This window comes from Gorilla gorilla, chromosome 8 (assembly GCF_029281585.2).
Source record: "Gorilla gorilla gorilla isolate KB3781 chromosome 8, NHGRI_mGorGor1-v2.1_pri, whole genome shotgun sequence".
NCBI classification, from domain to species: domain Eukaryota; kingdom Metazoa; phylum Chordata; class Mammalia; order Primates; family Hominidae; genus Gorilla; species Gorilla gorilla.
Window position 1 is genome coordinate 20,840,763 of NC_073232.2, and position 255,001 is coordinate 21,095,763.

Genomic DNA, 255,001 nt, shown 5'->3' on the forward strand with positions numbered 1-255,001 from the left:
AGAAAAAGCAGCCAGTCACAAAAGGATAAATTGCCTAAAATAGGCAAATTCACAGACAAAGTAGAATGGTGGATGTCGGGGCTGGCAGAGGCGAGAATGGGGAGTTACTGTTTAATTGGTGCAGAGCTTCAGCTGGGGAAGTTGAAAAAGTCCTAGAGATGGGTGGTGACGATGATCGCACAACATTGTGAATGCACTCAATGCCACTGAATTGTACCCTGAAACACAGTTAAAATAGTACATTCTATGTTATGTATATTTTACCACAATAAAACAAATTTTAAAAATTCAGTCCTAGGCATTTGAGAGCTTCCATTTCAAACTCAACTGCCCGCCCATCAGCCCCTCACCTTCTCGCTCTGCCCCTCGCACCAGAACTTTCTGTGCCCTTCTGTGTAGAGACTTGGGAAGCGAAGGGTCCCCTTCCATTGCCTTGGAGGGACTTGGAGAACTGGGGTGGGTAGAGTTGTCCCATCGTCTTCCCAGACTCACTGAGCTTCCAGCGCTTCAAACCTCAAAGGAGCAGATCACTCCTATGAACTCCACAGCCTGGAGACGGGCACAAGTGTCACAGGTCTACCCCTAACCTCAGTGCGAGAGGGACAGAACCAGATGTGGCACCATCCTCCTGGATCCCAGAGCACTCGCGCTGACGCCTCTTACCAGGCCCAGCTCTGTGTGGCCTGGGAACATCTGTGTCATCTGTATCTCAGCAAGAGTCCAGCTGAAGAGAGATGCTGAGAGCCCCATCTTGCTGAACTCTTTATGGGTGATTGTCTCAGGATACGCCTCCTTACTTAGCTTCAGGGATCAAAGGGACCCCTTCTCCTTTGTGATAGGAAGAATTCTAAGACAGTCCCCACGATCCCCACTCCCCACCCTGGTATAATCATATAATCCTTCCCCTTGAGTATGGATGGAGCCTGTAAATACCCGTAATGGAGCTCGCTTCCGTGATAATATTACATCACCTGGCCAAGGGATAGCGCGGATGTGAAGTCCTAATCAGCTGACTGTGTGACCATCAGAAGGGAGACTGCCCTGGGTAGATGGACAAGGAGGAATACCTCCTTCCCAGCTCCTGTCACCAGGAACACTGACTGTACCTCCACATGGCTTAGGACCCAAAAACCTCCTTAGTTTGGAAATGAGGGTGGGGTTGGGGTGTCATTGGTGGTAGAGTCAGTGCAGGCCGCCGACCTCAGGAAGCCCTAGGATGTGGTGAGCTCCTGGTGACATCTTGAACTTGGACTGTAAGAGCTAATGAGAACCTTTGGCCCTGAGGTTTGGTCCTATGTTGCAATTTTAGGACAACAGGAAAAATCCCACTTAACATTTTATGACGGGCAGTGGATGGCAGCGTTTGGTGTGTTTCTCCTTTCTTTTCCTGTTGTGGTTCTCTGTAGGAAGAGGTTTTTTTTTTTAATCCTACTTACCAATTTAGAAATTGAAATAAGATATGTTAAGTGTTTCCAGGAATTGTCAGTAAGGGTCCTCCATCATCCCCTCCACCAATATCGCAACACAGAAATACAGCGGAGACTGAGTACCTGAGAGCCTGCTCACAACTAAGGTGCTCTGCCCAGAACCCGGCGCTGGATCTGTAAGGCTCAGGGACACACCTGGGCCTGCTGCCACACTAAGTGGGCAGCTCTCCTGCTGCTGACCCCTCTATCCTGGTCCTACAAGTGGGATAAAGAGCTCAACTCAGAATTCAGAATTCAGGAAATGAACACCCTTCAGTTCAGGGGCAGATGGGAAAGGAAGTTATGTCATGAGTCACCACTGAATTCATTGTATGGAAAAATTAGAAATCTGGTATTATGAAATACCCGAACTGAAAAGGCTTGACAACAATAAACTTCCGAGAAGGGTAACACCAGCTCCCAGCGTGCGCCAGGTCCTCTCCGTACGGTGCCCATCTTCCCTTTCTGATGGGCCGCCTCTTGTCTGTAACACAAACAGAACTGGGTTTCAGTGGGGACCCCTGCTGTTACCTGGCACTCACCTGAGGCCAATGTCACTCATATTCAAATCTCCTGAAAACAAAGTTCACCCGCAAAGCACTCAGGGAGAATGTAGGTTTTACTGGAGGTTTGGCGGGAAGCTGGAGGTTAAAGGATGCCTTACCTAGGAAACTTCCTGAAGCTCTTCTTTAAAAGAAAGCCTTGGCCAGGCGCGGTGGCTCACACCTGTAATCCCAGCAGTCTGGGAGGCCGAGGTGGGTGGATCACCTGAGGTCAGGAGTTCAAGACCAGCCTGGCCAACATGGTGAAACTTCATCTCTACTAAAAATACAAAAATTAGCCAGGCGTGGTGGTGCGTGGCTGTAATCCCAGCTACTTGGGAGACTGAGGCAGGAGAATTGCTCCAACCCAGGAGGCAGAGGTTGCAGTGAGCCAAGATCACGCCACTGCACTCCAGCCTGGGGGACAGAGTGAGACCTCATCTCAACCAATCAATCAATAAAAGCCTCGCTTTCTCTCTGCAGCTGCCTTACCTTGATCTCCCCAGATACTGCAGGGTTCCCAAGCCAGTTTCAACATCCTGCCAGAGTGGCCTACTCCATCTGCGAACCGAAAACTAGCCAGAGGTCAGCAGAAGCAAAACACATAGTCCTCAGCAAAATTTTAACTGCAGTCACTTCTCAGGCTTATCTTTAGGGAAATCATCGTATCTGTTGCTTCATTTGCAGAATCACTTATATTCTATCTGTGGATTAATTAATTGTTAGCCATGAATGGCTTCCCATCTGATTCTTGCCTGCAGCCCCCAACCCCTCCTGGACTATAAGTTCCATGCAGGCAAGGGAGTGTATCTCTGCTGTTCATGGTGGCATCTCTCGGACCTTATGCACAAACAGCACAGAACAGACCGCAATTTTTTTTTTTTTTTTTAGAAAGAGTCTCACTCTTGTTACCCAGGCTGGGGTGCAGTGGCACGATCTTGGCTCACTGCAACCTCTGATTCCTGAGTTCAAGTGATTCTCCTGCCTCAGCCTCCCAAGTGGCTGGGATTACAGGCATGTATCGCCACACCCAGCTAATTTTTTTTTTTTTTTTTTTTTTAAGTAGAGACAGGGTTTCACCATGTTGGCCAGGCTGGTCTCAAACTCCTGGCCTCAGGTGATCCACCCACCTTGGCTTCCCAAAGTGCTGAGATTACAGTCATGAGCCACCATGATTGTCCTCACAAATCATTTCTGAATGAAGAATAAATGGGTGCCATACACCCTCCGGCCCTGTTTGGATCTCAGTCACTTGCAGTTCCTAAAGTTTGCACAAACAACACTTATTTCTTACCAGAGACCATTTGGAGACCTGCTTCTCTTTCAGAACCCTTATCGTTAACCTTAGACATCACTACTGTTTTCTTCCACAGTCAAACAAAACAAGACATGTGTTTCTCTTTCAAAATATAGGCCTGGAATATGGACAAGGCGGCACATCACTCCTGCTGGGTGTGTGAAACTAGTTTGTTATCTTTTTATAGCTTTTCTCTAAACTTGTCACCAAAAAGTCTCCAGGTCATAATTTCCTCATCTGTAGAAATAGAATAACTTTTAACTTTCTTTCTTTTTTTTTTTTTTTGAGACGGAGTCTCGCTCTGTTGCGCAGGCTGGAGTGCAGTAGACAGTGGTACGATCTCGGCTCACTGCCACCTCCACCTCCTAGGTTCAAGTGACTCTCCTGCCTCAGCCTCCAGAGTAGCTGGGATTACAGGCGCCCACCACTATGCCTGGCTGATTTTTGTATTTTTAATAGGAACGGGGTTTCTCCATGTTGGCCAGGCTGGTCTCGAACTCTTGACCTCAGGTTATCCTCCTGCCTCGGCCTCCTAAAGTGCTAGGATTATAGGCGTGAGCCACCTTACCTGATCTTCTTCTTCTTTTTTTTTTTTTGATCAGGAAACTTCACTAACAAGTTGTCCCTGAGATGCATCAATCTCCTCTTCCTTCCATACACCTATCAAATATTTATTGAAACTTTGTGGACGGGCATGGTGCCACTCGCCTGTAATCCCAGCTATTCAGGAGGCTGAGGTGGGAGGACCACCTAAGCCAAGAGGACAGAGGTTGCAGTGAACCATGATCCCACCACTGCACTCCAGCTTGGGGCACAGAGTGAGACTATGCCAAAAAAAAAAAAAAAGTTTGATATAAGCCAGATTCTATGTTGTGCACACTGGCATTTATTGTCTCATCTGAAAAAATGAAATATATTACTGTTTGTTCATTATAAAAAGAATATGAGGCCAGAGCGGTGGCTCACGCCTGGAATCCCAGCACTTTGGGAAGCCAAGGTGGGTGGATTACCTGACGTCAGGAGTTCAAGACCAGCTTGACCAACATGGTGAAACCCCGTCTCTACTGAAAATACAAAATTAGCTGGGTGTGGTGGTGCATGCCTGTAATCCCAGCTACTTGGGAGGCTGAGGCGGGAGAATTGCTGGAACCTGGTGGGCAGAGGTTGCAGTGAGCCGAGATCACACCATTGTATGCCAGCCTGGGCAACAAGAGCGAAACTCTGTGTCAAAAAAAAAAAAAAAAAGAAAGAATATGAAGTTACAAAAGAAAGTTTGAAACATATACAATGCTATAAATAAGAATTACACATAATTACATCCAGAAAGAGTAACTGTTATCCTTTTAATATATTTCTGTCTGGGTTTTCTGTATATAGATGCATTTTCCATAGCTGAAGTAATAATTTACATACAATTTTGAAATGTTCTTTTTTCTCTCTTAACAATATATTTAGGTATTTTCCTGTAGTTCATAAAAAATTCCTTTTTTTTTTTTTGAGACAGAGTTTCACTCTGTCGCCCAGGCTGGAGTGCAGTGGCGCAATCTCAGCTCACTGCAACCTCCTCCTCCCAGGTTCTAGAGATTTTCCTGTCTCAGCCTCACGAGTAACTGGGACTACAGGCATCTGCCACCACACCTGGCTAAATTTTGTATTTTTACTAGAGATGGGGTTTCACCATGTTGGCCAGGCTGGTCTTGAATTCCTGACCTCAAGTGATCTGCCTGCCTCAGCCTCCCAAAGTGCTGGGATTACAAGTGTGAGTCACCACACCTGGCCAAAAAAATTCCTCATTTTTAACAGCTGCATAATATTTATTTAAACTTCTCCCTGATTTGGGGTATTTTGGTTGTTTCTAATTTCCTGACATATGGAAAAGGGAGACAGTGTGTACATATCTTTAAGCATAAATCTTTGTGATTATTTTTTATTTTTTCCATAGAAGCCCTAGATATGGAATTATAGGGTCAAAACACATAAACATTTTAAGCTCTTGAAATATTTTACAAAATTGCTTTTCAGTTAAGTTACATCAACTTATGTTCCCACTGATTGTATTTAAAATTGCCCATTGGAGCCGGGTTCAGTGGCTCACGCCTGTAATCCCAGCATTTTGGAAGGCCGAGGCGGGTGGATCACGAGGTCAGGAGATGGAGACCATCCTGGCTAACATGGTGAAACCCCATCTCTACTAAAAATACAAAAAATTAGCCGGGTGTGGCGGCACGTGCCTGTAGTCCCAGCTACTCCGGAGGCTGAGGCAGGAGAATCACTTGAACTTGAGAGGCGGAGGCTGCAGTGAGCCAAGATCGTGCCACTGGACTCCAGCCTGGGAGACAGAGCGAGACTCCATCTAAAAATTAATAAATAAAATTGCCCATTGGCTAGGCATGGTGGCTCATACCTGTAATCCTAGCACTTTGGGAGGTCGAGGCGGGTGGATCGATTGAGGTTAGGAGTTCGAGACCAGCTTAGCCAACATGGTGAAACCCCATCTCTACTAAAAATACAAAAAATTAGCCAGGCATGGTGGTGCACACCTGTAGTCCCAGTTACTCAGGAGGCTGAGACAGGAGAATTGCTTGAACCTGTGAGGCTGAGGTTGTAGTGAGCTGAGATGGCACTATTGCACTCCAGCCTGGGGGACAGAGCAAGACTCCGTCTCTAAATAAATAAATAAATAAAATTGCCCATTTCTTTGCACTCCTGCCAGCATTGAATATTAGAACCTGAAATATATTTTCTAATTTATAAGGTGAGAATATTGTATATTATTTAACATTTTTATTTTTGAAATTACTAGGTAACCTAAACCCTTTAAAATATAATAACACACTTACACAGATATGCACATGGCTAATTACTAACCACTTTAATTTTCTCTTTAAGGAAATTTTCCCACAGACTTATTAGGGTTTTCTTATTAATCTGTGTGTACTCCTAAAGATGCAATTAAATCTTGGATTTGTTATGCAGAGTTTTGTCATTTCAGATTTTTTTTTTTGTCTTTTAGAGTTCTGTTTGCAATATTTTTAGTTACCAGAATTTTTAAAATTTTTATGTAATCTAATCTAATGGTCATTTCCTTCCTGAGTATTCCGTTTCTTTTCTTTCCTCACCTTGAGATCACATAAATATTTGCCTATATGTTCCCCTAATTTTAAAATTTTTTGTTGTTTTTTTGAGACAGCATCTCTCTCTGCCTCCAACCTGGAGTGCAGTGGCACAATCACAGCTCACTGCAGCCTCAACCCCCCCAGGCTTAGGTGATCCTCCCATCTCAGCCTTGTGAGCTGCTGGGACTAAAGGCATGCACTACCACATCTGGGTAATTTTGTATTTTTTTGTGGAGACGGGGGTCTCATTATGTTGCTCAAACTGGTCTTGAAATTCTGGGCTCAAGCAATCCTCCTGCCTCAGCCTCCCAAAGTGCTGGGATTACAGGTGTGAGACACCACGCTCGACCTTAAAATTATTTAATGTAGCTAGAACATCTTTCAGCATATAATGACAGGTAAGGGCTTCACTTGATTATCTTTTCAAATTACTACGTTTCTTACCTCCATTTATTGAGACTCCATCTCTTTTTCATTTATTTTTGATGACTTTTATCACATATGAAAGTGTACACTACCTTTTCCTGGGTTATATTGTTCTATTATGATACATTTCATCAGTAAAGCCTTAGACTATGTTTCAATAATAAATAGGTCAATTGCCCATATTCTTCTTCATTTTCTTAATTTTATTAACTTTTCTCACCTATTATTTGTTCAATTTGTTCAGATACGCTTCAAAATACTTTCATTTTAGCCTTATAGGGTGGGCCTTAATAGCCTCATTATATAGATGAGGAACTGAGGCTCGAAAAGGATAAACAGCTTGAGGTAATAACAAATCATGTCTTTTACATCTCCCCTGTCAGATCCAAACTGCTGTCGATTTTTTAGTAAAGTTATGAAATTTTCTTACCTTTCTTTCTCCTTTCCTGTCTGCCTCCCTCTAGTGGTCATGATATATATTACAATATAGTACAGTTTCTGAAGTCTATTTATTTATTTATTTTTTGAGACGGAGTCTTGCTCTGTCGCCCAGGCTGGAGTGCAGTGGCGCGATCTCTGCTCACTGCAAGCTCCGCCTCCCGGGTTCACATCATTCTCCTCCCTCAGCCTCCGGAGTAGCTGGGACTACAGGCGCCCGCCACCACGCCTGGCTAATTTTTTTGTATTTTTAGTAGAGATGGGGTTCACCGTGTTAGCCAGGATGGTCTCGATCTCCTGACCTTGTGATCCACCCGCCTTGGCCTCCCAAAGTGCTGGGATTACAGGCATGAGCCACTGCGCCTGGTCCTCCTGAAGTCAATTTTATACAGTAATTAATATACTCCTTTATAACATGAAAAGACATAGCTTTTCTTTTTAGCTTACTTTAAAATTCTTAACCTATATAAAGTTCATTAATATTTCTTTAATATTTGGGGGTCATATATTATCAGGATTTTCTTAGCAAAGACCAGCCTCAGAAAACATTTATGAAAAAGTCAAGTGACATTACAGTGAAATTTTAAAAATTTCATAAGTTTTAAAACTGTAACAATACAAAGACCCTCCAGATATTTCTTTGTTCATTTCTTTTCCTATGGACATTATCTAAGTACTTTCATAAATAACTATCTTTATTTAGTTATTTTTGAGACAGACCCTGTCACCTAGTCTGAAGTGCAGTGGCGCAATCTCGGCTCACTGAAACCTCCACCTCCTGGGTTCAAGCAGCTCTCCTAGCTCAGCCTCCTGAGTAGCTGGTATTACAGGCATGTGCCACCACGCCCAGCTAATTTTTGTATTTTTGGTAGAGATGGGATTTCACCATGTTGGCCAGGGTAGTCTCGAACTCCTGACCTCGGGTGATCCACTTACCTTGGCCTCCCAAAGTGATGGGATTACAGGCATGAGCCACCGGGCCCGGCCAAACAACCATCTTTAAATTTCCCCCTGTAAACCATTTCTTTTCCTCTGACCTGGCTTCACTGTCCTTTCTCACTTTTTAGTCCCTTTGTGCATTCAGTTGTCATAAAGGTGCATAGGCCAGGGGGACATCAGGGCAGTGGGCCAGCCTGAGCTAACTTTCTGGCCAGGTCTGTGCCAGGCCACAGGAGGGCCACCTGATCATAATTCCCATAAAGATTTAGGACATGCTAGCAGGGGCTGGCCTCACATCCCTAACTGCCTGTTGGTTGAAGCCTTCTCAGTCTCATTTTCTTCCTTGTTTATTTTCTGCTTCTATTTTTCTGCCTGTTTCTCTTCCCCTTCTTCCTTGCCAACCCCATCATCCTTCAATCTCATCCCTCTCGTTTCTTTTTCAGCTGTAAGAAAAGGCACCATAAAAGTTTAACCAAGCCAAAAGAATAATAATAAAAAGAAAAATAATTCTAGGAAGTATTTATCAACATTTATCAAAATTATCATTTATCAAAATCAAGGGAAAATTTTTTTTTCTCTTGATCTGATTTCCTTAAAGGGCCGGGTGTGGTGGCTCATGCCTTTAATCCCAGCACTTTGAGCGGCCCAGGGGAGAGGATCACTTGAGCCCAGAAGTTTGAGACTACCATGAGAGTTAGACCCTGTCTCTACAAAAAGAAAAATAAAAAAGTAGCCAGGCATAATGGTTCGTGCCTGGAGTCCCAGCTTGGGAGGCTGAGGCAGGAGAATCACTTGAGCCCAGGAGTTGGAGGCTGCAGTAAGCTACAATTTCACCACTGCACTCTAGCCTGGGCAACAGAACAAGGCCCTGTCTCAAAAAATAAAATAAAATGAATTCCTTAAAGACAGCAGCTGCTATATTACCTGTCACCTATAGGTAGATGTTTAATATTACCATTTATTATGTCACTTCATGATAAATGCGTTCATATTTAACAAACATGAGACAAAAATGTAAGAGGGAAAATAAAAGAACATAACCAGAAAGCTTAGGTTTATTATTCACTGAGGATTAAGGATTGTCAGAGTTGATTGTCTCCTGGATTTTGTTCAGAAAGAGAGGATAATAATACTGACCCAATTAAGTAGCATGTTGGGTAGATTAAAGTGCTTTGTAAACATTAATTAAAGATGCAGGGAGTTAGGTGAGGCCAATGTGTTATTAGAGGAAAAGTTTTCTTCCCTTTAATCAGGTATCTCTTTCTGGGGAGGGCAAAGAAATGACCTCAGGACTAAGGCATCGGGGCTCAACCCTGAGTGGGGCCAGTGACTCAGTCATTCTGTGCAACCATTTCCTTCTTAGTTTTCTGTAAAATGGGAAGCAACACAAACATTTTGGGAATCTAGGTTGTTACAACGTTTGTCATTTGAGTATATAACAAACCCTACAATTAATACAACCCCATAACTCTTGCTTTCTCCTTGCCTACTGAGTTAAACCCAGTAACATTAACTTCCACCAACTTACAAAAGCTTTCCGCAACCAGCTATTAACTTTGGGAGATATTTCCACGGTGATAGCCTGAAGAAGAAAATGCAACGAGCCATGGGGTCAAAAATTCTCCCATGAGTTTCTTCAGCTGTCTGAACCTCAGCTTTCCTGCTCTGTAAAATGGGGTTAAGAAACCAGAAAACCATTTTAAGGATTAGATGAAATAATGTATGTGGTGTATGCACATTAAATGCTGTGTCTGAGGGTACAGGTATGCAATAAGTTGCATCAGCATTATTAAGTATAAAATAGCCTCTCAAAGCTGACCATAATAAAAAACAAAAGAAAAAATTAAAGGCCAGGTGCAGTGGCTCAGGCCTGTAATCCCAACACTTTGGGAGGCTGAAGTGAGAGAATCGCGTGAGCCCAGGAGTTCGAGACCAGCCTGGGCGATATAATGAGACCCCACCCATCTCTACAAAAAATTTTAAAATTAGCTGGGTGTGGTGGCATGCACCTGTGGTACCAGCTACTCGGGAGGCTGAGATGGGAGTGTCACTTGAGCTTGGGAGGTGGAGGTTGCAGTGAGCCAAGATGGTACAACGTGCACTCCAGCCTGGGCGACACAGCAAGACCCTGTCTCAATAAAAATTAGATTAAATTAATGTCCCATCTCTTGCAAGCTTCAGACACACATCCCTATTGCTTTTCTCCGCGTGGGTCGCTCGGCGATGGGGTTGGGGATTTTCACGGTGCTGTCCCCCAACTCGAACTTCACACCTTGACCGAGGGCCCCCGGGAGGCGGCCGCGAGGTCCCCCAGCGCGGCGGGGCCCGGCCCTTTAAGCGCCGCGGGCGCGCGCAGTGCGTGCCTAAGGATTGCGAGTCCGGGCGGCGCGAGCGCGCGGCGGCGGTGGAGCGCGCGCGGGTGGGCGCGCACAGGGAGAGCGCGCGGCGGGGCGGCCCGGAACAGTCTGCGCCAGACGGGCGGCGGCGTGAGGGCTCCTGGTCGCTGGCGGCGTGGACACCTGAGTCCCGGGGTAGGGGTCTCCCGCGAGGTGAGTGCGGCCCTAGGACTCCGGGCAGGGCTGGAGCGACGGGAGGGCGTCCTGGCGGCGGTGGCGGCGCTGGGCTCTGGCTGGGACGCCGGCGGGTCGGGCAGAGAGGGGGCGCCGGACCCTGCCTTGGCGCGCTCCTCGCTCTGACTAGGGGAGCCCGGCGCCGCCGCAGAGGCCACCCGGTGCCCGACCCCCGACCCTGGGGCGTCGCTGCCTCCTCGGGGACCTCGGAGTCGGGGCGCGGCGGGGAGCGCGCTGGGTTCCGAGTCTGGGGCTATCCTGGGGGCTCAGGGGTGGAGGCGGGTTTCCCAGCCTTGGGCGCAGAGGGTCCCCGCTGTCCCCACCGTCCGTCCCCCAACCCGGACCCCTGTCCTTTGCGCCGTGGGACCCCATGCGGCCTCGGGGGGAGGGTGCGGGTCCGACACGGCGGGCGGAGCCACCTGTTCCACCCGGGCCCCCAGGTCCTGGAATCACGCGGGGATGTGCAGGGTCTGCCCAGCCCAGCGCGGCGGGAGGGACTAAAATAGAGGAGAAAATGTGGCCCGTGTGATGAAATTGAACAAAAGGCAGTAAAATAAACTCCAGTATTTCTCCAAGGCTTTGAAAGTTTCCCAGTATTGTTTTACGGAGTCTAAATTTAAGCATGTAGTTGTTTGGTGTATTTTTTTTTTTTCCTTAACCGCAGGAACTAACCTCAGAAAACTTTTAACTCTACCAGAACCTAGTGCGTGCAGAGCAGAAAAGTTAAAGTGAGTGAAGGAAAATGAGTGTGTGTGTTGTTTTCCACCCTAAACAGAGTAAAACGTTCAGATCTGTAGGAAGAAGGTTCTTTCTGGCTCCAATTTTAACGGAGAACATTTTTTAAAAATCGGTATTTCTGAAAGGTATCGAAAGACCAAACCAGGCGTACGTGGAAACTTGAGGGAAATACTCATAGGAGAAAACTTTATTAAAAATACTTTTTACATTATTTTTTAAAAACACTACATAAAAGTGCCCCAGCATGCACTAGAAAGTTTGCCCTCCAAGTTCCGTGTCTGAATGTTACTGATTGTTTTTCTAGGTGGAGGAGGTATTTTCGTTCATGAAGCCAATGTGGAAATACAAACAAATGCCCTATTGACTTGGGATTGGGTGGGAAGGATGGAAGTTGTCTAAAATCTTTCTTGCCAAAGTTGACAGCGTATGTATGGAATCTTGTGTGTTTTCTTGTCCAGACTAGTAATAGCCATGTTAAAGCGACTGGATTATATTCCTTGGTAACAGCACTTCAAATGAGCTTTCTTTGAAAATTTTAGATGCTGATGATTTAAAAGTAACACATTTTCTCCATTACTAGAAATCAGAAATCCAAAATTAGAGTGATAGTGGAGCGAAGGCTGGAAAGAGGAGCGATGCTTTTAGGAAGGTCTGAGCGTGTTTGAATCTGTGGTTGCTGGGGGTGGGGGAGTTGCCCATTAATTCATTCAGGAATATTTGTAGACTGACCACCTACAGCGCGCAGAGCCGTGACTGGTCGTCCAGCAGACAGTCATTTCTAGATAACAGCCACATGGCCCAAACTGATTAAAACCAGATCAAGCAAGCCTTCATCGGCAGCTGAAGAGATACCTGGCCTTGGTTCCAAAGTTCTTAGACACCCAAGGCGCCCAGAGTTGGCACTGTGTGTTGATTTGGAAGATCATCTCAGATAACTCCAGGAGTGGAGCCTGGAAACCTGAAGGGGGAGAGAGGAAGGGCCTGCGTAGAGCAGAGCTGAGAACAGGGGAGCCTCTAGAACTAGAAGTTCAAGTGCATCTTATCTGCAGTGTTATGGGGCAGCTGCCAGTGGCACAGAGGCCATTCGGGAGGTGCCAGGGGAATTCTAGGAGCATCCCAGAACCTGAGCTCTTTCCTTTGACGGTGAAGGCCATCGTTGCGTTTCACTTTCCTTTGCACTTGGTGGCTTGCTTCCTAGGTGCCTGTGTGCTCTAAGAAGAGGGCCTTGCAACTCCGCCCCTGATTGACTGCAGCCATCCCCGCTCCACTCTGAGGGGTCTCTTGGCCACCATAGGAAAGCCTGTGTTCATGGAGGCACTGCCCTCTGCACGGGTTATGTCCAGCCAGTGGCATCAACAGCCTCTGTCTGCGGAACTCACAGTGAAGCTGCCGCTTTCCATAATGCCCTTGTCCCCTTTCTAGACTGGCAGCATTCATCTTGAAACCGAAGAGTATTTTAAGAAAGTTGGTGCTAGGTTTCTAATCTGTGCATTCAGGATTGGCAGGGAAGGACTGTATGGGGAGAGCATTCTGCCTTGTCGGACAGGGATGGGAGAGCTCTTCGTGAACGTGTCTCTTCGGACTAGGTATTGCCAGAGACTGTAGCACTGTGAAGAGTTCATGCTGTTTATCTTTTTTATTATAGTCAAATACATAGAACATAAAATTTACCACTTTAAAGTGCACAAATCAGTGGCATTAAGTACATTCCATTCCCAATGTTATGCAATCATCACCACTATCAAGTTCCAGAACTTTTTCATCACTCCAAAAGGAAACCCATTAAGCAGACGATTCCCATTGCCCTCTCCCAACCGCTGGCAGCCACTGATCTCCTTCTGTCTCGGTAGACTTGCCCCTTCTGGATGTTTATACAGATGGAATCTTAAAATCTGTGGCCTCTTGTGTCTGGCGTCTTTGACTTAGCACAATGTTTTTCAAGGTCCGTCCGTGTCGCGGCGTGTATCGTTGCTTCCCTCCTTTTTATCGCCGAATAATGTTCCATTGTGTGGACAGATCGCATTCTATTTACCCATTCATCAGATGAATGACTTTGGGTTGTTTCCACCTTTTGGCTATTGTGGATAGTACTGCTATGAACCGTTGTGTACAAGTTTTTGTTTGAACACCTGTTGTCAATTCTTTTGGGTCCGTACCTGAAAGTAGAATTCCCGGGTCATATAGTAATTCTGTGATTAACTTGCTGAGGAGCTGCCAACTGTTTTCTATAGCAGCTGTACCGTTTTGTGTTCCCACTAGCAACGTGTGAGGGTTCTAGTTTCTCGACATCCTTGTCAACCACTTGTTATTTTCCCCCGCCTTTTTATTTATGTGTTTATTTATTTATTTATTTATTTTTTTTTTTGAGACGGAGTCTCGCTCTGTCACCCAGGCTGGAGTGCAGTGGTGTGATCTTGGCTCACTGCAAGCTCCGCCTCCCGTGTTCACACCATTCTCCTGCCTCAGCCTCCTGAGTAGCTGGGACCACAGGCGCCACCCACCACCACGCCCAGCTAATTTTTTGTATTTTTAGTAGAGTCGGGGTTTCACCGTGTTAGCCAGGATGGTCTTGATCTCCTGACCTCGTGATCCGCCCGCTTCAGCCTCCCAAAGTGCTGGGATTACAGGCATGAGCCACTGCACCCGGCCTTTTTTTTTTTTTTTTCCTCTGACATAGGATTTCACTCTGTTGCCCAGGCTGGAGTGCAGTGGCACGATCTCAGCTCACTGCAGCCTCAACCTTCCAGGCTCAAGTGATCCTCCCACCTCAGCCTCCAGGGTAGCTAGGACCACAGGCACGTGCCACCACGTCCAGCTGTGTTTTTGTGATTTTTATAGAGACTGGGTTTTGCCATGTTACCCAGGCTGGTCTCAAACTCCTGGGTTCAAGTGATCTTCCCACATCTGCCTTCCAAAGTGCTGGGATTACAGGCATGAGCCACCATGCTTGGCCTTCCTTTACAAAAAAAAAAAAAAATTCCCGTCCTCCTAGTGCGTATGAAGTAGTATCTCACGGTGGTTTGGGTGCATTTCTCGAACGACTTCGTTGCTGGACATCTCTTCAGATGCTTGTTGGCCACATCTTCTTTAGAGAAATGTCTGCTGAGAACTCGATTCTCTTTTTGTGTTAGCTTTCGTATCATGAAATTTTGCATGTGACTAAGTACAGTTATTTGTATAGGGCTCGGTTTGTATATTTAGGTTCCTTCCTAAAGCTTCATTCTGTTGTGGGTTTTTTCCTGCTTTCTCTTTTAGGCTGCTGCTGCTTCTCCTCGGAAGCCAGTTGTCTGACTTGTGCTTTGTCATTTTTAATCTTCTGCCTGTTGTAGTTCTTGACCCCAAGCCTGGGGTATTGATCAGTTCATCTGGCAGTACAGTATTTATGGATTGACCACATACAATGTGCCAAGCTGTTGGGCGGGTCATTGGGCATACAAACATGGAAGTCCTTTTTTTTTTTGAGACATGGTCTCACTCTGTCACCTAAACTGGAATGCAGTGGCACAATCACAGCTCACTGCAGCCTCGACCTCCCAGGCTCAGATGGTCCTCCCCCCTCAGCCTCCAGAGTAGCTGGGACTACGGGTGCGTGCCACCATGCCTGGCTAATTTTTGTGTTTTTGATAGAGATGGGTCTCGCTGTGTTGCACAGGATGGTCTTGAACCCCTGGGTTCAAGCAATCCCCCCACCTTAGCCCCTGAAAGTGCTGGGATTACAGGCAAGAGCCACCTTCTCTTTTTGATACACGTCTCTTTGTGATGTGCACAGATTACATTTTATTTTTTTAATTAGGTTAATGGGCATATCAGGATAAAGAATGGTACTGCACTGGAATTTTAGGGATCTGTGTCAGGTTTCAGCCCCTGATAGCTGTGTGGCCTCAGGGTTCACCCTTCACCCTCCTGGAACTTGGTTTCCTGGTCTATAAAATTTGGGGTAAGGCTGAATGACTTCTGAGACCTTGAAACTGGAGTTTCACTATAGCTTTCCTTTACAAACCGGATTCTGGGGGTATTTCAAACCATTTAGTTTGCACATATTACTTAAAGGAACTCTCTGTGTGGAAAAAAAAAAGTCTATACTCTTTTGTACTAGACTATAAACAGGTGAGTTGGGTCCATTGCTGCCTCCAAAAATAGTACAATTGATATTTTCTATAAATATTCAGAGCATTTTGGCCGGGCACGGTGGCTCACACCTGTAATCCCAGCACTATGGGAGGCCAAGGCAGGCGGATCACCTGAGGTCAGGAGTTTGAGACCACCCTGGCCAACATGGTGAAACCCCATCTCTACTAAAAATACAAAAAATTAGCTTGGCATGGTGGTGCGTGCCTGTAATCCCAGCTACTCGGGAGGCTGAGGCGGGAGAATTGCTTGAACTCAGGAGGCGAAGGTTGTAGTGAGCTGAGATCACGCCACTACACTCCAACCTGGACGACAGAGCGAGACTTTATCTCTAAAATAAATAAATAAATAAACAAACATGCTGAGAGTTTAAAGAGTTGGAGTGAAGATTTGAGTTCCTAACACGCTGGGAATACGGAGGTGACTAAGGCAGTGTGGGCCCTGCTCCCATGAAGCTTTGCTTGGGTAAAGGAGACATTCAGTGTCCGATGTGAATTGATAACAGAGACCCACAGGTGTTTTGGGAGCAGAGGACAGAGAGTCTTTCTGTCAGGGGTGTCAGAACACCAGCTGGAGAACGTAGCATTTGAGCTGGGCCAACAAGGGCAGCATAGGGGACAATTTAGGCCAACATGGTGGAATTGAGGAGTCAGTTATTATGCTGCAAGGGGTTAGCCTTCCAGTCGGGGGCATGGGCAAGCGAAGCTTTCTGAGTAGGTTGCAGTGGCAGATCTTGTTTCCCGGCTCTCCTGTGGAGTAGACGTTTACATATGGAGGGATTAACTTGAAGTTGAACAGGATGTTAGGGACTGAGGAAGGCAGCATAGAAAAAGAAGGATATAAGATGGTATGAACAAGGGGAAGACACCTGGGCATGTCAATTGTCGAATTGAATTTTAGGTACAAAAAAAAGTTTTTTAAAAGTATTACATACCCGGGCATGCTAGATCATGCCTGTAATCCCAACACTTTGGGAGGCCAAGGTGGGAGGATTGCTTGAACCCAGGAGTTTGAGACCAGTCTGGGAAACATAGGGAGACCCCCATCTACAAAAAATTAAAAAATTAGCCAGGTGTGGTAGTGTGTACCTGTAGACCCAGCTACTCAGGACGCTGAGGCAGGAGATGCTTGAGCCTAGGAGGTTGAGGCTACAGTGAGCTGTGATTGTGCCACTGCATTCTAGCCTGTAAGACAGAGCGAGACTCTGTCTCAAAAAAAAAAAAAAAAAAAAAGTATTGTGCTACAGTAGAAAGCTAGAACCAGCTCTGTCAGACTTGCCAAACTGACTTAGAGGCGCTGTACCGTGGTTTCTTCATATGCCACAAATTGCCCTCCATCTACACCAGGTAACCAATGAATTTGTTGCATGAGCTCCTGCTAATGCCAGCAGTATCACTTTAAGAATGAGATGGCACTAAAATGTGCATGAGGTGAGTCTGCTCTGTTAATTTTCTTTTTTTTTCTTCTGATTTTTTTTTTTTAGACCAAGTCTCGCTCTGTCACCCAGGCTGGAGTGCAGTGGCATGATCTTGGCTCACTGCAGCCTCCACCTCCTGGGCTCAAGCAATTCTCACACCTCAGCCTCCGGAGTATCTGGGACTACAGGCATGTGCCCCCATGCCTGGCTAATTTTTGCATTTTAGTAGAGACGGGGTTTTGCCATGTTGGCCATGCTGGTGTCGAACTCCTGAGCTCAAGTGATTCACCTACCTCAGCCTCCCAAAGTGCCGGGATTACAGGTGTGAGCCACTGTGCCAGCCACAATAGGCAGTCTTTCAGCCCTCCTCTCCCCACTCCATGGACCTTCCCACCTTTTGGAGTCTCCCGTGTCCATTATTTCACTCTGTGCATTTATGTGGACCCATCGCTTAGTTCCCACTTGTGAGAACATGCAGTGTTTGACTTTCAGAGTTAGAGTTTGACTTTCACTTAGGATAATGCCTTCAGTTCCATCCATGTTGCTGCAAAAGACATGATTGCATTCATTTTTATGGCTGAGTAGTCGTCCGTGGTGTTTATATACCACATTTTCTTTATCCTGTCATCTCCCGATGGACGCCTAGGTTGATTCTGTGATGGTTACTGTGAACAGTGCCGCGGTAAAGGTGCAAGTGCAGGTGTCTTTTGATGTAATGATTTCTCTCCCTGTAGGTAGATAACCAGTAGTGAGATTGCTGGGTCCTGTGGTAGTTCTAGCTTTAGTCCCTGAGAAATCTCTATTCTGTTTTCCATAGCCGACTCTACCCTTGAGACCCTTGAGCTACTTAAAGGTGTCCTGATTTCTCTGAGAGAGGTTGATAGCCATTCCTTGGACTTCTGAAAATAGTCACATGGGAACTGTTAGTTAGAGTCTTCCAGTTTTTTCAACAAACATTTGGTGGTCCCCATTGCTTAAAAATGTGCTAAAAACCCCTGCTTTCTCTCTGCCGTATTAAAACTGGGTAATGCCTTTGTGCCCACAGGCTTGGATTGACTTGAGGAGTTTGCTAGCAGGTTCCCCAGAGGTATAGGAAGAGCGGGAGGACAAGCAGCCTCTAGCTCCTCCCCAGGGAGGAGCTGGTTACTGGCCTTACCTTACTGACATCATCCATCATCTGGCTCGCAAAGGGACTGCTGGAAGATGAGGTTAAAAGTTTCATGCTTTGGATTCCCACCAGGAGGTCTTGTGTGAGCTTGTTCCACCCTGGTGTGGATTTAAATCTGTTCAACTTGAGATAAGATATGTAAATCAGACCACGGCTGCCAGTCTAACCAGGTGTTATAAATACCAGTGCTAAATGAACGTGCTCTAAGCCAGCTTTCTTTTCACTGGGAGCATGGATTAAAAATTCAGCCAAGAATTTTGAGCTTCTTGGGGTGGGGGTGTTGGGGGAGCACTGTAGAACCCTATAAAACAATAAGGTGTAATAATTCCTTCCTAGCAAGAAGTACTACATTTATCTCATTAGTGAAGCACGTATTGGGTGCTCGGTAATATTTGCTAAGCAAATAAAGACAAAGCACACAGACTTGTTTCACAAAAGTAGAATGACTTCAACTGGAATTTTCTTCTATCCATAAATAATTTGCTCAGGAATCCAGAAATGTAATAGACATACCAACTGTCCATTTTTCAAAAATGAGCTGAGTAAAAAACGTGCAGTGTCTCTCTTCACAAACATTTCTTTTTTCAATTTTAATTATTTTCCAAAACCTCGGAGATTGATACCAGTTTGCAAACATTGCATCAGCTAGAACTGTTCCCCAGCTGGACTCTGCTCTGGTTGACCTCCCCTCGCCTTCCTTCTGGGTCATTCCTTTTTGTTACCAGGACCCAATCAGATGTCTGGTCAAGATTGTTTTCAGGTGAGATTTTACTTTAGGAAAATCTGGTTTTGGTATCTTTTTCAGTGATGGCGAACCGACAGTAGGAAACTTCTTCCCTCGGGGCCTGTTAAAACCCAGCCTCTCTAGGTAAGGCGACCTGGTGAACTTGTTTGCTTTAAGTGTGGGTGAATCAATTACTTCCATGTGATGTGTGGCTGGGAGTAAATCACTGCTCCTATTAACACAGCTGAAACTATTGACAACAGAGACAGTTTGAAATCAACCTTGTTTTTGTACATTGTTCAGAAAGTGCTTTTTATTTAAAAAAATAAATTTAAAATTAAAAAAATAAGTGAAAGCATGATCATTCTTCCAGGAAGTAGAATTACTAGCCTTTTAAAATCTGTGTTTAAGGTTCTAAGTTCTTACGTAAGGCATTTCAGAAGTAAGGGAAATCCCAGTTTGGAGGAAAAGCAGAATCATAGGAAAAGGGTGCTAAACCGTGACCGCATCGGTGTTTCAAACTCCAGAACAAAACTGCCCACACTCCCAGCAGCCAACTTCCACCTGGATCTTTCTTTGATCTTCAGTGCTGGGATATAGTCCTAGTTTGCTTAGGGAGAATTTTTGGAAGCATTCTTTTCTTTCTAAGGTTTTTTTCTTGAAATTGAGAAATAGCGCAGACTAAAGAGTAGTTGCTTCATATGCTTCATATTTATTTTACTGCAGCCTCTGTATTTCTGTGGAGGCCCATTTTTAAGATTAATTTTGGTCATGGATTACACGTGTAGATGCATACACATTCATATTGACATGGATTACCTGTTAATATTGGGAGGCGTTACTGGGTTAGCGTGTGTAATGTTTATTGGTGTCAACTTTTTAATACATCGTTATTTATGAGGCTGGGTTAAACATCCTTTCTACTGCTGTGTGTTTAAAGTCACTCCCTTCCACCGCCCCATGTCCCGATTTAAATGTATAAATTGGATGAGATTAATTTCTCCTAAATTGGAAGGACTTGATCTATAAATATGGTGGAGAGGGAGGGATAATAACCACACTGATGTTAACATGTTTGAAACTACTCTTAAGTATTTAAGCTTTTCTTTTAGATCCAAGGTCTGTTTTTAGGGTGCTCTTTTTTTTTTATTTACATGGTTTTAGAGTTTTGTTTTGTTTTTGAGACAGGGTGTCACTCTGTCACCCAGGCTAGAGTGCAGTGGCTCAGTCTTTGCTTAGGGCATCCTCCACCTCCCAAATTCAAGCAATTATCCCACCTCAGCCTCCCGAATAGCTGGGATTACAGGCACACACCACCATGCCCGGCTAATTTTTGTATTTTTTGGTAGAGACAGCATTTCACCTTGTTGGCCAGGCTGGTCTCAAACTCCTGACCTCAAGTGATCCACCCACCTCAGCCTCCCAAAGTGCTGGGATTACAGGCATGAGCCATTGTACCCGGCTGGTTTTAGAGTTTTTAAATATGAATTTTGGTTAAGTAACAAATAGTGATTAAGTCTGTATTTTGTGACAAGTATTATACAAAATGTTGTGGTTTTTTTTTTTTTTTTTTTTTTTTTAGTTCTTTGCTGGGTGCAGTGGCTCACACCTGTAGTCCCAACTCGGGAGGCTGAGGCAAGAGGATTGTTTGAGCCCAGGTGGTCCAGGCCAGCCTGGGTGATGTAATGAGACCCCATCTCCAAAAAAATTTTTTTAATTAAAAAGCTTTGCCGGCTGGGTGTGGTGGCTCACACCTGTAATCCCAGCACTTTGGGAGGCCAAGACGGGTGGATCACCTGAGGTCAGGAGTTCGAGACCAGCCTGGCCAACGTGGTGAAACCCCATCTCTACTCAAAATACAAAAATTAGCTGGGTGTGGTGGCTGGTGCCTATAGTCCCAGTTACCCTGGAGGCTGAGGCAGGAGAATCTTTTGAACCCAGGAGGCAGAGGTTGCAGTAAGCCGAGATCACGCCATTGCACTCCAGCCTGGGTGACAAGAGTGAGGCTCCATCTCAAAACACAAAAAAAGAGCTTTGCCTACAAAGAGTTTATCGTCTAATGGAGGAAAACAAGAATTACATGCAGAAACCTTATGGGATCAATTGTATCCAAGTGGGAAAAATGGCACATAGAGTGAGCAAGTGGTAGGTATCAACAGCAGACATGAGAGTCCGGCGGGGAGGCCAGTGATGAAGGAGTCACGAAGGCTTGACCATGTTCGGTAGAGTTTTTGAGCCAAGCTTTGAAGCCTGGGAGGAGGGCAGCAGGGAGGCAGTGGGAAGGGGTTCCCAAGTGAGTAGATCGCTCTTTTTTTTTTTTTTTTTTTTTTTTTTTTGAGGTAGAGTCTCGCTCTGTCGCCTAGGCTGGAGTGCAGTGGTGCAATCTCAGCTCACTGCAACCTCTGCTTCTCGGGTTCAAGCGATTCTCCTGCTTCAGGTTCCCAAATAGCTGGGATTACAGGCACTCGCCACCATACCCAGCTAATTTTTGTATTTTTAGTAAAGACAGGGTTTCACCATGTTAGCCAGAATGATCTCGATCTTTTGACCTCGTGACTCACCCACCTCAGCCTCCCAAAGTGCTGGGATTACAGGCGTGAGCCACCACGCCTGGCCATGAGTAGCACTTTCATAGGAGACCTGGTTCAAATTGTGGAAAGGAGGGTGGAAGAGACAAGGCTAGGCCAGATTCTAGAGAGACACTTTTTAAAGCCTCACGTTCTTAGAGATCGGCTCCTTGGCAGTACAGATGAGGAAAATGAAAACTCAGCCACCTGGCAGGGCGTGGTGGCTCATGCCTGTAATCCCAGCACTTTGGGAGGCCGAGGCTGGTGGATCATCTGAGGTCAGGAGTTCGAGACAAGCCTGGCCAACCTGGTGAAACCCCATCTCTACTAAAAATACAAAAATTAGCCGGGTGTGGTAGTGCATACCTGTAATCCCAGCTACTCAGGAAGCTGAGGCAGGAGAATCACTTGAACCCAGGTGGTGGAGGTTGCAGTGAGCCGAGATCGCACCATTGCACTCCAGTCTGGGTGACAGAGCAAGCCTCCATCTCAAAAAAATAAATACATAAAACTCGGCCACCTTGCCTGGCCTGTGGTATCAAGAATAAACTGGGATTTTAGAAATGTTAGTTATTGAGGCTGGGCGCAGTGGCTCACGCCTGTAATCAATCCCAGCACTTTGTGAGGCTGAGATGGGTGGATCACCTAAGGTCAGGAGTTCGAAACCAGCCTGGCCAACATAGTGAAACCCTGTGTCTACTAAAAATACAAAAATTAGCCAGGCATGGTGGCAGGTGCCTGTAATCCTAGCTACTTGGGAGGCTGAGGCAGGAGAATTGTTCAAACCCGGGAGGCAGAAGTTGCAGTGAGCTGAGATCGTGCCACTGCACTCCAGCCTGGGCGACAGAGTGAGAATCTGTCTTAAAAAAAAGAAAAAGAAAAAGAAAAAGAAATGTTAGTTATTGAAATATCTGGTAGTTTACAGGTGGGTGTGATATGAGTGTTGGTTTCTTTTGACCTGGGAGGAAGAAAATGCTCTAGGAGCCCCAGCTCCTCTTACCTCTGCCTGAAGTTGGCTCTGTGCACTTGTGTATGAATGTGCAACTTTGGTGTGGTGGGGACAGGGATGACATGGACGTTGGGCTTGGTGTGTGAACGTAGAGAAGGAACCAGGCGTGTGCTCAGAGCTCTCGGGTGTGTCATGATAACTAGGGTAAAATCCTATTTTTACGAAAGTAGTCTATAAATTATTTTTAGAGTAAAAAGGAAATGGTTAATTTAGTCTAAGGGTTTGTTTTTGTTTTTTAAAGCCCTACTTAAGTCGAATAATAGAAAACAAAGAATGTATGGACTCAGTTTCCTTCAATTTATGAATTGAGTTTAAAAAACCTCTACAAGAGTCTTGACATCATTCATTGCTTCCTTTTCCAGTACATTTCTTATTATAAAACTCATTTTTGTTAATACACAATTACATAAAAATAGGAAGTAACACAGAACCAGATAGAAACTATGAAAAAGCAGGACTCTTTTCTTCGTTTGAGTAAAATCAAAGCAAAGTGCCTGTCACATAGAAGACACTGATGCCTGTTCACATGGATGAATGTCGTCAAGAGCCACTAGCATTAGGGCCAACAATGGCTGTTTTGTGTTTACTGATCTTTATTTTCACCCACCGCTTCCCCATATGAAGAAGCCCACTCATGGTAGTGAGCGGGGTGATTCAGAAAGAGTTCCCACCGTGAAACGCTCTCATTCATGGTGTTCTTGAAGGTCAAGGAAAACACAGCTTTTTGAAAAGGGCTTGGCTGTTAAGTCACCATATAGGGATTTTTGGGGGATGTGGCTTTATTTATTTATCTAGAGACAGAGTCTCACTCTGTCGCCCAGGCTGCAGTGCAGTGGCACGATCTTGGCTCACTGCAACCTCGGCCTTCTGGGTTCAAGTGATTCTCCTGCCTCAGTCTCCCGAGTAGCTGGGATTACAGGCGTCCACCACTATGCCTGGCTAATTTTTTTTATTTTTTTGAGACAGAGTCTCACTCTGTTGGCCAGGCTGGTGTGCAGTGGTGTGATCTCCACTCACTGCAGCCTCCACCTTCCAGGTTCAAGCGATTCTCCCATCTCAGCTTCCCAAGTAGTTGGGATTACGGGTGCATACCACCACACCCGGCTAATTTTTGCATTTTTGGTAGAGATGGGGTTTCACCATGTTAGCCAGGCTGGTGTCGATCTCCTGACCTCAGGTGATCCTCCCACCTCGGCCTCCCAAAGTGCTGGGATTACAGGCATGAGTCACCACGCCTGGCCAGGATGTAGCTTTAAAGACAATTTCTTTCCTAAGATATGTTTATTCTGTATTTTGGAACAAATCTTCACAAAATTTATGGTGTGCACGCCGGCCCCTTCCTAGCGTGTAGGTGTGCACTTTGACCCTGCTGTAGTGTGTAAATATGCTCACTGACCTCTGCCCTACTGTACATCCTGACACAGAAAAGGGGATGTCTTTTAGAAGCTCATTTCTACCTCTTTCCCAGCTCAACTGTGCTTGTCTTGACTGTATCTTAAAAGTGCTGGTTAATGGTGGGTGTCTGGACAAGGTAGGAGAGTCTATAAACCTATACCGAAGTCCTCTCTTATACACGGTTTTGCTTTCCATAGTTTCAGTTACTTGCAGTCAACCGTGGTCCAAAAATATGCGATGGAAAATTCCAGAAATAAATCCTTCATAAGTTTTAAATTGTGCACCATTCTGAGTAGTGGGATGAAATGCGTCGTTCTGATCCATTGCCTCCTGCATGCGAATCCTCCTTTGCCCGGAGTCCCCACCTGCCCATCACTTAGTAGCCGACTCAGTTCTCAGATCAGCTGTCTATGTGGCAGTGCTTATGTTCAAGTCACTTTTATTTAATAATGGCCCTGAAGTAGAAGAGGCATGGTGCTGGCTGCTAATTTGTATATGCTGAAGAGAAGCTACCAAGTGCTTCCTTTAAGTGAAAAGGTGTGAAAGTTCTCAACTTGGAGAAGAAAAAAAAAATCAAATGCTGAGGTCGCTGAGACCTACTGTAAGAACAAATCATCTTCTCTCTGTGAAGGTGTGAAGAAGGAAAAAGAAATTTATATTAGTTTTGCTGTCACACTTCATACGTACAAGTTATGGCCACTGTGTGACAAGTGCTTAGGGACATTTGTAGGTAGAAGACATGAACACAAGCTCCGATTGCTGGCAGACGGGTTGGGATTGGTGCTGTCTGCAGATTCAAGCGTCCACTGAGGGTCTTGGAACATACCCCCTCAGATAAGGGAGAACTGCAGCAATATAGGTACATGGGGTTGAGTCTTCAGACCCAGCGTGGACCTGTTTTTGTGTAGTGTTTGCAATGGCAATGAGTTGGGACAGCTCTCTTTTTAAAATGTAACATAGACATACTAAGCAAGATTGGTTCTACATCACTTGGTTAAGGGGAATAATTTTTCCATTCACGTTCAGAACTACCAAAGACAGTAATTACCTTGTGATTTGGTTGAAGCTGTCTGTAGGGAATCCAAGTCTTATAAGACACGATTTCTTTCCCTCACATTTCCTCGGTGCAAAACCTAATAGTAGAATGTGAGAAAGTTCATATTATTTGTTCCAGCTTAGATTCTTCAGTAAAGTGCGTTGGGTTAACCGTTCCCTGGTTAGTTTTGAGCTGAACTGTGATGCTAGAAAAGGTTACCTTCGGGGTTTTTCCTCTTCCTGTTCCTACACCCTTGCGGTCTTCGGACTTCCCTCCTGAATTGCCCCGGGGTTTCTAGGTGGTGCCTGTCTTTTCTTCCCTCATTAGATCATAACTTATCTGCCTGTATCATCTCCTGACATACTGGGTCTTTCAAAGGCTCCAAAGAGCTGAAATGACCTGATAAATCATTTCTTTAACCTCCAGGAAACCTTTCCTTTCTGTGTTGGTAGCAGCCAGACTCAGGTGCCCTCCGGTGAGTGAGGCGGGCGGGTGTCTATTTTAGAACAATCAGGTCATGCCCCCGACACACACTCACCCCCCAGACTCACCAGTGGCATTCGAGCCTGGCTATGCATGTAAAATACAGCGCTGGGTTTTAAATGTACATGAATAGAATTGCACTAAGAATCTAACTCTGACTTTTCATTGAGTGCTTTGAAGGTCTGTGCATGGCCTCATCCAGCTGATCTAACTGATGTGCAGTATTCCGTAGTAAGCATTTACCACGTTTCTACTTATAGAAAGTTCATGGTAGGCGAAGAACCTGGACTGCCACCAACTCTTCTCAACAGCAGGCAACACTGTATACCCATCCCGGCACGTGTTTCCATATGTTCCTAGTAGACAGCTCCCCTGGAGTGAAGGCTGAGCAGTGGGATGTGTGGCTCGTAGGACACACTTAGTTTCTCTAAGTACTGCCCAGTTGCCCTACAGAAAGGTTGTATGAATTCACTCCCAGCAGGTTCACAAAGGTTGACCCACATTCTTGCTGACACTTGTTATTTTTTGTCTAATTTTTGCCACTCCAGTAGGTATTAAATAATGTAGTAGTTTTAGCTTGCAGTTTTTTTGTTCACTAGTGAAGTTGAACATCTGTCTTATACTTCATAATCATCTGGTTTCCTCATTTGTACACTGTCTAATCATATTCCTTGTTCATTTTTTTTTCTGAGTTTCTTATTAGTTTAGAAGGTTTTCTTATATTCTAGCTATCAATTCCTTATACGTATTAGACATAGTACATATCTTCTATGAGCTGGCAGCTTTTCTCTTAATATTGTCTATGGTGTCCTTAATTTTTATGTAGACGGATGCATTGAAATTTTCACCTTATAGCTTGTATTTTTTGAGTCCTAATGAATAGAAAGATTAATAGAGTAAAATAGGAAATTCAGAAATAGAACCAAAAACATATAAACATTTAGTACAAATAACATTAGTATTTCAAAACAGTGGTAAAACATGGGTCCTTCAGTACTTGGCACTTGAGCTGTCGGGTAACCTTCTTGGCTTGAGGGCAGGGAACAGGTCTCTACTCCACACATTACACTAACATAAATCCAAGGCAGATCAGATATTTAAATATGAAAAGTGGAACCATAAAAATGCTAGTAGAAATTCGAGAGGTATATTCTATATTCTTAGAGTAAGAAAGGCCTAAATTTGCAAAAACACAAGCTATAAAGAAAAAGATTGATAAATTCAACTACATAAAAATAAATTCTTTAGGTCACATTACAAATTTTAAAAAAATACTTGCAATTTATATCAAGTGATTTCTGTTGGATAGAAATAAAACTTTCCAGTCTGTTTCACTGCTGTCTATCCTAGTACCAGTGCCTTGTGTTTTACTTACTGCTACTTTATAATAACTCCTTGGCCGGGTGTGGTGGCTCACGCCTGTACTCCCAGCATTTTGAGAGGCCAAGGTGGGTGGATCATAAGGTCAGGAGTTCAAGACCAGCCTGGGCAACATGGCGAAACCCCGTCTCTACTAAAAACACAAAAATGAGCTAGGTGTGGTGGGGGGCACCTGTAATCCCAGGTACTCGGGAGGCTGAGGCAGGAGAATCGCTTGAACCCGGGAGGCAGAGGTTGCAGTGAGCTGAGGTCATACCACTGCACTCCAGCCTGGGCAACAGAGTGAGACTGTCTCAAAAAAAAAAAAAAAAAAAAAAGACTTAGAATACAATATGGAATAGCAGTGGTGAAAATAGGAATGGTTTTTAATATTTTCCAGTAAGTATGGTGTTTGCTGTCATTTATTTTTATTTTTATTTTCATTTTATTTATTTATTTATTTATTTTTGAGACAAGGTCTAGCTCTGTCACCCAGGCTGGAGTGCAGTGGCCACGATCTCAGCTCCCTGCAACCTCAGCCTCCCAGTCTCAAGTGATTCTCCTGCCTCAGCCTCCCAAGTAGCTGGGACTACAGGTGCACTCCTCCACCCCTGGCTAATTTTTGTATTTTTAGTAGAGATGGGGTTTCACCATGTTTGCCGGGCTGGTTTCAAAAGCCTGACCTCAGGTGATCCTCCTGCCTTGGCCTCCCAAAGTGCTGGGATTATAGGTGTGAGCCACCACGCCGTCCTCATTTGTTGTCATTAAAAAAAAAAAGAAAAACTCTTATTTAGTTAACAAAAAAATTCCTCCTAATTTGTGAAGTTTTAAAAACATTTCTGCATAATTTTAAGTTTCTCAAATGCTTCTTTCATCATCTATTGAGATGATTGAATGGCTTTTCTCATTTAACCTGTTAATGTGCTACATCACATTGGAAAATTAATGTTATGCCAACCTTACAATCTTGGGATTAACTCTTCCTTATCATTATTTGGCTTATAGACCCAGTTTACTAATAATTTTATTTGGGACTTTTTGCATCTGCATTCTTAAATGACTGGCTTCTCATTTTTCCTTTCTCATATATTCTTTGGGTTTTGGTGTCAAGGTTTTAGTAGCCTCAAAATTAGATAGATGGGGCCAGGCACGGTGGCTCATGCCTGTAATCCCAGCACTTTGGGAGGCCAAGGCAGGTGGATCACCCTGAGGTCAGGGATTCGAGACCAGCCTGGCCAACATGGCGAAACCCTGTCTCTACTAAAAATACCAGAATTAGCTGGGCATGGTGGCTCACGCCTGTAATCCCAGCTAATTGGGAGGCTGAGGCAGGAGAATCGCTTGAACCAGGGAGGCGGAGGTTACAGTGAGCCAAGATTGCACCGTTGCACTCCAGCCTGGGCGTCAGAGTGAGACTGTCTAAAAAATATATATATATATAATGGTGGGGGTTGCTTCTTCTTTTTCTCTTCTCTGGAAAAGTTTGTGTAAGGTTGGAGTTATTTGTTCCTTGAATGTTTGGTAGAACTCTCCAGCAAAACTTTCTCACCTGCATTTCACTATTGAAAGATTTTTATCTGCCGATTCATTTTCATTAGTGGTTATAAGACTTCAGATTTTTTGTTTTATTCTTGAATAAGCTTTAACGAGATATTCTTCCAGGAATTTGTCCATTTCATCCATGCTTTCAAATTTACTAGCATAAAATTGTTCATAAAAACCTTTTCAACACCCATGGCACCTACAGTTATGTCCCCACTTTTTATTCTGATATTGTTCATCTATTTTTTTCCCTCAGTTCTGTTGAAAGTTTGTCAATTTTATTAATATTTTCAAAAACCAATTTTTTGTTTTTCTCTACTGTATGTTTTTCTATTTAATTTCATGTTCTTTTTCTTGTTGATTTTGTATTTATTATTTTGGGTTTTTCCTAACAAGTTAGATGCTTGGTTCATTAAATCTCAGCCTTCTTGCCTAATGTCACAGGCATTTCAGTGATGTTTGAGCTGCACCCCACAGGTTTCCATAGGTAGCGTTTCTGTTATTTACTTATGAGTATTTCTCAATTCCCAATATTGTTGTTTCTGAGAGTTATTTAGAAGTATAAATTCCTAGTGCCTACACACATGGGTTCTTCCAGTTACCTTTAGTCTATTGATTTCTAATTTAATTGCTTTGTAGTAAACAAATGTATATTTGATACCAGTCTCTTAAAATTTGCTGAGACTTGCTTTCTGACCCCATGTCATCAGTTCTCCTACGTATTCTGCATGAGTCTGAAAGAATGTGTATTATGAAGCTGTTGCATATAATGTGTTGTAAATGTTGATGAGATCAAACTTCCCATTATATTGTTTAAGTCTTCTGTATTCTCATGCTTGATACATCAGTTGCCAAGAAAGGTGTGCGAAAGGCCAGGCTTCCTAGCACTTTGGGAGGCCGAGGCAGGCGGATTGCCTGAGCTCAGGAGTTTGAGACCAGCCTGGGCAACATGTGGAACCCCATCTCTACTAAAATACAAAAAATTTGCCAGGTGTGGTGACGTGAGCCTGTGGTCCCAGCTACTTGGGAGGCTAAGGCAAGAGAATCGCTTGAACCCGGGAGGTGGAGGTTGCAGTGAGCTGAGATCGCGCCACTGCAATCCAGCCAGGTTACAGAGTAAGACTCAGTCTCAAAAAAAAAAAAAAAAAAAATCCAGTGTGACAATGTTTTTCTTTTAACTGGATCATTTTCCATTAAATGTAATTATGCAAATATTTAGATTTTTATCATAATTTGTGCTTTTTATTTGTCCTCTTCTGTTTTGTCTTTTGTCCTTGCCTTCTTTTGGAATGATTTTTTTTATTATTCTTTCATTTATCCCCTTCTCTAATTTAGATGGTAAATGTTCTGGGTTTTTTTTTAGTGGTTTCTCTAGAAATTTTAACATGAATGCTTATACAGTTTTAAAGTTGGTCAACATTTTAACTTCCTCCAAAACTCAAATCCCCTCCCTCCCATGTGTGTGCTGTCACTGTGGCGTGTTTCAGCTCTGCCTTGTAGTAGAAAACAAGACTGTTTGATATACTCAGTGTTTGTTTACATTTACTCGCATTTTTAGTCGAAATCTTTCCTCCCTGAAATAGAGCCTTTTTAAAACTGTGCTCTATTGGTAGCCGACTCGCTCTGTTTTTATTTATATAGAAATTTATAACATTTTCCTTTGGCCTTTTTTTCCACAGACTTTTTTTAATCTGAGGTACAGATTTTCAGCAGTTATAATCTTCAGCAGTTTTTCCCAAATATATGTATGTATACATGTACATATATGTGTGTGAATGTGTGTATTTTTCAGCCTATCTTGGTTTCAGATGAAACAGAACTCCTCATTTTCTATACTATTTTGCCATTGTTCTTTTTTTTTTTTTTTTTTTTTTTTTTTGAGATGGAGTCTTGCTCTGTCGCCCAGGCTGGAGTGCTGTGGCACGATCTCGGCTCACTGCAAGTTCCGCCTCCTGGGTTTATACCATTCTCCTGCCTCAGCCTCCCGAGTAGCTGGGATTACAGGTGCCCGCCACCATGCCCGGCTAATTTTTTGTATTTTTAGTATAGACGGGGTTTCACCATGTTAGCCAGGATGGTCTTGATCTCCTGACCTCGTGATCCGCCCGCCTCGGCCTCCCAAAGTGCCGGGATTACAGGCATGAGCCACCGCGCCCAGCCTTGCCATTGTTCTTGAAAGAATATTTTTATAGGCCAGGTGCAGTGGCACACACCTGTGATCCCAGCACTTTGGGAGGCAGAGGCAGGCGGATCACCTGAGGTCAGGAGTTCAAGACCAGCCTGGCCAACATGGTGAAACCCCATCTCTACTAAAAATACAAAAAAAGGCCGGGTGCGGTGGCTCACGCCTGTAATCCCAGCACTTTGGGAGGCCGAGGCGGGCAGATCATGAGGTCAAGAGATCGAGACCATCCTGGCCAACATGGTGAAACCCCGTCCCTACTAAAGATACAAAAATTATAGGCGCATGGTAGCACACGCCTGTAGTCCCAGCTACTCGAGAGGCTGAGGCAGGAGAATTGCTAGAACCTGGGAGGCAGAGGTTGCAGTGAGCTGAGATCGCACCACTGCATTCCAATCTGGATGACAGAGCGACACTCGGTCTCAAAAAAAAAAAAAAAAAAAAATTAGCCCGCCGCGGTGGTGGGCTCCTGCAATCCCAGCTACTTGGGATGCCAAGGCAGGGGAATCACTTGAACCTGGGAGGCAGAGGTTGCAGCGAGCCAAGATCATGCCACTGAACTCCAACCTGGGTGACAGAGCGAAACTCCATCTCAAAAAAAAGAATATTTTTATAGTACATATAGATTTAGGTTGAGGGTTTTTTTTTTTTCTCAATGTGATTGTTTCCATTGTTGCTGTTTCAAGAAGTCAGTCTAATTATCACTTCTTTGAAAATAACCTGTCTTTTCTTTGAGTGCATTTGATTGATTGAGACAGGGTCTTTGCCCTGCCCCCTAGGCTGGAGTCCAGTGGCATGATCACAGCTCACTGCCACCTCCGACTCCTGGGCTCAAGTGATCCTCCCACTGCAGCCTCCCCAGCAGCTAGGACTATAGGCATGCCCTGCCATGTCTGGCTATTTTTAAAATTTCTTATAGAGATAAGGTCTCACTATGTTGCCCAGGCTGGTCTTGAACTCCCAACCTCAAGAAATGCTCCCACTCAGCCTACCAAAGCACTGGGATTACAGGTATGAGCCACTGCACCCAGCCACTTTGAATATTTTTACAGTATCTTTAAGTTTTTCAAAAGGTAATACATTCATATGGTTAAAAAAGAAAAGGTAATTATATTTCTAAAAACTCTACATGTAACTCTTGTCCTCAACTCACTTCCACCCCTCACACCCAACAATTGTTCTTGACTTGTATATCCTTCCAAAGTTTCTTATGCATGTAACAACAAATACAAATATACATTCTTAATCTGTAATCTCTTGGTTTTACACAATGCGTAGTATTTTATATATAGTCCTAGACTTTGCATTTTTTTGCTCGGTAATATACCCAGAGATCTTTACTCATCAGTACATGGAGAGCTTCCTCATTCTTTTTTATTTTTGAGATGGAGTCTCGCTCTGTCACCCAGGCTGCAGTGCAGTGGCATGATCTCAGCTCACTGCAACCTCTGCCTCCTGGGTTCAAGCGATTCTCCCACCCTAGCCTCTCGAGTAGCTGGGATTACAGGCGTGAGCTACCACGCCTGGCTAATACTTGTGTTTTTACTAGAGACAGGGTTTCACCATGTTGGCCAGGCTGGTCTCAAACTCCTGACCTCAAGTGATCCGCCCGCCTTGGCCGCCCAAAGTGCTGGGATTACAGGCATAAGCCACCACTCCCAGCCTTCCTCATTCTTTATACAGCTGATTAGTATTCAGTTACATGGATGTACTCTATTTAACCAGCCCGTTACGTGAGACACTTAGGTTATTTTGGGGATTTTTGTTATTACAGACAATCCTACAGTGAATAACATTATAAGGTTGGTGCAAAAGTAATCACGACTTTTGCTATTGAAAATAATGGAAAAAAACCTGATTACTTTTGCACCAACCTAATACATATGTCCCTGTGCGTGTGTGCAATTTCTCGGTAGGATAAATTTCCCCAAATGGAATTGCTAGGTGCGTGGGAATATATTTTACATTTTGATAGATACTATGCAGTTGCCCCCAGAGGGGTTATGCCAGTTTACACCCCCACTAGTGGAACCTCGGAGCACCTTGTTTCCCCACAGTCTTTTAACTACGGTTTTGAGGCTGCTTTCAAGATTTGTAGCTGCTTTTAACTTTTTCTTGTTTTCGGTGTTCTGTGGTTTCATTGTGATTGTCTAATAGTACATTTAAAATTTGTATTCTGTTTGGGATTCATCAGAATTCCTCTGTCTGTGACTTGATGTCTGTATCAGTAAGCAGGATATAGAGGATACACACAAAAATGAATAATTGAGGAAAGTTTAATACATAGATTATTTACAAAAAATATAGGCAGGGTTAGGGAAAGCAACAGAGGATGGTTCGGTACCTAGAGGACAGCAATACTCAGTAGCTGTTAGCACTCCTAGGCCCTGGGGGAAAGGGAGGGAGCCGTGGAACCTGGGGAGGGAGCTGAGAGGAAGGGCAGAGGCTGGGGTCCTCGGCAGGACCCACCAGCCTGCAGGGAGCTGGCAGCCTGCCTTTCATGCTGGGGTCTCATTGGCTGGACTCAACCAGCAGCCCCACAGCAAGGGTGCCCATCTGATACATTCCTGCTCCTGAGGCAGGAGAGTGAGGCTAGAGAAAGATGGAGAATGGTTCTGGTGGGGGGACCCTCAGACTGAAGCTATACCACCTAGTATCTTTCATCCATTGTGAAACACGCTCAGCCATTGTCTCCTTAAACATTACTTCATTCATTCATTCATTCATTTTGGAGATGGAGTCTCACTCTGTTGCCCAGGCTGGAGTGCAGTGGTGTGATCTCGGCTCACTGCATCCTCCATCTCCCGTGTTCAAGCGACCCTCCTGCCTCAATCTCCCAGGTAGCTGGGATTATAGGCGTGCCCCACCACGCCCAGCTCATTTTTGTATTTTTAGTAGAGATGGGGTTTTACCATGTTGGCCAGGCTGGTCTCGAACTCCTGACCTCAAGTGATTCACCTGCCTCGGCCTCCCAAAGTGCTGGGATTACAGGTGCGAGCCACCATGCCCGGCCTTGAACATTACTTCTGCCACATCAGCTCTCCTCCCCTCTGAGAAACTCCAGTTAAACACAAACCTTAGACATAGGCATAAACCTTCTCAACCTGTGTTGGGTCTCTTAACCTCTCATTGGTTTTCACATCTCTCTGTGCTACAATCTGGACAAATGATAGGTTTCTTCAGATCATTTTTCTTTCTGTCGTTCTCTCTCTAGCTATATTTGATCTTCTGTTTATCCCATCTGTCGAGTTTTTTGTTTGTTATCAATTTTTTCTTCGTAAAAAGTTGTATTTGGTTGTTTTTCACATTACTCTGCTTATTTTTTAGGTTGATAGCATTTCCTCCTGCCTGTCGCTGGAAGCAGGGAGTCACAGGTGTTTTATATTTCATCCGGCGCTGAAACAGCTTTGAACAGGCCGGCCAGGCCATGGAGTCTGTCTAACTGCCAGAGAGGAGAGTTTCTGGGATTTGGTTTGGGTTTTGTTTGTTTGTTTTAGAGATGGCCAGCTCTGTCACGCAGGCTGGAGTGCAGTTGTATAATCATAGCTCACTGCAGCCTCAGATTCCTGGGCTCCAGCCATCCACCCACCTCACGAGACTACAGGCACGCACTACCACGCCTGGCTGATTTTGCTATTTTTGGTAGAGTTGGGGTGGGGTCGGGGGGCATCTCTATGTTGCCCGGGCTGGTCTTGAACTCCTGGCCTGAAGCAATCCTCCCACCTCGGCCTCCCAAAGTGTTGGGGTTACAGGCGTGAGCCACCACTCCCAGCCTGTCCAGGGTTTTACCTTCTCTTTTCCCCAACTTTTTCCCATAGCTCATGACTAGGCTCAAGTGTCTCCTATTCTTAAAGAAAAAAAAGAAAAACATAAATATATGTGTGTGTGTGTGTATGTATATATATATATATATATATATATATATATATATATATATATACGTGAATCCAAAATGCTTTTCTTCAACCCCATTTTCCTCTACAGCTTTTGCCTTATCTCTCTTTTCTGTTACTCTTTTCACCCCAAATTCAAAAACCACTAACCATCTGCTTCCAGGATTGCTGTTCCCAGCGCAGCCCACTGCAGTGTGATTTCTAACCCGCCTTCACAAGGTCACCTTAGTTGATGGAGTCAGTGGCTGGTTTTTAGTCCTTATTCTGTTTTGTTGTTTTGTTTTGTTGTTGTTGTTGTTTTGAGACGGAGTCTCGCTCTGTCACCCAGGCTGGAGTGCAATGGCGCAATCTCTGCTCACTGCAACCTCCACCTCCCATATTCAAACAATTCTCCTGCCTCAGTCTCCCAAGTAGCTGGGATTACAGGTGCCTGCCACCACGCCTGGCTAATTCTTTGTGTTTTCAGTAGAGGGGTTTCACTATGTTGCCCAGGCTGGTCTCAAACTCCTGACCTCAAGTGATCCACCCACCTCAGCCTCCCAAAGTGCTGGGATTACAGGCGTGAGCCACCGTGCCCAGCCCTTACTCTGTTTTGAATTTCTGTGGCTTCTGTTACTTCTCTCACTGTTGAAATGTTTTCTTCCCTTACGTCAGCCACTAAAACTTCGTGGATTCTTTCTCTTTGATCTCACAGCTTTTCTCTTCTTACCTGACAGCCACCACAGTTTTCACATCTTCATCGTCTCTTTTGTGAACTGATAAAATAACTTGATAACGGTTTTTATTACCTCTTAAATAATCTATTGAATAGTTAAGATGTGCAGCATTCCAAAGATAAGGAGATCATTTGGTAAGAGTGCGTGTCCCTCCATCCTCGTCTTCACCCATTTCTCCTCCCAGAGTCAGCCATGGTCATTTTCCTTGTGTATCTTTTCAGAGGTTGTTTGCGCATAAAACCATTCACACACATATTTTGTTTCCCTGTCAAAGTGGGAGTGTGCCCCACTCTGGTTTGTTTTTGTTTTGTTTTGTTTTTGTTTGTTTGTTTTGTATTTTGAGACAGTCTCTCACTCTGCCGCCCAGGCTGGAGTGCAGTGGCATGATATCAGCTCACTGCAACCTTTGCCTCCTGGGTTCAAGCAATTCTTCTGCCTCAGCCTCCCAAGTAGCTGGAATTACAGGCACCTGCCACCACGCCCGGCTGTTTTTTATATTTTTAGTAGAGATGGGGTTTCGCCATGTTGGCCAGGCTGGTCTCGAACTCCTGACCTCAGGTGATCCACCCACCTTGGCCTCCCAAAGTGCAGGGGTTACAGGCGTGAGCCACCGTGCCTGGCCCCCCACTCTGTTCTTTCCCTTGCTTTTTTAAGCCAAATGTGTGGTGTTCAGTTAGCCTCATTGCTTTCAGGGCCTTCTCTTGGTTCTGCCCACCCTTCAGACCATGGCCAGAGTCGTCTTTCTGAACTGTAAGTGGGTCCTGTCCCTCTGCAGGGCGTAAACCTCCCTTGGTGCCCCCCTACCTTTCGGCAAAGTTCAGAAATCAAAGCTGCTTTTACTGAGGTCCAGCTGACCTCATCCCCCCAGTTTGCACCTCTCTCTACCTGTTTTGCAACCGTGTTGTATCTTGTGCTTGAGCTGAGTTCACTGCTTTATCCTGCGCACTTGCCATTTTTCAAACAGGCTTACATTTCCACATCTTTGTTGATTCTTTTTTCTGTTAGGAATGCCCATGGGAGTGGGTGACGTTGAAGTGGTGTTTCGAGAGTTTGTTTAACGAGCCAGGTGTGGTGGCTCATGCCTGTAATCCCAGCACTTTGGGAGGCCGAGGTGGGCGGATCACAAGGTCAAGAGATCAAGACCATCCTGGCCAACATGGTGAAACCCCGTCTATACTAAAAATACAAAAATTAGCTGGGCGTGGTGGCGCATGCCTGTAGTCCCAGCTACTTGGGAGGCTGAGGCAGGAGAATCACTTCAACCTGGGAGATGGAGGTTGCAGTGAGCTGAGATCGTGCCACTGCACTCCAGCCTGGGCAACAGAGTGAGACTCCATCTCAAAAAAAAAAAAAAAAAAAAAATCCAAAAATTAGCCAGGCATGGTGGCGGGCACCTGTAATCCCAGCTACTCGGGAGGCTGAGGCAGGAGAATCACTTGAACCCAGGAGGCGGAGGTTGCAGTAAGCCAAGATTGCAATATTGCACTCCAGCCTGGGTGGCACAGCAAAACTCTGTCTCAAAAAAAAAAAAAAAAAAAAAAAACAAAGAGTTTAACTAGCTGTCTCCTTAAATCTTAGGGCCATGGGCCCTCCTGGACTCCCTGTAATGGCACTGAACATTGTTACATATCTGTCTTCCCTTACAGTTGGTGCTATGTGGCAGAATCACTTGTGGAACTCCTTAAAAACACACACACTCCCAGCCTTTACCCCCATAAATATATTCTGTAGGTCTGGGTCTGAGTCCCAAAGAGCTTCTGATCCATTGCCTGGGTTAAGCATCAGTGCATAGATGGGCTCCTCTCTGGAAGGGAAGCCTCTGACTCATCTGCCTTTCTCTAGTACCTGGAATCTCCCCAAGGTGAGGTAGGAAAATAGTAAGCATCAAAGAATATGCTTAGGCTAGAAAGGAAGATGGGGTTCAGATGGAAGCAGGGTGATGACTGATTGGCTGAAACTTTTATTCTCAAGCCTGTTGGGAATGGGTTAAAATTGACTGCTTTTGGGAGAGTGGTAACAATTAAGTGATGTTTCAAGATTAATCCAACTAGAGAATCCGGCAGAAGTGTAGAGAAGAGGGAGAAGGCAAGGAGGACAGCAGGTGGCGGCTGTAGTTGGAAAATGTATCCCAAAGCTCATGTGTTGGACACTTAATCCCCAGCATGGCCATGTTGAGGGGCAGGGACAGGAAGAGGTGGTTAGCATTTTAACATTGTTATTGCAGGAGTGGGTTCACTATAAAAGCGAGTTTGGCCCTTTCTTGTGCTCTCTCTCTCTCTTGCCAGTGATGCCTCCCGTTATGTTACGGTACAGCAGGAAGGCCTTCAGCAGATGTGGCCCTGGATCTTGGATTTCCCAACCTCCCGAACCACAAGCCAAATAAGTTTGTTTCTTGTACAGCAGCACAAAACAGATGAAGACAATGGCTGTGGCAATAATGTAGGCACGTGCTAAAATGGTCCTGAACTTGGGTGTGGGACCAGAAGGGAAGTGGATACAACTGACGTCGTAAAGGAAGAGTCTGCAGGGCTCGGCAGCTGGCTGCTTGTGAGTGGCAGGGAGGGGAGGAGTCGGAAACATCTCCATGGCTCATTTGTGTGACGAGGCTGCAAGCCCCTGTGTCTAGGGACGGGCGCTGATTAACACAATGTGGCTCTGGCGTTTGGCAAAACCAGCCCTTTCAGGGGAATGGCGGGAAGATCTGGTTGCTTGAGCTGCTCCATATACCCGAGTGTGGCCATTTGCTCCTGAGATGATGGCGGGATGGGAAAAGGAGGGCTTTGTGCGTAACACCATCTAGGTCATTCTAGGGCCTCCTGGAATGTACAGGGAAGATGAAGGGAGCTGCCTTTCTCTCCTGGCTCCACAACCCACGAGCTCTCCTAAGATCATTGACTTTGTCTTTATTTTACTATTTGGAATAGTGGCAACTTTATGTATGATATGGATATCATCTTCTGGTTTCCTAGCCTTGCTCTTAAATCGCCATTTGATGTGTACTGATTGAGCAGAAATGTGTTTCTTTTTAAATCTGTTTTACAGAGATGTCTGTAAGGTTTCTCAGAGGAAGTTTTCATGGTAATGCTTGAAGTCTTAAATGACAGGTTCCCCTAAGTGTTCAATGCAGATTGCACTTTCTCCACAAATGGTCATGTTTCCATTAATCAGCAAGAGGCTTATTCCTGTGAGTCTTGTTTGGTCTTCTAGAAGGCTTTGTTGAACTGTCTAACATGCCGTTCAGGGGCTAGGCTGGACTTCCTGCTAAAAGGGTCAGAGGACCAGACATGGTGGCTCACGCCTGTAATCCTAGCACTTTGGGAGGCCAAGGCAGGCGGATCACTTGAGCTCAGGAGTGACTCCTGAGACCAGCCTGGGCAACATGATGAAACTCTGTCTCTACAAAAAATAAGCTGGGTGTGGTAGTGCACGCCTGTAGTCCCAGCTACCCAGGAGGCTGAGGTGGGAGGACTGCTTGAGCCCATGAGGTCAAGGCTGCAGGGTATTGTGATTTTGCCACTGCACTCCAGCCTGGATGACAGAGTGAGACCTTATTTCAAAAAAAAGTAGCCAGGGTTGGGGGGGCGGTCAGAGGACTGTATGAAATTAAGGGGCTTACAGGGAACAGTTTCAGTGTCTTTGCTCCTGGAAGTAAAGATGGGAACTTCCTCATAGTTTTAACCTGGGGTACTTTACTTTTGATGTACACATTGCAACAGCATGAGGCTTCCATAGAGTCTTCAGTTTCGGAGATGTCAGCCAGGCTCCCCATGGTAACATGTTAGCTCTTGTCACCTCCCCTCGAGTCTGAACTGTAACAGAGCTGGAGAAGCAACCACAGTTTATGGTGTCTGAGGCAGAAAAGCCAGGAAGAGCCTGAGTGTGAAAGAGCTTGGAAGTGCAGAGGAAGATACCACATTATTCTGTCATATTTCCAGCAGCAAAGTCATCTTGAATATACCCATCTTTCCTTCAGATTATTCCGGCTGGGCATGGTGACTTGTGCCTGTAATCCCAGCTACTCAGGAGGCCGGGGCAGGAGGATCGTTGGAGCCCAAGAGTTCAGTGCCAGCCTGGACAACATAGCAAGACTCTATCTCTGGAAAAAAAAAAAAAACTTTTAAAAATTATTCTTATGTGTTCAGAATGGTTAACAATATAAAGGAGACATGGCAGTCAGCATCCTCAAACCGGTTGACTTAGCGTTTCCCAATCGCCTTTACCCTAATGGTCGAGTCTGAGAGTGGAGATGAATCTAAGCCATGTTTTTGAGGGATTGAGGCGTTTTACAGTCTCGGCTTACTGACCATTGTCATTCGTGTTTGGTGTCTCTAGGAGTGAGCTGTTGCCGCAGAATGGGCTGCTGGCTCCTGCCCTGCTTCCTGTGATCGAGCCGGCCCTGAGGACTCTGTGGAGATGCCTGTAACCCACCGGAAATCAGACGCATCTGACATGAACTCGGACACCTCCCCCAGCTGCAGGCTCCGAGCCTTCAGCAGAGGCGGCAGCCTGGAGAGTCGAAGCAGCAGCTCTCGCTCCAGAAGCTTCACTTTGGTGAGTGACAGTTTTTCTTTCATGCTTTCCTGTGCCTGGGTCAGTGGATTTTGCCTCAATCCCTCTCCCTTGAAGGAATATCTTACCAGATCTTTTTGGGTCAATTAGCTTGATGTTCTGGAATACTTCTTTGTGAAGTGGTTCTTTATTTTTAATCATCTTAAATTTTGCACAAATACAGAGCATTACCCATAGCCATGGAGCAAATCCCTCACTGTGGCCAGTAACTCATGGCTGCTTAGACCTAGACAGGACCAGGCCCGGGGCAGAAACCAACCCAGGCAGGAGCGCTGCTGAAGAGCTCACACGATAAACACAGTTCACTCTTTTTTTTTTTTTTTTTGAGACAGAGTCTCACTCTGTCCTCCAGTGGCGCGATCTTGGCTCACTGCAACCTCCGCCTCCCAACTTCAAGCAATTCTCCTGCCTCAGCCTCCCAAGTACTGGGATTACAGGCATGTGCCACCACACCCGGCTAATTTTTTTTTTTTTTTTTTTTTTGGTATTTTTAGTAGAGACAGGGTTTCACCATGTTGGCCAGGCTGATCTCGAACTCCGCCCACCTCAGCTTCCCAAAGTGCTGGGATTACAGGCGGGGGCCACCGCCCCTGGCCTCCCAAAGTGCTGGGATTATAGGTGGGAGCCACTGCGCCAGGCCTCCCAAAGTGCTGGGATTATAGGTGGGAGCCACCGTACCGGCCTCCCAAAGTGCTGGGATTTTAGGCGTGAGCCACCGCGCCCGGCCACTCAAGCTGATGTTTCACTCCTGTGCAAGTAAAGATGCTTTTGTATCCTTCTCAGAATCCAGACCCTTGCATAGCTTTGGGAACTTTACAAAAAGAGTTTGTGAAGTTAAGAGCATCTCGTACCTTCCCCGGTGAGGACATTCGTCTTTCAAGAGAGGGGAGACCATGACACTCACTCCTAGAGGGAGGAGCACAGGAGAGAAATGGTCCCCCGGGCCTCACTAGGAACCACTGGGGGCACCTCTCAGGTCCTCTCCTTCCAGTGGGAACGCCAGTTTCCCTCAGATACACTGAGCCATAAAATTAGCCTCAGTTACGCTGAAGCTAGATATACTTGGTATGGGGTAGTTATTAGTAATGACAGAATTTTCTAGACCCCCACTTGCATATTTTCTTTTTTAAAACCGTTATGGTAATATGCGATAAATATTATTTGATTGGCCGGGCACAGTGGCTCACGCCTGTAATCCCGACACTTTGGGAGGCCAAGGCAGGTGGATAACCTGAGGTCAGGAGTTTGAGAACAGCCTGGCCAACATGGTGAAACCCCATCTCTACTAAAAATACAGAAATTAGCCGGGCGTGGTGGTGGGCGCCTGTAATCCCAGCTACTCGGGAGGCTGAGGCAGGAGAATCACTTGAACCAGGAGGCAGAGGTTGTAGTGAGCTGAGATCGCACCACTGCACTCCAGCCTGGGCGACAGAACGAGACTCCGTCTCAAAAGAAATGCCCAGCACCCAAGCAGCTCTGGTGCCAGCTTCTCCTTCCCTGGTGTCCTGTTAGTGTCCAGGTGGGGCGCCATTCCCTCTATCCTGCCGCCACCATCTTGTTTGGATCCATGCTTCTCCTTCCATCTCCTTCTTTTCTCCGTAGACGTTTAAATTATTTTTTCTTTGATCGCTAAAGGTGAGGTGGTAAAAGGGAACATTCCTTCCTCCTCCCTACTGCACACATTTCTTAATTCCACCAGTTTTATGGGCATGAGTTTGATTTTAAATTAAAGGATTCCTGTTCTACCCAGTTCTTTCCTATCCGGTAAATCATCCAGTAGCACTCCCGTGGTATATGTGATGTCTCTGTCTGTTCCCTGCCGTGCCTGTCCCTGTATATCATAGGGTAGAATAATGGAAACAGCATTGTAAAGCCCACTCATAGGACGCCTATAATTAAGTTACGTCTACATGGTGTGTGTTTGGGATCACAGAATTCTGCTGCATATCCAGCCTTAGACCTGTTCTCCTCCCGATGTTGGAGGAATGTTCTGGTCGCATTTCCTTGCCTTCCCCTCAGGTCTGTTAACTGTTTTCAGGCATTTTCCTCCAGGGACATTGAGCTAAGTTTACTTGTCATCTTATTATTTCACAGTTGTGTACTTTCCTTTAGAACTAGCAAAATGAGAAAATATGGCATTTAAGTTTAAATGACAACTAAAGTGGTTTTCTGTTGTTTTTAAGACAAGGTCTTGCTCTGTCACCCAGGCTGGAGGGCAGTGGCACCAATCATAGCTAACTGCAGCCGTGAGCTTCCTGCCTCAACCTCCCAAGTAGCTGGGATAACGGTTGCAGCAGCACCACACCTGGCTAATTTTTTAAATTTTTTTGTAGAGATGAGGTCTTGCTATGTTGAACAGGCTGGTTTAGAATTCCTGGCCTCAAGCAATCGTCCTGCCTCAGCCTTCCCAAGTGCTGGGATTATAGGCATGAGCCACCATGCCCAGCCTGCTGAAAGTTTTTTTTTTTTTTGCAACCTCTGCCTCCTGGTTTCAAGCGATTCCCCTGCCTCAGCCTCCCGAGTAGCTGGGATTACAGGCATGTGTCACCATCCCCGACTAATTTTTGTGTTTTTCCTACTAAAGTTTTTTAAACAGTCACATGACACTTGATTTTCACAGAGCCGCACTTAGCAGCCAGTCCCTATCACAGCATTACAGCGTCTTTAAACGTCATACTCCACTTTTTTGGAAGTGTAAATTCTGAGAGTAGCTGTAAGTTTTATTCTAACTCATCAGGTCTTTTTTTTTTAATGTGACTTTTCTCTTTAAAACAAAAATCAACCATAGCAGTCTCTTCAATTAGGCGATGTCCTTTCATTCCCAAGGTCAGGAAAGATTAGTCAGTCAACAGCGTTTTTAGGCCTCTAGGTTGTACGATATGTAAATGCACCTCTTAGAAGCCTCTTTAAGTAAAACATAACCTAGTTAGGCTGTGGGTTTCTTAAGAAAGAAAACCTCGTTCTCATTTATAGAGGTTTTGTTTGTTTTTGTTTTTGTTTTTTTAAGCAAACGTTATTCTTAAAAGAAGATAAGGCCGGGCGCGGTGGCTCACGCCTGTAATCCCAGCACTTTGGGAGGCCGAGGCAGGCGGATCACGAGGTCAGGAGATCGAGACCATCCTGGCTAAGACGGTGAAACCCCGTCTCTACTAAAAATACAAAAAAATTAGCCGGGCGTGGTGGCGGGCGCCTGTAGTCCCAGCTACTGGGGAGGCTGAGCCAGGAGAATGGTGTGAACCCGGGAGGCGGAGCTTGCAGTGAGCCGAGATCACGCCACTGCACTCCATCGTGGGCGACAGAGCAAGACTCCGTCTCAAAAAAAAAGAAAAAACAAAAAAAGACAAAAGACGATAAAACATGAATGCCTGATTTTAATTGAGAGTACCCTAAAGTTTTAAGTGCTAGCTGGAGTGTCACCTGGTATATAACAGATCTTTGCTCATTAGAAACTTTTCTCCTGAGCCAGTGCAAGTTAAAAATTTAAAAAGCGTCCAGGTTTGGTGACGCACAACTGTAGTCCGAGCTACTTGGGAGGCCTGAGGCAGGAGGATCACTTCAGCCTAGGAGTTAAAGGCCAGCCTGGGCAACATAGCAAGACCCCTATTTCCACACAAAACAAATACATAAATTCTAGAAGATGATCTCGAATATTTTTTAAAGTTAAAATTGCCACTTAAATAGGATTGTTGAGGCTATCCGTATGGCCACAATTATGACTGAGGCTGTTCTAAGAGGGCAGTGAGCATGAAGTTTTTATTTCTCAAGAGGCTGGTTGTGTGTGTGCATTTTTTTGGTAAAGAATCCTGCCTGTGAACATTTTTTAATGAAAGGTATAGGTAGAACTAGAATGAGTTGTCCAAATCCTAGAATATGTGGCTACAAAGGCATCCCTTGAATTATGTCTTTTCATTTGAAACATAAGAGGGCAGCTTTGATGTGTGTGCAAGGCGGTGCTTCCTGACAACGTCGGGAGTGTGCTTGTGGAGCTTACTACCTTGAGAGGTGATGCAGGCACAAAATAAAAGGCCCGAGAAGGGCTTGAGATGTCCATATGTGACAGCTCTCCTCTCCATGGCTGCTGCAGGCGGCTCTGGGTGTTTGGTTACCAACGTCACCCTCTAAGGCCTGTGTCTCCAGGGCTCACCTCATCTCACAAAACCCCCTGTGTGCACGGTGAGGGCACGGTGCTGCCTCACACCAGCGTTCCCAGGCTCTCGCTCTGAATGAGGTCCTGAAGTCGGGTCTGCCTTCACACATCCCGAAGCTTCCTCTAGAAGAAATAGGATTTGGCTGCTCGGAAAGGGCAGAGAGCTCTCCACTCGCATGGTTCTCAAGGAGTGGAGCTGGAACAGCATGGCTGCTTTTGTGAGGGTGGCTGGGGACATCCCAAGTCTACCTGTTATTTGTTTTTACCTCTGGCTTGGGCAGAAACAGTGATCCAAATTTATGAATGAGTTTTTAGGATTTAATATTTGATGAACTGTCTCGAATCCCCCTCTCCCTATGCCCACAAGTGCTCTGGCCCTGAAGTCACACAGCGGTCTGTGACCAGGCAGCAGCCGGCAGCTCCTGAGCCACCCTGTTCCTCCAGAGCACTTGACACCTTTGGCCCCACACATGGCTCATGGACTGAGAAGGCGTGGCAAGCACTGGGGTACTTCCCACGTGGCCGGGCCGGAGCAAAGTCTGAGGAGTGTGCTAGAAATCTGATGTGCTGTTTGCTCTGTGACTTCAGGAGGGGACACTGAACCGGAGGAGCCTTGAGGGAGGAGCCGCCCCATCAGCCATAACCCCGCCCTTTCATCCTGCCTTCTCACCCAGCTGGAATCCAAATGGTCCTGGTCAAACAGCTGCTTTAAAACATAACTCAGTAGCTTTTCTAAAAGGCCAATTCAGTCAACATTTCATAAATGACTACTGCATATAAGAACTGAGAGGTGATGGGATAAGACTCAGTTTGCCCCCTTTTAGGAACTCACAATATAGTGGCAAGGCAGCCATGGAGGACCCAAGCTCATGAGGGTCTCGGAGCGCCTCAAATGCTGCACACTTGGGGTGTGTCTGTCTCAGTCAAGATCTCTCTGTGAGAGAGAGAGAGAAGAAAGCAAGATCTGTATTACCTGTTTAAAGACACTGAAGGCAGCCCAGGAGCCCAGCCGTCATCTTGTGAAGCCATTATTCTTTGTTTTTATAATCAAAACTGTACACGTATCTCATTCTTCATGGGTTTGGGTCTCTTTCCTGCCAGAAGTACAGGTTTAAGTGAGCCATCTTGAAACACGACAGTAGTATCTAGCTAGAAATAACCATTATTGGCCGGGTGCAGTGGCTCACGCCTGTCTGTCATCCCAGCACTTTGGGAGGCCCAGGTGGGTGGATCATCTGAGGTCAGGATTTGGAGACCAGCCTGGCCAACATGGTGAAACTCCGTCTCTACAAAAAATACAAAAATTAGCCAGGCGTGGTGACGCGTGCCTGTAATCCCAGCTGCTCCGGAGGCTGAGGCTGAGGCAGGAAAATCACTTGAACCCGGGTGGCAGAGGTTGCAGTGAGCCGAGATCGCACCACTGCACTCCAGCCTGGGCAACAGATGGAGACTCCATCTAAAAAAAAAAAAAAGAAACCCTAATTAAACCTTTGTCCCAAAACTGTGGGACGCTCCACCTGCACTTACAGTCTCTCTTCCGAGGTTGCCGAAGTGGGCGCGGCACTCAAAGCTGCGCAGGAAGGGGCTGCCTGCATTTTCTTCTCTCTGCCCCTATTCTGTTTCAGCTCCGAGGGGGTCTCTCATCAAGTTGGATTATTAAATCAATAAAGCATTGCTCGAATGTCAGAGAGCTAACTGTGGTGTTTGTAAGAAGACACCACATCACACTCTGCCCAATACCTCGGTACCAGCTAGCCCAGACTGCCAACTGAGGACACGGGGGTTCAGAGACACCTGGCTCATCTCCAGACATTTTCTTAGCCATCAGCAGCTTTTTTATGATTTTTTTTTTTTTTTTTTTTTGGTCTAGACTAGAGATGAGTTCTGCTGCTTCACATTTTTTTAATCCCTCACAGGGAGTTGCCACAATTGTCTTAGTCTGCAGTTAAACTAAATTTCTTTTTTTTTTCCCCCCCCAAGATGGAGTCTTGCTCTTTCGCCCAGAGCTGGAATGCAATGGCACAATCTCAGCTCAATGCAACCTCTGCCTCCTGGGTTCCAGCAGTTCTCCTGCTTTAGCCTCCCAAGTAGCTGGGATTACAGGTGGGTGCCACCACGCCTGGCTAATTTTTTTTTGTATTTTTAGTGGAAACGGGGTTTCACCATGTTGGCCAGGCTGGTCTCAAACTCCTGGCCTCTAGTGATTCGGCCTCTCAGAGTGCTAGGATTACAGGCGTGAGCCACCACGCCTGGCCAATTCAGCTGTTTTTTAGGTAGGGGTTACTTCAGTACACATATTTTAAGCCTTCTCAGCATTTTTGTTCAACCAACCAAAGATTTGATTCTACCGTTTCTCTAATCTGTGCTGGTATAGGAATAGCTAGGGCTTCTCGACCTGTTGCAGTTTTTTAAAAAGTTGTCATCTAGCTTTTTATTGGGCTGCTGCCCTCAGAGCTTGAATGGGGCTTGGATAGACCTTTTTTCTGCCATCTCTGTGCAGGAGTCAACAGAGATCAGCTAGACTGGGACTTTGTTCTCTACGTGGGGGCTTGTTCTGGTGCATTATAAAGACCTTAGTATGTTCAGCATTTTGAGTTTTCTAGTTTGAATGCGCTAGAAATTCTCTCTTCAAAATCATATCATATATATTAGGGTAAAAATACATTGCTCACATTCTTGAAGCAAAGCAGTATTTCCTTCAGAGACTTGTCATTTCTTGAAGTCAGCATGGTAGGATAGAATATGTGAGGGATGGGCCCGGCACAGTAGCTCACGCCTATAATCCCAGCACTTTGGGAGGCCGAGGCGGGTAGATCACAAGGTCAGGAGTTCGAGACCAGCCAGGCCAATATGGTGAAACCCCATCTCTACTAAAAATAAACAAGTTAGCTGGGCATGTTGGCAGGTGCCTATAGTCCCAGCTACTCAGGAAGCTGAGGCAGGAGAATCGCTTGAACCCAGGAGGTGGCGGTTGCAGTGAGCCGAGATTGTATGACTGCACTCCAGCCTGGGCAACAAAGCGAGACTCTGTCTCAAAAAAAAAAAAAAAAAAGAGGAGGGATGGTTTTCTAGCCTGTTCTTTTAACATCTGAAGATGTGTATCCTGAAAGAACTGCCATTTACTCCACAATCCAAACTGGTACATTAAAAAACATCATTTGGTCCAAGCATGGTGGCTCATGCCTGTAATCCCAGCACTTTGGGAGGCTGAGGCGGGTAGATCATTTGAGGTCAGGAGCTTGAGACCAGCTTGGCCAAAACAGTGAAACCCCATCTCTGCTAAAAATACCAAAAAACAAAAAAGGCCGAGTGTGGTGGTGCAGCCTGTAATCCCAGCGATTCGGGAGGCTGAGGTGGGGGGATTGCATGAACCAGGAGGCGGAGGTTGCAGTGAGCCAAGATCACACCACTGCACTCCAAGCTGGGAGACAGAGTGAGACTCTGTCTCAAAAAAAAAAAAAAAAAAAAATTTGTGAGAAGGGAATTTTCTTTTCTGCTGTCCGCCTTCTTCTACCTTTCTAACTAATAGGGACAAATTTAACGCTTTCTCCAACTCACCCTTGCCCAAGAAAGCGGCTATTTTTGCTTCTCATTTCCTATCTATCTACATAGTTCCTAGGGACCTGAGTCATTAGCAAACGCCTCTTCAACAGCACCCAGCCCTGCAGGAGCCTCCACTGCGGGCTCCAGCTCTCTCCCGCCTCCACAGACCACCAGGCGATGCCTCGTGCTTTTGGATTTTTTACTATAACAGCTTTATGGGGATACAAGTCACATAGCATACAGTTCACCCGTGTAAAGTATACATTCAATGGCATTTAGTGTATTTACATCCCCACAGTCCATTTTAGAATGTTTTCCTCTCCTGAAAAGAAATCATGGCCCATTTGCAGTCACTGCCCATCCCTGCCCCTGCCCTCACCGCCATGACCTGCTCCCCCCAGGCCATCTCTTTCTTCTGGGCATCTCCCGAGGGAGGGGTAGACAGATTCTCCCTGCCGAGGGCCACAAGCCTCTTTTCTGACCCTGAGGCCCTGATCCCTTCCCCACCGGCGCTCTCTGCTTCTGCCTCTCCTCTCCTCCCCTCCCAGGGAAGGCAGATCCGGGTTCACTGTGGAGGGTGGCTTCGTCCCCCAGGATTAGGCAGCAGACAGCCCACAGAATGGCTGGCCCTGCCTTGGGACTCAGGGCACAAGGCCAGACTGACTACAGAGAAGGTGCTTGGGATACACACCAGGTGCCCAGCACTCACTCCAGCCCCACACCCTAGAGGGGCTCGGGTAGGTTGAGGATGTGAGAATCTCAGGCTCCCAGGACCTGGGAAGCTGCTCACCAACTGACTCGGTGAAAATGGATTTTTGGGCTGGGCGCGGTGGCTCACACCTGTAATCCCAGCACTTTGGGAGGCCAAGGTGGGTGGATCACAAAGTCAGGAGTTCGAGACCAGGCTGGCCAGCATGGTGAAACCCCGTCTCTGCTAAAAATACAAAAATTAGCCAGGCATGGTGGCGGGTGCCTGTAATCCCAGCTACTCCGGATCCTGAGGCAGAAAATTGCTTGAACCCAGGAGGCGGAGATTGCAGTGAGCCAAGATCGTGCCACTGCACTCCAGCCTGGGTGACAGAGCGAGACTCTGTCTCAAAAAAAAAAAGAAAATGGATTTTTGTCTCATTTTATACAAATAATAAGTAAGAAGAGGAAGAAAGACCCCTGAGGTGAGACCGTGAGCGGAGGAACTCTGGGATGAAATGTATGAGGCCTGTGTGGGAATCCAAGCAAGGGTCGGTTGATGCTTGTTAGTGTGTGATGGAAAACAACAGAACAAAACCAAAAGCAAGTATGAGCTGGATCAAGGCTGGGCATGGTGGCTCATGCTTGTAATCCCAGCACTTTGGGAGGCCAAGGTGGGTGAATCACTTGAGGTCAGGAGTTCGAGACCAGGCTGGCCAACATGGCGAAATCCCATCTCTACTAAAAATACAAAAATTAGCCGGGCGTGGTGGCGTGTACCTGTAGTCCCAGCTACCCTGGAGTGAGGCAGGAGAATTGCTTGAACCTGGGAGGTGGAGGCTGCAGTGAGCTGAGATCATGCCACTGCACTCCAGCCTGGGCGACAGAGCAAGACTCCTAAAAAATAATAACAAATTGTTTCCCATATTCAGTATTTTCTGCACTATAACCAACATGATCTTTCCAAAATGCTGTGTGGATGACTGTGCCTTGTTCCTTGTTGCTTAACTCTCATCCAGTTCTTTCAGGTTATTGACTGACATGTCATTTCCTCTCTGAAGTTTTTCCTGCACAGACCCCTTTCCCTGGAAGCGTGGCTTGGTAACCATGCACGCTGTGTTTCCATCACACCCCAGGCTAACCTTGTCATAGGAGTTCCACACTCTAGGGCAGTTGCTGATCTTATCTGAAGCCCTTGTTGGGTGGTAAGCTCTAGACAGCAGGAGCATGATTTATACTGTGGTACTGGATTGTGTGCTTAGCAGGTGCATGTGTGCGGCTGTGATTCAGGGGATGCTGTGGGGGTGGGCTGAGGTTTGAAATCCAGCCGTGAAAGTAGGTGAGATGCAGCCGTGCACGGATGGGCGTCGCTGCCTTAGAAGCCGACATAGGAAGAGCCAGTGATGGACTTGAGCAGGGAGCAAGAAGCGACAAACCATAGCTTGTGGCCCGTAGCTGCCCCCACTCCGTGCTTTTGTAAATACAGTTCAGTGTAACAAAAATGAGGCTCATTCCTTACCTTGGTAGAGTTGAGAAGCTGCTACCCTAAAGCCTGCACAGCCCAGAATATTTACTACCTGGCCCTTTACCAAAGAGTTGGCCATGCCTCCCGAGGAGTATAAAGGAGAGAATGGTGGAAAGTTAACTGTGAAGGGTAAGCGGAGCCATAGCAAATACCTAGGAAGACATAGGGCAGAAAACGTGCAAGATGTCTACACTGGAAACTATGAGAAATCTTTGAGAGAAATTAAAGAGCCCGATCTGTGCATCTCAACTGTCAGCGCATCAGACTCCCTGGAGGCTGCGTCCACCACAGACTGGCAGGCCCAGCGCCTGAGAGTTTCTAATGCGGCAGGTCTGGGATCGGACCCCAGAATGTTTCTGACAAGTTCACAGACGCTGCTTCCGGTCCAAAGACCACACTTTGAGAACCACACATCTAAATAAATGAAGCCATGAGCCATATTCATGGGTCAAGAAAAGATCGCAGAGACATCAGTTCTCTGCAATTTGAGAAACTTTCATGCAAATCCCGCTTAAAGTCACCACAGGGGCATGCGTGTGTTTATGTGAATATGGAAATTGACAAACTGATACTAAGATTTATGTGGAAATAAAAAAGGACTAAGAAAGCTAAACAGACTTAAGGAAGACTTTAAGAACTCCAACAAAACCGGAGGACTCTGCCAGATATCAAGACTTACTATAGAATGGGCACAGTGGCTCATGCCTACAATAACACCACTTTGGGAAGCTGAGGCCAGAGGACTGCCTGAGCCCAGGAGTTCAAGATCAGCCTGGGCAATGTAGCAAGACTTTGCCTCTACAAAAAATATATAAAAATTAGCTGGGTATGGTAGTGTTTGCCTGTAGTTCCAGCCACTGGGGAGGCTGAGGTGGGAGGATCACTTGAGCTGGGGAGACCTAAGCTGCAGTGAGCTGTGATTGTACCACTGCACTGTAGACTGGGCAACAGAGTGAGACACGGTCTCCAAAAAATCAACAAAAGGCATATACGAAACATCAGTATTTCATTATGTATATGCAAATATTTCAAAATGTGAAAAAATCCAGAACACTTCTTATCCCAAGCATTTCCGATGAGGAGTACTCACCTGTATTATGGAGAAAAAAAAGCTCAACATCATTAGTCTTCGTGGAAATGACACTGAAAATCACAGTGAAATATGACTGCATTCCTCTCCTTCAGGGCGCTAGAGCAACCAGCCCTACTGAAAGCAAGTGTCAGTCAGTCAGAAAGCTGTGTCCACCCACCCAAGCGGACACATCTTCAGACCCGGCGATTGTGCATAGGTTTATATCCAACAGGTACGCATTGCTTATCCTCCCTAGCAGTGTTCTGCCTGCCTACCTAACCCGTGCCTAGGTATCTCTCCTTTTCCTGAGACATCCTTCTTTCAGGATTAAGCTAATAAGACCAGGCTAGCTTGAGAAATTTGCATGTGTTCTTGTGTTTTCATCCCCAAAACAACAGTGTACTATGCTTTCAACTATAGTCTCTGAAATTGTGTAGACCACAGGCTCTGTATGGGCCTGGGAGTTAGATGCTTTGGGTAGGTGGGCATTTGAATACCTCTCAGATCACAGTGTGGAAAGCATCAGACTACACCACATGGATCAGCTCTCAATCACTTCTGATAAGACAAAAAAAATACATTAGCAGGGCACAGACGTGCACCTGTAGTCCCAGCATCTCTGGAGGCTGAGGCAGGAGAACCACTTGAGCCCTGGGGGCAGAGGTTACAGTGAGTCAGGATCGCGCCACTGCACTCAACAGCCTGGCAACGGGAGTGAAACCATCCCCCCCACAAAAAAAAAAAGTACAGCAGAAGCAGAGTCCACACTCACAGTATTATAGAGTCAAATAGTCTATAAGGTTTATAAAAGCATCAGTCCGCATGTACCACCTCCATTTCCTACTCAATGGGAGGCAACAGCTCTTAACTCTACCTATTTGTTATTTACCTCCACTATTGACATATTGCTATATATCCTTTGTTTTTTTCATGTGTCTATATTAAGTATGCACAATTTCAATCTGAGACAACTCTGTTATGGTGTCGGTGTGTATATTGCTGTACACAGATGATAGATAAATGCTTTCTCTCACATTAGTTTTTCTGTGGTTGATCATGGTTTCGGTTTTGCTTGCATGGTTTCCTTTGCCACCGTTGGGCTTGTTGTGAACTAGACTACTTGCTGAGCGCACAGGTGGCTTCCTGAGGAGCCCTCGTTATTCTGGGACTCCCTGCAGCTTTCTCATGTGGACGCTTCTGTTACCTGGCTCCGTGTCTTCTGTCTGGGTTTACTTCGTGTTTAGAGGAACAGCTGCCCTTCCTGACTACCCTGCAGTGGCTTCCTCAGACAGGCTGACATGGGAGATCAGATTGAAGACCTTGCATGACTTAAAAACACCTTTATTCTTCCGTAGTTCTAATTAATAATCGGATTATGTATAGGATTCTAGTTCACAATTTATCCAGGTTTTGAGCCCCCATTGTCTCCCGGCTTCTGGTGTTGCTGCTGAGAAGTCTGTTGCTGTTTTCTGACTCCTGATCTTTTGTTTGTTTAAATTGTTTGGAAGTTATTTCAAACTTAATGAAGTTGTAAGAATAGTACAGAGAACTCCCACCTACGCTTTAATTAGATTCACCAATTTTTAAATTTTTTCCACATTTTAACATGTGCTCTCTCTATATACACAACACACGCACACTTTATTTTTTCTGAACCATTTGAATGTAGTTGCTACATAATGCTCCCCTCAATACTGAAGTACATTTTAAAAACAAGGATATTATTCTCTTACATAACTTAGGCAGTTATCAAATTCTGATTTCTGAATTTTTTTTTTCTTTTTTTTTTTTTTTTTTTTGAGACAGAGTCTTGTTCTGTCACCCAGGCTGGAGTGCAGTGGTGCAATCTTGGCTCACTGCAACCTCTGCCTCCCAGGTTCAAGTGATTCTCCTGCCTCGGCCTCCCAAGTAGCTGGGATTACAGGTGCACACCACCATGCCCGGCTAATTTTTGTATCTTTAGTAGAGACAGGGTTTTGCCATGTTGGCCATCCTGGGCTCGAACTCCGGAGCTCGAGTGATCCACCCACCTCAGCCTCCCACAGTACTGGGATTACAGGCATGAGCCACCGCACCTGGCCTCTGATTTCTGATCTTTTGTATGTGACCTGCTTTTTCACTCTGGGAAGCTTTCCAGATCTTTTCTTGGCTTTCAGTATTCTGAAATGTCACAATGATGCATACCTTGGCATGGGTCTGTTTGATTTTTATTCATTAGGTTGTACACTAAGGACCCCTTTCAGTTTGGAAACTCATGTGTTCCTGTTTAGGGGCATTTCCCTGAATTATTTTATTTTATAATTTCTTCCTCTCATTTTCTCTGATTTCTCTTTCTGGAACTCTCATTATTCACATAGTGGCCCTCCCAGATCTATCCTTTGATTTTCTTATCCTTTTTTTTCATAGTTTTCTGATTTTACAACTTTATCTTTTAGGCTTTTATTTAGTTTTTCATTTTTTTGTGCTGTTAGTATATTTATTTATTTCTAAGTCTTCTTTTGTCCTGGAAAGAAAAAAAATCATGCTGTTTATGGATTCAGTATCCCCTCTTATCTGACAACTGATGATAGCCTTTTTGAAGTTTTCCATCACTCCACATAGTTCATTTCCTGTAAGTTGCTTTTTTATCCTTTGATTTTGATAGCTGTTTCACATTAACAGTTTTCCTCAGATGCTCAGTGGTTATTAGATATCTGCGCATACTCCAGAGTAGGACAGTAAGAAACTGATGCGCAGTTCTACACTGGGATTCGTTGACTGTAATCTTTACCTGTGGATTGATCTTGCTGGGGAACCCTTGGGATCAGCCTTTTTTGGCTCTTGGATTCCTCGGGTTCCCCAGAGATGACGTGCACAGTCCTCCGTCTGGAGGGCGGTCACTTGGCTGCACTGACAGCCCACACTGTTAACACGGCACTCCACCGTCAGCTTTGCTCCGTGGCCCCACTTCAGGGTTCCTCTGTCACCTTTTTCGAGAGTAACTGGCGAGTTTTGTGCCGGGATGAGCTCATTGCTTCTGAAAGAGACTTTCAGACAGTTCAGCTCTCTTCACCGTCACCTTGCCCACACTTCCAGAGCCGCTCAGCACCTCCAGGGCCTGAGCTTCTGGGCAGTTCTTCGGGATGCAGCAGGTGGGTCACTGGCTTTCCTGGGCCTTCTCAGTCAGTTTCCACCTGTCCTGCTCTCCGGCTGCGCTGCTTTTGGCTGTTGGATTCTTCAGGTTCCCCAAAGATGATGCGTGCTCCACCATCTCTCTTCCTGTTATTTTGTTGTTGTGATTTGTGCCTTAAAAAAAAAATCCCTTCGTTTTAGTAAGGTTTCTGGTGAGAAAGGAGATAAATATGTGAGTTCAATCCACCATCTTTAAGCAGAGGTTTCCCGTGATCATGGAAAAACAAGTGTGTCGGATAGCAGTAGGCTGACTGCAGCTCTCCAGTGTGCTCCCGAAAGGCTGCTTTTTGTCATTGACTTGCTAGGAACCCCAAGGCGAGGGCCCGTTATAACAGCTTTGAGGCTCTGTTATTTGCTCTGCCCTTCGGAACACGTTCTCTTCCGTCTGGGTGATGGAGAGGCACACGCAGGCACTGTGTGGCAGGGTACTCTCGGGACACAGTGAGTTCCGCCCTGGGCTATGGACCAATCCCAACTTTGCTTCAGCTTTTTGTCTCTTTAGTGAAGCCACTGTTTGTTTTCTCTCTTCTGTTCCCAATCCCTGTACTCTAGGATGATGAGAGCCTGAAGTACCTCACCCATGAGGAAAAGGACGTCCTCCTGTTTTTTGAAGAGACGATTGACTCCCTAGACGAGGACTTTGAGGAGCCAGTGCTGTGCGATGGAGGAGTGTGCTGCCTCTGCTCCCCATCTCTGGAGGAGAGCATCTCCAGTCCCTCCGAGCCTGAAGATGTCATCGACTTAGTGCAGCCAGCACCTGGCGCCAGGGAAGCTGAGGGCCTTCCAGAGGGGACCCAGGCAGCAGGTGAGGGGGAAGACAGGCCATCCCTGGGATGTGGTTTCCTGGTGTCTGTGAGACCCAGAGATACTTCTTTTGTGTTCCCCTGTGTTTGCCAGTAGAAGTTGTTGAGTCTTACCAGATTTTTATAGGGGAAAATAATCCTTGGCAGTTTCATCATCCAGCAAAGGGAAATGCCAGAGGGACTAGAATAAAGAATGGAATGGGCTGGGCATGGTGGCTCAAGCCTGTAATCCGAGCACTTTGGGAGGCTGAGGCAGGTGGATCATGAGGTCAGGAGATCGAGACCATCCTGGCTAACACAGTGAAACCCCGTCTCTACTAAAAAATACAAAAAATTAGCCAGGCGTGGTGGTGGGTGCCTGTAGTCCCAGCTACTCAGGAGGCTGAGGCAGGAGAATGGCGTGAACCCGGGAGGCAGAGCTTGCAGTGAGCCGAGATTGTGCCACTGCACTCCAGCCTGGGGGACAGAGTGAGACTCCGTCTCAAAAAAAAAAAAAAAAGAATGAACTGGGCACATAAGCGGAGTTTACATTTTTTTAAATACACAATGCATACATGCACAGAAAGAAAATTGGAAATGGCTTCCAGGTAATTATTCTATTTTACAGGCTGGGCGCCATGGATCACTTGAGGCCAGGAGTTCAAGACCAGCCTGGCCAACACGGTGAAATCTCATCTCTACTAAAAATACAAAAATTAGCTGGCGCACACCTGTAGTCCCAGCTGGTCCGGAGGCTGAGGCACAAGAATCACTTGAACCTAGGAGGCGGAGGTTGCAGTGAGCTGAGATCGTGCTACTGCACTCCAGCCTGGGTGGCAGAGCGAGACCCTGTCTCAAAAAAAGAAAGAGAATCTAATACCACTGCTGACGTGGCAGGAGGTGGAGCTCGGTAATGCGAGCCATGGGTAGAGGCTGTAGATACAAATGAAGCTTCACTCGCTCACCACTCACGTCCTGCTGTGCGCCCCAGTTCTTAACAGGCCAGACCAGTACCAGGGTTGTTGGGGATCCCTGAGCTGGAGGGAAATGGGCAGAGAGAAATATCTTCCAGTTTTTTTCCCCGATTGGAAAGGATACTGGAAACAAATGTGGCCAAGGGGTTAACATTGGAAGGGATGAGGAAACATTACTTTTGCCCTGGTAAGGATAAAATACTGTCATTTATCTTGAGCCACTAGAAATAAAGTGTGTACACGTGTGTACACATGTATGTCTTTTAAGCAAGGCTATGTATTACTCAGAACTTCACATACTACAGTTATGGATTCCATGTAAATATGGAGCTTGGTTTGCAGCCATCTCTTCAAAGAGGAGAAGTAATGTACTGTACGTTTTTGCTGTACTTCTGCTTTGAAATAGAGTTCCAAAAGTAATTTGAACCAGCCGATCCTTTTAAAATGTGAGATCACGTAGTCATGCCAAGGAAAACACTCTTTGAAAAATCAGCTACACCTGTCCATCTGTTCTCTAACATTATATTTTCATAACAATTTTTCTTTCATTTTTCTGAGACAGGAACTCGCTCTCTCACCCAGGCTGGAGTGCAATGGCACAGTCCTGGCTCACTGCACCCTCCAACTCCTGGGTTCAGATGATCCTCCCACCTCAGCCTCCCAAGTAGCTGGCACTACAAGCATGTGCCACCATGCCTGGCTAATTTTTTTTTTTGTAGTGATGGGGTGATGGGGTCTCACTATGCAGCCCAGGCTGGTCTCGAACTCTTGGGCTCAAGTGATCCTCCCACCTCAGCTTCCCAGATTGCTGGGACAGGTGTGAGCCACCACACCTGGCATATTTATAACAACTTTAAGTGCCCACAGAGTACAGAAGAACATAAAAAGATATGAATTTCAGGTTTTTTGTTTTTTGTTTTGTTTTGTTTTGTTTTTTCTGAGACAGAGTCTCACTGTGTCACTCAGGCTGGAGTGCAGTGGTGCCATCTCAGCTCACTGCAACCTCTGCCTCCCAGGTTCAAGGGATTCTCCTGCCTCAGCCTCCAGAGTAGCTGGGACTATAGGCACACGCCACCACGCCCAGCTAATTGTTGTATTTTTAGTAGAGACAAGGTTTCACCATGTTGGCTAGGCTGGTCTTGAACTTCTGGCCTCAAGTGATCCACCTGCCTCGGCCTCCCAAAGTGCTGGGATTACAGTTGCGAGCCACCGCGCCCGGCCCAGTGTTGTATTGAGAGACAGATGCATTAAGTACAGCAGTGCCAGGTGATCTGTGACTGATAGATGCTATGTAAGGACTCAGAGGCAGGCCTGTTAAATTCTCTGTCATAGAGGAAAGTGACACAGCTACATGTCCTTCATCCAGAAAGACCTGCTGGTGTCGGTGTGTGCCACACACTTTCTAGACTCAATTTCCCCTTTGTAAACTCCCCTGATGAGTTGGTCACTACTTGCGTCCTGTCCCAGCCTCAGGGGCTGGAGCCTCAGCAGCCCACATGGACGGAATGTCTCCTAGGTGTGGACTGTCTGACTTGCAGGGCTATCGTGATTTGTCCCTTATCAGCGTGAGGTCATGAGCATGACATACCACCTTCTCCTTACCTAGTCCCGGGAACAGGGAGAGAGGAGTTGACTCACAGGCAGCACCGGCGAAGTTGGTGTCAGGTCCAGGTTGAGGCTCTTTTCAGTTCAGCGAGAGGGAACTTCATGCATTTACTTTCACGTGGGCCGGTGGCTCACAGGCTCCTCCCTTGTCTTCCAGGGCCTGCACCTGCCGGGAAGGAGCACAGGAAACAAGATGCTGAGACTCCTCCACCTCCGGACCCCCCGGCTCCCGAGACCCTTCTTGCGCCACCACCCCTGCTTAGCACCCCCGATCCCCCCAGGAGGGAGCTGCGCGCCCCCTCCCCGCCGGTGGAGCACCCCAGACTCCTGCGCTCTGTTCCCACGCCCCTCGTTATGGCGCAGAAGATTTCCGAGAGGTTGGCGGGGAACGAAGCCCTCTCGCCCACCTCCCCGTCCAGGGAGGGCCGGCCCGGGGAGTGGAGGACACCTGCCGCCCGGGGTCCCCGCAGTGGAGACCCTGGCCCGGGGCCCAGCCACCCGGCGCAGCCCAAGGCACCCCGCTTCCCCAGCAACATCATCGTCACCAACGGCGCGGCCCGGGAGCCCCGCAGGACCCTGTCCAGGGCGGCCGTCAGCGTGCAGGAGCGCAGGGCGCAGGTGTTGGCCACCATCCACGGCCACGCCGGCGCCTTCCCCGCCGCGGGGGACGCCGGTGAGGGGGCCCCAGGGGGCGGCTCCTCCCCGGAGCGGGTGGCGCGTGGCCAGGGCCTGCCGGGCCCCGCTGAGAGTCTCCGGGCAGGGGGTCAGGCTCCGCGGGGCCCGGCACTGGCCAACGGCTTCCCAAGTGCGCACGAGGCCCTGAAGAGCGCACCCAGCTCCTTCGCGCCCGCCGGGAAGTCCCTCTGCTTCCGCCCTGGCCCGGCCCTGCCCAGCACGCGGGCCCGCCAGAGCTTCCCCGGGCCCCGGCAGCCCAACGGCGCCCAGGACTGGCGCCGCGCAGACTCCCTGCCCCGGCCCCAGGGCATCACCGTGCAGTTCGCGGGGCGCGGCTCCTCGGAGGAGTCGCGCAGGGAGGCCCTGCGGAAGCTGGGGCTGCTCAGGGAGAGTTCGTGAGGGCCGCGCGGGCTCCAGTCCACCCTGTTTCTCCCCACCCTGAAGAGAGGGTGAAAGAGTCGCTGCACCCAGGAGCTGTTTGGTCTAAAATGGAAGTGACAGCGGGAGCCCCTGCCCTCTGTGGCACATCGGAGTCTAGAGGTGCCTGGCTGGGGCCTCCTGGCTGAGCCCGCACCGCAGGCTCCAGCCACCGGCACAGAGAACTCTTCCCTAAAGGAATCTGGCCGAGGGCTTGTCTCCCTTTTCCCAAGAACTGAGAGAGAGAATAACCTGTTAGACCCATAGGTTTCCGTGATGTGTAAATGCCATCTTTTGGGGGTTGGGAGGAGCAGGACTGGTCTGATTATCATTCTTGAGTCTCATCTACCCTCTTCTCGAAGTACATGACATGAAAGTTCAGATCCCTTCCACTCAGGATTCTCGCCGCCTTTTCTAAGAAAATAATAAAAAAAAATGCTTGTTTCATTTTGTAATGTCTTAATACACTTGCTTTTGTTTTTGAAGGGTGAGGCATCATGGTACTTTGCTTTTGTTTCTTGACGTACTTTAGTTTGCCCAGTTTTGTGTTTTACTGAAAAATGAAACCTTTAGATACTGAGTTTTGGGAGTGAAATGGAAAGGTGGTAATTTTGAGAAAGCATGTCTTATCAGACTCTGAGGTCTGGGACATGTGTGCGTGAACCTGTGTTTGTGTGTGTAGGTTTTTAGATACGTATGTGTCAACACATACATGCATAGGTATCCTGTGTGTCCACATGCATCATTATTACATAAATAGAAACTTCTGAACACCTCCTAAGTCACTACAGGATGCCAGCGCTTCCTATTCTTGGGTAGACAGAGCCACCTCAGCATCCTGATGGATGATACAAGAAATTGTTACTTCCTAGTATGGAAGTGTCTTAAGGACACGTCTCCATATTTTGGTGAACCCAAAGTGCTTTTTCCTCAACAAAATGTTCCTCTGTTCCCAGTTAAAGTAATATTCCCTGCTTCCAAGTAAGCAAGACTGTTCACTAAAGAAGGAACTTTTTAGAAAACTAATCTCCTTTATCATCTAATTTTAGTTCTGCAGGTTCCGAGGTAGCCAGTCAACAGAAGGAAGCAAAAGATTCTTAAAGATCCACCGACTGTCATGTTCCACAAGCAAGATCTCAGAGTAGGGAAAAACCAGTGAACGAGGTTACACAGCAGGAAAAGAACCGGTTTCCTCCCAGACTATGTCTTACACGCTGAGTTATGCCACAAGCGTTATTATCAAAACTATTTAAGGCTGGAGTCTTAGACCTCTAAAAATAGACAGGAAGGGCTGCCCTGAGCAGTCACACCCTTGTGTTTTTATGTCTCCGCCAGCGCCGTAACAGAGCCTGTTTCTTTCCCGTTGAGTATTACTTAAATTCAGACTTAAATGTGCTATGAAGGGCATTTATCATAGTATCCCATTTGCCTTGTAAGTTATATAAAGTGCATGATTATAATTTTTTCCTTAGAAATGCAATATTTAGTTTCATCCAGCTCTTATTCTCATGAATAATAACCTCATAGATTCTTGATCTTAATTTAAATAGGTGCTTTAATTTTACAGCTTTCAAAAGTAGTTACTGTAAATTTTACTCCTGTTAATGCTGGATTGGTTTAAAGGATTTATAAGGGCTGTGTTTACTCTTTACAAAGCAAGATGCCATACAGTGTTCAATAATAGAAGGTCTTGATACAACCAACATTTTAAATATTCTTTATACATGAGGACTGCGTCTTTTTCACTGACCCTATGATTTCACTGTGAGTAGGGTGAACTGGACTGCATATTAGTTTATTTGTTGCCATAATCACATTTTTGAAAAATAAATTTAAGTTTTTTCTTAAGCTTGTTTTTGCATTGCATGCTATATTCTCAGTTACTTTCTTTTAAATAGTTATACCCTTTCCTTCTATTTATTCATAATTTCTTCTCTTTATTCATAGTTACACTGACTGTCACTCTGGTCATTTCTTGTGTCTAAAACCCTACTAATTATAGCCATATGTTTTGTACAAAGTTCAAATTATAGCTGCTGCTAAACTAACCTTTAAGTGTACTTATGTTAGCAAACCCAGTTTGTGGAGAGGCATTAGTTTCCTTGCCATAATTACGTGATGTGATTTCTTAAAGGTCATCTGGTTCATGGTAATTTGAAGGACCATGCATATCTCAAAGCAAAACCGTAATGGAAAGGAAAGATGAAGTGTTAAATGCCCCACTTTTTTCCCCAAGTTATGCTTGAAATCATTCTCCACTTTTACAAAACTCTTTATCTTAATGCTTAAATCAGAAAAAAAAAAAAATTACCCTTTTTTTTTGAGATGGTCTTGTCTCCCTCTTCCCAAGAACTGGGTGAGAGAATCACCTTCGCCCAGGCTGGAATGCAGTGGCATGATCTCGGCTCACTGCAACCTCCGGCCTCCCGAGTAGCTGGGATAATAGGAACGTGCCACCATGCCGGGCTAATTTTTGTATTTTTAGTAGAGATGGGGTTTCACTATGTTGGCCAGGCTGGTCTCGAACTCCTGACCTCATGTGATCCCCCCCCGCCTTGGCCTCCCAAAGTACTGGGATTACAGGCGTAAGCCACTGCCCCAGCCATATCCTTTCCTTTTCAAAAGGTGTGTGCAAATGGCCAAACCAGAGTCCCATGGGCAGATGGCAACACCAAACACAGGATCACAGCATCAGCCGCAGTCCTCTCCTCCTCCTCCCCTTTCTGATACTTGGTTCCTAGCATGCATACCCAACTTCGTGTGACTGGCAGAAATGTTGATCTTTGCTTCTCCCCTGCCCGCATTCTCCTGTAAGGCTGGCTGAGGAGAGAAGGGACAGGAAAGACAGAGACACAGATCCTGGGATGCTTTCATCAAGAATTCGGGGGACAACTTCTCCATGGTGTTTAATGATACAGCCCTCGGCTTCATGAATTATTGGCCAAACTCACAGGCATCTGAGGGCGGCCCCAGGCATGGGGCTCGCAGCCTACACTGCCTGCCTGCTCTTCAGCCCCTCCTGGGCTATACAAGCTGTCTTCTGACTCTAGGATTCCTCACTCAAAATTCCTGGTGCAGAGTTCCACTGTAGGATGCCCATTTGAAACCAGCTGTAAAGAGCTAAGCAGAGGTGATGAGCAAGGCCTTATGGAAACCTTAGGATTGACTGTTTTATTAAAAAACACAAAATCGGAAATACATTCTCTTGGCAGGTGGCTCATGCCAGAAATTTGGGAGGCCGAGGTGGGGGGAATCGATTGAGCCCAGGGGTTCGAGACCAGCCTGGGCAATATAGTGAGTCCCTATCTCTACAAAAAAAAAAAAAATAGCCCAGCCTGGTGGCATGCACCTATAGTCCCAGTTACTAGGAGGCAGAGGTGGCAGTATCGCTTCAGTCTGGGAGGTCAAGGTTGCAGTTAGCCGAGATCTTGCCACTGCACTGCAACCTGGGCAACAGAGCGAGACCTTGTCTCGAAAAAAGAAAAAAGAAATGGATTCTCCTTAAATTTCCACACCTCTGGCTGTGAGGATTCTGACTTGTCAGAGGATTTGGTGGAGTTTTTTTTAATATACAATAGGTAATCTAAGGAAATCAGTTATTTAATGGTTAATAAAGAGGAATGAAAGAGAAAGATAAAATATGACAACAATTTACTTTTATTGAGAAACTCCTGCCAGGCGCCGCGGCTCACGCCTGTAATCCCAGCAATTTGGGAGGCCGAAGTGGGCGGATCACAAGGTCAGGAGATCGAGATCAGCCTGGCCAACATAGTGAAACCCCATCTCTACTAAAAATACAAAAAGTAGCCGGGCGTGGTGGCGGGCGCCTGTAGTCCCAGCTACTTGGGAGGCTGAGGCAGGAGAATGGCATGAACCCGGGAGGCGGAGGTTGCAGTGAGCCGAGATTGCGCCACTGCACTCCAGCCTGGGCGACAGAGCGAGACTCCGTCCCAAAAAAAAAAAAAAGAAACTCCTAACTGCTATGCTGTTTTCCCGATGGTGACTCCCCTCAGGAAGGCACTGTTTCTCTGCGTGTATTTATCGCTGTGACGTGGCGAGATTAATAAACTTGTTTTCCCCTAAACTGCTTCCCTGAGTTCTTAAACTTCTGTCATCAAAGAATGGTGAACTCTGAGGGAGCAGTCGCCTTGTTTTCCTATTTCTTCTCATCTTGCCCGTGGTCCCCACCAGGGCTGCTGGGGGGAGGAGGAGGGGGAGGAGGAAGGGGAGGAGTTGGGAGTGCTCACCTGGAGAGGTTTGTGTTTTCATTGAAACGACAAGTCACCAAACAGGTTTTGTGTCTTCTCTTCACAAGGCTTTTCTCTCCCCTGCTTTTAAGTAGGGGGAACAAGTTCCATCTCCTTTTCTAATCTGCTAGTTGGACAAGCCCTGCTTTCAAATAGCTGAGGAAAGAAGACAGAGCTGCAAGCCTCCTTTTCCTGGGAAATCACGTGCTCTGTCATTGAATTTGAAGCGGAGGCGTGGCTGGGAACCCAGCTCCACGTGGCCTACTCCCCCAGGCCTCTGGAGCTTCTCCCTCACCGCCAGAATCACCACTTTCTCTCGGCATGAAAGCCTTGTGGGGGGATCCAGCCATCCACAGAAGAAAAAGCCCGGGGGCCCTCCCACCCCACGCTTTTCACCATGGCAACAGTCCGCCCTGGCGTTTGACAGATAAAGGCTTTCTGAAAGGCCTCTTCCAAACAAGATAGCAGAACTCAGCCCTCTGCATTCCAAATCCACAAGACTTATGAGATGCCCATCACTCAGCGAAGCAGACTTCATGCTTCCTCCTGCGTATTGTCCTGGGGGGAGACGGGGAGCCAACCCCCAGGAGCCCAAAAGGGTGTCCTCCAGGCTTGCTTTTTATGTAGACTGTAGGAGCTTCCTATGCAACAACCAGCTAAGAAGCGGCCTCATGGTGACTCCCAGTAATGACCTAAACAGCCTCAAAACAGCAAACTCCAGCCTAGGGGAGAAGCACCCCAATCACCCTGCAGAGTGCAGCAGGGTCACAGCGCCCCAGCATTGCCTGGATCCCACTGCAATCCCCAGATCTGAGTGCGGGGTCCACAGCCAGACCTCTCTGCCCTGGGCACAGGAGGATCTGGAGCAAGGCGGGGTCGGGCTGGGTCCCCTCTTGCTTCACTGCTTGGGTTTCAGGCAGGTTTTCCTCGCTCCTGAGGCTGCTTTAAAGCCCTGGTCGCCCTGTTCCCCACTGACCCTTGCTTTTGAGGTTCGGGAGCATCTGGAAGTACAACCCGCTCTAGGCATGCTCAAAGCCCCAGGCCTCTCTGCTGCAGGCTGGGTAGACAGCAGGAACCCCAGGCCAGCATGCGACCCCCACCCCCATATCCCCTACTGCAGTCAGAGCTGTGACCAGCCCACTCTCGCCCAAGATCAGAATTCACATTTGCCAGCGGAGGCTGCTGGAACTCAGTGGTTGATAAACAGGTCACCCTTCATAAACTTTAACCTCAGAGTGTTTGTGTATGAAGCAACGCTGCCAACAGTAGTGACCTAAATTCTGGAAATGCCTTTCAGGGGTGGGGCTGAATGAACAAGGGAGCTGCGTGCCGGGCCTGCACAGCCTGCGCGCATGACTAAGGGACAGCTCCCATTCAGGCCCAGTCTCCTTTGACTGCGGGGCTGGCACGTTGCCTTTCACCCCATGAACTGCCTGTGAGTGTGAGGATGGCAGCAAGGGACCTGCCCTTGTTCCTGAAGACACCCTGGCCCTCTGTGGCCCTTATGCAATGGCCCAAGTCCTCATACAACCCATGTCCCTGACAGGTTACGGTGCCGGCAATGCCACCTGGCCACCTTCAGTTTCCAACTGGTTCTCGGACTGTACAAGTTTCCTGGTCCTTGAAATCAGACAGACTGTATCCCTTTTACCTGGCTATTCACTTGGTGTCTGGTGTATTGAATTTGGGGAAAATAATCTCTGCTTGGGAAGATGGTTTTCAAAGAGTAAGAAGGCTTAAGAAGGCCTGGCCATGCCCAGATATCGGAGCAGCTGAGGTGCCCCATCTCCTGCGCCCGCCTTCCCAACTCAGGACTGAGGGGCTCACGTGGCCGTGACTTCCCTAATTCATCACCCATGTGACTGCGAAGCTTTCTGCGAGGCTCTTCATTCTTCAGCCCAGTCTTTGTTTGTGTGTGTGTGTGTGTGTGTTTTTTTTTTTTTTTTGAGATGGAGTTTCTCTCTGTCATGCAGGCTGGAGCGCAGTGGCGCCATCTCACCTCACTGCAACCTCTGCCTCCCGGGTTCAAGCAATTCTGCCTCAGCCTCCGTAGTAGCTGAAACTACAGGCGCCCTCCACCATGCGGCTAATTTTTGTATTTTTACTAGAAACAGGGTTTCGCCATGTTGGCCAGGCTTGTCTCGAACTCCTGACCTCAGGTGATCCACCTGCCTCGGCCTCCCGAAGTGCTGGAATTACAGGCGTGAGCCACTGCGCCTAGCCCTTCCGTCCAATCTTAAAAGCCACAGGAACTGAATTTAAAAACATCTATCATGTAAAACAGTTGGTGGCAGTGGGGAGATGCCAGATATGACAGTCTCATTCGTTTATTCATGCATTCAGCCAATCTTTGCGTCCCTTCCATATGCCGAAACTGAGCAGTGCTAGATGGTGGCTCCTTTCTCCCTACGGCCACCTGACAGGTGGGGCCGTCCCAGCAGCTTACACATGGAACAGGGAGGCTTAACTTCTCTCCTCGGGTCCTCTGGGGGCTGCTGCGGGTGCCCTGCCCTGGCGGCCGGGCTACACCCTCCAGTGTGTCCTGCCCTCTTGCTTCCCTTCTTTCCTTGCCACCCACGGAGTCACTTCCTGAACGAAACTGGCCCCCTTCTCCCCATAGCTCCTCCTGATCTTTAGGTAGGCTTCAGGGGCATAGTAATAGGGATGGGGCCACTTAGAGGGGTGACAAGAAAAGGCAGCTGAAGGCTGTGCCATTTGAGGGCAGGCTTGGCAGGAAGAGGGAGCGGGGGCAAAGGGCAGTTTCCAAGAGGAAAGGGAGGTGGGGGGTGAGTCTGGGCCTGAGAAGGGCCCCCAAGGCAGTGGGTGGGGAAGGTCCTTGATATCTGGTGCCTGTGACCTCGGCCTTGGGGACCCAGCTCCAGGCAGGTCCTTTGGTGGCCTCTGTCTCCCTTCCCCCACTTAGGAGCTGGTTCTAGAACCTGGAATTGCCTGTAGGAGTTTCCAGCGCCCTGATGTGCAGGACTGCCACGCACAACACGGCTACACAAGCTCCCGGGGTTCCCCGATCAGCTCCTTGGCAGGCCTTTGAAGCCGTGGTTGTTGCTAGAAAGGCAAGGAGGCTTCCGTGGAGAGTCCAGGGGCCTGGCTCCGACCCAGTATCTGGGCAGCACTGTGCTGCCCAGGCCTGCCTCTGCCTCCACCCCGACCCCAGCTCAGGGGGCAGCAGGGACCAGGTGGTATTTCACCTTACACATTTACAGCTCCAGCTCCATCGTGACACAGGTACCCTACAAACTGTTGGCCCCCTCCTGCCCCGTCACAAATTATCACAATTCTGCCAATATTCCTCAGTGGCACTGCTGACATTTTTGTCTCCGTTTTATTGGGTGTGCCGGCTGTCAAGGAACTGAGGTCTCCTTGCCTTGGGAGGCCCCACACTTTGTCTAGTAACCTTGCTATCATTTCGATTATCTTTTGTAAATTTCTCTAGGAATAACTACTTTCAGTGCCGGTTTAGGCCAGGTTTTTTTTTTTGTTTTTTTTTTGAGACGGAGTCTTGCTCTGTCGCCCAGGCTGGAGTGCAGTGGTGCGATCTCTGCTCATTGCAAGCTCCGCCTCCCAGGTTCACGCCATTCTCCTGCCTCAGTCTCCGGAGTAGCTGGGACTACAGGCGCCCGCCACCACGCCCGGCTAATTTTTGTATTTTTAGTAGAGACGGGGTTCACCTTGTTAGCCAGGATGGTCTCAATCTCCTGACCTCGTGATCCTTGGCCTCCCAAAGTGCTGGGATTACAGGGGTGAGCCACCGTGCCCGACTAGGCTGGGTTTTTAAAATCACTCAAGTTTTCCTTTTAAACCAGATTTTTGTTTTTTTCTCAGCTCAATCATCCACCTCACACAGTTTTGATTCCAAGGGACTGCTTGCTGTTTCTAAAAACCAGATCCTCCTGGTTTCAAAGGTACATTTTGCTGTCACTGTACCCTGCTGGATTTTCAATTCCACATTGAAGCCTGCAGCTTCCAGAGGAGCCCAGAGCCGGTGGAAAGCACAGAGCACACTGACTCAGGAAGTACAGACAGCTGGGAGGTTCCAAAGGCTGAGGGGCCATTACACTAGATCATTCTGTGTGGCCACAGAGAGGACAGGTGGAGAGATTTCGACTCAGTCCGGGGAACTGTAGAGCACTCAGACTGCCTGGGATGGAAAGAGCCGTTCATAAGAACATGGTCTCCCCTCCCCATGATGCGCAGAGGCAGGGCCAGGGCTAGGGAGAGAGACTGTCCTCAAGGACCAGCCTCAGCAACACAAATGTCAGGTGCTTGGCGTGTGCCTGGCTCACACCTTCCTCATCCCCATCATCACCGCAGGGAATTCCTACATGGCCCTGGGAACTCGGGAGCAAGACCAGGCAGGAGTGAAAGCCCATGGGCCTGGCAGCCCCAGCCAGGGACAACCAGCCAGTCCTGACTGGCGACAACCAACCAGCTCCAGCCAGGGACAACCAACCAGCCCCGACCAGGGACAACCAACCAGCCCCGACCAGGGACAACCAACCAGCCCCGACCAGGCACAACCAACCAGCCCCGACCAGGCACAACCAACCAGCCCCGACCAGGCACAACCAACCAGCCCCGACCAGGCACAACCAACCAGCCCCGACCAGGCACAACCAACCAGCCCCGACCAGGCACAAACAACCAGCCCCGACCAGGGACAAACAACCAGCCCCAGCCAGGCACAGCCAACCAGCCCCGACCAGGGACAACCAACCAGCCCCAGCCAGGGACAACCAACCAGCCCCAGCCAGAGACAACTCACCAGCCCCAGCCAGGGACAAACAACCAGCCCCAGCCAGGGACAAACAACCAGCCCCGACCAGGGACAACCAACCAGCCCCGACAAGGGACAACCAACCAGCTCCAGCCAGGGACAACCAACCAGCCCCAGCCAGGTACAAACAATCAGCCCCAGCCAGGCACAACCAGCCAGCCCCGACCACGGACAACCTATCAGCTCCAACCAGGCACAACCAGCCAGCCCCAGCCAGGCACAACCAACCAGCTCCGACCAGGCACAACCAACCAGCCCCAGCCAGGCACAACCAACCAGCTCCAACCAGGCACAACCAACCAGCCCTGACCAGGAACAACCAACCAGCTCCTACCAGAGACAACCAGCCCCCACCAGGAACAGGCAGCCCCGACCAGGGAGAGGCAGCCCCAGCCACCCTGCATCGTGGGCCCCTCCCTGACAGTCAGTGGGGACTTCAGCAGAGCAGCCAGTTTTACATATAAATTTCACCACCCCCTGAGAAACAGGGCTTTCCCACTTTCTACAAATATGTGTCCAGAGTTTATTTTCCTTCCCCGGGGCTGGGCAGGCCTGGCTTCTTGCTCAGAGACAACACGGGAGGAAGCCGCCCACCCCAGCGCAGGTTTTTCCACGTTCCCTTCCTTGCCCGTGGAAATACGGAGCTCTTCTTAGAGCCAGGCCCTCCCTATGCCTCCCTCCCAGCCTCCTTCTGATGAGACAGCACTGAACCTGGACCAGCCCGGCCCAGTCCAGGGACACTGGAAACTATGAGGCCCAGAGTCCCACGGCCACCTGGGCTGGCAGAGAGGAGGTGATTGTGTGAACTGCAGGGCCACAGGCCCCAGCCTGGCCATCACGCACAGCACCCTCAGGCCAAGGCTGCCCTGACCTCCCGCTGGGGCCTGCGCAGAGGTGGGATGACCCAGGCCCAAGTCCCAGCCGCCGAGGGAGAGGAGGACCGCCCAGTAGGGAGCGCCACCTGCCCCTCCTCTGCCTTCTAGGTAGGGGCCTGCCCACGAGCTGCTCTGCCTCCGCCCATCCTGCCAAGCCAGTGCTCCTTCCAGAACGGAAAGGCAACCCGCCACACTGCCTCCCAGATATGGCCTCCTCTGGCCTTTCTCTGGGAAGCCTCCACCAATTCCCCACAGCTTCCCTTGGCCGGGCCCCACAGCTCTCCTAGAACTCTGATGGCACCGGAAACTGTTCCTGTACCACCCGGTGCCGCTAGGAGAGGGCAGCGTCCAACAGGAAGACCTGGGCCCGAGACACAACGCCAACTCTCCCCTGCTGTGTGCACTGAAGTTACCAAGGAGAGGGAGGCTGAAAGACTAAATGATTAGGTCGTGGATGTGCAGGACTCGTGAAAACTGCCAGCCTAGGACAGTCTAGGGCAGGGCTTCTGAGTGCAGGCCCCTGATGGCAGAGCATGCAATGGGGAATCTGAGAGACACACACATGATCAGACTCGCCTCACGCCTGATGGATCAGAAACTCTGGGGTGGGCTCCAGGAAGGTGGGATCTCAATGCACTGGGCTGGCAAACAGAACCCAGCGCACTCCCCCGAGGTGCACAGGAGGAGATGCACGCTCAGGCGCAGCACAGGCATGGGGCTGTGACCTCCTGGAGGTGGGGCCCCACTGTGCTAATCTCTGCACCCCCAGTACCTAGCATGGCATCTAGCACATAGTAGGTGTTGAATAAGTAGCTCTTAAAGTGAATCACTGTGTGAACACTGATAAACAAGAGTGGCTCAGAAGTGTCACCGTGAGCATATGTCACAATTTAGGAAGCAGAGAGTCCAGCTCAGATGAGAGAATAGTAGACCCAAGCCACTTTCTTAGTCCTGAGCATGACCACCGATGACCGGAGCAGCTTCAACCTGACACGGAGCCAGGCCACACTTCCTGCACCCCCGTATGTGACCTCCGGGTGTCCCTCGAGTAGCTCACAAGGCCACACCTGGCTGTGGCCAGCTATTCCTTTGTTCGTCCTTCTAGCATGTGGCGCCTGTTATGTGTGTCCAAGGCCATCCTGAGGATACAGTGGTGAGCAGGACAGACACAGCCCCACACTCCCCAGGCTCGCAGTCCAGGGGAGGGGAGAGGACAGACAAGTGATCAAGCTACTTGCAAGAAGGTGTGGCAGCACCGTGACAGGGGAGACATGGGGCTGGGAGACCAAGTACGGGGCAGTGGTCAGGGAAGGCTGGAAGGACGCCAAGGGGAATATTCTAGGCAGAGAGCACAGCCTGTGCAGAGACCTAGAGCCAGTCAGGAGTCAGAGGCGTGAGGAAGTGGGGGGCTACCCACGTGCCGCTGTCAGTCTCTAAAGTCCCTGTATAGAGCACTGTGCCACGAGTGGGGGCACCCTGCCCACACAGGCCTCGCAGTCTAGCAGTCATTCAACAAATACTCGGGCACCATCCTAGATGCTGGGGATACAGTATAACAAAAGCAAAACACGAAGCAAGACTCTTCTCTTGAGGAGCTTGCGTACTCTCGTGGTAAAGACAGAAAGCAAAGCCAAGAATGGTGCTTCAGGGTCAAGCAGAAGTCATGGATGGAATCCCTGCCCAGGAGAGACTGGGTGGGGCCAAGGAAGTTGAAGGCCAGTGTCATCACCAGGTAATCAGGAGTTAGGAATGTGCCAGCTCACCCAAGTCACAGCCCTGATCTGGCCTCTGTGACTCCAACCTGATGGTTTCAGCCTCCCCATTTGCAATCAAAGGGAAGGTAGCCAGGCTTTCAGGAGAGGAAGGAACAAGGCAGAGAAGACTATGCGAATTAAGCTTATTATACTGTACCACCATATTGTACCATGAATATTATGCATATTGTACTGATCTATGACATTATACTGGACATGTATTAGACTTATACTGTACTATAATTATGCTACACATATTGCCCTATACTAGGCTACACTATATGTACTGTACTACAGTAAACAGCCTAATGCCCGACTCGTAATCCACATTTAAACGTTCGTGCAACTAAGCTGAGGTTTTTTTCAGCTGAGAATAAGGAGCCGTTTGTCCTGCTTGGCATTTGGGACCCGAGAGTGTCATGTCCAAAGCTGGTTTTCCATCCGCCCAAGTACCAGATCTGGTCTAGATAAAGCAAAGGAAGTGGTAAATGACAAGGCCAGGGAGGCTGTTTGTGGGTGAAACCTCACCAAGGCTAAGGCTAATAACACTTAATGGGAGACTGAATCCCAGACATCAGCTGCCCCGGCTGATCCTCTCATGACAGGCTGTGTGGCGAGTGTGCTTCCTGGGTTGGCTGCCATTGGAGGCATCACCATGCGTGGGTCCTAACCAGGTATTGTCTGAAATAGGGCTTAGAACAAAACCCACCTCACATTCACACTTTCTTCTGTATTTCCAAAAAAGTGTTTAGGAGGGAGGAAATGGGCAGAGGTAGGAGGTAGAATGACAATGAAGATGGGCTCTGGGTTGGGCCTGCCACTTAATGGAAGGTACAGCCTGGCCCAAGTCACCTCCATTGCTGGGCTTCAGCGTCATTGGATTAGTCAGGATGGATGAGGCTATGCAGTGGTAACAAACAGAGCCTGTGATCTCAGTGGCTTAACAAAATAAGCTTATTTTACTCACACTTCGTGGGCCAGGCATCCTTTTTCTACCCTGTAGCTACACTAGCAGGAACACGTGGCCTCTGATGCTCCCAGAGGCTGTAGGGAAGGAGAGGGATTTGGAGGGTCTCATGGATTCACTGGAGGGCAGGCCTGAAGCTGGCTGGCATCACCCTTCCACGTATCACTCACCACGCAGCCAACCCACTGCAGAGGGACCAGGAAATGCAGTCACCTCTCCAGGAAGCAGCAATGCCATGGGGAGAGCACGATCCAGTCCTCACCCACTCAACTGTTCAACCCCTTCATTCGCTCAGTTTGGGGAGGGCACCTAATATGTGCCAGGCATCATGTTAAGTGCTGGAGCCACAAAGGTCACTGTGTCCTCAATAAGTTCAGTAAGTGAGACACATGAAGCGGTGTCACATTAGAGTTCTGGACAGGTTTCTGTGGGAGCAGCAAAGAGAGGCACCAACCCAGCCCAGGCAAAGGAGGTGGGCAGCAGTGTGCTGGTAACTGTTCAGCAGCTGGCTCTCCAAAGAAACATGTTTACTTATAAATTTATAAATTCTAATGATACAAAGGATACAGAGCACACAATTTACAAATAATATTAAAAATTCAATTTCACATAACAGATTGATGCTCACAGAATTTTTATTGATTTTTTGCCAAACATATTCAGCCATGATTTGACAGAGTTGCATCTTACTCTGCTCTTTCCCCAACAAGTGTCCTTAAATCCAGTAAGTGAACAGCTGGTAAACCATTTCTCGCCTTCGTGTTAATTATTTTTATTAAACTGAAGCCTCTTTTTGGCTTTGGCAGCATGTATTTCTGAACTTGTTAATGACATGAACAACTTCTTTTCTGAATCACAGAATAATTTCCAAATGCGAGAAAAATATTTCCTCCACTTTTTGTGTATTCACAATGGAATGGCTACAGGTACAACGCACTGTTAAGTTTAATCTGTATTACTAACATCACTGTGAAGAATAATCAACAGAACCATAAGTCAAGCCTTGATTTATAGCATTTGCCAATTGCAATGGTGTAAATATTCGCACCGTGGCCCATTTCCAGCTATCAACCTGACGGTGTCGAGCTCAGAGTCAGGAAGAGATACGCACGAGCAAACCATCACGTGGTGGTCTCCCTCCGTACAAACACAGTGGACATACATAACATCCAAAGTATAGAAAATAGTGATATGGGCCAGGCACGGTAGCTCATGCCTATAATCCCAACACTTCGGGAGGCCAGGGCAGGCAGATCACTTGAGGTCAGGAGTTTAAGACCAGCCTGATCAACACGGTGAAACCCCATCTCTGCTAAAAATACAGAAAAATTAGCCGGGCATGGTGGTGCACGCCTGTAATCCCAGCTATTCAGGAAGCTGAGGTAGGAGAATCGTTTGAACCCAGGAGGTGGAGGTTGCAGTGAGCCGAGATCATGCCATTGCACTCCAGCCTGGGCAACAGAGAGACTCCATCTCAAAAAAAAAAAAAAAAAAAGTGGTATGATTAGGAAGTCATGAATTTAGAGTACTTATTACCTTTGTCTTATTATTTGATTGTATGTTTGCCTAATTTTAAAATGATGGCTGTGTTTAACACCTGGCTTGTAAAATTCCTGAAATTGTACCCATCAGTCTGGCCAGCCTGGACAAGCCAGCTCTAGTAGTCAGAGAAGACAGGGCCCGGCCTATGCTGAGTGACTGGATGCCTTGGAGTTAGTGATTCTGGAAGGAAAAGGCAGGCCAGTGCAGAGCCAGCAGCCAGGGCTAAGCCAAAGGGCAAAATGTTCCGGGCTTGAACAGGGTGACCACACAGCCTACCCACAGACTGGCCAGGGCAGTCCTGGTTATGCTTGGTGTCCCCCAGCCCCTTTTAGTTTCAAAAGCATCTGTTTAGGATGGACATTACATACTTTCCCTGTGACACTTGTAGAGCTATGGCCCTCTGGGTCCCTAGAACTGGCTGAAGAGGGAGTGGGCCGGGCTGGTGAGCAGAGGCCAGGCTGGGAGGGCAGGGGTGAGTGCAGATGGAGGAGGCCGAGCTGGGAGGGGATGGGTGGGTGGAGATAGAAGAGGCCGAGCTGGGAGGGGATGGGTGGGTAGAGATGGAAGAGGCCGAGCTGGGAGGGGATGGGTGGGTAGAGATGGAAGAGGCCGAGCTGGGAGGAGATGGGTGGGTAGAGATGGAAGAGGCCGAGCTGAGGGCAGGGGTGGGTGGAGATGGAAGAGGCTGGGCTGAGAGGGCAGGAGTGGGTGGAGATGGAGGAAGCCAAGGGAAGGAAAAGGTGGTGACAAGAGTGGCAGGCACTTTCTGGGAAGCTGGAATAAGGGAAGGCACTGGGAGCCATCCGCTGGTGCCAGGGAGAGTTCCATTACAAGGAGCAGCTGAACTCAGCTGTCTCCAGAGCCAGGGGCTGGGTGGGCGGCTTCTCCAGGGGAACAAGCGTGCCCCCCATCCCTGATCAACTGGGGTGTCTGTCATTCATTGTCGGCCTTACAAAGCTGGTGAGGGAACAAGAAAAAAAATGCACACGAAGTTCAAGTGCTTCACACCTAGCTTTCCAACACATAGGAGGAGACGGCAGGAGGGGTCAGAATCCCCGACCTGTGGGAGGCCTGGGACTCCTAGGTCTCAGCTGGAGCACCCCAGATAAGAGCCCCCTTGGAGACTGGCGGGGGGGTGGGGTTGTTCCGGCAGCCAGTTCCCATCACTCTCCCCCCAAGCCAGCAGCCTCCTGAAGGCCCAAATCCCGAATCTTTCCTGGCCTTCTTTTCCCCCCAGTGGGGACAGGGCATAGCTGGCCTGTCTCCTGGAGGACAGAGCCAGGACCAGGCCAGCAGGCCCTTCACTTCCTCTGCTGCCAACGTGCGAACACACCCGTGTGTGGTGTCCAAAGCCAAGCCACTCTCTGGCAAACCAGCGAAAGACAGAAGATCCCCAAACCCAAATGTTCTGAAATCTTTTCCAGGCTTTCAAACCTTGGCTAAACAAGGCAGAGGAGCTAGGGAACAGTCTTTGGCCTTGAAAGATGAGAAGGTCGAGGGCTCTCCAGGACACAGGGCAGATGCCTTTGACGGCAGCATTTTATAAAGAGAGAAACAGAACACAGCTAAGTGCTGCTCTCAAGACCCTCTCTTTGAATATCAGTATTAGGTTATTTCATCTCCACATGGAGCCTGTGGAGTAGGTTCTACTGCAGGAAACTGAGGCACGGAGCAGGTAGATAACGTCCAGATCCCATAGCTGATGAATGTCAGAGCTGCGACATGGACCCAGGCTGCCTCGCTCTCAGCTGCAACGCTGAGCCGACCCCTGCACAGGGGCCTTGTTCTCGGTCCTTTCCTGCCACTGTGGGAACTGGGAGCCTGGGAGTTACATCGTATGTGACATCAGAGCCAGAGCTGGCACAGGGTCACAGGGCCTACAGCTTAGATGCTTCGAGGGACACTTCTTAAGGTCAAGACTATAAAACTGACTGTGAAGAGCTCAGGCTTCAAAGCAGCCCAGGCCAGCCAGGGAGGCTGAGCTGGAGGCTTCTCTAGCCTCGTGGGAGATGGGCCCTGCCCCAGGGGACCTCCCCGATGATCTATGCCAGGGCTTCCCGGAGCCCCTTCTCCTCCAGGCAAGAGAAGCCATGTCCCGAAAGCCCTGCAGGAGGGGTCTGAGGGGAAATCCAGAAGCAGCCCAGCCTCTTGTCACGCACCACTGAGGCCGACACCGGGGTGGGGCCCAGATGCCGAGTGATTCAGGGGAGGCCCTGGCAGCCTGCCTGCCCCCAGACACTCGAGTAACCAGGGCAAGATGTGGAAAACCCCCGATCAGACCCGAAACCAGTGGGAGCGTTCAAGTTTAACCCACCCAGGGTCGGGAACGTGGCCTGAAGCCAAAGTAGAAGCCCTGGAGGAGAAAAGGGCCCATTTCTTTCCTGGGCACCGCCAACGGCTTTTCCTTTTTAAGAGGCACAGACAGGGTCACAGATGGCCCCAGGCAGATGCCTTGGTGTGGAGGGACCAGTCCACTGCAGGCCCTATCTTGGGTTTCGAAGATTCAAACACCACCAGCACCACCGACTAGAATGTTCTGTGCCATCGAAGGCCCTCATTGGCCACATCCCTCTTGCTTCCTGAACAACGGCTGGGCAAGGCTGGGGTCTGCGGGGCAGGATGGCCTCTGCAGAGGAAGCCATCAGGGCCCAAGTGAGGGAAGCCTGGGTCCTGGGTCCAGAGGCCCGGTGTGGCATGGCAAAGTCCAGGTGGGGTGAGGAGAGCTACTGGGCAGCAGGGGGCCTAGTGCTGAGTCTCAGAGCCGGGGGCAATGTGGGGAAGGCAGCGTCCCCAGGGAGGAGGCAGCGTCCCCAGGGAGGAGGCAGCGCCCCCAGGGAGGAGGCAGCATGGGATGAGGCCAGTCACAGACGAAGGGAGGGACCCAGCATGTCCAGAAGAACAAATGAGCTCACCAGGGCGCAGCTGCTCACGCCTGTCATCCCAGCACTTTGGAAGGCTGAGACGGGAGGATCGCTTGAACTCAGAAGTTCCAGACCAGTCTGGCCAAAATGGAGAAACCCTGTCTTCACAAAACAAACAAACAACAAAAAAATGAAAAATTAGCTGGGCATGGTGGCACACACCTGCAGTCCCAGCTACAGGTGGGACACTGATAGATACAGAAGCAAGCATGGATGTAAAGCATGTACATGCGTGTGTATCCCCAGCTCAGTCCACTCAGGGCTGAGGGCTAGGATACCCAATATCCACGAGCACAAACGGCACCCAGACACTGACTTCTGAATTTCCATCCCCCACTAAAGAAGAATCAGGGAGGCCAGGCGTGGTGGCTCACACCCGTCCTCCCAGCACTTTGGGAGGCCGAGACAGGAAGATCACTTGAACCTAGGAGTTTGAGACCAGCAGGGCAATACAGTGAGACTCCATCTCTACAAAAGATGAAGAAATTAGTTGGGCAGGGTGGTGTACACCTACAGTCCCAGCTACTTGGGAGGCTGAGGTAGGAGGATTGCTTGAGCCCGGGATTGTACCACTGCACTCCGGCCTGAGCAATAGAACAAGACCCTGTCTCTGAATAAATAGATAATTAAATTAAAAATTAAAATAAAAAGCATCACAGCTCTTGAGAGAGATGGTTGACTCCAGAGCTTGGGCAGGGAAATGACAAGATGAGCCTGGAACATATATTTGGGCCAGAAGGTAAGGAAGTGCTCAAAGAACGATGGAGACAGGTCAAAATAACACAGAAGTCAGCTTGAAGGGACTCCCGCTGACCAAATCTGGCCTAATTTGAGCATAAAGTAAATAATATAATAACAAATAGATTGTAACCCATTACAACCCATTGAATAAAATGGGAAACCACATAAGGCCACAACTGTATTAATTATATCCATTAGTTATATTATTAACTATAATTGAGATATTTATATAGTTCCAGAGTACCTCTTCTTGAAACATTTAATTACAAAGGAAAAATAACATCACCTGGAGAAGCCTGGCCAATTCTACCTTCATCGAGTGATGGAAGTGACACCAGGGAAGGGGCAGATGAAAATGGTGTGCCTGGCTGGGCGCGGTGGCTCACGCCTGTAATCCCAGCACTTTGGGAGGTCAAGGCGGGCGGATCACAAGGTCAGGAGATCGAGACCATCCTGGCTAACATGGTGAGAACCCATCTCTGCTAAAAATATAAAAAATTAGCTGGGTGTGGTGGCAGGTGCCTGTAGTCCCAGCTACTCAGGAGGCTGAGGCAGGAGAATGGCGTGATCCCGGGAGGTAGAGCTTGCAGTGAGCGGAGATCGCACCACTGCACTCCAGCCTGGGCGACAGAGCGAGATTCTGTCTCAAAAAAAACAAAAAAAAATGGTGTGCCCCTGGAGAGGACCCCATGACAACACAACACTACTTCCTGCTGTTCCTACCAGAGATGAAACCTGCCTCCAAGCACGAGAAGACCTCAGAAAACCCCACTTGAGAGGCATCCCATAAACACCTGAATCTCAGAGCTTCAGACTAAGATCATGCAAGTCGGCTGGGCGCGGTGGCTCACGCCTGTAATCTCAGCACTTTGGGCGGCCAAGGCGGGCACATCACCTGGGGTCAGGAGTTCAAGACCAGCCTGACCAACATGGTAAAACCCCATCACTACTAAAAAAAAAAAAAAAAAAAAAAAAAAGTATTAGCTGGGCGTGGTGGTGTGCACCTATAATCCCAGCTACTTGGGAGGCTGAGGCAGGTGAATTGCTTGAACCCAGGAGGCGGCAGTTGCAGTGAGCTGAGATTGTGCCACTGCACTCCAGCCTGGGCAACAGAGTGAGACTATCTCAAAAAATAAAATAAAATAAATAAAGATTGCACAAGTTAATAACAGACTGGGGCCCTCTCCCAGACTGAAGGAGTCTAAGGAGATCCATCTACATGAAACTACAGGTGATGCGTTTCTACACTGGATTCTGTTGTGAAAAAGGACATCATGGAGAAGACTGGGGAACCTTGAATAGGCTATGAGGAGTGGCTGATGGTGATCGAGCAACACCAATTTCCTACCAAAGATAAAACCTGCCTCCAAGCACGAGACCCCAGGTTTTGTCTCTGGAGGAACAGCAGGAAGTGCTGTTACGTCCTCATGGTGTCCTCTCCAGGCGCCCACCATTTCTGTCGGTTTTTTATACTGGTATTGTAGTTCTACAGAATGTCCTTCTTTGTAGGAAATACACACCAAAATAGTTGGAGGTGCTGGGGCACCATTTCAGCAATTATTTCCCAAATGATTCTGGTGGGGTTATGGGGTGCAGAATGTTTACTGTACTTGTAACTTCTCTGTAAAAGTTTGAGGTTGTTTCTAAATCCATCTATCAGTCTTCCATCAAATTCCAGGTCTCAGAGATGGCAGGGAACTCAGGAGAACCTTCAGGCATGGAAGGGTTTTATTATTCCCATTTTACAGGAGAGATTGTTGAGACAGAGTGGGTAATGCAGTAGGCCTTTGGCCACCTATTTAATAAGTGGGCTGAAGGTGGAGATGGCAGGAGCCTGGCATAAAGCAGCCCAAGTTCCCAGCCAGCCTTCTGCAGGTGCACCTCCCACCAGGACCTGGTGCTTCTGCAGTGGAGGCCATTCCCAATTAGGTCATTTCCACCTTAAAAGATCAATGCTGGCCAGGTGCGGTGGCTCACGCCTGTAATCCCAGCATTCTGGGAAGCCGAGGTGGGTAGATCACCTGAGGTCAGGAGATCGAGACCAGGCTGGCCAACATGGCGAAACCCCATCTCTACTAAAAATACAAAAATTAGCCAGGTATGGTGGTGCGTGCCTGTAATCCCAGCTACTCAGGAGGCTGAGGCAGGAGAATCGCTTGAACCCAGGAGGTGGAGGATGCAGTGAGCTGAGACTGCGCCACTGCACTCCAGCCTGGGCGACAGTGAGACTCCATCTTAAAAAAAAAAAAAAAAAAAATCAATGCCATCCCAAGCAGAAAAGAAAAAGCCATAGAGTATTAGGCATGGACTTGATGATCAGAGCTAAACTGGGACAGCTGGGCCCATCTGTCTATTTATAAAGTCCTCTCAACAACAAAATCCTCCCTCGCAGCCCCTTCAGGTACCCTGAGGGGAGAGGGCAGGGCAGGTGGAGAACGAATTCATCAAGTAAAACTTTCCCCAGGAGAGAGGTAGGGGCCACTGGTGAAAGGACAATGAGACAAAGATATTTATTTTAAGGGAGCGAGTCCCTTGCTCAAAGATGCGAAGATGCAGAAATGGAAGGTAAGAGCAGGAGTTCTGTGGGAAGCAGAAGCGGCACTTGTTCTTGCCCTTGAAGGTCGTGAGAGATGCTCTCGTCTGTGCCTGGACAAGTAGGCCCCAGGGGACCACCTACCCTCCCCACAGCACAGCCCAGACCCAGCTGGACACCAGAAGGCCAAGCTCATCACTGAGGTGAGAAGTCAGGAAGGGTGCCAAGCTCCCCTGGTGGGTGTGTGGCAGCACCAGGGCCTAAGCGTAGGCAGGTTGGCTCCAGGACTGTGTCAGGCTGTCCCTTGGGACACAGAACTGATGCCATCTGGGTGGTTTTCCACTTAAGTCAAACTACGAGACATCAAATCAAAGATGGTCGCCGTCTCTGAGAAATGCAATCCACCATAGACTTGAATTTAAAAGTTTCCCCAGGTTCCTGGGGTGACAGAGCATTATGGAGGGACAATGACGTTTGTTTCTACAAACAGAGAAACTGGTCTACAGCCACTCCGTGACTGGTGAACAGAATCTTTTCCCCCTGCCCTCCCTCTGTTTGAATGAAATAACCAGGGTGAGTTCCCCTTTCTAGAAGCACTGGCCTGGCCAGTCCGCCCACCAAGTGGCCACAGGCCCGCAAGGAAGGAGGCTGCCTGGAATAGCTTTCTTTTCTGTTTTCCTACAAACTGACCCCAATATGTAGTCCCTGTGACCCAAGGCAGATGAGACCCAGCATATGCTGAGCCCTGTAGCGTGGTGTTCCATATGCATGAGGAATTACAAAACCACTGCACCCAGAGCGAGGGCATCGGGAGCCCCGCTGAGCTCTGAGCTGCGGTAGTAGCATCGCAGCTTACCTCTGTAATAAACAGACCCGAACAACACTGGCTTAGACAGAATCGGTGCCACTGCCATGCCGGAGTTCCAGTGGTGGACAGAGCCAGTATGGCAGCTCCACAACCATTGGGGATTCAGAGCCCCTCAATTTACAGTCTTGGGCTGCATAACGATGGCACACTGGCGACAGACTGCATATACAACGGAAGTCCCGTAACATTAGAATACCGTATTTTTACTGTACCTTTTCTATGTCTAGATACACAAACACCACGGTTACAACTACCTCCGGTATTCAGTGTGGTCACACATCACCCAGCTTTGCAGCCCAGGAGCAATACTCTGCCATATAGCCTGGGTGTGTAGCAGGCTCCCCGGTCTAAGTGTGCAAATACATTCTATGATGTCCTCACAGCGAGAAGATCGCCTGGTGACTCATTTCTCAGAACGCATCTTCGTCATTAAGTGAGGTGTGACCTCATTTTCTCTGCCATCCTCAACACGTACTTCCATGTTGGGACCCAAAATAACCGTTCCACTTCCTGCCATCATATTCAGAGTCAAGCCAAAACGAAGGCAGCCTAGAAAAAAGTGAGGACACACCACTTCCTTTCAAACACACCACCCAGAATTCATACACATCTTGTTCATTCCCACTCCATGAGCCAGGATTTCTGTCACATGGTCACGGCCAGCGGAAGGTGAGGCTGAGAACCTAGCAACTCTAGTACTTCGTGAAAGGGTGAGAATGCACAGTAGGGCATCAGTTAGCAGATTCGAGCACAAGAGTTGTGCATTTTATTATTTATTTATTTATTTATTTATTTATTTTGAGACAGAGTCTCGCTCTGTCGCCCAGGCTGGAGTGCAGTGGCGCGATCTTGGCTCACTGCAAGCTCCGCCTCCTGGGTTCACGCCATTCTCCTGCCTCCGCCTCCCCAGTGGCTGGGACTACAGGCGCCAGCCACCAGGCCTGGCTAATTTTTTGTATTTTTAGTAGAGACGGGGTTTCGCCATGTTAGCCAGGATGATTTTGATCTCCTGACCTCGTGATCCACCCGCCTTGGCCTCCCAAAGTGCTGGGATTACAGGCGTGAGCCACCGCACCCGGCTGAGTTGTGCATTTTAGCTGCTAGCATCAAGAACTTCCTTTTCTGCCACCCTAGCACAGCCAGGTCTAAACTGGAGCCAATTTTCTTGGCTAAGAAGTGTACACTGGACCTGAAACCAGACTAGACCAGAGTGTCCCCTCAGCCTCTCAGGAATCTTTTTTTTTTTTTTTAAAGACAGTCTCACTCTGTTTCCTGGGCTGGAGCGCAGTGATGTGATCTCGGCTCACTGCAACCTTCACCTCTCAGGTTCAAGCAATTCTCCTGACTCAACCTCCTGAGTAGCTGGGATTACAGGCGCCCATCACCACACCTGGCTAGCTTCTGTAGTTTTAGTAGACAAGGGTTTTCATCATGTTGCACAGGCTGGTCTGGAACTCCTGACCTCAGATGATTTGCCCGCCTCGGCCTCCCAAAGTGCTGGAATTACAGGCCTGAGCCGCTGCCGCCCCAGCCCAGAATCTACTATTCCACACTCTCTTGCCTGTTGGCTGGGTCCGTCCCTTCTGCTCAGAAGGATCAGGCCTCCCAGCCTCCTGCTCTGTCACTGGGGAGTCAAGCTCCTGGGCATCCACCTCTACACAGTGAGCCTCAGTCTGGCCAGCAAAGATGAGAAAGGGGGGCAGGAACAGGCAGTGGGCCCCCAGGAGAACCAAGGCTCTCTTTGCCAAGGTGAATTTTCAAGCTCATCAACCAGTACCAGCATTGCCTACAGATGTAGAGGTGAGGGCAGCCCGGGCTGCGGGCCCAGCCTGAGCCAATGCTGCTGGCAGACAAAAGGCAAAAATGCCCCATGCCCACCAGCAGACCCAATGCGGGAGTCCCGAGAGACTGGGATATGGTCCTCCAGTAGCCAGGCTGCACGTGTCGCTGGCAGTGGCATCCCTGGGGCTCCTTTCAACCCAGCCGGCTTAAAGCAGCTCTAGGACCCAAAGGAGGGGCCATCTGGCCTGGGCATTCAGGCAGCTTCAGCAGGCGGCAGGGACGGGGAACTCAGCCCAGCCGTCTAACAGCTCTGCAGGCTGGAAGGGGCCACGGAGCCTGGTGATAACATAAAGCTTCAGTGTCGGAGTTACTAGACGGGGTAGCTTGTGGCGGGCGAGTTACCTGATGCCTACACGTCCTGGTTTCCCATCTATGACACGGAGACGGTCATTCCTGTGTGGTGGATGGCAACACGTGGCGCGGAGGGAGCCCTTGTTATACCCGCCGCTGGCCTAGCGCATCTCTGTGCCTCAGTTTCGTCACGCAGACAGGCGAGCAGACTGTCCACCCGGCACGGGAGACGAGGAGGGCACCGGGCCCCGCCTGCCTCCTCCTTGTTTCTCCTCTGCGGTCCCAGGTCTCGGCTTAACTGTCTCCTGCGGGAAGGCCCGTGCTGGCCCGCCTGCTCCCGGGAGGTCGCACTGGCCTTCGGTGCCGAGGTGGGTGCGCCATCTTCTTTGCGTGTCTTGTCCCTTCTGCTGCGTCCTGGCCGATGTCGTGACCCGCCGTGACGGGCAGGGGAGGCAGAGCCGAAAGGCGCAAGCAGGGTGCCGCACTCCGTGCTAACGGCAAAGTGGAGGGCCGGGTAAGCAGGAGGCCACCAGCCCAGCTGCCGCACGCGGTGCTGTCCTGCATGCGACTGAGGCCCACCGGAAGCAGGGAGCACTTCAGCTTAAGGGGAGGGAGGAGGCCCGCCGGAAGAAGGGGGAGGGGGCCCACCGGAAGTGGGGGGAGCTTGTCCTCCAGAAAGCGGGGGAGGAGGCCCGCTGGAAATGGGGGAAGCACGCCTGCTGGAAAGAGGGGGAGGAGGCCTGCCAGAAGTGAGGGGAGCATGCCCACCGGAACGGAAAGAGGCGGCCCAGCAGAAATGGGGGAGCACGCCCACTGGAAGGGAGGGAGGAAGCCCAGCAGAAAGCGGGGCGAGGGGGTGCATACCCACCGGAAAGCGGAGCACACCAGCCAGAAGGGGGAGGAGGAGGCCCGCCAGAGAGCCGAGAGGACGCCGCCAAAACAGGGCAGTGTGGAGGAGCACACTCACCAGAAGTGGGGAGCATGTCCAGAAAGAAGGAGCACTTCAGGAAGCCACGGGACTTACAGGAGAAGAAGAATTCACAAGGATAACACGACAGTCACCCTGTATAGCAATGGTCCAGTCACTGGTCACCTTCCAGAAACAGGGCCCCCATGACCAGCGAGAGGCGGGATCCCCAGCAAAGCCACAACGCGTCTCGCCCGCTCATTCCCCATCACCGCTCAGCTCACGGGCCAGGGGACAGTTAGGAACTGCGGGTTCTGAGGTCTCAGAGCAAGAGACAACCGCCTAAGAGCAAATAGAAGTCTCAGGAAACAGAAGCAGATTCTGTCAAAAGTCTGTTGACGTGTCTTTGACACCACCAGACATTAAGGACCTTTGTGTTTTTATTTTTATGTATTTTCTTTTCAGATATTATTTTAGGTTCAGGGGTTAAATGTGTGGGCTTGTTACATGGGAATTAGGTATACAGATAATTTTGTCACCCAGGTAAGAGCACAGTACCCGTAGTTTCTCTATCTTCTCCCTCCTCCCACCCTCCACCCTCAAGTAATCCCCAGTGTCTGTTGTTCCCTTCTTTGCATCCATGTGTACTCATCATTTAGCTACCACTTATAAGTGAGAACGTGCAGTATTTGGTTTTCCCTTCCTGTGTTATTCACTTAGGATAATGGCCTCCACCTCCATCCACGTTGTTGCAAAAGACAGGATTTCACTCTTTTTATGGCTGCATAGTATTCCATAGTGTATATGTACTGTATGTTCTTTATCCAGTCCACCATCCATGGGCATTTTAGTGGATTCCAAGTCCCTGCTATTGTGAATGGTGCTGCGATTAAGGCAAGTGTGCATCTATCTTTTTTTTTTTTTTTTTTTTTTTTTGAGACAGTCTCGCTATGTCACCCAGGCTGGAGTGCAGTGGCACGATCTCGGCTCACTGCAAGCTCCACCTCCCGGGTTCACGCCATTCTCCTGCCTCAGCCTCCCAAGTAGCCAGGACTACAGGCACCCGCCACCATGCCCGACTAATTTTTTTGTATTTTTAGTGGAGACGGGGTTTCACCATGTTAGCCAGGGTGGTCTCGATCTCCTGACCTCATGATCTGCCTGCCTCAGCCTCCCAAAGTGATGGGATTACAGGCCTGAGCCACCGCGCCTGGCTTTTTTTTTTTGGGGGGGGGGACGGAATTTCACTCGTTGCCCAGGCTGGAGTGCAATGGCGCAACCTTGGCTCACTGCAACCTCCACTTCCCGGGTTGAAGCCATTCTCCTGCCTCATCCTCCCGAGTAGCTGGGACTACATGTACCCACCACCACGCCCAGCTAATTTTCTGTACTTTTAGTAAAGATGGGGTTTCACCATGTTGGCGAGGCTGGTCTCAAACTCCCAGCCTCAGGTGAGCCATCCACCTCGGCCTCCCAAAGTGCTGGGATTGCAGGTGTGAGCCACTGCCCGCGGCTGCATGTGTCTTTTTGGTAGATGGACTTATATTCCGTTGGGTATATACCCAGTAATGGGATTGCTGGGTCGAATGGTAGCTCTGTTTTAAATTATTTGAGAAATTTCTGATCTGCTTTCCGTAGCAAACTGAACAGTTTGCATTCCCACCAGCAGTGTATACGTGTACCCTTTTCTCCATAACCTCCCCAGCATGTCATTTTTTGGCTTTTTAATAACAGGTCTTCCGACTGGTATAAGATGGTATCTCATTGTGGTTATGATTTGCATTTCTCTGTTGAGCATTTTTTCTTATGTGTGTTGGCCGCATGTGTGTCTTCTTTTGAGAAGTGTCTGTTTGTGACCTCTGCCTGTTTATTTCTCCTTCTAAATATGAGAAGTAGTTTGGAGCAGATAAGGGTGCAGAATGAGGCCTCAAGCAAGGGTCAGCACAGGGTCCCTGGTGGTGAAGTGGGTCCCGCAGTATCTGTGACAGCTGCTGTACCCTCCCATCAGCTCCTGGGCATAACCTATCTGATGTGCATTTCTCCTGGCTTCCAGGCACTTTTTTTTTTTTTAATAAAATATTCTTAGTCCCCCTCCATGGTCCTTGTAGAATTTTGTCCTTGTGGCCTGGGCTCTCCCCCGGTATATTTTGCTGACTTTTTCTTGTGATTTCTCAGAGTTTTATACTTAGTTCAGTCCTGTCTTTACTTCTTAAAACTCTGAATCTTTTAGGTAAAGAGATGCAGAACATTCTGCTGCATGCCCTTTGCTCCGGGTTAGGTTCATAATGAGTAACATGGGGTAACACTGATAGAAATGTTAACATTTGATCTTTGTTTACTATGAGGTAAGCAAAAAAATGTTTAATTAAAATAATTTTAAAAAGAAATTCTAACCTTAATTTCAAAAATATGATGTTAGTGTTTAGAAAAGCTTATGTCTGGTGTACCAGCAGTCGTTACCAAACCGTCACCTGTAATTCAAGATTACAAGTGACCAGCCGGGCATGGTGGCTCAGGCCTGTAATCCCAGCAGTTTGGGAGGCTGAGGCAGGCGGATCACCTGAGGTTAGGAGTTCGAGACCAGCCTGGCCAAGTTGGCGAAACCCTGTCTCTACTAAAAATACAAAAATTAGCTGGGCATGGTGGTGCATGCCTGTAGTCCCAGCCACTCAGGAGGATGAGGCAGGAGAATCACCTGAACCTGGGAGGCAGAGGTTACAGTGAGCAGAGGTCATGCCATTGCACTCCAGCCTGGGCAACAAGAGCAAAACTCCGTCTAAAAAAAAAAAAAATTATGAGTGACCTAGAGGGCTGTCATAGGATCACAGGATACTTCGACCCATCAGGGGCTGTCGTGATCTGGAGTGATCGTCAGGGAGCTGTGTTCCTCCCAGCCTGGAGGAAGCAGATTCAACCGGCATATAGAGAGAAGACTTTCTGTTTTGTCTTTACAGTGATAGCAACTTCTCTCTCCTCTATAACCTGTGTTTGTTTTGATAATTGTTGTCTTATCTAATAAAACTGATGTTCAGAAAGGTGCAGCATGCTATCCTATGGCTTTGTCTAGCCCCCAGCACATCACTAAGTAAACCTAGAGATTTGCGATCCTTGTTTCAGAAGCCCAAGATGAAGGCCATGTCAAGCTTGTTAAAATAACAGAAGAAAGGAAATGGCAGAGCAGCGAAGTGCTGTCAGTCATTTACACTACATTCTAAACTCACCCCCTTTCCTAAGGAAAGGTTTGAGATGAGGGGAGAGGAGAAAGACCAGGATGAGTGAGGGCAGCAACAGATGAAAGGGAGGGAAAAAGCTGGGGTTAGCAAACTCAGCCTTCACCTCTGTGCGTCTGGCCCAGGGCCAGCCCCGATTCCTCTGACATCACTGAGCAAGCATTTGTAGCACTCATTACACACCTGTTGGTCCCAGAACATTCCATTCTGAGTCCCGTTGCCGGGAAAGGACTGCATTCTCTGACCGGGAATGAAGCCCCAGGGAGACAGAGACCCCACTGGGACCTGGCTGGAGTTCGTGCCACTGTAATCACAGGGCTGGGCAGCTTCCGCTGAGAGCCGCCTTTATGTCTCATCTTTCATCTCCAGGCTTTTCGCGCTCCTCAGTTAGTCCGCCCCCACAGCTGCCTGGACTCCACCCTGGGGGAAGAAGAGGCCCTGGGATGGGGTGGCCAGGAGGTGACTTACAGACCAGGCCGGAAATGGCATCATGGCCCCCGGCCTTGTGAATTCGCGGTCTCCCGCTCCCACCCTCACCTTATCCTCAAGGCCCAGACACCAAGGCCCACTAAGGCCTGGAGGAAGGGAAGCCCGAGTGTCTCTCCCGTATCTCTGCACCAGCATCACCTCTGCCCGCCCCTGGTGCCACTCCGGGGACTGTCTGCATTGTGTCTGGAGGTGTCTTAGGGAAGTGGGTCAAGCAGGCTCTGCCCAGGGCTTGTCTGAGTTGAGAGCAGCCAAGACCTCAGGGAGTATTCGGCTGAGGGTGTCTTTGAACCTGTGGGGAACTGGTGGGCTTTCTCTAATGCCACATGGCCTCTGTCTGCTAAAGGTGTGGCCATGGAGTCCATAAATTCAAGCCGTGTTTTTCCCTTAGGGAAAATGAAGCTCTCTGTAAGGTAAGATGGTGACTGACAAAGCCACGTCCCCATGACTCGACAAGGCGTTGTGGCCCCCTCACGTCCAACAGCCCCAATCAATGCACACTCACTGTTTTCATCACCAAGGAAAACAGCGGGCCTCTGGGACTCCAGCCGACTCCACCATGGTATGGGCGAAGGGGGAGGCTCAAGACTAACAGTCAATAGAGGCAAAGTGTGGGCCTCTATGCAACAGTTACCCGGCCAAGGGCCGTGTGCTAATTACCAATTCATTCGCATGACAAGTTCATGAAGTAGCTCCCATTGTTATCTCCGCTGCAGGATGGAGAGGCTGAAGGTCAGACACCACAGAGAGAAGGCATAAACCAGTGGCCCCACTCTACCAGCCCCAACCCCATCTAGACCATCTAGATCCAGCCAGGTACAGCGAGCGCAGTATGCTAAAGCCCACTGTATTGTTGAGCCGCACGGCCACTGCCCAGGCCAGACAGCGGGGTCCCCTGGCATCATCTGGGTAGGCACTGAAGAGGTGATGAGAAGCCATCCCGCTCTCCACCCTCACAGCCCACGACCCTCAGCCAGCACCCCAACAGGGAGGTGAAGACGCAGGGGCGCACGGGAGCCTGCAAGTCCTAAAGCATCTGCATCAAGCCCACGTCCACATCAAGTCTATCCTAAGAACAGGAGCAGATCCTGCCCCGCCAGGAGGCAGATGGGCTGCCTTCTACAAGGCCATTCAGTTCTTTTTTTTTTTTTTTTTTTTTTTTTTTTGAGACAGAGTCTTGCTCTGTCGCCAGGCTGGAGTACAGTGGCGCGATCTTGGCTCACTGCAACCTCCACCTCCCGGGTTCAAGCGATTCTCCTGCCTCAGCCTCCTGAGTAGCTGGGACCACAGGTGCACGCCGCCACCATGCCCAGCTAATTTTTGTAGTAGAGATGGTTTCACCATGTTGGCCAGGATGGTCTCGATCTCCTGACCTCATGATCCACCCACCTCGGCCTCCCAAAGTGCTGGGATTACAGGCGTGAGCCACCAGGCCCGGCCAGCCATTCAGTTCTTAAAGACTCATTTCCTGAGTGAGCCCAGTGCCTGCAGAACGAGGCCTACTGACCACATCTCCCAACTCAGCCATCTCCAGCCAGGAGCTGCCTCCAGGGACAGCAAGAGTAAGTGTCTCAACTTAGGACCGAACAAAGCCTGGGTCCTGTGGTCCCTGGACATGACACGCTCCTTTCCTATTTCCACTCGCTTCACCCACCCACAAGAGGTGGGCATGGCCACAACGCACAGGAGCCACACTCCTGCCAGCCCCAGCTCTTCCTGGCGCGGCACCACCACTGGCTGGCAGGGGCGCAGGAGTGGCGCCTCTTTGCAGGTGTGATTTGAGGTGGAGCCGCAGAGATTCTCACAACCCAAAAAGTCGGAGCCGGCTGGGTGCGGTGGCTCACGCCTGTAATCCCAGCACTCTGGGACGCCGAAGCGGGCAGATCACAAGGTCAGGAGATCGAGACCAGCCTGGCCAACATGGTGAAACCCGTCTCTACTAAAAATACAAAAATTAGCCAGGTGTGGTGGCGGGCACCTGTAGTCCCAGCTACTCTGGAGGTTGAGGCAGGAGAATCGCTTGAACCCGGAAGGCAGAGGCTGCAGTGAGCCGAGATTGCGCCAATACACTCCAGCCTGGGTGACAGAGCAAGACTGTCTCAAAAGAAAAAGAAGTGCAGCGCACCAGCATGGCACATGTATACATATGTAACTAACCTGCACAATGTGCACATGTACCCTAAAACTTAAAGTATAATAAAAAAACAACAACAACAACAACAAAAAACATATATTGTATACTGTAGCTGACCTCATACTACATACGCAATGTTAAATATTTTTAAATATTTAAAATGTTTTTTCATGAGGTAATTTCCTCAGGTCATTAAAAATTCTTTGTAAACATAAAAAAATAAAAATAAAAAAATAAAAAGAAAAAAAGAAAGAAAAAGCCGAATCCCAGAAACCGATTTGTGTTTTGTAAAATGCCTTTTGGAATCTCTAATGAGACGATGCTGTTCACCGTGGCAGGCGTGGCGCTGGGGGTGTGACCACAGTAGCAGGCAGCCGCCAGGTGACAGCCTTCTTGACTTTCCCTTTCTTTCCTAGCGTTCTGAAGGGGGGCAATGGCCTTATTACACTGAGCCAGAAAATACCCAGCAAAGGTCACAATAAGGCTATGTCGAGAACAAACCAGCTTTATTGTTACGTGTTGATGTGGCTTCTCCAAAGACCATGTTCTGTTGCCATTTGGGCGCGGCCGCGCCCAGAAAGACAATAGCTACTATTACACTGCCAAGACAGGTCTCAGAAGTTCCATTTTCCTAAAAATGGCATTTCTGGCTCTGAAAGGGATTGCCCAAAATTTGTTTTTTGATAAAAACATGTTTTAATAAGAACATTTTTCTTGGGGTTCAAAAACATGTCTTTTTGGCCTGAGGTAGCGCAGAAACAGCAGGGGGGCATGCAGTGGGGAGGGAAAGACAAGTTCCATCCAGTAGGCGGAAGGCAGAGGGCAGAGGCCCCTGCAGTGGAGATGGGTTCTTGCCCGCCCTCCCCACCCTTTCAAGAACCATCTCCCAAGGGCGGATCTTGACCAAGGTTGTGGTTCCTGCTGTCTGCTCTGACCTTGCCCACCAAAACTTTGGCCCCGTCTGCAAATACAAACAGAACGGATGACTTATCTGTGTTGCCTAATGAAGGCAGGTTGCCCTTCACATGCCCAGGTTCCTGCCCAGGCTGAACTGCTGGCCCACACACGTGCCCAGGGAGATTCTTTTTCTGGCGGCTATTTCCTCCTGTCAAGAATTCTCCTGGATTCAGAAGTTCCGTTCAAGAGTTTCCTCACTGCCATCATAGAAACCTAAGTCTGGAAGGATCTCTAAGCAGTTACGAAGTCTATTCCTAAACATCGCCAAACTCCCTGCCGTTTTCAGAGGCAGAACCCCCCCATCCCCCGACAGCTGCCAGCCACGCTGTGACTCACTTCTTCCACCACTTCGTGAGGTCTCAGCTAAGGTCTTCAGGTTTCTGGGGGGCCCTGCTCCCGTCGGCTCGTCTCTCAAGTGAACAGAACTGTTTCTGAAGGGCACACGTAGGGCAGGTGTCCCCACCCACACTGTCCTTCCATTTCTGGCTGGGCCAGATTCTCAAAGCCCACCCCAGACCCACTGAGTCGGAATCCGCATTGTAACAAGATCTCAGGTGAGTCGCGTCCTCATGAGAGCCGAGGATCACTGCTGTAAGGGGGCCCAAAAGCGCCTGTCAGGCATCTGCTGTCAAAATCCTATACGTCTTTTAGGGCTCAGCTTGACTGTGCCCTGCTCCATGTCACCTCCCACTTGCCATAACCTCACCGTATGTGTGCACACACGCGTGCGCGCGCGCATACACACACACACACACAAACACACACAGATGTACTGCTGCCTTTCCTGCAGTGACCACATCGCTGGGTCTCTTTTAGCCCAGAGCTCACCCTCTTTCCTGAAGTGCATTTGAGACTCTCCCTCTGCTGTCAATTATAGCTGTGTGCTGAGTGAGGGCCTTGTTAATCTATAGCATCCCATGCCATGCCTTGAGAGATGCCGTGGACAGAGCCTGAACAGCACAGATGCATGAAGCAAATGAATGGAATAATGGAGGGAGGAACAAACAGAGGTCAGGCTCTCAACACAGGAAGGTCTGCAGGATTCCACTGGCAGCACTGTACTGGACACTCTGGGGTGAAAGTTTCACAAGCTTGCCCCAGCTTTCTTCCCTTGAGCAGTGGGGAGCACCTTAGTTTGCCTGCCCCCATCTTGGAGTGACAGGAAATGAGACGCACCCTGGGGTGCGCCCAGGAGCCTCAGAGGCCATGAGGCTGTCCCTGTAGGTCCAAAGAGGACAGGGGCATCTGCCTTGCCAGAGGACGCACAGCAAAGCCTGCGTTTGCAGCAGGAGCCCGAGCCCGCCCTCTTCAGTGGCCAGCTCCAGCACTGGGATATGAGGGCAAACTCACAAACTCCCTGACCTTGGCGAGCTGTCCTCCTATCCGCTCATCTTCCTATCTGCTCATCTTCTAGGAAAGCCTTCCTGGACCGCCTTACCCATTCTCCCCTTTCTCAGGATCCTGGCACTTGGTGGGTATATGGTTTTCTCTGTTGATACTGCAGGGTAAAAGTAGAACACTTTCCTTCTAAGACTGGAAATGAGGCAGCCGTATCACCCCCACCACTTTCATTGATTATTGTGCTGGAGAGTCTAGCCAGTGCAGTCAGGTAAGAAAAAGACATAAAAGACATCCACATTGGAAAGCTGGTACAGCTGCCATGATCCCGGATGAAGAATATCCTAAGGAATGTACAAAACAACCACTAGAACTAATGAAAGAGTCCAGCAATGTCACAGGATACAAGATCAGGGTAGAAATATCAATTGCATTTCTATGTATTAGCAATGAACAATCTGAAAATGAAATTAGTGGCTGGGTGTGGTGGCTCACGCCTGCAATCCCAGCACTTTGGTAGGCCAAGGCGGGGGTGGATTCTTTGAGGTCAGGAGTTCGAGACCAGCCTGGCCAACATGGTGAAACCCCGTCTCCACTAAAAATACAAAAATTAGCCAGGTGTGGTGGTGGGTACCTGTAATCCCAGCTACTCGGGAGGCTGAGGCAGGAGAATCACTTGAACCCAGGAGGTGGAGGTTGCAGTGAGCTGAGATTGCACCACTGTACTCCAGCCTGGTAACAGGGTAAGACACTGTCTCAAAAAAAAAAAAAAAAAGAAGAAGAAAATGAAGTCAGTAATTCCATTCATAAAAGCATCAAAGATAATGCTATTCCTATCAAAATCCCAGCAACATATTTTGCAGAAATAGAGAAGCTTATTCTAAAATCTATATGGAAAGGCAAAGGAACTAGATTAGGTGAAAACAACCCTGATGAAGAAAAAAGAGGGAGAAATCACTGTCCTCAGTCTCAAGGCTTACTCCACAGCCACAGCAACCAAGTCAGTGTGGTGTTAGCAGAGGACTAGACAGACCAAAGGAACAGAACCCACACCTAGGCCCACAGGAGCATGTTCAACTGATTTTTTGAGACGGAGTCTTGCTCTGTCACCTAGGCTGGAGCGCAGTGGCGTGATCTCAGCTCACTGCAACCTCTGCCTCCTGGGTTCAAGCGATTGTCCTGCCTCAGCCTCCAGAGTAGCTGGGATTACAGGCAAGCGCCACCACACCCGGCTAATTTTTGTATTCTTAGTAGACATGGGATTTTGTCATGTTGGCCAGGCTGGTCTCAAACTCCTGACCTCAGGTGATCCGCCTGCCTCAGCCTCCCAAAGTACAGGGATTACAGGCATGAGCCACCGTGCCCAGCCTGGTTTGTTTTTTTTTTTTTTAAATATATATCCAGCAACACTCTATTTCAAAATTGAAAACAAAATACACTTCCAAATGAAAAAAAGCTGAGAGAATTTGCTGCTGGCAGACCTGCCTTATAAAACATACTCGTGTCACCTGATTTTTGCCAAAGGTGCAAAAGCAATTCAACAGAGCAAGGAGAGCTCTTTAACAAATGGGATGACACTGGACGTCCACAGGTGAAAGTGATCCTCGACGCAAACCTCACACCTGATACAAAAAGTTGGCTCAAAATGAATCATGGACCTAAATGTAAAACATAAAACTATAATACTTTTAGGAAAGAAAACAGAAAATCTTTGAGACTTAGAGCTAGGTGAAGACTAGAGATTTTTGTTTTTTGTTTTTGAGACAGTCTCGCTGTGTTGCCCAGGCTGGAGTGCTGTGGTGCCATCTCGGCTCACTGCAGCCCCCACCTCCCAGATTCAAACGATTCTCCTGCCTCAGCCTCCGGAGTAGCTGCAATTATAGGCGCGCACGACCCCGGCCTGGCTAATTTTTGTATTTTTAGTAGAGACAGGTTTTCACCACGTTGGCCAGGTTGGCCTTGAACTCCCGACCTCATGTGATCCGCCCGCCTCAGCCTCCCAAAGTGCTGGGATTACAGGCACGAGCCACTGCCCCCAGCCAACAGTAGAGTTCTTAGGCATGATACCAAAAGCACAATCCACGAAAAAAAAAATAGGTTGGACTTCATCGAAATTTAAAACTTGCTGAGTGAAAGAACTGTTAAGAGGATGAAAAGACAAACTACCGACTGGGGAGAAATGTTGAAAAACCACGTAACTCACAGAGGACTTGTATCTAGAGTACATAAAGACTTCTCAAAACCCAACGGTAAAAACACAGATGAAGGTCCTGCTTCTACTTAAATTAGAAAGCGTGGCCGGGCGCGGTGGCTCAAGCCTGGAATCCCAGCACTTTGGGAGGCCGAGGCGGGCGGATCATGAGGTCAGGAGATCGAGACCATCCTGGCTAACACGGTGAAACTCCGTCTCTACCAAAAATTCAAAAAATTATTATCTGGGCGTGTTGGCACGCGCCTGTAGTCCCAGCTACTCAGGAGGCTGAGGCAGGAGAATGGCATGAATCCAGGAGGCGGAGGTTGCAGTGAGCCGAGATCGCACCACTGCACTCCATCCTGGGCAACAAAGCAAGACTCCATCTCCAAAAAAAAAAAAAAAAAAAGCGGGCAAAAGACAGACGTTTCACCAAAGAGGAGGTGTGAACGGCAACCAAGTGCATAAAAGCACATTCAACATCGTAGCCAGCAGGAAAATGCCAATGAGAACTCCAAGGATAGGCCCCCAAGCACCAGTTAGAGCAGCTACAATAAAAACACTCCTAACAGCAGGTGCCAGCAACATGAGGGAGAAACTGGCTCTCTCGAACACCGCTAGTGGGAATGTAAGACGGTACCTTTTCTCTGGAAAACAGCTCAGCAGCTCTTTCTTAGAAGACCAAACAGGCACTTTCTATGTGACCCAGCAATCATCCTCTTGGGTGTTTGTCCCAGAGAAATGAACACTTTTACATTTACACAAAAACCTGCACCAACCCAGAATTGAACACTTAAAAATGGTTACAGGCCAGGCACAGTGGCTCACGCCTGTAATCCCAGCACTTTGGGAGGCTGAGGCAGGAGGATGACTTGAGCTGAGGAGTTGAGCGCAGTCTGGGCAACATAGTGGAACCCCAGCTCTACAAAATAATAAATTAGCCAGATGTGGTAGAACACGCCTGTGGTCACTTGAGCCCAGGAGATCGAGGCTGCAGTGGGTTGTGGTTGTGCCACTGCACTCTAGCCTGGACAAGAATGAGACCCCACTGCAAAAATCAAACAAAAAAGGCCAGTTGCAGTGGCTCACACCTGTAATCCCAGCACTTTGGGAGGCCAAGGCAGGCAGAGTGCTTGAGGTCAGGAGTTTGAGACCAGCCTGGCCAACTTGGTGAAACCCCATGTCTACTAAAAATACAAAAATTAGCCAGGTGTGGTGGTGGGTGCCTGTAATCCCAGCTACTCAGTAGGCTGAGGCAGGAGAATTGCTTGAACCTGGAAGGTGGAGGTTGCAATGAACCTAGAACACACCACTGCACTCCAGCCTGGGCAACAGAGCAAGACTCCATCAAAAAGAAAAAAAAAAACTTACCTTTTCACAAAAACCTATATATGTACTAAATTGTATATTTAAAGGTTACTGGTGCCCAGGCACAGTGGCTCATGCCTGTAATCCCAGCACTTAGGGAGGCCGAGGCAGGTGGATTACCCAAGGTCAGGAGTTTGAGAACAACCTGGCCAACACGGTGAAACCCCATCTCTACCCAAAATACAAAAATTAGCCATGTGTGGTGGTGCCTGCCTGTAATCCCAGCTACACGGGTGACTGAGGAAAAACCAGAACAAAAACCAGAACAAAACAATAAAAGGGTTACTGGTAAATTTTATGTTACATATATTTTACCACACAAAATCTGTACATAAATATTCATAGCAGCTTTATTCAGACCAAAAACCGGAAGCAACCCAAACATGCTTCTGTGGGCGGATGGTTAAACCAACGCTGGTCCATCCAGCCACAGAATTCTATTCAGCCATAAAAAGAAACACACAACACGCACAGCAGCTGGCAGGGCTCCCAAGGCCATTGCAGAGCCACACAGTACGACCCCATTGACATGAACATTCTCAAAATGACAGAAGAGTAAGGATGGAGACCAGATTGGGAGTTGCCGGGGGACAAGGACAGTGGTGCTGTGACTACAGAGAGTTCCTCTATGTTGGTGGAAGTTCTGTATCTTGACTGCACGGAGTTACAGGAAACCATACACGGGATCACGTCTGGTAGAACCACACACGCACGCAAGTGTATGTGAAAGTGGGTGGAACTGCATAAGGTTCAATGTCTGATCAACAACACTGAACCAGTATCACTTTCCTGGTTGTGACGTTGGACAGTCATCCTGTAAGATGCCACCATTGGGGGGAGCTGGTTGAAGGGTTTGTGGGACTCTGTGTTATGTTTGCAACTTCAGGTTCATCTGTAAGTCTTCCTAAATCAACAGGTTTTTTTTTTTATTATTATTATTTTTATTTTGAGAGGGAGTCTCGCTCTGTCGCCCAGGCTGGAGTGCAGTGGCGCGATCTCTGCTCACTGCAAGCTCCGCCTCCCGGGTTCACGCCATTCTCCTGCCTCAGCCTCCTGAGTAGCTGGGACTACAGGTGCCCGCCACCACGCCCGGCTAATTTTTTATTTTTATTTTTTTTGTATTTTTAGTAGAGAAGGGGTTTTACCATGTGAGCCAGAATGATCTCCATCTCCTGACCTCGTGATCCGCCCGCCTCGGCCTCCCAAAGTGCTGGGATTACAGGCATGAGCCACCGTGCCCAGCCATAAATCAACAGTTTTAAGTTGTAAATGTGATCAGGAATTTTCATCCTTATTTTGCATCTCCTCACCCAGTAACAGAGGGTGTTGCTGCCTTCTGTGCATTTGACCCCCACGCTTGGATCCGACCGGAGATGGCAGGGCTGAGTGCTCTTGGAGCCCAGGTGGGGCGCACTGGCTGACCGTGGAAGAAGGAAGGATGCCAAAGCCCCACAGGCCTGGCACCAGTGATGTAAACACTCCCCCACCTTCAGCCTCTGTCCCGCCAGGCCCCAAGAGAGGGACCCAGATGGCTTTCTCCTGAGGGGCCGAGTTAGGGTCACTGCCACGGAGCCTCAGCAGGCCATTCTCTGCCCCTCCTGCTGTGAGCGGTGAGGCAGGAGGCAGGGCAAGGGTCAGGGCCTGGGCCCAGGTGGGCGCTTCTCACCTGCTGCTGTGGGAAGGAAGCTTGCTTCCCAAGCCTCGGGTCTCAAAGAAGACACAGCGCAGCAGGCTGTGGCCGGGAGCCCTCTGGCCTCCCCAGGGGTGTGACGTTCTCCACTGTCCAATGCCAGGAGCCCGGGCCACCACGGTCACAGCTCCTGAGGCTCGCTTAGGAACAATGCAAAGCAGATGCCCAGCAAACAAACAAAGTCAAAGCAGAAGGAAAGGAAAACCCGGCCAGGCAGAACAGAGGGAGGCGCCAGCTCACAGCCAGCCCCTCTCCCCAGCTCCTGTCCCTGCTGGGGCGCTCCCTGCACTCCTCAGACCCCAGCCCCAGGCCTGAGGATCCCAAGTGGCTCTAGAAGCATCTTCAGTCACCGCGGTTCTGGAGGGAAGCCTCCGTCCCACGCACCCCAGTGCCTCCTTTGTCCTTCCCAGAGCAACACGACCTCCTCAGCTCCCTGGCCAGACCTCTGCCTGCCAGCTGCAGACCGGGGACCTCCAGAAGCCAGGTCCACCTGGCAGGGGCCATTCTCCCTGGCAGCAGTAAAGCCATGAGGCCATGCCAGGCACGCAGACCAGGAGAGGCACACGGCACTTAGGCAGCTCATCCTCGCCCTCCCCACGAGTGGCACCACCAGGGGCTTCCCACACTTTACCACTCTCCCAGTCGCCAGGCCAGGAGCCCCAAGTCCCCTCACCCCACCTGCTCCTCCATGGAGCCCACTGCCCAGGCCTGGCAGCTCTGCTGGGAACACACACTCGAGCCTGTCTGCTCTTTTCCTCCCGTCCACCATCCCCCCAGCGTCCCATGTCCAGGGCCTCGCCCTCCTGACTCCACCTCAGCCCCTACCATCTGCTCCCCACCCCACAGCCAGAGTGAACCTTCAAGTCAGATCCAACCAACACCGTAACACTTAGAAGGAAATGTACACGTCCCACTGGCGACCAAGCCCGCTCCAGCACGGGCCCTGCCCTCACGCCGCTTCCAATGCGGCTCTCTCCACCTCCCGCTGCATCCTCCTCGTTCCTCAAAGGGCCACACTCAGTCCTTTCCCTCTGTCCTCTTCTCCTGCACTGTGTCCCCCAGTCTGGGGCTGACCCCCTGTCAGCTCTTAATTCTCTCTTGGCCTGGAGGACTCCTCCTCCACACACCCGACCTGGGGTAGCCAACAAGCCACTGAGCCAACAATGGCTCAAACCTGTGACCCCAGCACTGTGGGAGGCCAAAGCGGGAGGGTTGCTTGAGGCTAGGAGTTCAAGATCAGCCTGGCCAGCAAAGTGAGACCCTGTTCTGCAAAAAAATTTTAAATACTTAGCTGGGCTGGATTGCATGTGCCTGTAGTCCCAGCTACTTGGGAGGCTGAGGTGGGAGGATCACTTGAGCTTGGTAGGTCCAAGGCTGCAGTGAGCCGTGATCATGCCACTGCACTCCAGCCTGGGCAACAGAGCAAGTAACTTACTCCAAGAAAAAAGAAAAGTCACTAAGCCATGACACGGGCCCAGCAACAGCTCCCAGGAACCCTCCAGTGAGAACGGCCCTTTCAAGTCGCCTTGACTTGGGCAGAGGCATTGGCCCTCGTACTCCCACACTGACCAGCGTTTACATGGGGTGTCCCCAGGCCACCCCCAGCCATGTCTGCAGCAGAGACCATCCCAGGAGCTGACAGCTGGAGGCTGCCTGCCAAGAGCACTCCTGGCAGCTCCCAGCATGAGTCCTCCAGGGAAGGCAGTCTAGGCAGCAGGCACAGTCTCCATCAGCAGTGACCTCCGTGAGACACCGTCCTTAATCACTGTTTATGTGTCTCACCCTTGGAAAACATAAGCGCCACAGAAGCAGGACTTTCTCTGCCCTGCGCATTACTGTAACCTTGTTTATTACCCGTAACTAGCACGCAGGAGGGCTGAAGGAATTTTAGCTGCCCAGGTCTGGAATCTGTTTTCCATTCTATTTTCACCATCACCCTAAAACTTTCAGAAATTTATTCTCATTATACAAATACTTTAAAGAGGCTTCAGTTACGGAACTTACCTGGTAAGTGGCAGGAGCAGAACTGACATCCAGCCTTGCTTCACCCACAGCCAGTGTTACCGGGCGACACGCCTGCTGCCCCACACGCAGAAAAGCCAGTACTGTGGCACCGGTGGTTGTGAGTCCCCGGCACGGAGACAGGAAGCCACACTCCCACCCGTCTCCCCAATATGAGGTGGGTCAAGCCCTCCTGGCTGTTCTAACTAGTCTCAGCTGATGGCAATGCAGCCGGTCTGCCAGGCTTGCGGTGTTAACAATGAGGATGTCAAACCCTTCCTGCTGTGCGTGCCTGGCAATTTTGGCTCTGTCACCTGTAACAACTTAAGAAAAAGTAAATTGGTGTGAGCTGGTCCTGCGGGTACACCCGCATCCCTGCCACTGTACCGGAAGGATGGCAAAGGAGCAGTCGGTGGTCAGTCCTGTGTTGAAGGATGAGGGTACACATTCCAGATGGGTAAGGATTTAAGCAAATCCCTACGATTCCTCACACTCTCAGTGTTGAATGCAATGCTCCCGGTATCATAGCGTCATAGTAAATGTGAGCTCATTGATTTGAGAACCCACCCCCGCATCCCTTTGTTCTAGGCACGCAAGCCAGGGGTCAAAACTGATTATTTCAAATCTTCTTCCTGCTTTGCTTCCTTCACTTATTCTTTGCCAATCCTGTCTCAACGAAGCCCTGTAAAAATCCCACCTTCAGTCTCAAAATGATTCTGGAGTATTGTTCTGGCCCCACTCTACTGAAAGAAAAAGTCACCAGACTGTGGGATTTAAGAATTCCCATCTTGCTGGGTGCAGTGGCTCACGCCTGTAATCCCAGCACTTTGGGAAGCCGAGGAGGGCGGATGATCTGAGGTCAGGAGTTCGAGACCAACCTGGCCAACATAGTGAAATCTGGTCTCCACTAAAAAATACAAAAATTAGCCAGGCGTGGTGGCACGCACCTTAATCCCAGCTACTTGGGAGGCAGACGCAGGAGAATCGTTTAAACCTGGGAGGCAGAGTTGCAGTGGGCCGAGATGGAGCCATTGCACTCAAGCCTGGGGACAAGAGCGAGACTTCTCTCAACAAAAAAAAAAAAAAAAAGAATTCCCAAATTCCCATCTTTTCAGCCAGGCACAGTGGCTCACGCCTGTAATCCCAGCACTTTAGGAGGCCGAGGTGGGCGGATCATGAGGTCAGGAGATTGAGACCATCCTGGCCAACATGGTGAAACCCCATCTCTACTAAAAATACAAAAATTAGCTGGGCGTGGTGGCACATGCCTCTAATCCCAGCTACTCAGGAGGCTGAGGCAGGAGAATCGCTTAAACCTGGGAGGCAGAGGTTGCAGTGAGCCGAGAGTGCGCCACTGCACTCCAGCCTGGTGACAGAACTAGACTCCATCTCAAAAAAAAAAAATAGAATTCCCATCTTTTCCAAAGGGCACCTTGAATTTTGTTGGTCCTGACCACCATCCACAATGTATCTCAGAAACTAACACCTGGGGTGGTTTGACTGATGCCAGTTCCTGTCTAGGCACTTTGCAGGGCTCAGAAGCTGCCACGATACTTTTTGGATGAAGGAATCATATAAACTGGGAATACCATGTATTTCTCCTTGATAGTCAATAGCCTCCCAACATTATTGGGAGGGAAGAGGCATACAGAAGAAACATTAATGAGAGAATAAAAGACTTGTGCCTGAATTTAAGTGCTCAGTGGTCTCTGGGGAGGTGGGGACATTGTTTCTCTACTTGGCAAGGCCGTATTTCCTGAAGGGTGGCATTCCCATGGTTCCCACTACTGTTCAGGTACGTTTCTATGTGCAATAAAGCATCGTTGTTGAAAGTCATGTGTGTGATTTTAGCTGCCCAGTTCTGAACCTGATATTGACTGTGTACACCTGAGGGGTTTCTGAGGTCTTCAAGGACAGAGCCTGCTTGGTCTACTGTGCGTTCAACACTGTATCCGACACACAGACACTATGATCATGATAATACTAATAGTTAACCTTCCTTCAGCACTTACTCTATAACAGCCACTGTCCCTGGCTGGGCGCGGTGGCTCACGCCTGTAATCCCAGCACTTTGGGAGGCCGAGGCGGGCAGATCACGAGGTCAGGAAATCGAGACCATCCTGGCTAACACGGTGAAACCCCATCTCTAATAAAAATGCAAAAAAAATTAGCCGGGCATGGTGGCAGGCACCTGTAGTCCCAGCTACTCAGGAGGCCGAGGCAGGAGAATGGCGTGAACCCGGAAGACGGAGCTTGCAGTGAGCCGAGATCGTGCCATTGCACTCCAGCCTGGACGACAGAGCGAGACTCCATCTCAAAAAAAAAAAAAAAAAAGCCACCCTCTCATGTCCTTTACCCCATTAACTCCTCATACAACTCTACTAAGTTATCCCCGTCTTACAGATAAGAAAACCGAGAGTCAGAGGTCAATAACTACCCAAGGTCATAATGGTAGGAAGTGCCGAAGCTGGGGCTCAGTGTGTATCTAATGAGGGGCCACCACGGCCAGCCTGGAACCTTCACTCTCCTCTGACTGTAGCAGGTATTTCTTGCCTCTGGGCTTCTGCTGCAACAATATTCCACACCTGAATGCTCCCTAGTGGCAAGTGTACATGAAGCTTGCCTGTTCATCTGGTAGATTACAAACGAAGCTAACAGTTTGTGGCAGTAGGACAGCGTTCTCTGCCCATCAGTCCAGGCAAGCTATTTCCTGCCAGCACTGACACCAGCAGGCTCTAAGTGACCGTGTCGCCATCCAGAGTCAGTGTGAAATGGGGACATGGTGACTGGCAAGACCTGCCTTTATTTCCCAAATTCCTGAGCTCCTCTGGTGGAGCCAGGCTAGACAAATGACAGCTCACCAGCAAGCCTGAGGTCAGGCAGCGTTCGGGTGAAGCGCGGAAGCCCTGTTCCAAACCAGGCAGGGCCATTCCCTCCACATCTCCATAGTCTGGGTGGTGGGAGGGAGCATTTGTTGAGCACTTCCCAGGGCACCCCCATTCCTAACCTTAGACTGCTGTACACAGGTCAAGCTTGTTTCTTTTGCAAGACAGCAGCCGACTAACCACCCTCCCTTTAAACTCACCCCTCCGCCAGGGCTGCGGGCAGGCAGAGAGACACCTCCTACTAAAGCTCAAGGGAAGGAGCCCCTAAATCACGCAGGGGGCCCAGAGGACGGCCACGCATTTCCATGAAGAGGTGGTGCTTGAACTGAATCTTGAAAGGCAAGGGACATGAGCATAGGAAACAGCACACGCAAAGGTGTAATTACAGCAACGGCCGCTAAAGGAATCCTTCCTACGTGCCAAGCCTTGCTCTAAGCACTTCACAGATACCATGGCTTAAGTTCACGGAATTGTTCACATTTCTTGTCTGTTTCCCCTGCTGGAAGGATGTTAGTTCCTCCAGGGCAGTGACTGTCCCTCCACCTCTATCCCCAGGGCTTACAACAGTGCCTTAGCACATAGAGTGAGATCAATAGCTATCTGTCCAGTGAATCTCTGTGTTCCCTGGGTCTCCAAGTATTCATATAAAAGTATAAATCCGGCCAGGCACAGTGGCTTATGCCTGTAATCCCAGCACTTTGGGAGGCCGAGGCGGATGGAGCACTTGAGGTCAGGAGTTCGAGACCAGCCTGGCCAACATGGAGAAACCACATCTCTACTAAAAATACACAAATTAGCCAGGCGTGGTGATGCACGCCTATAATCCCAGCTACTTGGGAGGCTGAGGTGGAAGAATTGCTTGAGCCTCAGAGGCAGAAGTTGCAGTGAGCAGAGATCATGCCACTGCACTTCAGCCTGGGCATCAGAGTGAGACTGCCTCAAAAACAAAAACAAAAACAAAAAAACTACAAGACACATTGGGCTCCCAAAAGCTGAAAGTTTACCTCTGAATATATAAAAACTTGAAAACAATTTTTTTTTTTTTTGAGACAGAGTCTCGCTCTGTCACCCAGGTTGGAGTGCAGTGGCGCGATCTCGGCTCACTGCAAGCTGCGCCTCCCAGGTTCACGCCATTCTCCTGCCTCAGCCTCCAGCTGGGACTACAGGCGCCCACCACCACGCCCGGCTTTTTTTTTTTTTGTATTTTTAGTAGAGACGGGGTTTCACTGTTTTAGCCAGGATGGTCTCGATCTCCTGACCTTGTGATCCGCCCGCCTCGGCCTCCCAAAGTGCTGGGATTACAGGCATGAGCCACCGCGCCCGGCCAGATGAAAACAATTTTAGAAGGGAACCTGAGACATGTTTCATCTCTGCCTTTTCCAAAGAATATCTTGAGTTTTTCACTCTGAGTATCATGAAGATATTACATGACATGGTTGGAGTGAGGAAATCTGCGGTCTCACCTCTCTACTGTAGGTCTCACTACTCCAGGACTACAGTTGACTCTTGAATAACACAGGTTTGAACTGCAAGGGCCCACTTATACATGGATTTTCTTCCACCTCTACCACCCCTGAGACAGCAAGACCAACTCCTCCTCCTCACCTACTCAATGTGAAGACGAGGATGAAGACTTTTATGACGATCCTCTTCCACTTAATAGTAAATATATTTTCCCTTCCTTATGGTTTTCTCATTTATTTATTTATGTATTTATTTAGAGACAGGGTCTCACTCAGTTGCCCAGGCTGGGGTGTAGTGGCACAATCTCTGTTCATTGCAGCCACAAGCTCCATGGCTCAAGTGATCTTCCCACCGCAGCCTCCAAAATGCTGGGATCATAAGCATAAGCCACCATACCTGACCCATGATTTTCTTAATAACATTATCCTTAGCTTACTTTAAGAATAAAATACATAATACATATAACATACAAAACATGTTAACTAACTGACTACTTATGATATTGCTAAGGCTTCCAGTCAACACCAGGCTATATTTGTAAAGTCTGTGGGGAGTCAAAAGTTACATGCAGGCTGGGCGCAGTGGCTCATGCCTGTGAACCCAGCACTTTGAGAGGCCGAGGCAGGTAGATCACCTAAGGTCAGGAGTTTGAGACCAGCCTGGCCAACATGGTGACACCCCATCTCTACTAAAAATACAAAAATAAGCCAGGCGAGGTGGCAGGTACCTGTTATCCCAGCTACTTGGGAGGCTGAGGCTGGAAAATCGCTTGAACCTGGGAGGCAGAGGTTGCAGTGAGCCGCGAGTGCGCCACTGCAGTCCAGCCTGGCGGCAGAACTATACTCCATCTCAAAAAAAAAAAAAAAAATAGAATTCCCATCTTTTCCAAAGGGCGCCTTGGATTTTATTGGTCCCGACCGCCATCCACGATGTATCTCAGAAACTAACACCTGGGGTGGTTTGACCCAGGCCAGTTCCTGTCTAGGCACATTGCAGGGCTCAGAAGCTGCCATGATACTTTTTGGATGAAGGAATCATATAAACTGGGAATACTACATATTTCTCCTTGATATTCAAATGGCCTCCCAACTTTGGGAGGGAAGAGCATACAGAAGAAACATTAATGAGAGAATAAAAGGTTTGTGCCTGAATTTAAGTGTTCATTGGTCTCTGGGGAGGTGTGAACATTCTCTCTCTACTTGGCAAGGCCATATTCCCTGAAGGGTGGCATTCCCATGGTTCCCACTACTGTTCAGGTACGTTTCTACGCCCAATAAAGCATAGTTGTTGAAAGTCGTGTGTGTCGGCCGGGCGCAGTGGTTCATGCCTGTAATCTTAGCACTTTGGGAGGCCGAGGCAGATGGATGACCTGAGGTCAGGAATTCGAGACCAGCCTGACCAACATGGAGAAACCCTGCCTCTACTAAAAATACAAAATTACTTGGAAGTGGTGGTGCATGCCTGTAATCCCAGCTACTCGGGAGGCTGAGGCAGGAGAATCACTTGAACCCGGGAGGCAGAGGCTGCGGTGAGCCGAGATCGCACTACTGCACTCCAGCCTGGACGACGGGGCAAGACTCCGTCTAAGGAAAAAAATAAATAAATAAATAAATAAATAAAAGCTAGGGGGCATGAGCCTAGGAAACAGCACATGCAAAGGTGTAATTACAGCAGCGGCCACTGAAGGAATCCTTCCTACGTGCCAAGCCTTGCTCTGAGCACTTCACAGATACCATGGCTTAAATTCACTGAATTGTTCACATTTCTGTCTGTTTCCCCTGCTGGAAGGATGTTAGTTCCTCCAGGGCAGTGACTGTCCCTCCACCTCTATCCCCAGGGCTTACAACAGTGCCTTAGCACATAGAGTGAGATCAATAGGTATCTGTCCAATGAATCTCTGTTTTCCCTGGGTCTCCAAGTATTCATATACAAGTTTAAATCTGGCCGGGTGCGGTGGCTCACGCCTGCAATCCCAGCACTTTGAGACACTAAGGCGGGTGGATCACTTGAGGTCAGGAGCTCAAGACCAGCCTGGCCAACATGGTGAAACCCCAGCTCTACTAAAAATACAAAAACTAGCCAGGTGTGGTAGTGGCCACCTGTAATCCCAGCTACTCGGGAGAGTGAGGCAGGAGAATCGCTTGAACCCAAGAGGTGGAGGCTGCAGTGAGCCGAGATCAGCCACTGCATTCCAGCCTAGGCGACAGAGTGAGACTGGGTCTCCAAACAAACAAACAAACAAAAAAGGAGTTGCTAATTGGATACCTTCCATTTGCAACTAAGAAACACATTGGGTGGTAGGCGCAGTGGCTCATGCCTGTAATCCCAGCACTTTGGGAGGCCAAGGCAGGCAGAGCACTTGAGGTTAGGAGATCAGCCTGGCCAACATGGAAAAACCCCATCTCTACTAAAAATACAAAAATTAGCCGGGCGTGGTGGTGCACATCTATAATCCTAGCTACTTGGGAGGCTGAGGCGGGAGAATCACTTGAGCCTGGGACGGGGAGGTTGCAGTGAGCGGCATCATGCCACTGCACTGCAGCCTGGGCAACAGAGTGAGACTCTTGTCTTAAAAAAAACAAAAGCAAAAAAACCTACAAGACACATTGGGCTCCCAATAGCTGAAAGTTTACCTCTGAATATGTAAAAACTTGAAAACAATTTTAGAAGGGAACCTGAGACATGTTTCATCTCTGCCTTTTCCAAAGAATATCTTGAGTTTTTCACTCTGAGTATCATGAAGATATTACATGACATGGTTGGAGTGAGGAAATCTGCGGTCTCACCTCTCTACTGTAGGTCTCACTACTCCAGGACTACAGTTGACTCTTGAATAACACAGGTTTGAACTGCAAGGGCCCACTTATACATGGATTTTCTTCCACCTCTACCACCCCTGAGACAGCAAGACCAACTCCTCCTCCTCACCTACTCAATGTGAAGACGAGGACGAAGACTTTTATGACGATCCTCTTCCACTTAATAGTAAATATATTTTCCCTTCCTTATGGTTTTCTCATTTATTTATTTATGTATTTATTTAGAGACAGGGTCTCACTCAGTTGCCCAGGCTGGGGTGTAGTGGCACAATCTCTGTTCATTGCAGCCACAAGCTCCATGGCTCAAGTGATCTTCCCACCGCAGCCTCCAAAATGCTGGGATCATAAGCATAAGCCACCATACCTGACCCATGATTTTCTTAATAACATTATCCTTAGCTTACTTTAAGAATAAAATACATAATACATATAACATACAAAACATGTTAACTGACTACTTATGATATTGCTAAGGCTTCCAGTCAACACCAGGCTATATTCGTAAAGTCTGTGGGGAGTCAAAAGTTACATGCAGGCTGGGCGCGGTGGCTCATGCCTGTGAGCCCAGCACTTTGAGAGGCCGAGGCAGGTGGATCACCTGAGGTCAGGAGTTTGAGACCAGCCTGGCCAACATGGTGAAACCCCATCTCTACTAAAAATACAAAAATAAGCCAGGCGAGGTGGCAGGTACCTGTTATCCCAGCTACTTGGGAGGCTGAGGCTGGAGAATCTCTTGAACCCACCAGGCGGAGGTTGCAGTGAGCCGAGATCGCACCACTGCACTCCATCCTGGGGACAGAGTGAGACTCCATCTCAAAAAAAAAAGTTCTTTGTGAATTTCTGACTGCATGGGGGGTCATAAACCCTAACCACCAGTGTTCAAGCGTCATCTGTATTCCTTCCTATAATGAAGTTACTAATATTTCTGCTCATTATAAAAATCCTGAAACCATCAATTACTGATTCTACTGTACTGAATGGCATTAACACACCTCTCAGCATGACTCCCTGACTATAAAATGAGTGTTTCTTCCAATCCGAATCTTCTGTATGCTCTAGGGTTAAGACCATACTGAGCTTCTCAGGTTTTTGCTCTTTTGTGTGTTTGTGCCTGGCTTCTGTTTGGGTTTTTGTTTTCTCATCATGATCCTTGCTTCGTGCTCTCCTAGCCACTGTGCATTTTCTGCACCCTCCGTCAGGCTGCTTGGTTTTCCACACCTCAGGTCTGCAGTAGCTGTTTGTAAACGCAGAGTGTCCAAGGGCCTGTGAGGCTCCCGTAGGGAAGTAAGGGGACTGACCTTGAGACAGATCCTGAGGCTGCCGGGATGCCTTTCCAGCTTATCACTCCCCCAAAAAGAATCAAAGTCTCAAAGGAAGAAGTCTGACAGCCAGATGTGTTAACACCTGCTTACCTCTCCTGATCACAAGGGGGAAAAAGGAGGCCCAAAAGACTGACAGTTATGAGAACCATAAACATTTCCAAAATTCAGGGGGCTTGTCCTTTCAAACTGAAGATGCAATGTTGTGAAGAATCTAATTTGGCCCACTTTCTGGTTCCCCAACATATTACACCTGCTAGTGACTTTATTCTTTCTAGATGAAAGGTGAATAAAGGTAAATCATCACCATGCACCTGATTTTCACATTGTCTGCCTTGTGTATGACATGAAATTTAAAGGGTGAATTTAGAATGATCCTGGCTCCCTGTAATAATCTGACACCTAGAAATAATATAAAAATGATAAACTTGTAAACCCAACAAAAGGACAGTGAGTAACAGTACACAAGTCAGTGATGAAGATGGTGATAAGGGCTGGATGATAAACTTCCGGTAAGTGAAATCTGGAAGGTTCTTTCTTTAATAAATCCTTTTTTTCAAATGATAATAACTCTCAGCTCAATTTTTGAAATTTTAGCAATGGTGATTACAGTAACTCCGTTTGGAGTGTGTAAATCAGCCTCAAAATTAACACCTGGCAAGAGATGACCAAGAGTGGTTCTTGCTGTTCCTTTGTGAGTTACCTGCTTCGCAGAGGCTCTGCCCACATAAATCACAAACGCTGCCCCAGGCTGAACCACACTGTACCATTTCCCATCTTCACCAGTATTCGGCCTCTTCTAAAAATGTGCATTCTATTGGTCTGTGTAGGCTACTTTTTTTTTCATTAGCCCCAAAGGTACATTAACTCCGGCACCTAAGAAAAGTCATGCAGAGATGGAATCCTTAAGGTGAACACAACACTAGTCATCTGAGAATGTATTTTTTTTTTTTTTTTGAGACGGAGTCTGGCTCTTTCGCCCAGGCCGGAGTGCAGTGGCGCGATCTAGGCTCACTGCAAGCTCCGCCTCCCGGGTTCATGCCATTCGCCTGCCTCAGCCTCCCGAGTAGCTGGGACTACAGGTGTCCGCCACCGCGCCCGGCTAATTTTTTGTATTTTTAGTACAGATGGTGTTTCATTGTGTTAGCCAGGATGGTCTCCATCTCCTGACCTCGTGATCCGCCCACCTCGGCCTCCCAAAGTGCTGGGATTACAGGCGTGAGCCACCGCACCCGGCCGAGAATGTATTTTTAAAGCACAAAGATGACGCTGGGAGATACCAATTTACCCGTTCAATCGGTTTCCAGAACCCAAACCAAACAAAACAACACCACGCCAAATCTAAATTACAACACTTTATTGCAGCATCGGCAAAGGTCAGATTTCTGAAGCTGGTGAAGATTGGGCAGCATTTCCATGTGAAATGTTACAACTTTACAAGTTTTGTTTTTTATTTAAATCTACATGCAGAAACTGAAACATGGTAAAAGAAAAAATGCAAAATAGCTAGAAAAAAAGATGTAATCAAGTTGTCGCATACAGATGTGCTCTCCGACTAAATGTACTACGCCTGCTGGAAAGCAAACCAAAGACAGCTGTCCTAAGAAATTAACAGATTGTCAGAAACAGACTAAGGACCCTCATTTCTATTTAGTGGGGGAAAACAAAACAAACAAAACAAAAACAAAAGCAAAATAAAAGCTCTACTTGTTTCCATACTTTGTTTAGAGACAGAGGCTGTAAACCCATGAAGGTCAACAAAATATTCTCATCCACTTCTTGTTGTCCTTCGTTCGTTTTCTGTGACATGCTGACGGGCATGTTTTGTTTTCAATGATACTTACAATGGGCTCAACTAGATCCCTGTTCTTGGGCTGGTATCACTTTTCTAAGCCATCTGAATTAATGCTCTCTGTATAGTAAAATAGTCTCCACATTTTTCTTTTACCTTAATAGGCAATTTTATATCACTGACTCTGATGGATAAAACGGATTTTTCTCCCTCATCCCTTGTTCCTCTTGAAACAAATTCCTAAACAAAAGCCTTCCTGGTGGATTATCTGGTATTTGGATATCTTTCATCATTTTGTTGTCCTGCATGTAAGTTTTACTAGAAGATTTTCCTGCTTGCTCTATACTTTTCTACTGTAGTCCTGGAGCCCCCAAATGTATCTTCTTCCAACGTGGGATGTTCAATTCAGAGACACTGAAACTCAAATCAAGTTTAAAGCTCAAGTTCATTTCCCCCACACCATTACCCTCACAACCCGTTTCTTCTCTGGCTCAGTCATCTCCTTCACGCTCTCCTTGGTGTAACTGCTCAGTAGTCAAGTGAACCATCTCATTTCTTGACTGCCATTCTCAAGAGAAGATTAACCCTCGCGAGATTTCCATTACAAAAGGCCTTTTCCGCCTTGTCTGGAAGCGTCGGCTTGTTCCGGTGTTGGCAGAGGCTGGTGTTTCTGCCTCCTGGCCCCAGCCTGTCCCAGGTTTAGATTCGCAACTCTCTAGACCGACCTGCTGAGATGTGTCCACTGCTCTCATTCAATTGCTGGAGGACTCCACTATCCACAACATCAGATACAGGACCTAATGAAATGACACGTGCTGCTGGATCAACGTCTCCTAAAGGAACAAACAGGGTCACATCAGAGAGCTTGCTGCCACAGGACAAGGTCCAGCAAGACGGCGTCTGCAACGCTACCCACCACCACCAAGTCACTCCCCCAAGTGACAGTTGGCCCTGGCATCTGCGGGTTCCACATCCATGGACCAAAAATATTCGGGGGAAAAAACCCCAAACAATAAAAAATAACATAAATATTAAAAACAATACAGCATATCAACTATCTCCATAGCATCTACACTTTATTAGGTATCACAAGTAATCTAGAGATGATGTAAAGTACACAGGAGGATGTGCACATGTTATATACATAAATGCTACACCATTTTTTACCAGGGACTTGAATGTCTGTGCATTTTGGCGTCTGAGGGGGTCCGGGAAGCAACCCCCTGTGGATACCGAGGACAACTGTAGTGCTTTTTTGAGAGCATTCGTGCTCTCTACTGAACTACAACTTAACCAGAGCCATTGGAGCAATGGCTGGAGGGGTGGCTCTGTTCTCTTCTACAACTAATTCTTAAGATGCTAAGAATTCACAGTTTGTGTTATGGTTCAGTTCTGTATCCCCAAAATTCACATGTTAACACTGAACTGCAGGACCTCAGAATGTGATCGTATTTGGAAACAAGGTTGCTGTAGATGTAATTACTTCAGATAAGGCCATACTGGAGCAGGGTGGAGCCCGAATCCCATATGACTGCATCTCTATAAAAAGGGAAATTTGCACACAGACACACACAGGGGGAAAAGGCCACGTGAAGACAAAGGCGGAGACCAGGGTGAGGTATGACAAGGTATGGAAGCCAAAGACTGCCGGCACCCCCAGCAGCTAGAAGGCAGGCCTGGAGCTGTCTTCCTCCAGGCCTCAGAAGGAACCAGCCCGCTGACTCCCTGACCTCAGGTTTCCTGCCGGCAGCCTCCAGTGCTGCGAGACAACAGACATCTGTCGTTTAAGCTACTAGGGCTGTAATATTTTGTCATGGCAGCCCAAGCAGATGAACAGTTTGTTTTTCACAGAGCAAGCTACCTTAGCAAGAAACTTTCAAAGCGTTAAGATGCAAATATGGAAAAGTATATCCTCAGCTGGATAAGATCCATAACTCTTCCAGAAATGAACTGATGGAAAGAACACAAGTATTCCCTGAGAGAATGAAAGAGAAGATTCAAGCATCTCTCCTGAAGTCAAGAAAAGGCAGCTATCTAACCTAGAATACTTTAAATAAATGCAGTAAATGACTGGAAAAAAATGTTCAAAATCTTTGCTAAGTAAGGTATAGTTATATCACTAGTTATAGTGTAAGGTGTCATCTGACTGGTTTATAGGCAAACAATCATTCTGAGTGACTCAAAAACCTATCAGCTCAAAAACTGTTTATTAATACAATATACACTTTGGATTAAATGCAATTCTACAATGGACTCTATTTTATAACAAAACTATCACTAATTTAACCTTACATAAAGATATAAAAAAAATCTGATGAAAAAATGCAGACTCTACTTAAGATAGGTTTACAAGAGTTCAAGATCAGCCTGGGCAACATAGTGAGACCTCGACTCCACTAAAAATAAAAAAAATTAGCCATTTGTAGTGGTGTGTGCCTGTAGTCCCAGATACTGAGAGGCTGAGGCAGGACTGCTTGAGCCCAGGAGGTCGAGGCTGCGGTGACCTGTGATCACGCCACTGTACTGCAGCCTGGGTGACAGAGCAAGACCCTGTCTCAAAAACAAAATAAAACGACAAAATCATTTTTAAAAAGATGGGTTTAAAAGTCAGATAGTATACTCCTATGCCGCTAAGTGTAGGCCACACACCAGCAGCTTTGACATCACTGGAGATCTTGTTTAAAAGTAACCAGAGCTTGTTGTGCTCACTTCAGCAGCACATATACTAAAAATTGTAGTGATACAGAGAAGACTAGCACGGCCCTGTGCAAGGATGACACGCAGGTGGGGTGCAGTGGCTCACGCCTGTACTCTCAGCACTTTGGGAGGCTAATGCAGGCAGATCAGTTGAGGTCAGGAGTTTTGGAGACCAGCCTGGCCAACATGGTGAGACCTCATCTCTACTAAAAATACAAAAATTTGGCTGGGCGCGGTGGCTCATGCCTGTAATCCCAGCACTTTGGGAAGCAGAGGAGGGTGGATCATGAGGTCAGGAGTTCAAGACCAGCCTGGCCAAGATGGTGAAACCCTGTCTCTACTAAAAATACAAAAATTAGCCAGGCGTGGTGGCAGGTGCCTATAATCCCAGCTACTCGGGAGGCTGAGGCAGAGAATTGCTTGAACCCGGGAGGCGGAGGTTGCAGTGAGCCAAGATCACGCCACTGCACTCCGATATAGTGAGACTCCATCTCAAAAAAAAAAAAAAAATTAGCTGGGGGTGGTGGCACATGCCTGTAATCACAGCTACTTGGGAGGCTGAAGCACAAGAATTGCTTGAACTCCGGAGGCAGAGGTTGCAGTGAGCCGAGATCCCGGCACTGCACTCCAGCCTGGGCAACAGAACAAGACTCCATCTCAAAAAACAACAAAAAAGAATGACACGCAAATTCATGAAGCTTTCCACAATAATAAAAAAAAAAGTAATAATAATAAAAGAAACTAATCAGAACTTGCTTTTTAGTAAGAGTCTAGAGAGTTAATATGTATTTTAAAGTTTCAGAAGCATTGAAATAACCCATTTGAATTAGTACCATCTAAGCCATATAAGTATTAACACTTGTCAAAAATGTTAAGCTTCACAGGTTTTCAATACTAGTGTATTAGAAAAACAACCTCGTTCTGCAATACAGAAAACCCTACATAATAGTTTTACTTACAGCCGTTTCAACTCATTGTAAGCAAATGCCTCTTATTTGTTAAAGGGCTGAAATTTTAATTTATGTCCTTATTTCAAGGATCTCCTGGTTAGAAAATATACAAATACAAATTAAAATCTGGGAGTCCATCAAAAGCTACAGGAGAAAAATAGTTTATGCTGGGCGTGGTGGCTGACACCTATAATCCCAGCACTTTGGGAGGTCCAGGCAGGCAGATCGCCTGAGGTCAGGAGTTCAAGACCAGCCTGGCCAACATGGCGAAACCATGTCTCTATTAAAAATACAAAAATTAGTCAAGAGTGGTGGACTGCATACCTGTAATCCCAGCCACTTGGGAGGCTAACAGAAGAATCACTTGAACCCAGGAGGTGGAGGCTGCACTGAACTGAGACTGTGCCACTGCACTCCAGCCTGGGTAACAGAGCAACATGTCGTCTCAAAAAAAAAAAAATTTTTTTTTTTAAACTACTTTTTTTTTTTGAGACAGGGTCTGGCTCTGTCGCCCAACCTGGAGTGCAGTGGTGTGATCTGGCAGTCTCTGCCTCCTGGGCTCAAGCGATCCTTCCACCTCGACCTCCCAAAGTGCTGAGATTACAGGCGTGAGCCACTGCTCCTAGACCTAAACTACTTTATAATCAGTTTCCAAATAAATTTCCCTTTATCTGCCGTATAACATTACTAATATTAATAACTGATTTTTTTTAATAGAGTTTCGCTCTTGTTGCCCAGGCTGGAGTGCAATGGCGCAATCTTGGCTCACTGCAACCTCACCTCCCAGGTTCGAGTGATTCTCCTGCCTCAGACTCCCGAGTAGCTGGGATTATAGGTGCCCGCCACCATGACCGGCTAATTTTTCTAATTTTAGTAGGGACGGGGTTTCACCATGTTGGTCAGGCTGGTCTCGAACTCCTGACCTCAGGTGATCCGCCTTCCTCGGCCTCCCAAAGTGCTGGGATACAGGTATGAGCCATCACAACCAGCCTTAAAATGTAAATTTTAAAAAAGGCAAAGAACATCTGGTCCTCTAAAGGGTAAAATCTCATGTTTCCATGTTTGTTCGTCTACCATGTTTATCGCACCTATACTTTAGGAGCATTGACTATAAAAATTCCATTCGTGATACTTTACAGAGTGCTATTCTTAAGACTGATGGACAAGTTAGGTTTTCTTTTTTTAAGGTGCTATTTTAAGAAGAGATCTTAAAACAGGTTGAGTGGCTAGCTCAAAAGCTAGGACTCTTACAAAAAGAAAAACAGAGGGAAGAGCTAGGGAGCAGAACTGGAATGAGAAGGTTTATTCAGTGACTGAACACAGACTGTGAAAAGTTCTTTTGTCCATTCACCAAATATTTACTGAGCACCTACTAGGTGCCAGGCACCAAGAGCTGTGAAGGAGACAGAATGGAAACAACATGAGACTTAGTCCCTGCCCTCATCGCCTGTAATCTCATGGGGAATAGAGACAAGCTAAGCGGCACTTAAGGAGGACAAGGTCTGCAGAAATACCGTAAGTCATGGCAGCAGATCCGCACTGACCTATGTCAGACTCAGGAACACCAAGGCAGGACCCGAAGGAGCAGGAGTTCTCCAGGGGAACAGCTGGAGACTGTTCCACACAGAGGAGGCAAAAAGAACACAGAACTAAAGGTCAGCTAGGCTGCAGCAGGGGAAAGAACAGCAGGAGATGAAGCCAGTAACGTATGTCCACCTGCACCACGGGGCCTTGGGAACCAAGTTGAGGAGTTTAGACTTTTTATCCTACAAGCCACGAGGAGCCATTGGATGATTTTAAGCAGAAGGGCACACGCAGATATCAAATTTGTGTTTTAGAAAGAACACTGGGTCTGTAGGGAGAGAATGAATTGGAAAGGGTTGAAGGTTGAGACGGAGAGGCTGATGAGGAGGCTGAGGCAGCAACAGCAATCCAGGCAAGAGGTGATGGTGGCTTGACCCATGGTCTTGGCTATGGGCAGAGAATAGAAAAGGCAAGAGTGAGGGCCATTTGGGAGCAGAATGCAGAGGATTTGCTAATGAACTAGATTTAGGGATTGAGGGAGGAGGAGCTGTCAATAACACAACTTCCTTTTCTTTTGTGGACAAGGGGGCAGACAACACTTCCTCTCCCTGCACTGGAGACCCTGGGGAAGAGGGGTCTGGGGCAGGGGCACGAGTCTTCCATCTCTGAGTCACAGGGGGGTGGAAAGTCAGAAATGAAAATGTGAGATCTGGGCTGGAGACCTGGATGGAAGCCAGGCCACTGGGAGGGATGACACCTCCTTTGAGAGTGCAGAAGGAGAAGAGCGCCCAGGCTGAGCCCAAGGAACAGACATCCCTAGGCAGGGCAAGCGCAGAAAGGAGGCAGTGTCAGCAGCAGGAGCCACAGTGATCGCGGAAAGGGAAAACCCAGAAGCCAGCAGAATCACAGATGCCAAGGAAGGGTCTGTTGGGAGAACAAGGAGGGCCTACAATGCAAAGTGCTGCTGAGATGAGGCCAAGAGATGGCAGGTGGGGATGCCAGTGACGGCAGAAGCTGCCTAGACCTAGGGACTGAGAAGGTGACAGGAGTCAATAATAAACCTTTCTTTTCTAGCATAGCCACTGGGGTGGGCAATGCTTCCCACTGCCAGCTGTGAATTGGCAGGGGTAAGCCACCCAAATGGGAGCAAGGAAGAAGGGGCAAGTGTAGCCGATTCTTCCAAGGAGGAACTGGAGGGAGGAAGGGAAAATAGAAAGTGAAGGAACTCTGCAAAGTGACTAACACTGGTAACCAGGTTAAGAAAGGCTTACCTCTGTTCACACGCACGTCGATGACAGCACACACATGCTTACATATCTCCTGCCTGGTCCTTAACAGACTCTCACCCAAGGTTTTTGAAACAGACAAATGAAGAGGGTGGAATTATCTTTCAAGTACCTATACTCGGCTTCCCTACTGGACCACAACCTTGCAGGTAAAGACCCTGTCTTGTACTCCATCTTCCACAGTGCAGTCCTGGATGAGTGTACACGGAGGGAGGCAAATCCTACTGGATGCCCCTTATGTCATCCAACTCCATAGTGAGTCTACACAAATTACTAAGACACTATACTTGCAATACATGAATTGTGAGGGGGTTAGGGATTAATAAAAACGTGCTATTCAGAGACGTTAAGCTGCAATATGAACAGGTGAAGATGATGGAAAACATCAAGATATTATGCTGGTGCAAAAGTAATTGCAGTTTTTCCCATTACTTTTATTGGCAAAAACCGCATTACTTTTTACCAACCGAAATACAAATATTCTAATAGTTTTGGTCTCTGATGATGAGAAAGGGAGGAACAGATGTTATCAAGAACACTGTGGCACATATTTAAAGCTACTCTAAGAAAATGCAAAAGCAGGAAATGAACATTTTTCATTGCCTGTTAACCTAGCTAGTGTCTACATTTTAGCAGCAATAAAACAGGCTTAATTAAAGGACTTTAATAAAGTTTGGATAATTAAAAACAACCTAATATCTTATTATGCCTAATTAGATGGGTTTACAGGTCATTTCCAACTTGGATTTCTTTTTTTTAATTATACTCAACAGATGCTAAAGAACAGATCTCTAAACTGTCTTGACAAGCCAGTTTTCTACATTACAATTTGATTAGAGTTATCTGAGCAAATAGTTCAAAGAAAGATGCCACCAGAACACATGAATATGTTCAGTGATGTCCAGTGAGTAACAGACACCGGCTCTGATGACTACATTTTCCCCCATGCTACCCTCCTGAATCATGATCTAATTCTGCCATCCCCAGCACACTCCCCATCTACACCTGCTCCCCTGCTCCCAAAAACAAAGTGACATCTTGGGCTGTTGTAGAGCCTCGGTTTAAACACTAATCCACTAAGTGAGATCAGTAAGGGCAGCAGAAGCCACTGTCACTTTAACTTAACCGCAAGACAAAATTAATTGAGGTGGGTGGACCACCTGAGGTTAGGAGTTCGAGACCAGCCTGGCCAACATGGTGAGACCCCATCTCTACTAAAAACACAAAAATTATCCAGGCTTGGTGGGTGGGCACCTGTAATACCAACGACTTGGGAGGCTGAGGCAGGAGAATCACTTGAACTCGGGAGATGGAGGTTGCAGAGAGCCAAGATCATGCTGCTGCACTCCAGCCTGGGTGACAGAGTGAGATTCGGTCTCAAAACAAAAAAAAAAACAAAAAAAAAACAAAATTAGTTGATGATACGGGTCTTTAGATCATGTCCCAGAAACACTTTAAATTACTTACCCTTAAAAAACATAAAAGAGGCCGGGCGCAGTGGCTCACACCTGTAATCCCAACACTTTGGGAGGCCGAGGCGGGCGGATCACGAGGTCAGGAGATCGAGACCATCCTGGCTAACACGGTGAAACCCCGTCTCTACTAAAAATACTAAAAATTAGCCGGGCCTGGTGGCGGGCGCCTGTGGTCCCAGCTACTCAGGAGGCTGAGTCAGGAGAATGGCGTGAACCCGGGAGGCAGAGCTTGCAGTGAGCAGAGATTGCGCCACTGCACTCCATCCTGGGCAACAGAGCGAGACTCCGCCTCAAAAAAAAACCAAAAACAAAAACCATAAAAGAGGTCTTATTAGGGAACATCTTCATTTTCAAATTCTTTATAGAGTTTTAAATTATCTCACATTAAACAATTTAACTTTAAGTGGAACTGGTAGGAATTCCATCAGGAAATTCTATAATTTAAAAAAACAGGCTGGGCGTGGTGGCTCACGCCTGTAATCCCAGCACTTTGGGAGGCCAAGGCGGGCAATCACCTGAGGTGAGGAGTTCAAGACCAGCCTGGCCAACATGGTGAAACCCTATCTCTACTAAAAATACAAAAATTAGCTAGATGCGGTGGCGGGCCCTATTGTCCCAGCTACTCGGGAGGTTGAGGCTGGAGAATCGCTTGAACCAGGAGACAGAGGTTGCAGTGAGCCGAGATCACGCCACTGCACTCCAGCCTGGGCGACAGAGCAAGACTGTGTCTCAAAAAATAAATAAATAAGAGCTTAGGAACAAACTCTACTTGCATGGTTAAAACTCTAGAAAATAGATTTTTAGTTTTTGTGAACATTGATATTAATTAACCCTGACCTGAGAAATTCTAACACAAAGCCTATGATGTCTCTCTCTTGCTCATCTATAACAACTCCTTCCTATTAAAGCAAAAGAAGAAAAAAGAAGTCCACTCAGAGAGGGCAAAAGCCAAGATCTAGCTGAAACCAATGTCTTTGTAAGAACAGCCACGTGGGCAGATGGCTTGAGCTCAGGAGTTCGAGACCAGCCTACACAATATGGCGAGACTCTGTCTCTACAAAAGACATACAAATTAGCCAGGTATGGTGGTGCACGCCTATAGTCCCAGCTACTTGGGAGGCTGATGTGGGAGGATCACTTGAGCCCAGGAGGGTGAGGCTGTAGTGAGTGAGTTGCGATTGTGCCACTGCACTTCAGCCTGGGCGACAGAGCAAGACCTTGTCTCAAAAAATAAAAATAAAAATAAAAATAAACAGAACAGCCATATACTATGGTATAAAGCAGGTTTTTTCCCCTCAAATATCTACTTTTCTATTTTGCTAAAATATCAAAGACTTTTCTATTTTGCTAAAAATCGGGCCTTTGCCAAAAACTATAATCCAGAATTCTCTAATTTATTCTTACGGACATCGTGAAAACAAACAGCTAAGGAAGGAGTAATGACTGCTTTACCTCCCACCAGTCTTAAAGATTAGATCTGCATTAGGTGCTCCCTTCGGATGTTGGTAGCGAGGCCGCCTCTCACGATTGGTGTTTGCTGGAGCTGGGCGCTGTGCAAGAGACTGCAACATTTCTGTAATTAGGAGCAAAAAAAGAGAATGCTGCTAACTCTTAGAAATGTACCCCTCCTACAGAGTGAATGAAATGTTGGGGAGATTAAGTTTATTAGTCCTGTCAGGGAGCTGACTAAAGAAAAATAGCCATTATACAGACTAAAATGATTAAGAAGTTTTAAAAGAGCTTTATCAAGAGAGGAGACTCTTTTAATACCCAATGTTCCCTTTACTATGAATTTGGCCACCACATAGCTATCTTATGAGGCAGTAGAAAAGCCTAAGAGGCAGTGCATTGCAATAGCCAAGAGCATCGTGTGTAGAGCGAGACTACTGGTTAATATCCCAGCTCTGTCACTTTCTAGCTGTGGGACTTTAGGTTCAATTTCCCTCAATGTAAAATGCAGATAACAACAACACTTATCTCAAAGAATTGTTATGAGGATTATATGCTTTGAAAAAGTACATAAAACAGTGTCTGGCCAAAGAGTAAGCACCCAGTGTTAGCTATTATCATTAAGAATGTTGGAGCTGGGTGTGGCGGCTCACGTCTGTAACCCTACCCTTTGGGATGCAGAGGCGGGAGGATTGCTCAAGCCCAGGAGTTCAAGATGAGCTTGGGCAACATAGCAAGATCCCCTCTCTACAAAAAATTAAAAATTAGCCAGGTATGGTGGCACATGTCTGTAATCTTAGCTACTTGGGGGGCTGAGGCAGAGGCAGAAGGATCACTTGAGCCCAGGAGTTTGAGGCTGCAGTGATTCCGCCACTGCACTCCATCCAGCCTGGGTGACAGAGGAAGGCTCTTAAAACAAACAAAAACACTGTTGGGTATTGACTGGGAGAGAACATTCTACAAGTGAGATTAAAAGATTAGAAACCACAAATACTGATTTACACACACTCTCCTGCACAGACGGCGGTGTATTCAGTACAGTGCTGTAGAAACAACTGTTACGGCTGTAAAATCTGCATACCACAGGAACACCAAAACGCTAGCCTATGAGGGCTCCATGGACTCGATGTGTAAGGCTCCAATTAACTGAAAAATGCTGGGTATGTATGCATAAAATGAGAATCCTAATTTGAGTATTTCCTCAAATCTGAAGGAACACAGGTTCCTCAAGACCAGGACTCCAAATAGACAAAAGGAGGTAAATACAGTCATGTGCCGTGTGACCATGTTCCATTCAATGACAGACACCTATACAAGGGTGGTCCCATCAGTTCATAACAGCTACACCACACAGCCTCAGTGTGTAGTAGGCTACACCATCTAGGTTTGTCAAGTACACTCTATGATGTTTGCACAATGATGAAATTGCCCAATGCCACATTTTTTAGAATGCATCCCTGTCATTAAGCAATGCATACTGTTTGTTAAATGAATCTGCACACAACTGGCTGGCAATGTGAAGCAGTTAAAAATTGATTATCACCTTGCTTGCAAACGTAGCTTAGCAGTTTATACTCTAATTTAATTAGAGCAAAATATGGTGAAAATTACATTATTGTTATTTTACAAATAAGTGAAAGAAAAACAGTGGGATACAAAATGAATTTCTCAGCATAAATATGGAAAAATATGATATGAGAAGGTGAGACAAAATAACAATTTTGATGCTCGAAAGGCAACAAAAATTTCCACTTCTCTTATAGATGATTTTATACCTTGATAATCTTCTTGTTCTTGCCGTTCATTGATATCTAGTGTGAGCTTTTTCATTCTCATCCTCTCTTCTTGTTCTGCCTGTTGCTGGTTCCAATGATTTGCAGCAAGTTGAGAGGACATGGGTACATTAAGGATCTTAAACTGGGAGAAAATAACAAAGGAGTTACAAATAGTTTGAGAACACTGAGAGAAAGAAAAAACAGACTTCAAATAAAATAGCAAGTACAGGCTGGGCACGGTGGCTCACGCCTGTAATCCCAGCACTTTGGGAGGCCGAGGCGGGTGGATCACGAGGTCAAGAGATCAAGACCATCCTGGCCAACATGATGAAACCCCGTCTTTACTAAAAACACAAAAATTAGCTGGGTGTGGTGGCATGCACTTGTAGCCCCAGCTACCCGGGAGGCTGAGGCAGGAGAACTGCTTGAACCCGGGAAGCGGAGGTTGCAGTGAGCCGAGATTGTGCCACTGCACTCCAGCCTGGGCAAAAGAGCAAGACTCCAACTCAATTAAAAAAAAAAAAGGTAGATAGATAATTTCTTAATCATCATGAACTGGAAGTTGCAACTCTAAGATGTTTTTATCTAAACACTCAGAAATAAAACAGGGTGGCCATTTTTCCCCCTTTTTAGGTTCCTGATGATAAAATTTGAAATTTCCTTCATAATCTACTAATAAGCCTAATGATGATGGTACTAATCACAATAATAAAATAGTATAAAACATTATAAAGAAAATTTCATAATGTGATCAAAAAAGGTGAGAAATATAGGCTTTCTTATTCATTTATAAGATTAACAATTTCTTCGTTTAGATCTTCTAAAGGGAAACAATTATAAATAAAAGATGAACAAAAACACATTTTATGAACTCTGAGACAAGTTTTACAAAAGGCAAAGTTCTCAAGTATTATGTACTTAAAAAGAACATAAAAGAGAGAGTAATAAATACAGGGAAATGAAGAGACAAATTTACTGATGGCCACCTTTGCCTACTGCCTTTACTGCAGAGCTGCTAAGATACTATTAACAGAGACACACTACTTTATAGCAAATTAGATGATAAAAATATTGAAGCCACTCAAACTAAATTTCCTGAACATAATAGCAATGAAGGTAATTTAGCTGATATTTTGCAGCTACTCCATGACTGTAGCTAAAATTAAAAAACATACAATCCCAAGTTACTATGACATGTAACTATCAATTATTCTAGTCAAAATATAACAAATCATAACTCCTTATATAAATATTAATTGCAAAAATGGTTTGTCTGCCAGTATTAAACTATACTATGTTATGCATTTGTTTGAATAAAAAAGCTTTTTAAAGCATTTTATAACATTTATATTACATTAAAACTTGTTTTAATTGACATTTATTATTCTAATTCAGAAATATTTAAATCTAGAAAAAAATAAATGGCTAAAAGCATTATCTTTTTCTTTCTCTGCAACTACTCACTTCATTGGTGCAATTTTTTTTCCCCTAATGACCACAACAGAAAGTTATTTCTGAGTACAAATTTGATGCACAAAGAGGTCTTTCACTTAAAATCCAAAGATTCCTATAAGGCAAGACATTTCACATTTGTAGAAAAACCGTTGCACCAGAAGGGCCAACACCCAAAAGCCAAATAAAGGAATAAAAATCAGAACAAAATCTACTTTCTTTTTCAGACCACAACATACCAGCGATGTTTCTTCAAATAATGTTCCAAAAAACTGAACATTTTCCAAAATTCCAAATAAAGTTTAGAAGCACTGAAAATTTGCTTAATAACCAAGTACTCTGAGTTTTCATTTCATGTCTGCTAATATTTTTAAGATTTGGTAATAATATATCCTTAAAAATTAAAAATTAAACTAAATGCTACATTTTAAGAAACAAGGACTTCAAATTCATTTACATAAAATTACATAAACCACCCGGTTTATAATCTACCTACTTTGAACCAAAAATATTCCTTCTAAAATACACATAATCTTATTTTGACCCATACAATTTAGAATTTCAGACTGCTGGGGTATACTTATTTTCCAAAGCCCACAAGTTTCTTTTAAGTAGGCATTGATTAATTTATTTTCAATTCCTACATGTTCTATAAGGGCCAGATGGGGTGTAGAGTTGACAAAGGTGTTAATGAATATTCATGTACTTCATGAAAGGGAGGAAGAAAAAAAACTCATTATTTACTGTTGTACAATCTGACCTTCAAAAAGAGATATTCCTAAACTCTCTTTTAGTTAACAAAAATCATGGCCTTCCTGTGCCAATGTAACAGCATTATCTAGCAGCTGTGCAGGAATGGAGACCAAGGTATATCTAGCTGAAGCTGCCATGTACTGCCCTCCACAGTTCAACAGACAGATATGTGCATGTGTGCATGCCTTCCAACTTTACAGCCTAATGACCTTTAGAAACTGTGTGCCAAGAAAGCCGGTGATGGGAATGGAGGAGGAAGCTAAGAGTTTTTAAAGAGAAAGAGAATGAAGGAGAGCTAAAACGTGATAACTGAAATAGTAAAGTCTGGTTCAGAGAATTAAATAGTCCCTAGAAAAGCAAAAATGCTGGGGTTTGTGAATCCTCGTAACAGTGGTGAATTAGCATTTCCAGGTGCTCTGAGGACAGCAGTCTTAGCAAAGATCTCAGGACAATGCCAAATTTAGGGCCTGATTTTTTAAAAAGCTCTCATTTTCCTCATAGATAGAGAATGGAGAGTAAAGGAATGGGGATGTGCCAGAGGCCAACCCTGGTCGAAGGAGGGGAGGCGTGTGGCTCTCCTGAAAGCACCAGGAGGCCTGGCTGGAGCCTGGACTGGAGGCAAGGCCGGACGATGGCAGTGTCTGAGGAAGATTCAGCAATGCTCTGATCCTGTCAAAGTTAACTCTCAATACATGAGTCATTCCGTGAAGTCTTTGCCAGTTCCACACTCCATGATTATTTATTTCCTTCTTTCTTTTTCTGAGACGGAGTCTCGTTCTGTCGCCCAGGCTGGAGTACAATGGTGTGATCTTGGCTCACTACAACCTCCACCTCCTGGGTTCAAGTGATTCTCCTGCCTCAGCCTCCTGAGGCTGCCCAGCTCTCCTGAGTAGCTGGGATTACAGGCACATGCCACCAAGCCTGGCTAATTTTTGTATTTTTAGTAGAGACGGGGTTTCACTATGTTGGTCAGGCTGGTCTCGAATCCCTGACCTTGTGATCCGCCCGCCTTGGCCTCCCAAAGTGCTGGGATTACAGGTGTGAGCCACTATGCCCGGCCACACACCACAATTCTAATTGGTATATAGGTGGTACCACTGCAGCAACAAGTAGTATACTGCTCAAGTATATCACTTTCATGCTGTACAAGTATATCACTTGTATACTGCACAAGTATAGTGCACAATTTTGATCTCGGTGTACATGAGAAGTTGCCTGACAAATGCAGGGATAAAATTTAAGCATCATCTGTTTGAGGTTGTGCTAGTGGGGAGGACATCTCAGATGCAACTTATTGTAGGGTCTTCCCTGATCATCCTACCTAAGAGGCAGCCTCCCTCTCCTGGCATCTCATCATCCGTGTCTCTTTCTATCCTCTTACCCTGCTTTATCCTCCTTGGTAGCCATCCCAACGTGACTTGGTGTATTTCTCATATGCCTCCCAACACCAGAATGAAAGCTCGCAAGAGAGGAAGGACTCTGGCTAACTGCCTCTATATTCTGCACACAGAAGTGCCTGGTGTGTAGCAGGTAAATAATAAATACTTGTTAAATGACTGTGCAGATGAATGTGGTATTGGACTTGTCTAAGATAACTGTGGCAGCTACCATATACAACAAAATCTAACATTCTATTAATTCTAAGATACACCATTATTCTACTTATCACTAAAGCAGAAAGAAATGCTGTCAATTATCACAGGATTTCATGGACTCTAAGAAGCAACTTGATCTCAGAAATGTTAAGATGTAAAAAAATTTTACAGAATTGACCTAAATACACCTAAAGGTGTATCTGAGAGCTGGCCTATATTCTCTTCATACCATGTTTGACTATCTGCAAATATGTGCATTTGTCTCTCTGCTCTCTCCTAGGAGATAAGTTCCACAAGGGCAGGAACATTGTTCTGTTTATCACTGTAGCCTCAGGACCTGAAATAGAATAGTACCTGGCACGTAGTGATGCTCAATAGTTGACAAATCAACTATGAATCGCTAGAGTAACAGCTTGGTAGAGGGGGAAACGGTTTCAGGGACCATCTTGTATAAAGGGGAAAAGAGCAAACAAGAAGAATGGAGAGGGATATGGAGAAGGGTTGGTGTGATTTTCAACTGACGGCAGCCGAGCCTCTTCCTGAGCTGCATCAGTCGCCATCCTCCTTTCCTTCCCCGCCTGGGGCTTGCTTGTGGAAGTTTGTGCTAGAAGTCAAGGTACTTACATATTCTTACAAACATGTATGATTTAAAACACATAAGGGGCCAAGCGCAGTTGCTCACACCTGTAATCCAAGCACTTTGGGAGGCCGAGATGGGCAGATCACCTGAGGTCAGGATTTCCAGACCAGCCTGGCCAACATGGTGAAACCTCGTCTCTACTAAAAACACAAAAATTAGCCGGGCGTCATGGTGGACGCCTGTAACCCCAGCTACTCAGGAGGCTGAGGCAGAAGAATCGTTTGAACCTGGGAGGAGGAGGTTGCAGTGAGCCAAGACCCTGCCACTCCAGCCTGGGCGACAAAGTGAGACGCCGTCTCAAAAAAAACAAAACAAAAAAACCCAAAAAAACAAAAAACTATATAAGGGAAGAAATTATTCTACCACTGAATGGTTTAAACCTGTCCAACCCTTATCACCTTGTAGGTCAAAGATAAGTTAAAACCTAACTGGATAACTCACAATCAGCTATAATTACAGGGTGGGCAGTTTCTTACCTGCTGTTTATTGCCTTTTCTTGTTAACATGACAAACGGCATTGTGTCTGCAGACTCAGCCTCTCCTTCCCCACCTCCCAGTGGGGGCCCTTTCCTCAGCTGGCTTTTGAGATGCAAAGGAATGGCAACATCTAGTTGGTGCACTTTAACAGATTCACCACTTCGTTGCTAAAAGAAATTAAAAAGGACACAATAAACACTCCAAGATATATACGGATGTATGTCAATATAAATTGCAAACTCATTCAATGCTGTATTTCTTAAAACACAACAATCATAAGAGCCATAACAGTCAACAATTACAACCACCATAATACTCTTTCTGAAACGTGGATAAATCTAGGGAATATTTCTCCCTCCACCTAACACCTCTGCCTATGACATGGAAGGAAATGCGGGACTTGGCTGCTGTTGACTGCTCCAGCCTCTCCCAAGCACGCAGTGCTGCGGGTTCTACCTAATCCCCCTGCTCCTCAAATACACTACACCCTTCTATTCATCCTCCTAGATCACATCTTCCTTCATAATCACCAGGCAAGGTGGGCTCATCACTGCATCCCTTTCTCCAGGGCTCCCCAGCAGGGCGTTACCCACAGCAGGAGCTCAGGGAGTAATGAAGAATGAATGGAATCTATGACCATTTGTATTAATTCCTTGGTTGGTAATATCAATTATTTTTAACATTTACACTGAATTTTCCAACCAATTAATTAAATGAACCTTCACTGAAGACTTGCCATGTGTTACAGGCTTGGAGATAGTAATGTTAAAAATACTTAGCCTCTACACTCAAAGAGCTCATAAGCTTGTTAAGACAGATATAGAAACAATGATGATGATACATCATAGGTGTACAGCACCTGTGGAGGAGATGAAGTGACTACCTGTACCTGGCTGAGAGTGGTTGCGTGCCTTTCACGAAAGGCTGAATAGAAATGGCACATTTGAGAATGTTAAAGACTTCATCAACTTCTTCCAAGCAGATGATAAAAGAGCAGTTTGGGGAATGTGGAGGGAATCGAGGCAGGGGAAGAACAGGTGCAAAGAAAGGACATGGACCAGCATGGTACACTTAGGGAACTGCAAACACATGACTGATGAATGAGCAGCAAAGAGGGACGAGCTGAATGTTCCAGGAAGGTAGGCAGGTCATGCTGAAAGGCCCTCAATGTCTTAGAAACTGCTCTACCACCATTTAAATAGTCTTCTGATATAGGCCCCATATATTCAAGAGACTTGCAAATCAAGCAAAATCCTGTTTTATTGTTTCTTTTTTTAAGCTCTAGTTTACCATAATCTGCTTGAAGTCTTCCCAGGTTCGTAAGATTTATGAAGACTTTTTACTTAAAATTCAAAAGGATCACAATAGACAAATCTTGATTTTTCTCCTTGATTATAAAATTAACATATTCTTTTCATAAAATATTTAAATACAAAAATGTATTGGTAAGTATGTCCATACTAACTCCTCCAGCGACTTCCCACTGCCCCAACCCCAAGATGCAACAACTATTAACAGTGGAGTATGTTCTTTCGGATTTTTTCAACTATTAACAATGCAGTATGTTCTTTCAGATTTTTTCTTGCATATACTAATAATATATACATATAGACACAAACAACCACAATGCATATTGCTGTATACTCAACATACATATTTTTTCTTCTGTTTAATCCTATATCTTGGTTATCTTTCTCTTTGAGTATATACAGAGCTAATTACATTGATATGCCCTTATTATTTAATTATTGACAGACAATATTTCTTTTTAAATGATCCTTCCCACACATGGAAGGACTTTCCTATCACAATGTGACATCTTTGTATATTTAGCTTTATAAAGAGAATTACTAACTAAGGGTAAATTTTTAGATCAACTGGCAAGCCCATTCGACAGGTTTACTGAATTTCCCTCTAAAAAAGCTGGACTGATAGACATTTACAAATACCTTTACTCAAACAAAACCACACTGGATATTATCACTTAGTAAATCCCAATATCTGATTGTCCGATAAGTGAAAAGGCTCATTTTAATTTGCATACTATTTTATTACTCATGACCTTTGGCATGATTTTGCCATTACCTTTCACACAATAAAAAAAAAAAAACTAGATCATTCATCATTTCTCATTGATTTGCTATAGTAAAAGTATTAGGCCTTTGTGTAGACCATAAATATTTTCTTCCTGGCCTGTCATTTCTTCAAGTTTCTTATAGCATCCTGTGCTAGAAGGCAACACAGTAAAACAGTTGAGAACAAACTCCACCACGTCCTAGCCATGTGGCCTTAAGCAAGTTTTTTTGTTTTTTTTTTTTTTTGGAGACGGAGTCTCACTCTGTCCCCCATGCAGAGAAACTGTGCAGTGGCACAGTCTCAGCTCACTGAAACCTCTGCCTGCTGGGTTCAAGTGATTATCCTGTCTCAGCCTCCCAAGTAGCTGGGACTACAGGCGCCCACCACCACAACCAGCTAATTTTTTGTATTTACTGGAGACAGGGTTTCACCGTGTTAAGCTAGGAGGGTTTCGATCTCCTGACCTCGTGATCTTCCCACCTCGGCCTCCCAAAGTGATGGGATTACAGGTGTTGAGCCACCGTGCCTGGCCAGCAAGTTTCTTGTCTTTCCAAGCCTCTGTTTCTTTAGCTAAAGCAAAGGAATACTAACAGTATCTGACAGCACTATGCAAAGAATAGATGTAAAGCGCTTGATGCAGGGCCCCACGGTCTTCAAAATTATTGGAGTGTTTGATAGATTTGCAATTAATTCTGCTGTGGAAATAAAACAGAACGTCAACTTTATTTTTGTTTATTGTCTGTTTTCCCTTAACTGATTTGCAATGTTATCTTCATCATATTACTAAACGGTCATGTTTTGGGTCTATTTTGGATTCTTCTCCATTTCATTAATCTGTTCCTGTATCAAACTATTATTGTCAGTTTAAAATGTTTTATCTTTTTTTTTTTTTTTTTTAAGACGAAGTCTCGCTCTTGTCTCCCCCGGCTGGAGTGCAATGGCGTGATCTCGGCTCACTGCAACCTCCACCTCCCAGGTTCAAGTGATTCTCCTGACTCAGCCTCCCGAGTAGCTGGGATTACAGGCGCCTGCCACCATGCCTGGCTAATTTTTTTGTATTTTTAGTAGAGACAGGGTTTCACCATGTTGGCCAGGCTGGTCTTGAACTCCTGACCTCAGGTGATCCACCCGCCTCGGCCTCCCAAAGTGCTGGGATTACAGGTGTGAGCCACAGTGCCCAGCCATGTTTTCATATCTTGTAGAGCATTTCACTCATTTCCTGAAAATCTGTTAGCTATTTTGCTTATTCTTACAGATGTTTTAAGAAATAATTTTAAATTCATTCTGCATTGATCTCCCTGCTCTTCTCTTTCCCTTGGAAAAACAAAACAAAACAAAACAAAACATCTTCCTGGTGTGATATAATTAGGATTATACTAAGTTTAAGGGCTTGATTTATGGAAAATTAATATCTCTAGGATACTGCATCTTCCTATGACAATCTCATCAAAACAAAGAGACTCTGTACGGTTGTTCAGTATTTTGATAATGCTTAAAAACTAGGGCCTAATATAGAATTAAGTTTTTCTCCAGCACAAAAAGCACATCTGCAAAAATGTGAATTCGAACTTCCCTCCTCGATTACATCTTCCCATCCTTCCAGCTTGCTTCTTCAAGAACTGTCAATAAGCAAAAATTATTGGACCATATCAAAAACTTCTATTCCTTTGACTTCATCAGCTTTTCTACCTTATTTCTAAATGTTAAGGTTCTTCAGGGCTCAATCCTGACCCTGCTTCTCTTCTCTGTCCACACTTTACACCAGGGATGAATCATTTGTTCTGATGCTTTCAATATACTCTACCCACCACATTTCTGTTTTCAGTCCACGTAACCTTCTGATCTCCATACATTTCCACTTGGACACCTCAAAGGCTTCTCAAGTGGAACACGGCCAAAGGGAAACTTTTGCTCATTGGTCCCTTGTTTCCTGTCCCAGAGATTAGCCAGTGGCCCAATCTGGAAAACAACTATCATCTTTGATGCCTCGCCCCCTACACACCCGTATCCAATCCAGCGCCAAATAAGCCAGGTTGTTCTACCTCCGAAATAGCTCAAATCCAGACTTCTCTCCACGTGCCTTGCCATATGCTAGACAGCTGACCGTCATCTCTCACCTGAGTCACTACAAAAGCCTTCTGTCCAGGCTCCCTGCTTTTAGCCTTGCCCTGGTGGGTACCTCTGCCCTCCTACACAGGATTGTACCCTACCCTCTCTATTAGTGCTGGCCTTCTTTTAGGTTTTTAAATACAGGTTCTTTTCTCCCTCAAGACGTTTGACACATTGTTCCCATCTTCCCTTAAATTTTCACCTGGATGGATGGCTCCACTTTACTTTGCCCTGTTTGAAATTCATGACCTCAGAGACTTCTTCCCCACTATCCTATCTAGGAATGCCCTTCCCTTAATCTCTACCAAAGCATTCTGCTCTTAGCATTTATCACAATTTGAAATGATACATTTGTTTAGTTGTTAAATATCTACCTTCTGTTAGAACAGGAACCACCTCAGTTGTATTTATCACTTTATACTTACCCCGATGCACACTGTTAAGCACACAATAGGTACCCAATAAACATATCTGCTAAAGAAATGAGTGGCTCAGTAAATGGCTACTGATTTATATAAGATGGGAAGTTTCTCAGAGAAGTAAACTATTCTCTCCTCCAAGGGATTATAATGATTATGTTTTATTTGATTGCTTGTGCTCCTAAATAACATAAATGTAAGATTTATTTCATAAATTAGGAGCTTTCTGGATATATGAAGACATGTTATTTTAATATATAAAGAAAGAAGATCACCTAAGACACCTATAACACTAATTTGTACTTGATCATACCTTTGGCTGTAGCAGCATCAAGGAAAGTAAAATCCAATATTTCAACTCTAAAGGACTGCTCCATGAGCATATAAAGATTCCATAATATCTTCTACCTTTAAAAAAAAAACCCTGTCTTTTAACTCTATGACCTTCTCTAGCTACCTCCCCGTTTCTCTTCCCTTTCTGGCAAAACTCCTCAAGACTTATCTATATCTCGTATCTTCACTCCCTCCCTTCCCATTCTCCACCAAACCCACCCCAATGGGGCCTGCATCCTGCCATTCGAACAAACCCACTCGTCACATCACCAAAGGGTTAACAACAAGTACACATAGGGCTGAAGTAAGCAGTCTAAGATTTTGCCTCTAACTCTAGAAAAATATAGTTACTTGAAATTACTATGGCATTCAAAAAACTGCTAAGTAGTGTTTTTTAGAAAATTCAGTTTATTAATGTTATGAATACATTAAACAACTAGCATTTCTTTAAACATTAAATAACAAACATTTTTCCATTAACATAGAAGCTATTCAACTAATAAATGTAAGAATTTACTGAATTAAATGACCCCAAATGTCTATCTTCTGCACAGTTTGGCTTCCAAACAAACTGCAAGAAAGAAGTCTTAGAAATATGACTTAATAGGCCAGGCACGGTGGCTCACTCTGTAATCCCAGCACTTTGGGAGGCCGTGGCAGAAGGATCACCTGAGGTCAGGAGGTCGAGACCAGCCTGGCCAACATGGTAAAACGCCGTCTCTACTAAAATACAAAAATTAGCCCGGGGTGGTGGCACATGCCTGTAATCCCAGCTACTAGGGAGGCTGAGGCACAAGAATTGCTTGAACCCAGGAGGCAGAGGTTGCAGTGAGCTGAGATCGTGCCACTGCACTCCAGCCTGGGCAACAGAGTGAGACTCTGTCTCAAGAAAAAAAAAGAAAAGAAATACAACTTAAGAAATAAAAGGCAAAGATTGGCACAATGAAATTATTCTGTTCCAAATCTTGTGTGTGTTGCATTTTCACCGACTCTACCTCATGCAAATCAGGATGTGGGCTGCAAGAAGGACAAGAAGCTGGCTGCAAGCTGTCTACACATGATCTAGCAAAAGCTGCTGCAGAAGAGACACTTAGATAGGAGAGGCCTTCACATGAACCAGAATGTAATGAGCTGAAATGTTTTGTATTGAGAAGAGTCTTTGAAACAAATGACATTTAATACCTGTAGATTTTCTAGCATCATTTTATCCAGAGCTTGAATGAAGTCCTCATCTTCTACACAAGGTACATGCTTAAGTCCACCGCCTTTAATCATTACCTCCTTATTAAAACAAAATAACAAAATCAGACCAGAGATTTTAACTGTAATGTTTTCTAGGGCAAAGCCTTTTAGTATTGACAACTTGTTTAACATAACTCAAGGAGTAAAGTGAGTAAAATATCTAACATTATTCAATGTTAAAAGAATTTATAGAAAATGGTTAGGAAAACAAATTGAAAATGAATTTCTAAAGAAATATTTTTCATCATCAAAAGAAACAAATTCAGTTTCGTGACTAAAATTCAAATACTATAAAAATGTTGCACAATTTCAAAAAGTAAATTTTTCAGCCATACGTACAGTATTCTCTTCATCGGTTTCATTTTCCTTATTGGAATCTGTAAGGTAATCTGTATTCTCTTCCTCCTCTTCTTCTCCCTCATCATCATCATTATCAGAACCCTCCTGAAATTATTGAACATTAGAAGATTAAATAACTTTTCGAAGTGTAACCATATTTTACATGCCTTAAAAAGATTTCAAAACTTCTGTATAATTGTTTATTATTCTCAAGTTTTAGCTCTTTAGGTAGTTGGTTTCCAATGGGAGGGCAAAGTCAGCTAGCAACATTTAAGACAAATCAGTAGTTGAAAACCCATCTCACTACCTTCAACTGATCTAACAATACAGAGATCTATTGTAGAAGCTCTTTCTTGAATTCCACAATGAAGAAGTTTCCTGAGCCTTTTGTGTTCTCCTCCTCCTGAAACAAATCTGGAGAGGCTGAATGTCTCACAGTAGTTCTTTAATACCCATCTGACTGCAATGGAAACCAACAAAAGTTCAAATGTAACAGCATTACCAGCTGAAAGCAATGATACAGCATTACCTTTTACAAAGCACTTCGATTTGGAAGGTGTTCTCATACACTTCATTTTGTTTGCTCTACCCAAGTCTGAGGATGGAAGCACAAGCTTTATTGTTCCTATTTTACACATGAAAAAACTGAGGCTCAGAAAAGTTAAGTGATCTGCCCAAGGGCACACTGCTATTAAGCAGAAGACCTGGCCGTTCAGCTCCCCTAACTGGTGGTTTTCAAGGACTACTTCACCCCATCCTCACAGTCAGTCCCTGCCTCCCTCCACTTCGATCAGCTGAAATTTCTTGTCAAACAGAAGATGGGGCAGAGCACCGAGAGATTTTCAAAGAGCACAAAGCACAGAGTGGAGCTTCATTTACCCCTCCACCCCAGTATCCCAAGTCACCCCCACATGGTTCCTTAAGAGTAAAAAAAAAAAAACAAACAAAACAAAACAAAAAAAACCCCACTAAACCCAGCTGCCTCTCACTGTGCCATGATGGCTGAGAAATAATTCCTGAAACAAATACTTAAATGTGTTACATTATCTTTAGTGTATGTAGCAATTAATTCCAAAACCCCAACAGTGTATAGACAGCTGAAGATTCTGAGTTCTTAAAATGAAAACGTTTCAAAAATGTATACCAGTGGCCGGCGCCATGGCTCACACCTGTAATCCCAACACTTTGGAAGGCTGAGGTCAGGGGATCACTTGTCAGGAGTTCCAGACCAGCCTGGCCAACATGGCGAAACCCCGTCTCTACTAAAAATACAAAAATTGGCCAGACGTGGTGGCAGGCACCTGTAATCCCAGCTACTCAGGAGTCTGAGGCAGGAGAATCACTGGAATCTGGGAGGCAGAGGTTGCAGTGAGCCGAGGTTGTACCACTGCACTCCAGCCTGGGCGACAGAGCGAGACTCCATCCCCCACCAAAAAGAAAAATGTACACCAATACATTACCTTTTTCCCCCCAAATGCATTAATGTTTTCTGAATTAATTTTATAATTCAAAATTAAATTTGCAATAGAGGTACTCTTAAATTTGCTCTTGAAAAAATGAATCCTTTCTCAACACTTAAAAGACACTTCCCATTCATAAACTAAGCTAAAATACATTAACTTTTCCCCTCTCTCCATCCTTTACGTTTCATATTACTCAGGGAATGTAGCATGCATTAATTTTTCAAATTAAGATTTTGAACAAGAATTTCATTTGTCCTATCCCAGTGTACACTGATATAATAATGGGTGGAATTAAGAAGTGCTCATCAATGGACTACAAAACCTAAGCAGGCTAGGGAAAGCAAGAGGAACAGCGTTGCAAAAGGCAAACTGCCTGAGTTCAAATACCGGCTCTGCCATCACCTGCTCTATGATCTTGGGCAAATTATTCAACCTATCTGTGCCTTTGTTTCCCACCTACTGCAAGGGTAGTACGAGAAATGGTAATACAAATACAGTCCTTAGGGCAGTAACCATGAACAATAAATGCTCAGTAAATAACTATTATTGCTATTATAAGCATGAATCTTGTACTTTCTGTTGATAAATTACATAATGCTAGAGAATATTGGAGTTATCACAGAAGAACATTTAATTTAAACAGTTATCTTTAACTTATAGAGCTGACATTTAAGAGAAAATGTTCAGGTTGTTAGGTGCTCAAAGTCACCCCCACTCTTCAAAATGTCAAATAGAACTTTAAACAGCTGAAGACCAAGATAAAAATAGAACACAGCATTTGTTTTTAAGAGCTGAATTCTAACCCTTCTGTCTCAAAGTAAATAACTGTAGAATATCCATTGCTCTTATTACTTCATAATCAATGCATCTTTCTTTAATAAATTTCTCCTCCTTATGTTTGGAGGGCGGTCATGGGAAACTGGTCTTGGGGTGAAAGGAGAAGTGAACTATTCCAACCTCATTTCTCACAAAGTGAACCAGAGTCCCAGTTCACTTCTCCCACACACAAGCACTTGGAACCTCCCTCTGCACATTTTGCTTGCATTTTTAAGTAGCAAACACACATGTATCCTGTGCAATATGCATTCTCCAACTGGAAAATAAGTAATAGTTACAAATGATGTAACTATCAAAATTATAAAGCTCATGTTCAAAAAGGAGAAAATGCACTTAGAGGAGGAACTCTTCAAATGAGAAATTAATAAGAAAATGAGCCCTCCTTAATATCATATTTACCAACAATGCTGGATTTATTAGATACTGCTCATGTAATTAGTACGGTAGCCAAATCCAAGACATCCATAAGATTAGTCTGAAAATATGAAATGGAAATACTTTCTCATTTCCCTTTGTTGTTATGAAATACTTAATGAGTCAACTTGAATTCTATTACCGAATGTTTCTATTACAACCTCATTTTGAAAACAAAGCAATATAATGTTCATCTAGTATACTGAAGCCAATTAAAGAAACATATTCCAGTTCTAAATTTTTACTAACTTATTTATATCTAAGGAAGTTCTAAGGTTGCCAAGAAAAAGTGGTAGCAAATAACATAAATACTTAATGGTGCATTTCCACTGCCTATAAATACTAGCCAATCAGGAAAACCATACATTATTGCCTATACTGTCCTTTCACAACCAATCCTTTTTAACTAATAGCAAAGCAATTTGTTATGCAGTTAAACCATTCCAAATTTCCAATAAGTTACAAAGCTTTAGAGCTAAAGGAAACACAGCCTTATGGATTTTTACATCTGACCGTAGAAAACTTTAATCACCTTAAATTATGAGTCCTTTCTCTTTAATTCTAAATAAAGCTTTTTAAAAATCCAGTTTGCAAATCTATCTTATGAATGTCATAAACAATTAACATTCCTTTAAATATTAAACCAACATTCTCAAAATATTTACATCCCATTTACTCAAATAAAAACTTTAAAAGTGAAATTAAATTTCCCCAAAACACTTAAGTATTGACTGCAAATTTAAACTTCTTTCAATATTTAATTAAAATCATACTTCCAGTGAAAAACTGCCAATTTCATGACTTACATTTTAATTTCATCAGTATTCTATTCGTATCTTTACTCACTCTAACTTTTTAAACTCTCGTTTTGTTTCTTCTATACCCCTAACCCATTCCCCAATCTACCTCGAGATTATAAAGCAAATCTCAGACATCCTTTTATTTTGATTGACTTTTTTTTTTCAATTTAAAGAAACAGAGTCTCACTATGTTGTCCAGGCTGGACATGAATTCCTGGGCTCAAGCAATCCTCCCACCTCAGCCTCCCAAGTAGCTGGGACTATAGATGTGCACAGCTTCATGGAACATTTAAACGTAAGTGAGTCTGGAAGAAAAAACTGAAGAATCATGGGCCAAACGTGGTGGCTCACGCCTGTACTCCCAGCATTTTGGAAGGCCAAGGTGGGGGGATCACTTGAGGCCAGGAGTTCGAGACCAGGTTGGCCAACATGGTGAAACCCCATCTCTACTAAAAATACAAAAATTAGCTGGGCATGGTGGCACACACCTAAAATCCTAGCTACTTGGGAAGCTGAGGCACAAGAATCACTTGAACTACGGAGGTGGAGACTACGGTGAGCCGAGATCATGCCACTGCACTCCAGCATGGGCGACAGTGAAGGCTGTCTCAAACAACATCAACAAAACCCAAAGAATTAAAACTGCTAGTTTTAATCACACAGAAATGACATTTTGCTAAGTCAGAAACAGTACAAGAACAATTTCATATGGTTTAACTTAATAGTCATAGATACAAAAAGGGTGTATCAATTACTATCGTATATGTTGAATTTCGGATTTCATATAACCATGAGATCTGGGAAAAATAAAGCAAAGCTCATTAATATCAAGCCAGTAATTTTGTTTTGAAGAGTATAAAATCCACTGACTAAAAAGTCCATATTCAACAGCGAGATTAAGATACACAAGAAGTGGGGTGCAATGGCTCACACCCGTAATCCCAGCTCTTTGAAAGGCTGAGGGAGGAGGATTGCTTGAACCCAGGAGTTTGAGACCAGCCTGGGCAATATAGCAAGATCCCCATCTCTACAAAAAAACCCAAAATAATTAGCTGGGCATGGTAGCACGTCCACACGGTCTCAGCTACTGAGGAAGCTGAGGTGGGAGGATTGCTTGAGCCCAAGAGGTTGAGGCTGCAGTGAACTATGATCACACCACTCCACTCCAGCCTTGGCAACAGAGAGAAACCTTGTCTAAAAAAAAAAAAAAAAGACGTGGAGATCAAACAATTTTTTCTTGAAATTGCTTATTAAATAAAAATGCTATCATCAGTATTTTATTACTTTCTTTAAAAACTTTTAATTAAACCAGGGGTTTTATGATAAAAACATACTACTAGTTACATTTACTATAATAAAACTAAGGAGGAGGCCAGGTGCGGTGGCTCACGCCTGCAATTCCAGCACTTTAGGAGGCTGAGAGGGGCAGATCACCTGAAGTCAGGGGTTCAAGACCAGCCTGGCCAACATGGTAAAACCCCATCTCTACTAAAAATACAAAAATTAGCTGGGTGTGGTGGCGAGCGCTTGTTATCTCAGCTACTTGGGAGGCTGAGGCAGGAGAATCACTTGAACCCAGGAGGCAGAGGTTGCAGTGAGCCAAGATTGTGCCACAGCACTCCAACTTGGGCGACAGAGCAAGACTCTGTCTCAAAAAAAAAAACAAAAAACAAAAACAAAAAAAACCAGGAGGAGGTCTTATGTATTAAAAAAATTTTGGCTCATATAATCAAAATACTCTTACACAAATGTACTCTATGTTGCTATATATAAAAGTCATCACCTCTTCTTCTGGCTCATTTACTTCACTTTCATTTCCAGATTGTTCTTCTGTTTCAGCCCCACCTTCTTCTTCTTCTTCATCCTCTTCAAGATTTTCTCCTTCTGTCATAGAATCTTTTGAGTCTTTGTCATTTACTAGGCCTTGAAATGACAAGGTGGAAATGGAAAAATATATTAAAAATAGACACAGGCTAGTTTCCTACACTATACCAATTCATGTAAAAGTATGCATTAAGAATTCAACAGCCATCTTCTCACAACACAGGTAAAAGAATTAAAAACTATGGTGAGAAACATTTAAAAAACTAAATGTGTAGGCCTACATTTCAACAAATAAACACAACTAACAAAAAGCGAGAAAAAATAAGTGTGGGTGTATACTTTTCCCTCTTTTCTTACAGCTTTAAATACGTGGATAATCTTGTATATCTCAGTCTTGGACAAAGGTAGAAAACAGTAACAGATGAGGTACAGTCTCAGCCATATGTAAGATACAGTGTTGGCCACACTCTTTACCAAATGAGATTTAAAGAGTCTCCAAAAACTCAAAAGACATGAAAAAAATCGTGCCACTTTAATGGAGAAATCATATGTGGCTATCAATTTGAATGTATGCAAATTAAGACGGGTGAATGGGGCAAAACGCCATAGCAGCTTTGTCACCATACAGACTAATTTTTTTTCTTCAATAACAGCATTCTCCTCCTAAGCCTAATGGAACTCCCTGGCCTGAATTTGCTTTCACCTCCTGTGTCCATCCCACATTTCACTGCCCAGTCAATTCTTCTTCCTGTTGGAATTCCAATCCACCCTCTCTACTTTTGATATGCACACAATGTGGTCTCATCTGATCCCACTGATCTGCTACCCACTCCTCTCTCCTAAGCCCTCCCCTGAAGTTGCCTCAGACGTCTCCTGTCACAGAACACACTGCTTTGAGATCTTGCTTGCCCAATATCCTTCTCAATAGAGAATACCCTTCAATATGCACTTTCAAATCCCATCCACTCTTCAAGTTCAGTTTCAGTTTTACTTCCTGCATGAACTGTCAATGATTACTTCAATCTATTACTTTTTCTCCTATTTGCTCCTAAAGCATGTGGAGAACTTACAGCATCTTACATTTGATGATATAGCATGTTGTTATTTTTTCCTAACGATCTCATAAATATTACATCAGATTAGAAGACCCTTGAGGACAAAGAACTTGTCTTAAATGTTCAAAACTTAAGACAGCCCATATATTAATAAATACACAGTAGGTGTTAAATAAATACCTGTTCATGCATAGAATCTTAGAGGATTCAAGCAGGAAGAAACTTTAGTGATGATGTGATTTAACCCTCTCATTTCATGAATACTGCTTTGAACACTTCCAAACCAGAATTAAATAACATTGCCTATTACCATTTTAGTTTTGTTTTTAAATTAAAATAAAAATCTGAGCCAGTAATCCTATCCATCCTGAGAAAATCACAGGTACACTAAAAATATTATTTACAGTGGTATAAAACTAGAATCAACCTAAGAGTGAAACAGCTGTATTAAGTAAATTATGGCACATAGATACAAATGAATACAGCCAATTACAAAACAAAAAATAAAGCTTTAAGAGAATATGTGTAATGTCAAGAAAAAATTTCATAATGTATTAAGTAGAACCAATTGGTTAGAAAATCACAAACACAAAAAAATTTAAAAAGAGTAGAAAAATATGTATTAAAATATTAACACATGATTATCTTTCTGTATGGAATACTGGTATTGTTTTCTTGGTTTTTTAAAAATTACTGTCATGAACACATTACTTTTAATACTATTAAAAGTTATTTTTAAAATATGATAAAATGGTTTTAGTGTTTTCCAATTAACTATTATGTTAATATTGGGATACTATAAAACTAACATGAGACAATGAATTTTCAGGTGTCTGAAAACAAAAAACTACCAAAGGCACAATACTGTATTATCTTCTGGTTTATCAGTAGGAAACTGATTTAATATCGATTTTTCTGCATACGTCTTCTTCCTCAACCAGGAAGCAAATGGAGACTTGGGAGTGCACTGATTGCGGCCGCTACCATCTTTAGAGTTTCATTCATAAACAGCGATCTATTTTTACCTCCATATTCTAAACAAGGACAAAGTCCTCACAAGAAGCCTGCAGTCCTTTAATTTAGCCTTTTGATCTACAAAGGACAAAGCACAACTGTTCTCTTTTCTGTCACTAAACTAGGCGTCACACTAATATTTACTCATGTCCACTATACAGAGAATACCATTCATGAAGGTTTCTGGGAAACAAGGCTAAGACTTAACAATTTTCCAAGGATCCAAAGCAAGTGAAATAAGTTCATAAATACTCTGCTCGATATGAGATCATGTATTCAATTAGAAATTTCAAAAGGAAAAGAAAGTAGGTAACTTGGAAAAAGATTCAAAGAACAAAAAGAATCACATATGCCTTTATGGGTTAAGTTGTAGGAAAAGTTAATACTTGCACAATCAGTAGCAGCACTTGTAAAACCTTTACCATGAAAAGTGGTTCTTCAGATATGCGACGTAGTAAATTTATATAATTTGCATAACTGGTGAAAGTAAAGATCCCTTAATGACAGACATGAATGTACCAAGTTTTAGTGGGAAATCAAAAACTAGCTTAATAGTCTGAAAACGGGTCACTTTTTATTTATTTACTTTATTTTATTTTTTTGAGATGGAGTTTCACTCGTTACCCAGGCTGTAGTGCAATGGCGTGATCTTGGCTCACTCCAACCTCCATCTCCCGGGTTCAAGCGATTCTCCTGCCTCAGCCTCCTGAGTAGCTGGGATTACAGGTGTGCACCACCATGCCTGGATAATTTTTGTATTTTTAGTAGAGATGGGGTTTTGCCATGTTGGCCAGGCTGGTCTCGAACTCCTGACCTCAGGTGATCTGCCTGCCTCGGCCTCCCAAAGTGCTGGGATTACAAGTGTGAACCACCACACCTGGCCAAAATGTGTCACTTTAAAATGACTACAATAAAACATGCTAAGAACTATCAGCATATAAACCAGATTGGTATGGCTATACCTTGTACTGGTTATTTCTAAAGACATATAGGTTCCTGCAGCTCTAGTGGAAGCTGTTCAAGAGTTAACTCTTCTCCCCAAAACAACCTCAGGATACTAAAGTATATAGAGAACCTTCTAATTATCTCTAGATTTTCTCTAGTCCTTAGAGACAGAAGCAACTCTGCCAGTGGGTAAGCTCTGAAATCCTGTAGGGTAGTTCCAAACTTCTGACAGGTACTCCCTTCTACAGTTTCTTTGCTTGCGCTTTCTAGGAAATAATGCCTGTTGAAAATATATACGCAAAAATAAGAAATGCTTTAATAAAAAATAGATTTTATATTAGCAACCAAAAATTCTAAAAGTAAGAGAGGTAGACAGGATTGTGGGGTTTTTTTCCCCCATCACTGTCACTTGCTTCAAGTCCTGTCCTGCAAGTCCTGCACAACTGTTGTCCTCCGGTTTGAAATTACTTAGTGAAATCAAGCACACCACACAGGCATTACCTAACACTACTACATAACACTCAACACTGAAAATAGAAAAGATACAATGTAAACTCTGACTGGTAACATTATAAAGCAAATTCCAGAAATAATCTGCCAAATATCACCTTCATTTTCTGTCTGCAATCAATTGCTTACCTAGTTTTATTAAGAATTCTCGTTCCAAGTCTTGTACCTGCCTGATGGATTCTTCCAGAGAATTACAGAGTTTGATCTTTGGTCTTAGCAGTTCTAGTGTATCACTGATCATGTAATCTATATCAATAGGAAATGGATGGTCTTTTGTCCAAACCTCCAAACTTTTCTTCCACCAAACATAACGCTGATAACAAATGAAAAATAAATTTAGCTATAAGAAATTAATAACAAAATATTTTAAAATAATAAACTATATTGTGCTGTTTCCCAGTTATAACTACTAAGCTAAAAGGTTGTAAAAGACACCTACCATTTCTATTAATGGTCAACAGCAATTATCCTATTCCAATCATTTCCCTGTCTATACAGGTTTTGAGCTATTTGGTGAATTTATTAAATAACTTTTTTTTTTTTTTTTGAGATGGAGTCTCGCTCTGTCACCCAGTCTGGAGTGCAGTGGCGCCATCTCAGTTCACTGCAAGCTCCGCCTCCCAGGTTCACGCCATTCTCCTGCCTCAGCCTCCCGAGCAGCTGGGACTACAGGTGCATGCCACCACGCCCGGCTACTTTTTAGTATTTTTAGTGGAGACGGGGTTTCACCATGTTAGCCAGGATGTTCTCAATCTCCTGACCTCGTGATCCGCCCGCCTTGGCCTCCCAAAGTGCTGGGATTACAGGCGTGAGCCACTGCGCCCGGCCCTAAATATCTTTTTATTATAACTGTCACAGTTTTTTTAAGGCAAGGAAATATTATAAATAAAATATCAAACAAATTTTCAGGTACTCCAAAACAAGGCACTGATTTCCTATATTTAATTTTACAAATTTAACCAAATTCAAAGCCATCGTTGTGATAAATGTTCATTATTTTCTCTGTGCTACTTGCTTTGATTTTTGAAGAGTTAAAGTATCTGAAGATACGGTTTTTGAAATATATAAAAATCACTAATCATCAACAAGCATTTATTGAATATCTACTGTGTATATGGCATGGTGTGGATATTTTCCCTCTCTACTCCAAGCCTGGTTCCCACATTCTATTTTATACTTGTTTTAATTCCTAAATTTACATTAACTGAAAGCACAACCCAAGAATTTACTAGTATATGAACAGGTATTCCTCTGGGAGTTTTACTCTTCCTCTCCAGTTTGTTCCAGGTCCTTGCTACTCCAAGTGTGGACCTCATCTTGGAGCTTGTTAGAAATGTAGAATCTCAGGCCTCCCCCTAGGTCAACTGAAACAGAATCTGCATCTTTACAATGTCCCCAGGGGACATGGATGCACAGGAAAGTTTAAAAGCACTGCTCCAGGTGATCCTTTCTTCCTCACCTTCTAATACTAAACTGTACACTCCATGTTCTGGATGGAACACACAGACCTCATCACCCAGGCCTCACTCACTTCTGACTCCAATTCCTAAGTATGGCTCTGCTACGCATCTTTGTCTGTTAATCAGTTTGGAAAATATTTTTGTCTCTTTTGGCTCCTGAATATTTCTGAGTGTTTCTTTTCTCTCAGCCTAAGATGTCAGAGTGAATCCAAAGAAGGATTCTCTTCTGAGAGAGATTCTACTTTGGATGCTGTTATAGCTGCCATTTTGCAGCAAAACTCTGGCTCTTAATACAGTATCCAACTTAAGATGGTCCTTACATACAACAGGGACTGCAACCCTCAAATCTGCAAGTCCTTTTCCCCACTTTTTGCTCATCAATTCAGAAAGTAAGGGAGTAATAAGTTTCCCTCTTTTGCAAAAGGATAGCGGTAGGAGCAAGCTAACAGACCGCAATTCCCCAAGAATATTTACCCCCAACTTAACACACGCCACCATGTGGATGTATTTTTGATACTTCAAGTTACATTAAACTTATTTTCTTCATAATGGGTAAATGAAAATACTAACAATTGTGATTATATAGAATCGAATAGTACTATCACCACTTAGTAAAACTTAAAGTACTTGATAGTGAGTTGTTCACCCTAATTGGCACTTAGAAAATTGTATTTTATGGGAAATAGTAATTGGGCTCCAACTAATCAACCTATAAGTTAACTTCTGAAATATAAACTTTATAGAGGTTGTAGTACTGTCCCTGTATTTGTATATGAATTTAATTTATATTGTGCTTGGTCTAAATCACAAGTTTATATAATAACCCAAAATTAAGATATGGAAAACACAACCCAAGAATTTACGAATAAATGAACAAATATTCTTACTGCATTAAAAATAACACATTTTCCTCAAAAATGATAGGTTTTCTTTTTTTAAAAAAAAATTAGGCTGGGCACAGTGACTCACGCCTGTTAATCCCAGAACATTGGGAGGCCGAGGTGGGCAGATCACCTGAGGTCAGGAGTTCAAGACCAGCCTAACCAACATGGTGAAACCCCCTCTCTACCAAAAATACAAAAATTAGCCGGGTGTGGTGGAGTACACCTGTAATCCCAGGTACTCTGGAGGCTGAGGCAGGAGAATTGCTTGAACCTGAGAGGTGGAGGCTGCAGTGAGCTGAGATTGCACCACTGCACTCCACTGGGTGACACAGCAAGACTTACTCTCAAAAAAAAAAAAAAAAAAAAATATATATATATATACACATATATATATATTTTAGAAACAAGAATTTGGGCTGGGCGCGATGGTTCATGCCTGTAATCCTAACACTTTGGGAGGCTGACGCGGGAGGTTTACTTGAGGCTAGGAGTGCAAGACCAACCTGGCCAACATAGCAAGACCCCATTTCTATTTAAAAAAAAAAAAAAAAGAAACAAGAATTTGAGATGTAAACCAGAATATACATGAGTGAGAAGAGAACATTAACAAATGTATTACAAATCACAAGTAATTTAATTAATAAATTACTGTATTAAATATCATGGTCCATAAATTACTGAACCAAATTTATAAACTGTATGAAAACAACTCCCAAAATTAATGACCAATCATTATCAATCATAAAAGTTATATGCAATGAGAATGTTCATATAATAGAATCCATCATATATCTTTAAATTTCCAAAAGCATTCTTATATGAATATAATCTAATTATGAACATATATAATATATGAATACCATAACGTTTCTTCTGTAATAGTATTCTTTTAAAACACATGCAATATGTTAAATGATGCCAAACTGAATATTTCAGCTTATATACCTGAAAATATACAAGGAAACAATCAAGTTTTCGTTTACTGGAACCTCTGTCAAAGTACTGGCCACATGTGTCCAGAATAGTGCATACGAGTCTAATTCTGAAAAGATGCTCAGGTGGGTCCAGGGAACTTGGAGAGCCATCAGGATTAACACCAAATGAGGTAAAAGAATACAGAGTTCTGAAAATAACAGCTGATTCCACCATTCGGTAATTGTAAAGTTCTCCTAAGAACTTGGCACTGCTGATGCGCCTCTGATTAAATTTAGGTTGATTAACCTAAAAGGCAACAAAAACACAGATTTTCATTAAAGAGGAGTAGTGTATATGAAAACAGGTTAAACTTGTCTCTGTAACTTGAAAATATCAATTACTGAAAGAACACTGAATAGAGAAATGACAGATCTTTTCTAATAAAGCGGTTACTTCTAGGTGTCCTTTTCTCTCTCTAGGAAATGGCTATCTTTAAAGTGTTTTCATAAAAAGAACATGTTAGGTATTAAATTTAGCTATCATTACATGAATTGTTTCTAAAACAGTTAAAATGTAATTCTATGCTTAACCTATTTGCTGTGCCATCAGTGAATTAAAGAAACAATAAGTCTGGGTTTTACAGTAAGAGGAAATTGTTAGGCCGGGCGCAGTAGCTCATGCCTGTAATCCCAGCACTTTGGGAGGCCAAGACAGGTGATCACCTACGGTCAGGAGTTCGAGACCAGCCTGGCCAACATGGCAAAACCCCGTCTCTACTAAAAATACAAAAAAATTAGCTAGGCGTGGTGGCATGCACCTGTAGTAGTCCCAGCTACTCGGGAAGCTGAGACAGGAGAATTGCTTGAACCCAGGAGGCAGAGGTTGCAGTGAGCGGAGATCGTGCCAGCGCACTCCAGCCTGGGTGACAAAGCGAGACTCAGTCTCAAAAAAAAAAAAAAAAAAAAAAAAAAGAGGAAAGTGTTTACAGGAAATTCTTATAAAATGATTATCAGTTTTTTCTAACTAATAAATTTACAGATTCCTATAACTTGAGTCTCAACAGTAACCTAGAAATAATAAATTCTCCACGCATTCCAGTTGTGTGACATTAAAGGAAGTCTTGTTTACCTCCATTCCTAATCGAATATCTTCTAACACTCCATCCACAACGTGGATCCCAACATCCTCTTGGTAGAGCACCAGTCCTGCTAAGAGGTTGGCTACACAATGAATACTATTATATTTCACATTCCAGATGTTTATCATACAACAAATAACATAGTCTTTCACTTCTTGGTCCTGCCAGGGCAGCTTTCGCATCTGTCTCAAAACCTAAATAAAGAGAATTTTGTTCAAATTATTAAGATAAGTACACAGTAGTCTGACCAAATAATACAGAAATTTTGCTATGATTGTGCAGAGAACTTTTTTTTTTTTTTTTTTTTTATTGATCATTCTTGGGTGTTTCTCGCAGAGGGGGATTTGGCAGGGTTACAGGACAATAGTGGAGGGAAGGTCAGCAGATAAGCAAGTGAACAAAGTTCTCTGGTTTTCCTAGGCAGAGGACCCTGCGGCCTTCCGCAGTGTTTGTGTCCCTGGGTACTTGAGATTAGGGAGTGGTGATGGCTCTTAACGAGCATGCTGCCTTCAAGCATCTGTTTAACAAAGCACATCTTGCACCGCCCTTAATCCATTCAACCCTGAGTGGATACAGCACATGTTTCAGAGAGCACAGGGTTGGGGGTAGGGTCACAGATCAACAGGATCCCAAGGCAGAAGAATTTTTTCTTAGTACAGAACAAAATGAAAAGTCTCCCATGTCTACCTCTTTCCACACAGACACGGCAACCATCCGATTTCTCAATCTTTTCCCCACCTTTCCCCCCTTTCCATTCCACAAAACCGCCATTGTCATCATGACCCGTTCTCAATGAGCTGTTGGGTACACCTCCAAGACGGGGTGGTGGCCGGGCAGAGGGGCTCCTCACTTCCCAGTAGGGGCGGCCGGGCAGAGGCGCCCCTCACCTCCCGGACGGGGCGGCTGGCCGGGCGGTGGGCTAACCCCCCACCTCCCTCCCGGACGGGGCGGCTGGCCGGACGGGGCGGCTGGCCGGGCGGGGGGCTGGAGAACTTTTGAAATAGAAAATACATTAGAAATCCTCTATCGGCCTCTTCAGAAATAGAAAAAATGAGACTTTCTAATTACGATAAAATGTATTATCATCTTTCCTAAATCCTTCCATAGTGCTCTCAAATTTTCTAGAGTTTTCAAGTCTTCAATCTAGGTGACTGTTCTCAGGTCATTAAAAGAAATATCCAATCAGGAGTTTGGAGTAGGTTTTTTTTTTTTTCCCCAGACACAGTCTCACTCTGTCACCCAGGCTGGAGTGCAGTAGCGCAATCTTGACTCACTGCAACCTCCTCCTCCATGGCTCAAGCAATCCTCCCACCTCAGTCCCCTAAATAGATTGGACTACAGGCATGCAATAGCATGCCTGGCTAATTTTTGTATTTTTTGTAGAGGCGAGATCTTCCTATGTTGCCCAGGCTGGCCTCCAACGCCGACGTCAAGTAATCCCTGTGCCTTGGCCTCCCAAAGTGCTGGGATTACAGGCATGAGCCACCATGCCCAGCATGGAGTAGGTCTTTAAAAACAAAAACGGGCCAGGTGCGGTGGCTCACGCTTGTAATCCCAGCACTTTGTGAGGCCAAGGTGGGTGGATAATCTGAGGTCAGGAGTTCGAGACTAGCCTGGCCAACATGGCAAAATCCCATCTCTACTGAAAATACAAAAATTAGCCAAGCACAGTGGTGGGCAACTGCAATCCCAGCTACTAGGGTTGCTGAGGCAAGAGAATCACTTGAACCCGGGAGGCAGAGGTTGCCGTGAGCCGGGACTCCACCACTGCACTCCAGCCTGGGTGACAGAGCGAGACTCCATCTCAAACAAAAACAAAAACAAAAATCCAAGGTTTATGAAAAATAACATGTTCTCTTTGGTGCATCATTTGACATAAATAATCTCACTTTCTTTCTTTCTTTCCTTCTCTCTCTCTCTCTCTTTCTTTCTTTCTTTTTTTCTTGAGACGGAGTCTCACTCTGGAGTGCAGTGGCATGATCTCAGCTCACTACAACCCTCCGCCTCCAGGGTTCAAGCAATTCTCATACCTCAGCCTCTCGAGTAGCTGGGATTACAGGCATGTGCCAACACACTCGGCTAATTTTTGTATTTTTGGTAGAAATGAGGGTTTTGCCATGTTGGCCAGGCTAGTCTCGAATTCCCGGCCTCAAGTGATCTGCCCACCTCAGCCTCCCAAAGTGTTGGCTCATAGGCATGAGCCACTATGCCAGCTAATAATCTCACTTAAAAAATAAAATCATTAATTTCCAACAAATAAATAAACCCAAAGTCAACCGGCTAAAAGATCCCTTAAGGTGGAGGACACTGTATCAAGACTGACGCTGTAAAACAACCTCAGTTTCCTCATGTGTAAAACGGGGGATAACAAAAAAGTACTTACTTCCTAGTTTATGGTAAAGACTAGACAAGTTAAAAATATGTGAAGTACATAGGAAAGTGTCTGGGACATTATAAAAATGTTAGTGGCCAGGTGCAGTGGCTCACACCTGTAATCCCAACACTTTGGGAGGCTGAGGCAGGAGAAGGATTGCTTGAGCCCAGGAGTTTGAGGCCAGCCTGTGGAACATAGCAAGACTCCATCTCTATTACATTAATTTTTTTAAAAAAGTTAGCAATTACTACTTCAAAGCCTCTACTATAACAAGATGATCAGCAGAGCTCTAAACCATAATCAAAGTCTTTCCATTTTTCTCCTTATATAAAATGGATACTATTAGCCAATTGCAAAGTAAGCCTTTCATCTCTACTCTCTTATTATCATCCACAATTCATCTTTCAAACACTAAACATGACTCTGACATTTCCAACGAAGCTGGTATGAGAACTCGTTTAGCCATTCTATACTTTTCAAACTTTTAACCAATTCCAAAACTATTTGAAACAACTACTGCCTCTGACTGAGGAAGCTGGTTTCAATTTTCAAACCTGCAACATCATTCCTTATCACCTTCCATCCTAAAAGGAAAAAAATTCTACCCTGTATTATATGTCAAGTGTAGAGTTCACCAAGAAATGTTTTGTTCAACATATCTTACTTAAAAGCAAAGTTTCTAGCATGGTAACTACAATTATTAAGATAATAGGTCAGTGATTCTTTACCTTCACTGGAAATTAACCTCTGTTGAGAATCTAAAGAAAGCTGCAGACCCTGTTTCCAGAAAAATACAAATAGCCAGAGACGTTCAAAATTACGAGATTTCAGAGGGATCATGGGCCTCTTATAACGTCTACTAAAGGTTAGGATCCCGTGTACTGATGCAAAATAATATTTAAGTACAAATTTATTATGGAATACCCGAGAGAAAGTAATAATTTCAAATATATACATAAAATCAAAATTTACTATAGTTACTATTTCAATTAAAACAAAAAGTTATCATAAAAGGAAAACAAAACCTATGTCCCAAATATTATATATCATCATAAGAATTCCTTCTTAGGGTGACTTGCACAGAGCTGATTATAAAGGAACTTGAGCTCTACCCCCACTTCTCCTAGACTCTACGTAAGCTTAGCACTACCACAAATCTCACGTTAACTATTAACTGCATGATTTCATAAGATTTACCTTCTCGGTGGTAACCTTAGAGAGATCCTTGTACAAAAGTTTCCGGACATATTCCTGGAGAGGAGGACGTTTCTTTTTCACGGTTTTTTCAGCTGGAGGCGGGTTGCAGTAGTAATATGCATTCTCTACCATTGTGACGTATCTCGCATCAAGATGCATTGCTTGCTTCTTTCTCATCATTTGCTCCTGAAATATAAAGTCCAAATTAATCAAAACACTTTCCTTCTAAGATTCCTTTACTCCTAACTAAACTTCTATTCTCAGTGATTAGCTATTTCAAAGTAACGGGTTAGAAAGGCAAAGAAAGGACTGGGCACTGTGGCTCACACCTATAATCCCAGCACTTTGGGAGACTGAGATGGCAGGATCACTTGAATCCAGGAGTTCAAGACCAGCTTGGGCAACATGATGAAACCCCATCTCTACAAAAGATACAAAAATTAGCCAGGTGTGGTAGCACACACCTGTAGTCCCAGCTACTTGGGAGGTTGAGGTGGGTGGACAGCTTGAGCCCAGGAGGTGGAGGCTGCAGTAAGCCATGATTGGCACTGCACTCCAGCCTGGGCAAGAGCAAGACCCTGTCTCTTAAAAAAACAAAACAAAAACACACAGAGAGGTGGGGGTGGTGAGACAAAAACAATCAACGGGCATATCAAAGAGCATGTAAGCACACTAACTGTTATACTACTTATCATTTTTAGAACATACTAGCCCGTGACTACTTAGCCTTACGTTTCATCCAATAAAATACTAGAGAACTTTGCTACCAAGGTAACTTCTTTCATAACTTTTGTGTCTAGGGTTGCTCAGTATCAGCTCAGAAGAGGTAACTAACAAATACAGATCTAGTCACTCACCGTCTACTTCATGGTTTCTCAGCCTCAGCACTACTAACATTTCGAACTGGATAATTTGTTGTAGGGGATTATTCTGTGCCTTGTGGAATGTTTTACAGCCACTCTGGCCTCTACCCACTAGATGCCAGTGGAGAACCACTGACAAGTTGAAGATCTTTAAACAGCACTCCTAATTCTTAAAACAGCATCATACCAAGCATTAAGATTACTGAATAATTAAGTCATTTTAAAAACATCTGCTGGGCGCAGGGGCTCAAGCCTATAATCCTAGCAACTCGGGAAGCTGAGGTGAGAGAGTCCCTTGAGATCAGGAGTTTGAGATTAGCCTGGGCAACAAAGTGAGACCCCATCTCTACATTAAAATAAAATAAAGTAAAATAAAATAAAATAAATAGCTGGGCACAGTAGTAGGTACCTGTAGTCCCAGCTACTCAGGAAGCTGAAGCAGGAGGATCACGTGAGCCCAGAAGCTCGAGGCTACAGTAAGCTATGATCATGTCACTGCACTCCAGCCTGGGTGCTGGAGTGAGACCCCACCTCTAAAATAAAAAATAACAGAATAAAAGAAAAATAAAGTAAAAAATTACCCAGGCATGGTAGTGTGCACTGTCATCCCAGCTACTCAGGAAGCTGAGGTGAAAGGACTGCTTGAGGACTGCCTGAACCCAGGAGTTCAAGGCCGCAGTGAGCTATGATCATGCCACTGCACTCCAGCCTGGAAGACAAGCTTAAGACCTTAACTCTTAAAAAAAAAAAAAAAGAAAGAAAGAAAGAAAGGAAAGTAGCCAGGTGCACTGGCTCATGCCTGTAATCCCAACACTTTGGGAGGCCAAGACAAGAGGATCACTTGAGGCCGGGAGTTCGAGAGCAGTCCTAGCAACGTAGTGAGACCCTGTCTCTATAAAATAAAAAAATTAGCCAGGCATAGTGGTGTGCATCCATAGTCCTGGCTATTCAGGAGGCTGACGTGGAAGGATCACTTGAGCCCACGAGTTGGAGGCTGCAGTGAGCTATCATCACACCACTGCACTCCAGCCTGGGCAACAGCGGGAGACCCTGTCTCAAAAAAAAAAAAAAAAAAATTACTTGGTACTTATTAGTGTTACGCACTATGGCAGGTACGGGAAACTCATCAGTGAACAGGACACACATGATTCCTACTTTCAAGAAACTTAACAGTCTGGTGTCAGAAGACAGAATAAAATCAACAAATAAATCAACTACTATTCTTTTCAATAATAATTGCAACAGTAGTATGAACAATAAGTACTGAGATCCGAAACAATAGAGAATCTACTTTAGTTTGGAGTGGGTTAGGGAAGGTTTTTCTGAGAAAGTGACATTTAAACTAGGATCTGAAGGATAACAAAGGCTGAAGAACCACAGGAAGAGCACGCATGCAGAGGCCCAAGGAGAAAGAAAGGCATATGTGGCACGAACAGAAGGCGAGTGTGTTCCTAGTAGGGAGCAGCAGAAGAGGGAAGAGGAGGGAGGGGCCAGGTAATAGAGAGCACTGCACACCAAGGTGAGAAGGCTGGGTTTAAGTGTGCAGAGGGAGATCACTGATGAGCTTCAAGTGGTGTTGTGGACTGGGTGCTGGGTGGTGGTGGATTTCAAGTTCTGTGTGTATGTGAGCTCAAGGAGGGCGGGGGCTGTATCTTTTTCACTGTCACATACGTAGCACCTAAAACAGTGCCTGACGTGCAATTCGTATTTAACGCATGAATAAATGAATGAATTTTTAAAAACATATTCACTCTTTCCTATGGACTGCTTTTCTATCTGTGCGAATCATCATATACTAGGAGAAAGTTTTGCTATTTATAAGTTCAACTGTGGGTATACCAAGTTTCATAACTGTTTCTCTTGTCTCCTAGGATTTCTATAGTACACTGACTGTAGCTAAGCTCCTATACTGACGCATCTCTGTACTATAATTAGTGAATGCCTGTTACATATTCACTCTTCCAAACAGACAAGAAAAGACTCCCATGTTTAAAAGAGCTAGAGATTTAATGACCACACCCTATAAGTTCTTTGGACAAAATAGAATGCATCATTTAACTTATCACTCGTACACAGATAATCCAGCTTTTAATCTCAATTAGTCTCAACCTGTTAGCTGACCTGCTTTAGAACCTTTTCCCCCACACGCACACTCACACATACCCCAAACTAATTTTAACATTAGCCAAGACTAATTTTGAAGGCAAACCAGTTAAAAGGTTATATGTCTTCTCAAATAAATGTGAATACATTTTAGATGATCCCATAAGCACTGATGTGCTTCAAAACAAACTCATCATCTGTTCCCTCCCCTTTATTCCCTCATATCTGTGACTGGCACCATCATCTGCTCAGATGCCCAAGGCAGAATTTTAGTCTTATCTTAGGGTACTTCCTGCTTCCTCATCCCTTATATCTCACCACCAAGTCTCCTCAGTTCTGCCTCCTAAAAATTTTCATATAGCTAGTCAGAATTCTCCAGCCTCTCCCCAACCATCCATACCCCAATTCATTTCTGCATTGTTGTCCCCCTGGGTTTCTGAAGCAGCCTTTTGACTGTTCTCTCTACCTCGGGTCTCAGCAGTTATCGCCTCCATACTAATCTTTCTAAAAACGTGAATCTGATCATATCCACCCTACCTGCTTAATTAAAATCCTTCAACAGTTATTCACTGCCACCAGGAAAAAAACTCAAGCTCCTTAGCATGGCACTCTGGGCTCCTTATAAGCTAGTGTGTGCCTATCCTCCTCTCCAGTCTTACCTGCAGCTGTTTTATTCAACTGGTTTCTCTTCTCTGCCTTTAAGACTCAGGTTAGGTCTCTAAAATAAAAACTGCTTTTTTCAAGAACACTTTCCTGATATAGTAAATTAGGTGCCTCTTCTACCTACACCCAAAATACCTTAGGCTTATACATTAAATCATAATGTATTTTTTTTTAATTTCCCATAATGTATTTCAATTCTCTATTTATTTGTCTGACTGTCCTATTAGGCTATAAACTAGGTAAGGGCAGAAACTCTTCCAATTTTATATCCCAAGGGTCTAGCACAGAGTTCACACCCCATAAATACTATCAAGCCATTAGGGCAGACCTTTCCTACTCTCAGTCTGGTTTAAGTACCTCCTCCATGAGCCCACAGTATCCTCTACAGCCCTCCATTACAGCACCTACAACACTGTATTAGAATTATGTAGTTAACTCTCACCCATTACAGGTGAACCACTTTGAAGATGGTAATTATATTTCATTTCTTTTTATCATCCCTCCTATCCAGCTGTGTGAGTATTCATTCATTCATTCATTCATTCATTCATTCATTCCTGACAGGGTCTCATTCTGCCGCCCAGGCTGGAGTGCAGTGGCGAGATCATGACTCCTGCAGCCTTGATCTCCCAAGTTCCAGAGATCCTCCCACCTCAGCCTTCTGAGTAGTTGGGACTACAGGAAAGCATCACCACGCCTGGCTAGTTCTAAAATGTGTTTGTAGAGAGGAGGTCTCACTATGTTGCTGAGGCTGGTATTTTGTAAGTGCTGGGAATACAGGCGTGAGCCACTGCGCCTGGCCTTAATTTTAAAATTTAATATATTTAAGCTTACATTTTATGTGCTTACATGACACATGAATAATGGTTTGAGATGCACCAAAACATTCATAACGTAACAAAAACATTCATAAACACGGCTCTAACAAAACAGTTTTGGGTGCCTGCTCATCTGCATCATTTGTTAAAAGTGTTACAGGTTGAACTTAATTACCCCTTGCAATACTGTGAACTCGCTGGTAGCCAAGTGAGAAAAATGTCTACAGCTCTCCAGGGATTGCAACTCATATGTATGGGATGTTCCAGTTTAGGTAGAAATGTTTGTATTCATATGAAAGAATAAGATAACCAGCACTGGTCAGTATTTTCAACCTCTGAAGCACAGGTAAATCAAGAACCTCTAGCTCTTACCAGCATCCTCAAGCCCTTACCAAAAGTACACTGGTCCTCAGGTGAGATTCTGGAGATCTGAAAAGAAACCGTCCACATGTCTCCAGCAGGGTGCATGCCATTTCAATATGGTGATGAGAGAAGTCTGACAGAAGCATCTGCAACAGGAAGAATGATGAAAACTACAAAGGCAACTCTTCAATCCTAGTAGAGAAGAAATTATCATACATCTAATGTGTGTAACAACTTGGAAAATGTAAAACACAGAAGTGAGTCTACTTGGGTTCACTGCTGAGCATCTTTTGTGTTCTGCCATTAATTTTTATTGAAAAACTTCAATATATTTGACGTCTTTCACAGAAAGATATGTGGAAACCAATGTCAAACCCCTTTCTATATTTATTGTTAGATGTTTTGTATTTAAACACATGCCACATACACAGCAGACATTTTCTCAATGCCTTTTGTCTTGGTCTATATATTTATTTTCCAAAATTCTCACTACAAAAGTATTATTTGCTCATTATATGAATTATAGACACAACCTATCACTAGGACATTTTAGTATTTACCCTCCTAATCATTTATGTGTATTTCTAAACTAAAACAGATTGAGACATTTGAGAACTTGGTTTCTATTGTATCATTTAATCACTTGGTTCTTCTGGCTTACTAGGAAAATTTTTTTGTGTCCTTTTTTGTCCTTCTATGGCATGATTTGCAAAGCATATAGTGCTACATAATATGAACTAGATTAAAACTTACTTGTTTCTTATCCATCACCCCAATTGCCTCCCATTTCTTGCTACAGGTGAAGTATCCCTTATCTGAAATGCCTGGGAACAGAAATGTTTCGGATTTCCAATTTTCTGAGATTGTGGAATACAGTATTTGCACATATATAATGAGACAGCCTGAGGATGGGATCCAAATCTATACACAAAATTCATTTATGTCTCATATAACCTTATAAACACAGCCTGAAAGTAATTTATACAATATATATTTTATATGAAATAAAGTTTTGACTGTGTTTTGACTGGGACTTGTCACATGAAGTCAGGTGACATGTGTCACAATGGTACTCAAAAAGTTTTGAATTTTGGAGGATTTCAAATTTTACATTTTCAGATTAGGAATGCTCATCAACCTATATGATAAAAATGGTGGGACATACATCATTATAGAGAAATCTGTGGACATATTTATGATTATTTCCTTAAAATGAATTCCTGGGAAAGAAATTTCTGTGTCAAAAAAATGTATATTCTTCCTATATATTTTTAAGAATTAGTACAAAGAAATACACCAATACATTTAAACAATTCACAGCATATTCCTTTCAATTTCAGCACTCAGAACATTTTCATAATCCCTTCTATAATGCTATCTGGAATTTACCTAAATATACTTATCAGTATACTAGTTTCCAGAGATGCTCTAAGAAGGATTAGGAAACTTATCCCTTCAATATTTACAATACTTATTAGTATTTTATTTATTTATTTATTTTTGAGATGGAGGCTGGCTCTGTCACCCAGTCTGGAGTGCAGTGGCGCAATCTCGGCTCACTGCGAGCTCCACCTCTCAGGTTCATGCCATTCTCCTGCCTCAGCCTCCCAAGTAGCTGGGACTACAGGTGCCTGCCACCACTCCCGGCTAATTTTTTGTATTTTTAGTAGAAACGGTGTTTCACCGTGTTAGCCAGGATGGTCTCAATCTCCTGACCTCATGATCTGCCCGTCTCGGCCTCCCAAAGTGCTGGGATTACAGGCGTGAGCCACCACGTCCAGCCTCTATTAGTATTTTAAACACTCTAAGAAGTCATGCATTAAAAAAAAAAACTGTTTAATTTTGTTTACCTCAGGATGTTCCAAATGTATTTGAATCCATGAGACCTGTTTTGTGTGATATATCTATTAAGATCTCAAGGAAATCAAGTTGATGAAAAATTTGTTATAGAAAAAAACAACCTTAGTAACAGAATGATCAATTTCAAATGCAGAAGAATTATTCCATCTATTCTCCACCAGCTTTACCACATATAATTACTGTTACTAATTAATTTCTACTTTAATTCTATTTGGACAAAAAACATAATCTGAGTAATTTCAATCTTCCAAATTTTCTAAGACTTTATGACTGATTTTGGTAAATAATCCATAGGCATTTGAAAAGATTGTAAATTCTGCTGCTGTTGGATATAGTATAAATTAGATCACCATTGGTAACTGTGTTGTTCCAATTCTGTATATACTTACTTATTCTGTCTGCCTGTTGTTTCAGCTACTGAGAGGTGTTTTCAAGTCTCTGACTATGATTGTAAGATATTTACTCTGTTACTTGACAATTTTTGCTTTACATATTTTGAAGCCATGTTATTGGTTGCATACTGATTCAGAAAGGTAATCTTTTCCTGTTAAAATAACCTCTTTATCATTACAAACCAGGCTTATTTCTTTTTTTTTTTTTTTTTGAGATGGACTTTCACTCTTGTTACCCAGACTGGAGTGCAATGGTGTGATCTTGGCTCACCACAACCTCCGCCTCCTGGGTTCAAGTGATTCTCCTGCCTCAGCCTCCCGAGTAGCTGGGATTACAGGTGCGTACCACCACGCCTGGCTAATTTTGTATTTTTAGTAGAGACGGGGTTTCTCCATGTTGGTCAGGCTGGTCTCGAACTCCTGATCTCAGGTGATCCGCCTGCCTCAGCCTCCCAAAGTGCTGGGATTAAAGGCATGAGCCACCACGCCCAGCCCTTTATTTCTAATAGTACTTCATGCCTTTGTCAAAAGTGTTACAGGTTGAACTTAATTACCCCTTGAAAGACTGTGAACTCACTGGTAGCCAACTGAGAAAAAGTTTCTACAGCTCTCCAGGGATGGCAACTCATCTGTATGGGATGTTCCAGTTTAGGTAGAAATGTTTGTATTCACATGACAGAGTAAGATAACTACCACCAGTCAATATTTTTAACCTCTATGATAATACAGAGAAACCAGCTTTCATTTTATTAGTATTTGTATAGCATATTTTCCCCATCTTTTTATTTAATTTTTCTCATCTTCATATTTAAGGGTAACTCTGTTGTAGATGGCTCCTAGTAGTTGTTTTAATCAAGTTTTATATTTTTAAGGCTTTTACTTGACATATTTCACCCTTTTTAGATTTCATGTAATTACTCGTAGAACTCCATGAGTATCTAAGATCTTACTATTTGTTTTGTATTTTGCACACTTGTTTAATGTTACTTTTTCTTCCTTTCTTGGTCTTCTTTTGGATTAATCAAATATTAAATTATTTCACTTTATCCACCATTTATAATTAAAACTTTAAACTTTTCAATTAAAAACAATCAACTAATTCAGCACTAACCTTTAAACAATGCAGTGTGTCATTTTTGGTGAACATCTTAAACTTAGTTAGTTCTCCTATAAAACGAACAGTTTTATTCTTTGTTTCAATATTGATCTGGTCCTTTTTCCGTACCTAAAAATTAAGAGAGAAAAGATAATGCTTAATCAACATTTTGAATCTCTGTGATAAAAACTATTATTATAATGCATTCGAATTCACTCCAGGTTTTTTTTTTTTTTTTTTTTTTTTTTGAGACGGAGTTTCGCTTGTTACCCAGGCTGGAGTGCAACGGCGCAATCTCGGCTCACTGCAACCTCCGCCTCCTGGGTTCAAGCAATTCTGCTTCACCCTCCCGAGTAGCTGGGATTACAGGCGCCCACGACCACACCCAGCTGGGTAATTTTTTGTATTTTTAGTAGAGACGGGATTTCATCATGTTGGCCAGGCTGGTCCCCAACTTCTGACCTCAGGTAATCCACCCACCTTGGCCTCTCAAAGTGCTGGGATTAGAGGCGTGAGCCACCGTGCCCAGCCCACTGCAGATATTTTTAATACATATGGGTAAAATTTCTTGCTATAGGCCGGGTGCGGTGGCTCACGCCTGTAATCCCAGCACTTCAGGAGGCCGAGGTGGGCGGATCACGAGGTCAGGAGTTCGAGACAGCCTGGCCAAGATGGCGAAACCCTGTCTCTACTAAAAACACAAAAATTAGCCAGGCGTAGTGGCAGGCGCCTGTAATCCCAGCTACTTGGGAAGCTGAGGCAGGAGAATTGCTTGAACCCCGGAGGCAGAGGTTGCAGTGAGCCAAGATCATGCCACTGCACTCCAGCCTGGGTGACAAGAGCAAGACTCCATCTCAAAAGAAAAAAAAAATTCTTGTTATATTCAAACTATTGTAAGTTAAAGAAAAAATTGCTCTGTATAACACCAGTCCCAAGATGTGCTCTGCAAAACAGTTCCATGGTCAAGTAATTTGGAGAATAAAATGAATTTTACCCGGCCTAAGGAGACTCTTAAATAAGGAAAACTTTAAGCCAATGTTTTTCAAATTTATTTGGCAACACCAACCTCCTTTTTGAAATGTTAACTATTAGTTAACATCCCATTAAATTAATACTATAAAGAACACACTTTAGGAAATGCTGCTTTAAACATAAGAATGCCAAGTGCTCACCTAAGCAAAACTGGTATTAAGGCTGGCTAGTGCATTGTAATTATAAACTATGCTACATTTTTATTATAAATACATTACAAGGAAAGAGCCAATATAATCACTGTTCTTTTTTATCACCAGTCATGGTTGTATGTCAAAGTTTAAGTCCTTTGCACATGTAAGTCCTCTAATGAGGCACAAATTTCAAGAATTATCAGATGCAACAAAATCCTGCTGCAACAGTACAATGCAAACAGACACATCAAGATAAATGTAATTGGATTTAACCTCAGAATTCCATTTTCATCGGAAAACCAAACCTACAGTCTAGAAAACTTTCATTTTAACACCAGTGACCATAATGTGGTGCCCTGAATTAGTTTAGCACTTTCTTTTCTTGTTTTCTGAGACAGTCTCACTCTGTCGCCCAGGCTGGAGTGCAGTGGCACAATCTTGGCTCACTGCGACCTCCACCTCCTGGGTTAAAGAGATTTTTGTGCCTCAGCCTCCCGAGTAGCTGCGATTACAGGTGTGTGCCATCACGCCCGGCTAAATTGTTGTATTTTTAGTAGAGATGGGGTTTCACAGTGTTGCCCAGGCTGGTCTCGAACTCCTGGCCTCAAGTGATCCATCCGCCTAGGCTTCCCAAAATGCTGGGATTACAGGCATGAGCCACCACAATCGGCCTAGAACTTTTTTTTTTCTTTTTTTGAGACAGAGTCTCACACTGTTGCTCAGGCTGGAGTGCAATGGTGCGATCTCAGATCACTGCAACCTCTCTGCCTCTCAGGTTCAAGTGATTCTCCTGCCTCAGCCTCCCGAGTACCTGGGATTACAGGCACCCACCACCATGCCCGGCTAATTTTTTGTATTTTTAGTAGAGACGGGGTTTCACTATGTTGGTCAGGCTGGTCTCGAACTCCTGACCTCGTGATCCACCCGCCTCGGCCTCCAAAAGTGCTGGGATTATAGGTGTGAGACACTGCTCCCAGCCACAACTTTTTTTTTTAATGACATCATTTAAGCATACAAAATAGTTTTGCAATTAGAGACAAATATAAAATAGAATGTCTCATTTTTAATATTAAACAAAATGATACTCAATAAACTTGACTGCTTATTATTAGCCTTGTAATTTAGAAAGAAGTACAGCCTTCATAAAGAAACTTTCACAAATGTTTCATATACATGCACATAAAAAACTTCTCTTATTAATTTACCTTATTTTCTGAGCTTCGAGGATTGATTGAGTGTGCAGTGTGGACCAGTTCTGCTGGATTTCAATCCCAGCAATATTACTTACACTTACTGCCTGTTACTTAACCTGTGTCTCAATGTCCTTATCTGTAAATTGGACCTAATAGGGTTATGAGTCTTAAATAAGATAATACTTGTAAAGCACATAAAACAGTGCTTTGGACCAGTAAGGGTTCAATAAATATTAGCTATCACTAATTTTATCCTTCCTTGTATATCTGTATCTCTAATACATGGGCACTAAATAAATGTTTGCTGAAAAATAACTGAAAAGCTAAAGCTTAATATACATATTGCAGTGACGTGAAAGAGCAAAAGTTCTAGAGTTAGAATGTCTGTGCTCTTAAGATCACTTTATGGGATACATTATCTTGAGCAAGTCATATAAACTCCCTGAGCCTGTCTGCCCACTTGGTAAAGTAAGGATAATGATGATGACCGTAGTGGCTACACTTCACTTGGTACTAAGCAATTAATGTACAGGACAAAAGAAGATTATACAACTTTTAAAATGATGTTTAAGGAGTATTTTAATGACAGGGTAAAATGCTTCCGAGAAATAACAGAAAATTATACATAAAATATAATTCAGTCATGAAAAACTATAGAGAAAAAAAGGTAAAAATAAAACTAAAAAACAACCACCAAAATGTTAAGAGCTTGCTATTAAGTAATGAAACTGGGATTTTTCTTTCCTTTTTTTTTTTACTTTAAACGTTTTCTAAATTACACTGACCTTGTGTCTTTGTTTGAGAAAACACGTAAGAAAGCACATCAAAAACTACACACTAAAACTGGCTGGGCATGGTGGCTCACACTTGTGATCTCAGCACTTCGGAAGGCCAAGGCAGGTGGATCACTTGAGGTCAGGAGTTTGAGACCAGCCTGGCCAACATGGTGAAACCCCGTCTCTACTAAAAATACAAAAATTAGCTGGGCATGGTGGCATGTGCCTGTAATCCCAGGTACTCGGGAGGCTGAGGCACAAGAATTGCTTGAACCTGGGAGGGGGAGGTTGCAGCAAGCTGAGATCATGCCACTGCATTCCAGCCCGGGCGACAGAGTGAGACTCGAACTCAAAAAATAAATAAATAAATAAATAACAAAAAACTATATACTAAAACTAAGTCTTTAGGGTCAGTAGGGTTGGGAAATATATATATATATATATTTTTTAAATCTCCTTGGATGACGTTGGATGCATATCCTCTTCATCATCTGCTATGGAGTATCACACCATTTTAAGCATTACTAAGCATTCTAGTTTTCAAAACATGTTAACATCCTGTATCATCCACATCATATATTTACATTAATTCTAATTATTCTGAAATATTATAAAGGTTAAGGAGGTTAGATATAATAAAAATGATAAAATTATACAATATTTAAATGAAGTGTTATAAATCAATGATCTCACTCCCTCATTTTCAGATGAGAAAACTGAAGGCGTTTTAAAAGGTTGTAATTTATAAAAATGGCTAACATTTTCACTCCTCATTCAACATTTTTCACTCTCATTTCTTTCTTTTTTTTTTTTTTTTGAGATAGTTTTGCTCTTGTTGCCCAGGCTGGAGTGCAACGGCACAATCTTGGTTCACCGCAACGTCTGCCTCCCGGGTTCAAGTGATTCTCCTGCCTCAGCCTCCCAAGTAGCTGGGATTAAAGGCATACACCACCATGCCTGGCTAATTTTGTATTTTTAGTAGAGGTGCGGTTTCTCCATGTTGGTCAGGCTGGCCGAACTCCTGACCTCAGGTGATCCGCCCACCTCGGCCACCCAAAGTGCTGGGATTACAGGCGTGAGCCACCGCGCCCGGTCTTCACTCTCATTTCTTAAAACCCTATGATCAAAAATATGTCAAAACACTTCTGGATGAATTCACAATGTAACATTTTCTATATATTTGTAGCTCAATAATGCCTCTTGTAAGATTTTACTTATATAATCAATCATCCATAGCAAAAATGTGGCTTGCAACTCTGCTAAAGACAACTAAAATTTAGATTAATTGAATAACAAAGTTTGTATATACTAATTAAAACTCTTCAGGCTGGGCACAGTGGCTCATGCCTATAATCCCAGCGCTTTGGAAGTCCAAGGCAGGCAGATCACTTAAAGTCAGGAGTTTGAGATCAGCCTGGCCAACACAGTAAAACCCTGTCTCTGCTAAAAGTACAAAAATTGGCCAGGTATGGTGGCCTGTGCCTGCAGTCCCAGCTACTTGGAAGGTTGAGGCAGGAGAATCACTTGAACCCAGAAGGCTAAGGTTACAGTGAGCCAAGATCGCACCACTGTACTCCGGCCCGGATAACAGAGCAAGACTCCATCTCAAAAAGAAAACCACAAAAAAACACTCTTCAGATATGTCAACACACATGAACTGTAAGGATTTCCTAAGGCCTATCATTTATCACTTTCCTACAGAAAGAACCCTCTGTTCTAGTCAAGCTGGCCCCTCTAAAAGGGCCAAATAGTTATTCACCCAAATAGAGATTTTCTATCTTCCATAATTTGCTCACTTTGTTTTACATGAAGTTTATTCACTCATCAAACTTTTCTGAAAACCTACTGTAGGCTAAACATAAAATCAGTGCTGACTCTATAAATAAGTAAATTCGCCTTGACATAGAAAACTCTCTTTTTTATTATTATTATTATACTTTAAGTTCTAGGGTGCATGTGTACAATGCGCAGGTCTGTTACATAGGTATACATGTGCCATGTTGGTGTGCTGCACCCGTTAACTCTCATTTACATTAGGTATATCTCCTGATGCTATCCCTCCCCTCTCCCTCCACCCCATGACAGGCCCCGGTGTGTGATGTTCCCCTCCCTGTGTCCAAGTGTTCTGATTGTTTAATTCCCACCTATGAGTGAGAACATGCAGTGTTTGGTTTTCTGTCCTTGCGATAGTTTGCTCAGAATGATGGTTTCCAGCTTCATCCATGTCCCTACAAAGGACATGAACTCATCCTTTTTTTATGGCTGCATAGTATTCCATGGTGTATAATGTGCCATATTTTCTTAATCCAGTCTATCACTGATGGGCATTTGGGTTGGTTCCAAGTCTTTGCTTTTGCGAATAGTGCCACAATAAGCATACGTGTGAGTGTGTCTTTATCGCAGCATGATTTATAATCCTTTGGGTATATACCCAGTAATGGGATGGCGCGGTCAAATGGTATTTCTAGTTCTAGATCCTTGAGGAATCGCCACACTGTCTTCCACAATGGTTGAACTACTTTACAGTCCCACCAACAGTGGAAAAGTGCTCCTATTTCTCCACATCCTCTCCAGCACCTGTTGTTTCCTGACTTTTTAATGGTCGCCATTCTAACTGGTGTGAGATGGTATCTCATTGTGGTTTTGATTTGCATTTCTCTGATGGCCAGTGATGATGAGCATTTTTTCATGTGTCTGTTGGCTGCATAAATGTCTTCTTTTGAGAAGTGTCTGTTCATATCCTTTGCCCACTTTTTGACGGGGCTGTTTAATTTTTTCTTGTAAATTAGTTTAAGTTCTTTGTAGATTCTGGATATTAGCCCTTTGTTAGATGGGTAGATTGTAAAAATTTTCTCCCATCCTGTAGGTTGCCTATTCACTCTGATGGTAGTTTCTTTTGCTGTGCAGAAGCTCTTTAGTTTAATTAGATCCCATTTGTCAATTCTGGCTTTTGTTGCCATTGCTTTTGGTGTTTTAGACATGAAGTCCTTGTCCACGCCTATGTCCTGAATGGTACTGTCTAGGTTTTCTTCTAGGGTTTTTATGGTTTTAGGTCTAATATTTAAGTCTTTAATCCATCTTGAATTAATTTTTGTATAAGGCGTAAGGAAGGGATCCAGTTTCAGCCTTCTACATATGGCTAGCCAGTTTTCCCAACACTATTTATTAAATAGGGAATCCTTTCCCCATTTCTTGTTTTTGTCAGGTTTGTCAAAGATCAGATGGTTGTAGATGTGTGGTATTATTTCTGAGGGCTCTGTTCTGTTCCATTGGTCTATATCTCTATTTTGGTACCAGTACCATGCTGTTTTGGTTACTGTAGCCTTGTAGTATAGCTTGAAGTCAGGTTGCATGATGCCTCCAACTTTGTTCTTTTTGCTTAGGATTGTCTCGGCAATGCGGGCTCTTTTTTGGTTCCCTATGAACTTTCAAGTAGTTTTTTCCAATTCTGTGAAGAAAGTCATTGGTAGTTTGATGGGGATGGCACTGAATCTATCAATTACCTTGGGCAGTATGGCCATTTTCATGATATTGATTCTTCCTATCCGTGAGCATGGAATGTTCTTCCATTTGTGTCCTCTTTTATTTCATTGAGCAGTGGTTTGTACTTCTCCTTGAAGAGGTCCTTTACATCCCTTGTAAGTTGGATTCCTAGGTATTTTATTCTCTTTGAAGCAATTATGAATGGGAGTTCACTCATGATTTGCCTCTCTGTTTGTTATTGGTGTATAGGAATGCTTGTGATTTCTGCACATTGATTTTGTATCCTGAGACTTTGCTGAAGTTGCTTAACAGCTTAAGGAGATTTTGGGCTGAGACGATGGGGTTTTCTAAGTATACAATCATGTCATCTGCAAACAGGGACAATTTGACTTCCTCTTTTTCTAATTGAATACCCTTTATTTCTTTCTCCTGCCTGATTGCCGTGGCCAGAACTTCCAATACTATGTTGAATAGGAGTGGTAAGAGAGGGCATCCCTGTCTTGTGCCAGTTTTCAAAGGGAATGCTTCCAGTTTTTGCCCATTCAGTATGATATTGGCTGTGGGTTTGTCATAAATAGCTCTTATTATTTTGAGATATGTCCCATTGATACCTAATTTATTGAGAGTTTTGAGCATGAAGGGCTGTTGAATTTTGTCAAAGGCCTTTTCTGCATCTATTGAGATAATCATGTGGTTTTTGTCTTTGGTTCTGTTTATATGATGGATTACATTTACTGATTTGCATATGTTGAACCAGCCTTGCATCCCAGGGATGAAGCTCACTTGATCATGGCGGATAAACTTTTTGATGTGCTGCTGGAATTAAAGAGTTTTTAAACTCTTTAAAAACTTTTGTGAACCAGTGATCTCCAAAGTAGAGTGCATAAGACTATTTATCTACTTGGAGTAGGGAGGGGAAACTGAAAATTCTATTTATATGTTTTATCTCACACATATCTGTTTTTGTATGGTTTATAATGCACAAAAATATTTGGTACAACTGCCAAGGTATATAATTTTGAAATAAATATAACTATAGTGGGGGTATATAGTCAACTTATTTTAACAAATAAAGAAACTTAATCAAAAAGTTGGAAGACGATTAATTTTTAAAATGTTAATGACTGTAATTTGCTTATGTTAAATAAAAGTTGTCTCCCCAGTCAGGCATGTTGGCATGCGCCTGTAGTCCTAGTTACTTGGGAGGCTACAACAGGAGGATTGCGTGAGTCCAGAAGTTTGAGGCTGCAGTGAGCTATGACCATGCCACTGCACTCCACCTTGGGTGACAGAGTAAGATACCATCTCTTAAAACAAAACAAAACAAAAAGCTGTCCCCCTCATCACTAAAGAAGTAAGCTGCACTGAAACTTTAGAGAACACAGAAAATTAGAACGGAAAAGAATTCCTCATGTTCCCACCATCCAAAGACTGCTACGTTAACATACTGATATGTAATTGTTTTCTCTTTTCTACTTTCTAAGCATTTTAAGTGTCCATTTATTATATGTAAGATTTTATATCTCGCTTTTGAAAAAAGCACTTTCTGATACAAAAACTTTGTTGTTGTTGTTGTTGTTTTTTGAGATGGAGTTTCACTCTTGTTGCCCAGGCTGGAGTGCAGTGGCGCAATCTCAGCTCACCGCAACCTCCGCCTCCTGGGTTCAAGTGATTCTCCTGCCTCACCCTCCTGAGTAGCTGGGATTACAGGCATGTGCCACCACGCCCGGCTAATTTTGTATTTTTTTTTTTTTAGGGAGACGGAGTTTCTCCATGTTGGTCAGGCTGGTCTCGAACTCCCGACCTCAGGTGATCCACCCGCCTTGGCCTCCCAAAATGCTGGGATTACAGGTGTGGGCCACCGCGCCCGGCCCTAAAAACGTTTTTGTAAACATCAATTCAAATGGCTGTCCATCATTTCAGCATTGTGATTAGATGACCATTTTATTAATCCACTGTTGGGCTTTCAGATGATCAGTTTTCCCTATTAGAGTCATACTGTGAATCACACTTTTTTGGTACATAGATTTGTTTACTTAGGACATGTCCTCATAGCTGTCCAATGTGTGAATGCCTCTAGGGCTCTTGAAATCTAGTGCCAAACAGCTTCACCAGATTCCCACCTGAAGTATCTGAGAATGTTGGTTTCTCATTTCTATTACCTTTTCTAATCGTCAGTTAAATTAGCAAACCCATTGTTTCAACTAGAATTTCCTTAACTGCCAGTGACATTTCATACAGCTTTGTTAACCTGCTTTATTTCTCAGCTGAGGTTCTCAGGGGGAAAAACATACCAGACTGCAGAAATATACTGGATCTAGGTAGAAGACAGAGACAGGAAAAGCTCGTTAAAAATCTACTATCATAACTCCAGGTATGGAAAATGAAAGACAGTGGCAGGAGGTATGAAGAGGAGATGCTAGATTTTAGTTGTTTTAGAAGACAGCATCAAATGAATTTAGTAAACAATGGCTCCTAAATGTCTAGGTGCAAAAGTAGAGGTATTTATCTCAGTAACTGGACAAAATACATTGTAAATTTACATGGGAAATACAGAAGCAGATTCAAGGAAGTAAAAGACATTTTTAAGAAGAAAATAACGAATTTGGTTTGGGGACTAATTTAGCTCAAAGTACATGAAAACTTTCTAAGTATCATAAGAGAGATTCTGGCAAGATATGTATATTTGGGGTTGTTGAGAAATAGATGTGAATTAAAGGCCAGGTAAATGCATCCCATTAAAAAGGAGGCTGAAGGAAGAAAGCTGAGCCAATTCCAACAAAGAAACTCAGCTAGGAAAAAAGGTGGAGGAGATTAAGAATAGTCACACAAGTAAGAACCAGGAGAGAATGGTGGTATAGAAGGTATAATTATTATTAAAATAATATTTATGTACAGATGCTATGTGAGGAGCCACATGTGCATTATTTCATTTAATCCTTAAGAACAATCCTATTTTAAAAGATGCAATTATGAACCCCACCTGGTAGACGTGGAAACCAAGGCTTAGAACACTTGAGTAAGTTGGCCAAAGTTACGATGCTAGCATGTGGTGGAGCCAGAGGCAGGCTTCCTAAAACACCGGAGAGTGGGGCAGCTTCGAGTCTGCAGAGACACCAGCTAACAGGCAACTGGAAAAACACTGGTGGTCTCTGCCAGGGTGCTGCTACGATGGTGAATCAAAGAGTAAACGTCAGGAGAAACAGAGACAAGTATACTGTAAAACACTTCAATAAGAAGGAAATGAAATAGTTGCGGCGGGGGGAGGGGCGGGGGATGCTGAGAAAAGGTGTTTGTTGCTGTCACTTTGATTTAAGGATGTGAGTGATGAACGTGTTTCTGCCTAATAGAAAATTGTTGGCAAAGTCTATAGATCCTGGAGGAAGTAGAAGGTGATCAAGTATGTAGAGTGCACTTTCTTCTCTCCTTCGAGAGCACTGGTTCCCAAAGTATGCTCCTGGAGTTCTGATATTCTTCCCTTGTAATGAAGCATTGCAACAGTACAATAAAAATGCTAATTCCCCAACTCTCACCCCCATTTTCAAATGAGAGAGTACCTATAGACAGAATTTTCTTAATTTAAGTTTTTCACCAAAAGCACTAATTATGCTTGGTCCAGCAACTTGTGTTTTAATTTGGGGATTGGCTGAGGGGTATAGGCATATAACCAATATAATAACTCATACTGTCCACTAGTAAAACAGTTCCTTCTTTGTACAATGGGATTAAACATATCAACAAGAATATCACGGCTTCTGCTATATCTGTCTCTGAACTAGCAGCATTTATCAAAGTGTGTTCTTTGAGGGGTTCCATATTCATGCCCCTCCAGGAGATTCACAGAGCACATTACCATATTAATGCTTTGAGAATTCTTACAACAAAACAAAACAAAACCATTTAACTTTATTGAGTTCAGTGTTTCCAACCTCTCTAAACATAGAAACCTTCCCTTACGTACTACTACCTATGAAAATCTGAAAAACACTTTAGCAAAAGTTGGCCCAGAAAAATCTTAACCACAAATCTCATAATAACAAGAAGTGCTTACAGACCATTTTCCTCTGCAAGAGACTCTCTCCTTCCTTCGCACTCAAAGCACCCACTCTCCAATAATTCACTTGGCAATTCAGCATGCAATTCCTTACAGCTATTATATTTAAGGATTAATTTTTATTTAAACCTTGTGTCCTCAACTACATCGTGAGTTCCTGACCTCAGAATTGTGTCTGTTCTTGCGAGAGCTTGGCAGTACTACTGACTGGTGCACAGTGAGTGAGAGAAAGCATGTGCGGACATTTCCCGTTTTTATTTGCATTCTGAGCAACTTATGATAAAGCGAAGTTTTGTAAACACCACTTTTCCATTGGCTAACAAAAATTGAATTTCATGTTTTTTCACAGTCTAACAATGTCCACTTTTAGTCACCTCTGGCAGTATCATTTCCCCACTATCAAGCCTGTATTTGAAGCAGAAGCACCTCCGTGAAATAACTGGGTAACATGGGTTGGGAGAACCACTAACACATAGTTTGTTCATACTTCTAGGGTTAGAGAGGAAGGGAAGCCATCTGGTAACAGGCCCTTGTTATTTCCCAGGGTGATCTTTAAAAAACTCACCATGGTCCAAGGTAAAATTTCTTAAGGCAAAATCAAAGAAACACAGGCTATGGCAGCACTTGCTAGTATCAGAGTATTGATGGAAACTTGCAGACGCCACACATTTGGACCCAAGCACCTAAAGAAGCATATCCTATGCGGCACCACACCCGGACTCATGGCGGCCAATGATGTTTCTTTTGGAAACACCAGTGAAGGTTCTGGCTGTCTTGACCCTGGAGAATGATTTCTACCTCAGAAAAGCAAAAAGTGCTGTTCCTGCAATGCGGGAACAAGGTAGCAGGAACAGCTCACCTCCCAACCGGAATATCACTGATAAATTTCAAGCTTCGTTAAGTAAATCACATTTCAAAAATTTAGAATGCCGTAAATTCTAAACTGTTATACCACTATCAAATTTCAAGAATATGCTTACCAACAATTACATTCTTAAAGAATCCTCACTCAATGTATAAGAATATAAATATTTCAAAATAAATGCTTAAATACATACATGAAATCTGAAATCCCCCCTCAGCATGGAACAAAGATCCTCTGCTACATCAGACATGCAGGGATGCAATGTAGCAACCAATCTTGCATAAAATGGTAGCAAATCCAACCTGCAAAAGTTATATGTGATATGTGTCAAAGGAAAGACATATCAAAAATAATTCATTTTAAAATTTAAACTTTTCAGATGTATTCACACATTAAATGATCTTAAAACTCATAATCATACAGACATGCCTATTTATTGCCATCATAAAGAAGTGTTTGAAAATTCAATGAGCCTTCTACAATTTGATTAATATTCTGGCATTTTCCATTCCGTGAATTTACTGCACATCTGTAGTTTTATTATGTAATTTTGATGAAATATGAAACACCACGCACAAAAAAAACAGTATGTTTTGACACGACTTAAATTTGTAATCACATATTACTGAGTAACTGCATATTTACAAATCTCAAGGTAACTTCTCTAGTGCAAGACAAAATCCTTTAAAGCCATTTCCTTCATTTATCTCAGGGTAAGTTATTTGGAAACCTCAAGTTCTAAAGTAAAAAGGTAATCAATAGGCTGGGTGTGGTAGCTCACGCCTGTAATCCCAGCACTTTGGGAGGCTGAGGCAGGCAGATCATGAGGTAAAGAGATCAAGACTATCCTGGCTAACATGGTGAAACCCCGTCTCTACTAAAAATAAAAAAATTAGACAGGTATGGTGGCATGCGCCTGTAGCCACAGCTACTCGGGAGGCTAAGGCAGGAGAATTGCTTGAACCCAGGAGGTGGAAGCTGCAGTGAGCCCAGATCACGCCACTGCACTCCAGCCTGGGTGACAAAGCAAGACTCCATCAAATGAATGAATGAATGAATGAATGGTACTCAATAACTGAAAAAACCTCTACGAAGGCAAAACAATATTACAAAATCTAAATACTAATTTATGTATTTCAACTCATTACAGAACCCACTCAGATCTTCATTCAGGATCTTAATTTGGACAGTAAATGGCAAATATGTGGCACTCACACTGCCACCCTCTTCCATTGTCAAAGCACTCTTTCCCATTACACAGGAATGATGCTCCAGAATCCTGCTTAGCACAGCACTCCAGATGGCCACTACTAGTTGGAATCAACACACAAGCTAAAATTTATTTTCCATTCCTGCCATAGATGTTATTTTGTAAAACCTGATTAATCAATGATTCAACACTCAGCAGATCAGACTCTGAAGATGAGAAGTAATGAGCAACTGATAAAAGCAGCTGAACTGACAGCAGCAAATAATGGAGCTGACAGTGAGAGAGGAAGCTAAAAACTATAAAATTACAAGAGCTTAAAAATTATGACAGCTTGAAGCCAATTAGAACAGACACAAATAATCATACAAGTCTTAATTATCGCTGAGTGGAGGCCGGGCACGGTGGCTCACATCTGTAATCCCAGCACTTTGGGAGGCTGAGGCAGGCAGATCACCTGGAGACCAGCCTGGCCAATATGGTGAAACCCCATCTCTACCAAAAATATAAAAATTAGCTGGGCGTGGTGGCAAATGCCTGTAATCCCAGCTACTCGGGAGACTGAGGCAGGAGAATCACTTGAACCCAGGAGGCAGAGGTTGCAGTGAGCTGAGATCGCACCATTGCAATCCAGCCTGGGCAACAAAAGCGAAACTCCATCTCATAAAAAGATTATTGCTGAGTACATCACTGTACCATACAATAATATATGAAAATGTTTGATCGTCAGGGAAAAAAACCACATAATTCGATCTGGAAAGCTCCTCAGATGGATACATTAACCCTTAGCTAAAGGGACACTGAAAAAAGAAGGATGGAAATAAATTTGAAAGGTATGGTTAGGCTGGGCATGGTGGTCAGTAATCCCAGCACTTTGGCAGGCTGAGACAGGTGGATCACCTGAGGTGAGGAGTTCAAGACCAGCCTGGCCAACATGGTGAAACCCCCATCTCTACTAAAAATACAAAATTTAGCTGGGTGCGGTGGCACCTGCCTGTAATCCCAGCTACTCGGGCCTGGGAGGTGGAGGTTGCAGTGAGCCAAGTCCATGCCACCGCACTCCAGTCTGGGCCACAGAGCGAGACTTTGTCTCAAAAAGATTTAAAAAAAAGTTGAAATAAAGAAGAAAGGTAAGGTTAAATGGAGGAAACTGGCTAAATTCATACCTAAAAGCCTCAAAAACATGGTACTCCTCAAAAACTTGGGCTATTATAATTTCTAAGCAAATTAGTTTTTACTAATGTGCTGGGCCCTGTCCTAGGCCTCTTACATATATAACTCAACTTGTTAAACCTAATAACCACTCTATAAGGTGGATATTACACTCACCATTGCAGAAATAAGGGAACAGATGCTGAGAGAAGTCAGCAATATGATAGCTTTGTAGTATTACCGCAATAATTTTTTAAAATAAACCATATCTTTCTTTAAAGAAACAGTGAAAACTACAATCCATTATATAAAAACATTTAATGATAAAATTTAAATGTTGATTTAAAATATTTTTAAGGTTTTATCAATTAAAGTCTAAGCTGCTGTCACATGGAAAATGCACATAAGTAGGTCCCACCACTCTCTAAAGATATTACAAAAATAAGGTGTTCTTGTAAGGTACTCTTTTTTTTTCTGAGACAGAGTCTCGCTCTGTCGCCCAGGCTGGAGTGGAGTGCAGTGGTACAATCTTGGCTCACTGCAACCTCCGCCTCCCGGGTTCAAGCGATACTTCTGCCTCAGCCTCCCAAGTAGCTGGGATTACAGGCGAGCACCACCGTGCCCGGCTAATTTTTGTATTTTTAGCAGAGACAGGGTTTCGCCATATTGGCCAGGCTGGTCTTGAACTCCTGACCTTGTGATCCATCCGCCTTAACCTCCAAAAGTGCTGGGATTACAGGTGTGCGCCACTGCACCCAGCCCCTATAAATTACGCTTATAAACATGTAATAATTTCCCTACTGTTCCTACTATTAAAAAAAAAAAAAGGCCTGGAGCAAATGAACATTTAATGTTCTTACATAATAGATTAATTTACACTAAGATTAAATTTACAAATTTTAGTTAGAATATTAGGTTATTCATTCATTTTCCACATCCATTTTAACAAATAAAGTATTCTTTTTCAGCTCATGATCAATTATCAAATTCAAATATAGGATTTAAATCTATGTGGAGGTTCTTTTGCTGCCATTGCCACAATTTCAGGTCAGAAAAGTACAGGTACAACAGCAAAGGTAACAAGATGGCAAAGCAACGCACTGGGAGTGAGGAGACCCAGGTATAAACTCTACAGCAGCAAACAGCGTCTCCATGACCTCAGGGACTGATCCACCCTCTTCTCCCATACCTCCCAGCTTGCCTGCACCAGGCCCACTGGCTCCTCACTGATGCTCTGACTCAGGGCCTATGCAATGGTCCTTGCCTTGGGCTGGAATATGCTTTCCCTAAACATCCATACTGTTTACTCCCTCCCTAAAGGGAGTCCCAGTCTCCGTGTTTTGACCCGTTCCGAATACTCCAAGGAAACTGCACCTAACCCATCATATCCCTCCCAATCCCCTTACAAAGCATTTTGTTTTCTTTTTTGAGACAGAGTTTCACTCTTGTTGCCCAGGCTGGAGTGCAATGGCGCCATCTTGGATCACCACGACCTCCGCCTCCCAAGCGATTCTCCTGCCTCAGCCTCCCAAGTACCTGGGATTACAGGCATGCACCACCATACCCATTTAATTTTGTGTCTTTAGTAGAGATGGAGTTTCTCCACGTTGGTCAGGCTGGTCTTGAACTCCCGACCTTAGGCGATCCACCCCCCTCAGCCTCCTAAAATGCTGAAATTACAGGCATGAGCCACTGTGCCCAGGCCTACCTGCACTACTTTTTAAAATGAAATGTACCACTTAACATAGTAAATAATTGATTTGTTATGGTTAACTCATTTGTTACCCCTCCCCACCAAAATTGTTCAGTTCCGTGGCAGACAGTTCACCAGCACTCAAACAGTGCCTGGAACATAGGCAGGTGCTCAATATGTAGATTTGTTAGATAAATGAATTATCTCTGGTAACTCACTCTTAAGTATACTGTTAGCATTTAGTCTAAGACATTCTTGCCCATATTAAGGAAGTAGCATCTTATTGTTGTAATAACATTACATTTTATCAAGCAAAAGCTAATTTATCAAATATCTTTTAGCAGTTAATGGGACATTCACAGAGTTACTTACTCTCCTACTGATGTTATATATATTAATAGATTTCCTATGTTAGAGTATCCTTCCATTCCTAAGATCGATCTTCTTTGGTCATGCTGGATTCTTATTTATTTTTTTTTAGATGGAGTCTCGCTCTGCCGCCCAGGCTGGGGTGCAGTGGCATGATCTCGGCTCACTGCAAGTTCCGCCTCCTGGGTTCACGCCATTCTCCTGTCTCAGCCTCCTGAGTAGCTGGGACTACCAGCGCGTGCCATCATGCCCGGCTAATTTTTTGTATTTTTAGTAGAGACGGGGTTTCACCGTATTAGCCAGGATGGTTTCGATCTCCTGAACTCGTGATCCGCCTGCTTCAGCCTCCCAAAGTGCTGGGATTACAGGCATGAGCCACCGCACCCGGCCTTGGATTCTTATTTTTAATATACTATGTATTAAATATGATTTGCTAGTGTTTTACTTGGAATTTTTTTATTGACATTCAAAAGTGAGATTGGTCAATGCTTGTGATTTTCTTGTTCCTTCTTCTTAGAATTTTTAATATATGAAATAACAAGTTTTCTATGCTCTGGAACAAGCGATATTATTTCTTCCTTAAAAGGCTAAAAATACTCAGTTAAGCTTCCTAGTTTTATTCTATTTAAGATGAAATTAATTAACTTTTTTTTTTTGAGACGGAGTTTCGTTCTCGTTGCCCAGGCTGGAGTGCAATGGCGCGATCTCGGCTCACCACAACCTCCACCTCCCGGGTTCAAGCAATTCTCCTGCCTCAGCCTCCTGAGTAGCTGGGATTACAGGTATGCACCACCACACCCAGCTAATTGTGTATTTTTAGTAGAGACGGGGTTTCTCCATGTTGGTCAGGGTGGTCTCGAATCCTGACTTCAGGTGACCTGCCGCCTTTGCCTCCCAAAGTGCTGGGATTACAGGCGTGAGCCAGCGTGCCCGGTCAATTAATAACTTTTAACGCTTTCTTCCATGATTACCGTTCTATGTGGGTATTTTATCTTGAATGAATTTTGAAAATGTGTATATTTTTCAAAAAATTATGTTTCACTGAGATTTTCAAGTGGTTTTAAAATATTTTAAGCATATCATCTGCTCATTTCTTAAACTTTTTAATGTTCTTTTTCTTTAAAATATATTTTCTACACACTTCTCTATTTTGATTTTTCCAGGAACCAGATCTTGAATTTCTAAAACTTTTATCTTAGTTGTCTTTTTCAATGTATTTTTCAACAAAGTTTGTGATAAAACAGCATCAAATATTCTTAAACTATGTCATTTCACTTTTCTTTTTTTCCTTCCTCGTGCTACCTAGTCTAAGATCGTTTCACTTTTCTTCCACTTGTTGGTCTGTCCCTTGCACTTCACTTCATTTTCTTCTAAGTAGCCCAATCTACTTTGAGACTTTTTCTGAGTCCCCCACAAAAAGGCAGATATAGCCATCTTTTTTTTTTTTTTTTTTTTTTTTTTAAAGAGACAGAGTCTCACTCTGTTGCCCAGGCTGGAGAACACTGACAGGATCTCAGCTCACTGCAACCTCCGCCTCCCAGGTTCGAGTGATTCTCCTGCCTCAGCCTCCCAAGCAGCTGGAACTACAGGTGCCTGCCACCATGCCCGGCTAATTTTTGTATTTTTAGTAGAGACAGGGTTTCAACATGTTGGCCAGGCTGATCTCGAACTCCTGACCTCAAGTGATCCACCCGCCTCGGCCTCCCACAGTGCTGGGATTACAGGCGTGAGCCACCGCGCCCGGTCCAGCTATGCATTTTAAAGCAAGACAGTTTTGTGCTACCTGTTCAGGCACAGATCAATGAAGTAACAACACGGGAAAATGCTTTCAGCTTTAATAGGGATTTTTAAAATGAGTTGAGGAAGTTATGAGTTAAGGAGCTATGGAAGTAAAGTTAGATACTCCATTTTCTCGGAATCCTCTACCCCTATAAAAAGGATAGTTGATACAAAATACCACCCTGCTCTATTTAAATCTTGAAGTCCTGTGTCTGTTCATCCATTACTTCACAAAATAAAATCCTTTATGTTGTAAATAATCAATTATATAGTTGTTCAATGCTAGTCCTGCTTAAGAATGCTTTCTGCTGGCCGGGTGCAGTGGCTCACGCCTGTAATCCCAGCACTTTGGGAGGCAGAGGCTGGCGGATCACGAGGTCAGGAGATGGAGACCATCCTGGCTAATACGGTGAAACCCCTTCTCTACTAAAAATACAAAAAATTAACTGGGCGTGGTGGTGGGCGCCTGTAGTCTCAGCTACTCGGGAGGCTGAGGCAGGAGAATGGCGTGAACCCGGGAGGCGGAGCTTGCGCCACTGCACTCCAGCCTGGGCGACACAGCAAGAGTCCGTCTCCAAAAAAAAAAAAAAAAAAAAAAGAATGCTTTCTTCGTGTTCTGTCTTCCAAAGGGCACACAAGCTCAAAAATGGGATGGAGTGCAAAATGTCACATCAGTCCCATTAAAGTTATTAATAACACAAAATAAAATATTTTCATCAACTGCAAATTTGTGCTAAAATTTAAGCCAGATGGGTATTTCATCTAATTAGAGTGTTGAAAAGCAACTGAAAAATAATTAGATCCTTCCTTTTTTTTTTTTTTTTTGAGACGGAGTCTCGTTGTGTCGCCCAGGCTGGAGCGCAGTGGCGCGATGTCCACTCACTGTAAGCTCCGCCTCCTGGGTTCACGCCATTCTCCTGCCTCAGCCTCCCGAGTAGCTGGGACTACGGGCGCCCGCCACCAAGCCCGGCTAATTTTTTGTATTTATAGTAGAGACGGGGTTTCACCGTGATAGCCAGGATGGTCTCGATCTCCTGACCTTGTGATCCGCCCGTCTCAGCCTCCCAAAGTGCTGGGATTACAGACGTGAGCCACCGCGCCCGGCCTAGATCCTTCCTTTGAAAACGGAATTCTATAATCTTATAAGATGGTGACAATTACGTTTACCGACAATGAACGATGAATCACTTTAAAAGAATGCTATTTTCCCTTAAATAATAAAATCTTGTTTATGTTTTTAAGGTCTCCTGAATCACACACTTAAGTATCCTACTAGCAGTTAATGATTATCAAGTCAGTAAACAGTCACTAACTACAGGCAAACAGAAACAACAAGAGCAGAAACACACAAACACTTCTGTTATTGAGAGGGAAAGAAGAAATTCTTATGGGTTTTCATCTCCTAATCAATTGGCTTTCTAAAAGAAATGTCTAGCTCTCTTTTTCTCTTTAAAATCTAAAGAATTTGACTGATGAAAGCTATTTAATTTTATCTCTGTGCTCAAAAATGCCTGGAAAAAAATGAATGTGAAAGAACGCTGTTACGGTGCAATTAAAGAATACAAAGGATTTCATAGGAAACACTAAAGCAGAAGATGATTCCTGAAAAATGAAATATAATAAGCAAAAGACTGGGGTCATTTACTCTGAAATCGACAACCAAATGCCCTGTTGACTTTTCCACAATGCTGCTGTTTCCAACACAACAGCGCCACCAGGTGGTGCAACATACTAACAGATTTCACGAAAACATTCTCTCACAGTTCCAAATTGAGTGAAGGAGGAGGTCCAATCAGAAAATCTCTTACAAAAAGTCCAGCAAACTCTCCTAAAAGCTAGATAGGGAAAAGCTGTTCAAGAATCAAGGGCAGCACTTCACCTCTGAAGAGTATTCTGTTTACATGAATCTAAAGAGCCAACACTTGGCTAAAACAATACCAAGTGCATCTATACTTTAAACATAAGTAAAGAAGAGATTCTTACATACTTTCCCTGATATTGATTGACTTTAAACTGAAATATTGGCTTAGGTGAGGGGCCTTCTGAGGTGCTGGGAATGTCATATATCTTGATCTGAGTGATGGACACATATGTATACTTTAGATATAAAGACCTCGGGAAGAAGAGTTAGTGGAGGCTGGGTTTCATACCTAGGTGATGAGATGATCTGCGCAGCAAACCACCACGGTACATGTTTACCTACGCAACAAACCTGCACAACCTGCACATGGACCCTTGCACTTAAACTTTAAAAGTTGAAGATAAAAAAAGATATAAACACTTAATGTGAAATCTCAATTAGTTGTGTGTATAGCTATGTTATAATTACCTATAAAATAAAATGCAAATATCTAAGGGGATTTCTACATCTCAGTGGAGTCCAAATTAATAGGCTAAGAGAGGCTGGGCACAGAGGCTCCTGCCTGTAATCCCAGCACTTTGGGAGGCCTAGGCGGGTGGATCATTTGAGGTCAGGAGTTCATGACCAGCCTGGCCAACATCATGAAACCCCGTCTCTACTAAAAAAATATATAAAAATTAGCCAGGAGTGGTGGTGCATGCCTGTAGTCCCAGCTACTTGGGAGGCTGAGGCGGGAGAATCACTTAAGCCCAGGAGACAGAGGTTGCAGTGAGCTGAGATCACACCACTGCACTCCAGCCTGGGCGACAGAGCAAGACTCTGCCTCAAAAAAAAAAAAAAAAAAGGCTAAAGGATATAATGATAGTGTTTTGAGATTTTTTTCATCATTATTTATTTAATGAAGGAAGAATGCAACTGAAAGTTAAAACACTGCTTCAGATCAAACCTTTAAGAACTGTAAAGATGAACTACATCAAACTTTAAAAACTGTGCTGCAAATTATACTACCAAGCAAGTGAAAAGACAACTCAGAGGATGGGAGAAAATACTTCCAAATTATGTATCTGATAAGAGATGTGTGCCTAGAATATATAAATAACTCTTAGAACTCATTCATAAAAAGACAAATACAATTTTACAGGGGCAAAGGCTGTGAATAGATACTTCTCCAAAGAAGATATGCAAATGGCCACTAAGCACATGAAAAGATGCTCAACGTCATATGTCATTAGGGACGTTGTCCCTAGGTATCCATGAGGGACTGGTTCCAGGAACTACTACCCCCACCCAAAAGATACCAAATTACTTATAATGCCTAACACAATGTAAATGCTATATAAATAGTTGTTATGCTGTGTTTACTTTTGTAATTTTTGTAATTTTCTCAGAGACAGAGTCACACTGTCACCCAGGCTGGAGTGCAGTGGTGAGATGAGAGTGCACGAACTTCAAATTCCTGGGCTCAACTGATCCTCCCACCTTAGCCTCCCAAGTAGATGGAACTACAGGCACATGCCACTATGCCTGGCTTATTTTTTGTAGAGGATGGGGTCTCACTATGTTGTCTAGGCCGGTCTCAGACTCCTGGCTTTAGGCCATCCTCCTGCCTTGGTCTCCAAAAGTGTTGGGATTACAGGAGGGAGGAAGGAGCATGCCAGAGAGGAGGACGAGAATCTGACTGAAGGAGTCTCAAACAGGCTGGGTGAGTATGGGTGCAGGACGAGGCCAGGATGCCAAAAGGTGATAGTATTTCCTTGCCCCCTCTCCCAAAGTGTTCCAGCCTGCCCCAAGTGTTCCAAAGACTCAAAGTAACTTGCTACCTCCAATACCACTTCACTGCCTGCTTACTCTACACTCAACTCTCTTTACTCCCCTTACCTCCCCGCTTGAGGGCTATCAGTCACCACTGTCACTCAAAGGATAGAGAAAGCTGTGTGAATATATGGGGTCTGGAAGAATCAGAAATGGGATGACAGGGAATTGATTGGCACTTGATTACTATCTTTCTACTCCAGGCTCCCTAGGGATCAAGCCGTCCCCCTCAGGGATAAGCCAAATCCTGCAGGTAGGGTAGAAATGCACCTGGGAGTGAAGGACAAAATAAGACCTTCAAAATGAAAGGCTTTTCTGATCAATAAAAATATACAGCCAACCAGGAAATGTCAACCTGGTCCAAGTCCCTCCCTATTACCTCATTTTACACATCTGTAAACAGAGGCCTTGGCTTTCCAAATCCCACAGTAATGAACTTTAAAAAGATTGAGAAAGTTTAATTTAAACCTGAAAAGACTACACAGAGTACTATTAACATGAGAAATGTATAAAAATTAGAAATCTATTTGAACAAATTATAGCTCAATTGATTAAAATCTATATAAAATATGAAAATGTGCCAGGCATGGTGGCACATGCCTGTAATCCTAGCTACTCAGGAGACAGAAGCAGGAGGATTGCTTGAGGCCAGGAGTTCAAGAGCAGCCTGGGCAACATAGCAAGACCTTGTCTCTTAAAAAATAAATGAATAGAAATGTAAAGAGTAACAGTCAAAGCTATGTATAAATTACATCCTTCAAAAGACTGTCCTCTACCAGCCAAACCATGAGTATTTCTTTTATTGTTTTCAACAAGGTAACTTACTAGAGAAATATTAACACAAGTCTACTGACTGAAAACAAATCCCTGTGAGTATTTCCGTAGCAAGGGATACAATGTTACCCCAATGCTTCACATGCTTCCCTACATTTTCCAAATGCTCTTGTTGTCCTAGACAATGAGCTAAGAATAAAAACGACATGGCACTTCTTGTCCAAAGTATCTAGGACTAAGCTGAGTTCACACGCTTGTCTCCCATGCCACGGCCACCTAGAAGCCATGCTAGTGACGTAGATGAAAGTGGTCTGGATCCTTGAGTCACCTCCTGAAAGGGTAGTCTAGGGAGCCCACCAAACCCAGAGGACTTTGAGAACCTCAGATTTCAGAGGTTTGTTGTTCCTCCAACATCCCTAACCTATCCTGGCTTATCCATTTTCTCAGGAAAAGTAATGGCCCACACCAATAAAGCTGAAAATAGTTTTTCAGTTATAGGAAGCTAGAATGATGTTAATGTAAGAAAACATGAACTTCAAAAAAAAAGTCTGGCTGAAGCCACCCAATCTGTCCAGATTTGCTTCAAGGTAAATTACAGCAGGATACGCAAATGAAAAGAAAAGGGAAAGCTGGCCCAAACAGGGCAGATCTTCAAATATGCAATCAACATGCTTCTTTCAATGATAAACACATATTGTTTCTCTATAGTTTGACCACTTATCCTCAAGTTCTACCTTTCAATGATAAACCCATATTCCTGACATACAACAAATGCTTAGCATCTGGAAAGGCAGGGCAAAGACTGAGCAAAAGCTCCATGAGGAAATGCAATGCCCATGCAGAACAGGGAAACGGCCCCCAAAGCAACCAACATCAGAAACGATAGCAAAAATACATCCTTAAAAAGGGTTAGGAGGCCGGGTGGATCACAAGGTCAGGCGATCGAGACCATCCTAGCTAACATGGTGAAACCCCATCTCAACCAAAAATACAAAAAATTAGCCGGGCGTGGTGGCAGGTGCCTGTAGTCCCAGCTACTCAGGAGGCTGAGGCAGGAGAATAGCGTGAACCTGGGAGGCGGAGCTTGCAGTGAGCCGAGATCATGCCACTGCACTCCAGCCTGGGTGACAGAGCAAGACTCTGTCTCAAAAAAAAAAAAAAAGGAAACCTGTTGACCAGGCCCAGTGGCTCACGCCTGTAATCTCAGCACTTCGGGAGGCCGAGGCTGGCAGATCACTAGGTCAGGAGATCGAGACCATCCTGGCTAACATGGTGAAACCCTGTCTCTACTAAAAATACAAAATATTAGCTGGGCGTGGTGGCGGGCACCTGTAGTGTCAGCTACTTGGGAGGCTGAGGCAGGAGAATGGTGTGAACCCAGGAGGCGGAGCTTGCAGTGAGCCAAGGTCGGGCCACTGCACTCCAGCGCTTGGGTGACAGAGCAAGACTCCATCTCAAAAAAAAAAAAAAAAAAAAAGGAAACCTGTTAATAACAAAGCTGAGCAAATCTAACTCATGATACGTAATAAAAAGAGGGTAAGTACAGCATCAATGCAAAGGTACTGTCAATTTTTTTAAATTAAAAAAATAAGAATGAAAAGAACAAATTCCTCAAAACCTACCAAACAAAATTCTCCAGAAACATACTGCCATGAAATATATGAAAATTCTGGCCAGTTTTCCATGCATTTTTTAAAGAACTGAATGAACTAAAAGAAGAAATGAGAAAAAGAGTAGTAGAGGGAAAAGACTTTGCAGAATGCTGAGTAAGAAAAAGACAACACTGAAAAAAGTGATTGGTAAGAATAAAATCGCCAGAAAACAACCAAAGCACAGTCAACATATGCATCATTGGGGTACCTAAAAAAGAAAGCCAAAACAAGATAACAGAACTAGTATTTAAATATATTTGAAGAAATAAATAAATTTTAAAAATTCCCTGAATTTTTCAATATGAAAATGGAAAGGGCATGAAGAAGGACCCAGAATGATCAACACCAAGAACTATTTATCCTAGGAAAGTTATTGGATTTACTTGATTAATTAGAGAAAAAATTATTTGGGCAGCCATTTAAATGACCAAGTTAATTTTAAGACAGGAAAAAAAAAAGGCCAGCTCGCCTAGATTTCAACACAGTAATGGCAAATGCCAAATGACTATTGAGTGACACCTACATGATATTTAGGGTTAAAAGGTATGAGCTGTGGATTCTCCACTATAACCAGTCAAGCAGCCATTCAAGTAACATAGCCCCAATTCCGAACATAGAGAAATTCAAGGCACATTTTTCCCCAAGAACACTTTTTGAGAAAACTATTAGAAAATGAACTTCAGGCCAGGCGCGGTGGCTCACACCCATAATCCCAGCACCTTGGGAGGCTGAGGTGGGCGGATCACCTAAGGTCCAGGGTTCAAGACCAGCCTGGCCAACATGATGAAACCCTGTCTCTACTAAAAATACAAAAATTAGCTGGGCGTGGTGGCGGGCGCCTGTAATCCCAGCTACTCAGGAGCCTGAAGCAGAAGAATCGCTTGAACTGGAGGCAGAGGTTGCAGTGAGCCAAGATCGCGCCACTGCACTCCAGCATGGGCAACAGAGCAAAACTCAGTCTCAAAAAAAAAAAAAATGAAAATGAACTTCAGCAAATAAGGGCATTAGAGCAAGAAATTTTAATATAAATGTTTTATTCCCTATCAGGATATGTCATCAATATAAAAATAAGTGAGGGGGGATGGAAAAGCAGACAGGAAGTCAGGTGTGCCGCTTGCCTACTTGTAATGTTGAAAGTCAAATATCACTCAAATACAAGAATAAGTACATTTAAGAGTAAAAAGGAAAATATTAAGGAAGAAAACATTATTAACTAATATCAGATGAGTGACTAAAGAGAGTAAGAAAAGAAGACACCACAAACTAATCTTACCACTGCTCATGGTAGAAAACAACAGAGACTGTCTAAATAAATAATCGCTAAGCAAACTTACAATCACAAAGTACTAAAATAATAATGCAAACCTTCCTAAAACCAAGAAACATACACTCATGCGTGCACACTAAATTAAAAAATATAAAATACCACATAATGAAAGACTTTTAGGAATTAAACCAAAAAGGAAAATATTACAGAACTCAAGCCAATCATAAATAGCCTAAATTACTTTCATTAAAAGAAACATACTTTCAGAATATGTCTGAGAGTAAAATTCAATTCAATTGTACATAAAAGAGACTCAACTAAAATAAAATGATTCTGAAAGATGGAATATAAAATAAAGGGCACAGGTATACCAAACGCAAATAAAAAGAAAGCAGCAGTCAGGCGCAGGTGGCTCACACTTGTAATCCCAGCACTTTGGGAGGCCAAGGCGAGTGAATCACTTGCGGTCAGGAGTTCAAGACCAGCCTGGTTAATATGGTGAAACCCTGTTTCTACTAAAACTACAAAAAATTACCCGGGCGTGGTGGTACATGCGTGAAATCCCAGTTACATGTGAGGCTTAGGTGGGAGAATCGTTTGGACCCAGGAGGTGGAGGTTGCAGTGAGCAGAGATCACACCACTGCACTCCAGCTTGGGTGACAGAGTGAGACTCCACCTCAAAAAAATAAAAAAATAAAAAATAAGGCAGCAATCATAATCATTAATATCAGATGAGTTGGAATTCAGGCCAAAAGGCATTAAATAAGACCAAGAAGAACATTTTATAATGATAAAAGATGTATGTAATTCACAATTAAGTTTTATCTATACAACAAATAACACAACAGTAATATACAGAAAGCTGGAATCATAGTAGCTATTAGGAGAAATGCAACACATCGGGAGTCACACCTTTAATCCACCTCTTAGGCCATGACCTCTGGGCAAGAGGCCAAAAATGTAAGAAAATAGATCTGAATCATTATTTAATCATGTAACCTGATCAATACATTTACTGACTATAATTAGAGACAAAGTAAACTTCAAAAATTCCAAAAAAAAAACCAGACAGTATTCTCTAATCAAAATGCAATAAAAATATAAATTATTGACAAAGCCATAAAACAAAAAAAAAAAGCCCCTCTACCTGGAAATTTTGAAATTCCTTGGGTCACAAAGGAAATAAAACTAAAATTACCACATGTCAGAACTAACAGATGGCTGGGCACAGCGGCTCATGCCTGTAATCCCTGCACTTTGGGAGGCCAAAGCAGGAGGAGCTGCTTGAGCCCAGGAGTTCAAGACTAGCCTGGTCAATATAACAAGACCTCGACCCTACCAAAAAAAAAAATTAATTAATGTAAAAATTAGCCAGACATGGTGGTTCATGCCTGTGGTCCCGGCTACTTGTGAGGCTAACGTGAAAGGATTGCTAGAGCCTGGGAGGTTGAGGCTGCAGTGAGCTGTAATCTCACCACTGCACTCCAGCCTAGGCAACAGAGCAGGACCCTGTCTCTAAAAAAAAAAGAACCAAGAGACATGGCTTAAACTATGCTCAATGGACAACTCATATATGAAGTGCCAGAAAAGAAACAAAATAAATGGAAGAAACCCAAAAGAAGAAATTAATAAAGAACAAAGCCAAAAACTAACAGTAAGAAAATCATTAAAGAGAATAAATAATAAATCTAAAAGCTGAGTTTTTTTAGTAGGAAAAAACTAGGTAAACCACTAGCTAACATAATCACGAGGAGAAAAGAGGAAGTACAAATTCAAATATGGCACTGTCTGTAACAGTTAAATACAGTACATTCACCAAAAGAAACACTGCAGCTTTAAAATAACGAACAAGGGAAATCTTTATGTCCTGAGATGAAAAGATATGTATCAGCTGCCCACTGTGTTAAAAACAGGAAATAAGAATCTATAATTGGATTTTCTTGTATACGCAAAAGAATCTTTGGGAGAATACACAAGCATCAAGATACTGATTTCCTACTGAAAGGAGTGGAAATTGGGTAGATGGGAAGGCAAGGATAAGAAGGATACTTTTCATCATATAATGTTTTCTACTTCTGGATTTTGAGCTATAGAGCCTTATAATTTATTATTTAAAACTGCATATGACCAAGATTAATTCATCAAATATTTTAAGCTTGGACTATATGCCAAACACTATACTTGGCGTTGGAGATGCACAAAATGAAAAGATCGAGTCCTCTTTCCTAAAGAGTGATAGTTTCCGCCTGTAATCCCAGCACTTTGGGAGGCCGAGGCGGGCGGATCACGAGGTCAGGAGATCAAAACCATCCTGGCTAACACAATAAAACCCCATCTCTACTAAAAATACAAAAAATTAGCCAGGCGTGGTGGCAGGCGCCTGTAGTCCCAGCTACTTGGGAGGCTGAGGCAGGAGAATGGCGTGAACCTGGGAGGCAGAGCTTGCAGTGAGCCGAGATCGCGCCACTGCACTCCAGCCTGGGCAACAGAGTGAGACTCCATCTCAAAAAAAATAAAAGAAAAAAAAAGAGTGATAGTTTCAAGTCTGGCAGAGAGACAGGAAGCAAACCAACAATCGGAATATGATGTGCCTAATTCTTCGTAAGAAGACATGAAGTGCTATAAAGAATACCTCTATCTACACAAGGGAAAAAAGGAAGGCTGTTCATAGAGGATAGCTCTTGTTAAAGACTTAAAGGTGAGTCAAAGATTTCCAGTGGAAAAATAAAGGACATCCCAGATAAAAGCAGAAAGCAGTGGCAAAGGTATGGGAGTAGAGAGAGCAAACAGTATTCGAGAAACTATTACAGATCAAGATTCTGCAGGAGGAAGAATGGCTAGAATTAAGACTGAAGAAGTTGAAAACCAGCTAGCTAAGAAAGGGCATTACATATCATGTTACCTAATTTTATCACCTTTCACATGACAGGCATTGTGCTATGTGCTGGGTATAAAGCAGTAAACATGGCCTCCTTCCTGCAGTTTACAGTCTAGAGGACAATGTCAAAGAATTTAAAAAAGAGGTTTGGCTGGCGCGGTGGCTCACACATCTAATCCCAGCACTTTGGGAGGCTGAGGCGGGCGGATCACGAAGTCAGGAGCTCAAGATCAGCCTGGCCAACAGGGTGAAACCCCATCTCTACTAAAAATATAAAAATTAGCCGGGCATGGTGGCGGGAGCCCATAGTCCCAGCTACTCGGGAGGCTGAGGGAGGAGAATCGCTTGAACCCTGGAGTCGGAGGTTGCAGTGAGCTGAGATCGCACCACTGCACTCCAGCCTGGGCGACAAGTGAGACTCTGTATCAAAAAAAAAGAGGTTTTACCAAGAGTTTGATGCCATGACCTTTCCTGTCTCTGACTCCCTGCACATACTGTTGCCTCTGTCAGCAATACTCTCCCTACATTCCCAATCCCCACCCATCCCTTAGCTAGTCCATTCTTCTCAGGCCTCAGATTAAATGACCCTTGTTCCAGGCAGTCTTCTCTGACTCCTCAGACTCAGTCAGTTCCACTTGGCTCTATGCTTCAAAGCATGCTGCGCTTCTTCTTGACAATGGCACTTAGAATTACTCCTCTGTCTTCCTCTCCAAACTGTAAGCTGTATGAATACAAGAACTAAGATGATCTTGTTCACCCCTGTACTGTATCTCCAGCATGGATCACAGTACACAGCAGACCCGTAACGAATTATTTAATGAATGCGTACATTTTAGAATAATATAACAATCTTTCCTGATTATCAGGCTGATTATAATATACTTAATTGTATTTATATACTGCAAGTATATAAGACTATGAGATCTATTTCTCATGGCTCTAGAATACTTGCATCTTTTTTTAATACTTATGATAAACTGTCACTTCATTCAACCTTTTTTTTTGAGATGGAATCTCGCTCTGTTGCCCAGGCTGGAGTGCAATAGCATGATCTTGGCTCACTGCAACCTCTGCCTCCTGGGTTCAACCGGTTCTCCTGCCATGGCCTCATGAGAAGCTGAGTACGGGCATGCGCCACCACACCCAGCTAATTTTGTATTTTAGTAGAGATGGGGTTTCACCATGTTGGTCAGGCTGGTCTCAAACTCCTGACGTCAGGTGATCCACCTGCCTCAGCCTCCCAAGGTGCTGGGATTACAGGCCTGAGCCACTGCACCTGGCCTGAAGTATGTAATTTTACATTATAAAAATATTCATCCATATGACTTCTTCAATTACATAATTCTTAATTACCTACTCACTACATTAACACATTCCCTCTCCCTTGCCCCACTAAAATGAATAATGCTAGCAGGAGATTAAAAAACTAATATGAAAGAAAAAAGGCAAGTAGTGATTTGGTTTCACTGAGAAATCTTACCATTATCAGGAGATCATGGGCCTCCATCAATGAATGAACCACATTAAAATTCTGCTCAAGAAACCTTCAATGAAATCCCTCAGAATCCTTATCTTTTGGGAGAGTATCTGTCTGAGCTATGTCATATGTAATCATCTTAATAGTTAACAAAATTATTTATTTATTTATTGTTGAATAAACAGAAATAGATCTCCTCCAGGATTCTAAGGTCAACAGTCTATGAGTGGTCCTGAAATGTTCAGGTGAAGTAGAAATTTTAATTTAATGTAATTTAATGCATCAGAATTCTCTAAAAGCATTATGCAACTGAATGTGTGTCTTGAATTACTAGCAACATAATCATTAATATGATTTCCAATTCTATCCAACGAGTCTCTAGGCAGGCTATCATACCTCTTAACTATCATAATTACCTAAATAACTCGAAATTTTTCATTTAAACATAAATCTGAGAACTAAATATATTACATTAGCCTGATCTTTGCACAAAATAAAAACTCTCCAAAAAAATTATGTTCCATTTATTACTCTTTCCTCAGAGGCAAAAATGCAAAACAATTGCTTCTAGTGATTCTTCTTCTTCTTAAGCTACTCTTAAACATTTTCTTTCAAAATAATTAGATATCAGAAGAAATATTCCCATTAGAGCTAACAAGCAATGAACAAAAATTAATGGGAAACAAGTTCTAAAAAATATGCTAATAATGTTAATGACCTACAGAGTGAATAAAATCAAAAGCAATATTTTTCAAGAGGTAAGTAAGAATTTTGATCTTACAGCCAGCACTACAGAGTAAAAACACTAATAAATTTCTCTTTCATAACACTTACCTTTGTCTAGGAACTATGAAGAGTGCCCGTACCAACTTCTTCCTGTTTGCTTTTGTGTTCATGTTCATGCAAAAATCCATTGCTGCCTATTGGGAAAAAGTAAACTTTTTCTTTAAAAACCTCTAATTAGTTACGGAGAGCAGAAATCCTGCCTACTATGATATTTTTATTTGTTCTTAAACATTTCAAAATGGTTTTAAGAAACTAGTATTGTTAGTATCAGGAAAGTTTTCTGATAGAGCTCAAAAGTAGCAAGAATAGTTACCAAGAGCCAAGAAAATTACTAATGCTAATAAGGATAACCAAAAAGCAGTAAAGGTGCATGAGCAAAGAGAAAGAGACAGGCACAAATTATACCCAAGAAGATGGAAGAAGAAGAAGGGTGCCCCCACATTCACTAAAAAAGTTTAGTGTCGACAGTCAGATTTGGTAATGTTAGGGTTTAGAAAGCAATACCCCAAAATATGGCTCTTTGGATGCTGAGTACTTCATTTGAACTAAGAAAACTGGAAAGCCTGATAAGCGGCCTCAGTCAAGGTCTCTCTGACCATCCCTTGTTTCTCTTCACAAGTGCAGGAAATGGCGGTCTCCTTCTCTCCAAGATGCCTTAACTGACAGAGGAGAATTCTTCCAAAAGAAACTCAACTATCTTCAATCCCCTGTCTAAAATTTCATAAAACAGGGAATTTATCTAGATGACCATTACCACCTGGACAGACTTTTTTCTGAGACAAGGTCTCACTCTGTCACCCAGGCTGGGGTGCAGTGGCACAATCATGGCTCACTGCAGTCTTGCTCTGCCAGGCTCCAGGGATCCTCCTGCCTCAGCTCCCGGCCAAGCAGCTGAGACTATAGGCATGTGTAGTTAAGGCTGAAACATAATAAAAATCGCTCCTTGGCTGGGCACGGTGGCTCACACCTGTAATTCTAACACTCTGGGAGGCCGAGGTGGGTGGATCACGTGAGGTCAGGAGTTCAAGACCAGCCTGGCCAACATAGTGAAACCCCGTCTCTACTAAAAATATAAAAAATTAGCCGGGCATGGTGGCGGGCACGTGTAGTCCCAGCTACTCGGGAGGCTGAGGCAGGAGAATGGCGTGAACCCGGGAGGCGGAGCTTGCAGTGAGCCGAGAACATGCCACTGCACTCCAGCCTGGGCAACAGAGCAAGACTCCGTCTCAAAAAAATAAAAAATAAAAAAATTAGCTGGGCGTGGTGGTGCACACCTGTAGTCCCAGCTACTCAGGAGTCTGAGACAGGAGAATCGCTTGAATCTGGGAGACAAAGGTTGCAGTGAGCCAAGACCGTGCCACTGCACTCCAGACTGGGCAACAGAGCAAGACTCCACTCAAAAAAAAAAAAAAAAAAACTCATTTGTATGGACTCAACAAGGAGACTCTTAAGTGAAAGTGGCACTGTTTTTTTAATTGCAAATGCATGGTGAAAATATAATGCTAGTACAATTTGGTACCACTACCTTGAATCATGATAAAATGCTAGTAGCTCTACCCACCATCACTTTTGCAAATGTCAAAACAATAAAAAAGAAAAAAAAAATCGGCCGGGTATGGTGGCTCATGCCTGTAATCCGAGCACTTCGGGAGGCCAAGGCAGGCGGATCACAAGGTCAGGAGTTTGAGACCAGCCCAGCCAATATGATGAAACCATATCTCTACTAAAAATACAAAAAAATTAGCCGGCGTGGTGGCGCGTGCCTGTAATCCCAGCTACTCGAGAGGCTGAGGCAGGAGAATTGCTTGAACCTGGGAGGTGGAGGTTGCAGTGAGCCAGGATCACACCACTGCACTCTAGCCTAGGCGAAAGAGTGAGACTCCATCTCAAAAAAAAAAAAAAAAAAAAAAAACACACACACAAGAAAAAAAAACTTAGTATTATCATCAAAAGAATTTTTGACCTCACAGAACCCCAGGAAGTGCCTCAAAGCCATTAAAAATCCAGAAACCATACTTTTAGCACCTTTGATCTAAAACAATATTTTCCAAACTATGGGAACCATGTATGAACAGGACAGGATGCTACAGCCAATTCTATACCCAAACAGAGCATCTATGAATTACATCCAATTTTGTCTGCTTATGCTGAATTCCCATCTAAGACTTTATTTGAAGAAATGGTGGACTTTATAGCTCAAATAGTCTAAAAACCATAGACATTCCTTATCAGAGGACTCCTACAAGGTCCATGTGCTTGAATAAAGTTACACAGAGATACCAATACCTTGTCTATCAGATCTCGGTTGACACAGTTGGGTAACTGCTGTAGGAAAGCATCTACTATGAGCTTGAGATGAGATCCAGTGCTGGCTTCCTCATCTTCTTGTTCTAATGTAAAATTAGTTTTTAAATAGGTTAAAAAAAAAACAGAGAACACAGAATAAAAACATCCAATGATGAACTATTTGGAAAATAGATAATCTAGACCAATTTTTGTGCCCAGGAAAACATTAGTCATTTTTTAGAATATTATCCTAGAAAGTTTAGGTAACTCTAGAATCATAACATCAATTCACTACAGTCTTTCAGGTATCAACTATAAAAGTCAAACTTTTTGCATTAGGCACAAAAACTTGGTCAGAAAAAGCATGCAGTGTTATGGTAAATGTTATTTGTGTCTGCCCAGCATCCCTTCCCCCATGTTCTTCCATTAACAGCACTCCCAATTCTTGCCTTTGAAGAACTAAGCCTCCCTATTTCATGTAATTCTAAGGAGGGTGGCTGGTTTACATAGAGAAAGAATCTGCAGTAAGATAGGGTAAAGCCAACAGAGAGAAAAGCAATATTGAAGAAGGTATCCTTCTAATAAAGAATCTTGGCCAGGTGTGATGGCTCATGCCTATAATGCCAGGGCCTTGGGAGGCTGAGGCAGGGGGATCACTTGAGGCCAGGAGTCCAAGACCAGTCTGGGTAACATAGCAAGACCCTGTCTCTAAAAAATATAAAATAAAATAAAATAAAATAAAATAAAATAAAATAAAATAAAATAAAATAAAATAAAATAAAATAAGCTGGGTGTGGTGGTGCACGTCTACAGTCCCAGCTACTTGGAGGTTGATGCAGGAGGATGACTTGAGCTCGGGAGTTTGAGGCTGCAGTCAATTATGATCATGCCATGGCACTCCAGCCTGGGCAAGAGTGAAACCCTGTCTCAAAAAAGTAAATAAATAAAGGAATCCTAGCTAATCAACTCAAAACTCGATAGGAAGCATTTAGGGAATAAATGTAATATTTGTATTACTGAATACAAAACACAACTCAATTATAAAGACAGACAAAATTAACAGATGAACTGATAAGCTAGTCATATTCCCACCTAGTAATCATTTCAGAATAACTTTCAAATACATTTATGTTGTTTGTAAAGATTATGTCATAGAATTAAATCAATCAGGAGAATGCTATCAAGTTCTCAGAAAAGTGTATCTTTATTCTATCATAGAAGGGGTAGCGAGAAAAGTATATTTTAAGATATTTAGGGCAGGGTGCGGTGGCTCATGCCTGTAATCCCAGCAGTTTGGGAGCCAAGGCGGGCGGATCACCTGAGGTCAGGAGTTCGAGACAAGCCTGGCCAACATGGTGAAACCCCATCTCTACTAAAAATACAAAAATTAGCTGGGCATGGTGGCAGGCAGCTGTAATCCCAGCTACTTGGGAGGCTGAGGCAGGAGAATCGCTTGAACCCAGGAGGCAGAAGTTGCAGTGAGCCAAGATCGTACCATTGCATTCCAGCCTGGAGGACAAGAGTGAGACTTAGTCTCAAAAAAAAAAAAAAAAAAATATTATTTAGAACTAAGGTATTTAAAATTTAGATGATCATTAAAGTTTGTAGACACACAATACTGGGTATGTACTGTCCTGTTATAAATCAAATTCTGAAAACAGTGATGGACTGAAAACAACAGAAAAACAAGGGATTAAAAAATACAGAATTAAGGAGAAAAGATCTATATTCTTAGGCAAGAGCTCTGTGTGTAAAAACCAATTAAAAATGAAAGTTGGTAAATTAGTTCTTTACCTTGTTCATCAAGAAGTTTCTTTGTAAGATCTTCAGCTTCATCTCCACCCTCTAATTCTAAGGTGTCATCATTAATTTCTAGATTCTCCAACTCAAGTTCCAAATCATCGGGACTTGATACCTCCTTATTCTCCTTAGATTCTTTTGCCTCTGTTGAAAAACAAACAAGTATACCTAAATTCAAAGTCATATTAAAATCCTGCCACACAAAAGTAGATTAAGACTCACAAAATCTGCAGGTTCTTTTAGAACCTGCATGTACACCTGGCAACTGAAGTTAATATATTTAGATTTTATAAAACACATTATGCTCGGCTGGGCATGGTGGCTCACCCCTGTAATCCCAGCACTTTGGGAGGCCGAGGAGGGAGGATCACCTGAGGTCAGGAGTTTGAGACCAGCCTGACCAACATGGTGAAACCCCATCTCTACTAAAAATACAAAAATTAACCGGGCATGGTGGCACATGTCTGTAATCCCAGCTACTCAGGAGGCTGAGACAGGAGAATTGCTTGAACCCAGGAGGTGGAGATTGCAGTGAGCCGAGAGAGCACCACTGCACTTGAGCCTGAGCAAAAAGAGCAAAACTCAGTCTCAAAAAAATATATACATTATGCTCACTGAGAACGAAGGCTATATCTTCTCTGATTATGTATACCATTTGTTAACTGAAGAGATGGATGGATGACTGGATGGAGAGAGATTGTGTGGATGAGGACTTACATGGCCTGAGGATCTATCTATGCTAAAGATGAGGGGGGAAAAAGGCTGATTAAAGTGGACTCACATTAAGAAGGGTCTCAAACTCCCAGATGAGGAGTTGAGACTTTCTCCTTTATGCAAGGGATAACATTTAAAAGGGATCTGATGTGAAAATTAACTTAGCAGCAATATATAAAATCAATTAGAAAGTCAGAAAAGGGTAGATGTAGAAAGACCAATTAGGAAAATATCCTTATCATTTCAATGTGAAGGGTGAGAGAAAACCAAAAAATGAAACACAACAAAGGAAAATGGCCAGTAATTGGTAAAAGGCAAAATTGGAAGAATAAAAAAGAAAGAGAAACCAAACCTTAGCTGAATAAAACTGACAAAATATTAATAACTGAAGTTGAGTGATAGGTAAATCCAAGTTCACTATACCAGCCTTCTTTTGTGTTTTCGCAAATCAAATAAAATTTTCGTAAATAAAAAACAAAAGCCAATAAAACCTGAGTTCAGGAATGTATACTTAAATTGAAAGTATGGTATTTCTCAGCTTCATCTCTTATAGTCTCTAATCTCCTAATTTCTGCATTGAACACAGAAATGTCTTACTGATACTTGATGTCATATCTTATTTGGGAGGATGAAAACTCTAACTAGTATGAATCAGTTTTGCTACCTCTAGATGAAAACAGACTACTACTTTCTCATTCATTCATCTTTTCATTCTACTTTTATTGAATTCCTACTACGTGCTAGGTATTGTTCTAAGCACCAGGAATATACCTGTGAGTACAGCAGAGAAAAACTCCTGCCCACATGGAGCACGCATTCACTCCCCAATGTCCCCTGATGTCTGGCTACTAAAACATCTACTAATCAGCTACATGTTCAGAATGACGCTAAGCTGTCAAACATTCTGAAAAAAGCTTAAAATGTGACCCTTGCTCTCAAAAAACACACAATTTATCTGAGGAAATTAAACTAATATGCATAAGGTAGTCAAATAGGGTATGGTGGGAGAGGGTTCCAACCAGAAAACAGAACAATGCAGGAAGGCAAGAAGGCAAGAAGATGGGCCCATTTCAGAGACTGAGAAGGATGGCAAATTAAGGGTAATAGAGTTGTAATGGCAAACCTGAGAGAAACTATGCAGGGTCCTAGAGACAATGTTAACAATTTTAAATTATATTCCAAGTACATGTAAAGTTATTCAAGGACATTAGGTAGGCAGGAGAGTAAAATTAACGTTTAGGAATGCATAGGCTGAGTGCAGTGGCTCATGCCTGTAATCCCAGCACTTTGGGAAGCTGAGGCAAGTGGATCACTTGAAGTCAGGAGTTCAAGACCAGCCTGACCAACATGGTGAAACCCCATCTCTACTAAAAATACAAAATTAGCCAGGCGTGGCAGCACACTTCTGTAATCCCAGTTACTTGGGAGGCTAAAGCAGGAGAATCACTTGCACCTGGAAAGCGTAGGTTGCAGTGAGCCGAGACCACACGACTGCACTCCAGCCTGGACAAGAGCAAAAACTCCGCCTCAAAAAAAAAAAAAAAAAAAAAAAAGAATGCATAGAAGGAAACAGTAAATACAGGGCAACCAGGTAGGAGGTATTACAGTAACCCGGGTGAGAGAGGATGGGAGTTAGATTAGAATAGCAGCGGCAAATATAAGACAAACCTGAGAAACACAATGTAACCGGCATTCAGAAACTCCCACTCTATTAACGACCTAAAAGCTCTGACTTCTCTAAAGTCACTCTTCTTCACAAAGAGTTGGTTCTATCTAGCCTAGAAAGGGCAGTACAGGTAACGAGCATCATAGAGCTAACACCTGCCCTAACAATCTGATACCTGGGGGAAATGTGCATCTTACCAAGACCTCACTTGAATTCACTACAAGACATTATAAACAAACACTTTCCAATTAATTCACATTAACTTAAATGTATCAGCACTGTTAAAAGTATGTCAATTATCATCCTTTAATGCTCCATCATTCCATATAATTCTGTCACTCATTTACTCTAATGACTCAATGTTCATATTACAAAACTAGTAACTACAATATACATATTTTTTTTTTTACAAATACTATTTTGAAGCTAATTCTTATAGCACTTAATGTAAATATTTTTTCTCTAGAATTTACCTTTGGTATCATCTTTGTTGGACTCCTTATTCTGACAACTTTTTTCATTGTCTTTAAACAAGATGGCTGGGACAAAAGCCTTCAAATCAATGAGGTTCTCATAAAAATTCCGAGCATCTTCATCTTCCCATATACCACCTTCCAAGTCATATTCTCCAGGTTTACCAGGTGTGAATATATCAATTCCAGGCCCATGTTCTACAATAAAATAAATCACAAGTAATTAACATAACTTGAGGTTCTAGCATGATAAACATGACATAAGTTATTTTTTCAGTTTTACATCTATTGAATCTTGAGTGTTTCAACTGACAGGAACTTCTTCAATTAACAAGCACATGTGACCGTTTTCAACACCAAATCACAAACTGTGTTTTAAATAAAGCCCTAAAATAAAACAGACTAGAGAACAACATAAAGATTTTTTTCTCTTACATTTGTTTTAAGCAATTAATATGAGATTAAGTAGCCATTTGATAAATTAGGTCTACTTTCATGAAACTTAAAATCACAAAATAAAATATATAAGCCTGGCCACTCCTAAGACATCTGTTTAAAGTCCCACCTCCCCCATGAGTATTTTTTTTTTTGGCAACTCATAATCCTCTATACTATTTACATCATACTTATATACCATTTATATCTCCAAAAACAGACCATAAACCTTTACTTAAGAAGCATCCCTCCTTTTGGCATAATCCTTGGCACATGATAGACTGCCACTGTCAACCTAAAATAATCAAAAAGGTCAGAATCTAGTTTTAAAGAGAGTTTATTCAATTGCAAAGTTTGAGGACAGCCTCCCAGGAAGCAGAGATTCCAAAGAACAGAAGTCAGTGTTCCAAAGGGTAGAAGTTTGAGATTGTTTATACAGAGAAAGTTTAAGTAATTTCAACATCTTTCCACATAAGGTTTAATGCACAGTTACAACAATCTGATTAGCAGAAGTCGTCTTTTTTGGGAAAGATACATACAGGTTATGTAATTCAGTCTCCAAGGCTTAATTTCCCCCTTGCTATAATAAATTTAGAGGGTCCTGAAATTTTATTTTTTTTAAACAGAGTTTTATTCTGTCACCCAGGCTGGAGTACAATGGCGCGACATCAGCTCACTGCAACCTCCACCTCCCAGCTTCAAGTAATTCTCCTGCCTCAGCCTCCCAAGTAGCTGGGATTATAGGCACCCGCCACCACACTTGGCTAATTTTTTGTTATTTTTAGTAGAGATGGGGTTTCGCCATGTTGGCCACGTTGGTCTCAAACTCCTGACCTCAGGTGATCCACCTGCCTCAGCCTCCCAAAGTGCTGGGATTACAGGCGTGAGCCACCACGCCCAGCCTTTATTTATTATTTATTTTTTTGAATTGAGACAGGGTCTCACTCTGCTGCCGAGGCTGGAGTGCAGTGACATGATCATAGCTTACTGTAGCCTCGAAATCCTGGGCTCATGCAATCCTCCTGCCTCAACCTCCTGAGTAGCTGGGACTACAGGCATGCGTCATCAAGCCCAGCCAATTTTTCTATTTTTAGTAGAGATGGGGTTTCATTATGCTGCCTAGGCTGGTCTCAAACTCCTAAGTTCAAGGGATCCACCCGCCTCAGCCTCTCAAAGTGCTGGGATTACAGGCATGCGTGACCACGCTCAGCCTTTATTTTCTTTTATGCCATAAATGTCAGTCAATTGATAACTGGAAAAGAAGGGAAGAAAGATGAAGCATACAGATCTCTTATTAGAGAATGGAAAGTATGTACCTATTTACACACATGCAGTACATACAACTATAGATCATAAACTCAGAACAATGAAAGTAATTAACTTCCTACTTTATGATTATGAGCCCATTCATGAACTTATCTACTCTCACATACTTCTCTCCAAATGAGAATTATAAATAGATTATGTAAATTCAAATTAACCCTAAGTTAGATTATTCATTAAATGTGATTTATGAAAATAAGAACGCCAAAAACAAAAAAAACACTGGCTCCTTGAAACTCCTTTCCTTACAGAAAATATATTTAAACACAGACTTAATAGGACACTAAACCCATACACCAAAAAGAAAAACACTGACATATTTACAACTTCTGTTTAATGAAAAGTATAAACAAAAGCAAAAAACAAACTAGAAGACAATATTGACAATATTTAAAGAATACATCCATAATATATAGAGCATAGTATAATAAATATATTTGGTGTTTGTCCTTGGTTCCTGGCAGACCTCCTAAAACCCTTGGAATTTCCTGAGTGAAAGGAATGTATTTTGTTATTCATAACAAGCTTTTTGATCCTACCTCAGCTGATGCTAATGAGGTGACTTAGGGTGGAGTCTGGATGGTCTCTACGATGGAGCCAGTCACCAGAAAGACCGAGTGATTACGGGCTTAGAACTTTCAGCCCCACTCACCCACCCATCTATGAAGCAGAGTCCTCGCCAGACACCAACTTGGCTGGCACCTTGATCTTAAGACTTCCCAGACTCCAGACAGAGGAATAAGTTTCTGTTGTTCATAAGTTGCCCGGTCTAGGGTATTTTGTTACAGCAGCCTGAAAAGACTAAGACAACTATGTAATATTAATCAGGTGTTAAAAGGAATGAGATGTATCTACAAGAACTGACTCAGAAAGCTCTCAAAAATAATAATTGAAACAATAAAGGAAATCACGCAAAATATCTCACCTAAGTTAATGAAGCTAGAGATATCTGATTATATATATTTTCTGGAAAAAAGTAAAGTCTGGACACATTACTATCAAGCTGTTAAGAGTGGTTATCTTGGAGAATGTAATGCATCTGACAGTAAACTTTCACTTTTTAATCTATAATATGCATAAATATTTTGTGTATCTAAAAAATAATGTAAATCATAAAAAAGAAATTCAACTTTTGAGAGGTAAAAATACTACCAAATCAAAAGTAATAAAAAATAGGAATATCACAGGCACAGGACAAGAGAAAAACAGAGGAGTGATAGTTGCAATGCATATAAAAAATATAATTTCCGTCGGCCGGGCACAGTGGCTCACGCCTGTAATCCCAACACTTTGGGAGGCTGAGGCAGGTGGGTAACGAGGTCAGGAGATCGAGACCATCCTAGCTAACACAGTGAAACCCCGTCTCTACTAAAAATACAAAAAATTAGCCGGCTGTGGTGGCAGGCACCTGTAGTCCCAGCTACTCAGGAGACTGAGGCAGGAAAATGGCGTGAACCCGGGGAGCAGAGCTTGCAGTGAGCTGTGAATGCGCCACTGCACTCCAGCCTGGGTAACAGAGCAAGGCTCCGTCTCAAAGTAATAATAATAATAATAATAATAATAATTTCCTTAATATACAAAGTGCTTTTTTTTCTCTCTCTCTGATATGGAGTCTCGCTCTGTCACCCAGGCTGGAGTGCAATCTCAGCTCACTGCAACCTCTGCCTCCTGGGTTCAAGCAATTGTCTCACTTCAGTCTCCCAAGTAGCTGGGATTACAGGCGCACTCCACAATACCCGGCTAACTTTTGTATCTTTTGTAGAGACGGGGTTTCACCATGTTGGCCAGGCTGGTCTAGAACTCCTGACCTCAAGTGCTCCACTCACCTCAGCCTCCCAAGTGCTTTTATAAATCCATTTTTTAAAAAGATACAAGGGGAAAAAGGACAGGGGGTGGGGGTATAAAAGATTCAAATAGGAATTTCACAGGGAAAATAATACATTTATAAAACAGCCAATAAACTTAAAGATGCTAAAATCTGACTTCAAATTTAAAAATTAAGAACTGCAATGTGGTAAGAGTGTAAAGAAACAGTCATTCTCGGGCCAGGCACAGTGGCTCACACCTGTAATCCTAGCACTTGGGGAGGCCGAGGTGGGCAGATCACGAGGTCAGGAGATTGAGACCATCCTGGCTAACATAGTGAAACCCTATCTCTACTAAAAATACAAAAAATTAGCCAGGCGTGGTGACACATGCCTGTAGTCCCAGCTGCTCAGGAGGCTGAGGCAGGAGAATCGCTTGAACCCGGGAGGCGGAGCTTGCAGTGAGCTTAGATCGCACCACTGTACTCCAGCCTGGGTGACAGAGCAAGACACCATCTCAAAAAAAAAAAAAAAAAAAAAGAAACATTCATTCTCATACACTTAGTGGCATGTAAATTTTTTTTTTTAATTTTAAGTTCCAAGATACATGTGCAGAATGTGCAGGTGTGTTACATAGGTATACATGTTCCACGGTGGTTTGCTGCACTTACCAACCCGTCACCTAGGTTTTAAGTCCCGCATGCATTAGGTATTTGTCCTAATGCTCTCCCTCCCCTTACCCCCAACCTCCCAACAGGCCCCAGTGTGTGTTGTTCCCCTCCCTGTGTCCATGTGTTCTCACTGTTCAACTCCCACTTATGAGTGAGAACATGTGGTATTTGGTTTTTTTCCTATGTTAGTTTGCTGAGAATGATGGCTTCCAGCTTCATCCATGTCCCTGCAAAGGACATGAACTCACTCTTTTTTATGGCTGCATAGTATTCCATGGTGTATATGTACCACATTTTCTCTATCTAGTCTATTATTGATGGGCATTTGGGTTGCTGTAAATTTCTTTAATAGAAAATATGGCATCATATATTGAAACTTAAAATGCATATATCCTTTTAACCCAAGAATTCTACTTCTAGGAATGTATCTTGTAAATACTAGCATATATAAAGAAGCAGGTTCAGAGATTTTGTTACAGCACTGACAATAATAGCTAAAAGCCAGAAATATTAAGTGTTAATCAACAGAGGACAAGTAAATTACAGAACAACCATACAAAAGGATATTACTATGTAGCAATTAAAAATAATTAGATGGCACAATGTATTAAAATGAAAAAAATCTAAGACATGATTAACTGGAAAAAGTGGCTATAGAATAAATGATATTCTGATCACTGGACAATGTAAGCCTCTTCTGCACAAGGTGAAGTACTATATCAGTGACCCAAAATAACTAAAGATTCAAGCAAACAATATTAAAACAATGATTTTCAAACACTGGACATCAGGCAGTATAGGAAAATAATCCCTGATAGGGAGCAGACAAAAAACTCAGCTCTACAATTGCCCCAGCTTACTTCATAAAGAGATTTTTCCAGGCTGTGGCCAAGTAAGAGAGAAGCCAGGCAGTCTCCCTGAGTTGAGGATGAGAGCTGAGGGTCTGGTAATACTCTACCCAAGGCAGGTAGAGTTCCCAGGACACAGTACCAGAGAGGAGAAACCAGCACAAAGACAGACTTCAAAACATTTGCAGAGTCTTCCTTGAACATTCAGCTGAGTACTGATCAGCTCCTATGTATAAGGAAACAAAGTGTTCACCTGAGTACTGATCAGCCTCTATGTGTGAGGAAACTAGGTGAGACTGGGAAAATAACTACTGAAAAGAATTAAGACTCACAGAGAGGCTCATGGGACCAGGAATAGTCTGTATACCCACGAGGCTGACTGGAAGAATCTTCTATGACTCTACTTTATCAGAAAGAGTCCAGAAAGATACTGCCTCAGTATTAGGAAAAATTAGCTTTAGATTAAAGGCTGCTCTGGTACCTCCTAACAAAGCATCCTTTCAAAGATGAAACTATTTCCAAGTAACTTAACTGCACCCCAGGATGACGCTTAATGATATTTATAAGAATACAAAAATATCCAGGACACATCCAGTAAAACATAAGCGGGCAGCCAAAGAAGTAGAAAAATGACCAGACATGCAAAGGAGGTCAAGCAACTGCAATCAATTGAAACCAACTCGGAAATCACACAGATGATAAGATTTGTAGACAAGGACTTTAAAACAGTTATTGTAACTGTATTTCATATGTTCAACAAGCTACAAGATTGAACATGTCAGATACAAAGAAAATATGACAAGATATAGATATAAAAAACGACTTCTCTAAATGGAATTAAGTTATTAGACACCATAGAAGAAAAGATTAGTGAACCTGAAGACATAACAACAGAAACTATCCAAAAGGAAAGGCAGGAAAAAATAATGAAGAACAAAAAGGAAAGGACATCAATGAACTGTGGGACAACTGAACAACCTAAAATACTTGTAATTGAGTCCCTATAGGAGAGGTGACGAAGGAGGAAAGAGAAAACACAATTGAAAAATAAAGGTCAAGATTTTCCTAATTTGATGATAACTATACACCCACAGATCCAAGAAGTTCAAGGAACCCGAAGTACAAGAAACGAAGAAAACCACACCAAGCTACACCATAACTAATGCTTGAAATCAGCGATAATGAAAAAATTTTAAAACAATGAGAGAAAAAAATATAGATTATATAAATAAGAACAAAGGTAAGAAAGGTAGGAGCATTCTTGATGGAACAATGCAAGCTAGAAGACAGAGGAGTAACATCTTTAAAGTACTGAAAGAAAAAAAAACTCTTGCCCTTAAGTTCTATGTCTGAAAAAAAAATTTTTTTTAAGAGATAGAGTCTCACTCTGTCACCCAGGCTGGAGTGCCTGGTGTGATCATTATCTAACTGTAACCTTGAACATCTGGGCTCATGCAATCTTCCCACCTCAGCCTCCCAAGTAGCTAGGACTACAGGCTTGTGCCACATGACTGGCTAAATTTGTTTTATTTTTTAAAATTTTTTGTAGAGACAGGGTCTCGCTATGTTACCCAGGCTAGTCTCAAACTTGCCTCAAGCAATCCTCCTGCCTTGGCCTCCCAAAGCCCTGGTATTACAGGCATAAGCCATCATCCCGGGCCAAAAAGATCTTTTAAAAACAATGACAGGGCTGGGCACGGTGGCTCATGCCTGTAATCCCAGCACTTTGGGAGGGTGAGGCAGGCAGATCACTTGAGCTCAAAGTTCGAGACCAGCCTGACCCACATGGTGAAACCCCATCTCTACTAAAAATGCAAAAATTAGCTGGGCTTCGTGGCGCATATCTGTAGTCCTAGTTATTGCTTGGGAGGCTGAGGCACAAGAATTGCTTAAACCTGGGATGCAGACGTTGCAGTGAGCCGAGACTGCACCATCGCATTCCAGCCTGTCTCCAAAAATAAAAATAAAAACAATGACAGAATTTTTTCAAGGTCTATTAATTCTGGAAAATGTCTAAAAATACATTTAAAGTCATGACAGGGCACAGTGGCTCACACCTGTAATCCCAGCACTTTGGGAGGCTGAGACGGACAGATCACCTGAGGTTGGGAGTTCGAGACCAGCCTGACCAACATGGAGAAACCCTGTCTCTACTAAAAATACAAAATTAGCCAGGTGTAGTGGCACATGCCTGTAATCCCAGCTACTCAGGAGGCTGAGGCAGGAGAATCGCTTGAACCTGGGAGGCAGAAGTTGCAGTGAGCCGAGATCGCGCCTTTGCACTCCAGCCTGGGCAACAAGAGCGAAACTCTGTCTCAAAAATAATAATAATAATAATACATTTAAAGTCATTTAAAATGTAAAGAAAAATTAGCTTAAATTTCAGTATGACAATTAGAGAAAAGGGGTAAAGAAACCAACTAAATCAATACCCAAGTATGCTAAATTTTTTTTTTTTTTTTGAGACGGAGTCTCGCCCAGGCTGGAGTGCAATGGCACGATCTTGGCTCTCTGTAACCTCCGTCTCCCAGGTTCAAGCGATTCTCCTGCCTCAGCCTCCTGAGTAGCTGGGATTACAGGCGCACACCACCATGCCCAGCTAGCTTTTGTATCTTTAGTAGAGACACAGTTTCACCATGTTGGCCAGGCTGGTCTCGAACTCCTGACCTCGTGATCCACCTGCCTTGGCCTCCCAAAATGCTGGGATTAGAGGCGTGAGCCACCGCACCCAGCCATATACTAAATATTATAAAGAGATTTTGGTTCTAAAATATCCTAACAAATATACTGAGAAAGTTCTGAGAAACAAGCCAGGGTCAATCAAAACACAAATTCTATGATGAAACTTTTTTAAAACATTTAAAAAGTTTGGCCAGGCACAGTGGCTCATGCCTGTAATCTCAGCACATTGGGAGGCCGAGGCGTGCCTCAGCCCACAGCCAATTCTCAATCATGAGGTCAGGAGATCGAGATCATCCTGGCTAACGTGGTGAAACCCCGTCTCTACTAAAAACACAAAAACTTAGGTGGGCGTGGTGGCGGGTGCCTGTAGTCCCAGCTATTCGGGAGGCTGAGGCAGAAGAATGGCCTGAACCTGGGAGGCAGAGCTTGCAGTGAGCAGAGACCGTGCCACTGCACTCCAGCCTGGGCAACAGAGCAAGACTCCGTCAAAAAAAAAACCAAAAACATTTAAAAAGTTTGAGAATGAGTTTTGAGATATCGAGCCTGGGTGCAATGGCTCACACCTATAATCTCAGCACTTTGGGAGGCCAAGGCAGGAGGACTGCTTGAGCTAAGGAGTTTGAGACCAGCCTGAGAAACATGGTAAAACCTTGTCTCTAATTAGCCAGACATGGTGGTGCACACCTGCAGTCCCAGCTACTTGGGAGACTGACGCAGCAGAATCATTTGAGCCCAAGAGGCAGAGGCTGCAGTGAGCCGAGATTGTGCCACTGCACTCCAGCCTGCGCGACAGAGCAAGACTCTGTCTCAAAAAAAAAAAGTGTAAGAATTATGTACATTATTATATATAAATACAATAAATGCATTCACAGTATACAATAGGTATTTCTTACTGAGGATATTAAATATAAATTTTTCTTTAATTATAGAAGGATATTTTACAAATACTTCACCCTTAAAATTTTTTTTTTTTTTTTTTTGAGACAGGGTCTCACTCTGTCATCCAGGCTGGAGTGCAGTGGCACAATCTCGGCTCACTGCAACTTCTGCCTGCCAGGTTCACGCAATTCTCCTGCCTCAGCCTCCTAAGTAGCTGGGAGTACAGGCACATGCCACCACACCCAGCTAATTTTTGTATTTTTAGTAGAGATGGCGTTTCAATGTTGGTCAGGCTGGTCTTGAACTCCTGACCTTGTGATCCTCCCACCTCGGCCTCCCAAAGTGCTGGGATTACAGGCATGAGCCACTGCGCCCGGCCACCCTTAAGATTTCTAAGTAAACAGAATTGCCAGGAAATTCAAAGATACCTATCTATTACACAAGAACCTGAATGAACTCATCATATTATCATGAGTTAATTATTATTTTCTATGTCCAGAGACTCTTCCATTCAGGGATCATTTCAAATAGCTTTTCAAGGTTATCAATAGGTTTTAATACCATTTCTTTATTTAAGAAAATTTTTTTTTAATAGAGATGGGGTCTCACTATGTTGCCCAGGCTGCTATCAAACTCCTGGTCTCAAGCGATCCTCTTACCTTGGATTACCAAAGTGTTGAGGTTACAGGCATGAGCCACCATGCTTGGCCCATTTTGAAAATGTTGAAGCCATTTTAAAAACTTAAATTCTCAATACTGCATATCTGACAAGCCTAAAGGTAAGTGACAGTGCTTATAGAAAACACAATGTTTGTTTTCAAGGATATCTTACCTTCTGGTGTTGGTTTGTCTTGAGGAAGATCTGGCATATTTTCATCCAAAAGGTCTGCTAAGGATTGAGAATTTGCCAGCAGCTTCTGGTAAGACATAGCAAATTCCTCATACTGTTTATGTCTATCTTCACTGAGCTCCCCTTTAGAATGTAGAATGCGCCTATAAACAAATGAAATCATCTGACAGTCTTATCAAAATAGATGTGATCACAAATTGTTATATATGGGAAACATTCCATAATTTGATTTTCTCATACAAATTTAGTATAATCTTCATTTTTATTTAACATTTGAATCTAATATTTTCAAAATGTATCTGAAATGTATAATCAAATTCACCTGAACATTTAAATTTTAATACTGGTTCCTCAAAGAATATGCAGCATGCTTGCTGAAATACAATATTTAACAATATACATCTAAATAATTTTAAATTATTCAGTATTTTATTACAGTCACACTCTTCTCAGATATAGAGTTAACCAAAACTAGCACAACTATACAAGCCAATTTTCAAAAGCAACAGGTTACACAAAGAATCAATTATTCTTAAACCTCCATGATTTGAATCAGAAATATCATATTTAACAATACATCACAAAATAATCAAAAATTATTTGGTTTTTTATTACTGTCATACTCCCCTCAGACATACAGAGCTAACCAAAAATATTTAACACAACTACACAACTCAGTTTTCAAAACCAACAGATTTTGAATAGGTTCAAAAGAAACAGAATCAGTTATCCTTAAACTTCCATAATGATTTGAGTCAAGATTATCTTTTGAAAAACCCCACAATCTTCCCCACAGCCAATGCTCAATCTACTGTGCAAGTACTGGTTATTTATCCAGGTAACAAATACTGAGAAGCCCACTTACTCAGGCCAGCCCTTATCAAGGAACTAAGGACATAACCACTCTTCCACTTTGCAAGAATACACCAATAAGCCCCTAACTACAAATGCAAAACTACTGAAAACACCAAAATGTATAGAGTAAAAGTCTTATTATATTCGTATAAATCACTGAGACTTATATAGCTGGATCCAATTTTTTACATACAAAATATCCATGTGGTACTATAATATTTGAAATTTATAAACCATAATGCAAATACATTGTGTTTCAAAAAGTCAATTATAAATTATAAAAGTTATTTTTACAAGTAATACTTAGAAGTTTTTTATTTCTTGTTATTTGCGTTTTCTTATGAACAGTGAAGAAAACGAGGTTTTCTGTAATGCCATCTTCCGTCTTCTAAAAGTTACAGAGAAAAAGGCAGAAAAATAATGCCTATACTTATTCTTCCCAGATTATTTGAAACAATGTCAAAACTTTCCCATTTTACCCTATTTCTACTCACATAAGCTTTTGTTTAAGTACTATAAGAATTCAGCCAGGCATGGTGACTCATGCCTATAATCCCAGCACTCTGGGAGGACGAGGCAGGCGGATCACCTGAGGTCAGGAGTTTGAGACCAGCCTGGTCAACATGGCAAAACCTCGTCTCTACTAAAAATACAAAAATTAGCCAGGTGCAGTGGCGGGCACCTGTAATCCCAGTTACTCAGGAGGCCGAGGCAGAAGAATCGCTTGAACCTGGGAGGCAGAGGTTGCAGTGAGCCAAGAATAAGTAATGCTCAGAAGTAGGTTACTTAGGCTGGGCGCGGTGGCTCACGCCTGTAATCCCAGAACTCTAGAAGGCCGAGGTGGGAGGATCACAAGGTCAGGAGTTTGAGACCAGCCTGGCCAATATTGTGAAACTCTGTCTCTACTAAAAATACAAAAATTAGCTGGGTGTGGTGGCAAGTGCCTGTAATCCCAGCTACTTGGGAGGCTAAGCCAGGAGAATCACTTGAACCCGGGAGGCAGAGGTTGCAGTGAGCCAAGATTGCACCACTGCACTCCAGCCTGGGCGACAGAGCGAGACTGTTTAAAAAAAAAAAAGAAAAAGAAGTAAGTTACTTAAAAATATCTGCAATGTAGGGCCAGGCACGGTGGTTCACGCCTATAATCCCAGCACTTTGGGAGGCCGAGGCAGGCGGATCACCTGAGGTGAGGAGTTCAAGATCAGCCTGGCCAATGGTGAAAACTCGTCTCTACAAAAACATAAAAATTAGCCGGGCACGATGGTGGGTGCCTGTAATCCTAGCTCCTTGGGAGGCTGAGGCAGGAGAATCATTTGAACTCGGAAGGCAGAGGTTGCAGTGAGCTGAGATTGCACCATTGCACTCCAGCCTGGGCAACAGAGCGAGACTCCATCTCGGAAAAAAAAAAAAAATCTTCAGTGTATTAAGAAAAATGTTAACAGGTAAAAATTGAAGAGTTTGTTCCATGGCACTTTAGTCTGAAAAAAAATTAAAGAACAAAAACCGAAGAGTTTATTCTGAAGCAAATTATATTAAAGGGATAATACCGGTTCTAAGAGATTTCAAAACCCCTAATGACAATTACTATGCAACATTATTTCATACTTGAAAAGAAATCGGAAAATATATCTCAGAATAACATAACCCAAAACTTTAATTCTCTTAACAAGTTCTGACATTTTGGTCATCCAAAGAACAAACATCCAGTCCACTGAGATACATAATAATCACACTAAGGATTTCTAACATATAAGCAGTAGCAAGGTGATGACTACCTTATGAAAACAAAAACGAACAGTCCTTTTCCTCACTTTCACGTGTGGATTTGCCTGTGACTTTGCGCTGAGTCCATTAAAAGTGATTTCATTCTATGATGGTTCCCTGAGTCTGCTTTCCAGTTCCTCTCCAGTACTGCTGGAACCAACTAAAACTTTAAAGCTTCACTGATACTCCTTACCCTCCCCTTAATTCCATGATTAAATGCATTAACAGCACTAACTTACCTAACTAATGAGCGGGTACTTAAGTTACTATTCAGTGAGAATAGTCCTCAAGAAAAGTTTAGATTTTGGGTTTTGTTTGTTCATTTTATAGCTCCATAAGCCTTTTACTCCCATTTTTTTATTATTATTATACTTTAAGTTCTGGGATACATGTGCAAAACGTGCAGGTTTGTTACATAGGTATACACGTGCCATGGTGGTTTGCTGCACCCATCAACCTGTCATCTACGTTAGGTATTTCTCCTAATGTTATCCCTCCCCTGGCCCTCCAACCCCCAGATTTTTTCTTTTGTTTTGTTTTGTTTTTAATGATGTCTTACACCGAGCACTTGGTTAGCAGGACAGAATGCCAATTAATACAATATGACTTCTGTTATATATAAAACTGACATATGTAGCCATATATCCTTTCTTTGACATCTAAGTAATACACATTTACTGAACTGACTAAATCCACAGCATGCAGTAAGACAATATACAGACAAAGCAGAGAAATAACTCATTATAGTGCCTGAACATTTAAAAACCTAAGGATCGGCCAGGCACAGTGGCTAACGCCTCTAATCCTAGCACTTTGGGAGGCCAAGGAGGGCCGATTGCTTGAGCCGACAAGTCTGAGACCAACCTGGGCAGCATGGTGAAACTCCATCTCTACAAAAAATACAAAAATTGGCCAGGTGCTATGGCTCATACCTGTAATCCCAACACTTTGGGAGGCTGAGGCGGGTGGACCAGAAAGTCAGGAGTTCAAGATCACCCTGACCAACATGGTGAAACTCCATCTCTGCTAAAAATACAAAAATTAGCCAGGCATGGTGGCGTGCACCTGTAATCCCAGCTACTCAGGAGGCTGAAGCAGGAGAATCACTTGAATCCGGGAGGCAAAGGTTGCAGTGAGCCAAGATCGCACCACTGCACTCTAGCCTGGGGGACAGAGCAAGACTCCGTCTCAAAAACAAAAAAAAACACAAAAATTAGTTGGATGCGGTGGTGGGCACCTACAGTCCTAGCTACTCAGGAGGTTGAGGTGGGAGGATCACCTGAACCCAGGAGGTCGAGGCTGCAGTAAGCCGTGACTGTGCCACTGTGCTGCAGCCTGGGTGACAGAGTGAGACCCTGCCTCAAAAAATAAATGAATAAATAAATAAACCCAAGGATCCTTTAGAAATTCTAATGAAATTAAACATGTTTAAATGTAGGTACTAAAAATGTCAGGGTATTTTTTGTAACTTTATGCAACTCACAGGAAAAGGTTTTCAGTTTAATTGTTCTTGAAAACCCACTTGAGGGAACTAAATATTACACAACACATCTGACCAACAAGTATCTCTGCTTTACATCAATGCTATCAAAAAATATGACCAAAATTTCTCATGTGAATTCCATGGGAATGTATCACTGAAAATATAACCAAAATCAAGCTGAAAATATGATTTCATCACATATTTTAATTATTGCCTTTTTAGAAATATATCAATTACATAAAGCTGAATTTAAGCCATTCTTTTGAGAATGTCATAAAGTAGAGGTCAGCAAACTTTTTCTGTAAAGGGCCAAACAATACATATTTCAGTCTCTGCAGACCATTTGGTCTTTGCTGAAACTACTCAACTCTGCTAACAAAACACAAAAGCCGCCACAGACAATATGTAAACAAATGAGGGTGACTATAATAAAATGTTATTTATGAACACTGAAATTTGAACTTCAAATCATTTTCATGCTTCCCAAAACATTCTACTTTTGACTATTTTTCAACCATTTAAAAAAGTAAAAATCATTCTTAGGTGACAGGCTGTAGAAAAACTAGTCATAGGCTTAATCTGGCCCACAAGCCATAGTTCGCCAATGCCTGTCACACTACTACATGTCTTATAAATTAGTACATTCCCTCCTGCAATATCTTTGCACACTAGAGAGGTACTTGTCCCCTTTTACAGATATAAACAGGAAGTAATGAGAACAAAATCTATGCCAACTCTTATGCTTTGTTATAAAAATAAAAAAAAAATGCCCTCCTTTCGGTAACATACGTGAGACATCACTGTCCAGAAGAATCTCTAAAGTATGTCAGTCCTTGATTTTATGGAGTGTTTTTTTGTTTTGTTTTGTTTTTGAGATGGATTCTCCCTCTGCTGCCCAGACTGGAGTGTAGTGGTGCAATCTCAGCTCACTGCAACCTCCGCCTCCTAGGTTCAAGCAATTCTCCCTGCCTCAGCCTCTACCACATAGCTGGGATTACAGGAGCCTGCCACCACACCCGGCTAATTTTTGTATTTTTAGTAGAGACGGGGTTTTGCCACGTTGGCCAGGCTGGCCTCAAGCTCCTGACGTCAGGTGATCTGCCCACCTCAGCCTCCCAAACCGCTGGGATTACAGGCATGAGCCACCGCGCCCAGTTGAATGTTTTTTATATTACTAATTTAATATTATAAAACCAACCAAAAAAACCAGTCAATTTTTGAGTCAAGCATTATACATCATAAATAAAATTCATTAATGCCTAAAAAATTCTAATATTAAGAGAACTTTTTTCTTTTCCATTTTTTCATTTTTATTGACTTTTTTACATTTCCTTCATTTTATTAATTTTTGCTTTGTATTATCCTAAAAAATAAATTTTATTTTTATTTTTTTAAATTTTTTTGAGACGGAGTTTCACTCTGTCACCCAGGCTGGAGTGCAATGGCGCAATCTCGGCTCACCGCAACCTCTGCCTCCCGGGTTCAAGCCATTCTCCTGCCTCAGCCTCCTGAGTAGCTGGGATTACAGGCATGCGCCACTACGCCCGGCTAATTTTGTATTTTTAGTAGAGACAGCGTTTCTCCATATTGGTCAGGCTGGTCTCGAATTCCCAACCTCAGGTGATCCGCCAGCCTCAGCCAAGCTACTAAAGTTTAAGAAGTTTAACATAAAAATTCATAAAATCATAAAAAGACAGAAAGAGAAATTCTCATTCAAATGTCTTTCAGAAAGGTCAGGCAGGCAATCTATTAATAAAAGCTAACTAACATTTACTAAATACTTACAATGTGCCAGACACTGTTATTAAGTGCTTTTACACATATGAATTCACTATATGATTCACATTTACCTCAGAGTTACAGAACTATTGTTATGCCCATTTTACAGATGGGAAAACTGAAGCACAGAGATGCTAGGTAACTTGCCCAAGATTGCAGAATGTGCAAATGACAGTGCTCTAGCTCCAGAGTCCCCGCTCTGAAATATTGGACTATGCTGCCTTTCAAATTATAATTATCCACTTTGTACGTTATAGTGAAGTTAAAATGTCTCTCAAACACGTCCATGAAGGCAAGCCTTCAACACAGAACTGCTTATTTTATTTCCTCTTTTGGGTCCCTCTCTCGTTTGGATTTGACTTGGTAAATATTGAGCAGCTAACATGTATACTATACACTTCAAAAACAAGTGCTAAATGTAAATATGGATGGATATTACATAATTGTGAAAAGTACAGTATGAAGAGGAAGAAAAGAACCTGACTCTATCACTCACTTTCCATGTTATATTGGGCAAGCCCTTTAATCCCTTTGTTTTACCATCTTCAAAATATAGGCATTTATGTAATATAGGTACTGTTAGGATCAATTAAGATCATATAGGCCAGGTGTGGTGGCTCATGCCTGTATTCTCAGCACTGTGGGAGGCCAAAGTGGGAGGATCGCTTGAGCCCAAGATATCAAGACCAGCCTGGCCAACATAATGAAACCAAGTCTCTACAAAAAAAAAAATTTTTTTTTAATTAGCCAGGTGTGGTGGTGCATACCTGTGGTCTCAGCGACTTGGGAGGCTGAGGTGGGAGATAGCGAGGCTGCAGTGAGCTATGACTGCACCATGACACTCCAGCCTGGGTGACAGGGCAAGACCCTGTCTCAAAAAAAAGGATCATATGTGTGATTTATTATGTTAATGTAAAATGGTATTTTCATGAGAAAAAAAGTGCCAAAGCCTAACATAGGAAAGGCAAGAACTTCAATGCCAAATTCTATTAATCATTAGCCAAATTAAAAAGGAAAAGTCTTGACAAACATACAGAACATTCATTTTAACTTTGCCCTTGTGCAGTCATACAAAATTATATATAACACATGGATAAAATCTTTAAAAGAATGATCATGAAGAAGACCCCAGAAAAACCACTGGGTTTTATATCTCCTCCAGCATTCTGTCCAATTTTAATAAAAATTGGCCTTAGAATTATCTTAGATTTTCTTGGCTGGATGCGGTGGCTCACGTCTGTAATCCCAGCACTTTGGGAGGGCAAGGCGGGCGGATCACTTGAGGTCAGGAAACCAGCCTGGCCAACATGGTGAAACCCTGTCTCTGCTAAAAATACAAAAATTAGTCGAGTGTGGTGGCAGGTGCGTGTAGTCCCAGCTACTCAGGAGGCTGAGGCAGGAGAATCGCTTGCACCTAGGAGGTGGAAGTTGCAGTGAGCCAGGATTGCGCCACTGCACTCCAGCCTGGGTGACAGAGCGAGACTCCAGCACAGTGGCTCACGCCTGTAATCCTACCACTTTGGGAGGCCGAGGAGGGCAGATTGTGTGAGCTCAGGAGTTCGAGACCAGCCTGGGCAACACGGTGAAACCCTGTCTCTTCTAAAACACAAAAAATTAGCCAGGTGTGGCGGCATGTGCCTGTGGTCCCAGCTACGTGGGAGGCTGAGGCAGGAGAATTGCTTGAACCTGGGAGGCGGAGGTTGCCGTGAGCTGAGATCATGCCACTGCACTCCAGCCTGGAAACAAAGGGAGACTCCGTCTCAAAAAAAAAAAAAAATTATCTTAGATTTTCTTTTGGTTTCATTTTAGAATTGTTTATGGATATCTCATAATCTTGTAAAAAGACTCTAGAACATAGCAAAGCAAAACTGTACCCATTAAAATGGGTACTACTACTACAGCAAAGTCATTTAAACACAATTAGAATATCTAGGACATAATTTTAGAGCTCTTAGAACATTACAGCTATAACACTACATCTAAAGTACAGAGAAGTAACATCTTAATTGTGCTTAAATACTACCAATTTAAACAACCTACCTGTGAAGCAAGGTACAACTCATCTGGAAGGAAAGTGAAAGTAAAAGCAGTACCATTTCATTATTGGCTGATGTGTTTTTAAGTTTCAATATCAGTCAATAATGCCTCAAGAATTAGCATTCATAAAAGAAACCTCTGACTTTTTTTTTAACAATGAGCAGACGAAAAAGTCTGCATTCTACTTAAATGTTTTTTCCTGAACTTTGTCAACTCACTGCTGTTAGACTAAGCCTGCAGTCATGAGGGTACTAAGTCAGGGGTGCTGAAGAGAAACTTGTTACCACTTCCACCAATTAGGGAGAAAAAAAGGAATAAAGATATTTTGAGATTACTCAAACAAGAATTCTGGCCTACTACCTGAATTCATGATTTCACTATACTGAAAGAAACAAATTCTGTAACATAATTGAGTTATAGCCATGAAAATGAAATCATTTCTTCATCCAATTAAATGCCCAAAATATACTAATAGGACCTCTATAATATTTCAAAGTACAAAGCATTTCAAAGCATATAAAGAGCACTTAACATTATAAAAGGCAAAACTCACCGAGAAAGTAAGGCTATTAATTCCAAATAGGCAAATACTACTGGATGACATTTTTAAATTTATAATAATTATAACTCACCAGGTCAATCACTTAACCAAAATGTATAACAAAAAATAATATTTGGCTGGGCGTGGTGGATCACACCTGTAATCCCAGCACTTTGGGAGGCCGAGGCGGGAAGATCATGAGGTCAAGAGATAGAGACCATCCTGGCCAACATGGTGAAACTCCGTCTCTACTAAAAAAAAAAAAAAAAAAAAAAAAAATAGAGAATTAAAATTAGCCGGGCGTGGTGGTGCATGCCTGTAATCCCAGTTACTCGGGAGGCTGAGGCAAGGGAATCGGTTGAACCCAGGAGGTGGAGGTTGTGATAAGCTGAGACCATGCCACTGCACTCCAGCCTGGGCGGCAGAGCAAGACTCCATCTAAAAAAAAAAAAAAGATATTGGCCAAGCACAGAGGCTCATGCCTGTAATCCCAGCACTGTGGGAGGCCCAGGCAGGCGGGTGGCTTGAGCTCAGGAGTTTGGGACCATCCTGGGCAACATGGAGAAATCCTGTCTCCACCAAAAATACAAAAACTTAGACAAGTGTGGTGGCACGTGCCTATGGTCCCAGCTACTCAGGAGGTTGATAGAGGATTGCTTGAGCTGGGAGGTAGAGACTGCAGTGAGCACTTCAGCCTGCCACTGCACTCCAGCCTGGGTGACAGAGTGAGACCTTGTCTCAAAAAAACAAAATAAAATAATAAAAGATATTGAATAAAAGGCTTAAAGAAATTTAACTAGGTAGGAATCTTAAATATCAGCTAGCTTAGTCTTCTTGCTTTATCACACCTCAGGGAAACCTTACTGGAAGAACTATTGCCCATTATTTAGTCCTATGATATAGAAAAACCTCAAAACACCTACTAGATGACAGGTGCAGTGGCTCACACTTGTAAACCCAGAAGTTTGGGAGGCCATGGCAGGAGGATTGCTTGAACCCAGGAGTTCGAGGCCAGCCTGGACAACAGTGTGAGACCATATCTCTATGTTTACAAAAATTCTTTTAAAGGTTGGGATGGGGGGCAGGCACAGTGGCTGACGCCTATAATCCCAGCACTTTGGGAGGCCAAGGCAGGCAGATCATCTGAGGTCAGAAGTTCGAGACCAGCCTGGGCAACATGGCGAAACCCCATCTCTACTAAAAATACAAAAATTAGCTGGGTGTGGTGGCATGTGCCTATAGTCCCAGCTACTCAGGAGGCTGAGGTAGGAGAATCGCTTGAACCCAGGAGGCGGAGGTTGCAGCGAGCCAAGATCACGCCACTGTACTCCAGCCTGGGCAACACAGGGAAACCCCGTCTCAAAAAATTAATTAATTTATTTATTAATTAAAGGTGGGGTGGCACCGAGCACAGTGGCTCACACCTATAATCCCAACACTTTGGGAGGCCAAGGCAGGAGGATCGCTTGACCCCAGAAGTTTGAGATCAGCCTGAGCAACATAGGGAGCTCCCTCTCTATAAAAAGATTAAAAAAATAACCAGGCATGGTAGCACGTGCCTGTAGTCTCAGCTACTTGAGAGCCTGAGGTGGGAGGATCCCTTAAGCCCCAGGAGGTCAAGGCTACACTGAGCCATGATCACACGACTGCACTCTAGCCCAGGTAAGAGGGAGACCCTGTTACAAAAAAAAAAAAAAACACAGCTACTGGATAATGACTGGGAGGGACAAAATGATCATTTTAGCAGAACACCATAATGTACCCTTGCAGAAGGTAGGAAACTATCATTAGGCCAATAGGGATTGTGCACTAATCCATTCCTCATGTCTTTTTTGCTCAGTTATGTATCTGCATCTTCTCTATAGTGGCTGCTCAAGTTGAAGCTATCCTAAGGCATGAGTGATTTATTAAGCCATATGCCAATTATTTTCTACATGGTGATTAAGATTCTCACATCCTCAAATCATTACATCTAAATGGGCAAAGTCTCCCATCATAAAAAGGCTATGATGGCCGGGCACGGTGGCTGACGCCTGTAATCCCAGCACTCTGGGAGGCCGAGGTGTGCAGATCACCTGAGGTCAGGAGTTTGGGACCAGCATGGCCAACATGGTGAAACCCCATCTCTACTAAAAATACAAAAATTAGCTGGGTGTAGCGGCGCAGGCCTGTAATCCTAGCTATTTGGGAAGCTGAGGTAGGAGAATTGCTTTAACCCGGGAGGCAAAGGTTGCAGTGAGCCAAGATCATGACACTGCATTCCAGCCTGGGAGACAGTAAGACTCCATCTCTAAATAAATAAATAAATAAATAAACAAACAAATAAATAGGCTGTGACAATACTAAGGTCAGTTTACACTATGTAAGTAAACTTCTCAAATAACTGTGGATTAATAGGTCTGTAACAAATGGATAAAAGTTTCTAAGGAAAGGCCACAAAGCTGTATTCTTAACTACATCCTTTTCAAATTTTTATCAATGACTTGAATAATAAAATAGAAGAGCTGCTTATCAAAGCTGAATGTGACCAGAAGATAAGCACTATTCAGTTTTTGTTTCGAGACAGGGTCTCTCTCTGTCGCCCAGGCTAGAGTGCAGTGGTGCGATCATGGCTTACTGCAGTCTCGACTTTCCAGGCTCAACTGATCCTCCCACCTCAGCCCCCAAGTAGCTGAGACTACAAGCGCATGCCACCACACCCAGCTAATTTTTATATTTTTTGTAGCAATGGGGTTTCAGCATGTTGCCCAGGCTAGTCTCAAACTCCTGGGCTCAAGCGATCCTTCTGCCTCAGCCTCCCAAAGTGCTGACATTACAGGAGTGAGCCACCGCACCCAGCCAGTACTATTAATAATACACACGTAATCAATATCCAAAGCTTTCATAAAGCTAAAATAATATACAAAAAGCATCTAAATAAAGTTTAACAGAGATATGCAAGTACACATTTAGGCTTTAAAAATTGTATTTCACTAGTTTAAAGTGAAGAAGAAGTGGCTTGTCAGCAGTTCATATGAGAAATAAAGCTTTAGTGCAAATAAGTTTAACAAAAACCAAAAGAACAACAAGGTAGCTATAAAAACTAAGGCAATTTTAGGTCACAGATAGTAAAGAATGCATCCAAAACAAGTATCCTAAGAGTAGTGAAGTGTCTGGAAATCATGGAGCAAACTGAAAGAACTGGAGGTATTTAACATGGAGACGAGAAAAGGGAAACATCACGGCAGTCTGAATATCTGAGATACTGTCATGGGAATAAAAGTGGACACATATGTCCTCTACTGGTATTCCTCAAACCATCTGTGGTAAAGGGCCACCTTTCCTTCCCCAACCACTGGACACTTCTGTAAAAATATAGTAAGAATACCATGACCACTGAAAATTCCTATAAACTTTTTTTTTTTTTTTAGGACGAAGTCTCGCTCTTGTCCTCCAGGCTGGAGTGCAATGGCACAATCTCGGCTCACTGCAACCTCCACCTCCCGGGGTCAAGTGATTCTCCTACCTCAGTCCCCCACAAGTAGCTGGGATTACCGGGGCCTTCCACCATGCCTGGCTAATTTTTGCATTTTTAGTAGAGATGGGGTTTCACCATGTTGGCCAGGCTGGTCTCAAACTCCTGACCTCAGATGATCCACCCACCTTGGCCTCCCAAAGTGCTGGGATTACAGGTGTGAGCCACCATTTCCAGCCTGAAAATTCCTATAATAATTTCTAAATGCTCACTCTCACTTTCTGTGTTTCATTAAATTGTGAACAGGTTACAAGTTCATAGATTTCCTACTTCAAGTACCTGTATTCCATCCATACCAGAAAAAAGAACCAAATCAAAGGGAACCATTTTGTGGGAAGTTAAATTTCCACCTGATGTAACAAAGAATTCCTAGCCCACAAGTGTTTCCAACAGTGCAATGGCACCGAGAGAACTGAGCTCCTTTGGGAAGTATTCAGAGGAAAAATAATTTTATCTGTCAGATAATCTAAAAAATGTATTCCTACTTTGGAAAGGTGAATGGATTGGATGAAAACATCGTAGAATCTCTCCACTCTCCAAGATTCTGAGTCCAATCAAAAGCAAATACACACACATACACCCTCAAAGTAGCCAAGAACTAATCAATCATTAGCATACTATTAGCATACTCACAAATCAGTTATGATGTATTAGGTAGAATGTACGAGCAAAGGACTATGAAATTGACAAAGCATATGGAAATCATAATTAAGCCCTAAGTAAGTGAGAAGTATGAATAAAGCACCACCATAATCCTTTCTAGTCCATCACTGATGGTACAAGTACACTCTCAGGTTGCCTCTTCAAAGTTTAAACCAGTCCTCGCAAATCAAAACACAAAACAAGGATAAGCCTTTTCCTTTTTCCTAAAAGAACTATTGATAACACCATTGCCGTCTTAAATTCTCACCTCTGAGTGACCTTCAGCCACAAAGATTTAACCACAGTCTCTACCTTGACCCTGCCCTAACTGTACTACTGGCATACGCTACTCCTGTTCAATCTTCTGGTCAATCATCTTCTAGTGGTAACTACTTAAACCACTCCTCCCCTACCACAGACTTATGAAACTAGAAAAGGATCTCCTCCTATACAAATTTCTGATCAACAGTAATTTCAGATTCTCAACCATGCAATATAAATAGTTGTAGAAATATTAAAATAGTTTAATACTCAGCCACGTGCTATGGCTATTACCTCTTTGCTAGACCCCCTCAGCCTCCCTCCAAATCCATCCTCCATAGAAATTGACCTAATGCCTAGCAACTCCATCAACTTCTAGCTTCTTGTTGCTCCTCAGGTACAAATACTACACAGTACTCTACCATACCTTTTAACAACCAAAATTGGCACAGTACATTCCTCCTTTAGAATTTTAAATGAATGCCCCCAGGAAGAAGACTCCTACAAATGAGTTTTGTAGTTGCATTTAAGAAATTTTTTCACAGCTAATTTTGAGCATTATTTCCCAAAACTCTAATCTGAAATACCACTGGTAATTAATGACTCATTTTCTTAAGAAGAGCAACAGTGACATAAGGAACTTAAAATACAAAACAATGAAAGCAAACCTGTTATAGAGAGAACGTTAAAGCACACAGAAAAATATTAGCAGGTAAGTTTAAGTGACAGAAAAGGAAATTTTACCCCTTGATTAGTAAGGAGTATTTAAAATCACAGGAAGAATACACATCCACAAAGCAAAAATCACCATCTACTTGGCAGATTTTTTAAAAATCAGAAACAAAATCTATTGTAGACTCACATTAAAACATGAGTACTCAGACTGTTCTACTTTGAAATTTTCCTGGAATGTTAAGAAATCACCTGTAAGGAGCCCCTTTTCCATAAGTTCTTTCAGTGGCATGAAGACTTTAAACATTTTTAAGTATGAGCTCCAAAATAAATTCTCAACTCTGAGAAACATTTGAAAATCACCTGTTTTGTCTCTCAGTATTCTGGAGTTCCCTGTGGTCCCTTTTCAGGTGTTTGGTCAAAGACGTAAAGTACTCTTTTAAAAGATTCTGGAAGGGCTGTTGTTTCTCTGGACTAATTATCTCACTAGGAGGAAAACTCAAATTAAACTTCTCTGCAGCACTCTTTACTTTCCTTGGTACAAGTCCAGCAATATCATCTCCACAATGTCGACAGAAACTAATCACTACAGAGACATGAGTGTGGGACTCCCGATCAGCATTAATAATATTTTTTAGCTGTTCATAGATTAAGGAAAGACCTTCCTTGTCAGTGAAAATCCCAACTATTGTCAATTCTGCAATAAAACGCAAATCAGTTCTTAACTTGGTAATGTTAGGTGTTTTCTCCTCTTTCCTTGCTTCAAAATGTTTTTTCCAGACCTGAAGAAGTGATGGGGCAAAGTCAGCATAACGCTGGTGAAAGAGAGAGCAGAGGTGCACAGCACAGTTCACATCAGAGATTTTTAGTTTTGCTTCCACGATGGAAGCTACAGCTTCTGCAATGTATTTGCTTAAATTTAGGCCATTAAAATCATGGGACAAGGAGTCTCTCTGTTGTTCCGTAATAGTTTTTAGTTTCTTGACAAAAGCAGTATTTTTCTTCAAACTTGAGTCAAGGCGGCTGAAGAAGTTTTCCTCTGGTCGGCTGTCCGGAGCATTTTGGTTTTTGCTACGAAGTTCCTTTCTTAAATGATGTCGTTCCCAAGCTTCCTGATGAAGCTGAACGGATTCTTCTTTTTCTCTATATAAAAACAAACAAATAAATAAAATACTCTCTACATTTTGAAGCATTATACACAAATCCCCTAAGAGTAAAAAGCCAATGAAAAAAATTATCTAAGTATAACAATCTACAAGATTCAAAAGGCCTTTCACTACTTTTAAAGACATTTTACTGGCCAGGCATGGTGGCTCATGCCTGTAATCCCAGCACTTTGGGAGGCCAAAGCAGAGAGATCACCTGAGGTCAGGAGTTCAAGGCCAGCCTGGCCAATATGGTGAAACCCCACATCTACTAAAAATACAAAAACTAGCTGGGCGTGATGGCGCTCACCTGTAGTCCCAGCTATTCAGCAGGCTGAGGCACAATGCTTAAACCCAAGAGGCAGAGGTTGCAATGAGCCAAGAACGTGCCACTGCACTCTAGTCTGGGCGACAGAGCAAGACTCTGTCTCAAAAAAAAAAAACACATAAAGACATTTTACTAACAACTAACGATAACAAGTATTATCTTAATGAGAAGCCCAGTACTGGAGGTCGATAACAAATGTCACAGAGCAGAGGATACTGACACTAGATTAAAATTAAAAATCATTCTGCCAACTGGCAAGCTAACTAGGTAAGACATATAATGCTACTATGAAAAATATAGTATGTTTAGGAAGGATGTAAAATGTGAAACAAATAAAAGCAATGGGCAAAGAGAAAATAAAACAATTATACACAAAGAATTATTTAAAGAATTAGCACTACAAGACCAGGTGTGGTGGCTCCCAGCACTTTGGGAGGCGGGTGGATCACCTAAGGTCAGGGGTTCGAGACCAGCTTGGCCAACATGGTGAAACCCCGTCTCTACTAAAAATACAAAAATCAGCCAGTCGTGGTGGTGGGCACCTGTAATCTCAGCTACTTGGGAGGCTGAGGCAGGAGAATTGCTTAAACCTGGGAGTCGGAGACTGATGCTGCAGTAAGCCAAGATCTCCCAACTGCACTCCAACCTGGGCAACAGAGCGAGATTCTGCCTCAAAAAAAAAAAAATAATAATAATAATAATTAGCACTATAAAAAAATGCATTAAAAATGTTTTGAGGCCTGGGCAGTGGCTCACGCCTGTAATCCCAGCACTTTGGGAGGCCGAGGCAGGCAGATCACGAGGTCAGGAGATCGACACCATCCTAACATGGTGAAACGCCGTCTCTACTAAAAATAACAAAAAATTAGCAGGGCATGGTTGCACGCGCCTGTAGTCCCAGCTACTCGGGAGGCTGAGGCAGCAGAATCGCTTGAACCCGGGAGGCGCAGGTTGCCGTGAGCCAAGATCATGCCACTGCACTCCAACCTGTGCGACAGAGCAAGACTCTGTCTCAAAAAAAAAGGCCAGGCACGGTGGCTCACGCCTGTAATCCCAGCACTTTGGGAGGCCGAGGCGGGCAGATCACGAGGTTAGGAGATCGAGACCATCTTGGCTAACACAGTGAAACCCCGTCTCTACTAAAAATACAAAAACTTAGCCAGGCGCAGTGGCAGGCACCTGTAATCCCAGCTATTCAGGAGGCTGAGGCAGGAGAATGGCATGAACCCGGGAGGCGGAGCTTGCAGTGAGCCGATATAGTGCCACTGCAGTCCGGCCTGGGCGAAAGAGCAAGACTCCGTCTCAAAAAAAAAAAAAAAAAAAAAAAACAGTTTTGCAATGTTAGATATTGTTTTTCCATCCTCAGCACATTAGCCAAACCTTTAACAAAGTACCTTGCTATGTTTGGGCTCTTAAAAATTCAAGTGATTTAGAAAATTTGGAAAGGAACCAGAAGACAACTATCAAGTAAGAAACTTAATAAAAACCTAGTAGACTCAGTTTATACTGAAAAGTATAACCAAAAACAAATATACCTATTTTTCCACTAAAAAGACAGAACAAGTTTAAATTGCAGAAGTAATAAAATAGGCACGAGTGAGGGGCGACAATCTGATTTTGAAGTTTATTGAAGTTTTTGAGATAACAAAACACATAACTTAAATCTCTACTTTGTGAAGCTGAGGTGGGAAGAGCCCAGGAGTTAAGACCAGACTGGGCAACACAGTAAGAACCAATCTCTACAAAAAAACTTAAAAAATTAGCTGGACATGGTGGCACATGCCTGTAGTCCCAGTTACTTGGGAGGCTGAGACGGGGGGATCGCTTGAGCCCAGGAGGTTGAAGCTGCAGTGAGTCATGATCACACCATAGCTCTCCAGCCTGGGTGACAGAGTGAGCCCTGTCTCAAAAAAATTATACACATATCTATAAATCTCTAAAAAAGTACATTTTCATCTTTCTGAGATAATCACCCCTGAGTTATAAGATAATTATTTGATTTTTCCATTAAAAGCTACAATATATTAACAGAAAGGTGGCCTCTATCACTGAGCACATGGACAGTTGAGTATCTCTTTGAAGTCTCCCAGCAACACACAAATACAAAATGAGCAGTGAAAGTACATTTTAAGAAAGTATGTACAAGGCTGGGTGCCGTGGCTCACGCCTGTAATCCCAGCACTTTGGGAGGCCAAGACGGGTGGATCACCTGAGGTCAGGAGTTTGAGATCAGCCTGACCAACATGGAGAAACACTGTCTCTACTAAAAATACAAAAATTAGCCGGGCATGGTGGCACATGCCTGTAATCCCAGCTACTCGGGAGGCTGAGGCAGGAGAATGGCTTGAACCTGGGAGGCGGAGGTTACGGTGAGCCGAGATCGCACCATTGCGTTCCAGCCTGGGCAACAAGAGTGAAACAACTCTGTCTCAAAAAAAAAAAAAAAAAAAAAGAAAAGAAAAGAAAGTATGTACACACATTAAATAACTCAATTTTCAGCTGCATTGAAAACACTTATATAACGAAGTTTTTATGGGTAAATGCTATGATGCTCTACAATACTCCAGGGGGAAAAAGTGGGTAATTATTGATGCTAGGTAGATGGGGGACTAGTTCACTATACTATTCTATTTTTGCATATATCTGAAATTTTCCCAGGAGCTCAGGAGTTCAAGACCAGCCGGGGCAACACAGCAAAACCCCGTCTCTACAAAAAATACAAAAATTAGCCAAGTAGGGTGGTATGCATCTGTAGTCCCAGCTACTCAAGAGGCTGAGGCGGGAGGATCGCTTGAGCCCAGAAGGCAGAGATCGCAGTGAGCCAAGACCAGGCCACTGCACTCCAGCCTGGGTGACAGAGCAAGACCCTGTCTCAAAAAAAAAAAAAAAGAATCTCTTAAGAATCATGGTTCTGAATATTCCAAAACTAGGCACTACTATAGCTTTGCAGACCTAAGGCTTCTGTTCCTTATTAAAAAGAGGTCCTGGCCAGGGGTGGTGGCACGAGCCTGTAATGACAGCTACTCAGGAGGCAGGAGGAATCACTTGAGCCCAGGAGTTGGAGACTGCAGTACGTTATGATGGAACCTGAGAATAGCCACTGCACTCCAGCCTGGGTAACAACAGCAATGCCCTCATCACCCCCCCAAAAATGGGAAGAAAGTAGAAGTCCTAAAGAACAACTCTGAGAAGAAAGGTGGCTGTTCTAGAGATCTATACAAAATCGTGCTTGCAAAAAGCTTTTTAAATTATATATTTGGCCACGCACAGTAGTGTACATCTGTAGTCCCAGCTACTAGGGAGGCTGTAGTGGGAGGATCGCTTGAGCTCAGCAATTACAGACTAACTTAGAAAAAAAAGAAAGACATCGTTTCCAAAAAACGATTTTTTATGCCAGGCATGGTGGCTCACGCCTGTAATCCCAACACTTTGGGAGGCTGAGGCAGGAGGACTTCTTGAGTCCAAGAGTTCAAGACTAGCCTGGGCAACATGGTAAAACTCTATCTACAAAAAGTACAGAAATACCCAGGTGTGGTGGCATGCACCTGTAGTTCCCGCTACCAAGGAGGATGTGGTGGGAGGATGGCTTGAGCCTGGGAGGTCAAGGCTACAGTGAGCTGGCATTGCACCACTACACTCCAGCCTGGCTGGAGTTTGTTGAGCTCTTGTTATGTTACCAGGCACTGTACAAAATATATTAGCAAATATCCTTAAGACAGTACCAATGAAGTTAAATTCTACAAGCCTCATTTTAGAGATCAATAAAATGAAGCTTAAAAAGGGTAAGGTGCCCTCTTAAATTAAAAAAAAACTTTTTTAGTTAAAAAATAAATAAGTTATATATTTATGCTTTCCCTTATTTTTCTTCATAGAGACAGGGTCTCGCTATATTGCCCAGGCTGGTCTTGAACTCCTGAGCTCAACCAATCCTCCTGCCTCAGCCTCCCAAAGGGCTGGGTTTACAGGCGTGAACCACCATGCCCGGCCTAATAAGTTTTATATTTAGAGAAGAGCTTATGCTATTCAACAGTAGTCACTGCTGATGCATCTCTGGTGTTTCTCCTATAAGAACTACATTTTTCACTAGTTTATTATTTACTTGCACAGATTTACAAGCTTAAAAACAGATTTAAATAAAGATAAGAATGGAAGGCATTGTGGAATTGTGCTTAATGAATAGTCGAAAGTTTTAAAGTCAGACCAACCTAGCTTTAAATCCCAACAGCTCTACTATTTGCTGTGACCTTAAGCAACTTACCCTCCTTAAGCTTCATTTTATTAATCTGTAAAATGAGGATCATAAAACTTACTTCACTGGGATTGTCCTAAGGATAGATGCTAATGTATTCTGTACAATGTCTGATAGATAAGAACTCAACAAACATCAGCCAACTGAAGGTTTTCAATTTTTTTTAAAAACGGAGTACTATCATACCATGAAAAAAAGTTTTTATTTTATTATTATTATTATTTTTTTTTTGAGATGCAGTCTTGCTCTGTTGCCCAGGCAGGAGTGCAGTGGCACAGTCTTGGCTCACTGCAACCTCCACCTGCTAGGTTCAAGCGATTCTCCTACTTCAGCCTCCTGAGTAACTGGGACTACAGGCATGCGCCACCATGCCTGACTAATTTTGTATGAAAAAAAGTCTTTAAAAAATAAACAGCCAGGCACGGTGGCTCACACCTGTAATCCCAGCACTTTGGGAAGGCTGAGGCGGGCGGATCACCTGAGGTCAGGAGCTCAAGACCAGCCTGGCCAACATGGTGAAACGCCATCTCTACAAAAATACAAAAATTAGCTGGGCATGATGGCAGGTGCCTGTAATCCCAGCTACTCGGGAGGCTGAGGCAGGAGAATCACTCGAACCCAGGAGGCGGAGGTTGGAGTGAGCCGAGATGGTGCCATTGCACTCCAGTCTGGGCGACTGAGCAAAATTCCATCTCAAAATAAATAAATAAATAAATAAATAAAAGATTACCCAGGACCTCAAAACAGTACTCATTAAAGATTGTTACTATTATTTAATTTGAATAATTAACGCACCTTAAGCATGCCTCTAGTCAGTCAAACTAACAGAACAAGTAAATTAAGATACTCCCAATTCTTAAAGAGCTGCACCCAGGACGCTATATTTCAAATAATGTTTTTTTCCCAAAATATTCCAGTCTTCCCATTCCCTCACATCAATAAATACAATCAACTGCCTTACTTCATCTGAGCAGCTGCTTCTTCTTCTTGCTGACGTTTGGCCTGCTCTTCTTGCTTCTTTCTCTCTTCCTCTTGATGTTTCTTTTTTTCTTCCTCTTCTTTTTTCTTTGATTCTTCCTCTGCCTTCACCTTTTCTTCATCTTTTTTCTTGCGTTCCTTGTCTTCCTTTTTTCTCTTATCATCTTCCAGTCTCTTCTTCTTGTCTTCAGGGGCCTTGCTGACCTCCTTCTTGGCAGTGAGCTTGATATCGTCTTTTGCCCTCTCCTTGCTGCTCACTGTCCGCCTTTCACTGCAGTCTTTTTCCTTGTTGTTTGGTAAAGAGTCTTTTTCTTCCATACTTGCTGGCTTTTTACGCTCAGCTGGCATTATGTGACCCAGGACAATCTGTAAGAGGGAAAGAATGTCAGTACCATAGATGCAGTGACTTTTTTAAATGATATCACACTATTCTTTTAAACAGAACATATTAATGCAACTTGGCAATTGTAAAAGAGTAAATAAAGGCATGTAAAATGAATACTATTTCTGTGACAAAATAAGTTATTCATCACATTCCACATCCTATCATTATTAGTTAGGCCTATGTCTAAGTACTTGTTTTTTACTTTTTATAAGGAAAAATCCAAGCCCAGACAAAAGTAGAGAGCATAATATAAGGAACCTCCACGTACCCATCACTCAGATTCAGCCACTATCAACTCCAAAACAATATGTCATTTAATTGTAAATACTTCAGAATATATCTGTGAACATTTTGAGTCAGCTTTAACCCTAGCATTTGACAACCATGAAATATGGCGGTTCACTATCTCATATAATATTCAATGTCAGTATTTCAGCTGAGAAAGGAAACAAAAACAAGCCCTTGCCTCCTATATGTCAACGGACAAAACAGAACAGCGGACTCACGAATCTCACTTCATTGCTCTAACCTTATCATCAAACTTTCAGATACAAAAACCGTTATCTATCTCAAATTAAACTAGACTTTTAACTTCTTCATCTGTATTAGTTGAAGTTAATTTATAAATAAACATGAACCTAAAATCCATATGTTCTGTGCTGTATCTGTCAATACAGAGTAGCTATTAGCCCACGGTTTCTAAAGTTCAGCACCATTGACAGTTTGGGCAAAATACTCCTTTGGTTTTAGAGGGAAGGGGCCACCATGTGCTCTGTAGGAGGTTTAGCAGTGTCCCTGCCTGCTATGCAGTGCATGCAAGTAGCTCCTCCCTCATTTTGACAACCAAATATAACTCCAGACATTGCTAAATATCCGTTGGAGAAAAAATTATCACCCAAAAACTGCTGCACTAGTCATATGTGGTTACCTAAATGTAAATTAATTAAAATTAAATAAAATTTGAAATTCAGTTCTTCAGTCAGTATCTGTATTTCAAGTGCTCAATTCCACATGTGACTAATGGCTTCCATACACAGCACGGCAGATACAGAACATTTCCACAGAAAGTTCTATTGGATAGCATTGGCCTATAGTACAGGCTTATAGTTAACTGAAAGTAACTGTGGAACAAAAAACCATACTTTGCAGGAAAATTCTGAATTTTTCTTTTCTAAAAATATATTTCTCTACTCAGAACTAGTTGTCTAATTTCTTTTAGGCATGGTGTTTCACGTTTTAACTCCTAAATTATCTAAGAGTTGTATATAAGAAAATCAAAATTCGGCCAAGCACAGTGGCTCATGCCTATAATCTCAGCACTTAGGGAGGCCAAGGCAGGCGGATTATACCTGAAGTCGAGAGTTCGAGACCAACCTGACTAACATGGAGAAATCTCGTCTCTACTAAAAATATAAAATTAGACGGGTGTGGTGGCGCATGCCTGTAATCCCAGCTACTCGGGAGGCTGAGGCAGAATGGCTTGAACCCGGGAGGCGGAGGTTGTAGTGAGCCAAGACCACGCCATTGGACTCCAGCCTGGGCAACAAGGACAAAACTCCGCCTCAAGAAAAAAAAGAAAATCAAAATTCTATTTTAGAAGTAGAAAATTACCTAAATTTCTTAGTTTTATGTTTTCTTTTTGAAACAGGGTCTCACTTTGTCGCCCAGGCTGGAGTGCAGTGGCACAATCACAGCTCACTGAAGTCTCGACCTCGCGGGCTCAAGTGACCCACCTGCCTCAGCCCCCCAAGTAGCTGGAACGGTAGGTGCTCAACACCACATCCAGGTAATTGTATTTTTAGTAGAGATGGGATTTCCCCATGTTGACTAGGCTGGTCTCGAAATCCTGAGTTTAAGTGATCCATCCACCTGGGCCTCCCAAAGTGCTGGGATTACAGGTATGAGCCATTGTGTTTTTGAGCCTTAGTGTTTTTGTTTTTCTTTTTTCTTTTTTTTTTTTTTTTTGAGTCTCGCTCTGTTGCCTAGGCTGGAGTGCAGTGGTGCGATCTCGGCTCACTGCAACCTCCACCTTCCGGGTTTAAGTGATCCTCCCACCTCAGCCTCCCAAGTACCTGAGATTGTAAGTGTGTGCCATCACATTCAGCTAATTTTTGTATTTTTAGTAAAGATGGGTTTCACCATATTGGCCAGGCTGCTTGAATTCTTGACCTCAAGTGATCCATCTGACTTGGCCTCCCAAAGTGCAGGATTACAAGCATGAGCCACAGTGCCCGGCCAGCCCTTCGTTTTTTTTTATTAAAAGCAATAGTATCCTTAAATATTTTCAAACATAGGTTTTAAATTACAGCACTTAAAACTAGGTTACCAAAAAAAGCATTTGTAATATTGATATTTTTTAAATACAAAAATACTTTACTTCGGTACTCTATTAAAATGTTAATATCACAGAAATCAACCTAGACCAATAGAAACACTTTAATTTTTGCAGGTACATGCCACAGCCTGTACCTTCTCATAACTACCTTTTCCTTCTACTTTTTCTTTTACTCCCTCATTGCTCTCCACTCCCTTGTTCTATGCATTTATTTTGACAGTGACACCTAAAAGCTGTAGTTAACCCCACTGGTAAAACTCAGAACAACAACAAAAAAGCTATTGGTCCTATTTTTAAAATCGTCATTAGGGGCTGGGCGCGGTGGCTCACGCCTGTAATCCCAGCAATTTGGGAGGCCAAGGTGGGCGGATCACCTGAAGTCAGGAGTTCGAGACCAGCCTGGCCAACATGGTGAAACCCCATCTCTACTGAAAATACAAAAATTAGCTGGGTGTGGTAGCAGGCACCTGTAATCCCAGCTACTGGGGAGGCTGAGGCAGAACTGCTTGAACCCAGAAAGCAGAAGTTGCAGCGAGCCGAGATCATGCCACTACACTCCAGCATGGGCGACAGAGTGAGACTCCATCACACACACACACACACACACACACACACACACACACACACAAATTACCTTTAATATATGAAAAAGCAGGCTGGGCACCATGGCTCATTCCTGTAATCCCAGCACTTTGGGAAGCCAAGGCAGGCAGATCACTTGAGGTCAGGAGTTCAAGACCAGCCTGGCCAACATGTGGAAGCCCCGTCTCTACTAAATATACAAAAATTAACCAGGCATGGTGGAGGGTGCCTGTAATCCCAGCTACTCAGGAGGCTGAAGCAAGAGAATCGCTTGAACCCGGGAGGCGGAGGCTGCAGTAAGCCGAGATAGCGCTACTGCACTCCGGCAGTCTGGGCAAAAGACGGAGACTCCGTCTCAAAAATACAAAAAACAACAACAACAAAAAAAGAAAAAGCATTTCTATGCCAAGACAACATTAGCATTTATATTATCTATTTTTTTAATTAAAAAAAAAACTGTTTTAATAAAATAGAGACAAGGTCTCAGTACGTTGCCCTGGCTGGTCTCACACTCCCGGGCTCAAGGGATCCTCCCGCCTCAGCCTTCCAAAGTGCTAGGATTACAGATATGAGCCACTATACCCGGGCAGCATTTCTATTATCTAGAAGTGTAGTAATCGATTCTTATACATTTTCAATTAAATATCCAACTTCAATGTGAAAACATCACGCCCTTAAAGCAAACTTTCAAAAAGACTATAATATTAATACACTACTCATGGTACCATACTAAACATTTTACATATATTATCTCATTTAATACTAAAATCTTTATGAGGTGGGTATTATTTTCCCTATTTTATAAATGAGTAAACTGAGACTTGACCAAGTAACTTGACCAAGGCCTGCACAGCTGGTGACAGAATGGGAATCTGAACCCATTCTCTGAACCAAAGAATCCTAAGAGTACCAAATTGTGAGATGGGAGACATGCTCGTAAATACTGACTATAGCAACCCACAGAATTATGAATCTCAAGAGTAGAAAGAATCCTTCATAATGGTTAAGGAGTTCTCATGTAATGTTTTTAACTTTTAGCAGACTCTGGCTGAAACATATGGGGACAATTTAATATCTAAGGTAATAACATGATCTTATTGAAGGATATTAATCATTAAGTGAAAAAAGTTTATATAGATTTCACATTTTCTGATGTGACGCATCAACAAGTAACATTTCAGGACCACAGGACACTACAAAGAATGGCATCAGAACTTACAATTATGTCTCTCTCTCTTTTTTTTTTTTTGAGATGGAGTCTCACTCTGTCGCCAGGTTGGAGTGCAGTGGCACGATCTCGGCTCACCACAACCTCTGCCACCCGGGTTCAAGTCATTCTCCTGCCTCAGCCTCCCGAATAGCTGGGATTACAGGCATGTGCCACCATGCCCGGCTAATTTTGTATTTTTAGTGGAGATGGGGTTTCTCCATGTTGGTCAGGCTGGTCTCAAACTCCCGACCTCAGGTGATCTGCCCGCCTTGGCCTCCCAAAGTTCTGGGATTTACAGGCATGAGCCACTGTGGCTGGCATCATGTCTCATTCTGAAGATAAAATAACATCTTAAATTCTTCGAAGAAAAGATTAAGAAATTCATGTAGTATATGACAAATTCACAAAGATCATCATTTATTAGTTCAACAAAGTCCCAAACTTTTATGACTCTTTAATAAGATTCATTTCTTCATTAAATTTTAAGTACTTAGTATAAGAAATAAAGCTACAGTAGGCATGCAAGAATTAGACTCGGGGCTGGGCATGGTGGCTCATGCCTGTAATCCCAGCACTTTGGGAGGCCGAGGCAGGTAGATCACGAGGTCAAGAGATCAAAACCATCCTGGCCAACAACATGGTGAAACCCTATCTCTACTAAAAATACCAAAATTAGCTGGGCGTGGCGGCACAGGCTACTCAGGAAGCTGAGGCAGGAGAATCACTTGAACCCGGGAGGCGGAGGTTGCAGTGAGCCAAGATGGCGCTACTGTACTCCAGCCTGGCGACAGAGTCAGACTCCGTCTCAAGAAAAACAAAAAACAAAAAAAAAGGATTAGATTGTACCCTAGAACATAATAAAACAGATTCTCCATAAAACCCTTAAGTCCTGATACTGGTATCTCCTTTCAACCACTTTGTCCTGACATTACAAGCATACACCCAAAGTATACTTGGAACTAAATTTCTGTAAACAAAAAAAGAAGACAAAAATCTAGAAGTTCACGAAGAGGCAGCAATGCAACTTGTGAAAACAACATACATGGGCTTGGAAGTCGGACTGATTTTAAATCTGCATCCCAACTCTGCAGCCTGATAGCTACAGAAATCAGGCAACAACTTCTCTGAGTCTACTTATTTATCAATAAGATGGATATACTGCTATCTATCTTGTAGAGTTCTTAAAATTCTAGCATAGTAACTAGCATGAGGGAGGCATTAATAAATGTTCTGTCACAAAGAACACTGAGAAGTTCAGCATACAATGAAAGATTTGTAAAGTCAGATAAAGACTATTAGATTTTATCTACTTCTATCCTCAATTTTTACATTCCAAGGATAGCAGCAGAGTCACCTACCCAAGATTATATATACAGCTAGTTTCCGTGGCTGGACCAACACTCACTACCCAGTGCTTTTTCACTACCTACACTATAACGAATAAAATATACAAACACCATGATTCACCTCAATACACGTTTATGTCGACTTAAAAAACTGAGCACTAAGTGATATTTAATAAAATGCTAAAATTCTTATTTCAATAACTTCAAGCTTTAACAGCCAAACTTTTCATCTAAAGTGTTTCCAAAAGTTTTTCAAGTCCAAATACAATTTTAAATAGGTCCTTTCTCAAGATAGTGAGGAGAAAAAGTCGTCATCTTTTCACTGGAATCCGATTAGCTGTTACAAATTAGTTTGCTGAATACAATTATATTCAGACTACCCTTAAAAGGAAACCATGCTTTAAAACCACCTTCCTAGCTCCCAAAATAGTGTCCTGTCACTTGAACTGTATATTTTATTTGGTATTCTAAATACATTCTGAACTTCCAAAAGAAAGTAAAACTAATTTACTAGAAGTACCAATGGAGTGTATTGGGGGGAAGAGGGCACAAAAGGGGGTGTTTCCCTTTTAAAGACATTCCCTTGCAAAGTACCATATGGATTATGTATGAAATCCCAATCAGAGTGCTCCGAAAACACTCCAGAGTGAAAGAATGCGGTTTTACCTTTCAATTCTCTTATTCAAAATGCTGTCAGGACAGAACAGCACAGGAACACTATCTCCCAGTTTCTGACTTTATTTTTTAAAGAACATCCTTAGTGTAAAGGACGTATTAAGAACTGTTAGAAATTGTACCAGCTCACAAATGAGGAGACTGACGATGTTAAGGAACACGTAAGAACTATGGAAATGAGATAAAGCGTCAGCGAGGGTTTCACTTTGATCTGATGCATCATTTCGTGTCGTGTAAGTCCTCTAAGAAGAGCAAGAGAGCTGAAGGTCCGATCACCCCAGCGTGGACCCAGCTGGCTCTGCTCTGCCAACCTGGGGACCAAATATCCTGTGATCACCTCCTTAGTCCAACAGTCCTAGCAAGAAGAGAGTGCTTGGCGCCTTGAAGAGGTGAAGGTAAAGTGAAGAATCAACCAGCCTATGTGATTAAAAGGAAGTCAACCAAACAGCCCATGCCCACCATCCCCAGATACACCCCAAGCCCCTTCCCCTACACACACCTCTCCTACAAACCCCTGCTCTGGTGGCGTAGGAACCTCTACACCCACCACACTTCCCCGCCACAACTCCCCTTCCCACAGGTATCCACGGTCACCTTCGCGGACCATCGCTGCCCCAACCCCAACTTCTCGCCCCACACTCCCTCGCCACAGAAGCCTTCCCGGCCGGTCTCCCCACTCCGCAGCCTCCCACACACGCGCCCTCCCCACTTTCTCGCCCTCGCTTCCCTCCCGGCTCTCGAGGAGCTTCCCCCGACCTCCCCTCGCTCTCCTCCACGCCCCCGAACACCTTCGCCCCTCCACCGCGGGCTCCCCGCCTCCAGCCCCGAGGCCCGGCCCAGGCATGTGGGGCAGGCACCTCCTCCACCGCCCCCCCAAGCATGGCCCGGCCCGGGGGCTCCCGCGTTGATGGGAGCCTCGGAAACAGGGGGTCTGAGGAGAACGACGCCGGACCCGCGGTCCCTCCACTGCTCGCCGACCCCGGAGAGCTGGAGTGTGGAGTCGCCTCTGGGGTCCCCCAGGGAGTAGGAGTCTAGGCCGGTGCCCCCCAGCCCCATTTCCTCCCGATCGTTGGAGCGGAGGGGAAGGAGGATCCCAGGGACTCACCTCGAGCCTGTTGTCAACATTAGCCCCGGGTTTCCCAGCACCAACTCCAGCGCTCCGGCTCTCCCCTCCCCTCCCCCCACCTATCTCGCAGCCTAGGGCCCGCCTTCCCTCAGCTCCCCCTCCTCCCTCCGCCCGCCGGCCCTCCCGCCCGCCACTCACCAGCGCGGCCGGGCTGAGGGTGGGGGCGGGGCGGAAGGAGGCGAGAGGGAAAAGGCCATCCGTGCGACTGCCCGATTAAAAACAGTCCTGATCGTCTTCCCTGCGGCATGCCGATGCCCTCAGCTTGACTCTGGGGTGGCGGGTCCGGGGAAAAGGCTCATATGAGTGCCACTCACTTAACGGCTCTTTCAAATTCCCCAGTTGATGAGAAGAGCGAATTTTTCAGACAGGCAATGCGTAAGGTAGCCACTATCAGCACCTCAAACCAGGGCCCCAGCGGAGGGGTGGAGTGTTCCGAGGACCCGAGGCAGGAAGTGGATTGGTCGCCAGGAAAGGGAAAGCGCCTGAATTGGAGCTGCGCAGGCGCAGGCGCTTCGCGGGGGATGGGGGTGGGAAGCGCGAATGGGGCGGGGCGGAGCTCACGGGAGGCGAGGAAGGGTGGTGGAATAGTGGGAGGGTTACGGAGCGCCATTAAGGACAAGTCCGGCCACGTGATTCTCCTGGGAGTTTCCTGGTGCGAACCTAAGGAAGAGGTCTAAGAAGAGAAAGTTTGATTGGACTAATTCGAGGGGAGACGTTGAAGATTTAGAAAATTGGAAACTGGAGAAACTAAACCATATGGCTGGTTTGGGAGGTGGGAGTCGCTTAGGAATGGGTCTAGTTTTAAGAATGCCCTAAAAGACGTCTAAAGTCCTGAGGGGGTATTTCCAGAAGCACTTCTAGGTGTTCGACGTAAAAACCACCCAGGGCGAAGAAGAATCAAGGCTTTTTCCGTACACTTCTTAGAAAGTACCTGGTTCTAGCAAGCAAACTTTTAAAAATTACAGTGGCAAGACCTCCCTGAGTTATCAAATCACCCATTTAAAAAAAAAATGGCTAGCGTCGATATTTCTTCTGAATGCGAACCCAGGCCGACTTTCAAAAATGGGTATCAGTTTATCCTCCTGAATTGCTGAAATGGTGCATCTGGCCTCGAAACAGTACTGGGTTCTGCCAACATGATCCGAGTAGGTGGCTCTGGCTGGTCCGGAGCTAGAGGAGCAAGGGTGCGAAACTGGTCTTGACTTTTGCTTGACTTGAGGGGGCCCCACCTGGTGTCCAAGCCCACGTAAGGAACTACTACCAACCACAAATACTTGAGGCAAGTCCAGGTTCCCTATGACTCAACCTTTGCCCGTTTGCCTGTATTTACTGTTTGCTTCCCCATTTACTCTTAGCACGCAAGTTATCCTCTCATACTGAGTGTTGCTGCTTCCTGTATGTAAAAATATATATATTTTTATACACTACACATAGGTCAGTCATTTAAAGGATAGTAAAAGAGAAAGATGAAGGCCTGGCACGGTGGTTCACGCCTGTAATCCCAGCACTTTGGGAGGCTGAGGCGGGTGGATCATAAGGTCAGGAGTTCGAGACCATCCTGCCTAACACGGTGAAACCCCGTCTCTACTAAATATACAAAAAAAATTAGCCGGGCATGGTGGCACGTGCCTGTAGTTCCAGCTACTCTGGAGGCTGAAGCAGGAGAATGGCGTGAACCCGGGAGGCGGAGCTTGAAGTGAGCCGAGTTTGCGCCGCTGCACGCCAGCCTGGGCGACAGAGCGAGACTCCGTCTCAAAAAAAAAAAAAAGAGAGAAAGATGAATACTGCTATTCTGCAGCATTGATAAACAATTATGAGAACTGCCCCAAATACCATATTGGTGATAGCCACCCACGCTTCTCTTCAAGGTTTCCTTTTCCCATTTCATGGGATTACCTTAAGAAGCTTTACTTCTGGCTGGTGCGGTGCCTCGTGCCCGTAATCTCAGCACTTTGGGAGGCCGAGGCTGGTGGATCACCTGAGGTCAGGAGTTCCAGACCAGCCTGGCCCCAACATGGTGAAACCCGGTCTCCACTAAAAATACAAAATTAGCCAGATGTGGTGGTGAGCGCCTGTAATCCCAGCTACTCGGGAGGCTGAGGCAGAAGAATCACTTAGAACCCGGGAAGCAGAGGTTGCAGTGGGCCGAGATAGCGCCACTGCACTCCGGACTGGGCAACAGAGTGAGACTCTGTCTCAAAAAAAAAAAAAAAAGAAGAGAAAAGAAAAGAAAGAAAGAAAAAAGCTTTACCTCTTTGTTAATAAATATAATAAATCCTTCTCATCCTAAATCAAGTCAACCTTTGTCTTTAATCAGGTGTTAAAAGGAAATCACCTAAAATCAAAAAACAGGAGGGCCTTTTTGTTGAGCATTTGCTATTTCACATTTGTGATTTTAGTTAATCGCAATCACCATTTTATAAAAAGTCAGATTAATTTACTATCACAAAACTAATAAGTATACTATCTAGTATTCTCAAATCTAACTCCAAAAACCCAAGTTCTTTCTGCTATGTCTCTACGCAAACTTTTACATAAACTGAGAATGCTGCCGATCATTTTACTTCCAAAGACAGATGTCAAGCTAGCCACCAAAAGCCTGATGTGGGAATATCATTGTAATCTCTTAACTAGAAAAAAACACCCCGCTCTGAAGAGGCCATCATTTTTTTATTCGGATAATAATTCAAACTTCATGATTTTCTGAAAATACATTTTCAAGATGAATTTTTGAGAAAAGTCTCAAAAATGTTCATTGTTCTTTTTGCCTGCTCCAATTGACAGAACTGTTCTATATGGGGAAAAAAGAGAATGAAACTATTTAGTTTTTATTTAGACCTACACGATACTACTCCCTACTTAAAACCTACCTAGTGGCAGCTTCACAGACGAAAGCAAAGGCCAGGCAAAGAGATTACAATTACAGAGCAGGACAAATCCTGAGTTTAAGGAAAAGAAAAATGCATCAGATGAGGCCAGCCAGCTATAACTACAGCCTCTGCCCACTGACCTCAGATAACTGGGAGTGTTCTGTTCCATGAGGAAATCCAGCTTTGATCTTTTAGAAGCCGATGTTTAACTAACCTAGTTTAAGCTGCTTTTTAAAAAATACCCACCTCTTGGTATATCTCTGGTAGAAATTTTTTCAGTGTTCCCTCTATCTGCTTAACAGTTTCCAAAAGTAAATGTGTTGAGGTGTGTCCCTTCAATATGAAATATAAGCATTGGCCGGGCATGGTGGCTCACGCCTGTAATCCCAACACTGGGAGGCCGAGGCGGGCGGATCACCTGAGGGCGGGAGTTCGAGACCAGCCTGGCCAACATGGTGAAACCCTGTCCCTACTAAAAATATAAAATTAGCCAGGCTTGGTGGTGTGCGCCTGTAATCCCAGCTACTCGGGAGGCTGAGGCAGGAGAATCAGTTGAACCCAGAAGGCGGAGGTTGCAGGCAGCTGAGATCACTCCATTGTACTCCAGCCTGGGCCACAAGAGCGAAACTCCGTCTCAAAAAATAAAAAAAGAAAAGAAATGTAAGTATTGAGGGTGCATTTAAACAAATATAAACATATGAAACATATTAGTACTTATTACCAAATCATGTTGAAATTTCTTGTGGAACTGTAAGATGAAAATCAGCTCACTAACACTGGCTTCTCTGAATTCCACCAAAACAGAACACAAGCAATGTGAGATTAACCTGTCTTATTTTTCAAGCTTTTAATGTGGCTAGTCAAAAAAGTAAATTAATATTGGCTTGGCCGGGCGCCATGGCTGACACCTGTAATCCCAGCACTTTGGGAGGCCAAGGCGGGCGGATCACCTGAGGTCAGCAGCTCGAGACTAGCCTGGCCAACATGGTGAAACCCTGCCTCTACTAAAATACAAAAATTGGCCGGTCATGGTGGCGGGCGCCTGTAATCTCCACTACTCGGGAGACTGAGGTAGGAGAATTGCTTGAACCTAGCAGGCGGAGGTTGTAGTGAGCCAAAATTGCGCCATTGCACTCCAGCCTGGGCAACAAAGCGAGACTCCCTCTCAAAAAATAAATAAATAAATAAATAAAATGATAAGACTTATAAAGTGCTTAGAACAGCACTTGGCAAGCAGTGAAAGTCCAATGAATGAGATTACAATCTAATGCAGGAGGTAGATCGTAAATAAACAGATAAAAACTGTGATGGTTAGAATAAATGCTCAAAGGGAAAAAGGGTAACGTAATGCAGAGTAACAGGAGAGAGGGAAGAGGGAGGCTGTTTTACAGTCAGGAAAAGGCTCTTGAATGATTTAAAATTTGAGCTAAAACCTGGAGAATTGGAAGTTCCTAGTTATGCAGCTAGAAATGTCAAATGGGCACTTGGAACACGGGAGAGCTCCAGCCTAGAGATGAAATTTTGAAAGTCATCCGTACAGACAGTATTTAAAGCCATAAGAATGGATGGATTCAGGCCAGACATAGTGGCTCTCGCCTGTAACCCCAGCACTTTGGGAGGCCGAGGAAGGCAGATCACTTGAGGTCAGGAGTTTGAGACCAGCTTGGCCAACATGGCAAAACCCCATCTCTACTAAAAATACAAAAATTAACCAGGCATAGTGGCGCATGCCTGTAGTCCCTGCTACTCCAGAGGCTGAGGCAGGAGAATGGCGTGAACCTGGGAGGCAGAGATTGCAGTGAGCCGAGATGGTGCCACTGCACTCCAGCCTGGGCAACAAGAGCAAGACTCCGTCTCAAAAAAAAAAAAAAAGAATCGATGGGATCACCCAAGAAACTGCAGCAAAAGAAAAAGGTCCAGGACTCAGCCCTGAGAAACTTCCACATACAGAGGTTAAATATCTAAAAAGGAGACTGAATAAAGAAAGGGAAAACCAGGAGAGTGTGGCGTCATGAAAGCCAAGAAAAGAGGTGCTTCAAGAAGGGAAAAGTGGGAAGCTGTCTTCTGTGTTACTAGGACAGCGAAGAACATGAGGACAGTGAAGTGCTTGTTGCATTAACAATGCGGGAACCAATGCTTACCTTGCAGATGCAGGTCAGTGACGTGGTGGGGACAGATTGGAATGGTTGAACACTAAGTTGGAGATGGAAACAGTGGAGTAATATTTGAGAAATTATGTTGAGAAGAGCAGCAGAAAAATGTAGCCATAGGAAAATGTGAGAAAAGGGAGGAATCTGTTTGGTTTTGCACCTTTTACTTTTGTATATTTTTGGTATTTTTACATGACAGATAAAGAGGATATGTGGGGGTTTTTTATTGGATTGTTGATTTGTTTGAGACAGAATCTCACTCTGTCGCCCAGGCTGGAGTGCAGTGGCACAATCTTGCCTCACTACAACCTCCACCTCCCAGGTTCAAGTGATTCTCCTGCCTCAGCCTCCCGAGTAGCTGGGACTACAGGGATGTGCCACCACGCCCAGTTAATGTTTTTTTTTTTTTGAGATAGAGCCTCACTCTGTCATCCGGGCTGGAGTCCAGTGGCACGATCTTAGCTCACTGCGACCTCTGCCTCCCGGGTTCAAGCAATTCTCCTGCCTCAGCCTCCCCAGTAGCTGGGGCTACAGATGCACACCGCCAAGCCTGGCTAATTTTTTGTATTTTAGTAGAGATGGGGTTTCACTGTGTTGCCCAGGCTGGTCTCGAAATCCTGAGCTCAGGCAATCCACCGACCTCAGCCTCCCAAAGTGCTAGGATTACAGGCATCCGCCACCACGCCCGGCTAATTTTGTATTTTTAGTAGAGACTGGGTTTCTCCATGTTGGCCAGTCTGGTCTCGATCTCCTGACCTCAAGTGATCCTCCCGCCTGGGCCTCCCAAAGTGCTGGTATTACACAAGTAAGCCACCACACCTGGCCCTGGATTTCGTTCTTAATCATCACAATTTTTCAGTGAAATTTGAGGCACGGTCATCAGCTAAGAGTGAGATGAGGGAGACAGTTGGGCAGGTTTGAAAAGAGAAGAGAAAATGTGAGAGAGACTGAAGAGTGTTGAAAGCCAGTGAGCTGCCCCTTAGGGATTTCCAGGTTATGCTGAGCAGCTCCTTCAGCTCTGAGGTCATGAGTTGAAAGTAAAACCAGGGCCAGGCACGGTGGCTCACGCCTGTAATCCCAGCAATTTGGGAAGCCGAGGCGGGTGGGTGCATCACCTGAGGTCAGGAGTTCGAGACCAGCCTGGCCAATATGGTGAAACCCCATTTCTACTAAAAATACAAAAATTAGCCAGGCATGGTGGTGAGCACCTGTAGTGTCAGCTAACCGGGAGGCTGAGGCAGGAGAATCACTTGAACCTGGGAGGTGGAGGTTGCACTGAGTGAGATCATGCCACTGCATTCCACCCTGGGCAACAAGATGGAAACTCCATATCAAAAAAAAAAAAAAAAAAAAAAAAAGGAAACTAACTATCCAGCCTCACATGCCAGTTTCTTTGTTTCTTTCTTTCTTTTCTTTTCTTTTTTTTTTTGAGACAGAGTCTCAATCTTGTCACCCAGGGTGGAGTGGGATCTCAGCTCACTGCAATCTCTGCCTCCTGGGTTCAAGCAATTCTCCTGCCTCAGCCTCCTAATAGCTGGGATTACAGGTGCCCAACACCACGCCTGGCTAATTTTTTTGTATTTTTAGTGGAGACAGGGTTTCACCATGTTGGCCAGGCTGGTCTTGAACTCCTGATCTCAGGTGATCCGCCCACCTCGGCCTCCCAAAGTGCTGGGATTACAGGCGTGAGCCACCGCACCCCGCTGGCACATGCCAGTTTCTCCAGAAGATATGGAAAGTTAGGTTTAATCACAGTTGGGCTTTTTTTTTTTTTTTTCATGATGGTAATGACGGACAAAGAGTAAGGGAATCGAGGGTGTTTGCAAGAGAATGATTAGAATGGAGGATCATGGAACCTAAGCTGGGCGAGGAGGGAGGTGAAGGGAAAGGAGGAATGCATGAGTGTGGATGGGGAAGATGGACAGACTGGAGTAAATAAAAGCTGCAAAGAGGCTGGGTGTGGTGGGTCATGCCTGTAATCCCAGCATGTTGGGAGCCCAAGGCGGGCGGATCACTTGAGATCAGGAGTTTGAGACCAGCCTGGCCAACATGGTGAAACCCTGTCTCTACTAAAAATACAAAAATTAGGCAGGTGTGGTAGCTCAAGCCTGTAATCCCAGCACTTCAGGAGGCTGACACGGGCAGATCATTTGAGGCCAGGAGTTCGAGACCAGCCTGGCCAACATGGTGAAACCCCATCTCTACTAAAAATACAAAAAAGTAGCCAGACGTGGTGGCACAGGCCTGTAGTCCAAGCTACTTGGGAGGCTGAGGCAGGAGACTCACTTGAACCTGGGAAGCAGAGGTTGCACTGAGCCAAGATCATGCCACTGCACTCCAACCTGGGCGACAGCAAGACTCCGTCTCAAAAAAAAAAAAAAAGAAAGAAAAAATTCTGCAAAGAAGACAGTAAGATCCCAGCTACTCGGGAGGCTGAGGCAGGAGAATCGCTTGAACCTGGGAGGCGGAGGTTGCAGTAAGCCAAGACCGCGCCACTGCACTCCAGCCTGGGCAACAGAGCAAACTTCTGTCTCAAAAAAAAAAAAAAAAAAAAAAGAGACAGGAAGGAGCCAAAACCTTTAGTGAATGAAAGGGGACAGAATTGGACACCAACGGTGATTCTGAAGAGCTGTGGGAGTGTAGGGAGAAAGAACGAGTCCAAAGGACCCAAGGTTTTTGAAAAAGGACAGAAATGACCAGGTCAGGAAGCAAGGAACAGGCTGCTGTGCACTCAGACTGCATGAGTTCAAACTCTGATTCCAACATTTACTCACTATTTGAACTTGGGCTCATTATTCAACCAGTTTAAATAACAGCTTTTTATTCTTAACAATCATGATAATAATAGTACTCTTTCATGGGGTATTATGAAGAGTAAAGGAGGTAATTGAAATAAAAGCATCTAGCACCATGCTCTAGAATGTGCTCTGTAAGTGTTGGCTGTTACTAGATCATGTTGGAAACCACAAATGTGATCTAAATAGCTTTGCAGTTTGAATAAATACTACTTCAACAGCCCTTTCTTTGCCTTAACACTGTTGAGAAACCAGTGCATCTGAAACCTTTTACTTCAAGCATTAGGAATCTGTGCCAAGACATTGAAGATTAAATGAAGCTTAAAAAGAAGGGCTTACAGCCAGGTGCAGTGGCTCAATGCCTGTAATCCCAGCAATTTGGGAGGTCGAGGTAGGTGGATCACCTGAGGTCAGGAGTTCAAGACTAGCTTGGCCAACATGGTGAAACCTTGTCTCTACTAAAAGTACAAAATTAGCTGGGCATGTTGGCACACTCCTGTAATCCCAGCTCCTCGAGGGGCTGAGGCAGGAGAATCACTTGAACCTGGGAGGTGGAGGTTGCAGTAAGCCGAGATGGTGCCATTTTACTCCATCCTGGAAAACAAGAGCAAAACTCCATCTCAAAAACAAACAAACAAACAAACAAAAGAAGTGGTTACAAATTAAGAAGAAAAAGGGGAGAAAAAAGGAAGAGTTTTCTTAGCTAAGCAACTGATAATGACAGAGGTTTGTAAACTCTTTCTGCCAAGCCACTTTGGAAGCCATTTGGCTTACAGGGTACAATTCAGAGTCCTTAGCAGGAGCTCTTAATCATGGCCTCTTGTCTATGTATCTGGTCTCATTTCTTGCTACTTCCCCACATGTCTAAGTTCTGGCCATAACAAATAACCTGCATACACAGGACTTCCTCTTCCCTTAGTGCACATTATGCCTTTGCCTAGAATGTCCTTTCTCCCATGAATATTTCCAGACTAGTTAAGTCAAGCATTATTTCCTCAGGGAAGTCGTGGTTTATCACTACCACCTTACAAATACTGAGGTCCCAGCCCACATCTGGGTTCCTGCAGCAGCCTCTGATCACCCATCTTACAACATTCATTATCTTATATTGGAATACTCTTTAAAATATCTGTTTTCGGCCTGGTGCAGTGGCTCATGCCTGTAATCCCAGAACTTTGGGAGGCCAAGGATCACAAGGTCAGGAGTTCGAGACCAGCCTGGCCAACATGGTGAAACCCCCGTCTCTACTAAAAATACAAAAATTAGCCGGGTGTGGTGGTGGGCGCCTGTAATCCCAGCTGCTCAGGAGGCTAAGGCAGGAGAATCACTTGAACCTGGGAGGTGGAGGTTGCAGTGAGCCGAGATCACGTCACTGCACTCTAGCCTGGGCAACACAGCAAGACTCCATCTCAAAAAAAAAAAAATCTGTTTTTCTCATGAGACTGTAAGCTACTTGGCGCTATAATTTGTATCTCAGTAATCCTTGTGTCTTGTGGAAAGCACTTTGTAACATTTTGGTAGAAGGATTAATGTAAATGAATGTTTTCTTTGGAGAGGATGAGAAACTTGTGTACTGAAGCAGGAATGTGTAGGATTTTTTTTTTTTTTTTTTTTTAAAGACAGGGTCTCACTGGCCTGGCACAGTGGCTCACGCCTGTAATCCCAGCACTTTGGGAGGCCGAGGTGGACAGATCACGAGGTCAGGAGATCGAGACCATCCTGGCTAACATGGTGAAACCCCATCTCTACTAAAAAATAGAAAAAATTAGCTGGGCATAGTGGCGGCTGCCTGTAGTCCCACTACTCGGGAGGCTGAGGCAGGAGAATGGCATGAACCCGGGAGGCGAAGCTTGCAGTGAGCCGAGATCGCGCCACTGCACTCCAGCCTGGGTGACAGAGTGAGACTCCGTCTCAAAAAAAAAAAAAGAAAAACAAAAAACACAAAGACAGGGTCTCACTCTGTCACCCAGGCTGGAGTGCAATGGCACCATCCCAGCTCACTGCAGCCTCAACCTGCCAAAGTTCAAGCAATCCTCCTGCCTTAGGCCCCCGCCCCCACAAGTAGCTGGGACTACAAGCTTATACCACCATGCCAGGCTAATTTTTATGTATTTTTTGTAGAGAGAGAGTTTTACCGCGTTGCCCAGGCTGGTCTCGAACTCCTGAGCTCAAGCAATCTGCCTGCCTTGGCCTCCCAAAGTGCTGAGATTACAGGCATGAGCCACCGTGCCTGGCCAAGAAAGGATATTTTGGAGGAAACCATTACATTATAGCCTGGAGTTTCATTTTTATTTACCAAGTGATATACTAACTCTTAACAGACTAAACACACCCCTTTTGGTGATTTGCATGAAAGCTATTCAAGTTTTTATCAGTGAGAGGTTGAATGGACACCTCTAAGTATGTGTCAGGCATTAATCCATCTAATGCTTCTATTTGATAGGTCCTATTTTCCCTATTTTTATAGATGGGGGGAACGCGCTTAGCATAGTTAAATAATGTGCCCAGGATTACACAGCTACTCAACTCAGGGCTGTCTGATGACAAAGTTCACACTCTTATATAAGATTTCCTTCCATTCCAAGATGTTTCCGCCACCTTATACAACTGACTACCACATACAGTGGCAATACAGATATCCCCATTAACATAATCAGAATATGGAATAAGAAAAGACATGATTTTACAGCACTCTGGGAGGCCGAGACGGTTGGATCACGAGGTCAAGAGATTGAGACCGTCCTGGCCAATATGGTGAAACCCCATCTCTACTAAAAATACAAAAAATTAGCCGGGTGTGGTGGCGGGTGTCTGTAGTCCCAGGTACTCGGGAGGCTGAGGCAGGAGAATGGCGTGAACCCGGGAGGTGGAGCTTGCAGTGAGCCAAGATCACGCCACTGCACTCCAGCCTGGGCGACAGAGTGAGACTCCGTTTCAAAAAACAAACAAAAAAAAAAAAAGAAAGAAAAGACGTGATTTTATAATCTAGTTCAAACAAGACAGACCAATATATATAATAACACAAGAATGTCTGCCTGGGTCACACCAGTGTGTTGCTAAATCTATAACCATGATAATACAAAGGAAAGAAGGCTGAACTGGAAGTGAAAGACATTTGTCTAGGCTTAGAGCCCAGCCAGGGCACGTGCAACCCAGCGAAACTAGGGCAAGTCATTTGTAACTGTTCCGTGACTCAGAGCCCTCATTTCACAAATCAATGGATTAGACTTCACCGTCCCTAACCTTATTACTTTAATTTAATTTTGAGATGGAGTCTCACTGTGTCCCCCAGGCAGCAGTGCAGCGGCACGATCTTGGCTCACTGCCGAGGCTGGAGTGCAGTGGAACGATCTCAGCTCATTACAACCTCCGCCTTCTGGGTTCAGGCAATTCCCCTGACTCAGCCTTCTGAGTAGCTGGGATTACAGGTGCCTGCCACCACGCCTGGCTAATTTTTGTATGTTTAGTAGAGACGGGGTTTCACCATGTTGGCCAGGCTGGTCTCCAACTCCTGACCTCAGGTCATCTGCCCCATTGGCCTCCCAAAATGCTGGGATTACAGGCGTGAGCCACCATGCCCAGCTGCTTCCAAACATTTCAGAGACCAAGTGAAAAGTGGTTGCATGGGTAGGGCGTGGCTCATGCTGCTACTTCCCCACATGTCTAAGTTCCGGCCGTAAAAAATAACCTGCATACACAGGACTTCCTCTTCCCTTAGTGCACATTCACTTCTTGTGTCAGTTGCTAAGAGTAATAATGTAAAGAAATAGGTGTCATTTCTGATAGCTGATTCTGGAAGTTTCTAGTTTCTTCCGGAAGGTATACTGCAGACATAATAATATATGCATAATATATCCCTAAAGTTTCTCCGTGGAAGCTTGAACCCGGGAGGCACAGGTTGCAGCGAGCCAAGATTGCGCCATTACACTCCTGCCTGGGCGACAGAGTGACCTCTTGGTTCGCTGCAACCTCCCCTCCCAGGCTCAAGCTATTCTCCTGTCTCAGCCTCCCAAGTACCTGGGATTATAGGCACATGCCATCATGCCCGGCTAATTTTTGTATTTTTAGTAGAGACGGGTTTCACCATGTTAATTAACCAGGCTGCTCTCTTAACTCCTGACCTCATGATCTAACCGCCTCGGCCTCCCAAAGTGCTGGGATTACAGGAGTGAGCCACCGCGCCCTGCTGGCAGTTCTATTTTTTTTTTTTTTTTTTTTGAGACAGAGTCTCGCTCAGTCGCCCAGGCTGGAGTGCAGTGGCGCGATCTCGGCTCACTGCAAGCTCCGCCTCCCGGGTTCATGCCATTCTCCCGCCTCAGCCACCCGAGTAGCTGGGACTACAGGCACCTGCCACCGTGCCCGGCTAATTTTTTGTATTTTTAGTAGAGACGGGGTTTCACCATGTTAGCCGGGATGGTCTCGATCTCCTGACCTCATGATCCACCCGCCTCGGCCTCCGAAAGTGCTGGGATTACAGGCGTGAGCCACCGAGCCCAGCCATTCAGTTCTATATTTTTAAGTGACTTAATTATGTAATCCTCACAATAAGTTATGTGGTAGATACTATTTTTTTGAGCCTGAATTTCATTGCCACCCAGGCTGGAGTGCAGTGGCTCAACTCGACTCACTGCAACATCTGCCTCCCGTGTTCAAGTGATTCTCCTGCCTCAGCCTCCAGAGTAGCTCTGACTACAAGTGTGCACCACCACACCCAGCTAATTTTTGTATTTTTAGTAGAGACAGGGTTTCACCGTGTTGGCCAGGCTGGTCTCGAACTCCTGACCTCAAGAGATCCATCTGCCTCGGCCTCCCAAAGTATTGGGATTACAGGCGTAAACCACCTCGCCCTGCTGTAGATACGATTATTAAGCCCATTTTACTGATGTGAAAAATGAGGGTTAAAGAAGTCAGGTAACCTGCCTAAGCTCACACCTAGGTGCCAGAGCTAAGATTAGGAATCAGGTTCTTTAGATTAAAAGTGATTTAGCCAGGCAGGGCACGGTGGCTGACGCCTGTAATCCCAGCACTTAGGGAGGCCGAGGCAGGAGGATCACCTGAGATCAGGAGTTCGAGGCCAGCCTGACCAACATGGAGAAACCCCATCTCTACTAAAAGCACAGAATTAGCTGGGCCTGGTGGTACATGCCTGTAATCCCAGCTACTCGGGAGGCTGAGGTAGGAGAATCACCTGAACCCAGGAGGTGGAGGTTGCAGTGAGCCGAGATCACACCATTGCACTTCAGCCTGGGCAACAAAGAAAGACTCCGTCTCAAAAAAAAAAAAAAAAAGTGTGACTTAGCCACAACCTTATGCTAGCTTTCTCTAAGATAGGCTTCTTTATCTCCATTTTACAGCTGGAGACCAAGATATGATCCCAGGTCAAATAGCTAAGAACTCACAAAACACATTCAAACCCTCATATTTCTCTCCCAAGCCCTGTTTCCTAAAAATTATGTTGCTACTTCTCATTCTCCTTTGCCGGAACTCCTCATCCCAACCTTTAAACTTCTGAGTTCTTCGGCATTACGAGTCTAGGCTCTCTCTTTCATACTGAGGACCTCAAAAATATCTTTATTTTACTTTTTTGAGATGGAGTCTCACTCTGTTGCCTAGGCTGGAGTACAGTGGCGCGATCTCAGCTCATTGCAGTCTCTACCTCCCGGGTTCAAGAGATTCTCCTGCCTCAGCCTCCCAAGTAGCTGGGATTACAGGCAGTCGCCATCATGCCCTGCTAATTTTCGTATTTTTAGTAGAGACGGGGTTTCTCCATGTTGGCCAGTCTGGTCTCTCGAACTCCTGCCCTCAGGTGATCCGCCTGCTTCGGCCTCCCAGATTCTTGGATTATAGGCATGAGCCACCGTATCCAGTCAGATTTTTTTTTTTTGAGACGGAGTCTCACTCTGTCACTCAGGCTGCAGTACAGTGGCATGATCTTGGCTCATGCAACCTCCCTTTCCCAAGTTCAGGTGATTCTCCTGCCTCAGCCTCCTGAGTAGCTGGAATTACAGGCACATGCCACCGCACTGCTAATTTTTGTATTTTTAGTAGGGATGGGTTTTCACCTTGTTGGTCAGGCTGGTCTCAAACTCCTGGCCTCGTGATCCGCCCACCTTGGCCTCCCAAAGTGCTGGGATTACAGGCATGAGCCACCGTGCCCAGTCTCTCTCTCTCTCCCCTTGCTTGCTCTCTCTCTCGTTACTCTCCTCTCTCTCTCTATCTTTCTCCCTGACCCCCCCCCCTTCTCTCTTCTCTGAGGAAAGCAAGCTTCCATGTTGGGAGCTGTCCTTCGGAGAAGCCCACATGGCAAAGAACTGAGGGTGGCTTCTGGCCAACAACCAGTAAGGAACTCACGCCTGCCAACAGCCACGTGACTGAACTTGGAGGCCATTTCTCTCCCAGCTGAGCCTTCAGATGGAATCACAATCTCACTGGAAGTGCAACTGCCTCCTGAGAGGCCTTGAGCCGGAGCCCCTAAGCTAAGCTCTCTGGCGTACTGACCTGAAACTGTGCGATAACATATGGCTGTTGTATCAAGGCACTAAGTTGTGGGGTAATTTCTCACACACCAATAGATTACTAGTACGATGATAATCATTATTTTAATATTACCTATCAGCCGGGCATAGTGGCTCATGCCTATAATCCCAACACTTTGAGAGGCTGAGGCAGGAGGATTGCTTGAGCCCAGGCGTTTGAGACCAGCCTGGGCAACATAGTAAGACCCCATCTCTACAAAAAAATACAAAAATTAGCTAGGCGTGGTGGTGCACACCTGTAGACCCAGCTTCTTGGGAGGCTGAAGTGAGAAGATTGCTTGGGCCCCGGAGGTCAAGACTGCACTGAGCAATGATCGCGCCACTGCCCTCTGGCCTGGGCAACAGAGCAAAATCCCATCTCAAAAAAAAAAAGGAAATTACTGTCATATACATGTACTTACATTCATATATTTTTGTAAGTATGATATATTTCACAATGAGGGTGTTTAAACGAGGAAAAAGAGATGATCATGGGTATAAGCCAGAAGAAAGAAAAGAAAAGAAGTCATCATTTTAAAAATGTTATACATGTATTTTAATTTTATTTTATGAAATAGAGACAGGATCTTACTATGTTGCTCAGGCTGGTCTCGAACTCTTGGCTTCAAGCAGTCTTCCTGCCTTGACTCCCCAAAGTGTTGGAATTATGAACAGGAGCCATCACTCTTGGCTGAAAATAAGTAGTTTTTTGTTTTTTTTTTTGTTTGTTTGTTTTTTGAGACAGAGTCTCACTCAGTCACTCAGGCTGGAGTGCAGTGGCTCTCTCTTGGTTCACTGCAACCTCCACCTCCCGGGTTCAAGCGATTCTCCTGCCTCAGCCTCCCGAATAGTTGAGATTACAGGCAACTGCCACTAGGCCCAACTAATTTTTTTGTATTTTTAGTGGAGCCGAGGTTTCACCATGTTGGCCAAGCTGGTTTCCAACTCCTGACCTCAAATGATCCGCCCGCCTTAGCATCCCAAAGTGCTGGGATTTCAGGCATGAGCCATCATTTTTTAAGGAATTTCTATCAACCAAGGAAGAAATGAAAATAAGTAATAGCAATAGCAAAAGGATGTTTTTCTCTACCCTAAAGAGTTGATTTGAATAAATCCCATCTTCTCGCCCTTCTGGGTCTGAATAGTTGGTCATGTATACCCTACTCTTAAAACTCTAGTAAGCCAGGTGCGGTGGCTCATGCCTGTAATCCCAGCACTTTGGGAGGCTGAGGCGGGCGGATCATGAGGTCAGGAGATCGAAACCATCCTGGCAAACACAGTGAAACCCTGTCTTTACTAAAAATACAAAAAATCAGCCGGGCATGGTGGCAGGTGCCTGTAGTCCCAGCTACTCGGGAGGCTGAGGCAGGAGAATGGCGTGAAGCCAGGAGGCGGAGCTTGCAGTGAGCCGAGATCGTGCCACTGCACTCCAGCCTGGGCAATACAGCGACTGAGACTCCGTCTCAAAAAAAAAAAACTCTAATTAAAGTGGGCAGGGGTAAGGAAAGCAAGTGAAATTAGTCCTCTGTTGTGATAAATAAATTCTGAGTTACATATCAAATTCAATAATACATGTACATACCCCATCATCAAGATCATTTGAGAATTTCTATTAACAAAAAGTTGTTGGTAGAAAATATGGTATGTGGCTGGGCGCGGTGGCTCACACCTGTAATCCCAGTACTTTGGGAGGCCTAGGTGGGTGGATCACCTGAGATCAGAAGTTCGAGACCAGCCTGGCCAACACAGTGAAACCCCATCTCTACTAAAAATACAAACATCAGCTGGATGTGGTGGCGCACACCTGTAATTCCAGCTACTCTGGAGGCTGAGGGAGGAGAATCGCTTAAACCTGGGAGGCGGAGTTTGCAGTTAGATGAGATTGCACCAGTGCACTCCAGCCTGAGCAACAGAGCGAGACTCTGTCTCAAAAAATTTTTTAAAATAAAATAAAAGTATAAATTCTAGGTTGGTGTGGTGGCTGGCAGGTGCCTGTAGTCCCAGCTACTCAGGAGGCTGAGGTAGAAGAATCACTTGAGCTCAGGAGGTCAAGGCTACAGTGAGCCATGATCACACCACTGCACTCCAACCTGGGTGACGGAGTGAGACCTGTCTCATAAATAAATAAATAAATAAATAAATAAATAAATAAATAAATGTGTTATTTTATTTTATTTATTTATTTATTTATTGAGACAGAGTTTCACTCTTATAGTCCAGACTGGAGTTCAGTGGTGCCATCTCAGCTCACTGCAATCTTCACCTCTCTGGTCCAAGCGATTCTCCTGCCTCAGCCTCCCAAGGAACTGGGACTACAGGCACACGCCACCACACCCGGCTAATTTTTGTATTTTTAGTAGAGACGGGGTTTCACCATGTTGGCCAGGCTGTCTTGAACTCCTGACTTCAGGTGATCCACCCACCTTGGCCTCCCAAAGTGCTGGGATTACAGGTGTGAGCCACCACACCCAGCCGTTAATTTAAAAAAGTGTAAATTCTAGCATGCTCAGTGCTTTAAAAAATAAACCAAAGAGTCCAAGCAAGCACCCTTCTTCAAAAATAAAATAGTCCTGTGTCTAGCCTAGTGAACTGACCATTCGCATATTTGAACACTCTATTAATGAGAAAAAATAAGCCAATACCTAGAATATTCCAGCCCAGGCTGGAGTGCAGTGGTGTGATCATGGCTCACTGCAACCTGGGCTCAAGTGATCCTCTGACCTCAGCCTATGGAGTAGCTGGGACTGCAGGTGCACACAACCACGCCCAGCTAATTTTTTTTTCTTTCTTTGCTTTTCTTTCTTGCTTTTTTTTTTTTTTTTTTTTTTTTGAGATGGAGTTTCGCTCTTGTTGCCCAGGCTGGAGTCCAATGGCGCGATTTCGGCTCACTGCAACCTCCGCTCCCCCCGGGTTCAAGTGATTCTTATGTCTCAGCCTCCCAAGTAGCTGGGATTACAGGCACATGCCAACATGACCAGCTAATTTTTGTTTTTTGTTTTTGTTTTTGTTTTTTTTGAGACGGAGTCTCACTCTGTCACCCAGACTGGAGTGCAGAGGTGCTATCTCGGCTCACTGCAAGCTTTGCCTCCTGGGTTCACACCATTCTCCTGCTTCAGCCTCCCGAGTAGCTGGCACTACAGGCGCCCACCATCACACCCAGCTAATTTTTTGTATTTTTAGTAGAGATGGGGTTTCATCATATTGGTCAGGCTGGTCTCGAACTCCTGACCTCATGTGATCCACCTGGCTTGGTCTCCCAAAGTCCTGGGATTACAGGCATGAGCCACCGCGCCTGGCCTTAATTTTTGTATTTTTTGTAGACATAAGGTTTCTCCATGTTGCTTAGGCTGGTCTGGAACTCCTGAGTTCAAGCAGTCCACCTGCCTTGGCCTCCCAAAGTGTTGAGATTACAGGCGTGAACCATCATGCGTAGCCTCATATTCCTATTCTTACATCCAGTCATTGCTAATTGTCTTGCACCCTGACATACACATTTGCTCACCAGGCCTTATCCATGTTCAAGATCATTAAATCCCAGGAATCATGCCAAGGGCCACTATGGTGAATAAGACCTTGTTATAATAATAGTTAATATGCCTCAAGTACTTACAATATGCCAGGGACTGTTGTAAAGTGTTTTACATATAGCTACACCAAACCTATCAGGTAGGTACTATTACAACCCCATTTTACTTACTTATTTATGTATTTTTATTTGCTTATTTTTGAGACGGAGTTTCGCTCTTGTTGCCCAGGCTGGAGTGCAGTGGCGTGATCTCAGCTCATTGCAACCTCCACCTCCCGGGTTCAAGAAATTCTCCTGCCTCAGCCTCCCAAACAGCTGGGATTACAGGTGCACAACACCACACCTGGCTAATTTTTTGTATTTTTAGTAGAGACAGGGTTTCACCATATGGGCCAGGGTAGTCTGGAACTCTTGACCTCAGGTGATCTGCCCACCTCGGCCTCTTAAAGTGCTGGGATTACAGGCATGAGCCACCGTGCCTGGCCACAATCCCATTTTTGAGGCTTAGAGAGTTTAAATAACTTCCCAAGACCCTGCAGCCATAAGTGCTAGCATCGGTACTTGAATACAGGCAGTCGGGCACTGACACCCGTACGTTCACTGGACAAATATTTACAATGCACCTATTTTGTGGCAATCACTATTCTAGGCACTTGGTTCTTGTGATCATCTAGGCACAGTGATCAGTTCATCCAGGCACTAGGCTCATAAGCTCATCAGTGAGCAAGACCTACAGAGATCTTTACCCTCATGGAGTTTAATCGTTAGTCAGGGGAGATAGACAAACAATGATAAGCAGATTATGTAGTATATTAGGAAATAAGTGTGATAATAAAAATAACAAGTACAGCAGAGGCTGAGTACAGTGGCTCATGCCTGTAATCCTAGCACTTTGGGAGGCCGAGGTAGGTGGATTGACTGAGCTCAGGAGTTCAGGACCAGCCTGGGCAACATGACAAAACCTTGTCTCTACCAAAAATACCAAAAAAAAAAAGGGCTGGGCATGGTGGCACACACCTGTGGTCCCAGCTAGTTGGGAGGCTGAGGTGGGAGTATCGCTTGAGCCTGGTAGACTGAGGTTGCAGTGAGCCAAGATTGCATCCCTGCACTCCAGCCTGGGTGACAGAGTGAGACCCTGTCACAAAAAATAAAAAAAAATTTTTTTTAATTAAAAATTTTAAAAAGTACAGCAGAATCAGGGGACCAGGAGTATAAGGGGTAAGGCAGCTAGTTGCAATTTTAGGAACAGCAGGTAGACCTGGCTGAGAAGATAACATTTGTTTCTTTTTTCTAATTTTGGTTATAATTTTAAAAATAATTTTAAAATGCTGAAAAGCACAGTAAATAAAATAAATACCCATGTTCTCTCTACCTACAATGTGAAAAATGCTAACATTTTGCTATATTTGGTTCAAAATATTCTAAAGAAACTAAAGCAGGAGTGTCCAATCTTTTGGCTTCCCTGGGCCACAGTGGAAGAATTGTCTTGGGCCACAGATAAAATACACTAACACTATTGATAACTGATGAAATATACGCATATACATATTTATGGAGTTTTTTTGTGATTTTTTTTTCTCAAATATATTTATTTGAGATGGAGTCTCCCTCTGTCACCCAGGCTGGAGTGCAATGGCTCAATCTGGGCTCACTGCAACCTCCGCCTCTCGGGTTCAAGCAATTCTCCTGCCTCAGCCTCCTGAGGAGCTGGGACTACAGGTGTGCAACATGATGCCTGGCTAATTTTCATATTTTCAGTAGAGACGAGGTTTTGCCATGTTGGCCGGGGTGCTCTTGAACTCCTGGACTCAGGTGATCCTCCCGCCTTGGCCTCCCGAAGTGTTGGAATTACAGGTGTGAGCCATTGTGCTCTTTTCCCTCTCTCTTTTTATTTTTATCCCTAGTCCTGCAGTCCTTCTCTTGTCTGACCACTTGATTTCCCAACTGTTACCAATGCATTCATCAGACAGGGATGTATTAATGGCTTATTATGTGCTAAGACCGCAATACCAGAGTCATTTCCTAGAAGGAAGGAATGGTTTTAACATCTGTGCTTCATCACATTCAATCCTGAAATACTTAATTTTGTGTAGTAGAAGATTAAAAGAAACTATTTGTAATAGCACTAGTATAAGACCTTGACTTCGGTTATGGTAAGTAATAGAGAAAGACCATTTCGATGGATTTTGAAATTTTTACATTCTTTTCTGAATCCCAGACCCAAAAACCCATCTCTGTTGAATGGAGCAAGCAAATTAAATGGAGTGTAAAATGAAACTGTGATACTGTGTATGTCAGCGGAAACTGATGGGTCTTACGAGTTCAAGATTTGCAAGTCTAAACACTTGAAAAGTATGGCCACCTTAATTGTTTTGTGATTTAGCTCCTAATCCTCCTCAAGCAGTATTTATGCAAAAGCATTGCCAGCAGCAGTCGGGAGTTCTTAATTTTCATCCTGTTTTGCTTTATCCTAAAGTACGAGTGAACTCATGTAAGAAAGAGGTTTCTCATCCAGGCGCGGTGGCTCATGCCTGTAATCCCAGCTTTTTGGGAGGCCGAGGCAGGCATATGACTTGAGCCCAGGAGTTCAAGACCAGCCGTGAGCAACATGGTGAAACCCCGTCTCTACAAAAAGTACAAAAATGAGCCTGGTGTGGTGGCATGCACTTGTATTACCTACCAGCTACTCGGTGTAAGGTTAGCTGAAAGAAAGGACGAGAGAGACCCAAGGTCAGGCGAGTAATTTTATTAACCTGCCGGGCTGCTCCACCACAGTCAGAGGAGGCAGCCCTGAGCTTACAAAATGAGGGGTTTGTATGGGGGAGACAGACCCTGGGGTTGTTTGTTGGTTAACTTTACCAATATCATCTCGTGAATGGCTTACAATACATTATCTTGTGAAAATAGGAATTTACAAGAGGGTGTAATTTAGGTTTATCCATGTTTCTTGTGACCTCCCCCATGCTGCCCACAGGGCTGTAATAGCAAGTCTGGTGACCTTGCTGTGGTGCCTAGATAAGGGTTCGGGAATGCAGCTGCAGAGTATTCAGGGTAAGGGCCAGCTGCATTGAGGTAGGGGGTTCCTGGGGCAGCTTGTCCCTAACACTCAGAAGGCTGAGGTGGGAGGATCACTTTAGCCTGGGAGGTCGAGGCTGCAGTGATCACGCCACTGCACTCCAGCCTGGGTGAAAGAGCAAGACCCTATCTCAAAAAAAAAAAAAAAAAAAAAAAGGAAGCAGCTCATTATTTATTGAATTGGAACAATTCCTAAGATATATATATATGTGTGTGTGTTTGTGTGTACGGCTGTAATATATATATGTTTTTTTTGTTTTTTTTTTTGAGACAAGGTCTTGCTCTGTCTCCCAGGCTGGAGTTCAATAGTGTGATCATGGCTCACTGCAGCCTGGACCTCCCCGGCTCAACCGATCCTCCCACCTCAGCCTCTTGAATAGCTGAGACCACAGGTGTGTGCCACCACACCCTGCTAATTTATTTTTATTTTCTATAGAGATGAGGTCTCCCTATGTTGCCCAGGCTGATCTTGAACTCCTGGCCTCAAGTGATCCTCCCAGCTCAGCCTCCCAAAGTGTTGGGATTATAGGTGTGACCCGTTGTACCCATGCTTTGTTCTGTTTTACAACTATATAGTATTCCATTGTATAGGACTTTTACGTAATCCCCTATTTTTGGATATTTAGGTGCTCACAATCTTTTCTTTTCTTTTTTTTTTTTTTTTTTTGAGACGGAGTCTAGCACTGTCGCCCAGGCTGGAGTGCAGCGGCACGATCTCGGCTCACCGCAAGCTCCACCTCCCGGGTTTACGCCATTCTCCTGCCTCAGCTTCCCGAGTAGCTGGGACTACAGGCGCCCACCACCACGCCTGGCTAATTTTTTTGTATTTTTTTAGTAGAGACGTGGTTTCACCATGTTAGCCAAGATGGTCTCAGTCTCCTGACCTCGTGATCCGCCTGCCTCGGCCTCCCAAAGTGCTGAGATTACAGGCATGAGCCACCGCGCCGGGCCTCACAATCTTTTCTTTCAATTATAGACAACGCTACAATGAATATGTACAAAATTGTGTGTGAATGTGTATATGAAAGTCTGTTCTTTGTATGAATTCCCAAAGGTGGAACTGCTGGGTCAAACAGAATGTATTTTATTAATTTTGTAAGATATTGACAGTCTGCCCTCTGTATAGTTCGTACCACTTTACATTTTTACCAACAATGTATGAGAGTACCTATTGCCCATACCTTTACCAACACAGCATGCTATCAAACTTTTAGAAACATTTTATACTCTGCCAATCTACATCAAGGATTCTCACCTGAGGTCCACAGGCCTCAAGAAGGGGTTTCTCTCCCTGTAGTACCAATGTCCACCTTCCATACAAAATCTCATTTTCAAGCATCCCACTATCTGACCACCAGTTCACTCATTCTAGTGTCTGCACTTCAACTCTTTGCCTCTTGTTACCCTCAATCCACTGGTCCTATCAATTTTTCAGTGTCAGCCTCCCTTTTGCTTGTCCTGTTACCCAGCCTAGTTTCTATGGCTCAATGCTGTGAACACTCCCTTGCCTAATGTCTTCATCAAACCCACTAAGCAAAACCCCATACTTGGGTAAATTCATCTCCATTCTGCCCTGTACCTGCAAAGGGAGCTGAATATATCTGGAGAAAAACTCGCAACCATTCTGACTGGTCTTGAAGCCTCAGTGGGCTGTTGGCAACCCCCAAATCATGACTATTCCTAATAAGTCCTCTTTCTCAGCCCATTGTCTCAAAATTTTTTCTTCCCTTTCACACCTCCTCCCATATCTCCTCACTCCCTCTTTCAGCTGCTGATCTTGCTTTTTCACCAAAATTAGAAGCAGAAAAGAATTCCCATATCCTTCCATGATCAAATCTATCAATGCACATGAGTATGTATCTGATTCTTTGCTTTTCCTTCTTTTTTTTTTTTGAGACGGAGTTTCATTCTTGTTCCCCAGGCTAGAGTGCAATGGCAGGATCTCGGCTCACTGCAACCTCCACCTCCCGAGTTCAAGCGATTCTCCTGCCTCAACCTCCCGAGTAGCTGGGATTACAGGCTAATTTTTTTGTATTTTTAGTAGAGGCGAGTTTTCACTATGTTGGCCAGGCTGGTCTCGAACTCCTGACCTCAGGTGATCCACCTGCCTCAGCCTCCCAAAGTGCTGGGATTACAGGCGTGAGCCATCCCGCCTAGCCTCCTCTTCTTATATAAAATGTCAATGCCCCTGACTAAGATTATCTTTTCATTCGTGGATCAACTCGAGGGACATTGATCCTGTAATTACCCCCTCCTTTCTACTCAAAGCTCTTTAGATCATCCAGTTATCCCATATCTACTCTTCACTGCCATCTCCTTGGTGTGCTCTTGTTTGTGCATTTGCCTAACCCCTCATGCCTCAAGATTCTGTTCTAATTTCCCTTCCACTTGCAGGTTCCCCTAACACACTCAGATCTCAGAAATTTTCTTTTCCCACAGCCCCACCCGTCCAAAGAGCTAGGTTCCCACAGGTTCACAACCAAGGAATAAAAAAGACAAGTCCTGCCAGGCGCGGTGGCTCACGCCTGTAATCCTAGCACTTTGGAAGCCTGAGGCAGGTTGATCGCTTGAGGTCAGAAGCTCAAGACCAGCCTGGCCACCATGGTGAAAACCCGTATCTACTAAAAATACAAAAAAATTAGCCAGGGCTGGGCACGATGGTTCACGCCTGTAATCCCAGTACTGTGGGAGGCCGAGGTGGGTGGATCACCCGAGGTCGGGAGTTTGAGACCATCCTGACCAACATGGAGAAACCCTGTCTCTACTAAAAATACAAAAATTAGCTGGGCGTGGATGGCCGGGCACAGTGGCTCACGTCTGTAATCCCAGCACTTTGGGAGGCCGAGGTGGGCGGATCACGAGGTCAGGAGATCGAGACTCTCCTGGCTAACATGGTGAAACCTCATCTCTACTAAAAATACAAAAAATTAGCTGGGTGTGGTGGTGGGCACCTGTAGTCCCAGCTACTCGGGAGGCTGAGGCAGGAGAATGGCTGGAACCCGGAAGGCGGAGCTTGCAGTGAGCCGAGATCGCGCCACTGCACTCCAGCCTGGGCGACAGAGCGAGACTCTGTCTCAAAAGAAAAAAAAAAAAAAAAGATTAGCTGGGCATGGTGGCGCATGCCTGTAATCACAGCTACTTGGGAGGCTAAGGCAGGAGAATCACTTGAACCTGGGAGGTGGAGGTTGCAGTGAGTGGAGATCTCGCCATTGCTCTCCAGCCTGGGCAACAAGAGAGAAACTCTGTCTCAAACAAACAAACAAACAAACGAAAACAACAGCAACAAAAATTAGCTGGGCGTGGTGGCAGGCGCCTGTAATCCCAGCTATTTGGGAGGCTGAGGCAGGGGAATTGCTTGAACCCGGGAGATGGAGGTTGCAGTGAGCCGAGATTGCACTACTGCATTCCAGCCTGGGCGACAGAGCGAGACTCCGTCTCAAAAAAAAAAAAAAAAGACAAGCCCTTCCAAAACCAGGTCCAAACTAGCAAGATGGGGAGGCCACCAAAGTGTGGACCTAAGGGGTCCCAGCTACAGTAGCTGTGCTGGATGACGCTCCTGTGCTTGCAGGGGGCACTTACATGTGCCTACATTATATAATCTATCATCCTGTGTGCTGAGTTCTATCTACAGCTAG

The 255,001-nt window shown here is 44.3% G+C and overlaps 2 protein-coding genes, 1 long non-coding RNA gene and 1 other non-coding gene across 16 annotated transcripts; 2 read left to right on the plus strand and 2 right to left on the minus strand.

The window, feature by feature from the left end:
• The first annotated feature begins 10,658 nt into the window (after positions 1–10,658).
• PROSER2 (proline and serine rich 2) lies at positions 10,659–58,773 on the plus strand. 3 transcript variants are annotated; one of them, XM_004049057.5, is made up of 4 exons: positions 10,659–10,773; positions 39,484–39,702; positions 54,418–54,670; positions 57,384–58,773. In XM_004049057.5, exons 2-4 carry the CDS (start codon positions 39,565–39,567, stop codon positions 58,298–58,300), a joined length of 1,308 nt encoding a protein of 435 aa, XP_004049105.2. In that variant the 5' UTR covers positions 10,659–10,773; positions 39,484–39,564; the 3' UTR covers positions 58,301–58,773. The 3 variants fall into 3 exon arrangements, with proteins under 3 accessions (XP_004049105.2, XP_063565952.1, XP_063565951.1); XM_063709882.1 differs by lacking the exon at positions 10,659–10,773 and adding an exon at positions 18,998–19,113; XM_063709881.1 differs by lacking the exon at positions 10,659–10,773 and adding an exon at positions 37,602–37,698.
• LOC129524920 (uncharacterized) lies at positions 37,579–57,876 on the minus strand. 5 transcript variants are annotated; one of them, XR_010135152.1, is made up of 6 exons: positions 57,744–57,876; positions 57,260–57,392; positions 50,713–50,826; positions 44,841–44,961; positions 43,865–43,990; positions 37,579–39,247 (listed from the first exon to the last, which is right to left on the minus strand). It is a non-coding gene; the product is annotated as an uncharacterized lncRNA (long non-coding RNA). The 5 variants fall into 5 exon arrangements; XR_010135151.1 differs by having other exon boundaries at positions 50,713–50,829; XR_010135153.1 differs by having other exon boundaries at positions 57,224–57,392.
• A 49,049-nt stretch (positions 58,774–107,822) lies between the features above and the next one.
• On the minus strand, positions 107,823–230,894 carry UPF2 (UPF2 regulator of nonsense mediated mRNA decay). Of its 7 annotated transcripts, none has more exons than XM_055352325.2 (22): positions 230,574–230,894; positions 222,760–223,142; positions 216,440–217,219; positions 202,511–202,671; positions 193,036–193,233; positions 190,177–190,326; positions 188,383–188,486; positions 186,145–186,230; positions 167,582–167,690; positions 155,867–155,980; positions 152,533–152,649; positions 147,694–147,879; positions 144,113–144,316; positions 143,015–143,290; positions 139,855–140,038; positions 136,161–136,300; positions 130,864–130,968; positions 130,465–130,563; positions 124,345–124,512; positions 119,429–119,570; positions 117,657–117,777; positions 107,823–109,105 (listed from the first exon to the last, which is right to left on the minus strand). In XM_055352325.2, the coding sequence occupies exons 2-22, from the start codon at positions 223,122–223,124 to the stop codon at positions 109,096–109,098; spliced, it is 3,819 nt and encodes a 1,272-aa protein (XP_055208300.1). In that variant the 5' UTR covers positions 223,125–223,142; positions 230,574–230,894; the 3' UTR covers positions 107,823–109,095. The 7 variants fall into 7 exon arrangements, 6 of the variants coding, with proteins under 6 accessions (XP_055208300.1, XP_030871300.2, XP_063565953.1 ...); XM_031015440.3 differs by lacking the exon at positions 230,574–230,894 and adding an exon at positions 230,415–230,549; XM_063709883.1 differs by lacking the exon at positions 230,574–230,894 and adding an exon at positions 227,298–227,615.
• On the plus strand, positions 110,974–111,081 carry LOC115936096 (U6 spliceosomal RNA). Its single transcript, XR_004071679.1, has one exon. It is a non-coding gene; the product is annotated as a U6 spliceosomal RNA (small nuclear RNA).
• Positions 230,895–255,001: the final 24,107 nt, after the last annotated feature.

Bases quoted from the DNA above. Each gene is read 5' to 3' on its own strand.
- PROSER2 (XM_004049057.5), top strand. From the start codon at position 39,565: ATGCCTGTAACCCACCGGAAATCAGACGCATCTGACATGAACTCGGAC. The intron at 39,703-54,417 runs GTGAGTGACAGT...CCTGTACTCTAG, and splicing joins GCTCCAGAAGCTTCACTTTG to GATGATGAGAGCCTGAAGTA. The intron at 54,671-57,383 runs GTGAGGGGGAAG...CTTGTCTTCCAG, and splicing joins AGAGGGGACCCAGGCAGCAG to GGCCTGCACCTGCCGGGAAG.
- UPF2 (XM_055352322.2), bottom strand. From the start codon at position 223,124: ATGCCAGCTGAGCGTAAAAAGCCAGCAAGTATGGAAGAAAAAGACTCT. The intron at 143,291-144,112 runs GTAAACAAGACT...GTTGCCTTTTAG, and splicing joins ATATTCGATTAGGAATGGAG to GTTAATCAACCTAAATTTAA. The intron at 124,513-130,464 runs GTATTAAATGTC...AATTTCTTTTAG, and splicing joins TGATGCTAGAAAATCTACAG to CAACGAAGTGGTGAATCTGT.